Here is a 288,358-nt window from a genome sequence, read left to right as displayed (position 1 = left end):
AAAAAAGCCTCTTCCTTTTTCAAAAAGTTACTGCTGTCCTATCCTCACAAGAGGCCATCAGCACCAGAAGTGGTAGACCATCTCAGGGAGGCCATAGAAGTCGTGACCTTTCTCCTTGACCCTAAGAGAAACAAGTTTAAATATGTTTTCCTTATAGGTTTACTCTACTTCTTGAAATATGGAATTTTATACTGCGTTTAAGAATTTAAAGGTTTATCCCAGTTTCCTGGCCCCATTCACAAATCATTCTGTGCCTTGGAGCTATAGCCTTAACTAGAATGCCTGCACCCTTCTCTCCATCAAAAACATAACTTTGTACCTTAATCCTCACTCTCCTCAGGGCTATCCCTCTCAGGGAAGTGATTCCCCAGCAGCCGTCCCTCACTACAGGCTAAGTGTTTGCTTGTCACTGTTGAGAAAGGCGCCAAGCTCCAAGGCTGCTGGGGCTGAGTCTATCTGTTTCTCTCCCCTGACTGAGGTGGAATTTGTTCTCTCTACATTATCCAATTGCAGCCCTGAAAGTAAAGGTTCGGTGGTAAGTGTGTTCCCAGTAGTAATTGGGTCCAGACGGAAATTTGACAAGTGATTGTGTCATTCTGCTGAAAAGCAAAACTCAGTTGACAAGGTCACCAAATCCTTTCCCGCCTGGGGTGTTTGCTTTTACTGGCTGCCCCACAGCCCTGTGCCACCTCCAAAACCAGGAAGCACATGGTGTTTCCTGTCCCTCTGCTACCTTGCAGGAAATGCCTGGCTTTGGGTTATCCTGGATGTACTGGCTGGAAATGCCAGCAGAAGGGACAGAGGAGGAGCTCCCACCACATCCAGACAGTGGAGGCACCCTTGCCTGACCAGGTGACTATTATACTCCCCGCTGCTGCTCCTCATTATTAATGTGTAGACACATTAATAACGACCCTATAACACATTCATATAAATTATACTAGTCCATTTAGATGTAAAGCCTAAAATTAAGTGATATTAAATATTTCCACTTCAAATATTAATTTCTTTTTAAAATTCTTCAATTTTAAATCATTACTATCCTCCTAAAATAATGAATTTTTTTACAACAGAAAGATTATTTCCATTTTTTTCTATTAGAGAACAAATTAATTTAGGGCCATAAAGAATAAAATAACTAAAATTTAAATAAAATAGCTAATATTTATTGGATGTTTATTACTGCATCAGCTCAGACTACAAGAAACAAATGCCCAGGCAGGATCAGATGGGAAAGAGATGTGTTGGGGAAAGCACTGGTGAAGGATAAGGGGGCACAGGAATGGGTGAGAACTTACACTTATCTTATGTAGACCTAAACGGGTCTGAGTTTTGACAACTTTTTTAGTTCTGATTATCTTATTTTTGATTAATCAAAAAGTAGCTAGTTTGCCATAAAAATTCATCATATCAGACATTAATTAGCACATGAGTTTATTTTTATTATAATTTGAAAACTAACATTAGCACTCAGAAAATCATAGGATGGAAGCAACTTTGAGTGCTTGGGACCCTTGAGGTCATCAAATCCAGCTTTCCACCCAGAGATGGTTGTTCAGCTTTTCCTTGAATGTTACCCTTGGGAGGGTTTAAAATAGCTTCATCATAAAGCAGTCCAGTTTATTACTAGAGAACTTAAATTAGAAAATTCTTATTTTATTTATTTTTATGTAGCTTTTAGGAAAACTTTCTATACCCTTGCCCCTAGAGCTTCAAGAAGACATATTAGAAGAAAGTTTTGGGGAGATGCCTTCTCCTCTGGCCTGGGATAAAGGACCCTGGTGCATCTCATCATTTCTCCTACAATACTGTTTCCAGAATCAAACTATTACAGTCACCGTCCTCCAGATGTGCTATTCAATTTTCAATATCCTTCCACATATATGACAGTCAGAATTTGTCCAACTAAATAAAGTATCTAGTGCTGAATACCAGGGGATGTTCTAGTCTCCGTATTTCTCTTAATGAGTTAGATTTCGGCATTGTAGGCCACAGCATTGCTTCATGTTGAATCTGCACTTATTAAAAACGTTTAAACTATAGAACTATACGATTAAAGCCAGACAGAAACTCACAGATGATATCATTCCAGTGTCCTCTTTCTCAGATAAGAAAATTAGGAATCTAAAAGATTTTGTGCCCAAAGTCATTCAGTTAATTTGTGTGGCAGAATCAATGCTATATTTAAATGTTCTAATGCAATATTTCATTTTGTTTTTTATTTTATACTCAAGCAAAGTGGTATTGAACTTGTTCTCCCTTCCATCCTCCACTTAAGTAATTAGGCTCTTAAGCTAAGTGCAAAATTTACATTTATCCTTGTACATGTGATATTTATGGCTTTGTGGGCTCCATGAAATCTCTAGTCACTGGAGCCTTTTTAAACATGAAGTGAAGAAAACTGGAGAGTGATTTAGTGAAAAGCCCTGAATCACTGTATTAAAATATTTTCTGGTTCAAAACGCTGTTTAGTTCCACACACCTCTTGAGGGCAGGCCCTGTATACTGCTCTACTCAGGCCAGTCTTTTGCCTTGTCTAATTTCTTGATCCCAAGGCAAAACACCTGATCTATTAGATAACCTTCTCACCACTTCTTAAACTCTGACTATCCTTGTCTTCATCAGCAAACATGTCACCTTAGAAAGCACTTTGCTTCTGTTAATCTGAGTCCTTAAGTATTGTTCCCACCTGCTCACTCCAATTGGGATCTCAGCCTCTCCTAGCAATGACCGCTCTTACCATATTGTTTACTCTACCTTCCCACAGGGGTGAGGCTCAATACCTTCCATCTCACCCTCATAGAGTCTGAAAGTTTGGCACCATCGGTTCATCTGTTCATCTCCACCTATTCGTGTTCATCTACATTTTCTCAATTATTTGTAGCATGTCTACAATATGTAAAGCACATATTAGCTGTCACCTTATTAATTCAATACCTTGTTTGGGCTATTTAAACCTATTGTTAAAGCCTAGTAATGTCTTCCAATGATATACAAGTGTACATTAAATAAAAAACCTGCTGTTCTTAAGATAAGTGTAGCATGTATACATCTTAGATATATAAATTTTAGGCCTTTTGCATTCAACTGTAAGTAATGCCTTGAAAGTATTTAATAGTACTCTTGCTATATAGTTCCTTGCTCTAAGATGTTAACTGGAACTACCCTACAGTAACATGGCCTACAGAGTCTACATATTATGCTGTTATTACTTAGTTACTAATTCAGTAATTTCATTTTACCTTTTGTGTATTGTTATTGTCCTAGTTCCTGTTCCTCTTTATATTCCTGTCCCACCACTGAAATAATATGGAGATAGCCTGGCCGGGCGTGGCTCAGCAGTTGAGCGTCGACCTGGGGTCCAGGTGATTGGGGTTCGATTCCTGGTCAGGGCACATGCCCCGGTTGTGGGCTCGATCAATGACTTTCTCAGCATTGATGTTTCTATCTCTCTTTCTCCCTCTCTTTTCCTCTCTCTAAAATCAATAAAGATATATTTAATAAAAAAAAGAAATAATATGGAGATTAAATTGTTCCATATTTTGTGCCTATGGTCAAGAAGAGAAAAGGAAAGCTACTTGGATGGCACTCAATCCCTCTGCAGCTCTTCTTCCCTGCCTATCAAGGGTTAGGAGGGGCAAAGCTTTGAAAGAAGAGAAATGCATGTAAAGCTTGCCACTACTTCCAGGTAGACACAATAAACCAAGGCAAATTGAAATCTTATATACTTTAGTTCTCTTTCTTTTACTTATCCATTCATTCATCTATCCATACAAAAGCAAAGCAGCAAAAATATTTTGGGAGCCCCTTCTATAGGTTCAGCAGTTTGACCTAGTTAATTCAAGGAAATATCAAGTTAATAGAACCTTTGAATGCTCTGAAACGTAGCATAAACCCACATGAGAACGTATAAGAATTTTGTACTTGGTTTCAAAAAAAGGTGGTTCCCATGTAAACTTTGATTTACTGGAGCTTGATACAGTAATCCCAGCCCAAAGCACTCCACATTTGGTTGACATTGCCTGGTCTACTACGATATACTCTGATATGCTTTGCGTGAGTTCCTCATCTTGACTTAAATGATCCCATAGATAGAAGCTTTGCTACCCCAAATTAGTGCCCCACCCAGGAATCATGAAAAAGTGTTCAACCAGTTTGGGGCAAGTCAACCAAACATACAGGAATTATAGAGGTACCTGCGACTAAACTAATTCTGAAATCATGGATCCATTTCATTATTTACTCTTTGTAACAACTCAAGGCTGTCTAGTACAGGGCAAAGAGCTAGGCTGACAGCATTTAAATCCTGGCTCTGCCATTTACAAGTTGTATAATTATGTACAAGTCTCTTAACATTTCTCTGTCTCAATTTCTCTAGAAAGAATAGTAATAATACCTAATTATCAAGATCAATAAAGTAATACATGTAGAAAACATAAGTAGCACATGGAGTGTATTTTAAGTGTTAGTTATTATTACAATTTAACCTTACCCTTCTATCATAAAAATGATAAAATAAATGTAATTCATTATATTGAAATTCCATAACTTGTGAATCCTAAATACTGAGACTGTCCATATTTCCTTGGTTTACAACTCAATCTATCTGACCCAGACCATTCCCAATGTGACAAACCAAAGGATTTTCTCCTGTTGGTGAAACTCTGCTATTAAGCCAGTGAGGGCATAAGATGATTGCAGCTGCTATTACATGAGCACACTGTTTATTATTATGTGTAAATGTGTAGGCATATAAATGTCTCTGCTCTCAGGGATCATGTCTCCAATTCCAGTGCTAAATGGGAAACTGAGGCAATCATACATGCTTGGCAGAAGAGTGAAGAACAGATGAAAATAGTGAGAACATGGTTTTAATTAGCCTATTAATTCTTTCAATATTTTTCCTCACTTGAGCATGAAAGCCATTTCGTAGGCTTAAACAAATATTCACACACTCATAACAGCAATTAAGAAAAACATTTTAAATATGTTGGATTAAATTAAAAATCCAAAAACAAACAAAATCCCAACCACTACCTTGAATCTACAAGTATTATTCCACCCCCTACGATCTGAAATGATATATGAATTTTAAAGCAGAACACTCACAGAAGCACAATAGAAAGGAAACAGCTGGCCAGGAGCTGCACAGTAATAACACAGGCCAGTTTTCATGAAAATGAAAAATAGCACATTCAATTAGAGCCTATAAACTCAACTTCTCATCCCTGGTTATATCATGGCTAAATAGAAAGGTTCTCCCATGTTTCATTTCCTTCACATCTGGGCCCAACCCTGCAGTCCTAGATAAAAGGCACAGAAAAGACATGAATCTCAGGCATGCTATCTGCTTTCCAAATCTAAACTCAAAATTCATATTCATTCTAAGTCAATATGCACAGCATACCATGAGGGAGAATGTTCTGTTCAAGGAACCCAAAGAAAGCATCTTAATTATAGCTTGTATTTACATAACACCTAACTTAGGAGGAGTTCAAAGCAAATGCACGTGTGAGAAATGTCAAACCCACCAGCCAAACAGGAAAGCTGTGGAGCTTCTTTTCCATTCCAAGTCATCCATATAAGGTGGAGTTTCCTTTTATGTTTAAGTTTAGACATCATTAGAAAAGTCAAACCACAGAGAATGATGAAGGTTGTGCTAAAATGTGGTTGACGTTTATGTCTTGGGTGCCCAGCACAAACCTTTGGTGGAAAATCTGAATCAGCTCCTCTGAGAATTTTATTATGTCACATAATTAGAAGACTTTATTGCTAAAAAATAAAATAATAAAATAAAATAAATAAAAATTTAGCACTCCTGATGTGGCCCAGCTGGATACTTAAATGGCCACATATGATTTAAAAGGCTGCTAATGAAAATTCTTTAAATCCTGAAGCTGTCAATAGAATAATGAGCTAGAATTCATTCTTGTTTCTTTCTTATAAAGGACAGTAATAATATAAAAGTATTAGTTTATGAAAAATGATTGATTAACTGTTGAATTTTGCTATGCTCTTTTTGGATTAAAAAGGTGAATCTCAAAATTCAAGAAACTCTCAAGATATAGTAGAGAGATATAATTTGTGTGACCAGAATACAAGGTTACAGCATTATGTGAGTTTATCAAAAAAGAAACTTTGGTTCTGTAGTGGGAGAGGTCAATTAAATCCCTTGCTTTCAAGGGCAATTGTTATTTAACAGACAGAGATGGGGAAAAGAATTGGAAAATACATTCAAGGAGGGTACAGTGTCAGTGAGACAAGACCATGAAGTAGAAAAAGCGAACAGTGAGTCACACAATGTTTTGTGTCAAGTATAAAGCTGAGAGGAAAAGAAAGGAGTGAGTGGCCCAGTATAGTTAAAGATGGGTTAGGGTCAGAAAAATGACAGAGTGTAGTATTGAACTTGCAAGTGAGAATGTGAATCCCAGCTCTATCACTTAGTAATCCTGTGACATTGTGTAAAATATTACATAAACTCATCAAACCTTTATTTCCTCTTCAGTAAAATGGAGTTAATAATAATATATATCTCATACGATTTCTGTGAAAGTTAAGTGAGATCATCCCTGTGATGCTCACAAAGCAGAAAGCATGTTGACTTCATCTGAATATGACAAGAAGCAAGCACAGTGCTTGAAACATAGTAAACGCTCAATAAACGTTAGCTTCCATAACTATAATGAGTTTTTAGGTAATACAAGAAAGGCAGATCCAGAGCACCAAGGCCTTGACTATCCAATAAAGGGGCCCAGAGTAGATAGTGAAAAATAGGGAGATGCTGGGAGGTTTTGTGATCAAAACATTGCTTAATTTAACCTAGAAAATAAACTATAAGGAGACTAGAGTTAGGACTCTTAACTTTAATCTTAAGGAAGCTTAAGAGAGCCTAAACTAGAATGGTGGCTGTAAGCATGGAAAAGGAGAAAGCTAGGAGAGAGCTCCTGGAGGACTCAGGAGCAAACCCTAAGAAAGCCACAGAATGTTCTCTGTGTCTACTTAAAAACAAACAAGGAGATCCAAGATGGCGGTAGACTGAGCGGAAGCTACACTGACACTCTCCCGGGACCAATCTGGATTTACAACTAAAACATAGAAAAACCATCCTGAAAAACAACTGAAGAAGAGCTGGAGAGCACCCTCATAACCAAGGAGGAAAAGTGGTGACCACACAGAGACAGGCAGGAAGTGCAGACGTGAGAGGGCTGGCTGGGCTCCCACAGGCAGCAGCTGAGGGCCTGCAGGGAGGTCTCACCTGTGGGGAGTTCACACTGAGGACTCTGGGGCCTAAACCCCAGTCCCAGCCCAGAGCACCAGGACTGAGAAAGGTGCCCACATAACATCTGGCTGTGAAAAGCAACAGGGATTCTGTCTGCCAGGGAGAGGCAGCAGGAACTGCAGGCACCCTCTTAAAGAGCCAATGCACGTTTCTTGTGCAGCCACTCACCTTGGGCTCTGGCGGAGGGGGAGTGGAGTGGACTGGAGCTGTGTGGGGAGAGTCTGGGAAGTCATTCCCCCAGACTGTGGGGGACATCTTTCTCGAGAGGCGAATTTTTTGCTTTTGCCTGAGTGGGAAGGGAAATGCCCCATCCAGCTGGAGAGCCTCTGGCAGGTCCTGAGGAGTTTCTACAGCCTGAGGCTTCTTAAGAGACTGGTAACAACCAGTCGCCCCACCCTGTGGAGCTTTTATAGCCTGAGGCTCGTTAAGGGAATCAGATTAATCAGTCTGCCAGCAGAGGCAGACCTCAGAGTGCTTTGAGTCTTTGCCTGATCTGCTTTGGGACCCGGGCCTTAGAAAAGCAGACTTTGGTGTGCATCTTGGTCCTGTCCAAATGCACCCAGCCCCAGCAGTGGAAACGTCAAGCCTGGAGTTGTTGATACCCCCAAACAGGGCACTCAGGGGCCAGTCACAAACTGCATCTGACATTGGCCTGTGCCAGAGACCCTCCAAAAAGACTGAGAGTCCTGGTAGATCTACCTAACACGTAAAAACAAACCCAAAAAAGTAGACAAATGGGGACACCAAAAAACAAGCCCCAAATGAAAGAACAAGAGAAGTCTCCAGAAAAAGAGCCAAATGAAATGGAGATAAGCAATCTCTCAGATATAGAGTTCAGAATACTGATTGTAAGGATGCTCAACAGCATGAAAAAAAGACAGGAAATTATGAAAAATGACCAGAAATGAAGAATGACATAGCAGAAATAAAGAATACATTGGAAGGAATAAACAGCAGATTAGAGGAAGCTGAGGACTGGGTCAGTGAATTGGAAAACAGGGTAGAAAATATCACTCAATCAGAGACCCAAAAACAAAAAACAATTAAAAAACAGGAGGACAGTCTAAGGGAGCTGTGGGACAGCATAAACATGACAATATTTGTATTATAGGAGTGCCAGAGGAGGTCAAAAGTAAGAAAGGGTTAGAGAACCTGTTTGATGAAATAATGGCAGAAAACTTCCCTAACCTGGTCAAGGAAAAATTCACACAAATTCTGGAGGCACAGAGAGTCCCAAGCAAGAAAAATCCGAAGAGGCTCATGCCCACACACATCATAATTAAAATGCCAAGAATCCAAAACAAAGAGAGAATCTTAAAGGAAGCTAGAGAAAAGCAATCTGTTACCTACAAAGGAGTCCCCATAAGGCTGTCATCTGACTTCTCATCAGAAACTCTACAGGCCAGAAGGGAAAGGCATGAAGTATTCAAGGTAATGCAAAACAAGGATCTGAAACCAGACTACTCTATCCAGCAAGATTATGGATCAAGCTGGATGGTGAAATAAAGAGCTTCCCAGACAAAAAAAGGTTAAAAGACTTTATCACTACAAAACCAGCATTACAGGAAATGTTAAAGGGACTGCTATAATTAGAAGTAGAAACAAAGAGAATGAGAAACATAGGTATAAAGAAACAAAATGGCAGTAGATAAGTATCTTTCAATAATAACTTTAAGTGTAAATGGATTAAATGCCCCAATGAAAAGATATAGGGCGGCTGAATGGATGAGAAAACATGACCCAAATATATGCTGTCTACAAGAGACCCACCTCAGAACAAAAGACTCATACAGGATGAGAGTGAAGGGATGGAAAAAGTTTTCCATGCAAATGGAAATGAAAAAAAAAGCTGGGGTAGCAATACTCATATTGGACAAAATAGACTTCAAAATGAAGACCATAACAAGAGACAAGAAAGGTCATTACATAATACTAAAGAGATCAATCCAACAAGAGTATATAACTCTGATAAAAATATATGCACCCAATATAGGAGCACATAAATTTATAAAAAAACTTCTACAGGACTTTAAGGGAGAGATCAACAGCAATACAGTAATACTAGGGGACTTTAACACTCCACTGGATAGGTCTTCCAGACAAAAAATCATCAAGGAAACAGTGACCCTAAATGACACACTAGATCAGATGGATTTAACTGACATTTACAGAACCTCAAACCTGCAGAATATACATTCTTCTCAAGTGCACAAAGGACATTCTCCAAGACAGACCACACATTAGGACACAAAACAAGTGTCTACAAGTTCAAGAAGACTGAAATCATATCAAGCATCTTCTCAGACCACAGTGGCATGAAACTAGAAATCAACTACAATAAAAACACTGAAAGACATTTAAACATATGGAGGTTGAAAATCATGTTTTTAAACAATGAATGGGTTACCAAAGAGATCAAGAAAGAAATCAAAAACTTCCTGGAAACAAATGAAAATGAACACACAACAACTCCAAATCTATGGGACATAATGAAAGTACTCCTGGGAGGGAAGTTCATTGCACTACAAGCCTACCTCAAAAAACAAGAAAAACTTCTAATAGACTCTCTAACCCCACGACTTAAAAACTTACAAAGAGAACAAGAAAAGCCCAGAGTAAGCAGAAGGAAAGAAATAATAAAGATCAGAGCAGAAATAAATGACATAGAAACTAAAACAAAATACAAAAGATCAATGAAACCAAGAGCTGGTTCTTTGAAAAGATAAACAAGGTTGATGAACCTTTATCCAGACTCATCAAGAAACGAGAGAGGACCCAAATAAACAAAATCAGAAATGAAAGAGGTAAAATAACAACTGACCCAACAGAAATACAAAGGATTTTAAGAAAATGCTATGAACAACTATATGCGACCAAGCTGAACAACCTGGATGAAATGGATAAATTCCTAGAAAAATACAACTTTCCAAAACTCAATCAGGAAGAGTCAGAAAGTCTAAATAGGCCAATAACTGCTGATGAAGTTGAAGCAATAATCGAAGGGATCCCAGCACACAAAAGTCCTGGCCTGGATGGCTTCACAGGGGAGTTTTACCAAACATTCAAAGAAGAATTAAGACCTGTACTCCTCAAACTATTTCAAAAAATTCAAGAGGAAGGAACACTTCCAAACTCTTTTTACAAGGCTATCAAGAGCCTAATTCCAAAATCAAATAAGGACACTACAAAGAAAAAAATTACAGGCCAATATCCTTGATGAACATAGATGCTAAAATCCTCAACAAAATATTAACAAATCGGATCTAGTAATATATTAAAAAGATCATACACCAAATGGGATTTATTCCAGGGATGCAAGGCTGGTACAATACTAGCAAATCAATAAACGTGATACATCACATAAACAAATTCAAAGACAAAAATCACATGATCATATCAATAGATGCAGAAAAAGCATTTGATGAAATCCAACATCCATTTTTGATAAAAACTCTCAGCAGAGTGGGAATAGAGGGATCATACCTCAACATAATAAAGGCCATATATGACAAACCTACAGCCAACATCATACTCAATGGACAAAAACTAAAACCATTTCCCCTAAGAACAGGAACAAGACAGGGGTGTCCACTTTCACCACTCTTATTCAACATAGTACTGGAAGTCCTAGCCACAGTGATCAGACAAGAAGAAAACATAAAGGGCATCCAAATTGGAAAGGAGGAAACAAAACTGTCATTATTTGCAGATGACATGATACTGTACATAGAAAATCCTACAGATTCCACCAAAAAACTAATAGGTTTGATAAATGAATTCAGCAAAGTAGCAGAATACAAAATTAACACCCAGAAATTGATGGCATTTTTGAACTCTCAGGAAGAGAAACTAAAAAAAAATCCCATTTACCATTGCAACTAAAAAAATAAGATACCTAGGAATAAACTTAACCAAAGATGTAAAAGACCTTTACTCATAAAACTACAGGACACTGAAAAAAGAAATAGAGGAAGATATAAACAGGTGGAAAAATATACCATGTTCATGGAATGAAAGAATTAACATTATTAAAATGTCCATACTACCCAAAGCAATCCATAAATTCAATGCAATCCCTATTAAAATACCAGCAGCGTATTTCACAGATTTAGAACAAACACTTTGGCCCAGCCAGGTGTGGCTCAGCGGTTGAGCGTTGACGTAGGTTCCAGGCGATCGGGGTTTGATTCCCTGTCGGGGCACATGCCCGGGTTGAGGGCCGATCCCAAGTTGGGGGCGTGTGGGAGGCAGCCGATCAATGACTTTCTCATCATTGATGTTTCTATCTCTCTCCCTCTCTTTTCCTCTCTCTGAAGTCAATAAAGATATATTAAAAAAAAAATAGAAAACTTCGAAAATTTATATGGAACCAAAAAACACCCCGAATAGCCACAACAATCTTGAGAAAGAAGAACAAAGTTGGAGGGATCACAATACCTGATATCAAGTTATACTACAAAGCCATTGTAATCAAAACAGCCTGGTACTAGCACAAGAACAGACATATAGATCAGTGGAACAGAACAGAGAACCCAGAAATTGACCCATGCCATATGGTCAATTAATATTTGACAAAAGAGGCAAGAACATACAATGGAGTAAAGACAGTCTTTTCAATAAATGGTGTTGGGAAAATTGGACAGGTACATACAAAAAAATGAAACTAGACCTCCACCTCACACCATGCACAAAAGTAAACTCAAAATGGATAAAAGACTTAAATGTAAGACATGAAACCATAAAAATCCTAGAGGAAAACAGACAGCAAAATCTCAGACATCTCTTGTAGCAATATGTTTGCTAATACATCTCCTAGGGCAAGAGAAACTAAGGAGAAAATAAACAAATGGGACTGCATCAAAATAAAAAGCTTCTGCACAGCAAAAGAAACCATCAACAAAACAAAAAGGGAGCCCACTGAATGGGAGAACATATTTGCCAACCACACATCGGATAAAGGGTTAATATCCAAAATGTATAAGGAACTCATACAACTTAACAAAAGGAAGACAATCCAATTAAAAAATGGGCAAAGGACCTAAATAGACACTTCTCCAAGGAGGACATACAGATGGCTAAGAAACATATGAAAAAATGCTCAACATCACTAATCATCAGAGAGATGCAAATTAAAACCACAATGAGGTATCACTTCACACCTGTCAGAATGGCTACCATCAACAAGTCAACAAACAACAAGTGCTGGCGAGGGTGTGGAGAAAAGGTCACTCTAGTACACTGCTGGTGGGAATGCAGTCTGGTGCAGCCACTATGGAAAGCAGTATGGAGTTTCCTCAAAAGATTAAAAATTGACCTGCCATTTGACCCAGTAACCCCACTTCTAGGAATATATCCTAAGAATCCTAAAAACACTAACCAGAAAGAATATATGCACCCCTATGTTCACAGAAACGCAATTTACAATAGCTAAGATCTGGAAACAGCCCAAGTGCCCATCAGTAGATGAGTGGATAAAAATGTGGGACATTTACACCGTGGAATACTACACAGAAAAGAAAAAGGATCTCGTACCATTTGGGACAGTATGCATGGACCTGGAGAATATTATGCTAAGTGAAATAAGCCAGGCAGAGAAAGACAAACATCACATGATCTCACTTATACGTGAAATCTAAAGAACTTAATAAACTGATGAACAGAATAGATTCAAAGACATGGAAGCATAGATCAGACTGACGAATGTCAGAGGGATGGAGGAGGGCAGGTAGGTTGAAGGGGAGAAATTAACCAAAGAATTTATATGCATATATGCAGAACCCAAGGACACGGACAATGGTGGGGAGAGGGACTGGGGAGGGGGATGGGACGGGATGGAATGGGTCATTGGGGAGAAAAATGGGACATCTGTAATATTTTAAACAAAAATTAAATTAATTAATTAATTTTTTAAAAATCTATGGCATATTTATACCATGGAATACTATGCAGCTATAAAGAGGAAGGATCTTTTATCCTTTGGCACAGCATGGAGGGAACTAGAAAGTATTATGCTATGTGAAATAAGCCAGTCAGAGAAGACAAGCACCACATGATCTCACTTATTTGTGGAATATAATAAACAAAATAAACTGATGAACAAAGTGGATCCAGAGACGTAGAAGCATGGAATAGACTGAGGGATCTCAGAAGGAAGGCAAGGAGAGGGGAGTGGATGGGGAGAGATTAATCAAAGCACTTATATGTTTATAAGCATAAAAACAATTAAAAAATAAATAAAAATTAAAAAACAAAAAACAAAAACAAACAAACAAAAGGACTGAATTCAGAAATGACTTAAATTCACATTAGACTGACCACTAGGATAATAAAACAAACTCTAGGACTTGCCTATCCTTAAGATACTTTTTCCAGCTAAATTAGACATTTAGGGCAGGAAGTTTATATCTTAAGAAAAAGTCAAGAAAATAGGCTGTTTGTATGACTTAGATTTAAATCTAAGTCCTAAGGGAGACATTTATTTAATAAAAGAGTTAGCCAAACTACCAAGGTTCAATCCCAGCCACACCACTTTCTAGTTGTATAGCAAGTTACTTTATCATTCCATGCCTCAGTATGCTGTGTCTGCAAGATACTTGTATCTATCGGTGTCTAATTAATACCAGTACCTATTTCAGAAGGCTTTTGTGAAGATTAATGTTTTATACACCTTAAACACTTAGAACTGTGCCTGATACATAATTAGTGAATAATAAATGTTAGTTATCTTGAGTTATTCCTGAGTTATTCCTATTTGATATGGGAAGGGATTTACTGGTGGCATATGGATCAATCCCCAAAACTATGCCACTTTCCCTGCAACTTGCAATGATTGACCCATACATCATGATGCACCATTGCCCCAATAAAACTGATTAATTTTCCATTTCTCCTCACCTGCCATATACCAAAGATACAAGGTATGACAATTTTATGTACAATATAAAATATTCTTCCTTGCATGCATTATGGATGTCCACATACAATGGAAGGGTCCTGGGGACCAAGTATTTTGGCTTCAGATGACTGAGAACAAACATGAAAACAAATATCTTATTTGGGTTAAAAAATCTCAAATATTTTCAATATTTCTATAATTTTAAAAAGTAATATTTTCAAATATGTTATAGAAAAATGCATATTGAATGATTATCCTGTATAGGGATTTAAAGAAAATAAACCAATACAAAGTGTCCTATTGTTCGTTATCACACAGTAGACAATTACTACATAACCACTGTATACAAATATAAAATGTACATAAGCTCATAGATAATGAAATGTCATACTATTTATCACCATATAATTAGTATATAAAATATAAATGTATATTCTCAAGTATTTTATATTATCATTCTAATACACTTTCCATTGCTTGTTATGAGCCTTTTCAACTTTTGGTGATTAATTACTATTTAATGATGGACCAACCATTCCAAACAATGCCTTAGATTGAAAACGTCTCCTGGATTAATTCAGCATCTGCTGAAATTTTAGCTACCCTGAGTTATAAAGCTAGTGTCATTATAGACATACTAAATAAATTAATTCCTTCAGTCACTATTGGGCATAAGCTAAGTGCACTGAAAATCCCTATTTCTTAATACCTGAAAACACAAAGAAGGGAGAATGAGCTGCAGATTTTAAAGGCAGAATTCAAAAGGCATAAGAGTGAATTAATGCAAGTAACTACAACTCTAATATCCAAGCAACTATCTTATTCCACTAAACATTTTCCTTTACAGCAAAATAGAGATGAATACATCTCAAGCTACAGCCCACTAATCTGGAAGTGAAAATCACAAATGCCTAATGAGATCTATTGGAGGTGAAACTGACCTTTCCAGAAAGTAAACTCCAGTTGTGTGCATAATTATTCTTCAAGTGAACAAAAATAGACTAGTCATGATTATTCTATAAAACCACATCTGTCTAGATAAAGCAAGCCATGTTTTTATGTCACTCTATAATAATAAGCAACATGACTAAGTATTCACATCTGTTATACTCTTGTTTTTCTCTTTTATCAGCAAATAAAAAGAAAACAGGAAAGAAGTGAACTGATCTTTAACAAAAATAAAATACTCCACTTTTTGCTGATCAATACTGGCAAACATATTGCCAAGCTCTAGAAACAAGAGAATTTACAATTATCTGAAGACTAAAGTACAACAGCAACATTCAAATTCCTCCCAACAGAGCTTCTCAGATACAATGGATCTCTTTAGGTTTGCATTGTCAGTTCAACCCTCCTTGGTCTTCAATGGATGGAATGAGCACAAAGCAGTAAGGGTCATGGCTAAGAACTCTGAAAACTCAAGCTTGCAGTTAGAATGCCCTTAAGTGCAGGTCGCAGCAGCCCCACTTAACTGAATATATAACACTCGGCAAGCTACTTTTCCAAACCTCAACTCTTTCATCTATAAAATAGATGCATGTAAAGGGTTTAGCACACACCCTGGTACAACAGAGCCTCTCAATTAAGAGTAAACAGTAAGATTATCATTACAACTTATTTCCCCTGAGTAAAAAGAGAAGTTGCACATGGTCAAGAGTGGCAAATGCATTCAGCAGCAAAGACATGAGTGATGAGTATATTTGTGTGAGTGGATAAGGGCCTTTGGGTTAGTTACTTTCAGTTCATTAGAAGAGACAGCAGTAGAGAGGTAAGCAGAGCCAGGATTCAATTTTTAGGAGCACAGAATAAGACCTGTTGTTGTTGAGCAGCCATTATTTTTTAATCAAGCAAGTAAATGATCAAAATAATTCTAGCAGTGGGTGTAGAGGGTGACAGGATGAAGAAGGGATTGAATCCTAGTGCTCAACTGGTATAGAACCAGCACTCTTTTGTGATAAAAACTCGCAGGGAGCGAGGAATGAAAAGGAATGTCCTCAACCTGATAAAGGGTATTTATGAAAGCACTACAACACCATACTTTGTTAAAATACTGAATGTTCCTCCCACCCATCCCAGCACCTAACTGGGAAATGATGTCCTCTTTCACCATTTCTATCCAGTGTTGTACTGGAGGTCAAAACCAGATCAACAAGGGAAGAAAGAAAAGGAAATAAAAGGCATGCATGTTAGAAAGAGAAAAGGAAAATTAAAACGTCTTTGTTCACATTTGACATGATCAGGAGTGCAGAAAATTGTAAGGAATCTACAAAAACGTACTAGAATTAATAAATACATTTATCAAGGCAGCAGGATATAAAGTCAATATAGATGACAAAATCATACTGGTAAGTATACTGAAAAAGTTTTAGCTGAAATAAAATGAAAAGTACACAAATCAACATACTGAGATACCATTTTTTCATCAGTAATGTTAATAAAATAATGTGTGATTTCATATTAGTGAAATTTGGCAGTACAAGGATTATTTTAAATTTGTAAATGGGAAATTAGTGCAATAATATCATTATAGGAGTCTCTCCTATGAAAATTATTAACAATGTATGCAAAGATACATGTACTAAGGTGTTCATTTCAATACTATTTTAAACAATAGCAAAACTCCAGAAACGTTTTAAGTATCTTAAATGTTTATTAACAAAGGAGTAATTAAATAAAATCTAGTGTGTGTATACATATATATGAATATAATATGGTCTTTATTATTTATTTCATTTTTTGAAATATGATGAAATCCTCACAAAACAAATTTTGAATGAGGAGTCTGTTTTTAAAATGTGTGCTTTTCAATAGACTCCCTGGCCCTTGAAGGTCCAATGAAGTTTTCTAGCCATTTCTCAGTCTACAGGGAGAATACACCACAGGGAAGGCTCAAATACATGTTTCCCCACCCACTTCACCCACTCCTAAGAGTTGTAACTAAATTAAGCAAATGTGTTTAATGAACATCTAGAATCTATAGAAATTTAGTTCACTTGAAACGAATACAATACACACCCAAAGACCAATTAAAAATCAGGAATATCATTAAGATATATTGTGAAAATAAAGAGCCTTTATGCCTACAATGCTACAGTGTTCAAATTATAAGTCTTTAACATCACTTTCAAAGTTACAAGTATACCATTTATTAAAACCTGCTATAGAAGAAAAACACATAAAGCAATTTGCACACATACACACACACACCTCACACCAATCTTGTAAAATTACTATGTAAAACTTCCATAACATTCTGAGTACTTACTCATTAGAGTTTGTCATTATTGAGTATATTCATATACAGAAATGCTGTTTTGAGATCAATCATTTCCAATAACAGCAGTTTCTTTTGTTATTGCTGTTAATCCTCACTGAGGATATTTTTGCAATAGAACTAATTTTTCAGAGTCAATCTCAAACAGAACTTTGAAATGCAGAACCTATGGGACACTGGTCTCAAACCTGCAAAATCTGTGACTTAAATTATGAATCTTTCAATAAAACTAAAATAATTCTTCATTACTCGCATGCCTACCCAACCCCAATAGTATCTTATTGCTTCAAAAAATAAAAATTACTGCTGCTGCTTTTCTTTAAAAAAAATATTATGGCTAAACTCTAAAGTAATTTTCTTACTTTGTACTCAAAAGTAGAAAATATTCATTGGATCTTCAAAGTATATAATAAACAAAATGATTCTTAGAGTTTTATTTTTAACTAGTATTCATTAGTTTAGTTTAGTACTAAATGTCTGCATTAAAAAGGAAATGTTCTACATATCTTGGTTGATTAATGACTCTCCTACTAAGGGGAGGGTCCTTCATTAAAGTCATGTGACAAATGAAAAGCATAATGAGAAACATGAATGTTTTCTGACTTCTAACAATGTTCCATTCATCAGATCAGACTCATTTTTTTATTAAGCATGAAAGAAAGCATGACAAATGTGGAATCCTTTCCAAACCAGCCTTCTCTACCTCCAAAATGACTTTACCATAAACCCTGAAATATTTCCTCTTATTACTGAACCAAGCAAGCACTATTTTTATGAAAATCATGGCTGGGTGTATATGTGTATATAAAAAAAAGTATCCATGCCTTCCTTATTAACACTCTACTTTCTATACACTTGAATTTCTCCTATTAATTTTATTGAGCCAGGTCCTTTGCTTAAAAGGGAACAAGCTATATTTGTGATGTGACTGGACAAGTCATTTCTTTAAAAACTGTAGCTATTTTCCATGGAATGTTTGGATTTCACGACATAAAGTATTATTACCCATATATTTCCCTCAATTACAATGAAATACAAAATATAACTTTTAAAAAATAGAAATAGATTTTTAGTCTTATTATGGTTATAAAATACCTGTAAATATATGAAACTACAAATAAAAACTATTTTAAAACAGTAAAAAAATAAAACCACCCATAATCCTCTACTTAGAAAAACCTTGATAAATACCTTTTCATACATTTAATGCACATATAACTATATGTATTATTAGAGCAGGCCCCTACTTTTCACTTTGTCGATAGAACATGAATTTCTTTCATGACAATAGATATAAGCATCATTATCTTAATGGTTCTCTAGTAACTTATTGTGTGACCATACCAACATATATTTTTACAAATTTTATACCAACAGAATTTAGAACATTTCCAAATATTTACTATTATAAGCAATTTAGTGATTAATATTCTTGTACTCAGGGATGATATTCAAAATATATAACAAGCCCAAGCATCAATCAATCAGAAGTGATGCCAACTACAAAAAAATGTATAGCCTTACATGTGCAACTGACTCTACATTAGCCTGGTTTATACTTATACAACTTTCCATGTTTGACTAATTATTTCCCTAAAGTAATTTTTAACAAATGTAACTGTGAGGTCAAAAAATCCACCTTTAAAAAGGATTTTGAAGTATACTCTCAAATGTCCCTCCAAATATCTTATTATTCATTTACACTCCCACCAGCAGCAGTGCATGGGAGTACCCATTTTCTAACACTATTGCCAGCACTAAACATTATAATCTCTACAAAAAACGTCTACTAACAGATGTGCAACAGATGATATCTAATAGGTTATAGTAATGACCCCCAATTTTTGCTCCAGAATATATCCAAGTCCTTTATCCTATAACTTTGCAATACCTCCTTTTAAAGGGTAAAATGAATATCCTTGTCCCTTGATTCTGAATTTGGTTATATCTTTTGCTTTGTTCAATGGTATGTTGGTAGACAGGACACAACAGAGACTTGATAAACACTTGCCCAACTGAGCTTATTACTCTTGTACTTTTGCTCTTACCACAAGAAGGACATGCTGAGCTAGCCCATTAGTACCAAGAAAAGGATGAGTCCTAGCAGAGTATGAAAGACACGTGGAGCAGAATAGCCTCAGCTAAACTATCCCAGGCAACCCCTGCCTAGAGACAGGCCCCAGCTACACACACAAACAAAGCAAGCCTAGCAAAACTCATCCGAAAGCAGGCAACACCCAGCCAACCAAAAGACGTGCAAGTTATGATAACAAGTGATTGTTATTTCAGCTATTGAGTTTGGAGAATGTCTGTTACACAGAAATGACTAAGATACAATATCTATTTTAATTTCACCTTATTTAATTAATTTTTACATTTGTTGTGTCTTTACATTTCTTCCTTTATGGCTTCCCTGTTCATGTCACTCATCATTTTGTTTAGGATAGTTAACTTTTATTAGTTATTTGTAGTAGCTCCTTAAATATTAAAGATATTTATCATCTATTACATATGCTGTAATATTTTCTTAGCTTATTATCCATCTTTTATTCTTCATTATGCTGCTTTTAGCATACAAAAATTACAAATTCATGCAGTTAAATCTATCAATATTTTTCTTTATTAATTTTATCTTTGGTGACCTACTTGGAGAGATCTTCATCACACCTGTCATAATGGCTATCATCAATAAATCAACAAACAAGTGTTGTCGAGGGTGTGGAGAAAGGGACCCTAGTGCACTGTTGGTGAGAATGCAGATTGGTGCAATCACTGTGGAAAGCAGTATGGAGTTATTCCAAAAAATTCAAAATGGAACTGCTTTATGACCCAGTGACTACTTCTGGGAATTTATCCAAAGAAACCCGAAACATTAATTCGAAAGAATATATGCACCCCTTTGTTCATTGCAACGTTATTTACAATAGCCAAGATTTGGAAGCAACCCAGGTGTCCATCAGTAGACAAGTGGATAAAAAAGCTGTGGTACTGCCCTGGCTGGTGTGACTCCATTGGTTGGAGTGTTATCCCGGGCACCAAAAGGTTGTGAGTTCAATTCCTGGTCAGGGCACATACCTAGGTTGTGGGTTTGATCCCTGGTTGGGGTACATATAGGAGGCAATCAATCAATGTTTCTCTCTCTCTCCCTTCCTTTCTCTAAAAATAAATAAAAACATATCCTCAGGTGAAGATTTTTTTAAAAATTAGACTTTAGACCTCTAACAAACTAAAGTTAAATAATAAAATAGAACAGAAAGGAGATTCACCTTGCTCCCTTAGAGAGAATTTACCATAAAGAGACAAATGAAGGAAGAGGAAGTCCCCAAAAGGAGAACATTTCTCATTAAAATCTTAATTTCTCTTAAAATATTAAAAGGAGACTTTAGGTCGGAATCAACTAATTTACTACATCTACTAGGCTACTCCCTTAATTAAGTTCAGAAGGAACTATTTCTAAAAATTCTTGAATTACCAATAGATTTACAACCTGGATCAGTTATCCTTGCTGAGTTATAAAAACTCAATTATCTTTCTCTTTCTCTACCAGTTACTATGAATTAAAGACCTATAGTGTATTTTATTATCCTTTCTCCCTTCAAAGCAACCATAAAATGTTCTCACTCTTTAGGACAAGCACAGTTAAGACATACTATAAAAAGAAATAGATAAGAGCAACTGGCATAATTGAGGGATTGTGTGTATGTGTGTGTTTTCCAGAGCCTCAAGAGCAGTATTCTGTGCTAATGATCTCTAATTTTCTTTTCAAGTTTTTTTGTTTGTTTACTTTGTTTTTACTCATGGAAAGGCAAACTAAACTTATATTACTCTGCTAAGCACCAGCATTTTAGAGGACTTTTACTTTGTTCTATATCTGGAAAGGCAAACTGACCTACAACCCTTGCTACCATCTATAACTCCGGAACCTGTAAGAAAACCACAGAAAAAAACCCATTTATGCACATTAGCATCATAATAACACCACATAAGCTACAAGGTGTAAATAATAGGCTTGGGTCAGTGCTGCTGGAATATATTTGTGATGGAAAACATCCAAAAGAGTGGCCCTCCATATAAAGCCCCATGAACAGCAAACAGCATTTAACCTGTGTGTTAGCTAGCATGTTTTCTCAGCAACAAGTGGTAACAAAAAGCTAGGCTTCCTGTCATCTTTACTGTATTTTTTTCTCCTTCAGGGTTTTAATAGAGGATTAACTACGAACTCTTAACAGAAATTAATAGAATTAACCCATTAACTAGCAAACTGGACACATCTATATTGCGAAGCTTCTCCAGGTCACCCATAGACTCATCTGTTCACTGCAAGAATGGCAATTTTGTTGTTTCTGCCATCTTTGTGAGTGGTTAATAAAAACCAGTGTTACCAAGCAGTGTGTAGTTGACCCATATTGAGGATGGAATTGGGGCCTGAACTAGAAGGGTTATTTCCTGGTTATTTTGTCTAGATAAAGCAATCTGTTTTGTACAATCTCTTTAGTGAACAGCCTGCTTCTTGGTTCTTGGATGGGCAGATCTGCCAGTTCCCTCACCTAGGATCCTCTTTCACTGATTTTTCACAGGTGGTTGCTGCTGGCCCTTCGGGTCTTCCCTGACTGCCGGGGGCTTCCAAAGGAGCCCCAGGTCCCTCCCTATCATAGGACTTGGCTTTATTTATTTCAAAGTATTCATCATTATCATATATATATAATTTTGACTATTGGCTAGTCTTCCCCATGAGAGTGTTTGCAACAAAAGGACAGAGGCCTTGTCTGTCTTGTAACCAACTACATTCCTAGAACCAAAAGAGACCTTGGCCCATCAAAGGCTTTGTATTATTATTCAAAGAATGCACCATGACAGCCAAAGGAATAAACTGTTAGGAATATCTAATAATCTTATGTGTCGGATATCAAAATTATTCTGCAATGAGAAAGCTGTACTCAGGTAGAATAACTTGTTTAAAATTAAAACCTAGGCATTTATAAAATCTGCTGCATTAGCTCTATTTAGATTAGAACAGGTTTATTTATATTTTATTGCTCTTTTTCATCTATTTCTCACAGGAGGAAAGGAGTGTCTCAGCCACAACTATTAAAACTTGACCCTGTGGTTCTTATGCCTCAGGCTAAGCCAGGGAGAAATATACCAATTAAAAATGCTGGAGATGTTCTTATTCTTGGCAAACAGTAGTTACTCACTGATTTCCGAACGGATTTTCAAGTGAAATTTTAAAAAGCATTCTCTTATTTGGGGTGCTTACTTTATTATTTTATAATCCTCTATAAGCATATCCATTTCCAAACTTAAGTAATACTTATTTGATTCCAAAACAAATTTATTCGCTGCACAGCCTTTCAATCTATGAGGTCTACCACTGTCAACTGTTGAGTATCTGTGGCAGCATTTTATGTTGCATAAGTGTGAAATGTAGCCTCCCCAGAAGAAATGAACCTTGCTAAGACATAATTCTGTTTCAATTACCTTTCCTGCACAGTCAAGGCACCAGAACATCTCATTTAATACTTGGTACAGTCCATATGATACAGCTATCCACAAATATTAGTACTTGAAAGTGTTCTACACCTGATACTTTGCAAGTAACAACACAAAATTAGTTGCAAGATGCTGAATCCACACTCTAAAAGTTTCTCTACCTGGTCACTCTCCAGACTCCAAGGAAAGTACAGTAGGTTCTAATGAGTTTCTAGTTGCTCGTCACAAAAGATTTGATGATGACCTTCAGTCAGTTTGGAAAGACAGTCTCCATAGTGATTAAGAATGCAGATTCTGAAGTCAGACATCTGGGTCTGAATCCAGCCCTGCCAAAAGTTTGCTGTGGGACCATAAATGAATCATTTGGTCCTTCTGAACATTATGTTCTCCAAATGAGATAAATAGTACCTAACCCCAAAGTGTTGTGAGAATTAAATGTACCAAGGCATGTAAACTGCTTAGCACAATACCAGGCATGTATTCAAAAGAAAGGTTAGATGTTTTGGACCAATATTTTCCCGATTTGTAGTTTTACCATTTTAATCATATTGATTACATTAGTAATATACTGAAAGTTTCATTTTGTGTAATCAAATCTATGCATGTGCTTCACAATTTCTAAGTAGCAGGTGGTTTCCAGATATCTATTAGTACCACCTGAAGGCTTAGTAGTGATGTCATCTGAGTCTTTTCTGTGCATTCTACCCCTTGTAACTCTTGTCCCATGCATTGTCCAATGCACTGTATTAGAATCTCTGTGCTTTTTCTCTCCATTTTAGTCTTTTTGATTGTTCACTTCCAGAATCATTAGGTAGTGAGCCTGTGTTAGCGATTACTGAGGAAGGTCCTAAATCCTGCCTATATGCTCTCCACCCAATAGTCTCACTCAATCAGTATCTGCCCATGGCCAATATGTCCTCTCATAGTGGACAGGCCCCTCTGCTTCAGCCACTGCATGAAACTGGCTTTCCCTATACTGTGGAAATAAAAAGGGAGTTTGGAAGAATGAGACTTCTTTTAGTAGAAAGTGACATTTTCTGGCTGAAGTTAGAGCTGGAAACAGATTCTCCCCGCCCCCACTGCCCACAAAAGTGAATGTCATAACATTTCCTGTATGACCTGTTTAAGTATCTATCTATCTGCCCCCAATAACTTAGGATATTGCCAGCAAATTGCTACTTGCTTCATGTCCTGTGATTTATTTGGTTACAAATAAGCATGGACTCATTAGTAGCTTCCATAACTACTGATGATATATATGGCCAAAAGACAGGAATTCTGTTTCTTCTTTTTAGGTGTTTGTAAGAAGATTCTCAGTTTTATAGTATGAGTTGGTATTATTAGCTGAGAAAAGACTATCAACAAACTAAATTAAGTGTTTACTAAACAACTGGATATCCATATGGAAAAAAGGTGGAATTTAATCCTTGCACCTTTTACAATATTAACTCAAAATGGATCATACATGTTAACATGAATGATAAAAATATAAAACTTCTAAAATGACTACAATTTTTAAAAACTGGCAACAGCAAGTACATCTTTCCTATATTGGTGATGGGACCATAAAATGACATAATCACTTTGGCAACCCAGTTTGGTAGTCTCCTAAAAAGTTAATATCATAATGAAATAGCAAATATGAGTATATTCTCTAGGATAATAGTAAAATACACTAAGTTACTCACATTGCCTTAAAGGTAGTGATTCATTTTTTTCATTCCTGAAATCAAGGGATAGAGAAATAGAAAAAAAGGTTCAAACACATTTATGAATATGAAAGTGATCACTACTAGAATTAGACATAAGATATACCAATGCCTCTAATTCAGTAAGCAATATAAAAGCAAACAAAATGTGTTCCATTTAGCAACAGCAATACACATGCATGTTCATAAACCAATTAATAGTGCCTAAAACTTAGAATACAAAAGTACTGGCATAGAAAATAAAGCCTCAGAAAATATAAAACAAAATGACAGGAGGAAGACTCAATATGTTTGTTGTAACTATAAATTCAAAAGTACTGGCATAGAAAATAAAGCCTCAGAAAATATAAAACAAAATGACAGGAGGAAGACTCAATATGTTTGTTATAACTATAAATTCAAATTGCCTGAAATTCAACTCAAAAAAAGGCAAACACTCCAGAATAATTTATAAAACAGCATTCAAACTATCCTTTTTGGAAAAGGTATGCCTTAATCATCTATTAGAAATACCATAAATAAAAAAGATGAAAGCAGATAATTTTGGCAAAAATAAACTAAAACTGGCAATATTGATTTCAAATAAAGTAAATTCCATGGTAAAATACATTAGATTAAAGGAAGAATGTCAACATTTATAAAGAGGCATAATCAATAAGAAAAATATAAAGTTATAAACCTTCTGCCTGAAGAATTCCCTTTAATATTTTTTTATGTAGAGGTGTACTGGTAACAAATTTTCTCAGCTCTGTGTGTGTGTGTGTGTGTGTGTGTGTGTGCGCGCGCGCGCACGCGTGTGCATGAGAAAAGTCTTCATTTGCCTTCGTTTTGAAACATATTGTCAATAGTGTAAAATTCAAGGTGTTTTTTTTCTTTCTTTCAGAACTTTAGTTATTTTTTAGTTCATACAGTTTCTGACAAGAAATCTGTGTTAATTCTTCTCTTTGTCACTCTACATAATGAGTCCTTTTTCCTCTGGTTTCTTTTTAAAATTTCTGTTTATAATCAAATTTGAAAACATATTTGGCCCTTTTTTGTTGAATATTTTTCTGCTTCCCCACATGCCTTCATCTAGAATGCCAACCAATTACTTGTATGTTAGACTATTTAATATTGTCCCACAGGTCACTAGCACTCTGTTATTTGTCTCAGTCATATTTTTCTCTCTCTGTGCTTCATTTTGGATAGATTTGATAGAACGTTCAACTGATCTTTTCTTCTACACTGTGTAATTTGCTGTTGACCCCATTCAACTGTACTTTACATCTCAGATCCTGTATTTTGCAGCTTCAGAAGTTCCATTAGAAAAGGGGGATAAATATATGGTGATGGAAGATGATTTGACTTTGGGTGGTGAACACACAATGCAATATATAGGCCATGTATCATAGAAACGTAGACTTGAAACCCATATAATCTTATTAAACAATGTCATCCCAATACATTTAGTTTAAAAAGGAAAAAAAAAAAAAAGAAGTTTCATTTGAGCTATTTCTCTCCTCATCATGTTAAGGTTTTCCTCTACCTTCTTTAACATATGGAGCACACTTATAATTACTGTTTTAACATTCTAGTCTGTTAGTTTCATCTAATTTCAGAGTGATTTTCTGGATCTGTTATTTTATTTTCATCTGATTATAATCACATTTTCTGCTTCTTTGCATGCCTGCCTAGTTTTGTGTTTGATGTAATCATTGTGAGTTTTATGTTGTTCTTTGCTGGGTTCTGTTGTATTCCATTAAACAGCATTGGATTTTGTTCTGGTATGCAGTTAAGTTACTTGGAATAAGGGAAATCATTTTGTGGCTTGTTTTCAGGTTTTACTGGGGTATGTCAAGAGCATCCTTTTGCATAGGGCAAATTTATCCCCACAACTAAGGTGAAACTCTTCTGAGCATACTACTTAATGCCCTTTGTATGACAAATTATTTCCACTTAGATGGTGGGAACGTGAACTATTACCAGCCAGTTTGAGCTCTGAGAATTTATTCTGCCAATTCTCAATGTGATATGTTCCCATCCTTTCCTCCCATCTCAGGTAGTGTCCTCTTATGCACTGTGGAGATCAGTATTCAACCAAAGACTTGTGGGAGATCTCTGCAGATCTCCAGAGCTCTGTCCCTATGCTGCTCCCTCTTCACTGGTACACTGTCCTACAAATTCTAGCTAACTTGGCCTTTCTTTCTCCTCAAGTCAGCAGGCCCCCTGGTCTCTGATTGTACCCCCCCACCCCCCCCAAGCTAGTTAGTAAACTATTCAATTGGAGACCTCATTTTATTTCTTTTCTTTAGGAGATCACAATCCTGTGTTAGCTTTTGTCCAATGTCTAAAAACCATTGTTTTATTAATATATTGCCTGTTTTTTTTATTTCCTTCAGGTGGTATATCCCTATTACTCCATCTTAGATGGAAGGGGAAGGAACACATAAAAAGCATTAGAATTGTGTTCAAAAATTTTGCATTTACATTAATTCTATTTCAATGGTGAAATGCAGGAATAGTAAAAGGCACACTATTTGAAGGTCAGGGAAGTGAAATACATTGAGAAACAAGGGACAGTGTTATGCTTTTTAAATCATCCCTTCAAACATCCCAGCATCTAGCAAAAACATACCTGGGTGTGTTGGATCTAATTTCAGTTGTTTAAGGGAATGAGGATATTTCATAATACTCTTTAGTCAAATGACACTTTTCCAAACTCAGAATCCCTACTAATTAGGGAAGTGTTTTTGAATCAGGAATAACAAATATTTCAGAAATATTTTAAATGAGAAATCTTGCTGTGATTGTATTTTCTTTCCTCCTAGAAAGAGAAAAAAATTTCTAGGAAGTCACTTTTGTTCCATCTTCCTCACGGAATCAATTAACTGTTCCACACTGACAAAAGAAAAATCATTGACATAATATTTCTACGTCCTGTCTAGTTTCCAGTGTTCCTCTCATCTCTCATATTAAAATTGCTTTCTAAAAGCATTGCATAATTTATGCCTCTTTTAACTACACTGGTAATTTCATACTTGTGAATTACCCAAATTTAGACCCCAGAGACTCTTAAGTGCCTACATGTTCCCAAAGAGTCATTAAACTCACCAGCATTTGCTCATAATAACTCATCCTTCTTGCCAAGCCCTTGATGAGTAAACCACTCTGCTGATCCATCTCTATATTTGTTAAATGATAAGAGATGCTTGGAGAGGTGCTCAGCCCTATAAGTCTATTGAGCAAAATAGTGCCACAACTGATGCTTTAGTAGTAACCACTGTGGGATATAAGAGTTTTTAAATCCTTGAAGAAGTTGCTTTTTTAAATATACAGAACGAATTTACATAAAAAGACAAGCTATTAATCTATCTTTCTAATTACAATAAAGAAATCATGTTGGAGTTGAACTTTTGGACTTACCGTTGATAAGCTGAATGCACTTAAAATACTTTAAATAGCAGTGAAATAATTTATTTGCACATGTTGTACAAAGCAGTTGCTCTCTGTCTCATCAGAAGAGGTGAACCCCGTCGGGGGTTTGATTACCAGTAGGGAGAGTGCAGGAGGCAGCCAATCAATGACTCTCATCATTGATGTTTCTCTCTCTCTCTCTGCCTCTCCCTTCCTCTCTCTGAAATTAATAAAAATATATTAAAAAAAAAAAAGAATAGGTGAACCCAGTAGAAGGCTCATAGGGCAAACATCTTTACATTGTTGGGCCATTTTTATTGACCTACTGTAAAGTGACTGGATTTTAAAATTAGACAGTCCTTGGTTTTTCATAACTGATATTGATTTACTTATGCTGAGAATGATGCTTGGCATGTAATTAGAGCTCAGTAAATGTATGTAAAATGAGTAAAGGAATGAACTGAGCAATTAACATACCATCCCTTTCTCATAAAATAGAGGCAATATTAACTAACTCAGTGCAAATATGAGAATAAAATTGTTTAGTGCCTCTTCTGTGGTGTATGCTTTCTGGTAGGCATTAGCATCGGATAGAAATTTCACTGTTTCCTTAGCCTTTGTATTCCTTCCTCTACTGTCTGCCATTTCCACTTCACTCAGTTGATTTCTCTAACTAGGGGTCTAAGACCCACCCAAGCAGCAAGCATGTTCCAGTGCCTGGAATGTTGCCAGAGTTTTATATTTTATGCTTCGAGAGAGCACCCCAAGTCAATAAGTTTTGTTTATATAGTCTACTTCTGGGACCCAATGATTAAGCTTTATCAAAATCCAATCACAAGTGTACTCCTCTGGGCTCCTACCCAGTACCTATTAATTCTCGCCACTCCTTAGGTGTGTTATTTCTCTCTTATCAGGCCCAGCAGCATATCCCCAGTAGGGTTATATTGGGATTTAACCTCAGTTACCAGCTTGACAACCTGGAGAGAGGGTAGGCACATTCTTGAAGGGGACACTCGTTGTCATGGGAGAGAGGCATTTGCAGCATCTTCCAACAGTAAGAAGGGATAGTCCTTGATGGGGAGAAAGGAGCAATCTCTGTAAGTTCTGAGCATTCTGAGACCCTGTAGACCTCAAATCCCCAGGGACATTCTTCCAGATGTCTCCATTCAATATAGCAGGGTCCCAGGCCCTACTTTGGATGAGCATTTAAATACCTCTGAAGCTCTGTGACTTTCCAAATTCTTGTGTCTACTCCTTGGCTGCATATGTTCCTCCACTATATAAGTTAATGGCTTATCTGTAAACTGCCAAAAAACCCCTCTGGTGCTCAGTCATTGGCTGGAAGCAACCTTGCGGAAGTGTGGCTAAGCACTCACAGGAACAGAAACTGAAGGCGATCCCCATGCTCCCTATAGCTAGTGTTCTCAAAGGAGATCAGAGCAGTGCATGTTTGTGGCCATCACACTTTGTGTGTCTGAACATACTGAGAGATGACAGGAGATCTGCAATCCTCTTGGGGAGTTTGAGAATAAATTAATGATGAGTGTATAGAAAACTAAATGTGACAAAGACAATTAGTAGGAAAAAATGAAAAGCTGTACAAGAAAGAAATATGATCATAATTTACTATGGTTCCGTGGTGGTTTATATTTGAATAATCATAATAAGAATGGAATTTAACCAAGAAAAATGTACCAAAACTATTTCACAAAAAACTATATTGGAAGATGGAAAAGTGGAAACAGAGAAGTGGGGACTGGAAGAGATCAAAATTCATATGTTCTATACAAAAAGTCACTAGACAATTCCTAGAAATGAACAATTAAGAAATAACAGTATAAGCAGTTACTTTAAAATAGTATGGTAAATAAGAGAAGTAACAGCTAAAATGATTGAAAGTGGGATTTCTCGGAAGCAGGAATCCATGGGGAAAAGAGGTTTAGCAGAGGACTGCTGTTTTTCTTTTTTTCTCTCTGCTGTTTTTCCTTTTAAGCCTATGACATCATTTCACTTTTTAAAACTCTATGTTTAACTTTGATTAAAATATTAAAATAAAATTTTAAAAGGAAAATACAGACTTCCAATACTTAACTGTAAATTCTAATGAATGATTCATGCATTTCTCAGATATTCTGCTATTGAAAAGTACATTAATTATGTTGTATACATAGCTCATTCATAAGTGCTTTTACTCTAATTTTGTATTTCATTTGAAGTGTTTTAGAATGCAGAATTTAAAATATCATCTACCATGTCATTAAGAGATTTTTTTAATAATGTTTTTAAGTCAGGCAGTGGGGAGTTCTATGGGATTTTTAGCTCGTTTTCTGATAATACACACTTGGCTTAAGATCTACATGTGTCAGCTGTTATCAGCTGCCTGTGTGCGTCACTGAGTTCGCTCTGTGGTATTATCTGTAGCCAAAGGAAACACAGAGGAAATCATCACAGCAGCTCCACACATTTTAATCAGTTTAAAAAAAAAACAACAAAAAACTGCTCCCTCACTGGTATTCTCACACAGAAAGCCTATTATAGCAAAATTTTAAAAGGCAAAACAAAAAAATTGTTTACGGATTCTAATTCAGCCTTAAAAAGAGAATCTGTATGAAGTCAATAATTCTGCAAAACTCTCTAGTCCCAAAGTTTGCATTGACCTTTTCCACAATAGTGTCACTTACACATTTGCTCAGAAACATTTCCACAATCCTTCCCTCCTTATTTCATACCTGATTCAGGGAAAGCCTCATCGTCCAGGAGGCAAAATCAAAATCCCTCTCCTCTCAAAAAACAGGTTTTTCAAAAATTAATTTTGAATAAAAATGGTAAGCAATATTCATGATTACATGTGCCATGTATAAATTGCTCCGTAACATGAGGTGCTAGAATTATTCAATTTATCTTCTATAGCAAATTATTCCTGGATCTGAGCCTTCACCCACCTAAGTAGGGAAGCAGTCGATCAGTATCAGTCATTGGTATTTTTCCCCACTCCTTTCAAGGGACCAAACAAAGACCCCAAGGCTGACAAGGTAAGAGGAAATGGGGAGGACCTAGGTTCTTATTCCACTGTGGCTGCCGTCTTACTGTTCTTTCTTTGAGCACAGCATTCTGTCATTCCATGCTTCTCCTTCCCCACCACCGCGGACTACTGATAGAGCAGCCTAGAAATGACAGACATTCCTTCCTGAGCCTCTCAATGTGCATCACCCCAGTCACAGGAACTCTGATGCTGCCCACAGGGCTGCAACTTCTAAGATTTCACCGTCACAAATGCCCTCATGACAATTCTCCATGGGACTACTCAGCTCCCATTTGTTTTTCCTTTTCTGGAGGTGGGGGTGGGGTAAGTCTGCTCCACTAAAGCAGGAAAGAGGTGGGGCATGGAGGAAATTGCTCCATTAAATTATTAATACCTTGTCCTGCCACAGTTATTAAAATGTTTCAGTTAGTTGTCCAATTTTCCTTAAGGTAATAAAGAGTGTGTGTATGAATACTTATTTTCATGCTTGAAATAATTACAGTAATCCCTTGCCAGCCATGCTTGTGAAAAGTTCTGGGACTGTCAAAATGGTTGGCAATACTTTTTCATAGAAAATAAAAGGTTGGACCAGAAAAAAAGTTTAAATGGCTAAATATATACAATATTTAAAGGCAAAGCAAAATAAAGTCTTGTCTAAAACAAATCATATCTGTCATTAAAAACATGTTCCAGTGGGATATCTTCCATGAGTATCTTTCAGTTGTTCTAGAACCACTGCTGCCCTGTGATCTGTTGAGGCCTATGTACTCAATAAGCCAGTTAAAAAAAAGCGAGAACCATCACCTACTTGCTTGAAAGTTAAGGTCTTGCATTGTATTCCTCCTATATGTAAACCCAAAGGCCCTGCTCTATGCAGGCATGAAAGGCAATTGAAAGAAGAAATAGTATATACATATAAAATCTATCATCTATCTATCTATCATCTATCATCTATCTATCTAAATTCAAAACCTTTGAGGTATTAGAACTGTCAAATTTCTTTATTTTTCTAAATGAAATAATGTCTGACTGAACCCCCGCTCACCAAGGATGGCAATGATTTCTATATTAGTTATTATTGCTGCTCACTCACTCCTTTTTACAAAATGCTTGTGCCTTTTTATGTTATCCAAGATGATTAAGAAGTATTCTTTTCCCAGATTAGTCTTCCATACATTTGTTGAAAGGATAAAGTTTTAAAGATCGTTTCTCTCTGCATACCCACATAGACCTACATGTCTGAAAGAGAAAAGAGAATTCTGAAGATTTAGTATTATTTTTCTGCATAAGGATCATTGAAGCACCTGTTAAAACACTAATTTTTGGCTGCAATTCCTGAAGATTATGATTCAATAGGTCTGGGGTAGGGCCCAGAAATTGGTATTTTATGAATTCATAAAGTTTAATAAGTGATTTTGATATCCAGATTTAGGAACATGTGTAAAGGACTGAACTAAACCTTACATATGTAAAAAATATCAGATATTAAAAAATTGTTATAAAAACTTAAATCACTATAAGTATACCCTAGAGTTCCAAAAACTATAGTTGGCAAGAGAGTACTGTAATTTTATGAGATATAATTTTATAGATATGGTGCTCTGCTTTTTGTTATAGTGGTAAAAGATACTAACAAAATTTACGATTTTAAGCATTTTTAAGTACACAGCTCAGGGACATTAAGTACATTCTCATCGTTGTGTGGCCATCCCCACCATCCCTTCCCAGAACTTTTCATCTACCCCAACTGAAGCTTGTTACCCATTAAATACTAACCTCTACATTCTCCCCCTCCTCCAGCCCCTGGCAACCACCATTCTACTTGCTGTCTCTATGAATTTGACTACTCATATAAGTGGAATCATACAGTATTTGTCCTTTTGGGACTGGTTTATTTCACTCAGCATTATGTCCTCAAGGGTCATTCATGTTGTAGCACATGTCAGAATTTCCTTCCTTTTTAAGGCAGGATAATATTCCATTGTATGTATCTACCACATTTTGTTTATCCATTAATCCACTGAAGGACACTTGGGTTGCTTCCACCTTTTGACTATTGTGAATTATAGTGCTATGGACATGGGTACACAAATATCTGCTCAGATTCCTGCTTCCAACTCTTTTGGATATATGGCCAGAAGTGAAATTGCTATAATTCTTAAAATACTCTTAATAAGATAAAGGAATGCCCATATGTATTTTATCTGAAAATTCCTGATATATAAATGTAACTTTGATTTTCTAAAGTGACAAATGTAAGACTGGTCTCACATTTGTGACTTTTCTATACTGGTTCTTTTCTTCCAGGGCTCTACATTTAAGTTTGTTTTTATTTTTTGCGTTGTCAACATGCTCTCCCATGACCATTACTTCAGTTATTTTCTCTTGCTCATAGTTTCCAAATTCACAGTCCAGCCCCAGACTATCTCCTCCAATTTCTGTTGCTTGATGAGCCGTATCTTTGTGAATGACTAAGCTATGTCCCAGGAGTATTGTTTCATTAGCCATTCCCTGTCTCCTCTGGATCTTCCACCTCTTTGGTACTATGAGCTCTTTCCCCAGAGGCTGTAACTCTGCTTAAAAACAGAAACTCCTGCTATCTTTGAAAGCAAAAGCACTGAAGTCCATGTTTTCCCTTTTAATGGTCCACCAAACCTATTTCAAATGCTAAACATAGACTCCTGCATGCACATACAAACACATACACACAGAAAGAGGCTTGGCCTTTGCTCTAATTAGTAAGTGGGATGGTGTGTTCACCTTACATTTTACTCTAATTAGTAGACCCAATAACCAGGGTAACAGTCCTAGTTTTCAACTGAGACAGAAAATAAGAGGTCTTTCAGCTAAAGATTAAAAACAAGGCTGTGTTATTTCCCTCACCCTATATTACTTAGATAACAAATACACCTCCAAACAAACACTTCCCTTGTCAGGGACACACACATGCATATATATGTGCATGTGCATGCGCAAGCACACACACACAAACACACACACACACCCCTTTCAAAGTAGCAGCCTGTCTCAGACTTTCACTCATGCCTAAAGCACAAGTCCCTGGCCAGGCCCCTTTGTCCTGCCTGCTGCCAATTGCAGAAGCAGTTGAATCACTTGCTCAAATTGACCAATGGCCAAATGGCTTGAGGCTGGTTGAAATCTCAGGCCTTCCAAGTACCAAAATGTATAAACCATACTTCAAAAAAATCCACCAGAGTCTCCAAAGTCAGACTTTCAAATCATTAGTTGCCTCCTCACCAGACAGTGCTCACAAATCATTTGCTGGACTCCCCAGGGCTGTAGAGCTGTGACAGTGGAGCATTCAGGTAAGTCCAGGTCGAGCTTCAAATGAGACCCTATCTCCAGCTACTGCACACAACCCAGTGTTTGGGGTCAAAAGGAATAAATCTCTTATTAAAGTGGCAGGTGGTAGAGATTGTTTCTTTACTTCCAACAAAACCATAATAAGAGACTTGAAGAACAAGCTGAATTTTAAAACCCAAATCCAAAAAGGAGGAGGAAGCCCCTGGGTTTTTGAATTAGAAATGCTTCCACACTCCACACCCTGCTGAAAGACCTTATGCCTCACACTCTCCTTACCTTTACTGCTAAACCTCACCCCCAAAGCCTTCAATCTCTCATTCCATTCTCTCTAACCACAACTGTATTTCCAGAACAGCACTGGAACTGTTCTGCCAAGGCCATTAATCTAAAACAAAATGCAGAAAAATACTATTAAGTCTATTAAATTAGTTTCTTTAGTAAATTATATTTTGGTGGTGGTTCAGTGAAACTGGCAATTTCATGCATTGCTAATTGCACTCTAAAAGTGTGTAATTATTTTCTAAAGCTATTTGGCTGTATATGTCAAGAACCACCAAAAAGTTACATACTTTAACTTAGTAATTATGCTTCCTAATAATATAATCCAAAATGCATAAAAAGTGAATATGTATATATAAACATATAAATATATGTATATATAAACATATATTTACAGTAGTAATATTTTAATAAAAAAATGAAAGACTATCCAACAAATGAGCAGTTTAAGCAAATTATAATACAAATACTTGGACTATTACTATGTCTATCATTATAAATAAGGTTGTAAAAACATAATGCAAAAATGCACTAGAAGAACTAAATACAGATAAATACAGCTATAACTATGTAAAAATTTGCGCATAGTACAAAACCTGTGAGGATGAATAGCAAAATTTACACAATGGTGTGTTAAGATAGTGGCACTGTGCTTTTGCCTACATTTGAGTAGTTTCTAACATTTTTGCATTATTTTTACAATAAGTGTCTACCATTTTTAAATGGTTAGCATCAAATGTCCATATAAAATCATTATTAAAACAGCTTTACAATGATTATGAGCACATATTCTGTAATATATAGTTGCTTTTTAATGCATGCATATGGATTATTTTTCTAATTTGTAACTCATCTAAGATGATTCTAAGCCATCTAAAAACCCAATGCTTTTACTCCATTTAGTCTGCTAAACTAGCCATTTTATAGTCTATTGCCCAAATAGATGTTTCAAATGTGTGCACATACAATGGGTTTTCAAGCTCATTCAATTTCTAACCATATCTCTTGAATGAGGCTTGAAGTTTACATTATTTTATCTCAGATACTAATGAAATGGTTCTGGCTGTGTAATTTTCAACAAGACCAAATGAAATCTTCACAAATTATATGGTTGAGATGCTTTTATCACTATGTATGTATGAGACTAAGTACCAAATAGCTGTAGAAAATATGAGAAAATAAAAGTTGTCTAGAGCAGAGGCGAGAGGTTTTGTTTCACTGATTATGTTCTGGACAAAGAAATGTGAAAGATGCCAGTTGGCTGAGAAGCACTTTTATTTTATTTAATAGTTATAAAAAAGTCAGTGTCCCCGCAAAAAAAAAAAAAAAAGTTAGTGTCATATCAGAACAAATGCATGCAATGTCTCATTCCTTGCAGATAATGCATCCTGATCATAGTAGTACAAAGGACCACATAGATAAAACGAACAAAAGTTGTATGGAGTGGCAAATTAGGGAGAAAGAGAGAGTTGCCAAAGCAGGGAACTCCCTTTTATCACCCACTCCTTCCCCATCTCCTGCCTGAGCTAAAGAGTAAGAAAGGAGTTCTTTACAGACTCCTCTGTGAGTTTCAGAGTTCTCCAATCACTTCCATATTTTCTAAATGAGCTGTCACTCTCAGAACAACAACAAAAAGAAACCAGAAGAAAATGTTTGTATTCAAAGCAAATTATAGGTGGAGTTTTGGCAGGTTCCCATCTGTTTCCTCTTTAGGCCAGTGAAAAACTTGGTGGAAACCAGTTTGACATTGGCCTCTTGAGTCCTATCTGCCACTGGAATAACCACTGCCTTGGAATTAGAGTGGAGACTGTCACCCTCATTTCTTGTCCCACATTGATTTTCATAGAGTACCTGCTTTTAACTGCACCAGTCCAGCTTTGCGAACTACAGCAATCTAGTATGTCACAAGGTATGCAAGAGATATTACTATCACGACATTTCCGTCAAGATTAAAAAATTCCCATGACATCTTGTGTTTGCTATAGTGCCCTGGGGTACTTCAGTGTACAGTTTGAAAGCCTCAGAGATAGCCATTGGGGGAAAAATGGGGGAGGTCACTGGTTTGATCCTTGGTAAGGGTGCATGCCTGGGTTGCATGCTTGATCCCCAGTAAAGGGTGTGCAGGAGACAGTCAATCGATGATTCTCCCTCATGGATGTTTCTCCCTCTCCCCTCCTCTCTCTCTCTAAAATCAATAAAAACATATTTTTTAAAAAATCAACCACTGAATGAATAAATGGAACCACAAATTAATGTTTCTCTCTAAGTCAATAAACTAAAAAATTTCAAGAAAGAATGAAAACAAAAATCATGAAATAGAAAACAGAATAAACAAAAAATAAAATTTATAAACTATTAGCTAAGCTAATAAAAAATCTGAGAAAAGGCACAAATACATAAACAGCAAATAAAATGGGTGGTAGGGTTTAGTGGAGGGTCTTCCACATAAAACTGCTCAGTAAAGATATGCTGAATGACTAAAGAAATTAAACTAACTCAGATAAAAAATGTTTAATTACAATATTTCATTCAGTTCTAAGATGTACTTTTTAGCATCTTTGAAGTTGAGACTTATCTTGCTATTAATGATATCTCACAAAAGCTGTGGATGAATTTGGTGGTTATTTCTGGTGACATGACTGGATGACAACCCCTCCACGTTTCCCTCAATGACAATTTCAGAACCATTTTGGAAGAAACGTAAGTTCTAATCATTGGCTGAGTACCTTCTAATAAGATAAAAACATGCCATCATCAAAACATACAGAATGGGTATTAGGTACAACTAAGAAGAAACTCCCAGAAACAATAGTAGAGTTTTATACTAGGAAGTACTCTACCATCATCTCTCAGTTGACACAGAAAACAGTGTTGTATGGAAAAACACATCAATGATGTTACCTCAAAAAGTAAATCAGAAAAAGTCAGACATTGTATGTGAAGTTTCATGAAATGTCTCTACAGCCTAAATCCTTTCCCTTGTCTCCCGTTCGTTTGGTTCCTGTTGTAAAGTTCCTGATGTGGTAACGGTAACTTGCCTCCCAGAACAAGAACCCAAACTGGCTCTTTATCCTCTGTCTTAAATTCTACATCCCTGCTCTGAGACTTAGGCCTGGGGCAGGCACTTTGTGTCCTCTGACTGGACCCCAGAAACTGAAAGCCAGACCTCAGGACTTGCTGGTGGAATATCCTAATAGGATGTTGATGTCCATATATCAACTGATTTCCAGAATTATGACTGGAAATGACAGTATCCTTGAGCACCAGTCCTAGCCAGACCTCATTCATGATCTGGACTCCTCAATATTATACAAGATTATATTCACTAGAAGTCCTTTGGCAAGACATGATACTTGGCTCCAGCAAAACAAAACACTAGGAAGGAGTTTATACTTGGCATGAAACTCACACATCATGTGGCTGAGAAAAAGGCCCAGAAAAATGTACTGAAAATATTTGAATTTTCAAGACCTATATGCTGACACTTAGGGGATCATACCTTTGAGCACTTTAAAGAGTTATCAAATGTTATTGGTTTAATATACAGTTTTATTCACTTTAAGAAGTTGAAACTAAAGTAGTGGGCTCTAAGAGCTGTAATTTTGATGGTAAACATTCAAACAGATGAATGAAACTGAACACTTTGATAGTGATGTAATCAGCATTTAATGACAAACTTCATTCTGGAGGAGGCCCAACTAAGATTTGTCGACAAAAGCTCTATGAAGGACAAATAAGTATATATTAATAAAGTAATGGTAACTATTCTTTTATTAATATAGGAATCATTACAAACAGTATCATTATAACTTTACTTTCTTCTATGTAGGATTACTAATTTGATTCTTATATATTTAGTGTAAAAAAATTTGAAACATTTTTGCATGGCCCTTAGAAATGTCTATTATAATTTAAAATGGTCATACCCTTTGCCTTTGGCTCAATAATCCTACCTCTAAAAATATTTTCAACAGGAAACACTTGCAGCAGTGTACAAAGATGCATACCCAATGACATTCACTGTGGCATTTCTTAAAAAACTAAAAATATGGATAAAACCCAAATGGTCCTCAATAAGGTGTGGTTAAACAAATATGGCATACTAATTCAGAGAATTCTAGGCAATCAATAAGAAAGAATAAGTAGCTCTTTATGTACTGATATAAAAAGATGTTCAAAATGTACTTAAAAGTAAAATGAAAACAGAGGCCTAATTGGAGAATAGTATAATAGAGTATGATTTCTATTTTTATTAAAAATACATATTCCTATATAGATATTTAAATAAAGATGTACCTATTACTACTAAAATAGGTTCTTTCTGTGGAGCAATATAAAAAGAATTCTGCTTTCTGTGTTTTGCCACGTTGTAGGCTTTTTACATTTATATTATCACTACAATAAGAGAAAAGTAAAGATTCATAAATATTTTAAGACTCTGTCCCATTCGCCCTTACTGCAGCATTTTTTATAACTGAGTTTCCTGGGAAAAAAGAAACCTGTGCAATGCTGCCAGTACAAAAACAATTCAGAAAATGTCACTCCTCTATTCAAACCTCCTGTTAAGCACTGTCTTCCAAAATTTTCTATGTTGAAGTCCTAACCTCCAATACTACACAATGTGAACTTATTTGGAAACGGGGTCATTACAGATGCAATTAGTTAAGTTAATATGAGGTCATTAAGGTGGGCTCTAATGCAATATGACTGGTGTCCTTCTAAAAAAGGGGGAGTTTGGACACAGACACACACACACAGGGAGTGGATTCAAACTCCATAACCCACCACTGAAGACCTTTCTCACCTGGCCAAGGACCACCCTTCCCCCTGGCATTCACTGACCTATGCAATCTAGCCAGATGGAAATATCCCATGCTTTCTCACTTATCACATTATCTTCACTCAGTACATGAAAACATTATAGTACGTGTCTGGCCGGGCATGTCCCAGTGGTTGAGCATCGACCTAGGATCCAGGAGACTGCGGTTCGATTCCGGGTCAGGGCACATGCCGGGGTTGCGGGCTCCTACAGGAGGCAGCCAACCAATGACGATTCTCTCACCATTTATGTTTCTATTTCTCTCCCTCTCCTTCCCTCTCTCTGAAGTCAATAAAGATATATTTTTAAAAAACAAAACAAAACATTATAGTACATAAAATTAGCAAGACAAATTGTAAAACATAATCATGGTCTTGTTTTTGTTATTATAAAAACCATAATATTGATTTCATGGAATTTTATGCTTTCCTTAAAAAGTTGGTAACAACACACTTTGTTAAAACAGTCTGCTTTTAAAATTTACCTCAAATATAAAAGAATTATCCAACTCTTCAGGTACGTCCCTCTTTTTTCCTCCGTTTTTAAAGAATGTCCACATATCTCTTCTCAATCTGTAAAAACTGTGCCCATCCCCCTAAGTTGCTCAAATCTTACAACCTCTCCTAATTATCTTAATACTCGGGTTTCTCAACCTTGGTATTATTACTGACACTTCGGGCCAGATAATTACTTGCTGGGGGAGGGGGAATGAAGATGCTCTTCTGCATTATAAGATGTTTAGCAGCACATCTGGCCTCTTCCCATTAGATTCCAGTAGCATGCCTTTCCCCTTATCCCACTCCACCAATTATGAGAGTCAAAATGTTTCCAGAAAGTTCCAAATATCCCCTAGTGTGCAAAATAGCCCCTGGTTGAGAAGCACTGACCTATATAGCACTCACACCTTCCCTTGGGCCATAAAAATATCAAGGGCCTCATTCTGTGCTGACAGTGAGAAGCTTTTATCATAGTTCACTTTCTCCAGTTTCCCACCTCGCTCCCCCCCTCCCCACCTTGTGAAGGATGAGAGAAACAGTATCAGAAAAATGGAGAATTTAGAAATAGAATAATCATATTGTGCTTTGTTTGGTTGACAGAGAATTATTCAGTACAGCTATTATGTTAATATTTCTACAAAACGTGCTATATATTAGAGGAGGGAAACAACTATAAAAGATAAATGTGTTCTTGCTCTATTATTTCATTGGTTATATGCTAAAGAAACTGAAAATCTCTCTCAAGGGCTTCCTAAGGAAATCCAGTGATTCACCATTTCTCAAGAATAGACTTCATAGTCAAATGAAGAAAAAGCATTTCTTCCAAATGAACAACAATACATTGCAATGAAGCAAAATCTAGCAACATGAAGCACAAATAACCTGTTCTAATACTTGCCTGCCATTGGCTGCTGGTGTGCAGCCAAGCTTTAGCTGTCGCACTTGGAATGACTGAGGAGTGAAGTCAACTCTTGATTTTCCACACTAATGGAGACAAATATATCTGACCTAGAAGGTCATCAATCTCTATCCATAAATTCAAGTGTATGAGACACTTATTTTTATGACTCAAGCTAGTTTCTGTGTCAAGCCCTATGCTGAAGCAGGGGTAGGAGGCTGTGAAAATTCTATTCAATAAATTTAGGACTCTCCTCTCTCCCAACACTATCTGGGAACTTTGCCATTTCCCTGGGTTTCTGCCAAGGAAGGGCCCTCAGGCTAGTCTGTAACACTGAGAGAGGGAGGGAAGGGTACAAATGGAGGCATGCGGGCTGCAGTCTATCTCCTCTCTCAACACCCTCACTCCAGTTGTCCTAGTCTGCTCCCATAGCCCAGCCAGCAGGGATTCTGGGTGGGATGGGGTGGGCCCCGCAGAGTCCAAATCTAGCGAGGCCTCCAGGGGTTCAGAGGTCTGAGGCAGGCCTGCGGCCCACCCATTAGTCTTGTCATCGCACCCTCTCTGTTTCCTTTTACTCTTCTTTCCTACATATACTTGGGGGAATTTTTCCTCTCCAGAAGGGAAAACCAACACTCACACATGTTATTTCTCTCAAATAGTTTATCTCACTTAGAGATTCTCCATTGTCTTAAAGGTGTGAGCTTTTGCCAGAAAGTTTCCTGGATTTGGGGTTTTTTTGTTTGTTTCATTTTTTTCCTGTTTTCTTCCATGTTACATCCTTTCCTTGAGATGAGAAGCAGAAAGCGACTTCGCACTTTAAATGTCTGGGGGTGAGATTAATCAATAGGAGGGGAGAATAGATTTATATTCCTAAAAATATTATAATCAAAATATTACATTTATTTATATTCTTATTTGATAATGAGTTTATATTTGATAATGTCTGATGTTTTGGAAACTCAATCCAAATAGAATAATGAAACATATCATGATGCTTTTCCCTCCTGAACACCTTTGTGTATTTCATTTAGATTAAAACATTCATTAGCACTGCTACTGTGTACACAGATATTGAAGACTCTGTTAGAGATTAATCACATATTATATGGATAATTCCAAAAAGAGGATATAAAAACATAAGTCCTGAAGTCTCCCAGTATTTATACCTAAAGAAAACACAGACATGTGTGTAAAGTTAGTTCTTAAGATACAAATTACATCTCTGAATTTCTAAGATTTCTCCCCAGACAGGTCAAATTTGGGTCATAGAGGGTGCTATTAAGGCAAATTTCCTGTCTCCTGCCAGAAGGTTCCTTTTTCCATCAAAAGGCCAAAATCTTGGGAACTAATTAATCCTGTTCTCCACACCTGGAGTAGGATTTCTTCCAAACAACTTTAACAGTGAGGTTTCTTTGGCCACAAGCAACAAAAAACAATTCTAGCTCATTTTAAGATCACAAAGAATGTACTGATTCCCATAGCGGGAAATTCCAGAGCTAGGATGGCTTCAGACAAACTTGATTAGGACCTCCTCTTTAGGGGCTATGAGATGGTTCTTGACATCACAGGTTCTCAACCTGAGGCAGCAGAGGGAACTGCCAGCTTCCTCAATTGCTCATAGGTCCAGACATTTAATCCTGGGTCTCGTACTGAACTACACACTACAGTCATGGGAATAGAATCATACACTGATAGTCTAGGGCAGGCATCAACAAACTTTTTCTGTAAAGAGCCAGAGTAAATATTTCTGACTTTGCCAGCCATGTGGCCTCTATCGCAACTACTTAACTCTGCCATGGTAGCACAAAAGCAGCCATATATAAATGAATGAGGGTAGCTATGTTATCATAAAAATTTATTTATGGATGCTGAAATTGAAATTTTATATAATTTTCACATATCATGAGGTACTATTCTTCTTTGGATTTTTTTGGCAACCATTTAATGATGTAAAATCCATTCTTAGCTTCCAGACTTTATGAAACAGGTAGCATGTAGGATTTGGCCCATGGGCAGGAGTTTGCCAACCCCTACTAGAGGGGACCCACTTGAAACACATAGACTGAGACTGAGGAAGAAGTGGGTCCCTCAAAGCAAATTAGGGCAATGAGTTCTGAGCAACAAACACAATAAATGGTCACCCCAGCACTGTGATGCTTCACTATTTTAGGCCATGAAGGTTTGAGAGGGTATAGCCCAGTGAACCCACAGATCTCATCCCGAAACTAGAAATATAATGAATGGCCTACCTCCAGCTCTTCATTGCTGTTCCTAACCCCCTACCACTCACCACTAGAGTTGCACAAGAGATAGAGCCCATATAGCTGTCTATTTTCTGTGGCATCAGCCACACAACAAGCCCCCAGTCAGGATAGCTCTGCACATCTGAACATGGACCATTTGGTCAGTTTCAGTGTTATTGACACCAAGTAATTATATGGTTTGGGGATAATTTATGTATTCTTCCAACTATTCAACGAAGAACTAGTTATTGATTACTACCTATCATTCTAGGGTCTGGGGATACAGCAGAGAACAAAAGAGGGTGGGCGAACCCTGCTGTCATGGAGCTTATTAATTAAAAGTAAATGGAGAAAACAGAAATATAAAGCAGAGAAAGGAGTTAGGGAGTGTTGGGTGTAATTTTTAAATAGGTGCTTAAGCAAAGCCTTACTGCAAAGACGGCACTGACGCAAAGATTTGAAGAAGAGGGAGTGAGCTCTTCAAATATCTACGGTAAGAGTATTTTAAGCAAAGAGACTAGCAAGTGCAAAGGCCTTGAGGCAGGAGGGTGACTTGTATTTAAGGAAGTGAGGCTGGCTGGAGAACAGCGAGGGAGCAAACAAGAAAGAGGAGATGAAGACAGAGAAGTAGCAGGGGAGGGAGCACAAATCACAAAGAGCTTTAGAAGCCATGGTACCAACTCTGATTTTTACTCCTAGTAGAGGTACCATCAAAAGTTTTTGAGTAGAGAAGACATGATTGGCTCAGTCTCTTAAGTGATCATTTTTACTGTTGTTTTGAGAATAGAGTTTTGAAAAGCAATGGTTGAAGACAGGGAGACCAGCTAGGAGCTGCTATAAAAATCTGGGTGCCTTGGCCTCCACTTTTTTTTTTTTTTAAATATATCTTTATTGATTTCAGAGAGAGCAAAGGAGAGGGAGAGAGAGAGATAGAAACATCAATGATGAGAGAGTCATTGATTGGCTGCCTCCTGCACGCCCCTGGCAGGGGATCGAGCCCACAACCTGGGCATGTGCCCTGATGGGGAATCAAACCCTGATTCCCTGAATCCTAGGTCGACGCTCAACCGCTGAGGCACACCCGGCCAGGCTCCACACTTAAGCAGAGAACATTTCACTAGCTGAACTACAAATCTGTCTTCAAAACAACAAGCCTCCAAGTACAGCCTATAATAAACCAAGGCATCAAATAGCTTTGCAGAACAAATGCAAGTATGGTTAGTCTACATATCCACTGCTCCAAGCTGACTCCTGTAAGAGGAGACATCATCAGGGGGGTCAGCTGACACGTCCTAGCACTGCACAAAAGTTGAGAGAACAGTGCGGTCTGTGACCTGTGGCCTAATGTTACCTTCTGCCTCTGCAAACCTATTACTTCTTTTATTCTAGAACATGTCCACCCTACCCTTTGGCCCAAATATCTACTGCCAGCACTGTGGACATTCACTCAAGTTCCCCATGCAACTGCCTTTCTCACTGCTGGGACTGAGCAAAGTCAGCCAATAGGGATAATATTTGTGCTGAGAGGTAGCAGAGATGTCACCAGACACCAACTTTAGGCTATTTTCTTTGGCCCCATACTCTTTGTCAAAGACAGCACCAGGGCCTCTACCTGTCTGTCCAAACTTTGATAAATCACCAATTCAAAGCACCACCTCAGGGCTGCCCCAAGAAATGCATGCCTGAGAGCCTGCATGTGAAGTTTTTACATCCCAAACAATCATGTGATGCCAGAAAGAGATCGGGTGTTCTAGAATGAAAGGGTTCCAAGATGATCAAAGATGTCCGGCCAATCCTGGGGCTCAGAGATAATGGCAGAAAGTCATCCCCCATCTCCCCCACATTATCTGCCCAAATAACTACCTTCACCTAAACAGGGCAAGGGCGTGAATGATGCTTCCTCCTCTGTGACCTATGGACGCTGAAGTTCATGCTTACAGCTGACCAGCTGCTCATCTACCCTAGCTCACTCTGACCCTGAACCCATGTTCTTAAAATAAGCTCCACAGTAGTATCATGGAGGAGAAGGGTTAAAAAATTACCAATGCCTGTGCTTCTCCCCAAAGAGTTAACATGAAATTTCTTTGAGGAGGGTTCAGGCATTGCTTGGGGTGATTATAATGTGCAGACAAGGATGAGAACCTCATCCTTCATTATCAAAACTAATGTTCCTGTTTCTTAAGTGGGAGCTGCACTTATTCAAGAAAATTCAAGGTCAGAGCAACCTCTGTTTCTGAACTTAACAGAAAGCTGGTCCCAGGTAAGGCCAGTTCTCCCTCTGGGAATGGGAGCTGTCACCAAAGCCCCCTTGGAGATATGGAGGTGCTTCCCTTTGCCTTTGCAACACTACAGCTAAAGCAAAGCAAAGCAATCAATCCAGCATCCCAGCCTGCTCCTAGCCACGCCCCCCCACAAAAAAACCCCAAACTGCTTTAGTTTCTCTGTCTGCTTCTTGACATTTGTCACCTTTGCCCTTGTAATTCCTCCTCCTTGGAATGCTCCCCTCTCTGCACTGCACTTTCTTCCCTTCTTTACCTTACTAACTTTTGCTCAAGGCAATAAACCTTCCCTGATTACAAGAAATGACCACTTATTTGCTCTACAGCTTTTTACTATTCCCTGCTTTTTTGTGATTATAGCACTTAGTACATGATGTGATACTATTTTACATCAAGTCTAAGACACCATCAATGATGAGATACACTATTATTTCGTGGAATGCTAGGAACAAAAAAAAAACCTGTCAGTAAAATTATAGCAATGCTTTCTTAAGACAAAACTTTTCCTTTCATACCTATTGAAAGAATTCTTTTAGTGCAGTTTTGAGATATATCAAAGAGCCCACAGTTTTGTTAGCATTTCTTATTTAACCAACTAATAGTCTCAATTTTTCTTCAATTGAATCACCTGTCACAAAAAGTTAAGCAACTGCTGTTCAAACTGAGCAGGAAATTTCTGATATCGGTGATTGACATCCAAATGATAGTCCTGGGTGATGAATTGAATGGGTCACATCAACTTCTTGTTGTTTTGAAATGTCTTTTATCTCTTCAGAAGGATTAGGTAATTTCTCCTGCCTTTAGTTGAATTGCTTGGCATGTGATAAGAGTATTTCTCAGACTTTAATGTGCATTTGAGTCACCAGGGCATCTTCTTAAAATGCAGATTCTGATTTTGTAAGTCTGGGATGGAGCCTGAGATTCTGCATTTCTAATAAGCTCCCAGGCGATGCTGATGCTCTTGGTCCAGAGACCACATATAGTGTAGCAAGGTGAGAGCCAATCCTTTGCATAAACCAACACCTTACGCAACTTATTCACCTTGTAGGTATTATCCTTTCCTAAGACTCATCAAGCATTTTGTTGTTGTTAAACCTCACCCTAGGATATGTTTCCATTGATTTTCAGAGAGAGTGGAAGGGAGGGGAGAAGGGGGAGAGAGAGGGAGAGAGAGACAGGAACATCCATGTGAGAGAGACGCATTGATCGACTGCCTCCTGAATGAGCCCTGACCAGGGCCGGGGATTGAACTTGCAAACCATGTATGTGTCCTCGACTGGGAATTGAACTCATAACCCTTTGGTGCACTGGCTGACACTCTACTGAGCCACACCAGCCAGGTGAGGCATTAATTTTCAAGAAAAAAGAAATGGGGGTCAACCCTCCAACTATAAATACTAACCACACTGATAGTAGAGAGATGCCCCACTGCATTCCTTCTAGCCTTTCTGCATGCACAATAACTTTTCATTTTAATGCTAAATTATAGTGTGATTTTAAATGGCAATTAGCTCAACTCACTCAATATCAACAATGTATATATCAGTGAAGGAAAGACAACATGAACAGCTGTGACCAAGTCTGCACCCACACAAACCAAGACTATTTATAACTGCCACCTTGCCAACAGCATTTGTAAGATACCCTCAATTGGAGCATGCAACCTGATTTCAGAGATGTAATACTGCGAAGAAAAAGAATTGTATGACTTAGTATCAATGCAACACTGTAGAGGTGTTCTTGCCTCTTTTCAAAACTGTACTGTGAGTTACTCAAGTACAAGGACCAGGAAAGCCTTTGTCCTAAGCACAGACATCAGCAGCAGGCAGGAGGTGAATGCATAAGGCACTGATGCAGTCCTCACACTCTTGACAGCACTGTCTCAGCAGGGCTAGGAGTTAGTGGCTCCTGCTTATTTGAAATGCTCTCTGGCTGCGCCTACCCAGGGCTCACTGTGAATAAACTGGGGACAACTAAGCGCCTTGCCAGTTAACACCAGCCCAAGGTGGTGGAATAGGCTGTAATTGTACCAGAAAGGCTTGCTGTGTGCTTCTTTGAGGTTCTGGAAGTGTCATTTGCCTTTCATACATTGTGACTGGTTTACTCCTTCACTCCCACATGAGTAACCTATGTTTCATTTCTCCTTTTTCTGGGTGATGGTTCAAGTCAAATAGAAATTCAGTGTCCCTGTATTATATTATTCATTTGGGTCTTTTAATTCATGAGTGTCTCTGATACAAGTATTCAGTCTCCCACCTCCAAAAGGAAAAGACGGAAGGATTATATGAAGCATATTACAAAAGCATTTCATGAAACAGCATGTTCATTAACACAGAAGTTGGAAATATGCATGAAATAGTGCTGAGGAAATCATGCCAAACCCGGGTAAGTGCAGAAAATTAGATTTTCATGATCTGACTTTTAACTCCCAAATTATGGTGCATAACAAAACAGACATTCAAATAAGAAAAGCCTTCCACCCAAAGCAATCTCACTGAGAGAGAAATGGATGTTTTAGGGTCCAAAAGCATGAGAATTTAAATAGAGTCATTATGTTTTGGGGCTGGAAAGAACCTTAGAAATCATCTTGCTGAAATCCCTACATGTTCATAGGGTTGGGATCTTTACAGGTCTTTCCATCCTTACAATTCTAATTTTCTTAATAATTTTAACACTATTCATAGGAAAATGTAAGCATATTCAAACACCTGATTCACAACAATAAAACTTTTCTTTTTATATATGTTTAAATTCACAATATTTTAAGTTAAATATTCCCCATTTAGAGAAGGGAAGTGAAAAGATCATTAGAGAAGGTTCTGCCTGCACCCTCTGCCCCTATATAATAGATCCCATTAAAAAATGCAACCAATGACCGTGGCTAGGAAGATATACATCCAATAATGTTACTATTCCAGGGTACTAAAAGTAACATTATTTCTTTTAGCATCTAGGGAATGAGAAATCAAGAAAAATTCCATTTTTATATTCAGGTAATATATTCATAGGGGTGAGGGAAATGCTTGTAAAGGTGTGGGAAATATCCTCAAATTTTAAGCTACCTTTTTTCTAAAACAATTTAAGTTATTTTTCTTTTAAAATTCACATTTACAGTAAAGAAAATACAGGTTGTTCCTTAAAGAAAACTGTTTCAAACCCAGTTCTTTATAGGTATCTGACTGCTTGAGTCTAAAAATTCTCCCAAGAAATTGATTGAGCAGCATTTTCCATCCCTGAGAGTACTTTTGGTATTTCTTTCTTCAGCCTTCCCCAAGCAGATAGTTATTGAGTGCAGGCCTCTTTTAGGTCCGTTCTATTATTATGGTATGTGCGAGAACCTGGAATGTCACTCGAGGGCCTAAAAAGTGTTATATGCCTTTAGAAGGTCTAATTTCTGGCTGAAGGAGCTTAATTACTGAGGTCAGAAGGTGCCCGTGTCCCCATTCTTTTCATTAAGGCCATACAATGGATACTTCTCTACATGTGGGTGGCCCATACAACAGATGGCTACAGACTTCCATGCTTCCTTGGCTCTAACGAAACTCCTTTCGGTTACTTACCTTCATGTCTAGCTGGGGCAGACTGGCAGGTCTTCCTACTGAGCAGGCAAAACTATCAGGAAACAAAACCTTTTTCAATTCCTTTGCAAGAAGGAGGAAAAGTCAGCAAATCACACTCCCAAAATATTGGAATTTTGGTGACCTCTTGTGGGGTAATTTACTAGTAGTTCATAATAAAACAGTTCCAGAATGGAATCTGAGACAAGTTTTCTTTGTAGGTCCATTAGGTATACTAATGGGCCTGCTGAGACCTAGAAATACCTATACTACATAAAGTTATCCTAAAGTGTTAATAATTGCATCGGGTTATATATTCAAAAGAGCTTATCTATATATAAGCACATCAGGAGTGATGTAAATAAAGTATTAAGTATATTAAGACATCTTAGAATCTTCTGTCCATAGGATAGGAAGGGACCTTCCAACCACCCATCAAATATTTGATAATCTTCTGCAAGGGATCCAATCACAAGGGAGTTTGGGAAGAGATTATTGATAAATCAAAGCTAAACTCTTAACTACAGTCTAAGTGCTCAATAAATGAATTCATAGAAAAAGTAAATAAGAATTATGTTCATACTTAATAGTTAACATTAATATCATTAATGTTAATATAATGAGTAATAAAATAAATTGGGACATCTTCCAGCTAGATTCCTGATTGATCAGAAGAACAAATTTACTCATCAAGAAGCTGTCCATTGGCATCTCTCTCTCTCTCTCTCACACACACACACACACACACACACACACACACACACACACACAGGCGCACAGAAGGATAGGACCCTAACCCGATGAACCAGGGTTCTAGCAGTAGGGCAATCACTACGGCAGTGTTTTTGTCTGTTGTGATTAGCAAACTCTTCACACGCGCACGCGCACAAATTTAAAGAGTAAGTCAAACTTGGTTTTCCTGCCAGTTACGACTTAATCTGTTTGTTACCTTCATGAGGCGGCCACGTTAAAAACGACTGTTAATAAGGAAGTCGGTTTTCAGAATTTCAGAATTCTGCTTTTCTTCTGAGGTTAGTTTTTAGATTTCTGTGAATAAATTATTTTTCTTATTTTTCATGCTAGAGATTTTAATGTAACATGACAGGCAAGGAAGCATCACTGTTATTTTATTGTCCTATTCTATATATTCTGCTTCATTCATATAGATTTGTATGTTGTAATTTGGTGTCTAGTAAAAAACCCACAGAGATACATGGTATTGACCAATATGAGTGAACAATTTTACATTAAAAAAAACTGAACTAGATTTGCATTCAGAGAAATTTGTTCAAATTAGGTAGTTTGGGGGAAAATGTAATTTCAGTAAAAAATGCATCTTGCTTATTTGGTAAGAGTTGTTAACTAGGAGAGTTTGTGCCCACCTGAAGAGCGGGCAGGAGAATAAGTAAGCTTGCTAAAAACACCAGAAAATACGAGCAGAAAAAGAACTTACTGTTCAGTTCTGTAGCACTGGTGACCCTGTTTAACCCTTGAAAAGAAATAACTATTACTATATATCATAGCATTATTCTACATTTTTAATTGATGTTTCTTTCACCAAACCTTTGTAGACCCCTACTGTGCCCAAGGCAATTGTTGAACATAAAGATTTAACAGGGGATGGTCTTTCCCTTCAGTGAGCTTATGAGTTAACAATGAAGATGTACCTGTGTAAGAGACAAGCAAAATGCCATTGGAGCTGAGGAAGTTGAGTCAAATTACCTGGATCAGATTCCTGATTCTGCCCCTAACACCTGTTGTCCTTAGGTACACTACTTTGCCTTGCAGCTCAACTTTAGCAACATTAAAATAAGACTACTAATAGCAAATACTTTACAGGGATATTGTGAGAATGAAATGAAATAAAGTATATAATGTGCTTAGCAAAATACAAAACATATAGCAAGGACTCACTAAATGCCAATCGCTAGTCTTACAGTTCCTACTAAAGGATTCTTTGATTTAATTAACTGCTATAAAGTTTGTTTTACATAAAGTTGAAAAATATATTTGCTGTTATGACCTCTGATATTATAACCCGTTCTTATTTAACTAGTTTTATTAGACAAAGAGCAACCTGCCTCTGAACTTCATGCCATATGACTCAACAAAAAGTACATTATTGTTTATAAATTAACAATGTTGAATAAAAAGTGATTATATGGGAATGAGCAACTTTCTCAATGAATTTCTCATTTGCCGAATTATGGGGAAGGTAAAGCTTTTAATAAAAATGGAGAATTATTAATGAAACTAGGAACATTTGTTAATCTGTGAGATTTATCTTTAAGCATGAAAGTTGAGCTCTATAATTTGCAAAAATGTCTATTATGTAATATTATTTACCATTTACTTGCTTCTGGCACTATTCAAGACCAAATGCCTTCCTTCACAAGGCAACTATGATTGAATTTATAAAATATTGTCTTTAACCATATATGTCTGGGTTAGAAAGCCTGAGAGCAAAATACTGAAGAAAATACATTGGAATGGTGTCAGAATTATCTAAAACTTGGGTAATTTATTAGTACTTGAACAAGATTCTTTCCTGTACAGCTATAGCCATGTAGGCTTTTTTTATGTTCACAGATGTAACATTTGCAGTATAAAATCAAAAGATTGATATTTCTACTTCAAATATTACACAGAAACATAAAATTATTAAAGAGACTTATCTGGTGCATCCTATATTTCAATCTGTTTTCCACTAATAAGTATTTGAAAACAAAAACCAAAACATCCTAATTATTCAAGCATTTAATTAAAATTCAACATTAGAAGCCTTCTGAAAGAAGTTTTATAGTGATGCGATTGGCCTGATTTTTTATCCTATACACACACAAAAATGTTGTCTCTTCAATTGTCTTCATTATTGTAAGGGTATAAGAAAATATAAATATGTATTACAACCACTAAAACTCTGAAACAGCATTTTTAACCTGAGAAGTCAAAGCTGATTTATTCCAGACATCATTTGATGGAAACAGCATATCAAAAAAAGATAAAATATTATGAGATTTTTATTGCAAATAAGGTTCATATGTAGGAAGAGTAGGAAAAGTGAGTATTTTTAAATGTCTTCAAGATGAATGGTAAGAGACTATGAGTTGACCATGTCCCAGAACAGCTGAGGAACATATAACTTAATTACCATCATCACAATGCTATGGTTTTTAGAGACACTTTTCATGTTGGCTATTTATTCAGATGGTATTATATTCCCAACAATAATAATGTTTTATTTCATCATCCTGTTGGAATCAGGTTTAAGCACACAGCTGTAGCATGTTGAATTTTTAAGAAGCAAAGTCAGTCCAGGTCTGTGAGTTTGGGCTCCTTATTCCATATTTGAATATATTTTTCCTGGAAAGGAAAAATAGTTATAGCAGCACCTGGTATGGTGCCATGAGCATAGTGGAGGCTTAATAAATATTTATCTCTGTTGAAGTTAGAAGAAACACTGATCTGTACTCTGCACGATATATTGGATTAGGACCACATGCTTGTAAAAAAGCATAAAGATTTGGTGCAGTATCTGAATCTCAGACAATTTTTGAAAATGATTATTTTGCAGGAGGACTAATGTGCTTCAGAAAGGATAAAATGTTACTTATAACTATAATTTAGATGCACTAAAATCTAAAGAACTGCTTAGAAAAGCAGACTACAGAATGCTGAGAATTCTTGCTCTTTAGTATTGTGATCTGATTAGCCCTGGCAGCAGATCCAGAAGAAATCCCAGCCTTAGAGCTATAGGAGAAAGGGAAACCAAGACTGGCAGGACAGGGCCAGCCTGATGGCTAGGGCTGCACCCAATTTCAGCTTCTAAGCAGACATACCAAACTTCAATCCTGTTCAGCTTAATGTTGATAGACATCATCTCAAACATGCCAGGGGGGAGCATGGCACCAGAAATTGGTTATGTGGGAAATGTTAATATCCCATGGATGACAGTTTTATGTTTTGAGTGGGAGAGGTAATCTGGGTTGTGAGAGGGCCTTAGCCAGTGGGCTACAGAAGGAGGAACATTGGGACAGTATCCAGATCCCCCAGAGGCTGGTCTGGCAAGATTAGTGAGCTTCCGAGGCCCAGACAAGTTGGCTGGGGTTCAGGACTGGAATCTGTTAACGGCAGAGAATGAAGTGCAAATGCAGAACAGAGGCAAGAGTCTAGGTACCTAGTAGGATTGGGGTCGGGACCAAGGAGTTTAATATTGGTGGCCACATAGATGTTTACACAGGCTCACTCAACAGTAGTCTTAGGGCAATAGATGAATTCCAGACACTGTTTATTGATCGGAATGGAACTCCTGACATCCTGCCAAGCTTGAGTCTCATTTGAGTAACAACTTGACTCTGTTGTGTCTACAGGTTGATGTCATGTAGTGTCTGCTAGTTGGGCATGACTATGCAAGAGCTATCAGTTTAGGCATTAATTTTTTACTCTGAAATAAACTTAAATAAACCCCAAACTATACTTAAGTTGACCATTCACTTATAAACTACAATGTCAGCTCCAAAAAAGGGATCTTTGTCTTTTTGTTCACTGAAGTGTATCACATGCCTAGCTGGCACATAGTTAGCATTCGACAAGTATTGGTCAAATTAAACAATATATTAAGCAAATATTAAGTGTCACACAAATGACCTAAAAGCTTCTATGGATGCGCTGAAGGAGACTCTTTTCTCTTTGAAGCCACAAGGCTAAAATTGCTGAAAATCAAACCAGAACCTCATTCTGCAACTGGCCAAATTACAATGCAAGTTCAACTACCAGCCTCCAAGGGTGTCTGTTAAAGGGAGGGCATTGATTGGGAAGGAATGGGCTCCTGAAAGTTGGAATGGGGATATGTGGGAACACTCTCAAGACATTAGCGACGCTGAATCCCTAAATTCCGATGAATCTTCTTTGTCAGTGGAAGGCGCCTTTCTACCCCCAATGGATGGAGCCTCTCTACCTCTATCTGAGGGGGTTAACCCTGCATTGCCTGAGAAAACTGTAATGGCCTCCCCTGAGGCAGTTGCCTTGCAAGACAATGTTTATTTTCCTCAGGAACAACCACTACCCACCCCTCTTTGCTTCTAGACCTATACCTACACTCAAGTCTCAGAAGGATAATTATATCATCCTAGGTGAAATTATGACCTTGTTATTGTCTCCATTTGGAGATGAAGTATGGTTTAAGGAGATGCAGATGGGTGTACAGTTAACATGGGGTGAACTAGTGATGGTTAATGGTGTTAGTACCCTGATAAAAGAGGCCCCAGGAACCTTTCTTGCCCTATTCTGTCATGTGTTAACACAGCAAGAAGATGGCAGTCTGCAACCAGGAGGCAGGGCCTCACCAGACACCAAATCTGCCAGTGCCTTGATCTTGAAATGCCAGCCTCCAGACTGTGAAAAATAAATAAATGTATGTTGTTTATGAACCACTCAGTCTCTGCTTTTGCTGTTGTTATAGCAGCCAAAACTAAGACAGTACTTATTATACAGGAAGGGGTAAAGAGATACTGGCATTCATTGTATATACAAATGCAATGTGGTATGAATGTTCAAAAGTATTAGAACATAGCATAAATATTCTTGTCTACCCTGGGGAATCAGGGACCATGTCAAGAGATAGGAGGCATTTGCAGGGAGACTTGAAAGAGAAATAGGGCTTTGTCAGGCAGACAAAATACTATGCAAAATTATGAGAGCATATGCTATGCCCCTCCTTTAAACAAGGGGGACCCCAGACAGCATGGCTCAGCAGTTGAGCATCGACCTATGATCCAGGAGACAGGTTCGATTCCTGGTCAGGGTACATTCCTGGGTTTCAGGCTTGATCCCCAGCAAGGGGCATGCAGGAGGCAGCCAATCAATGACTCTCTCATTTATATTTCTCTCTCTCTCTCTCTCTCCTTCTCCCTTCCTCTCTTTGAAATCAATAAAAACAAAACAAAACAAACCAACAATAACAACAAAACAAGGGAGAAACTGGCATCTTCCAGGAACTATATAAAGTATAGTGTTTCTGGGAAGGGGATGAAAGAGGAAGGATAGAGCTAGGAAGGCTCAATGTAGGCTATATATATCAGGTAGTTGAGGCAAACCACTGAAAAATTCTATTATTCTATCCCTGTCTTAAATGAGAGGTGTTATATAAACTGTTGAATACCTATTGGAACTATGAAGGATTTAAATATATGGGGAGTCATGATGGAAGAGGTTGAAAGAGATTAAGAGGAGAGAGGAAAAAAGGCATCCAAAATGCAAAGGAGGAAGTAAAACTGTCATTATTCACAGATGACATGATATTGTACATAGAAAACCCTAAAGATTCAACCAAAAAACTACTAGATCTAATGTAGCAGAATACAAAATTAATATTCAGAAATCGGTGGCATTTTTATACATCAATAATGAACTATCAGAAAGAGAAATTAGGAAAACAATCCCATTTACTGTTGTAACAACAACAACAAAATAAGCTACCTAGGAATAAATTTAACCAACGAGGTAAAAGACCTATACTTGGAAAATTACAAGATACTGAAGAAAGAAATTGAGAAAGATACAAATAAGTGGAAGCATATACCATGTTCAAGGATAGGAAAAATCAACATCATTAAAATGCCCATACTATCCAAAGCAATCTAAAGATTCAATACAATTCCTATTAAAATACAAATGGCATATCTCACAGATCTAGAACAAATATTCCAAAAATGTAATATTTTGTAATATGGAACCACAAAAGACCCCAAATAGCCTCAGCAACCTGGAAAAAGAAGGGCAAAGTTGGAGGCATCACAATACCTGATATCAAACTATACTACAAGGCCATAGTAATCAAAAAAGCATGGTACTGGTACAAAAACAGGCATATAGATCAATGGAACATAATAGAAAACACAGAAACAACCCACACCTTTATGGTCAATTAATATTTGACAAAGGAGGCAAGAACATACAATGGGGCAAAGACAGTCTCTTAAATAAATGATGTTGGGAAAATTGGACAGATGCATGCAAAAAAAAAAAAAAAGAAAGAAAGAAAGGAAACTAGACTACCAACTTATAGGATACACAACAATAAACTCAAAATGGATTGAAGACTTAAATGTAGCCTGGCTGGCGTGGCTCAGAGATTGAGCATCGACCTATGATCCAGGAGATTGAGGTTCAATTCCCAGTCAGGGCACATGCCTGGGTTTTGGGCTTGATCCCCAGTAGGGGGCATGCAGGAGGCAGCCAATCAATGACTCTCCCACCATTGATGTTTCTCTCTCTCTCTCTCTCTCTCCCTCTCCTTTAATCTCTCTGAAATCAATAAGGACATATTAAAAAAACAAAAGACTTAAATGTAAGTCATGAAATCACAAAAATCCTAGTAGAAAACATAGGCAGTAAAATCTCAGACATCTCATGTAGCAATATTTTCACTGATATATCTCTTCAGGCAAGGAAAACAAAGGGAAAAAATAAACAAATGGGACTGTATCAAACTAAAAAGGTTTGCAGAGCAAAAGAAACTATCAACAAAATGAAAAGGGAACCCACTGAATGGGAGAACATATTTGTCAATGATACATCTGGTATGATCTCACTTACATGAGGAATCTAACGAACAAAATAAAATGAGGAACAAAACAGAACCAAAGGCATGGTTACATGGAAGAGACAGACAGCTGTCAGAGTGGAGGGGGCTTGGGGGGCTGGGTGAAAGAAGGTGAAAGGGTTAAGCATAAAACATATCGACACAGACAACACTGTGGTGATAGCCAGAGAGAAAGGGAGGTAGGGATAGGAAGAATGGGCAAAGGGCAGATATTTAGGGATAGAAAGACACTTTGCTTTGGGTGGTGGACACATGATGCAGTGTGCAGATGACGTTTTGTTGAGTTGTACACTTGAAACCTGTATGATTTTGTGAAGCAATTTCACCCCAATAAATTCAATTAAAAATACCAAAATATAATTTTTAAAGAGAGAAACTATTAATTGAGCTCTTTTATATAACTTGGCTTATTTGTTCTGTACTTTCCACAACTTTAGCTTAATTTGATTTTATTCAGACTACCTAGTAAAAATTCTTCCAAAAAAAATTATAAATGCCTAAGTCAAGATTGTGGACTGACCACACACATTTATTTCCTCTTCTTCCTAATATCCCAGTAAATGGTTTTAAAGTAAACATCTGTCCCACACACATATACATACGTACATGTATATAATATATATTATACATATGAATATATACACAAAATAAAGATAGAAAGTAGAGGATCAGCAGACAAGAAATGTCATCAAAATTCTTAAAGAGAGTAGCAGTTATATGAGCAGTATAGTGAGTTGAATGGTGGTATCCAAAAAGATATGTCCACATCCTAATCCCAAGAACCCATGAATGTTACCTTATTTGGAAAAATTCTTTGCAGATGTAATTAAGTTAAGAACCTTTGATAAGATCATCCTGGGTTTTCTGAGTGGGTCCTACCTAAATCCAGTGACAAGCATCCTTATAAGAGTGAGGCAAGGGGAGATTACACAAACTGAAGAGAAGAAGCTGTAAAGAGAAGACAGAGGCAGAGATTGGGGTGATATTGTTACAAACCAAGGAATGCCAACAGCCACAAGAAACTAGACAAGGCAAGGAACATAACTTTCCAAGAGAGTTCAGCTAACATCTTGATTTTTGACTTCTGGTCTCTAGAACTGTGAATAAACAAATGTATGTTGTTTTAAGCTACCAACTTTGTGTTCATTTGTCATGGAAGCCACAGAAATTAATGCAACTGGTTTCTAAAGAAGCTGAAAAAACTGGCCTTGCAGAAATACAGAGAAGCTCAGAAAATACCAAATGGCAGCAGGGAGTGAAATGTGGAGTTGAAAATGGCGGACTTTGTACACTTTGGAAATTAGCCCCTTATCAGATTCATCCTTGGCAAATATGTTTTCCCAGATCGTGGGGTTCCTTTGTATTTTGAAGCTGTTTTCTTTTGCTATGCAGAAGCTTTTTAGTTTGATGTAGTCCCATATGTTTATTTTTTCCTTTGTTTCTCTTGCCCTAGGAGATGTATCAGTGAAAAGTCCACTACGTGGGACGTCTGTGACTTTACTGCCTATGTTTTCTTCCAGGATTTTTATGGTTTCGTGGAATCTAACAAACTTAATAAACTGATGAACAGAATAGATTCAATGACATGGAAGCATAAATGAGACTGATGAATGTCAGAGGGATGGAGGAGGGTGGGTGGGTGGAGGGGGAGAGAGTAACCAAAGAATTTATGTGCATATATACACAACCCAAGGACATGGACAATGGTGGGGAAAGGGACTGGGGAGGGGGAAGGAACGGGGTGGAATGGGTCATTGGGGAGAAAAAGGGACATCTGTAATATTTTAAACAATAATAAAATTAAAAAAAAAAAAATGGCGGACTTAATTGAAAGTGAGTGTAAATTCTAATCATTCTCTTACCACTCCCTCATTCCAACACGGGGAATGCCCAGCAATCAGGTATTTCCCACTCTAGCAAAAAAGTTGGAAGATTTTTCTCTATAGAAACTAAGCTGCCCAGCCTACTACCACAGAACTCTGAATCAACTTTTCATTGCCTTATATTTAACAAATAACAAATAAGGAATTAATTCCAGACATTTTTAAAAGGCTCTAGAATTATAGAGAGGTCAGAGATAAATAGAAAAAAAATTCACAAGGAAAGCTGAAATTATTCAAGGAAACGAAGAGAACCAAGAAAAGGAAGGCCGCCTATGTACTAAGTAAACTTAGAGACAGTTATGTCAGTTATTAGTTTATTGCCTCACTTCAAAATTCGTCCCTCTTTTCCCTGCTCGTGATGCCGAAAGTGAACTCTGCCATCAACCTTGCTGGCTGGCTAGATGTAGGCTCTGCTGACAGAGGACCCTGAGAGGCAGCGCAAGTTTGGAAGGGGCGGAGGCCCGTTTTGTTCTGGGGGTGTTTTTCTCCTATGCTCCTGCAAGGGTCCTGCCGGTGGTTACCTCAGCAGCAGCACTTTGTGCTCCTGTGGCAATCAAGCCCACTCCTTGGATGTCTGAATTTCTGCCTCTGGGCACCCTCCTTGGGAGGTTCTAAGTTTCTTATTCACTTTTCCCTCAACTCTGCACTTACTGCCTCTGTATACCTTAGATTTGTCTTTTACCCGTTTTAGTAGCTAATACATCTTTTACTGAGATCACAATTATTTTCTCTATTCAAATTACTGGTGTGATAATTTTTGTCCCCGACCAAACCCTGAATAACACAATAGTTCACTAAAATTTTGAACCTTTAAAATCCTATAAAAATAAACACTAGACATCAGGTAAAACTCTCAGATTTCTGAAGTAAAATTTTTAATGGCTAGTTAGAAGACAAATTTGAAAAAATCTCCCAGAAAATGGAACAACCGGTTAAGGGATAGAAAATATAGGGGGTGAGACTGAGGTGTGAAAAAGGGGTAGAGTGAAAGGGAAGTGTAAGATTGCCAATATCTTTATCTTAAAAAGTGGGGTGACAAGAGATGAATATATAGTTGATCAGTAATGAAGGGGTGAGTGTATTACCTAAACTTACAAGGATAACCAAAAGAGGAATTAACCACAGTAAATGTAATACTTTAGTGCTTTAAATATATTGACCCACTGATCTTCATAATAATCCTCTAAAGAATGGGCTACTACTATCTCCATTTTACAGATTACAAAAAAAGTTCAGAGAGATTGAGTAACTTGCCTAAGGTCACACAGCTAGTAAATGCAGAAGTAGGATTCTAGAGCATATGTGCTTATTTATTATACTCTATTGCCTCTTTATAAGACTTCGCAGGGAAGAGATGGGTAAAGAAAGTAGAAGGGGACGCAAATGAGTTAAACTCTCTCTTAGCAGTAGACTAAGGCAGTATTTAAGCAACAAATTAAGAAATAGTGATAAGAGGTAGACAGGTGTTAAAAAACAAAATTCAACTGAGTAAATTTGAAGATCTAATTGATTTTATTAGGTGGTTCATGAACCAGGCAGCATCCTATCAAGCAAGAAGAAGGGAACTCTGAGGGGTTGTACAAAATGTAAAGATTTTATAGGAATAAGGGTGGGGCAAGGGAGCTATTAACAAAAGAAGAGAATGGATTATTTTTAGACCAGGACTTCACGTTTTTCCTGGGGCAGGGGAGAAGGCGGCAAGGTTTTTTATCATGCAGAGTACCTCTTCTTTCTATGAGGAATGGAGCGGGCCCAAGTGACTAATTACCTTACTGGTGCTTGACCAGAAAATTCCAGATTGGTCGATTGAGATTATGTTTCTAAGAAAGGTTAATACAACAGTTAGGTCAGGTATTAAATCTAGATTTGGTATCATGGGCACTGGTACAATTGACAGCATTTTGGACCTGTGGTTTTCTCTTTAACAGAAATAATCACCAGAAGAAACAAAAGCAGAAACTGTTTAAAGGAGATTACTCTCAGGAGCAGCACTTTGGGAAGGAAGTGGTGAACCAGGGATTTGTCATTTTCCCCTTACAAGTCTTTCTGTACTGTTAATGTCTCACTTTAATAATAATTTATTCTAAACACTTTCAAAGGCATAAAATTATAAATTATCCCAGGTTAGGAGAGGAAACAATGGAATCATGAAGCTAAATTATATACAAAATTTATGTATTTTTTATTTTAAATACTAATTATATAATCTTAAATGTGAAAACAAGGAAAGTCCCTTCTCACTTGTGGTAGAGACATCTAATCTGTGTGCCTCAGGCCTGGTAGTTACTCATAGCATGCTTGGGAAACCCCTCTTTTCAAACTTCATAAGAGAGATGAAGCTGATTCTCAAGCTACTAAATACATAACATTTGAACAATAAGATGAAAATTTAAGCATTAACAGCCACAAAAGGCCTTATAACTCAGGACCAGAATGAGTATCTGAAATGTGTCTTTTGTTCATTCAGAGGGCCTCTCATCACAGATGGCAGATGAGCTGTCTAGAGAGTAGTCTTTATGATAGAAAAGGGCTCTAGATTCTTGTGAGTGTTCTATACAGACTTTGGTGGTACAGGAATCATTCTGTGCTATATTTATTCATCTAGAAACTATATTTTTCAGCCCTGGGGTTTAATGCATCTCATCAACTATTATAAACTGGAACTAGTAGATTAAGCATCAGTAAATTAAATGGTTTGGATAGCAAATGAGTAAATAATAAGATGTAATAATAAGGACTTACATAACTTTAAAGTGTGATCTTTTAGGCACCCATAATGATATATATTGGTTTGCTGCCATCTAGTGCTCATTGCTTTAGATCTAGAATGAGCATAGTTAACGAAAATTTTTTAATTCTTTTCCTAGTCTTTGCAGCAGTGCCTGTTTTTTTATGGAGCCCTTTGAGACCTAAATAAAAACATTTTCCTAATAAAATGGTATTCATGTAGACAACAAATTTATAAATAGCTTTATAGTCTGTGGGATGTTCAGTGAATTCTGACCTAACCCATATCTATAGGCTCAAGTTATCTTAGCATGTCTTCCCATAGGAAGTTTATAAGGAAGGTTCAATTATTCAGTGAGTCATCTGCTAAATTTGAATGAGAAGGAAATTACTCTTAACTCATAAAATTCCCAGCAACATGTATTAAGACTTGAAAGAGAACGAATTCCTTTTTATGCAATATGTCAAAGAAATACTTTGCAGAAAAAAATTTTTTTTCTGAAAATCAGCTAATAATGCTGACTAATTTGCATCATTGAGCTCACTGAAAAAGTAAAAGAAATATTCAGGAACCCAAAGACAAGAGAGAACTTAAACAAGAGTGATAAGCAAGGACTGAAGGCATTCCTACCCCTTGGGGCATTCACTGATACCCTATATATAATCCTAGAATGTAATGGCCTTCCAAATCATAGGATATGAGGCCTTATTCAGTGTGGGAACTAAAATCTTCACATAAAACTGGAATCTTCAAAAGACTACACCAGCAAAAGGATACCAGAAGGCCTGAATGTCTGGGTTAAAGTTGGAGTAGAGAGAAAAAAACACTCCCCTCCGAATTATAAACATAGCCTCACTTACGTGGGATTTGCGTTCAAATCTAGACAAACCTGGGGTATAAGAAAGGAGAAAGGGCAAAGATTACTCCAAGGTGTTTGATGTTTGGTTTGAGTTACTCGAAAAATGGAATTGTCACTATGTGAGAAAGAAAGCTGCAAGTGGGTTTGTCTGAGGAGGCCAAGATCGAGAGTTCAGTGCCAGAAAAGCTAAGCTTGAGATGCCCATCAGACACCTAAGTGGAGATGTCTAGCAAGCAGTTGAAGTTCAATGTGAAGTCTGAAGTTCAGGAAAGAAGAAGGGGCTGGGGAGATACTTTGGGAGTAGTCTATATGTCAATGGGACTACAGGTACTGGAAGAGATCACCAACCAAGTAAGTGTAGATAGAGAAGAGGTCCAAAAAGTTAGCTCTAGGATACTCTTATATCAAGAGGTCAAGTAGTTTAGCAAAAACTAGCAAATGAGACCTAGAAGAAGGAAAATCAGGAAAATGTGCAATTTTCCTGATTTATTAAATATAAATGTGCAATTAAAAATGTGCAATTTTCCTGATTTAGAAAATATAATAAGTTACTGTGTTCCAAGTAGTACCAAAATTATATAAAATACTGAGGAATAAATTTAATAATGAGAGACTTATAGAAAAGCTCTAAATTTTTTTTAAAAACCACCATCATAATACCTTTTGGCATTTTTATTATAATTGATTAAGAAGCTCTGGAATAGAAATGCTGTAGTATGAAGCCATTAAAATGATTAAGATAGATACATATCACTGACATAAAAAGCCTTCTAAGATAATTATACTTGACAAAGACAAAAAAAGGTGGTGGAACAAAACTGTAGTGTGCAACTGCCTTTCTAATTTAGTATGTTTAGTATATATACATGAAATGAAGTCTGGAAGAATGTATAAAAGACTCCTATCAGTGATTAACATACGACAGGCTTTCAGCGTCTACATTATGAACATCTGGATGACTGAATTTTTACTATGAGCACAGATGAACATTATTAACAAAGTTAGAATTTTTAATGAAGTTTATATGGCATACATAATAGCATGGAAATAAAATTATAACATAATGTTAATTCAAGAATGCAGAAATAAACATCTTACATAGGGAATGACCAAAATTAGAATATGCATGAAAAGCAGACTGAAAAGAAGTTCAACAAAAAAAGCTGATTGAGCCCGGCCAGGCGTGGCTCAGCGGTTGAGCGTCAACCTGGGATCCAGACGATCGGGGTTTGATTCCCGGTCAGGGCACATACCCGGGTTGTGGGCTCGATCAATGACTCTCTCATCATTGATGTTTCTCTCTCTCTCTCCCTCTCCTTTCCTCTCTCTGAAATCAATAAAGATATATTAAAAAAAAAAAAAAAAAAAAAGCTGATTAAAATTCTCTTTGGGTAGTGGTACTAAGTACTTTTTCCTTTTTTCCTGGTGCTATATCTTTCAATTCTCCATAATATGAGTTTTCCTACTTTTATTATTCCTGTTTAGTATGAAGATTTCTAAACACACAAAGAAAAAGTATAATAAAATACCAGATATCTATCAACCAAGGAGGGATTTTCAGAGAAAGGGAACAATGCTTCAACAACCACCACATTTTAGATATACATGTATCATCTTTCCACAAACTGTTTTTTTTGGGGGGGGTGGGGGGTGGCAAGGGGATATTTTAAAGAAAATCTCAGACATCTTGCCAATCTAGTCTATGTACTTTAAAAAAAATCATAATCTTACATAACCATAATATGATTATATCATCTATTAAGAAATTAACAAAGATTCCTTAATATCTACTACGTAGTCCATATTGAAAAACCTGAGTGTCTAGAACATGTCTTGCTATATAGTTGGTTTGTGCATAATGAGAATCAAAACAACCACTCATTACATTTTGTTTTGCCTTCAGAACCTTACTCCAGCAGGGTTATGGGCTGAGCTGTTCCTGCAAAATTAGTATGTTGAAATCCTAATCTCCAGTACTTCAGAAGGTAATTAAGTTAAAATTAGGTTATTAGGGTAGGCCCTAATCCAATATGACTGACGTCCTTCTAAGAAGAGATTAGGACACAGGCAAGTCCAGAGGAAAGACTATGCAAAGACAGAGGGAGAAGGCAGCCATCTAAAAGCCAAGGAGGGAGACCTCAGAAGAGACCAACCCTGCTGACACCTCGATCTTGGATTTCTCTTATATGACTTACAATATCAGCATCTTACCTCATATCCCTGTATCTAGACTTGCTTTCTTCCCATCCATTTTCCACACTGCAGCCAGAATTTCTTTCTGAAATTAAAATGTGACCATTTCACTCCATGATTAAAACCTTTTAGTGGTACTTCATTGACCCTATAATGCTGTCCGAGTCTCTTCATATCTTGCTTTCCTCTCGTCTTACTTTCTCCCATACCACCTAGCTTCCTTTTTTTACTTTTCATCATGCTGACTTTACTTCAGTCCTTGGATTATGTCAAGCTTTCTTTTAGTCAACATGATACCCCACCTTTTTTTACCCAGAAACCCCAGCCTGGGCAATTCTATATATTTTTAAATGCCACTCCTGCTATGTGTTATGAAAATAATACTTGACTAAGAATGCACAGCCAGAGTTGTAACCTCTCTTTGTAAAAGTAGGTACTTACATCACAGTTGTAATGACAGATGGAAAGTACATTACACATCTATAATGCATAGCTCCTAAAAAGAGCTTATTACAGGGGTGGGCAAACATAGGTTCACAGTTGTAATACAAATAAATAATACAATAATTAATAAATAATAATACAAAAATAGACGGTGTTTCACGTAATCACAACTGTAAACCTACTTTTGCTCCCCCTATATATGTCATATATTACTCAAATGTTTATGTACCGACTATTTGATAGACACTATAGTTGGTGCTGGGGCTAGAAAAATTAAAGTACGATGCAAACAATTAAAATATTTTATGGAATGAGTGTCGAAAGCATAACAATATATATATATATGTGTATATGTGTATATATATATATATATAGCAGGAGTGTTTAGAGGAATTAGTCAACCTCATTAAAACTCAAAGGATGGCCAACATTTGGGCTGAGACATGCAGAAGTTTACAAGGAGGGATTTTTCAGAGAAAGGGGACAATGTGTGCAAGAACTCGGGCGTGAAAAGATACCGTTGTGTGCCTACTTCAACATTGCTGAAGCATAAAACTGAAACGAGGCAATGAGAAACGAAACGAGTCAGGGAGCTGGACTAGGCAAAATAGCTAGCGTTTTCGCCTACAGATCATTGAAGAATTTTCAGGAGAGTGGCATTATCAGATTCACATTTTTAGTGAGGTCATTCTGGTAAGCGATGTGGAGACTGGAATTCAGGGGTCAGAGCCTGAGTCAGGGGACTGCAGAAGAGGCCCTCCTAGAATAATCCCCGCGAGAAGCCACGAAGGCGGGCATCAGGCAGGGCGCGTTAAGACGGATAAGCTATACACTGGGGATGTTACAAAGGTAGGATGGACATGGTTTGGCGTAAGAGGTATTTAGGACACTCTACGGGTATCTTAACTACAATACTGGTTGGATGGTGGTGGCTTAAACCAAGAGAAACACAGAAAGGTTTTGAGCGGAGGGGTGACCGCGTTAGATTGGTAAGTTTCCGCCTTCCAGGGCTTGGAAAAACAAATGAGAGACGCTTTGTGAGGCACGGTGATGAGACTGGGAATGGAAAAGCTGGCCTCCAAAGCAATCCGCCTGCCGTTCTCACTACACAAAAGCAGCAACAGGTCGCAGCGCAGGCCCACAACTGCAGGAAACTGACGTGCGTGCGGGTGACCGGTCTGGTATTTTCCATCCCGGGTGACTCAGAACTAAAGATGGCGCCTGCGGCAGAAATTAGAAAGTGGGAGGGAGAACGGGCGCAGAAAAAGATGACCCTTTTCTCAGCGTCGTACTTTAAACACATACGGAGGGAACTTAGAGCCAAACGATTGGTGGGTCATTTTTCCCTTAAGATTCGGTCTGTAGCACAGCTCTTCGTTCTGCAGCTTACAGGATGTTTCCCTCTGCGGGCGCGATCGAGCGACGGGTGACGAGTCTGTTTCTTTCCCTCGTTCATGGTTCTTATCTTCGGCGGGTTCCGAGGCAGCCTGCCGGCCCGCTCGGCCCCGTCCCGTTTTTCCCAACACTGGCTACCGTCCTGAGGTGCAGAGGAGCTTTTTCAGGGGCGAGCTCAGGCTCTCGGGGCACCTGCGCGTTGCTGGGGTCCCTTCCGGCTCCAGGGGCGGCGGGCTTTCCCGTCGCAGGACCTTCCTCGCGGGCTCGCGGAGTGCGGCGCGCGGCCCCGGAGCGCGTACCACAGCCAGTCTGAGGACGCGCGGGCCGGCGGGCGCGCGCGCCCCTTCCGCAGGCCCAGCACTGCGGTACCTCCGGGCTCGGGCGCGGGCGCGGGCGGGGGCGGGGGCGGGGCCGCGAGGGGAGCCCGAGCCCCCCAGCGGTCCAGACACGGCCCAGTCGGTTGTCAAGGGAACGGCGGCGCAGGTAGGTGCTGACGTCAGCGGGCGGCGCGCTGCCCGCAGTGCGGCACCAGGCCCACCCTAGACGCCGGGGGTTGTGGCGGCCCAGTGGGCTGGTTGAGCGCTGAGCTGCCAGCCCGCCCCTCCCGCGCGGGGAGCCGCTTCGCACAGGCCCGGCGTCGGGTCGGGTCGGGTCGGGTCGGACCGGGTCGGACCGGGTCGGACCGGGTCGGACGGCTGCCCGCCGCGCTGCGCCTCCTCCGGGTGAGTACGCGGCGGGCGCGCTGGGGTCGCAGCCCCGGCCCGCGCACTCGGCCTGCCCCGGCCGGCCCCGAGGGCGGCCGCGCGGGCGCTGCTCCGGCTGGTGGGCGCGGGGGCTGCCGGGCGCCACCGTAGACGACGGGCCGGGCGCCGCCGAGCGGAGGGACGTGGTTTTGGGAAACTAGACCTACTTTTCCGCTCCTTCCTGCCCTGGGCTCCTCGGATCCGGGGAGGTGTTTTATTAAGAAAAAAGTCGAATGGCGTTGGTAGGGCCTTTTCGATATTATAAATATAGGAAAAAAAGTAGACTATTTAAGAGTCTATAACTGTGAAACATCTGCTGATTGAAGTATATGGCTTTTTTTTTTTCTTTAGGAAAGGATACTGACAATTTTTCCACCTGTTGCATTAATGATTGCTGTCACTACTTGGGCTTTCAAGAAGAAGGTTATATATTTTTAACTATGGGGAAAATTTTTTAAATATTTGAAATAGATTCTAATACCAAGAGTATTTTTAACCACATTTAGAATCTTGGTTATTTATGTAGACTATCTTTGATTTATTACTTGAATTTTTGTATGAAGGGTTTTTGTTTCTTTTTTCCCTGTGCTGTAAAATTCTGTTAAAGAGTTATCCAAACCTCACAGCTTTCTCTCCCCTTGATCTTTAGTCATGTATTGGCTGATAATCAGGTGGTTAGAGAAAAAGTAAAGTGAGATGAAACGGAATGCAGTTAATTTTCCTATATAGTATCTCCTAACAGCACCTGTGAAAGGGGTTATGCGGGAGAAGATTTAAAATAATGGCATATGTGAGGTTACTAACCAAATATTGGTCATTCTATAATGTATTTGCTGTAGTATATGTTAACATTTAGAGATGACTGTTTCGGTAATGTATTTGCTGTATTGTTAACTAGTGTTTACTAGTTGTGCATTAAAATACTAAATAGCAAATGTAAATGCATAATTAATGTATTTTTTTTTAATATACCTTTTATTGATTTCAGAGAGAGGAAGGGAGAGAGAGAGATAGAAACATCAATGATGAGAGAGTCATTGATCGGCTGCCTCCTGCACGCCCCCCGACTGGGGATTGAGCCCACAACCCGGGCATGTGCCCTGACTGGAATCGAACCCCAGTCGCCTGGATCCTAGGTCAATGGTCAACTGCTGAGCCACGCCTGGCCGGGCTACTTAATGTATTTTAACTGTCTTTAACACTGTAGTAATGGACATAAAGTAATTTTCTTGAGCACTTACAGTGTGCCAGCTACTGTGCTGATCTCTTTGCTTTTCAGTATTTCCTTTTCTCCTTACAATACAGTAGGCGCCATTTTAATTTCTCAGGCAAAAACCCCTCAAGAAACTAGCTTTAGTGATATTAAGTAGCTTGCCCAAGGCATGTTCTATAAGTGGCAGAACAAGAGTATAAGCCTGAGTCTTTGACCCTGGAACCATTCTTACTGACACCTCCCCTCTTTTTAAAGTGGGAATTCATAGATGAAGAGAACATAGGCTTAGCCCTCCAAAAAGCTAGCAGTTCAGTGGGGGTCACAGAACATTTTACCAGCTGGAGGAAGGTATGAAGATCAAGGCACTGTGGGAGCACAGAGAAGTATTTAACTGCCCCTCAAAATTAGAGTGCTCTCTGTAGGAGATACCAATTGCATTTAATGTAAAAGGATACTTAGACATTTGTTAGAGGGACAAGGGAGGAGAAGGGCATTTCTCAAGAGAGAGAGGTGTATATGTAATGATACAAAAGCAAGAGTTCCGCACATTTAAGGGCTCTAAGAACTCAGTGATGTGAAAATAACCCAATGAAAATGGGCAAGAGATTTGAACACATCCAAAAAGGAGATGCAGGTAGCAAATAACCCATGTAAAGATTAATATCATTAGCAATTAGGGAAGTGATATTTAAAACAATAGTGAGATACCATCATACACTTATTAAAACAACTGAAAAATGAAAATTGACAATGCTAAGTGCTCACAGGGGTGTTAAAACTAGAACTCATACATTTGGGAATGCAAAATGGTATAGCGACTTCGGGAAGCAGTTTGGCAGTTAGTTAAGTTAAATATCTATTTACCATATAGCTCAGCATTTCTACTTTTGGGTATTTACCAAGAGAAATGAAAACAGCTGGGCCAGGCATGGCTCAATGGTTGAGCATTGACCTAGGATCCAAGAGATCAAGGCTTGATTCCCGGTCAGGGCACATGCCAGGTTTGTAGACTCCATCCCCCAGTCTGGGGAGCACAGGAGGCAGCCAATCAGTGACGACTCTCTCATCTATGATGTTTCTATCTCTCTCTCTCCCTCTCCCTCCTTCTCTCTAAAATCAATAAAGAGGCCCGGCCGGGCGTAGCTCAGCGGTTGAGCATCGACCTAGGATCCAGGAGATTGGGGTTCGATTCCCGGCCAGGGCACATGCCCAGGTTGCGGGCTCGATCAATGACTGTCTCATCATTGATGTTTCTGTCTCTCTCTCTCCCTCTCCTTTCCTCTCTCTGAAATCAATAAAGATATATTTTTTAAAAAATCAATGAAGATATTTTTTTTTTTATAAAAAGAGAAATGAAAACATAATAGTGCAGAACTGGAAATAACTCAGATGTCCAGTATAAAATAAAACACAGTATGTGTCAACACAATGGAATACTGCTCAGCAATAAGGAGGAATAAACTATACATGCAACAGCACGGATGAATCTCAAAGCTTTATGCTGAGTGAAGGAAACCAGACACAAAAGGGTATATACTGGATGATTTTATTTACGTAACTGAAATTCTAGACAAGACAGTACTATAATAATAGCAGGCTAGTGGGGTCAGGGCATGGGGTCGGGGTGTAGGAGTTAACTTGGTGAAAGATCATGTTGGGTGATGAAAATGTTTAACATCAGGATATGGTGATGGCCACATAACTGTAAACATTTGCCAAAATTCATTTAATTATACACTTGAAATTGGTGAATTTTATTGTAAGTTATATTTCACTATAGCTGATACTAAAAAAAGAAAATTAAGCCAAAATCCTAAGTGATGTACAGAAGGTAAAGATAAAAGTATGGGTAAAGATATAATAGAACATGAACAAAATGTATTTGGGACACTTCAAAATTCAGTCATAGTCCGTGAAAGTCTTAAATTCCATAATGTAGACCTTTTTTGTTTTGTTTATGATAGTACAATGAACTGGAAATTAGTAACAAAATTAAATATTTACGTACTATTTGGAAATTTAAAAACTATCCCGTAAAGCTATTATTAAGAAAAAAAAAAAATCAAAACCACGAAAACAGGATTTTTTAAAAGTAAGTATCAGTGCTACAGAACATATGGGATGCTACCAAAGATATTTTGGGAATTCTATTTATTGCAGTGGTTTTAAAAAATTAATTGAATAAAGCAAAAGCAGATAAATAAGGAATATAAAGTCACACTATAAAATTAAGATGATGTTATTAGTACAAAAGTTGAGACATCAGTGGGAGAGAGTAATTAAAAAACTGAACCTCATCTGATTAACTTTCCAGGGGTTTCATTTTTTAAATCTTTTCTTCTAGAAATTTTTTTTCTATTTCTAATGCTTGGCTGTCCTTTTCCAGCTACTTTTTTCATTACTTTCCTCACAGTTTGTGTAATATTGCCACTACATTTTTGGTACTCACTGAGAAAGTAGAAAGAAATATTTACATATGCTCCATTTTACCATAATGGAAATTCAAGGTTATTAGATATGACTGTATTCATAGAAAAGACAAAAATAAGGTTCTAAAAAGATTAGCAATGATTTTCCTTGTGTGAGGCAAACGGGGTTGAGCTTTGGGTCTTCTTTTTCTCTGTATTATCTGTTGTTTTGTATTTTAAATTTTTTGTTTCTCACTGTTTTAACTGAAGCATATATTGCTTCTTTAAAAGAACATGTGAAAATAAACTTTTAAAAGAAGAATTATTTTTCTTAGATTTGATTAGAGAAGAAGTTTTTGAGGTTTCAGCTTCATAATTCATCCTTGAACAATAGAATTGGGAAATATATTTTAGGTAATCAAAAGAGTCTTAGAGATGGTAAAATAGATATACAGGGTGTGGCAAAAGTAGGTTTATAATTGGGAGTACTCGAAACAGAGCTTATTCTTGTATTATTTATTAATTATTGTATTTTCCATATGAACAACTGTAAACCTACTTTTGCCCTACCTTGTATATTGGAATACTAGTTCTTTTAGCATTTTCCTGTCTTTTCACATATATTAGATATTTTCTAACTACTTTTAAACATGGGGATTTTCAAAAGTTGAACAATTATTATTGATAAGCTCATGCATTTCTGGGAGCATTCTTCATTTTGATACTGGCTTCCATCTTTAGCACTTTGGTTTTGTCTGTTTGGTTTTTCAAACACATACCTTAAACTTTTATTTCTATAACTCAAAATTTAATTCTAACATCTGCAGTGTTTTTGTTTGTTTGTTTTTACATCCAATGTGCTTTGGAATTTTTTTTATTGATGTTAATCACATTTATCTTAAATTCTTACTTTGTTTATGCTATTCATTTTCCTTCATTGTTAATATTTCTGTTTTATTGGATTTGGTGACTTTTTCTTAATTGTGCTACTTTCCTTCCATGTTTGTTAGTTTTTAGTTGTCTAATCATCTTTCCAAGTAAGAATCTCTCTCGCCTGCCTGCTGGTTGTGTTAAACCTAGTCAGCTTCTGCTGTTGGTGAATGAAGCATGCTGCCATCTCTCTCTCTGCTCAGCTGCTTTATCCTCTGAATGAAAGTCTCCATCTAACACTAATGCAGGTGGGGGACAGAGTTGTCCTCCCAAATCCTCAGGCTTATCTCCTCCGTAACTTTGTATTTCTGAATGTATGGCCTCTCCAGAAGCACCCTTATCTCTGGAGAAGTCTTTCCCTATGGGCTCTGGTTTTCTCTGGGAGTTTCTTAATAGATTTAATCCTGCCTATTTTTTATGCTTTGGAAATTTCTCAAAATATTTATTTTATTACTAGTAACATTCCTTTTTGATTTCTACTTTTTAAAAAAAAAAAAAAAGTCTTTTTATTGATTTCAGAGAGAGGAAGGAAGAGGTAGAGAGAGAAGCATCAATGATGAGAGAGTCATTAATTGACTGCCTCCTGCATGCCCCCTACTAGGGATCCAGCCTGCAACCCCAGGCATGTGCCCTGACCTGGAATCCAACTGTGATCTCCTGGATCATAGATTGATGCTCAACCGCTGAGCCATGCTGGCCGAGCAGATTTCTAGCCTTTTTTATATTAAAAATATCTCTTATTTTAAATAATTTTGATTGGGGAGAGAGGTACAGATGTGTACTTAGTCTGTCATTTGATTTAACTCCATAATATTTAATCTTAGCAGTATTTTCAGTGATACATTTGGGCTAACTGCAGGGTGATCCTAGAGCTGTAGACTGTTGGTTTTAGAATGTGATTATGAAGCAAGATAAATGACCTGTGTGTGTTTTCTGATGGGGTAATCTGAAGTGCTTTAGCTCAGTGGCTCATTTACCAACGTCTGTTCATTAGGGGATGGATCATTCTGCCAAAGAGGAAATAGCACTTGAAATTTGAGCAATTAACTTCTTAAAAGTCATTGAGTACTTTTTCACATGTTAACTCATTTTATCGGAAGTTACCCTCAGAGGTTACTAATCTAATGCTGGGAGAATGAACTAGGAGAGTGCGTATCAGGTGCTCTAGAATATCACACTGTCCAAGTAAAAAAATGAAATAATTTTTGCAGTGTTACACATTGCTGAACATCATTGTGTTTTATCTTTATGTAACTAAACTATGCTTAGCTGAAACTTTGTTATTGTGTCTTCTCCCAGCTTGACACCATTAGAAGCAATCTTTGGAAAATTAAAGAAACTAAAAGTGATAAAGTAATTGCTGCCAACACTAATAACCCAAAGAAGAGCATGCGAGTCATTGAAAACCCAAGTTGGCAGCTGAAAATCCAGATGATGATGGGAGTGTAGAGGAAGATAAGCCAGAAAAGGCAAATAAGAAGGTTACAAAAGCAGTGTGCCGGGTGACTACACAAGAAATGGAACAGGAAACTCGCGAGAGGAAGGTGGACCCTTCGCATCAGAAAGTACAGGCGAGGGTACAGCCAGGCTTCGCTCACCAGCCACCTGAGAAGGCAAGTGAGGAGGAAGGAAATCATTTAGATGAGGAAGAGCAGCTGAAGCAAGTGCGCCAGCTCCGGGGAGGTGAAGAAATGGCAAAGGAGATTAAGAGGCAGATAAGAAGGAAACTCAGAGAGCAGCTGGCTTCCTTCCCCTCAGGTACTTACTTGCATGATGACAAATTGAGCAGTGAAAAACAGAAAAAGAAAAAAAAGAAAGCTCAAGGCCTGTCTAATGCTGAAACAAGGTACTTCACGTTGATAAATATAAAATGTTCTCTTTAAAGAAAACTATTATTTTCAGCTTTTAAGTGACATCTGTAGTTTCACAAAGAAAATTTTTAAGACTTTCATTTGGACACATTGCCAGTACAGTTAAAACAGCTGATATTAGTATGTGCTAAATGCTTAACTCATCTATTCCTTAAAACAACGCTGTGGGGAATAGTAATATTATTTTTCGTAGATGATAGAGCTAAAGGGTTTATGTCACAGAACCGGTAAGAAGCTGAGCCCAGACCTGGGCAGTGTTGCTCCAAAGACTTTACCCTTAACTACTCACTTACATCTGCTTTTTAAATAATAGAAACAGAATTACTCCCCCTTTTTTGAGTTATAAGTGCCCATTTGGATATGTGAATGTAGCATTTTCTCCTTATTATACAAATAGCATTTGCTCATTTTAGGATGTACAGAAAAAGAAGAAGAAAATAAAAGCAATCCAGTCATAGAAAGATGATCACTATTAGCAGTTCTGTTTAGTATTCTACTCTTTATCTGTATATGATGCTTATATATGTATACTTGCATATACAGTGTGAACTGTGCCTGTATTCATATAAATATGTCTCTGCTTGGGGAAGACAAAATAAAAAAATGTCCTTTAACTACCATGATTTGTTTTTTGTAACCCATATTTAGGTAAACAACTTGAGGTGGGAACATTCAGTATGTGACTATTTCCTGGCATGCAAGGGCAATTTTCCCTAATGTCCTTGTCTGAAAATAATTCCCCTTATCAAAAGCTACATAACCAGTGGTGACAGAGAGAGGCCAAATAGAGTTGCTACAGGGACATGTTAGTATATTTATTAGTTACCTGTTGCTGCATTATCTGTTGCTATATCTGTTACTCCAGAATTTAGCAGCTTAAAACATCAAGCATTTATTGTCTCATAATTTTTGTGAATTAGGAATCTGGGTGTGGCTTAACTGGTGTCTCTGACTCAGCTGCAGTCATCTCAAGACTTAGCTGGGTAGGGGAGGATCTGCCAAGTGACACTGCTGTTGGAAGGCTTGGAAGATCCACTTCTAAGCTCACACATGTGACTGCTGGCAGGCGTCAGGTCCCGACTAGTTTTTGGCCAGGGATATCAGTTCCTTGCTATACATACCTATTAATGTGGGCTGCTCAAAAGATTGGGCACTTGCTTCTCCAGAGCGAGGACTGAAAGAGAGAGAGAGAATTCATAGTGTTTTTGGAACCTGATCTTATTCATAGCATCTGTTGCTTTTGTCATGCTCTTCTCTATTAGAAGTATCAAGGGAAGAGGCTTACTCCAAGCTATGAATATTAGGAGGCAGGGGTTATTGGGAGCCATCTTATTGGCTGTTTCCACAGTATATTATAAATTTTATTTTCATAGCTACCATATGAATTGGAAATCCGTACTCACTATTAGATAAATTTAGTTCATGACCCTGGCTGGTGTTGCCCTGCACACTGAGAGGTTGCTGGTTCGATCCCCAGTATGGGGCGTACAGGAGGCAGCCAATTGGTGTTTGCTCTCACATTGGTGTTTCTCTCTCTCCCTCTCTTCCTCTCTCTTTAGGAGTCAAAATATTTTTAAAATTAGTAAAATAAATAGATTTAGTTCATGAATTTTAAATAAAACCATGGCTTACATGACAGTGACATGCAAAGGATGTTATCTTTAAGCAGTAGTATTTGATGATGTGATAAAATATCATGGCTTTCTGAAATGACTAATTTGAAATATTTCTCTAATTTTTTTTTATTTCTCAACCTCTTTGATTACTTACAGATTTTTTTTACTTGATATATTACAAAGAAGCTAGTCTGCTGGTTTCTCACTACAACTGTTTGCTTCTGGGATGCTATCTCTTTACTATTTATTAGTTAATATGATGCAAATTTTAATTTTACTAATAGCCTTCTGAAAATGTAGTGGCACACCAGCAACTGGAACACATAAGCAATTAATTTTTAACTAGAAATCAAAGGTTGACTATCCGAAGCCTTTTGAAAACAGAACAAACTTAGAAAATTTTTTGCTTTTAAAGAGAGTAATTTAGAAATGTGGTCATTAATCATTTACTTGACAACAGGGTGAGGATGCTTTGATCAGTCCTATGTAAAAACAGATCCATTGCTCATAAAATACAGTTTCATTCTTCCCTGGAGTTGAGAGCTCAGTTTAATTTGACTCATGGGGTATATAACTCATCACCAACTATAAAATAATACCCGTAATGCCGAGTTTGACAGCTAACCATTTTAGTGCAAAAGAAAACATATATATCTCCTAGCTGGAAGTAATACTGATTTTAGGATTATCCTTGCCTCTATTCACTGTTCACTTTGCTGCACTATAAATAATAATATATAGGTAATGATGTATCCTTGGGTTATATTTGCAGTGCATTGCCTTTTGATGACACAGCTCAAGGTGAACAAAAGGAGGAGAGACTAGTTGGAACAGTTACTTCAGAGAATCATCAAGATGATGAAATAACCACTGTGAAACAAAACATAGAAGAGAGCATGCAAGATGACACAAAATTCAAACCAAACAAAAAGAAAAAGAAGCCGAAAGCAGGTTTGTTGTTCAAATTAAATGAAAAATGTGTTTCTTGGTAGAAATAACTTGATTTTAGGACTTTCAGTTCTTAAAACTAAAGAAAATTTTGTCCCAAAGGATATAATTAAAAAAAAATTCAATATAGAATATTTAGTACTTGTTCTTAGATTCATCTAGATTAAAACAGTTAATTAATTGTGACTGTGAGTCTCTGTGATAAGTTAGTATTACTTGAATCACCCCTAATTCTTGATTTTAGTTCAACTCTAGAATAACGTTAACTTTGTAGTTGCTATTATAGCAAAGGAGACTTCTTTCTGCCACTGAGTTTAGAACCCTAAATAATTTAGACTCATAGTAGTTGAAAGCTATAAATAGCCAATAAACATTTCAGATGCTGAGGCTGCATGCCTCTGAAACGTGGAGGCCTCCCAATTCCTCAGCCTAAGTCGGCTCATGTCTGCCTCACTTTTCCTTTCCCCTCTTGCTTTTAATCTTCCTCTTTATTCATATCTTTCCTCTTATTTTTCTTTACTCTTTCCTTTTTCCTTCTTCTTATACCTTTTTTCTTTTTGTTTTCAGTTTCTATTTAATTGGCAAAAAATTGGGACTAAAATGGGCAATTTTAGAATTTGTGGTACTTATTCATTGGATTATGCAGTTGATGTTCTGTGGTTGCTGCAATTAAATTTTGGAAAAGTATACATATTAGAAGTATACCATGTAATTTTCACAAACTGAACATGCCTATAAAATCATCATCCAAATAAAAAAACAGAACATCATTAGTACCCAGAAGTCCCCTCAAGTTCCTTTCTAGTTCATTGCCCTTCAGGAGTAAACTCTATCTTAACATCTAACACATAGTTTATTTTTGACTTCTTTTCTACTTTCATATAAATAGATTCATAAATACTATGTTCTTTTGTGTATGGCTTTTTTCACTCAAAATTATTTTTGTGAGATTTATACTATTGTTACATGCATTTAAGCTTCTTCGTCATCAGTTCTGTTTTTGTACTGTATAGATATCCATTGTATAAATATGCCACAATTAATTTACCTACTGTATTGATGGACATTTGAGTTTCTAGTTTTAGGTGATTACAAATAAAGCTGTAATGAATATTCTCATCATGTCTTTTGGCAAGCATATGTGTACATTTTTATTGGGCGTATTCTTAGGAGTAGAGTTACTATGTCATAGAATATGTGGATTTTTCACTTTAATAGGTATGCCCCTTTTTTCCAGAGTTGGTTTACCAATTGATACTAGCAGTATTTGAGAGCCTCCATTGCTCTACATCTTCACTAACATTTATATTGTTAGTATTTTGAAATGTTAGCCATTTTTAGTTGTGTATATTTCATTTTGACTTTAATTTGATTTCCATGATAACTAGTGAAGTTGAGCATCTTCTTCATGTTTAACTACTTGGATTTCTTCATTGGTAAATTTGTTCAAGTCTTCAGTGTATTTTTTAAAGAAATGGAATTGTCTGTCTTTTAGATTAATTTGTGAGAATATTTTATATATCTAGACATCAGTCTTTTCTCACATATAAATATATACACATATATATTGCAAGTATTATTCTACTCTGCACTGTTTTATTTTTCTCATATTGGTATCATTTGAAATATTATGTAGCTCATTTTATCCATGTTTTTCTTTTGATGGTAAGTGCTTTCTCTGATTTATGAAATCTCCCAAGTTCTGAAGATGTTTTTGTATATATTATTTCTGCAAGTTAGAAGTCCTTTTTTGCTAATTCAGTCTGAATTATCTGTGGGTCTGCTTCTGTTTTCTGGTTTTGGTTTTTCTCTTGGTTATTGGTCATATAGTCTTGCCTTTTTTATTGTATGTTGTACACTGTGTATAGTATCCTAGAGGCTCCAGATTATTTTATCTTCCACTAGACAGTGTTTCCTCTCTGTTCTCTTAGACAGATAGGGTAGGCAACTGATTTCAACCAGTAAGGAATAGAGCTAGCTTAGGGCTGTGTTGTAGTTTTGGTAAGATTCTATCTCTGATTTGTCCTGTTCCTAAGCTGTGGCTTTTTCTTTCTTTTTCCTTGTAGTTTCTTTATTAACAAAGACAAATAACTATAAATCATGAAAATTAGATTATATGAAAATTCAGCTTACATTGTTGAGTATATTGTTGTGGGAACAATTAATTATAATGTTGATTTTCTTCCATGCTTGTAGTTTCAGATAATAATGAAGACACTGATGGTGATGATGGTGTTCATGAAATAACAAGTCGAGATGGTCTAGTTTATCCAAAATGTTTGCTTGATGATGACCTTGTCTTGGGAGTTTACATTCACCGAACTGATCGACTTAAGTCAGATTTTATGATTTCTCACCCGATGGTAAAAATTCATGTGGTTGATGAGATTACTGGTCAGTATGTCAAGAAAGATGATAGGTAATTTTTTTTTATTGCACAGCCAACCCTTGAATTGAAAATGTCTACAGCAGAAGTCCTCTTTTCTGTCATTGAAAGTCAGTGCCAGTAGGGCTATGAATTTGTATTGGAGAATAGTTTATTAGTTGCAGGTGTTCACCAACAATTGACACTGATCAGTATGTTTTATAGAAGAAATGGAGAGCGTCTGTTTAGTGATTCATTTTAAGTGGAGGAGAGTTGAGAGAGTTTCTCCTAAGCTTAATGACTAATTTATGGCATTAAACTAGCATTGTAAATCATCTTATGTTGCACTGTAAATGCATTAGTTTTCTAACTTCACATTTTTGTTTTGAAATTAATATGTTACCTGGGTATCAGGTGAGGTAAATGAATCTTGAATTTAATTTTTTTCCTACTATTACTTCTATACATTCTTGAAGGCTCAAATAAAAAGTAAATGATTATACATGAATTTTAAAAAGCTATCTTCTTAGAAAGATGGCAAGGATGAGAAACATGAGGATTATCAAAAAGGTCATTCATTTATTCAGTTGTCTTAGGGCGTACAAAGAAGAAATGATTCACCTTGAAAGGTTTAAAATCCTATTGTGTGTATTTTTTAATTTAAGTGTACTATTTTATGACAAACTCATTTAAGATTCTGAAGTTTATTCAAGCTTTGCATGCTGAAGGTATAATCGTACCTCTCACTTTGTATTTCTATAATAAAATAATTCTGTGAAACCAACCTATAGTATGTAAATGCAAAATGAAGTACTACTACTTTTAAGTCTCATAAAATTTATAATATTCTAGATGTACAAAGTAATTTTTTCTTATGTATCATGGCTATTCATTATTTCTAGTTGCCTCACTTTAAATACCATATTTTTTTTCTCACACTCTCAAATTTATAAAGAATTGTGTTAATAGAAATATCTCTTTTTGAACAGTAAACGACCTGTTTCATCTTACTTTGAAAAAGACAATGTGGATTATATTCTTCCTATTATGACCCAGCCATATGATTTTAAACAGTTAAAATCAAGGCTTCCAGAGTGGGAAGAACAAATTATATTTAATGAAAACTTTCCCTATTTGCTTCGCGATTTTGATGAGAGCCCTAAAGTCATCCTGTTCTTCGAGGTATGAATTGAATAGAGCAATTTAAACTAAATTTTAGTTATTACAGTTGTCCCTTGGTATCCACAGGAGATTGGTTCCAGGACCCTCTGCAAATAACAACATCTGTGGGTGCTGAAGTCCATTACATAAAATGGTGCAGCATTTGCATATAAACTATATTTACACATAGGCTGCAACAGGGTATGTCTACACATCACTTCATTCACATTGATTCAGCATAGTGCTCAGTGCATGGCAAATTCAAGCTTTGCTTTTAGGAACTTTCTGGGATTTTTTTTTTTTTTTAGTTTTTTCATCTGCAGTTAGTTGAATCTTCAGATGTGGAACCCACAGATAGGGGCAATTGCAAAGCACAAATGTAAGCTGTTGTATTTAGTAGTTCAGTATACAACCAAGTAATGTGAGAATTTAATTTCTATTATTTAATGTTTGTAATATGCAGTAGAGATACAAGTAATAGCATATTCGTTGAGCATTTACTAGTTACAAGTAGTTATCCTTTGGATTTACTCTATTGTTTAATCCTTACAACAGTGTCATGACTATTAACTGAAGTGTTGAATCTAATCTGTATCTATGTGATCCTCCATTCTTAACCCATTTCACAGAGTATAAACTCATTTAACAATGTCAGAATCCCTAAGAATTTGTATACTACTAAGAGAAATAAAGGTGAATATACACAGACCACTTGACTAATACAATGTACTATGTAACCAGATGAAGTAGAACTTCTTAGGTGTGAAGGTTAGTGGAGGGTCTGAGCATTAGGGAAAGCTTTGTGGAGTAGATGGCCTTCGAGTTGACACGCTCTTCTAATTTTTTACTGCAAAGGAAATCGAGGAGTGTAAAGTGATTTTTTGAAGTGTAATTAAAGAGATTTATCTCATTTACTTTAATTTTAAGTGCAGGTAATTTGTATTTGAAGCTAGTATAAACTAAATACCACATTTCTTTTAACTAATTCATGTAATCTCACCATAAGCAAAGGGAAGTAGAGAAAGCCTGTTTTCCAGTTTAAGCAAGATGAAAATTAGGTGAATTTAAGCATGGGAAGAGCAAGGCCTGACCAGAACCAATGATTGATTTTTGTAGAATTACTTGTTTTATGATTCTTAACTTTTAGGTGATCTGTGTGTGTTGATGAAACAAATACTCCACCATTGACATCTGATTATGTTGTATGATTTATGCAAAGCTATGATTTTTTTAAAGTGATATAATTTGTATGTCAAGGAATTTTTCCTTTTTACAGAAATTTGTTCCTATAATATTCTTTTATATTCACTTTACTAATGTTATGAAATTTAAGAAAGATTGTTGGATTATAAACATTTTTGGTTGCTTCTTAAGCTTTAGCACAATGTGTTATTGTCTACAAAGCTAATTTTTTATTTCACCTTTTCAAGGGTTTATTAAGGACAACTTGATAATATCTACCAGAAGTCTTTAAAATTTATTGCACTTACAGGTGTTTCTCCTAAGGTTATTTGCTTAAGCACTGTTTAAGCAAACATTTTTTAGAGACAAGTCTTTTTAATCAGTAAGGTTTGGCTAAAAAATTATGTTTTTAAAATTAAATTTATGGTATTTGTAATGCAGAAGAATACGAGGTAACCATTACCATGGAAATATCTATATGTATGTATTGGCTTGAAGAGATATCCACTATAAAGCGCATCAAAATAGTTTTTGAAATAGCATTGGATTTGTAGAAATATACAAGTATTTAGGAAGGCACAGAAAAAGGTTTAGATACAGGTAAACCTGTAAATGTGTAGATGTTATGTTGATCACCCCTGGGTCTGGTTTACAGGTTGTTTTTACTTTGTAATATATTTTTCTTATATTGTCAGTGATTTTTCATTGAGCATGTATTATATCTGAAGACGGATTTAAGAATATAAAGAGCAGGGATGAGTGGAGTCCATATTGTTTTTTAAAGCATTATTCTATAAAGATTTGTTATCTCATCTGAACTTTTGATAAATACAGTAAGTTCAAAGTGATAGTCTTTGATAAGTACCTAGGATATAGATAGTCCTGTGGCAGGTTGGTTGCAAATCCATGAGCTTTGACATACAGACAAGATGGAGATGTGTAAGAAATTTTCTTGAGAAGCCTAATTACAACTATATACAAAGAGAAAAAAAACCAACTTCAGGAAGATGATCCAAGGAAGAACCCAGAGATAAAGAAGACAATGAGTCTTTTAAACAGTCCTTCAAAGTCCACTCTCATACAGTAAAAAGTGAACAAAGTTTAAGTATTCTATGCCTTGTGTATTTCTGCCTAGACTGTATTTCAGGTAATTATTTTGTCTTGGATTTGAAATAAATCTTAATAAAAGATTTATTAATAAAAGAAAGTGGTCAAAAAATGAACCCTCACTAACAGTATGAATTAACTTAAAGGTTAATGAAATTAGATAAAAATATTTTTCCTTACTATAAGGAAAACTTTTAAAGTAAGCATGATTTTTTTCATTTTCATAATATATTAGTAGAAAATATTAAATTTTAGGTAGCCTAGTATTCTACGATGTAAATTTTAAATATTTATTTACAGATTCTTGATTTCTTAAGCATGGATGAAATTAGGAATAACTCTGGAATTCAAAACCAAGAATGTGGCTTTCGGAAAATTGCCTGGGCATTTCTCAAGGTATGTTTTTCATCCATTTTAAACACTTTAAAAGTAATCTTCAAATCTGATTGGCTGCTTTTTCCCAAATTACTTTGATTTCATATAAGGAGTTATGATCTAAGGTAAGATTGCAGCGGTAGAGAGTTATTAATTCAAGCTTGGGTGATGCTCATTCAGATTCTTAAACATTTATTGAGTGCCTAGTTTGTGCCAGATACACAATTTGGCTCCAAGGGTACAGCATTGAAAAAGACACACACAGCCCTGCTGTCATTTAGTCAACTTAACAAATATTTATTAAACCCCTTCTATACACCAGTCACTGTTCTAGTCATTGAACAAAGAAGACAGATTCCTTGGCCTCATGGACCTCATATTCTGGCAAGAAAAACAGTCATAAACCCGGCCAGCGTGTTGCAGCAGTTGAGCATCCACCTATGACCTAGGTGATTGCAGTTCGATTCCCAGTCAGGGCACATGCCCGGGTGGCAGGTTCGATCCCCAATAGGGGACATGCAGGAGGCAGCCAATCAATGACTCTCTCATCATTGATGTTTCTGTCTCTCTCCCTTTCCCTTCCTCTCTCTGAAATCAATAAAAAAGATATATTTAAATTAAAAAAACAGACATAAAACAATTGATTACACAGTTTTAAATTTATTATTTTTATGCTAACTATGAGAAGAGGTATGGGGTGAATGATGAAAAACATCCTGTGGAGTCAGAACCTCAAGAAGGGACATTGAACCTGCATAGTAGCTAGATGGTAGCAGTGGGGAAAAGACAGTCTAAGTAGAGGGTACAGTATATTCAGAGACCCTGATGTTGTAAGTAGTAAAGTATACAGTAAGTCCTCAATGTCTGTAGGCTCTGCAAATTTAAGCTAAATGACGTGTAACGAAATTTATTTTATTATAGACTAATTGATATAAACAAAAGTTAAGTTTCTATGGCATCTCACCATGTTATAACAAAAGGATGTTTAATGAAATGTTATTTGAAGACCTGCTTTACTCAGCCAAAAGGAGGCCACTGAGATTGAAGGACAGAGACTGATGGGGAAATTGGTGCCTGAGGAGATTGCTGATGGTAGACAGGGGCTTGATTATACAAGGTCTTCTAGGCCATTATAGCCACAGAAAGCCATTATAGAATTTTAAAGAACAATGGGAAGCTTTATAGAATTTTAAACAAAGGATAAAATAAACTGATGTATGTTTAGAAAGGTTACTTTGCTGGGTGGAGAATGGATTAGAGAGGGTGAAGATCAATGCAGAAAATTGTTGCAGTAGTCTATATAAAATGATGGTGTCTTTAGACTATTTCAGCAGAGATAAAAGGCATGGATAGAGTAATGTATTAAAGAGAGGAAATTTTAATTTTATAATTCTTTTATTTCTGGTATTTTTAAATTTCTGACTTCAAACATAAATTTAAGTTATAAAAAGTCTTGAGTAATTAACCTGTTTTGTACTATCTTATAAAACTTTTCCTTTTTTACATCCATGTATTCAACAAATATTTGTGTATATGAAATGGCAGGCACTGCCAAATACAGGGCGTTCATAGATAAATTAAACATTCTTGCCCTGCAGTTCAGTTTCTATGTAAACATACTACTTGCATTACTGTGCTATAGAGTAAATGCTCTGAAAACCCAGGTAAGTCACCTAATCCATGTTGGAGGTTAGAGAGAGGCTTTAGGAGAGGTGCAGTCTGACTGAAATGGCAGCCAGGTTGGGCAGTGGAGGAAGTAATTCTACAGTGGACTTAAAAATCACTTGGCCCGGTGTACCTTTTAAAATCACCCTTTTGTAACCCATTACACTCTACACTGAACTAGACCAAAAAAAAAAAAGCTAAAACAAAAAACCTAAAGGGTCACTTCCACATAGTAAGCATTGCCTCCTTGTGGTCTTTTTAAAAACTTCTTTCATTCCTTCTAATGCTAAGGTTTGTGCAAAACTTCAGTATTGCCTGTAAGTTGCACTTGGGAAACAATAATGTATCTCATAGCATTTTTACCTTTACATGTCATATGGATTTTTATTTCAAAGTCAGCAGTGACTTCTTTTTGGGAAATTTGTTGAACATTTTTAGTTTTTATTTTACCAGATCTCTTTGCATTTAAAATATCACTCTCTTGAAACTCTGCATTCCTAATATAATCAGCTCCCAGGATATTAGTGCTCCCAGTGCAGAAAGTGCTCAGTGAATATCTATTGAGAGAATTAATAAATGTATGGAAACAGTGGCTAAGAAAAAAATCCATCTTTGGGAAAGTGGAATGAATCAAATTAAAATTTTAATGTTTTAATACCTATACCTTTGGTTCCAGGAATGTCCTAGATAGTTGTAAAGTTATTATAATGGTTCATATGAATCCCAGAGGAACCTTGTTCAGATATAAATGAGACTTTATCATAATTCTCAGCTAGAGGCACTTTCAGTTCTTTTAGCACATATGTGTATGTCCTTTCAAACCATAAAATAATACAGCCTTATTTAAGTTCTACATTATACAGAGTGGGTCAAAAGTAGGTTTATAGTTGTTCATATTTAAAATAATACAATAATTAATAAATAATAAAATAAACTCTGTGTTTCACGTACACTGTAAACCTACTTTTGCCCCACCTGTGTAATTTGTAACTATATGCCAGGATTTTAGCTGGATCTCTAGTAAGTAGCATACTAGATTGCCTGCTGAATATTATAACAACTTGTGGAAAGTATGATTTAGAAGCTGGGGACTAATATCTCCTTAAAATGATACTCCCTTATGATAAGCTACAGGCAGATAGTAGTAGGGTCTATGAAGAGACTCTTGTGCGCTTAATGTTTAAGGCCTGAACGTTTCTATAACTCAATTTGAAAGTGTTCTTTACCCCTCTGTATCATATCATTATCCCTCAGCTTACGATCTCCATTGACTTTACAACCTTCCCTAAAGGGTTAGGGGAAAATGGGCTATTTTTTTTGCCAACTCTGTATCTTTATTGATGTTCATTATTTCTGAATACACTGAAATCTGTGTTTAGTGGCCTTAGCTACTAAAGCGTTTTCTGACATCACTAATGATTTGCCAAATTATTGAACATTTTTTCAGTTCTTTTATCTCACCTGTGCTCATGTAATACATCACTCTTGAAACTCTGTTATCTTGATTCTCTTGACATCATTCTTTCCTGATTTCCTTTAGTTTCCTTCATGGCTTTCCATTTACCCTTTTCATATCAATCCTACTGAGGGTTTCATCTTTAATCCACTTTCCTTAGACTCATTTTTCTTGCCTCTGCTAAAGATTTCAGACATTTCAAGTTGTATGACGCATAGATATCTCTGACTCTCCCCAAACTGAACATCCTAAATCATTACCTTTTCTTTGTCTGCTACACTAGTTGGTTTCACCACCGTCAGCCCTGGCTCCCAAGTTTACAGCCATAGAGCTGCAGTGTGCATTTTGGTAGCCACAGTCACATGTGACTATTTGACTTCAAATTAATTAATTAAAATTAAATGTAATTAAGAAATTCAGTTCCACAGTTGCACTAGCCACACCTCAAGTGCTCAATAGCCATATGTGATAAGTGGATACTGTATTGTATAGCACAAATATAGAACATCGCCATCATCACAGAAAGTTCTGTTAGCACTACCTTAGAATCTTTCTTGACTACCCTTGTTTTACTTTCCAAACTGCATTCATCAGTAACAGTTACTGAATTTGTTTCCTGCACTCAATTCCTAGTCTTTTAGTTGTCAATTCATGTTCTACCTCAATTGCTACAAAAGCTCCCAACTGTGTCTGCTACTTTGTAGGGCCACAAAGGTTAACAAAGGCATTTTCTACTTAAAAAGGACCTGCTTTAATTTGATTTCATAAGATTTTTTTTCCTCAAAAGAATCTCCATTTACTTAGCTTAAATGTAAGTTATTTAATATTTTTTATTAAATAGACCTTCTGAGAAGGTAGACTAAAATATTTTTTAAATGTAATGAATGGATTGAATATGTTTAATCATGTTAATTACTATTTGAAAATGATTTTGACTTTTTAAAAATTAAAACCATAAAATTTTACCATTAAAAATACTGATACTAAACAAATGGAAAGTTTGTCTCTGTGTTTAACTAATATGCATTTGATCTTTATCATCATTATCTCAAACAAAGGTATATTGGTCACCTTCTGTATGCAAGAAATGTACATGCTTTACCAACCATCTAAAGTTGTATAGTCAAAAAGACAACTTCAGGAAAATATTTAAAAAGTCATTTGGGTTACCTTTTGTCAAAGTGATTTGGAACTGTGGTTAGCCAATGTCAATGTTTTTTGCTTTGTAATCTAAGGAATTTCAGCATGCCATATTGATCTTTTTAAAATGAGTTTTTGACTATATACTATTGCTTTATTGAATGTATTTATTTTCAGTGAAGATAAAATTTTATTTGAATTCTTATTTTAAGCTTTTAGGAGCCAATGGAAATGTAAACATCAATTCAAAACTTCGCTTGCAGCTGTATTACCCACCTAGTAAGCCTCGATCTCAAGTAAATGTCGTTGAGGTTTTTGAATGGTGGTCAAAATGTCCAAGAAATCATTATCCATCAACGTTGTATGTGACTGTAAGAGGCTTGAAAGTTCCAGAATGTGTAAGTTATTAGCACATATAACTATATGTCCTTTGTTGTTGAGATTAAATGGTAAGTTGTTTTCCATTTCTAAAAAGATAAAATCTTTAGAATTATTTTAATGGATTTGTAGAATAGAAAGTTACCTTCAGAAAAAAAAAAAAAAAAAAGCTACCTTCAGAGATTATGTATTGATCCTGTAATAGCTGATACTTAAAAGATACTTAAATAAATTTTAAGTAATAAATACAGTTTTCATTGTTAGGGAAAATTTTTTTTAAATAGTACTGTTTTATTTGTTTGCTTTCTTGTTTGTTTTTAATCCTTACCTGAGGATATAGTTTTTGTTGTTGTTTGTTGTTTTTTATTGATTTTAGAGAGAGAAGAAGGGAGAGAGCGAGAGAGAGAAACATTGATGTGAGAGAGAACCATCTGTGGTTTGCCTCCTGTAAACTCCCCAACTGGGGATCAAACCCACAATCTTTTGGTGTACAGGACGACACTCCAACCAACTGAGCCGCCTGGCCAGGGTAATAATACTGATTTTTAAAAATTAAAGATGATAAAATGATGTAAAGCAGGAGTTAATAAATATTGTTCATAAAGGATGAGATAGTTAACATTTGAAGCTATTCAGTCTATATACTCTGTGTTGCAGTTATTGGACTTTGCCTTTGTAGTGTGAAGGTAGCTACATAGACATATATAGGTGATAACAAAACAGTTTGAAATTATGTCCCAATAAAACTTTATTTACAAAAACAGCAGACTAGATTTGGCCTGGGCCATAGTTTGCAGACATGATTTACAGTCATATTTTTTACAATATTATTTAAATAGTAAATAATATTTCTACTGCTGTTTTCCATAGATTAAAATTATAATAATCTTAGCAAAGAATATGTCCTAAAATGAGCAGAAATTTTTGCTTTCATCTTGCTATAATTCATTTCAGGTCAGTTGCATATTCTATAGTTGATATACTAACTGCTACTACAGAGTTGGTTTGCATTGATTTGAGTGGAGTTAAATGTTTTTTTAAGAAATGAAAGATTTAAAAGACTTTAGCTCTTAATGATATCAGTTTTGTGTTATTAAAGCCAGAGATACCGTAGTATATCAGAGCCATGACATGACATCGGTAGGTGTTGGTGAAGAGACAGAAACAAAGGGACAGATATTAAAACAATTTCATGTTACCATTCAAGTTCTGTTTTTTTCTCCCAACTTCTAAGGCTTTTTGGTTATAGGACAATAATTTCAAGCAACTTTAATTTTATTTAGAATAATGAACAAATAAAAGTAGAATTTTTTCTAGATTACATTTTGAAAACATCTCCATTATTGTTTGTTTCAATATTTTAAAAACCATCTGTGCTAGAAAAGAGAAAAAAAATTAACAAGGTATCTATTTTTCTCATTTTTCTATACATATTTAGATAAAGCCATCTTACCGATCTGTGATGGCTCTTCAGGAGGAAAAAGGTAAACCAGCATATTGTGAACAACACCAGGAATCGAGTTCAGTAGATACAGAACCTGGATTAGAAGATTCAAAGGAAGTAGTAAAGTGGAAACGACTACCTGGGCAGGTGAATTCATTTAGATATTTACTTATTTAAACACTCCAACAACTCCGAGGGTAACTAGATTGCTATTTAAAACTTGCAGATTATTCTTGTTTTTAATCACAATATTGTCTTTCCAATAATTCGTTTGACAAGTAATGATAGAGTGCTTCTCATTCGCTGCCTCCTCATAATGCTGCTAAATCTCGATGCTACTTTTGAAAAACCTGGTACCTATCTAGAATGTAGGCCCTTGAACTAATAGTCTTTGATCAGGTTCATTAAGCTGGCCTTGACCTTCTGAATAATCCTTATTAGCTATATATAGTAATAATGGTTACTCATAGAGTTGCTTCGATGAATATATGAAAACATAAAATAAAGTACCACATCCTTGGCAAAATAGTAAGGGCCCAATATGTTTAATTGAACTTTTAGAATAGTAAGAAACACAGGAACTAAGGCTCACTGAAGTTTGGAAGAGGTACAATTAGAACAAATAAAAGTAATGTTTTCTACAGTAGATATGAATACATGAAAAATTTCAGTTTCATCTGGTAATAGGGAATGAAAACATAAAAATTAATGAAGAAATTTTAATAAAATTAGTGAATCAGAAACCAATAAGAAGTGGTTCATTACTTTGAAAATACATTTTGGAAGGTAGCCACCAATGATGGTTATTTTAAGAGAGAAATGGAGAGAATGAATAGTTATACATCCTGGGCTTAAGCTAGGCCCTGAAGGGTGCTTATGGTCTCAGAACAAGTTTATGGCTCAGCAAATAATCACGTATTAGAAGCTGTCATGGAATAAGGGAGGGTGTGACATACATTTTTTTTGTGGTCATATAAAAGTTTATGGTAGTGACAGCTTTGGAGTATCAGATATTGAAATGTTCTGCTCATATTTTAGGTGAATTAAGTATTAGTCAGATATGGAGTATAAATTCACTTAATTTTATGGAGAACTGATTTTCTCTTTAGAAAGTAAAATAAATTACTATGATTTTTCATCATTCTGCTCACCTGCTTTTTTCTTCCTCTCATCACTGTAAAGAGACTTCAAAATAACCAACTACAGTAATGGAAATTAACAACTAGCCTTCATATTTTTATGTTTCTTAATTTGTTTTTAAAATGTTGTTCCTTTAGGCTTGCCGCATCCCAAACAAGCACCTATTCTCACTGAATGCCGGAGAAAGAGGATGTTTTTGTCTGTCTTTCTCTCACAATGGAAGAATATTAGCAGCAGCTTGTGCCAGCCGAGATGGATATCCAGTTATTTGTGAGTAATAATCCTCTTTGTTTAATTTGATTGAAGTCTTTATGGAAGACATTCTTTGGTTTTTAACATTCATTGAAATTTTAATTTGAATAATCCCCCAGCAATACTAACTTAAATAGATTTCTTCAGGTAAAGAGTTCTTTTTAATAATGTTACACTTTTCTATACCATATGTTTTCATAATTTTACACTTTTCTATACAATATGTAGACTGAAGGATGGTAAATTATTATTAAAACATGCAGGAGGATTTTTGTAAGCATTTTTTATCACAGACAATAGTGTGGTGAAAGCCTGGGGCGGGGGATGGGTGCAGGGTAGAAGGGGTCAATGGGGAAAAAGGGGGAACATCTGTAATACTTTCAACAAATAAAGGTAAATTAAATAATAAATAAATAAGTAAGTAAGTAAGTAAATAATAGAAATTGAGAACCGGAAGGGTAATAAATCTCAGGAGGAATTTCAGTCCACTGCGGTCGGTAAATAGCAGTGATAATTTATGAAAGCCCACACATTTGTTGTGCATTAGAACAATAATAACTGGCTCCGGAGGACCTGAATTAAGACTTCTATTATGATAGAGAAGTCAGCAGAGAGGCCAAAAACCCCTCTCAGTCTGCCTTTAAAAAACATAGGAAACTGTGTTAAAAAGAAAAATTATTTCTGTATCTCTTCAGAGACTTTTTAAAAATAAATGAGTATTATCATACTCTTCTAGACTTGGAGGCATTACTGCCTTCCCTTCTTGCTTAGTAATGGAAACCAGCTTGCCTCAGCTCCTCTTGGGCATCCGTCCTAAGCACTAGAACCTCTTGAACTTTCCTCAGCTTCGCACAGTTATCTTCATTGATTTGCTTTTTTTCAGCAGGTACTTAGAGTTGGCTTGATTAGCATTTACTAAATAAATATTCTTCCTTATGAAGTAATTTTAGCTTTAAAAAGTACAGAATTATTTGTATAGCTTGATTTACAGCCATACTATTTTTAAAAGTCACCAAAACCTGTGTATAGGGGGAGAAAAAGATTCTTAGAAAACATACTCCAGAATATTAATAGTGATTTCATTCTTTGTGGTGAAAGAATTATTTTCATTTTGATTTACATGTTTTTAACATTTCTCTGGTAAATATGTGCCACTTTATGCTTTTAAAATCTTGTTCAAAGTGCTCTATAAATTTAGCTTCACTTATGCTTAAATCTTAAAATACAGAAGAAGAATCTTTTTTATTTTTGTTGATTATAATGTGTCTACTTGGAATTTGTTAGCTTGTAGGATGTGCAGATTAATGTTTTTCACAAATTTAGGAAGATTTTTGCTTTTATTTCTTCAAATGTTCTTTCTGCCTTTTTCTATTTCTTCTCTTCTTCCAGGGACTCCTGTCATTTCTGGGTTGGTACACTTGATGGTGTCCACAGGTCTCTGCAGCTTTATTCATTTTTCTTCACGTCTTTTCTTTCCCTTAAACTGCATAATCTCGATTGACTTGTCCTCAAGTCCTTTTTCTTCTGCCAGTTCAAATCCGTTGAGCCCCTCTTCGTAAACTGTTTATTTTAGTTATTGTACGTTTCTATTCTAGAATTCCTGTTCTTTTTCTTTATAATTTTTGCCGCTTTATTGGTGAGAAATTTTCACACCTTAATTCTTTAGACATGTTTTCTTTAGATCTTTGAACATATTTTTAAGAGTGGATTTAAAGTCTTTGTCTAGGAATACTAATGTTAGGCTTCCTCATGAACAGTTTCTATTGACTGCTTTTTTCGCTGTGTATGGTCATACTTTTCTGTTTTGTTTTGTTTTGTTTTGTTTTGTTTTGTTTTGTTTTGTTTTGTTTTTTCAGGTCTCCATAATTTTAAGTTCAAAACTAGGTATTTGAAATATTGAAATGTGCAGCTCTGGAAATCCGGTTCCCCTTCTTCCCCACACTCTGCCTAGCCAATCAGGATATGTGGTGGTTTTGTTTGTTTAGTGGCTTTCCTGGACTAATTCTGTAGTCTTTTGCCTTTGTCATGTGTTGCCACTGAAGTCTTTGCTTGGTTGGTTTAGTAGTCAACTAATGGTTAAAGAGAGATTTTTTAAAATGCCTTGAGTGAATAGGGCTGGGAGCAGCGTTTGCTGAGGGGCTGTGTAAGTGTCGTACTGGGATACATTTCTGTGCTTCAGCCTTAGCCTCCACCTTCTGTTTGCACAGAGCACCCTCAGGTCAGCCAGAGTGAGAGATAGGATCTCTAGGTCTTTATTGGGCACTCACACAGCCTTTCAGGAGCATATGTCCTAGATTCCCAGGAATATGTTGGAGTTGACATGTACCTGGGGTTAGGGCAGTTCAGATGAAGCCAGTCCTGAGAAAGGAGATTTTCAGGGAGCTGCCAGAATGTCTAATAGTAACATCTCGGGGTTGGGGCTTTTGGGACTTCAGACCTCTTCTACCCCATCCCATGACTGCTAGGCTGCTGGTTTTCATTGCAATTGCAAGGCAGTTGGTTTTTAAGGATACTTTGGTGCTTGGGAGAGGGGAATGGGAGGAAACAAGGCAAGTTAAAATACCACAGAACTCAATGTTCTTACCGAGATTCAGCTATTTTTCTTGACTAAATCCCCTTCAGACTGTTGCATACCTTTGTTTAATTTACAGAGCTCTGATAAGTTAATTTTTCCAGTTTTTTCCAGTGGTCTCATTGCTTTTATGAGGGAGCAGATTTTTTGAGGTTCTTATTTTGCTTATGTCAGGAGTACTTCTGTACCGCTTAGTACAGGTATTTTAAAGGCAATTAGTTTGACCACTAGGTGGAAGTAGAGACTTGGAAACTTTGTTCTGTTAAGTCATTATCTTAGATCAGTGATTTTTAACTGGTGTGCTGCAAGAGGCACACTGGTGTACCACAAGAATTTTTAAAACATGCAGTACCTGACTGTTTAGTCAAGGGCACTGACCTCTTTTTTCTTAGATTGTCAAAGTGAAAAATGACAGCAGTCATTTGTTAATAGCAGTCCAGTGTGAATGAATCAAAATTATACCTTGTTTTTTTGTTAGATCGACAAAAATATGTCTTTTTGGTGTGCTGCGGAATTTTAGTAATTAGTTTCTGGGTACCATGAGATGAAAAAGGTTGAAAATCGCTGTCTTAGATGATTTTATTGTATACAATAATATAGCAATACTGTACTGTATCAGATTGGGTCTCTGTTAATTCCTTTACTAAATCTATAATTTTTAGTATTAGAAATTTTTTCTGAAAGTAGTGAAGTTTCAATTTCTTGTTACTGCAAATAAAATTTTGGTTAGAATTTAATCAGTTTTCAGGTGAAATAATACCTCTTTAATGAAAGCCCAAATTATAGAATCTTTGAACTGAACAGCAATTTAAATGTTATTTATTATTTGATTAATTAATTGACTATCAAAGATTATTAGGAAAATTGCTTTGAAGAAATTAGAATAATTGTTAATTGTAGTATATTATAAAATTTTATGTGTGTAAATTTTTTTGTCTAAGGCAATTGAAAAACAATTTAAGTAGATTTTGAAATTTTTTATACTGAAAATCTTTGGTGGTATTCTTATAGACAGTGCTTACTTCATGTACACATTATTATAAATTGTTAATTTGTGTCTTACTGTATTAAGGATCCTCTGTCTGGAAACCTACTAATTTTTTAATATTTTCATTAGTATACGAAATTCCTTCTGGACGTTTCATGAGAGAATTGTGTGGCCACCTCAATATTATTTATGATCTTTGCTGGTCGAAAGATGATCGCTATATCCTTACTGCATCGTCTGATGGCACTGCCAGGTTGGTATATTGGAGAAGTACGCTGTTTGCCATCAAGGAAAGCAAAGAGACTATGAAGTGATAGCACTACTCTTATGCCTCAGTTCTGTTCTGCTTATCAAGGGACTGGCATAAATAGCATCAGACTGACTGATTAAATAGGTCGTCGTGAAAAAATTTTCTTGAAGACATATATGTAAAATATATTTTATTTATGTAATATATAATATTTCGAGTCCTCACTGTCTTATGTACACTGTTTGATTAATACTTTGAGATGAGGTTTTTCCTAGAATATGAGCTTTTGCTGGCAGGGATTCCATCTTCACTCTTAGCTGGATGCAGAGGCCAGGACACAGTACATAGTGTAGGGTAAATAAATGGATATGAACCTATGTTTTAAGAGCTTTATAGATTGTCAGATATTTGTATTTTTCCAAATGTGAGTCCTAACCCCTTTCAGTTTAATAAGTGTCACAATAAAATATTTTAAGAGCTACTTTTTAAAATTTCATTTACGTTTTTTGTAGCTGCTTGATCTACCTTGCATGTATTCTAAAAATATTATTAGGCAGTTGTTTAAGATGCTTTTATATAGGTCCTTTAAGTTTGATTCCAACAAATGGTTTTTATTATCTCTACAGCCTAGGATGCTGACATTTAGAGCAGTTTGAGATCCACTGTGATTTCATTCTTTCTTATGTTTCCTGTTCTTTTAAACACAGTTTTTTATAGATATTTCTGTTGTCTGGGTCCCTTTTTCTCTTAATCTTATCAGCTTCCTTTTCAATATTAACATGACTAATTGATTAGGTTGTTATTACTGTTTAGTTTATATATAAATGAAAGAGACAACAACTGGTGACAATTGATTTACCTCTGTATCTAGCTGGGAATCTACTATTAGTCCCTCATAACAGTATCCTCGCCCAACTGGCATGGCTCAACAATTGAGCATTGACCTATGATCCAGGAGATTGTGGTTTGATTCCTGGTCAGGGCATATGCCCAGCTTTTGGGCTTCATCCCCAGCAGGGGGCGTGCAGGAGGCAGTGGATCAATGACTCTCATCATTGATGTTTCTCTCTCCCTCTCCCTCTCCCTCTCCCTCTCCCCCTCCCCCTCCCCCTCTCCCTCTCTGAAATCAATACAAAAATAAATAAATAAAGTAAAAAAGTCATGATTCATCTTTAAAAAAAACACACCAAAACCCCCAATATTCTCAAGAATGGAATAGCAATTCTGTTGGATGCCAGGTTATGCTAGAGTAAAATACATAACCTTTCTAAGACCTGACTATGGATTTGTCAGTATGAAAATCTCCTGAGTTCTCATCTCTGCTGATCAGTCCTTCTAATCAACTTTGTTCAGCTATCCTTTCTCATCCCTCTGGCAGCAAATCTAAGCCTTACCATGCTTCAAGTTCTCTGCACTAAATCATAACCTTCCCACTTTCATTAGATGATTGCCTTCAATTTAGAGTGAAATTTAGCCAGACATGAACTTCCTATATTTCTGTCTAGTTTCTCACCTAATATCTGTAAATTTACCCATCTTTATCTCTGTCCATCTTTCTTAACAAAGAGGTATGGGTACAGACACCTTTAACGCTAATCTTTGACCTGTGCCTTTAATCTCATTCCTTCAATCTACAATTCTGTTAATTTCTATTTCCTATACCTCTTGACTCTTTAATATCTTTCTCTGTTGATTTTGTGCTCTCATCTTAGAAATACAGCATATGTGCTTTCCAGCCATGGATTGAAAATAGTTTCAAAATACAGTTTAAAAATGCACATTGAAGTGGACCATCGCAGTTCAAACTCATTTTGTTCAAGGGTCAACTGTGTGCTCAAATCTTATCTTTAAAAAATCTTTTTCTCTTTCTGCCTTCCAACTAGCACATCACTTTTCTTTCTACATCATCAAGAGCATCCTGGACCCAACTGTCTTTGCTTAAACCCAGCTAGTCTGGTTTTTGCTCCCACCATGCTATATAAACATTCTTCAAGAGGTCAGCAGTTGCTTGCTAATTTTCAGATTCATTGGCCGGTTTTAGTTCTTACCCTGTTTGCCTTCACCTGCAGTATTTAATTATTGACCAGTCTTGAAATATTTTCAGTTTATGGTTTTTATTGACACCTTTCTTTTTCTTTTTAGGACTCTCTCACTCTCTTTCTTTCGTTCCTTTCCTCTGTCTATTCTCTGTAGATGTTTATCGTCAAGATTCTTTACTCGATTGTCTTCCCTGGTTTGATGTGCTTATCCTGGGTCTTTTCATCTTCCCTGACTTTGAATCTCACTTGTATACTACTGACTTCTAGCTCCCACTTTTTTCTGAGTTTGACTTTATTACACACTTCTTTCTGGATTGTCTAGTCTAATGGCACCTCAAGTCCAAAACCAAACTTACCGAAGTTACCAAACTCTGTCCTCCTCTTTTAATCCTCTTGTACTGTGTTTTTTGATGACAGACTTATCCACCCTATCTCCCAGGCTGGGGCTCACAAATCATACTCATCTTTCCTTTCCACCATTTATTTCTACATCTAAGTAGTACTAAAGTCTCTCAATTCTCTCTCCTAAAAGGCTCACCATTCTATCATCACTGCTATTGCCTTAATTCAAGCCCTTGTTAGCTCTAGCCTCCTCCGAAACCATCTTTCATAATGCCTTGATTTCAAACAGTCTTTGATTACCACTGCCCTTTGGAGTATGTTCCAGTTCCTTAGCGTGGCATGACAGGCTGTCCCTCAGTGGCGTTACATTCCTCTCAGTGCACTTCCATGTACCCCTGCCTCATCCGCACGATCTTGTGAAATACCATTAACATCTTCTTTGGCATCTCCGTGCCCTGTTACTTTACCTGTTCTTCCTGTGCTTCAGTGCCCTTCCTGCCCAACTCATTCACTCAGTAAACATTTCAATGCCTTTGTGAGCCATGGTGGGCTCCTAGTCATTCAAAACCCAGCTTAGATTTCAGCATTTCTTGAAGCCATCTTGGATTTCCACATACAACATATAATATATTGTAGTAAAGTAAGCCTTTTCCTTTAAAGTAAGCTTTTTTCTTTATGTATCTTTGAAATTGATACTAATTGAGGACTCTTTACATCATGAAAATATTATAGTGAAGGATTAACTGAGTGAAGAAAGAAACATGGTGGCTAGAACCAGGAGGCAGTGGAGTTTTGAAAGAGGGAAGGGATACTTACAATGAATAGACCAAGGTCAAAGGGAAGAGAATTAGAGTTGCTGATGCTTGAAAGTGGCAGATGTGTGGGTTTCTGCCCTCTCTTCTTCTGTCGTCTTCGGGATCACTGTCACATGGTATCAGTCGTGCTTCCCAAGTAACTGTGTCCTACTGGTTAGCTCTCTGCCATAAGAATTTAACCTAAATCTCCTTTTTAAGTTATCTTCAGTGTAATCTGTATTTTTCTCAAATCAGCACCTCTTCAATATAATAATAAAGATTTTTCCATGTGTAATGGCTCCCAAGTAGGCTCACCTCCTCTTCACATCCTGTTTTAACTTCGGTATGGTTTTCCTTGTCCAGTTCTGGTAAGGTGTTTGTGCAGATATCTGGTCTTTACGGATTTGTGTGTCCTCCTTTTCTGTCTGTGATGAGCCTTTTCTACCAAAACCCATTAATAGATCTGTTTTCATCCTGGATTCTACCATTGGTTGGGTTACTGAAGCTGCTATTGATACCAGCTTTGTTTTCACTTTTATAAAAAGCTTCATTTTTATTTTAAAATGTTGTGTCTTTTAATTTATTGAGCTGTTTTTAAAATATGACAGCTTCATTTGTGCCTATATTTCAAATAATGTTGCTAAGATTTATTAGCAAGCAACTGAAGTTTTTATCTTTTAACAATCCTATTAAAATAGCCCCTAAGTAAATTAGTGATTTTATTCTTTCAATAAATACTATATTTCATGTGACATGTGTTCATTGAAAGTATTACTATGGTTAAATGTTTATGCTTGGACACACATTCTTTATTTTTACTTGAAAACATGTTCTTTCACTTCCTTCATTATTAGTTTGGATTCTTAGTAATTGAAGGTCATACTTTGTATTTTAAGCAGCTGCTAAGAAAACTCATACAATGTTATTCTTGAGTAGCAACTGTATTTTTTCCTTTTATTGATAATTTTTTAAAGGGCTTAATTTTCTTTAGTTCTTAGGCAGTAATTAAAAGGATGAATTATAAATCCCCATATTAAAAGATTAATGTATTCTTCAAATTTTAATACTTAAACTTTGAAAAATCCAACATTCCGTACTCATACAACACCTGTTTATTCCTAGATTTTACCTGTTTTTACACATTGACTAGAAACATAACAGTTTAATCCTTATGGGGTTGACTCTTTTTTCAAGACTATAGCAATGACAATATTACTAATTTTTTAAAATCATCCATTATTTAGAGGTAGAGATAATGAGAGTGTTAAACACAAAGCCAGTGCTTAATATTGGATTGTCTGTTTTCTAACAAAATATAATAATTATTTTAATCTTATTTTACTCAAGTATTTATATAGTAATTTCATTATGGCTTTTCTTTAAGTCTTTGAGATCTTCATGTTTATTATCTAGGCTTTGAAGTTACTAATAGGAATTTAATAAAGTATCCTATCCTTTAACCCTCCACTCGTAAGTACTTTGCAAAAGCCGTATACACAGCTTAAATGGGAAATCATTAAAGTTTCTCCTGCACCTTATTTTTATGTATATTGTACTAAATGCAATATTTTACCAACCATTTGATGTGTGTTTGTTTAATCAATGTCAAAAGTAGGTAAATTTAAAAATGACAGACATATACAAATACAGTATTTCATTTGATGGTATAGGTTATAATTAGTAAACAAATTAACCATTATGCTTGATAATAATTGTAAGAAAATAGCTTTGACAAATGTAAAGAACCCTAGCCATCGAATATGTGATTAGATTAATTTTAGTTATAAAATTTAAATTTAGTTTACCATTTCACTTGCTTACTTACATTCAGTTGGCTGTATTGGTTCTTAGAGAACCTTTTGAGAAACTTGTGCCTTTCGTAAGCAATGTGTAATTTTTTATCCTTTCCAGGATATGGAAAAATGAAATAAACAATACACATACTTTCAGAGTTTTACCTCATCCTTGTTTTGTTTACACGGCTAAATTCCATCCAGCTGTGAAAGAGCTGGTGGTTACAGGATGCTATGATTCTGTGATCCGGATATGGAAAGTTGATATGAAAGAGGACCCTGCCATATTGATCCGACAGTTTGACACTCACAAGAGTTTCATCAACTCTCTCTGTTTTGATACTGAAGGTATGTCAGAGAACATATTCCAAATTAAGGATAGTTGAAGAATTAAATTTTTTTTTAATCTTACTAGGAAAATAAATATTTAAGCTTGAAAGGGAGTTTATGTACCGATGGTGGTTTGTACATATTGAGATTTATGCACATTTTTCAGGTTATGTGATAGACCTGGGCATAGATTTGGCACTGAGGAGTTCTGTTTGTTCCTAAACATTTAGATTTCACTAATGTTTGCTGTAACAACCAGTCATGTTCCAGATTTCATAAACATATTTCATTGAATTGGTGATTATCCCCTTAGTACTTTTTTTTAAGGGCCTTTTAAGTTAAAGGGTAAAAATGAGGAAGATGAAGAGAAAAAGCCCTAAAGAATATTGAAAATATATTTTTTAAATGTAGCAACAGTATCACTTTTTAAAAAATACAGAAGCATATAGAAGGGAAATTTGCAATTACTTAAAGGTTTATCTTAGTATATGAGTAATATAGATGGTGTTTTAAAGATATAAAAAATAGATTATTTTATCAACTGAAAGAATAAAGAAATTATCATATCTATTAAATAGTCACTTTTTACATTATTTCAGACACTTGATATATAGACTTTGGCTATAATTAATTAGCATGGGATCAAGATTAAGATTATACTGCTAATGTACTCTGTTCAACTCTGAGGATGTTAATATATTGGAACACATTCAGAAAAGGTCAGCCAACACCAATGATAGGAAGGTACCTGAAAACTGTCATTATAGAAGTAGCTCAGATTATAAAAGAGAAATGAAGAATTTCTTCATTTGGCTAAGTTGTGTTGCTCCAGTGGGTAAAGATAGGTCCAAAACTACAGAAGACGGATTTTCTTTGCTCAGAATTGGAAAAAATATCCTTATATGTAGAGCAGTTTATCATATGAATAACCTATTTTTTAAAATATGAAATTCACAGTTTCTGAATGACCATCCTGAGTGGGTGTGAAGTTGAATTTGATGGTCTCTTGATAAACTTTAAGATGGATTGACTTTAAGAATTAATGTTGCCCTGGATGGGTAGCTCAGTTACTTGGTGTGTCATCCTGGTACGCCAGTGTTGTGGGTTTGATCCCCTGTCAGGGCAAATGCAAGAATCAACCAATGAATGCATGAATAAGTGGAACAACTCTCTCTCCCCCTCTCCCCCGCCTCTTCTCCTCTCCCCCTTCCCTTTTCCCCCTCCCCCTCTCCTTCCCTCTCCTTTCCCTCCCTTCCTCTCTCTAAAATCAATCAATAAAAAATAAAAAAAGAATTAATGTTAAACTGAAACACCTGTTATTTATTATTTTATTCATTCCCTGATCATTGAGTTCCTGCTGGATCTCAAGTATTATGTAACAGTATGAATTAGAATATAGGTGTTTTTCTAGGAACATAAAACAGATTATATAAGTTGATAAAGGTGAGCAATACAGATACATATTGGATAATCCAGATAGTTTGTTTGGCTTTGGAATTTGATCCCTATACATATGCACTTGATGCTCATTTCTTTTTGTATTAAAATCAGGGAAGTCCAAAGGGAAATAGTCATCAAAAATAATTCAAGTGAAAAATTCATTTAAAGATAGTTGGGATTTGATTGTTAAGTTGTTTTTTTTTGGCTCTTTAACTGAAATACCGTTTAATAAATAGCCCTAGGATTCTTTGACTGTTTTACTGCAATGCATTTTTCCCAGTTTCATTTTATTTATTTCTACCCCTCTGTATAACATTAATCAGTGAGTGATTTTATTTTTTCACATAGGTCATCACATGTATTCAGGAGACTGCACGGGGGTGATTGTTGTTTGGAACACCTATGTCAAAGTTAATGATGTGCAGCATTCGGTGCGCCACTGGAGTGTAAATAAGGTAGAAAACCTTATTTCATGGGATTTAATGAAAGAAATTGGAAAAAGCATTGAACCCACATTGCCTTAAAATAAGGAATCAGGGCATTCTGGTCTCTTAACAAAAAAATTTAAGTTTTTCTCTGTCCCTGAAGAGTCTGTTATCATTGATTAATTATCATGCCTTTCTGATGGCTAATTGATGATACAGTAACTTAGTGAAAATTTCTTCATTTTGGTCAGGCTTTCCTTTAATTTTCTTGAGCTCTAATTTGCGCTATGGCATTCAGTTATCCATTACTGAAATTTACACTTAAATGAAGTATATGTTATATTACATTACCACCTATAAATAGTAACTTATGTTTCACTTTATTATTCCTCATAATAGATTGTAACAACTGTCCTTATTTAAAATGTAAAAGAATTTTCATGAACTTTAGTTAAGTCTGTTGAGTCAATCAGATCTGTTTAAGGAACAGTGTATTCTGTTTTTAGTCATTCTCTTCTCACTATCAGATTAACGAACAGTGGCTTGGGATTCATGTTGTAGCTAATTTCATACACTTTGAAATAATGCTAATTACTTATATACCTGAGGGATTGGCAAGCCTCAAAGTCTCCAGTCCCAATCACCTGAGTCTACAATGCAGAGTATTATTTGTGTTGAAAAACATGTGCTTTTTACCTTCATATTCTAACCAGAAGTCAAATTTACCTTGAAAATCTGCAGCCTGGTGTCGTTACTTGAGACAGTCAAAAATAAAAAGATAGGAAATGAGCTGGAATATTTTTGTAGTTAATGCCCTAGGACAAACCAGAGACTGCAGTTTCTTACTGGTTTTCTTCAACCAGGGCTGTGGGGAATGCTAAGTTGTTCTCATCTGTCCTTTAAGACGAAGTGTCTGAGTATTGCCTTGATACAGAACCTGGGCTTCAAAATTAGAGCTTTTCTAGTTTAAGCATGAGTGTGATCAAGAGAAATACGGAAGAAATTATTAACAGATACTACAGACTCTAAGTCTGCCAGCACTTTCCTCAGATTTGTACCTAACACTTGTTACACAGTTGTTTTTATTTTGCACATTTGCATCTGTGTAAGTGTTACTCCTGTTGCTGAAACCTCCAGCAGTGCATCTCCACCCTCAAATGGTTGTTCTTCAGCTCAGTCAGGTCCCCATCTGTGGTGTCAGTGTTTGACTTTTTATGTATCTTTTAAAAAATAGCTGACAGCAGGTCTTAGCATCAGACAGCAGTAGCAGAGGCTTGACTGCTGGTCTTAGGTTGTAGCAGTTTGTACCCTGTCTCTGCCGATGCCAGCCCCCCTCTAAAGAGGATACACTCTAGGAGAAAAGGGCAAAAAATAGTACAGGGTCCCCCGGGAGGAAGAAGGGTAGTTTGCCATTCTGCCTGCAGATTAAAGCAGACTTCTTTTGGACTCTGTGGACTTTAGGCTGAGCAGTTTCGCATTTGTAATTTTTTTCCTTTTCCTGGTAATCCAAACAAGAAGGACCTTTGGTAATTATTCTAAATGGCTTGTTCAGGCAAATTCTCCATCAGTGTTTATGTATTTCTTGACATCATTAATCAGGCATCTTTTCTTGTATAGCTGCTTTAAATAACTATTAAAAAAAACACCTAAAATTATAGTCTAAATTAAATGATTTCAGAATATTCTGCTGATGATATACCTTTTTCAAGACGAGTGGAAGTAAGTGTATGAAGAAATAATATGAGACTGAAACAGAACTTGAAAGTTAATTCTGCACTTTGAATTTATAAAAATGGAAGCTTTCTTACATGATAGACAGAAAATGCGATGTTAGAAGATGTGTCGTAGGAAGTGCTTCTTGTTTGGAAATATACTACAAAGACAGACACTAATGTGGTATTAGATAACAACCAGAAAATACATTTCATCAGCTTTATTTTCAACCTCAAACTGAAATTACTGGGAATCCTTTTAAACATTTTAAAGCATCCTGTATAGTACAATTGAAAATATCTTAAAATTATTTTTCTACTTTTGTGCTCTAAGAAAGGCTTAATATTAGACAAACTTTATAGTGGGAATATTATATAGTCTTTTTTTTTTTTTATCAATTTAGGAAATTAAAGAGAGTGAGTTTAAGGGAATTCCAATAAGTTATTTGGAGGTTCATCCCAATGGAAAACGTTTGCTAATCCATACTAAAGACAGTACTTTGAGAATTATGGATCTCCGAATGTAAGTATATATTTCACTGTTGACAGGTTAAGCACTCATAGAATAAGTAATGAATTAATTTATATTTATTAAATGCAGCTGTGGTTCTCACCTAGACAATTTTGCCCCTCAGGGGACATCTGGTAGTGTCTGGAGACATTTTTGAATGTTGCTTCTATATCTAGTGGACAGAGACCAGAGATACTGCTAAGCATCTTGTAGGTTCTTAAGACGGCCCCCAATTACAAAGAATTATCTGGCCCAAAATGTGAATAATTTTGAGACTGAAATGTAGTCAATTACTTTATTTAAAAACACTTTTGTCATGGAATATCTTTATCTCTATGATACTGAAGGAGAGGGCTTTTGACTAATTCATCCTTGTGTTTTTGTTATTTTATTTCTGAATAACGCCAATGAAGGAAAATACCCTTAATTTAAAAGGCAGAAGTACAGTTCTGGGGAAGTCAGCATGGACTTCTGGTGTGCTTTTGTTTTGGTGCTGAGTTCCAGGAAAACAAAAGAGGGGAAGCTGTGTTATTAGATTTCATTATTGTTTTTAGAAGGGCAGATGTGACAATCTGTATTAGTTTATTCTGCAGTTCTCTTTTTAGGACTAACCATTAAGCCCTTAAATATTTATGTGGAACTGTTCAAGACACTGGCATGGGTGCTGTGGGAACATGGTGAGCAGAAGTAGCTCATCAGGAGTTTATAATCCAGGTGTGCTGCCTCTGAAACGACACACAAAATGTTTAATTAGGTTAAACTATGAGATCTTCTAGAACTGGAATCTGCTTGTTTTTTTTCTATACATAGTGCCCATGCTATGCCTGGCAGACAGCAAGTACTCAGTATGTGTTTTTAATGAATATAAATGTATAATATAAGGATTATATTTTTCATGGCAACAAAGGTGATAACTCTAATAGTCTTTCTGTTAAAGGCTTTATGGAGAGGCTGGCCTTTGAGCTCAATCTTGAAGAATTTTGCTAAGATGGAAGGAAGTGTATTCTGTAGGGTAGAAACATAAAAGCCTGGAATAAAGTTCAGAGGTGGGATAACAGAAGTGTATTCTAGGCAGAGGGAGTTAGTCTGTATGACGTGGTTGTTCTCTTTTTAAGCAATATAGTTTTCAGCTTCAGATCATGCTTGGTCTTAGAGGCAAACTGCTTAGAATGAAATACGGCCTTTTCTACCCGTTACTGGCTGATTTAACTCTGTGCCTCTCTTTTCTCATCACGGAAATGGGAGAAATAATATATATACTCATAAGGGTTTGGGAGGAGTAAACTATTTTATACATGTAAAGTACTTAAAATATTACAGCATTTGGCGAGGACTGCAGAAATGTTTGACTCCGCAACCTCATGTCTGAGAATTTATGTTAAGGTAATATAAAACAGTGCACGCCCGGCCGGTCATGGCTCAGCGGTTGAGCGTCGACCTAGGATCCAGGTGATCGGGGTTCGATTCCCGGTCAGGGCACATGCCCAGGTTGTGGGCTCGATCAATGACTCTCTCATCATTGATGTTTCTATCTCTCTCTCTCCCTCTCCTTTCCTCTCTCTGAAATCAATAAGGATATATTAAAAAAAAAAAAAAGATAATATAAAACAGTGCAAAAAATGAGACAACAGCATACAAAGGTTACCAGAGAGGAAGGGGGTGGGGGATGAAGAAGCCCAGTATGTGGTTACGAGCACACGTGGAATATGCAGGTGATCTGTTACAGAATTGTACACTCGAAAGATGTAGTGTTATTAACCAGTGTCACTCCAACAAATTTAATAAATCTAAATAAAACACTGCCAATATACATATACAAGATTGTTGATAGCAATCACATTCACGGTAGAGGCAAGCTGGAAACATTGTGTGTTGTCCAACAATAGAAAATTTCTTAAGATACACTTAGACAATGATATAACATACACCTATTAAAATGATAATGCATAATCTATACATTCTGACATAGAGGGCCATTACTTGTGATATTTTTGCTGACTGAAAAAGCAGATAATAGAGCACTGTATATAATATCCTCTCTGTAAACCAGAGATGGTAATAGTACCTACTGGCACATTGTAAGCATTAAAACAGTGTTAGTATTTTCCATAAGCAAGAAAGCCTAGAAATCTGTATATCATATTAAATAGATGATTTAATAATATGCTCTAATATTTCTGCAAGGATCAAGTGTGATTTAAAAAATTCATCACATGGGAAAAAATATAAAAATTCAGTTCCTTTTTAAGTAACCAATTCAAATACTATTGCTAGAAATAATTTTTCTTACCCACATCTGCAAAGTACATTCTTTTCTTCTCTTGTGGCACTTTCTACATGCACTTACTGTTTTACATTGATTCATTCATTCTCCTAATTCTAAACTCGTTGAGCTCTGGTGCAATCTCTTCTTTATTCTGCACACATCATAGAATGTTTCCCACTTAACAGATTTTCAAAAATTGTTTGTAAAATACAAATGAAGTATTTAAAAGTTTTTACCACCTAGATTTTACGTTTGTAAAATCTTTTTTGTTTATAGATTAGCAGCAAGGAAATTTGTAGGAGCAGCAAATTATCGGGAGAAGATTCATAGTGCTTTGTCACCATGTGGGACTTTTCTCTTTGCTGGAAGTGAGGATGGTATAGCATATGTTTGGAACCCAGAAACAGGTAAATATTTCATTAACCTTCAAGTAAATTTTTTTTGTCGTTTTTGAAGAAGTGTGAAAACTATCATTTTAAGGAAGAATTTTCAAGGAAATTCTGATTGCAGGTTCTCGATTGTTTTTCAGAATTGGAATGCTGATAATGGAAATCAGCTGCACTCCAAATTTATACTAAATTCTGCTCTTTATTGCTTTGATATATTCATGGATTTTGAATTCCACATTATAATTTAAAGTTTATTCTTTCCTTGTTTGTAATGAGATATTGTAGATCTTAGAAAAGTATTTAATGACGACTGTAATGTAAAATACAAGTGTTACAAGCTGGATTTGGAATATAAGTAGGTATAGAATTAGTGAAACATTTACAGTGTATTTTCAATAGAAACATTCCCGTCAAAGGTTTTGATGTGTGAAACTTAATAGAAATTTACCTGAACTACTATAATTCATTTCTTTTCCAATAAAATAAACTGTTACATTGGGAAATTAATTTGTGTCTTAACCTTTGCTTTTCAAAAAAAAAGCTAAAACTACATAAAAATTTTTAGCAATAAATTGAGATAATTTTATAAAATTCACTGTATAATTTCTTATGAACAGAATTTAATTACCCCTTGTTTATTCTCTTGGTCTTTCCTTTAGGCATTTTTGACTAGTCAGTTCACAGAAGTTTTTTTCTTTGTTTCTTACTGCATTTTGATACTTTAGCATCAACCCAAAATTGTTAAATCTCTTTTCCCCTTAAATAAATGGATCTAGAGTTTTTGCTTTTTGGGTCTGCTTTTCATAGGTTTCTTAGACCTCTGCTGTAGGCCTCTTAGCCATTAGTAATCATATGTGTATTTTTAAAGCCGATGGTACCTCAAACAACCTCTGGGACAAAATTAATCCCCCACCAAGCCTTCCCCAGCGAGAGAGTTTCTTCAGTTTTAGAGTCCTGCAGTTCCTCCCCTCGTCTCTGGAGTTCTTTGTTAGCTGGCATGTGCTCAGCCTGTCAGATCTCAGAGTCAGGTACCTCTCTACTTCTGAACTCTGTTTTTGTTTTGCCTTGAAAACCTTGTTAAAGAGTTTGCATTGAAAAGTAGAAAGAGGAGGGCCAACAGAATGAAAAATAAAGATAATGGCATGGCTCAGCGGTTGAGCATCGACCTAAGATCCAGGAGATTGTAGTTCGATTCCCAGTCAGGGCACCTGCCCACGTTGGGGGCTAGATCCCCAGTCGGGGGTGTGCAGGAGGCAGCCTATCAATGCCTCCTTCATCATTGGTGTTTGTATCTCTCTCTCTTCCCCTCTCCCTCTTTCTGAATTCAATAAATATATATTTTAAAAATAAATAAAAATAAAGATAATTATTCAATACAGTAATACTCAAATATTTATAAATATTTGAGGTTTTCATGTAAATAGTGTGAGCTTTATCATTACTATCTATAAATATTTTGATAAATTGCAGAATAATCTTCTAATAAGAAATGACAATACAAATCATTGAATGTCTTTTCTTGTTTAGGTGAACAAGTAGCAATGTATTCTGACCTGCCATTCAAGTCACCCATTCGAGACATTTCTTACCATCCACTTGAAAATATGGTTGCATTTTGTGCATTTGGACAGAATGAGCCAATTCTTCTGTATATTTATGATTTTCATGGTAAGTCCACTGCTTGATAAGTAAAGAATACTTAGAGTAACTTTTATATTTAGACTGAACCAGGAATCATGAGCTCTGTGAAAACTATCATCTTTTGTATTAACAAAGCTCTCTTGAATATATTGTAAGAGCCAAGCAGATTATGTTATTGTTACATTTTATTTTTTCATAAGCACTACTATTCTGGAGGTTAAATATCAGCAAAAGTACACGTACTAGTTGTGCCCTTATGTTGGAATCGCAGAAGGGTAGTTATCACTTTCTTCCTAAATCAATTTAAATAAAATGCACCTAAAAATTATTTGGGAATGTTAACTAAATTTAAAAGGTAGCCGTGGCTGGTGTCTCTTGGTTGGTTGGAGCTTTGTCCCATACACTGAAAGGTCACAGGTTTGATTCCTGGTCAGGGCACATACCCAGGTTGCAGATTCAATCCCCAGTCGGGGTACAGGAGGCAACGGACTGATGTTTCTCTCTCTTTTTCTCCCCCCTTCCTCTCTATAAATTCTCAGGTGAGAATTTAAATAAATAACATTTAGTAAATATGGATCTTTAATGTGTTCAGCTGACTATTGAGTTAATATTCTATGTGTTTTTTTTACTAAAGCACATAGTATTAATAAGTTGTAGTCTTGAGAGTGTCTTAACTTGAAAAGAAGTCAAAAAACTAATGTGAGTGAAAGAAAGACCCAGAATTAGAAATCTAATGTCTTTTTTACTCTAAAATTATACTGTTTTATCATTCTGAGAGATAAGGAAATAAAGACTGGACACATTTTTGAGGAAGAGCATGGCATTCTTAGATATATGGATTTATGCTATTTTTCATATATTTCTTTAATTTTTGTCCTGCTATTAGGATTTCATTGTTTTGCATTGTACTGATAGCGCTGTCATACTCAATATTGCAATTCATTTTTTTCATATATTAAAAACTTTATTCATTTCTTTGATTTGTTTAGGATGTCATGTTCACGGTTTTTGCTAAACCAGGATAGCTTACACACAATGTCATAAACACAAAAATATATAAATATGTATATGTAGGTAACATTAATGTGGAACTATTGGGACAAAGTATTTTAAAGTAATGAACTGTGAATGGTTAAGTTTATTGCATTAATACAGATCGAATTGGTAATGGTTGTAATGAGTGCTAAATTATTAAACAATTGAGTTAAGTTCTAAACCTGAAGTTCTTGATCATGGTATGGATTTTGTTTTGTCTTCTCAGGCAAATTATATTAGAAAATAATGTGTAAAATTGAGACTTACCTTGTTTTAAAGAACTTTACAGACAAGAAATAATTTCTCTAGCGGATTAAAATTTATGGAAAACAATATATTACTAATGGTAGAATTGTTAAACAACACAATACCATTTACTATTGCAAGCAGATATTAGCAAAAATAAGCACTGCCTGATTATAGGAAAAGACAAATGGTTTTCTCAAGTCATGCAGTGTCCAAATCTGGTGTGTAGTTAAAACATGTATCCTGAAACAGTCTGTCTTTGTACTCAAGTCTGTCTTTATACAGTTCTCATAAAGGAGAATTGTACCTAAGGACTTTATAAAATTAGAGCTGTTGTATAGGAAATGGGCAGCACACTTATTTCCTCAGACTTGAGGTTTCACAACAGTCTTCATTCAATTTCTAATTTGCTTTTTTTAGGCTTTTGAAACTTTCACTACAAATGCAAGTTAATGTTTCACTCTTACCTTTTTTTCTTCAGTTATTTTTATTTATTTTTTTGTCATTGATAGCGTGATTTCATCATTAGATTAGCCCAGTCAGGTTTGCCCACATGGCCTTTAGACAATAGGTTTTCAACTAAGAGTTCATTCTAGAAGTGTGGAAGAGCGGGATTTCAGACTCAGTTCTGTTTCTTTGGTGACCTTGAACAAGGCTCTTGCCTTCCTAAAGCTCCATTCTCATCTGGTAAATGGTACTACTGTTACTAATAGTTATTTGTGAGGATACTAGGAGAGGGACTGTGAAAGTACTTTGTAAATTAATAGCGCTAGATTAAAACAAACAAAGAAGGGTAGAATGGGTCGTTATCATGCTCCTCCAATCAGTACATACTTGACTTTATGGGAACTTACGTTTTTGTATGCTGATAAGCATCTGTATATTGAGCAGAACTGAAAAAGGTTTTTTCTCTCTTATTCTTTCTTTTGGCAACCTTTTCCTTTTACTTATTAGAGTGAGTAACTTTTTAGGTCAGTTGTATTAGAAAATAAATGCATAAAGTTAAGAACATTATGTTATATCCATGCTATCTTAACATGGAAAAGTAAGGAGTTCTAAGTGTTCTAGAAATGATCAGATGATAACATATGAAATTAAAATTACTTTGTGTAGTGTCTTTAGAACATAATTTTTTATATTCTAACACACCTTTAAAAACAAATGAAAACTTAAAATGTTTTTAACACATTTTCCTAACTCTTTACTGCTTATTTTTAAAAAGAGGAAGCTTAGGAAGAAGTTACATAATCTCAAGCAATCCAAGATTTAGCACAGTTCTTCTGCATGGTATCTATCCATAAGAAAATGAAAAGTTGTTTCAGACTTTGAAGTATTTTACTCACTGAATACAGACCAGAATCATCAAGTCAGAGTCTTTAAATATTTTATTGAAAATTATAATATGTATATTGATGTATTATAATTTTACCTTATATTTTTATTTATTTTTTATATAGGAATATTTTGCCCAGGCTTTCTGATTTGAAAATAAAGTTTACATGTAGCTTTACATAAATGTTTTAATGTTATAAAATTTGAAAGATATAGAAAGGTTTTTAAATAGTATTTATCAGAGCTGCTGATACGTTTAGATAATTTTCAAGGAAAATGGAGCAAGGTTGTTTTTTAATAAGTGAAATAAGCTGCAAATGAGACCACAGTGGTAGCTAAATGTATCATCCGTTTTTCAGTTCTAGCAAAATCTGTGAAGAGTCAGCAGGCATCTTGCCCTGTTAAGCGTATGTTCAGGTTGTGGTCTTTTGGGTCTTTCATTCTACTGACTTTTTGCTTTTTTTGGTAAGAAATATGATTTTTACTTTCAAAAGGCAGTTTTATTTGCCTGAAGTTGAAAGGGTTAATCATCTAGTAATACAAAACTTAGTCACAGAGTACCACAAATAATGTACTTTAAGGATTCCCATAACAACAGAGTACTAGTCAGAAAAACGGCTTCTACTGAATTAAAATTTACAAGGCTAGACTTTAGCAATAATGTTCTGTTATTAATCAGTATTTATCTACCTCAATCTCTAGGACCCTGCCCTATATTTAATCATAATTATAGGTAATACTTATGAAGCACTTTCTATATTTCTGGTACTGTTTTAAGCACTTTACACATACTTAATTTGTCACAATAATCTTATGAGAGAGGTTCTATAATTACCCCATTTTATAGGAGCCAGGACGTGGATCCATACAGTCTGGAATTAGAACTCATGATCTTATTTGCTACACTGAACTGCCTTTTTAGCAGATTTTCTGCTTATCTATTAAGTAAATCTTTTTTTCCCTACAATACCACTTACTCTGTGCCTCACTGTGGAGTGTGTGATTTCTTTGTATCTATAGCTTGTAGGAAGCTGATATAGCAGCTTATTTATCTTTTTATTACCAGTACAGTACCTAGTCTGAATATTGACATGTGATAATGTACATGTATGTATTTTAAGTAGGATCAAATTTGGGAAGTTCTCAGCATTATTTGATAATTTCAGGTAATGAACCTAATATTTCACTAGGTGGCAATATCTCCTCTGAGTCAGCATTAACTCTGGAATGCTTTTCTGTTCTGATCTTGGGCCAGACAAGTCTGTATTGGTGCCAGGTTGAACAGGGCTATGAAACCCAGGAATCACACTCAGATTATCATGCTCTATTCCAGTCCTTTGTGTTTCCTAAGTAGTTGATTAAACCTCTGGAAGAACTTTAATTAAACTGAGAAGCAGTCTCTACACTAAAATTATTTTATTTATAGAATTCATATTCATTAATGGCCACCTATGTTGTCATTATCAATAGCTTTATTTTTCATATTGTGGCATGTTTTACTAGATTTTAGGGCACTGTATTCCTTTAGACTCCTATAAAAAAGTTTGTTGTATAACTTACTCTTTTACCAAAAGTCCATGGGGTTTATAATGCCCTATGTATAACACAGTACCTGGTGTACTACTGATGTGCAATAAATGTTTGAAATAAGAATTCCAGATTCTATAAAATAGCATTTTTTCCTTAAATTTTATAAAAATACAGGATGAAAGGCATGAGCAGTTATTCAATTCGGGGCTAATAGTAATAGTGGTAGTATTGGCTAACATCTATCAAGCATTTATTATATATCCCCTACTCCTTATGAGTGTTTCACATATATTATCTCATACAGAACTCCCCAAATCCCATGAGGTAGATACTGTTATTGTCTTCATTTTGCTGATGATGAAACTGAAGTACAGGGAGAATGAAGTAATTTGCCTAAGGCCACACAGTTGGTGATTGGTGAAGCTACCATTTGATTCTAGGCTACCCAACTCCAGAGCCCATGCTCTTAAACCATTAGGCTGTTTTCACATCTGCATTTCCTATATCATACAGTAACTTAAGGATGTAGCGAAATATTCCTCTGGTGAAATGTGTTTTCAATTTTAATATTTAAGGGAACCCCTTAAGATTAAAAGGAACTTTGCTTATCTAGTATTGTTATTATCAATAGTTTACTCCTTTATAAATTTGCAATGTAATTATAATGCATTAAGCCATTTTCAATGTAGTCCAAAATATGAATTTTCTTTCAGTAAGTTTTAATGTAACTACTTTTATAATATTTTTGCAATAAGATAATGTCTAGTTGAAATAAATTTGATATACATAGTTTTATGTATAACAATGGTATTCTTGAAGTACTAACGATGAAGGATTGGAAAGCAAACGCCAATATTATAATCTTCATACTTGTATAAGATCATGCAGTAATAAAAGTAACTGATTGTAGGTCAGAGTTTTAAATATCTATTATTAGCCTAGTAGGATAAATTAAATAAAATGCCACATTTGACGACATGCTGCAACTACCTATTTCTTGATCATATCCTGAAGCATCTATTTTAATATTCTTCACTGATGGATACTTTGATTTGAAAGCTTATGTCATTTAAGGATTCAAGACATGGAAAACTTAGTCAGTGTAAAGGCTTTGAGCGTAAACCAAAGCCCTTAATTCTTCATCCAGGCCTTTTTTAATGCTTTCATAGGTGCTTTTTAAAGTGCACCAAGAAAGAAGACTGGTGTGGTGCAGAATAAACAATAGCGTGATGGGAAAGGCTGGGGTTGTACACAAAATGCCATCACATTTTGTTTGATCCTGGTCAAATAATTTAGCGTTTCTACATCTGTTTCTTCACCTGTAGAATTTAAATAATACCTGTTCTACTTGATCTTAATGTTTTGTCAAAGGATAAAATGAACCAGGGTGCAGTTGAGAAATTCTAGCTATTCTCTGTAGAATAGATACGTTATACACTTGGAGTGGAATGGCATGATGTTTGATCATGGATTCATCATGGATTCATCATGGAAAAGAAAACCAACAGAGGGACAATAGCATCTACTTCAAGGAATCTGGAAATAATTTACTGTATTTTGATTTTCAGCTAGTAGGTTTGCCAAATGATGGTAGCTGTTGTCCCATTGGGTTGGCTATGAAACATGAATCTGTTACACATTCTTTTATAGGTTTTTGAAGTTTTTTTAGGGACATTATTTCTACTTGACATGTAAACTGTGTCAAGGAAATACAAGATTACTAACAGGCTCTGAAATATACCCAGGGTACTAAAATTGAAGTGCTACTCAGTATAACTTCCTGGATTCATCCATGTAGTATTTTAAAATTAGCTAAATCAGGAATAAGTCAGGCCCAGTAAAATACAATAAAAACATTATAAGCCCTTGACCATTCTTATTTTAGTTCATTCGGATAGTGTACAGACAACAGAATTTTATTTCTTATAGTTCTGAAGGCTTGGAAGTCCAAGATCAAGGCACCACCAGATTCAGTGTCCAGGGAGAGTCCACTTTCTAGTTCATAGACTGCATCTTCTAGCTGTAACTTGACATAGTGGAAAGGGCAAGGGCGCTCTCTGGGGCCTCTTTTATATGGTACTAATCCCATTCATGAAGGCTCTGCTCTCATGATCTAGTCACCTCTCAAAGGACCCACTTCCTAATACCATCACCTTGGCAGTTAGGATTTCAACTTATGAATTTTGGAGGGAGACAAACATTTAAACAACAGAAATTCTCTACACATAGCAAATGTTAGAGGAGGAGAAGGAAGGTGCTGCAGAACTACTGAATGCTAGGAAACTAGAGAAATAGGCCTGCCAGCTTACACTAATCATTTTGTAATTAGAAATAGAATAACTTATAAGTAAAGCAATTAGATATCCAGTAAGATGACTGTATATAGTAGCAGGGCTATATGTCATAACAGATCTTGACCAAGGAATTAAATGTTGAACTAAAAGGAAATCATACTGTTAATATAGTGTAAGTGGAAGAATGTGTTGTTTTTAGTTGTACTTTATTTTAAAGTTAATAACATAAGTACACATAGGTATTAATAATAACAAACCTTGGATTTGATCCAAATTCAAAGGGCATTGGATTAAAATATCTTATTTCCTCCATTCTTCCTCCTATAAAGATAAAAATTGCCTGAGAAAACCACGTTATTTTTTATAATTGTTTAAAGTCCAGAAGATACACAAAAGCATTGAACTCATATAAATCAAAGGATTGTCAGTTCTAGAAACATTTTAAGAATTTTTTTAATTTTGTAAAATTTAGAATCCCAAATTAGAGCTGATGGAGGTAATTTTAGAAGTATTTTGATTGATAAAACATTCCTGTAAGCAGATATAGTTGCCACCTCCATGTTCTCAGCACCATGTCCATTTCTTTGCTATTCTGCTAATAAGCACATAGCAGTAACTTCTTACTGACCTCCAAAAGAGCCAGACCCCCAGAGGGGGTTGGCATCCTTGTGTTCTCAGAGCCTGCTGTAGTGTACTCTTCATAAGTGGGGATGAGACTATTAAAATTGTGAGTTTTAAAGATATCAGGTTAGATTAGAGGTAAGTTTTAAATGTACAAAGTTAGCACAGAAAGGAGAAAATGGTGAAGAAATTCAGTTACAGTATTTAGTTGCAACATTGTACTCCAATCATGACCTATGTGAAAGTGTTTTTAGAAACCTTTGAAATGTTAGATGCATAGAGCTTGAAGGAATTTCCAAAATCATCTATTATAATCTATTTTTACAATGAAGTAATCTGTATGATCTTACACAAATAGATGAATAATTTTTGTAAGGTGGGGGAGGGGAAGAATGAAAAAACAGAAGCAAGCAGCTTCTTTCTGTTTCTAGTATCTGAGAAACTAGGTCTTTGTGAATATTTCTGCAGATTTTTTTATGGCTATCTTCACAGAACAAGAGGTGCTAGAGACAAAGTAGGGAGTTAATTTGACTCCTTTTAAATCCAGTCAGATGGCTTTTGTATATAAAATTCCCTTTAGACAACTGAAACAGGTATTCATAATTTGGGGTTTATTTTGTTTTCTATATCCACTTAGGCCATTTTAATCCTTTCTGAAAGGCATCTTAATGCCTGGAAAAATAAAGAAACAAAGATTTAGCCAAAGCCTTTTGTTATTTTTTACTAGTTATAGAAATCCTTTTTAAAAAAAGAATAATAAATCATTCTTAGCATAGAGAAAATACAGTTTGGCAAAAAGAATTGAGATAACTACCAAAATCCTGCTATCCTATATAACTTCCTTTTATCAGTATATATGCTTCTATGCATGCTTTCTCACTCAGAGCTTAAAGTGCAATCGTAGCTAATATGTATCTGGCAAATAGAAAAACATAGGGAGTTAGAAAATGCCACTAAGTAGTTAAACTCAGCTTTACTTTCCATTCATAGCAGCAAAAATCAGTGAAATGTTAAAAGGACAATTTGTAAAGCAAATAAGGCAAAGATCATGGAGCATAATTTTCATGTGTTGATTCATTCGTCCCCAACCCATCTACTAATGTTTTAAGCCTTCCAAAGTCCAACCCATAGGCCACTTTTATATCTGTAAAGTTTCTCTTGGTTTTTAAACTATCTTTGAATATTTGAGAATAAAATTAATGTTCTGAGTATTATGAAAAGAAGTCCAAAATATGTACTGAAAAATAGTCAAACCCACACAAATCTAAGTGTAGAAGCACCTACACCTCCATCTAAGAACAGTAATTGAATTAAGGAATCTGCATCACTGAAACAGTGATTATAAGCTGGTCTTCTCCCTCAATAATGTTTCCTCGTACTTACTACCACTGAGGTCTGCAGGGAGAAAACACTAATTATGCAGCTAGTCTTCATTTAGAGTGTGTGAATGAAGTAGTACATGAATATAAAAATACTTTAAGAATTAATGTTGCCCTGGCCGGATAGCTCAGTAGTTAGATCATCGTCCCCATATGCCAAGGTTGCGGGTTCAGTCCCCTGTCAGGGTACATACAAGACTCAAACAAGTGGAACAACAAATCAGTGTTTCTCTCTCTCTCTCTCTCTCTCCCCCCCCTCCCTCCCCCTCCCCCTACCTCTCTGCCTCCCCCTTCCTCTCTAAATAAATAAATAAATCAATAAATAAAATGATAATTACATTGTAGAAATATGAAAGGTGTTTGCATTTAAATTTTTTAAATGTTAAATTACATTTACACCATGGTATCTTACATAAAATGTATATATGTATAAAGATTAGGAGGAGTATATAAATGGTTTTTACCATTTGTTTTAGGGAGATTGATTTGTGAATTTTTTTTGCATTTTCTTTAATTCTATTATGCCTTTGATTTTTTTTTTTTATGATTTTTTCTATACACATATATTTCAGATTAGGCTCCCATCCAATTTGTTATATTTACCAGACCAAGATAATGCATGGCCTTAAAGGCTCAATTAAAATACTGCCTGACATGAAAGTATTTGTGAAATTATGATATTTTCTTCTTTATGGTTTTATAGTATTTAATAATTTTACATTTTGCCAGTCATGTCTAATTGTTACCCAGTATTTGAAATGTATTATGCATTTTTTTATTTATTTAAGACTACAGTTGGGTGGCTTAATTACTTCATTATGCTTTCGCTATTATGATTTAAACTAATATAGATTCATTTTTCTAGTTGCCCAGCAGGAGGCTGAAATGTTCAAACGCTACAGTGGAACATTCCCATTTCCTGGAATACACCAAAGTCAAGATGCTTTATGCCCCGGCCCTAAACTGCCTCAGCAAGGCTCTTTTCAGGTCCATGACGGTGTCCACACTGAAGATTCTTCCTTGACAATGCAGCAAGTGAAACAAAGACTTGATTCTGTCACAGTATGTTTATTTTATGCAGTTGGGAAGTTGGAATTTTTAAAACCATTTCTATCCTATTTTGCATTGTCGTGCCAATAAACAGTAATTGAATAAGTAAGTTAGTTTACTTAAAACTAGACTTTCTTATGGTTCCTTTTTAAGACTTATTCTAAAATAACTAACTTCAGTAAACAGACTGAACTTAGGATAATCTCTCATGCTTTCCTGACTCCATATCCCTGTAAAGAGCAGCACCGGACCTATTTCTTTATTTAAAAATATCAGTATGTGGCCCTGGCCGATGTGGCTCAGTTGGTTGGAGCCTCGTCCTGTGCACGAGATGCTCACCGGTTCAATTCCTAGTCAGGGCACATACCCAGTTGTGGGTTCTGTCTCTGGAGAGTGTGGGGAGGCAATCAATTGATGTATCTCTCTTATGTTGATGTTTCTCTCCCTTCCTCTCTTTCTAAAAATATATAATATATATAAAAATCTATAATACGTATATATCAATATGTGTATGTGTGCATATACACATCACATACACACATTCCCCAGCCACCATCAACTTGGGAAACTATATACATAAAATATATTAAAGGAACAGTTTTAGTATGTAAAAACCAAAAAATAAAGAAAAATAGACTTCAACAAAGAACTGTATAAAAGAAACATGTACTTCCAAAAAGAGTAGATATGAATGTGGCCTAGATGTTAAAAGTTCTTTCTCACTACTAAGAAAAGAAGTACTTCGAAACCAGGCACTGCCTATAAAACTGGAGAACAGACCATGAAGATGAGGACAACGATGCTTGGATAAAATCAGTGTCGTGGTCTGTTAGTGTGAGTGATGTAGAACCTTTCCCAAAGGTAAATGGTAAAATGTGTTGAGAAGCTTAAACATCCTTAAAAATATTTATGCTCTTTGACCATGATAGTTGTTAGTTAGGATTAGCTTGAGCTCCTTGAAGACCAGGACTGTGCAGGCTTGTGCCTTGCTGTGCTCTTACCTTTGAGCACGGTACCTGGCACTTAATAAATATTATCCCTTTCCCTCCTCCTCTGATGGGAATCTTGACCAGTTTATATTGGTGGGTTGTTTTTTTTACCAGTTTTAACTAAAAATACAAGGACCTACACTGAGACCCCTTTAGCTCTGACTATGTCTTTTTCCTCTCTCCTTTGCTTCTTTGACAGAGTTTAAGGTGAACCATAGCACAGACCTCACTCAGGCCCCGGGTGTGGGTTTAGTTAGGATATGGAGGAAATGCTTTCATCCTTCTCGGTGTAGATTTTTAGAGCATATGTCTATAAGTTAATAAATTTCGTTCAGTTTTGTAATTTATACTGTAACATTTTAAAATAACTGGAATAATGCATGCTGTTCCATTTTGAAAGGAAGTATGAACAGGTAAAATTGTGTTTTAAAAATTAGAAACATGTTTCTTCACAAGGAGAAAAAGTGCCCCTTGTCTAAAATCTTGCATGGCAACAGGATTTCATTTACAGACGTAAGAGCAACTCACAGATAAGTACATAAGAATGAGTTTTCTACGATCTGTCGGTTTTTACACTGTAAAACATCCTGGCATCACTCTGGTCTTGTAGCTTTCCTCCTGCATCATCTTATATAGCTGTCAACCTCAGGTGAATGAAAGAATGTAACAACAAAAGAAAGTAGATATAAAGGAAAAGTAAAATCAGATATTTTTTAAGATATGAAATCAAAGACGAGGAGGAAGAAGAATTGATAATTTATTATAAGAGAAAAACTGATTTCTCTTAGAGTCATTTATTTTGCGTTAACTAAATCTTGCCCTTTAAAAATTATTTAGGGAATGTGTTTGTTTGGGGATTGAGGTAGATCAAGGCTTTCTTTAGGAACGAAAGTTTTGTCTATTTGCTGTGGGCTTTGAAAAACCATTTTTCTCCTGTGTTGAAAAAATTCACTGAACTTTTCTTTCAAGTGTTATCAGCAGCATATTTTCTTTGAGAATGCATATAGTATGTATGGGAGTCATCTGTATTCCATGGCAGCTCCATTTTTTTAAAAAACTATATTCCACAAGCATTTAGATCAACTGGATTTCTACTTTTTTTCTTGTTTCCTATAATTGCCACATAGTATTATTTTTTGTTTGGTTGTTACTTAAAGTCTATTAGGAACTATATCTCTGGTCTTCTATATAGAAGTCTAATAGAGAAGACTGTATTACTTCTGTTATTATAAAAGACTGCACTATTGAAGATACTTTTTCCTTTGTAACCACAATTGGAATGTTCTTCTAATAAAACACATTTGCAGTTTAGGGTGTGATGTGTGTGTGTGTGTGTGTGTGTGTGTGTGTGTGTGTACGCGCGCGCGCACATTTGTGTGAATTGCATAATAAATTCAGTTCAGCAGGTACTTAATAGGTGTTTACTCATTGAGTAAAGGATACCAAAAATAAATAAATCTGTCTTAATAGCTTTACCATTTACTCATAAGTCATTTAACTATTTTATATTTAAAAGACTTTACTGTATGTTGCTGTTATAGCCATACCTAAAAGGCATAGTGCAACCCAGATAAACTTCACAGGTTGACAATATGTTGAGAGCATCGCAGAACTCATTCTAACTTCTTATCAGTGCATCCGGTGCTCAAAATTTGGGGTACCCTATTAAGAGTAATCAATCCCACAAAAAGTTGATTTATAAACTGAAAAAATATGTCATAATGAAAGGTATACCTTTCCAGCCACCTGGACACTCAAGACCACTCTTCTTTTCTAAAATTAACCAGAAACCCAGGTTAATGACCACAATGTTGATTGTTAAGCAGAGTCATAGGAATAGGGATTAGATGGGTTTAAAAATGTTGTATGCCAGTTTTGAAAAATGTTAATATTTTTTACCCCACAGGAGATTTCTCCTTATAATGATTGGTGATAACTAACATCTATTTAATGATGAGTAATAACTGACATAATGATGAGTAATAACTGACATAATTTTGGGTACTGTGCTAAGTGCTCTGCTCTACGTGCTCATTGTATTTAATCCTCAAACCCATCCTATAATGTGGGTGCTAGTATTACCCCATTTTATAGAAAACAGAGTTGAAGCTTACAGAAATAAAAGTAGTATCACCGAGGTTGGAGCTGAAATGCAGTCCAGGCAATCAGAGTCAGTTTTGCTGTCTCTTTTTAGTGATTGAATTACTAATTTTCTTTAGACATAGTATCTGGCCCTTAGAAATTTCTGGATAAAAAACTGATGTTCTTCTTTTCAGTTCTCTTTCATTTTCTTTCCTTTTTTTTTAAAGATGTTTTATTTTTTTATTTATTGACTTTTTAAAATATATCTTTATTGACTTCAGAGAGAGGAAGGGAGAAGGAGAGAGAAAGAGAAACATCAATGATGGGAGAGTCGTCATTGATCGGCTGCCTCCTGCATGCCCCCGACTGGGGATCAAGCCCACAACCTGGGCATCTGTCCTGACCAGGAATCAAACTGCAGTCTCTTGGATCCTAGGTCAATGCTCAACCACTGAGCCATGCCTGGCTGTGCAGTTCTCTTTCATTTTCCTAAGGTCAACATTAATTGTTATTTTTCTCCAGTTCTGTACTAGGCTGATGATATATGCTGGTTCACCTTAATTGACTTGAGTATTTTTTTGTTTCTCCTTAGTAGCAAATTTTCAAATCATCCAGTATATGTTGATTTTTACAAATTCCTGTTTCAAAAGTGATCTTTTCGTGGCCTGGTTCATGAATTGTAAGCAATTCTTTTTTGTAGCTCCTTCTGAACTGGTCAGATACATTACCATTCATTAGTGTTAGTATTAGATTTTCTCTAACGTATATTATTAATATGGGTATTATACTTATGGTGGTTAATTATGGAGATAATTATACAGTTCATTTAATTCAGGGTATGATTTTTAAGACATGTTAGTGTTCTATACAGAATTTTAGTATTTATGCTAAGTTTATTGAGGAGACAGGTTTTCCTCAAGGCAGTTACATGCCTCCAGAGTCTTTCTTTTCAGTGCCTGTTGTTTCGGCAAGTTAAATTTACCAAGAACATGTCAGTGAGTCTTTAACTTACACTTTTTTCAGCTCATTGGAAACAATAGAGAGTGCCAACTGCAGAGTAGTAAAGAAACTCTCCCAAATGTAGATTTTGGTTATTAAAACATTAATATCTGACTGGAAAAGAGTTGGATATTTTATTAAAATGAAATGATTAATTTTTTTTTGGTGTATTTCTTTTAGGAGGTGATACGAGCCAGTGCTGCAAAGGTAAGTAGTTTTTATTACCAAGAAGATAACTTTAAAACTAGTTTTCACTCTAGCCAGATAGCTCAGTTGGTTAGAGCATTGTCCTGATACACCATGGTTGCTGGTTCTATCTCCGGTCAGTGTACGTACAAGACTCAGCCAATGAATGAATAAATAAGTGGAACAACAAATCGATGTTTCTCTCTCTCGGTCTCTTCCTTCTTTTCTTCTCCTCTCTCTCTAAAAATAAACAAATAAAATTTTTTTAAAAACGATAGTTTTCATTGTGATGCACCAAAGAATTAAAATGTACCATTCATAGTTTTCAATAGAACTTTTACAAAAGTTAATTTGATATGAATTTTCCTTAATTTGAGCTTGAATTTATCAAGGAACTATAACACTGGTACCTGAGAATTTTGTAAGCCTCTTCATATTTTTTTAGACTTAAGAATACTAAGTGATTGGGATATACTTTCATTAAAGGACCAGCAAGGTCATTTCATTCTCTGAGAAAAATATTACACAATACTTAATAGATAAGAGAAATCAATACAGTTTTGGTGGTCATATGTTAAGTAAACTGTATAAGCCTTGAGTGCATACAAGCTGCACATAAAGAGTAATGGTATATTGTGGTAATAATGCTTTTGTTCATTTATAGTAGTGTTTCACACTTTTTTCATGTAACTGTAACAGTCCTGAGAGACAGATTAGAATTATTATTCCAGTTTTGGAAAGGAGGAATATGAGGGTTATTGAGGTTAAGTGATTTGCCTGAGACCCCAAACTTAGTCTAAACATAGTGGTATACAAAACGATCTTGATTTTAAACAATTTCAGCTAAATCGTATCGAGATGCTTTCAACAGAGCAGCTTTCTTCCTTTTACAAGCAAGTTTTTTTTATGTACAGCTTTTGATCAGTTGTTAAGAAAATAAATTTTAATTTATAAGAATTGGAATGGCACCATGTGTTCATCCTTCCCTCTTTTCTTCTGTCCATTCCCAAAATTCATTTGACTAATTAGACATCTTTTCACTTATCAAACTTAATTATATATGTCACAAAGTAAACAAGTGAGATATCCAGAAGGAAAATAATAAGAATGGTGTTGGCATGTTCAAAGACTACTTTATATAATGTTTATGCAGTGGGGATATTTTTTATTCAATAACCACCTACTACTATGTAGCAGGCACTGGGAAGACGAAAGTAAGTAGGCTACTGTCTCTTTCTACATGGTCATCCAATGGAGGAAACATAGCAGAAAACACTGGGTTTACCCTGTCACTGAGCTGTTCAGTATCAGTCAGAACCTATCACTTTTTTACCTAATTATCACAAGTCAACAGGATATGGAATATAGACAAGGGGAAGGAAGACAAAGGACAAAAGAGAACACACTCTATTCTGATTTGGGCTGCAGATGTTCAGGAAACTTATTCCTGATAGCAATGATGGGTATAATGATTGTAGCTCTAAGATTAATCTTTCTCAGTATGCATAGTATATAAAAATAGTTTATTCTCTGATTAGTAATTCAAAGCTGTTTCTTTATTTTAACAAATATGCTTTGTACCCTTCTTTTGTAATGCTATGTGACTATCCAGAGTAAAGCGTTCTGTGGGTATTGGGCAAGGCTTTATGGAGAGCATCCGCTGCCAGTCTGGAGACTCCTTGAGGGGAAGGGTCATGTTATTCATCTTGGCATCCCTGTTGCATGACAAAATTAGCATAAATGCCCATTGAAAATAGTATGTATTTTTTAAGATTTTTATGTTTTTTCCTCTTACATTTAGGTTCTGTGATTATTTTGAGTTAATTTTTTTAATGTGATGGGGTATCGAATTCTAATTTCATTCCATTACTGTGGCTGTATAGTCCTAGCACCATTTGTTGAAAAACTATTGAGTAGTCTTGGCACCATTGTTAGAAGTCTTTAATCTTAAAAGCAGGGTATATTTATGTAGTTTGTCATCTGTTACGTCCAGTATAATAAATTTTGACCCAGTACCTAAGATTTTTATTTCCTATATCCCAGCTAGATTTTTATGTTGTTGAAGATTCACTTTTTTAATTAAAATTCTTTAAACAAATATTTATTGAGTGCCTATCAAATAGTGTGTGTGTGCGTGTGGTGCGCTGAGAGAAACACTTGACAAGGAGCTAATGCTGTCCTATAAAAGTCCTCATCAAGAAAAGAACGTGGCAGAAAGGAGCAGAAAGACCACTGTGCTAAGTAGGATTGTGAGCAGGCAGGAGGGAAAGGGTGGCAAGGTGATCAGGAGATCATGGCAGCTTTGAAAGAGCAGTGTAGGAACGGTAGTGCGGGTGAGGAAGAAACTTCCCTCTGCCTTTTTGGTTCTGTGGCTGGTCTAAGAATTAAATAGACATAAACAGATTAACGGGAGAAAAATATTTTAATTACTTACATGCAAGACAAAGTAAAAGATTCCAAAGGCTGCCAAGAGTTGAGTCTTGTATATCATCCTGAGCAGAGGAAAGAAGGGATACGGGTCTGGGCTTCAAAGGGGGAAGGAAATACACGGGAAGGTGAGAAGAGGAAACATTTGGTAAGCAGAGGTTGCCGTGCCGGGCATTACGTGTCTCAGGTAAAAATGTTATCTCTGCTAGTAGCTCTTTTCCTAGTATAGACCCCTTCTAGGAAATTTCCCTTGCAAAAGGGTAACTTCAGGTTCTCAAAATAATCCTTATGCCAGAGAGGCACAATCTGGGTGCTGTGTTCTGCTGCCCTTTACCCTCTTCTACCTCCCCCCTTGCCTCTGGCAGTCACCACACTGTTGAAGACAGAGTGAGAGCCGATAAAGCAGAGGCTATAGGCATTCTTGTAAGAAATTTTGAGGAGCAGAGAAACAGGAACTGGGAGGGAGTATTAGGTGACAATACTAAAGCATATTTGTTTGCTGATGGGAATGATTCAGCGGTGGTGGAAAAGTTGATAATGTACGGTAGAGGTGGTAACTGCTGGACTCGAGTCCTTGAAAAGATGGGGGGGCTGTAATCCTGAATATTAATGGAGAAACTGGCCTAAGAGAAGGGATTTTTTATCATTTCTGATAGGCAAATAGGTAGAATCTGAGGTTTTTTGTTTTTTATTGAATTTATTGGGGTGACATTGGTTAAAAATATATATATAGGTTTCAGATATACAATTCTACAATAATCACTTGTATAATGTATTGCATGTTGACCACACCAAGTCAGACCTCCTTCCATAACCATTTATCCCTCCTCTAACTTCTACTGCCTCCCCCCATGCCCCTTCCCTCTGGCAGTCTCCACACTGTTGTCTGTGTCCATGAGTCTTTGTTTTCTTTCTTTGCTTAATCCCTTTGTTCAGAGATAGATTTGATGATGGGAAAATGAAAGAGTTCTCATCTGATTGCTTCCAAGACAGTAATTGGTATTAGAAGTCCTGTATTGCTCTGAATTGCAATAGCCCTAGAATACCTACATACGAATTTATAATTTACATATTTCTTTGGTCTTTCCTTGCTTTAAGGTTGGATCGAGGCATATCAGAAATGACACTTCCTGGAGTCTCTTTCCATTAAGCTTTTATGATGCCTCACAAATGGAATTAATCTGTTTTTCTCCTGTTCTCAGCCATATTTATTCATACCGGGCATATTATATAATGGGGCCTATTCTGCCTTAAATTATAATTAATTTTGCCTGTCTTTTCTAGAATTAAATATGAATTCTCTCAAGGACAAGCAAGTCTCTCACCTTCTTTCTTTCTTCCTCACCTCCCTCTCCTCCCTTTTTTTTTTTTGTCTCCTCCTCTTAAAATTTACATAGTATTGCCTCCACCTCTAATCTTTACATGTCTGAATTTCCACACTCTTCTGTAAGCCGCTTGAAGCTAGGATACTTTATCTTTCCCCCCCCAATTATTAATATCACACTAGATAAATATAAAGGCAGCCAAGCTAAAGTTTATTGACAAATGCTGTAAAGGTAGTCTACATTATAGTCTAATCTACCTTGGGACATATTCACAGAAAAATAAAAAGGTTAAAAGTTAGAGAATCCAGAGAAAATAATTTTTTAAATATCCTTTAATAATATTTGGATAGCCCTGGCCACTGTGACTTGGTTGGGCATCGTCCCATGCCCCAGAGGGTTGCTGGTTCCATTTCCGGTCAGGGCACATGCCCCAGTTTCGGTTTTGGGCTTGATCCCTGGTGGGGGGCAGGCAGGAAGCAGCCAGTCGATGTTCCTCTCTCATATCAATGTTTCTCTTTCTCTCCCTCTCCCTTCCTCTCTCTAAAATCAAATCAATAAAAAATCTTTTAAAAAAAGTTTGGATATTTTTATCATGAAGAGTGTAGACGAAAAGGGGCCATGTACTAAACCTGACAAGCTCAGGAAAGGCCTGCATGGTGGCCATGCAAACTCAGACACCTAAAATAACCACAAAGGATGGTCTGAAATTAAAACTTTTTAACTAAAAAACAGTTTATGGTGGGTAGTCATGTCCTAGGCTGGTATTGTCCCTAACAAAGGTTAATTTTCACCTTAACTACGCCTATGAAGAGAAAGAGAAAGAGGGATTATCTCTTTGCCTCCACAATAATATATCTTTGGAATGTCAAATAATTTTCCTTTTCCTGGACCCCTCAAAGCACAGGCACCACTCTGTGGAGACCACAAATCCCTTCATTTTTACTGAGTTAATTGTTTACTGTTACCTATCCTGCACCCACCTAAGTAAAAGAAGTGTATGTCCATCATTTTAATTTTTATCCAATCCCAGAGGTTTCCCCACTTTGCTTTCTCCTGTCTCCCTAGTCTATCACCAATGGATTTTCATGTAACCCACTCATGTCCCCTCTTTTAATTGTAATGTCTAAAACAGTGAAAAACTGCCATTTTCCAGAGCATTATCTCAATCCGTTGTTTTGGCTTCCCAGCAATTGTCGACAGTTTGGCTCAAATAAGCTCACAAAAATTCTTCACAGGTTTGAATGATCTCTTATGTTAATGAGGGGGAAAATTAAGGTGAGATTTGAGTAGAATAGTGGTTTTCAATTATTTGGAAAGTTTAAAAAAATTTTTTTTTGTAATGCTCACAATTTCTTCATGGCATTGCAAAAGGGCAAAATAATTTGTATTATTTTGACAGTATTTGGAAGACTGGCCTGACTGTAAGAAATAGTACTACTATACTCAACACTTCTGACATCAGACGTGTGCTTGAAATTGAACGGTTGAGGTATGTAGGTAGCCTTATACTCCCCAGGGAGCCACCAGTCTATTCCCCACAGAACGCTGGGGGAAGGGACTGGACGGGGGAAATAGATGCATGCCCAGTCAAGGTGGGGGGACTAGCAAAGCTGCTTCTGACAGTCACACCTGGGAATAGGTCATTGGCCAGAATAGGCATGGCCACTGCAAGGGCAAGAAATTCGGGGTATTTAATACCCTAAACAAAGGAGTTCGCTCCCTTGTTTGACTCCTGGCTTGCGGGGCTCTCATTCCTGCTTCCTGGCGTTCTTGCTTGTGGCCCACGGCCATGTGGACCCCCGCATACAATGGACTGATGGACTGCAACTAGCCTGATGCTGAACTGGACCCAGCTCCAACATGGAACAGAAACTGTGGACACTAGCTTTGTTTTTAGCTCTCCTGAAGCCCCAGTTACACTTCTTCTATGACTGGAATGGGTCTTTAGAAACACGGGGAAGTAATTCCACGCAAGTAAAAAGTACTCGTCCTCCCGTGCGAGTCTCAGAAAATTATTTTTCTCAAGATATCAAAAGGACTCCACCCCCAGCACTCAGTGGGAAAAGGGATACCCCAATTTCCCCGATAACATTAAGATACCTGACTTCGTGTACCTAGAATTTCATTTTGGCTCCAGTTTTCTGTTTAACTTGTACTTTAATTTTTTTATAGCAGAGGTATGATGCGCAACAAAACATTTCCTGAGTATTTGGTGGTTTTGCCACCAGAATTGTCTTCAGATTAAGTAGTATCTGCACTGTTGTTCAGACTTAGTGGAAAAAATGAAAAGCCATCTGGAGAGGGGGACAGATTTGTGGACATAAGTATATATACAGTATAAGCATCTTCGAAGTTTCTTTGCTGCTTGAAACTTTAAAACTTCTACTTCAGGTAAATGAAGCATTTAACCTTAACTCAGATAAAATGATTAGACTTGTAAGTGAAGGGGACCAAAGTTCGCCACCCAAAATGTGCCCTTTGGAATATTGATTTTAAACTGGTTATTAAGAAAAAATCTAAGAAAGAACCTTTGACCCTTCCCCCTTTTCTGCTTAAGTCTTATAGAAAGGCCTGCTCCAGGAAGGAAATGATAGATATTCACTGTAGTATTAGATAGGAGGGATCAAACCAGGCCTGTTATCCCACCTCCCCAGCTTCTTCTCATTGTTTCTGGGTTGCAAAGCAGGAATTTGCTTGCCAATGCGTTTTGCTTGTTTCAGCTACCTGTGAATTTCCTTTTTCCCCCATTTCCCTGCTTCCTTTCTCCTTTGTCTACAATGGCATATTCCTTGGGTCTCATTCTTATGGCACCCCTGAACATGCATTTCTATAATAAACTTGGGCTATTTTTCTCTTGTTAATTTGATTATTAGCTCAGTTAAAAGGTCTTAGAAGGTGGGAAGAAAATTACCTTTTTAGTCCCCACATAAGTATATATAAATGAATGTTATATCTCTCCCAAAGGTTTTAATCACCAAAAGAGAAACTAATTGTTAGCTTGTTTTAACTTTTTTAACATGAAAATTAACCTCCTCCTAGAGAAATAGCATTTTTGTATTTTGCACAAAGGTGCTTATAAGAGTAGACAAAACAGTTTTGTAATTAACTTGGCAGGAGTTCATGCGATTTTTTTTTCTTTTTCTCTATTAGGAATTTTATTAAATTTGTACGCTTTCAGTTTTCCCCAAGATGGAGGTAATAAACTGACTCTGGCAGACTGTGGTTTTTGCATGAAGCAAGCAGAAAAGTGTGTTGTGAAAAGAGGGTAGATTGGTGTAGGGTAGACTATCTTAGCCAACCTTTCTGTTGTTGTAAAATTATTAAGCAATTCTTTTCCACAGCATGCATTTCAAAAATAGATATTGCTTCACTCTATTTAATGGTTATTATTACTTTTCTTCCTCTAAATGAAGTAGTGAATGTGTGTAGGCTAATTTTGAAAATACTTTGAATTCTAATTTCAAACCACTATAATAATTTATCTCAAACCTTAAAAATTGAGTTATCTGGTTTATGTTGCCACTCACCACTTCATGAACATTTGATAGTCTCTAAAGAAATGTGTCAAGAAAGAGCAGAATTATAAAAAATGCTTTAGTAAGAACGTGTAATTGTAGATTATAGTTGGTTCTTTTTTTTAACAGCATTTTATTGAAAAAGAGTGGCAATTGCCCTGGCCAGTGTGGCTTAATTGATTGGGCATAGTACTGAGTGCCAAAAGATTGCTGGTTTGATCCCAGTCCAGGTACATGCCTGGGTTGTAGGCTTAATCCCCGCTGGGGGCATGCAGGACGCAGCCAATTAATGTTTCCCTCTCACATGGATGCTTCTTTCTTTCCCTCTCCTTTTCTCTCTCTCTAAAAATCAATAATAAAAATAATCTTTAAAAAAAGAAGAGTGACAAATCTTTCTGTTTGAGTGGAGGCATTTAAGTATCCTAGCTTTCCTGCTGGTTTTTTGGTTTGTTTGTTTGTTTGTACACAAGTAGACTTCTGAAGAGGAAGACTGAAGTGTGTGTGTGAGCATGTATGTGTGTGTCCCCAGAATACACCTGTTCTTTTGCACCAGATTTCAAAATGCATTGTTTGACATGTAAGATAAAAATTTTCAAGAACACAGAAGTAAAACTGAAAAATGATTCTAAAAAGAGAAGTGGACTAAAGAGTTAAGTGATAAATATATCATTTTGTATACAGTACTTCTATTTAAAAGTATGCCACTCTGAAAAATTTACTGCATCATCATATTGCATTACACATTTCTAATTACTCTTCTAGTAATGTTAATAACTAATATTTATAGAGCACTTTATGATTTCTCTTTGCCAACATACTCAATGTAATCTATTTCCTATTTAATGTTATTTAGTGCTCTATGGTTAGCATATGTGAATAACACTATCCAGTTTATCTTTATTGCTCCCACAGCACATTCCCATTGAAGCATACATACTTTTTTTTTTAAATTTACTGATTTTAGAAAGGAAGGAAGAGAAAAGAAACATCAATTTGTTGTTCCACTTATTTATGCATTCATTGGTTGCTTCTTGTATGTGACCTGACGAGGGATCGAACCCACAACATATTGGTGTACGGGACGAAGCTCCAACCAGCTGAGCCACCCAGCCTGATAGAATTTTTAAAGCTAGATAATGGTATTTAACCTCACTGATGTGGTATTTAACCTCATCTCATTACTTGGAAAAATACTTTTCTTTTTTATAAGGTATCATAACAGTTTAGGAACTTTAGGACTCTTATTATATGGCCTTAATTAATTGACTTTTTCACCAACTATCTAATAGCTCTTTGCCTCAAGAGAAAAATTTAATCTAAGAAATTTTACTACTCTCACTGTTTGAAAGAAAAGAAGTGTTTACAAACAATGAGTCAGATAAAGGGCATGTAACCACAATCTACTATTTAATAGAAAACATCAAAAGGAAATTTTTAAATGCTTATACAGTGAAGTCCTCTGTGTGGTTTGACTAATGTTATGGAAATTAGAGAGAAAAGGCAGCTATTTTCATATACAAATATTTATATACCATAAACTATCATTTAACATTTTGTTAATTCATAGATTTTTTTTTTTTTTTCAGGAAATGAGAAATTCAGACTTTCAGATTTTTTAAAAGTAGGTCACATTTTCTTGTGATCTAGAAAGTGATAAAAATAATAAAGATATAATAAATAATTTATTAACAGTGAACAAAACTAGATCATTGCTGAAATTCTAAGTTACAAGGTGAATTTACTAATAAACATTTAGTACATATTTGTGAGCTATTATTTTCCTATATGGTAGCTGTAGTTATAAATATATGCATTTTATGCATTTCATTCTGTGAGACCATTATACTCAGGAAATCATAGTAGGTTTATTGTTTCATAGAACATTGTATTTACTTGAAAAGTATTGCTTGATCATTTTTTAAAATGCTCTTTTTAAACAGTGTCTTAAGAATTAGGTTTTTCGATGCAGTGGAAATTGTTTCACTTGGCAGGTTAGGTTGCAGCTGTGTTATGTATGTCACCATCATGTATATAAACATGAATATTACAGGTGTCTTCTGTGCAGGCTTTTTAAAGGAGGTACCTGTTATTTCACAAAATCCTAGAGAAATGTGGGTCTGAAACATTTTCACGCTTTCCTAATTGAAAGCTGTCAAGGAGTTGCTTTTATTTTTTGCATTTCTTTGCATAACTTTAAAGACCAGTCTATTTTGCATTATTAATAATGTCAGATCTATGATAAGCTAACCTGTTTTATTTCATAAGGCTGGTTTACTTTAATATAGTTATGCTTTCATTAGCATTGTTTTACTTCCGTGGTAAAAAAACACACAAATTATTCTGTTTTGTAAACTTTGAAAACCAAGCATATAAATCATTACCACTCCCTTTGACCTACCATGTGTCATGGTTTGCATGTAAGCAAATCTTTCTCATTCCATTTTTGCATCAGTAACCCAGGAAATTACGCTTTTGTTTCTGATTTGCCTTTCCTATTACAGGTCAACAAAAATCTCTCGTTTACTTCAACATTAGCCTCCTCACAACGGTCTAAGTTAAAACAGTCAAACATGCTGGACACTCATCAGATCCCGCGTCAGTTTGGTTTCGCTCAGACTGGTGAGCCCCTTTCTTACTCTGACTATTCTTTTAAATGTTCACATGCTGTTATTTCACAAATGTCATTTATTTCATTTTAGAAATATAGCTCATAGCAATGTAATGGTCTGTTTTCACACTTGAATTATATATTCTAGCATCTTTTTTTCTTTGAAAATCACTGATTATTTCTAAAGCAAATTTGAACTTGGTAACTTTAATAGTAGATACTCTCAACCTCTGTTCCATTAAACAGATAATTTTAAAATAGCAAACCATGTGAGTTTTAAACATGTATACTAGTATATCTGATTCAGTTTCCCTTAGGTAAAAGAACCATCATTGATTTTTTTATATGTTATAACCTTTTTCAAGGAATCCAAGGTAAAACGTGTTTAGCAGAAACAAGTCCAACCTGCTAGTGATACCATGTTTTTTCAAAGTTGGCAAATTAATAAAATATGCAAAGAAGCTAGTTACAAAATCTGCATGAATCACTGAGTTGAAATGAACTGTACAATTGCAAATGTTTAGGGTAATGTTTTAAATTAATTTGAATAAATTAATTCAAAGGGCATCAAAGAAAAAGCATTTATGTGAGAATGTGATTTTGGGGATTAAAAGATGGCTGTTTCTGTTCATTAACTATATGTTTTTGATAGTATTTTGTGTATTATTGAATTCTTTTAAAAAATGAGACAACTGAGAACAACTAATTATCTTCGACAAGAAGATTATAATAAAAACTTTAGCTTAAAAAGATTGACATAATTTACTTAGAAATTTGGGGACAATATTTTCTACTTTGAAAGTGTTTATAGTTTACATTATGCAAATTATTTTAATATTGCTTTATAAGTTGCATATTATGGTGGGGAAATACTTGCATCAAGAATTTTTATGTTCACTCCTGGCTGTGCCTTTTATTATAGCTTATTACCTGTGAACCTAAGAATATTCATTTGGAAACTAGAAATGATGTTTACATTGTATTTCTGTTGAAGTTCAAATGACATTGCCTATATAGGCACTATGTGAATATAACATTGTAAACATGACTAGTATGTGTACTCTAGCTTTGAAAAAACTTTGAGTTCTAACTTCAAATCATTATGATGATTAAGTTATCCCAAACATTAGAAATTTAAATTTTCTAATGTTCCAGGTATCTGCCAGAAGTTGAAGCAAAGTGGTCGTTCTTATGTACAGTGGGGGGCACACCATGTGCTCTCCCTTCAGACTCTTCCTCTCTGCACCCTGACTAGATACTTGGTTTGCCTTCAGACCGTGTCATTTTAATGACTAGGAGGTAGAGAATCTGTCTCCACCACTTGATCCCTAGCCTCTTTCTCCTGAGATCTAAAACTCTTCTGGGAACAAATTTTTCATTCCCCACTTTAGGATTAAAGGCACAAAATGGAAATGTTTGGTTGAGTTAATATATTAAAATTCATTCAAGTAGTGTTTTAAGTTTGTCAGCCAACAAGCTGTAGATGATAGATATAAAATTCTTCCTTTTCTGTGAAGGGAAAGAGAACAGAGGATACATAGGAAGGCCTTTGAAATGGAAGAGGGATTACCAGTGAGACAGATAAAGAAAAAAGAAAAAGAATATAAGAGGAAAGCTGGGTATGATAAAGACAAGCCTTACAAACTTCACCGTTGTACATAGGATTGGCTCCATTTGCCTTCCACTTTCTCTGGCCAAATAGGCCTTGCTTTGGGTATTTATATCATGGGTGTCCCTCCATGTTTCCACTGTCTCAGAAGATTACCATTAAGCCATGTTATATACATGATAACACTGCTTCACTTGATTTTGTTTTAGTTATTAATATTCCTGATCTCACTTTAAGGAATATCCTCCCTATAAAATTTATTGAGATATCACTGTATAGAAAAGTTATAAAAGCAGAATATGTAGTTCGTTGCAAAATGGCCAAATTAATCCATTTTATTCGTTAAGAAGCCAATCTTTTTTGGGGGGAAATCCTACACTAGGAAACAGCTGAACTAGTTTCTACACGTGGCTCCATTTCTAAATGACTGTAGAGTGTTGTACAATTTCTTCAGGCTTCAGTTTTCTTATCCCTACAGGTAAATAACAGCTCTGGGTTTTGTGAGCTTGTGTCTTGGAAAATTCTGTGATTCTATTTAATATTCAAATCAGTTTTAAAAGGGGATAAATAGTTAAGTGTTCTTGACTCTACGAATAATCTATTAGAATCTAAAATGTAGGACTACAAAAACAAATAATGTAGGTAGGTTTTCAGTAAGATTTTTATTTTTGAACATCTCTAAATATTCAAGTCATGACTGTAGATGTTTGGCTTTGTACAGTATAAAGAAAAGCTGTTTACACAGAGCTGGTCAATATGGATCCACTGCCCTGGCTGGTGTGGCTCAGTTGGTTGAGTGTCATCCTGTGCACCGAAAGGTTGTCTGTTTGATTCCTGGTTAGGGCACATGCCCAGGTTTTGGGCTCTATGCCTGGTCAGCGTATATTCGGGAGGCAGCCAGCTGGTGTTTCTCTCTCACATTGATGTTTCTCTTTCTCTCTCTCTCTTTCTCTCTCTCTCTCTTCCTCTCCCTTCCCCTCTCTCTAAAATCAATATTTAAAAAAATACATGGCCCCACTGTCCATCTTGCTAGAGGTTTATGAGCAGGGGTTGATGTGTGTATATGTACGTGTGTGTACGTGTGTGTATATGCTAGAAGGAAGGTGGATTTATTGTCTGTGGTCTGTTGTAACTTCTGTTGACTTTATTCAGGGTGAGTTCTAGATAATGGAGACTACTAATAAAGTATTTTCTTCCTTCTTTGGTTTATATTCTTCAGTGTTTCTAGAATACTGCCTTTATTCACTCTAGAATTAGGTGGCTATTTTGTTCCAGGCCCTCATCCAAGCATGGGGACTAATACTACAATCTCTGCCCTCAGGGAGCTTACAGCCTGGCCGGGGGACAAGGGAGCATGCAGCAAATTATTTCAGAGAGAGAAATTCTAAAATCACAGTATAAACAAAGTGTCAACTAATAAAGAGGGACAGAGCAGCAAAGAGGTTTCTCTCAGACTTTACATATCCAAAGAGAATTCTTGATTTCCTGCCCCCAAAACCCTTCCTTCCACTTCCACTTCGCCTGCTACACACCAAGTCTTCCTAATCCCAGCCCATTTAGCCAGGTGTTTAGGTAAAACTAGGAGCCATTCCTGATTCCCCCTCTTCTCTCCACTTCCCCGCTTCCACTCTTGTCTCTTAGCTTATTCTTCCCATGACAGCCAGCATGATTCTTTGAAAAATAATTTAGATCATGTGACTATCATGCTTAAAACTCTTAAATGGTTATGACAATTAGAATGGGTTCCAGAGCCCTTACCCTGTCTTAGAAAACCTTCCATGACCTTGCCTTTGTCTTCATCAGAGGCCTCATCAGCAAGTGGGGCTTTAGGAGAGCCCACAGAGCCAAGAAGCAGGTAATCATACACGCACTCCTGGAAGAAAGCTTGGCATAGCTTGGGAATGGCTTGAGTCTTAGTTTATTTAGCTGGAGGCAATGGTGAGATGGATGTGTTAGGAAAAACTGAGTCTGCAAAGGTAGATTGAGGTCAAATTGTGCCCTACCAAGGAATTCACATTTTATTCTCTAATAAAATAAAGCTGTCCAGAGGTATAAGTCTGAAAGAGGTGATAAAATGTGTTTTTAAAAAATACAACTGGTGCCCGGCCTGGCATGGCTTGGCAGTTGAGCACTGACCTAGGATCCAGGAGATCACGGTTCGATTCCCAGTCAGGGCACAGGCCGAGGTTGCAGGCTCGATCCCCAGTGTAGGGCCTGCAGGAGGCAGCCAGTCAATGATGATTCTCTCATCATTGATGTTTCTGTCTCTCCCCTTCTCCCTTCCTCTCTGAAATCAATAAAGATATATTTTTAAAAAAGAAAAATACAGCTGGTGCCCTGGCCCAGTTGCTCAGTTGGTTGGAGTATTGTCCTGTACATCAAAAAAGTTGAGGGTTTGATTCCTGGTTAGGGCACATACCTAGGTTGCAGGTTTGATCCCTGGTCGGGGCACGTACAGGAGACAACCAGTCTATGTTTCTCTCGCACATCAATATTTCTCTCTCTCTCCCTCCCTCTCTCTCTAAAATCAATAAAAAATAACATTTTTGGGTGAGGATTAAAAATATATATACAGCTGGTGTCTAAATAAAGGATGGGTTAGAAAAAAATCTGGATACAACTCTTATGAGATATTACTTTAGGAACTGTTCATTAGGCTGTCACTCGATAATAAATCATTTAATCCTATTCAAACTATAAATCTTTTCTGAGCAATTTGTATAAGAAAGAAAATTATATAATTTTATTTTTCAAATATACTTGAATAAAGCTGGGGGAAAGAAAGAAAATTGTGATTTTAACATTTTACATTAAATTGTAGTTTATAGCTCATAATGCATCACTATATAGTGAACGTGTTATACTGCATCTTCAGTCAATTCAACAAGTTCTCTGCAGAGAAATTTTGTTCTGTGACAGTTTGTCAAAATCTCAGAATCCATTCAACCATCTCAGGATTTCTTATTATAGAAGTGAATTTTAAAATGTGAGTTATTCAGTAAAAAATAAAATTAATCAATGAGGGGCAGAGGGGGAACTAGCTGGCAGTGAAATAGTTATATTATCTTTGTGAGGTTGTATTTGAAGGACAGCATGTTTCATTTTTAAGAATATGTCTTTTCAAGCATTGTGCTAAATTCAGTTCACATTCAATAGATGAGTCATATAAAATGAAATGAATCATTTTATTACTATGAATTTATTAATATAATCTTCATGCTGTGTTTCTAAATTGTGGACTTAGAGTTTAATGGGGAGACAGAGTGTAACATGGTTTTTAAAAACAACCAGTAGCTTCTGTCTTCAATTTTTTTTTTTTTTTTTTGGCACGCTCCATTAGATCATATAAACACATATTAAATTTGATACCCAATCATTAAATCTAACTTTTTACCGTATCCTATACTTGATTTAAACAACATCATAATATCATTCTAATGACTTCAGTATTGGTTAAGAGATCTATCAAGTTCACTTTCATGCTTTTATATTTTGGATATTATTTAAAGAGCTGTTTTTGTTTTGTTTGTTTTTTTTCATTTACTTTGCATGTCTTTGTCAAGTATACACTTATTCCCTTGCTCAGGAGTAAAAATTAGTTAACTCTTAAAATTTGGAGCTATTTTTCCAGTTAAATTTTATTTTTATTGTTTTTAAGATTTCAGTATTTTTAAGGTTTAATTTTCTAAAATATATTTTTATTGATTTCAGAGAGAGGAAAGGGAGAAAATGAGAGAGAGATAGAAACATCAATGATGAGAGTCATTGAACTGCTGCCTCCTGCATGCCCCCCCACTGGGGATTGAGCCCAAAATCTGAGCATGCGCACTAATCAGGACTCTAACCGTTACCTCCTGGTTCACAGGACGATGCTCAACCACTGAGCAACACCAGCTGGGCTTAAGGTTTAATTTTTTTATAGGGAAGTGCAAAACTTTTAATAAAACTGAAATGTAAACTGAATCCTGCCTGGGTCATAATTTCACCAGAGATTCTGCGATTATAACCCATTGTAGAAGGTAGATTACAAGTAAGCTGGAAACAAGATGATTCTTGTATTTCAAAAGAAGAAAAAAAACCATTTTGGCAAAAATTAGGAATTAGAATAGCTCAATAAACACGGTTGATGTTAAAAGGGGGTTTCCATTTTAAGGAAGGTAAAGTGAACTTCAAAGGACGTTCTCATCCCATCAGAATTGGCAGAGTGTTATGTTAGTAATATTTAATGAACTTTAAACTGTTAATTGAAAAAGAATGTTTTACTGAATGCTGATTTCAAACCTCCAGAAATCCAGGGCGTGAGTTTAGGTGGTGGGATGTGTGAAAGGAATTAACTCATTACAATAAAAATAATCTATTTAATACAGAATTAACTTATTTTCTATAGATAAATCTCCTTAAATGTACTTTATGGTACTAAAAAGAATAATGTTTTTTGTTATGCAATTTTTAATAGCACGAATTTGTTGAATATGAATTCAGGACATGTGCATTCTTATGGAAAAAGCAGTCAACCTGGGGTCAGAAGGCCAGAAGAGTTGGGCCTGAGCCCTAGTCAGCAGCCACTTTCCAGCTGTTATCTTGGGCAGTTAGTTGACTTTATCTCTCCAGGCTAAATCTCGCTATTTTCTACTTTGTATGAATTTCCTTCTTCATAGAATCGTGAGGATCAGAAAAATATTTTAAATACTTTGAAATGTATAAGGTATTGTGAGGCTTAACAACATGAGATTTTATAGGAGATTCTTTCGATTTTTTTTTTTTAAGTTTGAAATTATGCAATTTGCATTATGCCCAAAGAAATGGAGGAAATCTTGTTTAAGACATGATTTAATAAAATGTGTTAAGTGATTATTACAGAAAAAAAGAACATTTTAGAGAGGCAAATAATGGACACAGAATATATAGAAGCATGCCAAAAAAAACATTAAGATGAAATAATTTTAAGAGGAAAGTTTTCAAACAAGCATCTTAAACTTTAAATAATCCACTTAACTTGTGAAACTTTTGCTTTCCACATAAATGCCATTCAACACAAAAACTTTCGAAGTGAGACTGTTTTCATATTTGGATTTTTCTGGACATTAAATGAAAGACCTTGATCATGTGGATTTGTTTCCTTTAACATATGACTGTCTCATATTCCCCTTCCACAAAGACTGAGATTTCATTTGTTGGACTCTTTTTGGAGGTGTCATTCGTAATTGGATTCTCTAAAATTGATACTTGTTAAATTAAAGGTATAAGGTATGATTTTAGTAACCAGTATCAGTATTTTACTAAGAATTCTTTAGTGATCTGAGTTCATTCACTTACTAGAGATTAAAACTTACTCTCACTTGGAATAAAAGCCCCTTTATTTACTGAATAATGTCATATGAATTAGTAAAGTATTTCTAGCCCTTTTAATAAAGTATATTCTGCATACTTCTTATTCCCTGATTTAAAAATCATTTTAACCAACTCAATTAAATGTTAATATACTTAATGGTTCTTCATGCACAAGGACATGCATTTAGTATTAATTAGTGTCCCCGTTGAGATACTAAATTTCTCCTAATGTTCTCTGAGGGAGAATATGAATGCAGACTTTTCTCATTTAAATCTCCTGATTTGAATGAGCTTAAATGTGCTATTTCCCAGACATTTTTTTTTTTTTTAATGTATCTTTATTGATTTCAGAGAGAGGACAGGAGGGGAGAGAGAGAGATAGAAACATCAATGATGAGGGAATCATTGATCGAGCCCGCAACCTGGGCATGTGCCCTGACCGGGAATGGAACCCAGATCGCCTGGATCCTAAGTCAACGCTCAACTGCTGAGCCATGCCCAGCGGGGCAACAGTTTTAAAAAAATATATCTTTATTGATTTCAGAGAGAGGAAGAGGGAGAGACTGAAACATCAAAGATGAGAGAGTCGTTGATCGGCTGCAGCCCGCAACCCGGGCATGTGCCCTGACCAGGAATCGAACCCTGATCTCCTGGATCCTAGGTCAATGCTCAACCGCTGAGCCATGCCCAGCTGGGCTCCCAGCCATTTATTTTATAGGAAGCTATTTTATATGATATTTATATGGTGTACATAGTTCCAACGTTACAGTTTTCAACCCTTTTCCCTGACCTGTTAAACATAGAAAACTTATTTGAAGCTGTTCTTTTTCAGTCACATTTCTGTGTGTGTGTCTCTGTGTGTGTGTGTTTAGTTTATGAACCTACTAAATTTAGTTGTCAAAGCATATTGTAACATTTGTGGAGGATTAATTTTAAAAGTGAAATAATTATATTCATATTCAGTGAAAGTAAGAAAAAAGCTGAAAACCATAATGAAAACTATACAATTTAATGCGAACATAGCCAAAGTACACGCCAGATTATTGAATTTGTATTTTATACATATTCTGATGTTCACCTATTCAACTGATGTATTAGCAACTCCTCAATTTGTCTTTTTTATATTTTGAAGATTTATAGAAATTATCTCATATAGCATATTATTTTAAAAGGTCAGATGTAAAATTTTTGAGAGTTCAGGCAAAATTTCATCCTCAAACTTGTGTAGCACAATAGGTAAGCTAACCACCTTTTGTCTTGTACGTGACAGAAATGTAATCATTGCCGTGAGGGAGCTTCAGTTTCCTGAAAGAAGCTTCCATGTTTTACTCTTCGGTCTCATTTCCAATGGTGGCAATACCATTCTTTCAGGTGGAAACTGGATGCACCTTGAACTCCTTCTCATTTCCTTTTTGGAACTGGTCATTCTCAGAGTTCTCATTTGTTATTTTGAATCTGTCTTCACCAGTCATCCTTTTAATCTTTCTTGTTTCTTTCTTGTCCTGTTTGTTCCTCTTTTCTAAGGGTTTTGTGGACGGCATTACATCTTTCTAAATCTCAAAGTGAAGTTCTTTTCTCTGAATCATGTTTCCTCTGTGTTCATTTTTCTCCTCTGTTTATGTATCCTGATTTTTTTCTTTCATGCCAGTGGATTTTTTCTTTGTTTCTGATGATCCTTGGCATCTTTTTTTTAAATGAAGGACTGGGTACAAATATGGTGTCTCTGTTTTGTTGTGTAAATAGCTCTATAATCTCACTACTTTGTTCACCTTACCAGGAAGTCTGTTGAGAACTTTGTATATACAGCTATGACTATTAACTGGCAGCTTATATTTAGGGTAAGCAGGCAAGATAAGTAAGTAAGGCTGTCAGACCACTTCTCAGAACGAGAAGTGGGACAACAGTGCTGGAAGTCTTGACTCTTCCCAAGTGCTTTGTTCAGTAGTATTTTTAGAGACACTTCCATGGATTTTCTCTTTAATCTGAGGTTAATGCTCAGCAGCATTCATTTTATGTGGAATCTGCATCTGGTTTGGCTTAAGTGTTTTTTACATATGAACCTTCCGTTATTTTTCCTGGGGTTTATTTTATTTTGCCATCTACCAAAAGTGCTGAATCTGTGTTCACGGGCCCTCTGAGTTTCACTGTCAGATAGATTCCGTGTCCACTGCAGCCTAACGTAATGTTCTCGGGATAGGTTTCTAATCACTCTCCATCTTCCATAAACATGTTGCAGTCTCTAAGGTGCTGGTTCCCAGCTCACCAGTGGCTTTCACCTGCGGAGCCCAGCGGGTGGCTCTCTGTCCTTATCTCACGGTACTTACTGCAGCATTTGACACATTCGGTCACCTCTTAATGCGCTGGTTTCCAGGGCACCACATTCTCAGTGTTCCTGTCTCCTGAACCACTACTCTTATTTGCTTTCAATATTGTTTTGTATTGGTTTCAGGTGTATAGCTTAATGATTAGACAATCATATTTAGATAGTGTTCCCCTCGATATTTCCAGCACCCCAACTGGCACCATGCATGGTTATAATATAATATTGAAGGTTTCATATTTCATCATCATAAATGTGCAGATGTATTAAAGAGCAATATTAACTTGAACAGGAACTCCAAAATCTTTTTTGTTGTTGTTGTTTTTTAATCAATACATGATGTTGTGTAGCACTTAGCCAAGCAATTGGAGATACCTGAATTTAGATTCAGGTTCTGTTACTTATGCTATGACCTGGGGCAAGTCATTTCGTCTTAGTGACATGTCATTTGAAAATAGAGGATAGGAAAGTGTTTACTGTGAGTGAAAGTTTTCAAATACCTACCTACGTTTGATTTGCAGTGCAATAAGAATTAAAGATAGTCTATAAAGATAGCTATATTCAGAGCTATTTTAAGTACTGAACCTTTTTTTTTTTAATTTACCCAATTTTCCACTAAATTTTAGAAGGAGAAATCACTGTTCTTAGAATTAAACTAAATAAAAGTCTTATGTTAATATCCATATTCCTCTTGTGTGTGTGTGTGTGTGTGTATATATTTTTTATTTTTTTATTTATTTTTTATTTTTTTAAATACAATTCCTAGGCATACTGACCAAACATTTCCATGGCAGTAGTGGTTTTTATAATATATTTCTAAAGTGGGAGACTTTGAAGGTTTCAACTTCTTTATCAGAACATTACTTATATCATGGTGAAAGTAGTGAATGTTTTGAATTTACTGCTGTGCCTCCAAGGGAAAATGAAACTCACTAATCAATTCATTCAGAGGTGCAGATTAAAGGAAGAATTACTATAACTCTACATGGCTGGCTGCATCAGGCAAGGGGGGAGAGCAGCTTATAAAACAGCTAAATTATTTTTCACCAGGCACTCCTTTATTGTTTGTTTTTATAGTCTGAGAATAAGACTACATTTAGTATTGATTAATATCAACCATATGATGCACTTTACTATTTTTATAATCCCAAATGGAAATTGCAACATTTTAATCTTTAAGACAATTGGGCATATAAAATATAGTGTAGGATATATTTCCAAATATGTAGTTTTTAAAGTAGATTTTTCCATAATTATTTTCTGATAATAAACTTAATAATACATGGTCTTGAAAAAACGAGTATTCCATAATTCTGAAGCCTTTCTTCAACTGCTAAATATTATGGTTACTTTTAGTTTATCAGTATTATAAGGAATATATCTGTATATCAAAATGGATCTATATACCACATCTCTGATAATGAAAAATATTTTAATTCATGTTTAAAATAAAAGGTCAAATTTACTCCATATTAATCACATATACTCATTCCTTCCCTTTATGTACCTGCACATGAACATTTTGCATATTTCAAGTCACTGTCCATTTCAGCCTTATATTCTATGATTCTGTGGAAAGTGATGAGTTTTAAAAACTAGAAATACTTTTTTATATACTAATTTTGCTTGTGGTAAGCACTGCTTAGAACCAAAGAAGTAGCTCTTCATGTTGCCTTCCTCGGTCAAGGGGAAAAATAAAATACCATTTATAACATAAAAATAGTAACTTTTGTTTTTTCTTTGTAAATTTTTATGTTCCAAAGTAACTTTTTAAAAATTAAATCTATGACAAGAAACACTTTAGTTTTTAAAGATTTTTATTTGTGTCTACTGAAGGCCCTGGGAATTCAGAAGGTCTTCCTCTAAATTGAGAGGAAAAGATCCATCTAAATTAAGTTCTCATTTACTCAGTTAGGTTATACTTTTCTGAAATTATACTTAGCATAGCCCTAAGGTTTCACTTAGCCTAAAGTGCATACTTTTGCATGTTGTGGCTTAGTCAGTTTGGGCTGGATAGTGAGCAGTCTGTAATATCATAGAACTTACTGGCAGTGTTTTCTGGAAATGAATATCCATCACTTATTGAAACTGTAAACTAATGATGGAAATTCAATTTAGGGACCAGACCTTGTGGTGATGATAGAGATATCTAGGTGATGTTGATTTGTACTTTCCAGAATTTTAAATGTGTTCTCAGGAAGCTCCCTTGAATGAAAAGTGAATGAAAATATAAAGAATCCATTTCTGTATTATTCTTAGCAACTTGCCTGTGAGTTTGAGAGCAAAACCAATGACAAAGATGGAAACTAAAAAAATGAGTAAATGGAGTGACTGGTCATTTTTAAAAATAATTTGAGGTTTTTGCATTGTAAATGTTCATTAAGTAAAAAGGAGAATATTGTTCTAATTTCAGGCAATTTACTTTTTTTTCCAACTTTCTACACTATAAAAACATTCAACTATAATTTTACATGGAGTAAAAGTTGAGAATGATTTTCAACTAATATCCAGCTTTTTTTTTTTTTTTTTTTTAGCAGAACCAAAAATACTGTGTTTTAGTAGAATCACCCTAACAAAAGCTATTACCCACTTTAAAAAATAAAAACCTCTTTATACTTTATTAAAAATTAATTCATACAGTTCATCATCCAGTGTTTATGTAGAGCTTAGTATGTGACAGGGACTAGGCCAAGCCCTGGAGAAATGGGAGATGAAAGACTACCCGCACAGGTCCTCCCAGGCTGGCTGAAGAATTTAGCAGGCAAAGAAATAGTTACAGTATAATGGGATTGAGTTCAACCAGAGATAAACATAAAACACGGAGCACAGAGAAAGGAATCAACCTGATTAAATGTATTATCCGTATAAAATGCACTGAGTTTCATGGCCCTGCTCAGAATTCTTTGTTGTCTGCATAATACAGAACAATATTGTCCATTTAGGGCTCCTCCAAATGATAGTTTAGGACTAGGAATCTGGATTTTGTTGCAAGATAATATGTCATAAGTCATGTAATAATCTTAGTTACTATGCTACATGCTTCAAACCTGCCTCCCAAGAGTGTTCTGATATTCTGGGAATGAGTGAATAATTATAAAGCACTCCGGTTTCTTTCATATTAATGTGTGTGGGACTGTATGTGTGTGTGTGTGTGTGTGTGTGTGTGTGTGTGTGTGTGTGTGTATTGGGTATACTTGTCCTGGTTTTGAAAGGAATCAAGTCTTACACATCTCCTAGCTGTTAAATTTAATCTGAGCAAAGTAGGTTTTTTATTTTGGCCAATTCAAAATCAGCAAAGTGCTAATTGGTATTGGGAGGTGGGGCTGGTTAGAGAGGTTGTCTCTGGTTTTTCTTCTTTATTTTTGTAGTAACATTGTGAGGCTTGATATTTAATGTCATCTCCATCTCTTTAATCTGTGTTTTAAGAGAAGATTTAACAGAGTTGAAAGTAGAATACTTTAAAAAGCAATGTTAACGGCAGTTATAAATGCACAGTATAGCAGTTAGGCAAATTAATGTACTTCAGTACTCATTGAACTTTTACAGGGAAAAAATTTATATAGAATGATTGGCATATTTTCTAAATGACCTTTGCTTTGAGTTATGGAAAAAATTTTCTAAATTATTATGCTTATATTCAAATTTAAATTTATTAGCTATCCCTAGAATTTAAATTATATCTTTTATGGATAGGACTGAGAAAATGATTTCTTACCTTCCTACATTCTCAATATTATACCAGTGTAATAAACAAAAATACTTTTTCCATTATTAAATCCTTTCTCATTTTAACTTTATCTTTTTTTGTTTTGTTTTCTGTTTTTAATTCTGAAGGATGTTTAATTCCTGCATAAGCAGATACTGGGAATGCAAGATTCATTCATACATTCAGTAAGTACCCAGTGAGTACTTACTTTGTCCCAGGCACTGTTGTAGGTGTTATATGAATGTATCTGTGAACAAAACAGGTAAAAGTCCATGCCCTTGTTCAGCTTACCATCCAGGGGAGACAGACAGACAGTAAGCAAACAAATATGGAATAAAGGGCAACCAAAGCAGGGAAACGGAATAGAATGAAATGGGGAATTGGGTTAGGTTGCTGCTTTAAGTGGGATGGTCAAGGAACACTTTACAAACAAGCTGACACGAATAGAATTTTGAAGAAAGAAAACCACATTGTCTGGGAGACATAGCATCCCCAGCCAAGATCCTGAGTCAGGAATGTGCTTATTATGCATTTTGAGCAGCAAAGAAGCCAGTAAGGCCAGAGTGAAGGGAATGAGGGGGCAAGTAGAAGACAGTGAGGCCAGAGGGATAGTGAGGGGCCAGATTGTACAGAACCTTGTATAAATGAAGTGCAGAACACCACCCCATCCCCAGCACTGGCAATATTCACTAGATGCATATTTTTAAAAGGGGGAGGTAGGTGGGATTGTACTGTTTAGTACTTGTTATATTAAGAAAAATGAACAAAGTGTTCTGCAGAGTATATATGATGTAGTGACAGATGATTCCTCATTGAGGAGGCTATTTAACTGTTATCAAATGTGAAGACTAATAATCGTAAGAGATGTTAGGGCATTCCAGCAAGGAAGACCAGTTAAAGATGATTTTAATAATTGAGGTGGGAGAGCAGGACTGAAGTAAGAAAGTAGAGATGATAAATCATTAACTATTGGAGATCTGAAATGTGAGTAGTTAGGAATAAAAAAATGGAATTTGAGAATCAACTAAAGCTTCTAATTTCAGTGAATGAGTGAATGGCAGTCTTTTAAAATAAGAAAATATAGGAATATTGGGGAAAGTTAATGAACTATATTTTGTAGATATGTTGAGTTTCAGATCCCTGGAAGACATCTGGAGTGAGATGTCTAATAGCTTGCTCATTTATTTGAGCCTCATTTATTAACTGTCCAACTGTGAGTTAGGCCCTGTGCTAGGAATTTGACTTTCAAATAAAGCTTGGATACAGTGACATATGTATGGTCTTTGAATTCACAGAAGTTAATGAGATAAGTTGGAAGAGGCTATTGAATGAAAAGAGGCCTAGAGACTAAGAAGCATTAGGATGACTGAGGTTGACAGCATGGATGTTTGCTATTCAAAAAGTAAAAAAAACAATTGAGCCCCTGGTTGGTGTGGCTCAGTTGGTTGGGTGTCGTCCTGTTTACTGAAAGATTGCCAGTTCAATTCCCGGCAGCCAATAAGTGTTTAGTTCTCATGTCGGTATTTCTCTCTCTCCCTCCCTCCCTCTCCCTTTTTCTCTCTCTGCCTCTCTAAAAATTAATAGATTTTTATTTTATTTTATTTTATTTTATTATTTTATTTTATTTTATTTTATTTTATTTTATTTTATTTTATTTTATTTTATTTTATTTTATTGTTGAAAGCATGGCTCTCTGCCAAGCACACTGATCCTCTAGTGCATGGTGGTTCTTGACAGGAAACAGACTGACTAATCTCAGAGGAAAGGTGGGGGCAGGAAGAAATTAACCAAAGAGCTTATATGGTATAGGCATAACCCATGGACACAGACAATAGTTCGGTGAAGGCCTGGGAGGGGGGGAGCGGGGTAGAGAGGGTCAATGCGGGTAAAAGGGGGGGGGGGATATCTATAATACTTTCAACAATAAAGATTTAAAAAAAGAAACAATGGAATAAAATAAAGTGCTGAAAGAAAACGGCTATCAACCTAGATTTCAGTACCCAGCAAAAATATTCTTCATAAACGATGCCTATTAAAGACTTTTCAGGAAAAAAATAAATAACATAGTCACCAGCAGATTTATATTACAAAAGATTTCATAGGGTATTCATCAGTCTCGAGGTAAATGATCACAAGTGAAAGCTTGGATCTGGAAGGAGGAATGAAAACACTGGAAAGGATAAATATATGTCTAAATATGAAAGGCTAATTTTTTAAAATTCTCAAAGATGCCTGGCCTGGCATCGCTCAGTGGTTGAGCATCAACCTAGGATCCAGGAGATCGTAGTTTGATTCCCAGGCAGGGCACATGCCCGGGTTACAACAGGCTCAATCCCCAGTCAGGGGTGTGCAGGAGGCAGCTGATCAATTATTCTCTCTCATCATTGATGTTTCTGTCTCTCTCCCTCTCCTTTCCTCTCTCTGAAATCAATAAAGATATATTTTTAAAAATAAAATTCTCAAAGATTACTAACTGTTTAAAACAAGTATACTGACAATATATTGTGGGGTTTATAACATGTAGAAGTAAAATATAAGATAACAGTAACATAAAGAGTGGTAGGATTAATGAAATAATACTGTTTTAAGGTGATTGTATTGTTTGTGAAATGGAAAATCCTAATCCAGTGTACACTGTAATAAATTAAAGATGTCTATTATATCTCTAGTTTAACCATTAAAAATATAAAGATACCCTGGCCGGTGTGGCTCAGTTGGTTGAACATCATCCTATGCACCTAAAGGTCACCAGTTTGATTCCCAGTAAGGGCACATGACCTGGTTGTGGTCTTGATCCCCAGTAGGGAGCGTGCAGGAAGCAGCCAATCATTGTTTCTCCCATTGATATTTCTCTCTCTCTCCCTCCCTATCTTCCTCTCTCTCTAAAATCAATAAAAACTATATATATGAATATCTAAAAACGGTATATATATGAATATCTAAAAATTTAGCAATCAGGGGGAATAAGAAAGATATTTTATTATTCCAAAAGAGTATAGAAAACGAGGAAGAAAGGAATAAAAGTAGATGCAATAAAGTATCAGACTTAAATACAGCCATACCAAAATTGCATTAAACATAAATAGTTCCAACATTAAAAAGCAGAGATTATCAGACTAGACAATCTAGCAGTAAATATTTATTGACACAACGACTTTTTAAAAAAAATTATTGATACATTGATTAACTCTGCAGATGTTATTTTGACATTCATTTTGAGGTATTCTAATTTTAAAATACTGCATGATGAATTGTACATTTTAAGTATATTTCTGCATTATTAATATATTCAATGAACAAAAATTTATTTTTATTTTTTATTTTTTTAAATATATCTTTATTGATTTCAGAGAGGAAGGGAGAGGGAGAGAGAGAGATAGAAATATCAATGATGAGAGAGTCATTGATCGGCTGCCTCCTGCATGCTCCCAACTGGGGATCGAGCCCGCAACCCGGGCATGTGCCCTGACCAGGAATCCAACCCTGATCACCTGGATCCTAGGCTGATGCTCAACCGCTGAGCCACACCCAGCTGGGCCAATGAACAAAAATTTAAATTAGATTATAAATGCAAGTAATTGTATTTTTATTTTATGTTTTCCATAAAGTAAGTATATTAATCAGTGTTCTGCAAAAAAAAGAGAACCAATAGGATATATTTATAGATTTATTTTAAGGAATAGGTTCACAGGATTATGGAGGCTGGGAAGTCCAAAATCTTCAGGTAGGCTGGCAGGCTGGAAACCCAGGGAAGAGTGACAGATCAAGTTCAAAAGCAGCCTAATGGCAAAATTCCCTGTTTTTCAGTGAGGTCATTGTTTTGTGTGTGTTTTTTGTTTTTTTACTTTTTAACTCCCTTTAATAATTATTATTTCAAAAGGAAATCACAGTATATCTGGGATACATCAGAACATAATAGAATTTCATGCAAATTGAAACAACGAATTACCACAGTGTTCTTATTAAAATGGCAGAAGTTGAAAGGACTGAACTTTCAAAATATTGTAAAGTATGTGGAGGAACTGAAACTCTTATACACTGCCGAGAGAAGGTTAAATAATTCAATCTCTTTGGGAATGACTTTGGCAGTTTCTTAAAAAGTTAACTCATTTTGACTGTGATAATTGTTTCACAGCATATCCACTTTTACAATTTTAATATTTATTGCTTGTCAATTATGCCTCAATAAAGCTGGTAAAATAAACCAAAGAATTTTATAAAAGTGCATTATTGTTACACAAAAAAATATGACTTAATCAGTTAGTTCAAGAGTTGGCAAATGAAGCAATAATTTAGACCTATTGAGGCAAAAGAAAAATAAATAAAAATGAGACCAAAATAAATGAATTATAAATTTTTGAAAATTAAAGTTGATAAATAAACCAGCAAAATATTCTTTATATAAATAAAAAATACATAAACTCCCAATGTGCATAGTAAAGAAAATGTTTAAAACTAAAAACACACAACTTTAAGAATTAACAAAAAGGAAGATTGCATAGCTTTAATAAGCTAGTTATAAGAAAGAAATATGTCAAACACTGTGAAAATAATGTTCTGGGGAAATGAAAATAACAAAATTGGCACCAAAAGTGATTTTTCACATTGAAAAGACAAAACTCAACCATGGAGGAAATGTAGAAATTTTTAATAAATTAGTCATTTTTTTAAAAAATGAGGCCTATGTAATTTGCTTTATTGGCGATTTCTTTCAAACCTTTATAAATATGCATTTCCTGTTACATTTATACTATTTATAAACAAATGGCAAAGCAATAATAATTTAAACTATTGGTCAGGATCAAATAGGCACATCAGTGGAAACATACTTAAGGTACTCCTATAGAAAGAGACAAATAAAATAAGGAAATGCTGCAAAAGGGAAAATATAAGTGGACACACTATAATTATAAGATTAAAGATTTCTACTCTTTGAGAAAACTATACACTATTATTTCATATTCACTCAATAAATAATAAAAAGATTGACCAAGTTTTGTATTGTGTTGCTACAGTACAGGGACACTGAGTGTGTTCTTACTGTATGTACTCTTCATGGGACAGTGAGTTGATTCAGCAATGCTAGAGGAAAATTTGCTGACTCAAATTTCGTGACTAGTAATTAGTCTTGAAATTATTGTTTAAAAGGGTACAAATATGAGTGTACACAGTTGTTCATGGTATCAGAGTGTATATCTGCAAAAGTTTGGCAAAAGACTAAAAACCTTCTAATGTGCATTAGTTAGATAAATTATAGCATATTCAGACACATTACTGTGCTATATAACCATTATTATGACGTGGATATATATTTATTGACATGGAGAGATATTTTTATTTTTTTATTTTTTTCGAGTTCATTACCCAGCTAGATTGCTAATGTCTTGCAGGAGAGAAAATGGTTTATGTTCTTGAAATATCTGACAAAAGTTACCATTCTATTTTATCTTTTCTGTGTGTTTGTGGTTATAATTTTTGCCTGTGTTAGCATAGGTTCTCTAACTAAAATTATCTTTTTTGTTTTTAAGTTTCTTTATCTTTATTGTTGAAAACATTACAGATATCCCCTTTTTACCCCCATTGATCCCCTCCACTCCGCATCCACCCCACCCTCAGACCTTCCCCAGACCAATGTCTATATCCATGGGTTATGCTTATAGACATGTAAGTTCTTTGACTAATCCCACCCCCCCCACTACTCCCTCCCCACCTTCCCTCTGAGATCCCTCAGTCTGTTCCATGCTTCTATGTCTCTGGACCCATTTTGCCCATTTTGTTTATTACATTCCACATATAAGTGAGATCATGTGGTACTTGTCTTTCTCTGACTGGCTTATTTCACTTAGCATAATACTTTCTAGTTCCCTCCATGCTGTGCCAAAGGATAAAAGATCCTTCCTCTTTGCAGCTGCATAGTATTCCATGGTGTAAATGTCCCACAGCTTTTCTATCCACTCATCTACTGATGGGCACTTGGGCTGTTTCCAGATCTTAGCTATTGTAAACTGCGCTGCTATGAACATAGGGGCGCGTAAGTTCTTTCTGATTAGTGTTTCAGGATTCTTAGGGTATATTCCTAGAAGTGGGATCACTGGGTCAAATGGCAGGTCAATTTTTAATCTTTTGAGGAAACTCCATACTGCTTTCCATAGTGGCTGCACCAGTCTGCATTCCCACCAGCAGTGTTCCCCTTTCTCCACACCCTCGCCTGCACTTGTCGTTTGTTGACTTGTCGATGGCAGCCATTCCGACAGGTGTGAGGTGATACCACATTGTGGTTTTAATTTGCATCTCTCTGATGATTAGTGACGTTGAGCATTTTCTCACGTGTGTCTTAGCCATTTGTATGTCCTCTTTGGAGAAGTGTCTATTTAGGTCCTTTGCCCATTTTTTAATTGGATTGTTTGTCTTCCTTTTGTTAAGTTGTATGAGTTCCTTATATATTTTGGATGTTAACCCTTTATCAGATATGTCATTGGCAAATATGTTCTCCCATACAGTGGGCTCCCTTTTCGTTTTGTTGATGGTTTCCTTTGCTGTGCAGAAGCTTTTTATTTTGATGCAGGCCCATTTGTTTCTTTTCTTCTCAGTTTTTCTTGCCCTAGGAGATGTATCAGCAAACATTGCTATGAGAGATGTCTGAGATTTTGCTGCCTATGTTTTCCTCTAGGATTTTTATGGTTTCATGTCTTATATTTAAGTCTTTTATCCACTTTGAGTTTACTTTTGTGTATGGTGTAAGGTGGTGATCTAGTTTCATTTTTTTGTATGTACCTGTCCAATTTTTCCAGCACCATTTATTGAAGAGACTGTCTTTACTCCATTGTATGTTCTTTCCTCCTCTGTTAAGTATTAATTGACCATAATGGCATGGGTCAGTTTCTGGGTTCTCAGTTATGTTCCACTGATTTATATGTCTTTTCTCGTTCCAGTACCAGGCTGTTTTGATTACAATGGCTTTGTAGTATAACTTGATATCTGGTATTGTGATCCCTCCAACTTTGTTCTTCTTTCTCAAGATTGTTGTGGCTATTCGGGGTGTTTTTTGGTTCCATATAAATTTTCGAAGTGTTTGTTTAGGTCATTGTTTCTTAAGGCCTTCAGCTGTTTGGATGAGACCCCCCACATTATGGAGCACAATCTACTTTATTCAAAATCTTCTGATTTAAATGTTAATACCATCACAAAATACCTTCACATTAATATCTGGAATGTTTGACCATATATCTGGGTACTCTAGCCAAGTTGGCACACAGAAATAGCCACAACAGCAAGCTACTTATTATGAGCTTTCACTTTAGTAAAAGTGAAATAAGGTATAAATATAGATTCTTTAGGTAAAATTTACATGAAACAGGGTGCTATTTGGGATATTTTTACTTAAACTTATACCTTTCTGTATATTCTTTGCTAAAAGTTAGAACAAACAAGTATGATTATATTTCCAAATGATATTATTTCAACAGGCAATCTAAATTTAAAACTAAGATTATATTTTTGGATAATCCACTTTTAAAAAAACTATTTTTAATACATCCCAAAATTGAAACTGTAAATTATGTAGTTTTTTCTTTCTGATTTTATAAACTGAAGATATAGATTTTGAGGTTTTTTTGTTTGTTTTTCCCCATAATTTTGAAGTTACTTTGTAATTAGATAAGAATTTTAAAATCAGTAGTCAGCCTAGGTCAATTGTATAGCAGATTACAATAATGAGAACACACATGTAAGATGTTGCTAATTCCTGAATGAACTGCTTAGTATGACCACTTTCATTTAAAAGCCAGCGTGTGACACCAGACTGTTCTCAGTGGTTGCAGCTAGAGAGAGATGTAGCACTGGGGAAGTGGGAATTTCACCATTTGTTCTATATACTAAAGAATTATTAAAATCTTGTGTTAAGAACTGGCATTATTTGAATATTTTACAATATATTTTACTCGGATTTTTAATTTTTTTTTAAATTCAAGGCCAGTGTATGAATTGTATGACTAGAAATGTGTCTGTTCATCAAAAGCATCTTAAAGACTGTTATTACACTTAAGACAAAATTGTTAACTTTCTCAGTGATATTTCTTCAAAAAGAGATATCTTTTTTTTTCTAGACTCTTGACGTCAGAAATCATAATTTATCCTTTATAATGTAACTTTTATTACTGAGTGCCCATAGCCACTCAATAAATATTACTTGATTGGATAAAGGTAGTATTGGCCTTTATACTTCACTGGCTAACAGTAGATGTTGAAAGAAGTTTTTAAATGAAACAAACTTTTTTAAAAAATCATGTTTTATGATACTTTGTTTATTTTGAATATGCTCTTGCATAGTGATAAAAATTTATTATTCTGTATTGCTCTCAATCATACTTTATGAAAAATTAGTTAAATGCCTGTAAATGAGAAAATCTAGTGTTTTGTTTCAACAAGGAATTTTGCTAATTGATACTAACAGTAAGTACATTGCAGTTCTCCCTTCTGACCAGCCCTGCATGTGACAGCCTTTAGAATTATTTGAACAAACTATTTTAAGATCCTAACTCATTAGTTTGCTGATGGGTAGAGATTATAAAATAAACGAGACCCACACCTGTGTTCATTTTTAACTTGAGCTTGACTTTGAAGCAGTATCTTTACAGATGAGATGCAATGTGTTTTATCCTTAGAAGCTGTTTATTACAAAGAAATGCAGTAAAGAACATTGGGAATAAAAAGATACATCCACACATGATAAAAGGGCTTTTCTCAGGTTCCTCAGTGAATCTTATCATTTTAAAGGAGAGACTCAAAGGGAATTTTAATTTTTCGTATATTCCATGGTGACTGAGTAGCACAATATGTCATAGTAGGACGTTAGATCAGAGAAATTCAAATAGATTTATTTATTTATTCTTTTTGAAAAAAATAAGGAAGTATTCCCTTCTAGCCTTGTGATAGTTCTTTTTGAAAACCTGATGACCTCAAGTCAGAAACAAAACTTTCAAGGAAGAAATGCAACGGAGCGGGGATGATGGTATATATAATTTTTGAGCCTAGACCAGGATATGAACACATCTTGCACTATTGCTAAAGGGCATTGGAATGGGAAAATTGGCTTAGCTCACCTTGAGTCAAGTCTCTTAACTAAACTCTCCAACTGTTTCTGACCATAGAATTCATGAAACAACTTTAAAGTATCCTGCCATAGAAGTGAGGCTTTTTTCTTGTAAGCTGTAGGAGTTGTATCTTACTGACATAAATGTCTTCAAAATAAAATGGATAGGTATAATCAGCAAATATTCACAGTCTTTTCTTTTCACAGGAATTGTCAGCATAGAAAGAATGCCTTGTAACCATCATGTAGATACAGCACCAATGGTAAGGCACCCTGTTTCTGCATTGTTAAAACTGTTAAGAAGCTACAAAGTGATACTGGTTATAATAATGCCATTGTAGAAAACTTATTACCTCTCTTTTGTCAGAAGTCATATCCCTTCAGGAAAATGAACTTCATGCTTTCTAATTAATGAAGAAAATTTACTAATTTTTTTGCCAAGATATAGGAAAATAAGATCTATATCATTTTTACAGGTATTTGTTTATATTAATGTTATAAATAGAATATTTTTTAATTTAAAGATACTTTATACTTTTAATAAAGTAATGCAAATCTATATGCAAATTGATTTACACCCTTTTTAAAATGAGTGTTATTTTGTGCACTAGCATCATTTAGAGTGAATGTTTTGTAGTAGTGGAAGAATTCCATTATGCTTCCATTTCCTCACACATCACTAGGCTTTGTTATTATCAAAGTAAAATCTTTGGTTTTAGCCCTCTTATATTACTACCAGGCAACAAAAGTCATTTAACAATTACAGTATCATTTACTATATTAAAAGTAATTATAGGACAGATGATTAAATTAAAGGAAGATGATTAAATTTTGTCTCTGCATATGATATTTATATGAACTACATATCAGTTCATAGTTCCCATTTAAAAGATTTATAAGATGACATAGACGAGAGTGTATCTTCCTCTTCTCAAAGCATAATCTTCTTATCCTTTCGAGTCAATGCAGCTCCTCATTTCCTGCTGTTAGAAAACTTTGGTAATGTCTAATATCTTTTTTAAGAAAATGAAGATAATATTCTACTATATTTGGATTTTATTGATAATATTTTCCTCCAGAGCAAATTGACTCCGTTTTCTGTTCGTAATAAATCCAAATGATTAATTCAGCATATTGGATGAACTTGCTATGTGGCACTCCAGAAAAGACCAGTGTTTGAGGAATTAATCATTAGTGTGATCATAAAAAAATAGTTGGCTATAGTGTGTGTTCCGATTATCTTGAGTAGCCATAACATTATGTAAATTTTATTCTTTAATATTTAAAAATTGAAGATTAGCAATTATGGGAAACAAATTAGTTTAATGTATTTGATTCATATACTCATTGGATTGTTTTGTATACTTTGAAATTTATGTTATTCCTTTAGGCCTTCCTGTGGCACCAGTGTTTACATTTCTGGGGAGTTTTTTGTACATTTGGGAACTCAGAAAAGTACAGCCTGGGAGAGTGTTTTGTCTTACCCTGCAGGCTGATTATAGATTGCCGTGTTAATTAAATGAGAAAATAATAGAACTGAATCCTCACGAATTCATGAAAAATAATAGTATTAACTTTTTCAGTAGTGAATTAAGAACAATATCTAATAGTGGTAGTTTAGGTACTGTTGGTCTTTTGATTATGTTTTCCTAGTTGGATTATTAAATGGCAGTTCCTATTATATTAATAACATTTCTACTCTCAGCAGTCAGTAAGTTATAACATACTTGGTTTATACAGGCACCCCACACACTCAGTCCTCCAGGTTTTGACTTGAGCCAAGCTTCCTTTTTGCATTTTTAAAGCTCTTCTCCTCTCTTCACTACTAACTGAGCATATTCTACTACCCCTCTGCCTCACAGCCCCCCTGCTTACTGACAGTTAACTTTGGCCCTTTTTTTATAACCTCTAAGTAGGATCACAAGTATGTTCATAACCCAATGTCCTGGAAGGTAAAGTCTGATTTTCACAGAAATATAATTGTACCTGATTTCCATCCTTTGCACAATATATGCTCTTATTTTCCTTAAAAGGATTAAGAGAAGAATATATTTAGAGATAGAAAAAAGAGGAAAAAGTCTGTCTAAAAATTTAAGGGAGGATATTTATAAGTACAAACCTTGTATTATATTGTCCCAAAAAGGAGAGATATTCCTGGGGTCTGAGAAAAAAATAGAAAGGGAATGTGCTAGGATTTCAGAATGGCTGAGGCTGGGGCCCTGAGTGACTTCTTGACCTCACACCTAACCAGCGTTTTCCAACTTATTGCCTGCACGTTACCACTCCCACGTCCCGCTTGTTCCAGGACCACACAAATGGCTTGGGTCTAGGAGAGTGTGAGATGCTAGCTACGACTCGTGCAGTGAGGGAAATGAGACTTTCTCAAGCCTCCATAGCAGGGAAAGATGCATGTCTCAACATTCCAAATTGGAATGAACTTGTCAGTGAATATATGGTTACAGAGGACTGTAATGTGATGTAGTGTTCTTTAAGAAAATATAAGTTATCCTGAGACAGAGCCACCTCTGTACCTTTGTTCTGTGTTCCCTATCACTCTCTTTTTAGTTTACTTTTAGTTTACTGGTTTCTTTTCATTTATTAAATGAACTTTAATATTTTTGTTGGAATTTTTTTCTTTCTGGCATAAATAATACCATATCTGTTTTTGAGATGCCTTCGATAGAAAGTAAAACAGGTATCTCCACATGACATTAACCCCTGCCACCAAAACCAAGCAGACCTTGCTTATTTACTAGCTATAATCACTACTCATTTTTTTTGCATTCCGAGCTCTTAATTTAGTTTATATCTGAGTATGTTTTCAAGTTATATTTTCAAGAAATATAAATTGAAAGAGATATATTATCTGAGTCTACGTATTTTAAAATACCTCTTAGTTGTCTTTGCATAAGACAGCTTGCCAGGATTTTGAATTATTTGAACATAGCCTTTTTCCCTGAGAGCACTGCAGAAATTGATCATCTTTTGCCTTCCAGCGTTTAGTATTTCAGGAGAGACACTGGACAGTTCTTCTTTGGTATAGGCGGCCTGTTTTGCCTGCTCATGTATTACAGATTTTCTTTTATTTTCTTTATACTTAATGTCCTAGTTCTGATATGATGGTTAAATGTATGGCTTCCTTTTACTGACTTGTCCTGAATATTACTATATTCACTCGGACATTTTAATATTATAGGAAAAGCAAATGAAACATTAGACAATCATAATATTAGATTATATGAAATTAATTAGAGCATTCCACTTTAAGAACTAGTTGCTGCACCTGCTTAGAGCCTACAGCAAATTAAGGATAATATAAGACTCAGATTAATCAGAGGTCATTGTCTGAACCCTGAAGGGTGGTGTAAAAGTTAGTTAATAGTTAAGTCGATACAGGCTTGAGTCCCATATTTACCTTAAATGAAGGACTTATTTCCAAATCAAGGAGAAATAGTAACTATCATAAGGAAGTCTTCCCTCATGTTTGATTTTTTCTTATTTGAGATGATTACATGAGGAATATAGTTAAAACATACCTGTCCTTTAATGTTCAACCATATGCACATCAGTTCCCACAGCTTTTCATATTGTCTGGTGGAATTAAACCATGGTAAGCCATGATGAATATATAAAGAATTATTTGTGATTTGAGGAGAATTGTTTTTGAATATCCTCCAGTGAAAACAAATAAGATAAAATTTAAATAGCATCAACGTGGCTTGTTGTAATCAGTCACTGATATTTGTAAAGCTTCTTTGATTCCAAGCCTGTAACACTAATTAATATTACCCCTTTCTTCTTATTTTATTCATTGATTCCACAGCCCCCATTAATGAGAACGGTTTTTCTTCTAACAAATGGACTTTTTGACAGTTTATAAAACTACAGCTTGCATTTTCACAGAAGCCTACACATCTACACAACAGGCTAAAACAAAATCCAGGCTATCTCTTGGAACACTGTTGCCATTCATCTAAGTATTGCATTAATTATTAGGAATTAAAATAGCCTAGCTGCATTGGGAATTTAAATGTTGATTTATTATTCTTTCTCATTGTAAGACCAAACTATTAATTCATTCATTCTGCAATTACACTTCTTCTGGGTTTTCCAAGGGTTTGATAAATTTGTATCACATAATTTTTCATCAGTAATAAACTTTCATGTGTTTTATTACTTTGAAAAGGTATCTGAGATGTTTGTGATGTTGCTTGCCCTTAACACTAATGTTATTCATAAGTGTATTTATCTGAATTCTACAAATTTAACTTTATTCTGAGACCCTTGAATTTATGATATCTGTATCTATTCTACCACATTTTGAGTTGTTAGGCTGTTACTGTTTAGCCTACTCTGTAGGTTCATAAGATTGCTGGATATTGCATTATTACACATTAGTATAAATACTTTATGCATGTATGTATGCAAAATACATCTTTCACATTTTAACATAATATTTGGGGCAGCTTGTTTATGGATAAATGCATGAGTTCAAATGAAATGTCTTTGATCCAAAGGAAGCACTTTATTTTCTCCAATCTGTCGAATTTTCCAGGAATTCATAGTATGTAAATTGGGGTGAATGTATCCCTATAAAACTCATAAAATAGAACCTATGGCCAATCTCTTCCTGTAGGTAATTGCAGGGTGGAGAGGGAACTGATAAACTATAAGTTTTTATAGCTTAAGTCATAAAAAAATTTGTTTTCACTTATCAATAAAGTAGCAATTCAGAGCAGTTCTATTGAAATTCAAACATAAATGCAAAATTGGTTCTCCTTTAAGACCACTGTGAGTTGCCCATACTATAATATTTTTCTTAAGTATCTATATGGCAGGTTTTTTATCCAGACATTGTAAATTATGAAGTTTATGTTGATTTTTTCCATCAGCATACTCCACTGACTTTTATGTTTTTCTTAGACTTTCCCCCTTAATTCTCTTTTGACTATTCTAAATTTTTCTACCTGGCAAACTTTTAAAATTATGAAAATTTTAGATTACTGGAGGACTATAACATAACAGTGGCATAATCTGAATTTATTTCCTAAATTATCAGTAAACATTAGGAATGTGCATGGAATAGTATAGTACTAAGCACTGGGTACATGTGAGAGTGGTATGGCAAAAGTAGAAATACAAAAAATGTAAAACATGCTTTGGGTCTTTGAATACCTCTTTGTCTCATTAGAAAAGTTAGCTGTAAAATGTGAAATCCCAGTACACAAAATTGATAAAAGTTCAGAGCCATAGGAATCAGATGTCATATCACCAAGGCAGCTTGTGCTCAAGTAGAAGAATGTTGGTTAGGCCTTGAGTGCTGTAGGAATTCCCGGGACTAGAGTGGTTTGGGAAGGCTGCTTAGAGAAGCTGTTTGGGAAGGTGCTACTGGATGGTAAAGAAGGTGGGGTAGAAAGGAAGACGATATTCTAGACCAGAGTAACAGTGCGACCAAAGACCCATAGAAGGAAAGCACACACAGTTGACCGATGGATAGACAGTTTTACTGTAGCATGTAGCAGAGCATTTAACATGAGCTAGAAGTTTAGAAAAGGTCATTTGGGCATGATTTATAAAGATCACTGGATGTTAGATAAAGAATTAAGACTTTCTCAGTATAAACAATCGTAAGGCATTTGAGCATGAGAATATGATCACAGTGGTAGTGTTTTTATTTTATTTTTCTATTACAGTTTGCATTCAACACTATTTTGTATTAGTTTCAGGTAAACAGCACAGTGAGTAGACATTCATATACTTTACAAAGTGTTCCTTCCGATAATTCACGTGTCCACCTGGCACCATCGACAGTCACCACATCATTGTTGACTGCATTTTCTATGCTTTACCTTATATCTCTGTATCAATTTTGTGACTACCAATTAGTACTTCTTAATCCCTTCACCTTTTTTTAACCCCGCCACCCAACACCTCTCTCCTCTGGCGTCCATCAGTCTGTTCTCTGTATCTATAAGTCTGTTTCGTTTTGTTTGTTTATTTGCTTATTTTGTTCTTTAGATTCTGTATGCAAGTGGTATTTGTCTTTCTGTGTCTGGCTTATTTCACTTAGCAAAATACCCTCTAAGCCCATCCATGCTGTTGCGAATGGTAAGATTTCATTCTTTTTTTATGGCCAACTAATGTTCCATTACATATATTACAAGGTGGTAATGATTTTATAAGGTTAAAATAAAAGCAGCTCATGAAATTGTAGATGGATGGAGATAGGAAGAATGTGAGTTGCGAAACTACTGTAATCCACATTTGAGGTGCTACAAGTCTGAGTAAGGAAAGAGCAATGGAAACGGAAAAAGAGGTAGGCTTGAGAGAAAGATTTGGAGATTAGTACTGATGATAGGGACTCAAAAGAAAAGTGGTAAAAGATGATTCCAAAACTGCAGACACAGGTTACTGAGAGAATGATGACTCCATTATCAGGTTATTTTTGAAAACAGGAATGAAGGCTGATTTTTAGAAAATAATAGGTTCAATTTTAGACATGTTAAATTTCAGGTAACCAAAGGCCATGAACAAATAGAACTGTTCAGCAGAGAACTGAGAATATAGGCTGTGATCTCAGAAAAGAGGATGAGTTTGAAGATCTACATCTGTTATGTTTGATAGAGCCACACTCTACAGCTGCGGGGTGCAGAAGAGAGACCCAGTAGTCAGAAGGCTCAGGCTTCAGCTGTGGGAAGTTATTTGTTTATCATGGGTGGGAGCAAGCAGATTCTTCACAAGACAGGTATCCAGGAAGGAGGCAGATGTCCAGCCCTTAGAAAAAGCTGAGTCAGGAACAAGCCTCCACCTACTCACCTCCCAGATCCATTCTCCACAAAGCTATGTATTTATCCAACATAAATATCATCATGCATTAAATATCCAGTGGTGCACCCTGTCTCCTACCTGTTTAAAGTAAGCTATTCAGCATGTCATTTGAAGCCCTTCTGCTCCCTTTCTAAACTACTGCCAGCTCTTCCCCATTATTCTCACTCTGGCCACTCGGAGCTACTTGCAGTTCCATGCATGGTTCACACTGAAAAGTAATATTAGAAGAAGGGTTAAGAATTTGAGTCCAGAACCAAATTATCAGGTTTCAAGTCTTGCTTCAGCCACTTTTGCTCCAGGAGACGTACCTTTTTGTGCTTCAGTTTCCTCGTCTGTAAGTGAAGATAATAATACCTACCTGAAGGATTGTTCCCAGGAATGAGTTAAGACACATTGCATCCCAGTCAGTATATTTCTGTGTACTAGATATTGAGTATTATTTAATCACAAGAGATGGCCAGATAATGACAAGAACATATCCCAAGCCTGAGAAGATTTCTTAGGTCAAGAATCAAAGGGAAGACCCCAGGGTCCCAGATAGGTCAGGGACATCAAGAACAAGGGAATCTGATGAAGGCTGCCACAACAGCCAGTGCTATGTGCTGTTGAGTTGGCTTCAGCTCCTGATGACCCTATGGACGAGGGATGTCCACAATGTCCTGTCCTCAACAGCTCTGCTCAGTTCCTGTAGATTCCTGCCTATGGCTGCTTTTATGGAGTTTATCCATCTCATATTTGGTCTTTCTTTTTTCCTGCTGCCTTCTATTTTTCCAGCATGATTGTCTTTTACAAAGAACCCTGACTTCTCATTGATGTACCTGAAGTAGGACAGCTTCAGTTTTGTCATTTTTTGCCTCCAGACACCTTTCAAACTTAATTTACTCTAGGACCCACTCATTCATGGGCCCAGGGTACTCATAAAGCTCTTCTCTAACACCATACTTCAAGTGGGTCCATTTTTTTTCCTATCAGTATTCTCCACTGCCCAGCTTTCACATTTACACATAGTAATTGTATGAGGATGTGGGTGATCTTTGCCTTGGTCTGTAATGACATATCTTTTCTGTTCGTGATCTATCCTAATTCTTTTTCTTTAGATCTCAGTAAACTTCTCCCTTAGTAAAATGTGTACTTGATCAAGAGAGGGAATTTGCATGCTCCTGTTCAGCATGATGATCTGAGCACCCTGCAGTGCATGCACATATTATTACTAGCTATTATTATATTCCCAGTCCTCATAAAGATCCTGAATAAGTTAATCATAATAATATAAAATTGTTATTTAACTTATTAATGCTCTGTTGTGAAGATTAATGATATACATGTATTGAATACTTGCTCTGTTACCAATATATCTGTATCTCTACTTTCTTTTCATCTGCATAATTCTTAGGTAGGTATTATTATTCCCATTTTATAAATTATGAAATTGAAAAGTGAAGAGGCTTGCCTAGGATCACATAGTTAGTAAACAGTCAGGAAGTTCTTTTCTTTTTTAATTAACATGCTACAGAGCCTCTGGAGTTCTTGATATTTGCATCAAGACTTTTCCAAAGACTACATTATCTGCTAATAATGGGATATTGTTAGAAGAGTTTGGGTACATTTCTAACCTCTAACACATTTCCAGTCATTCAGTTTCAACATATAAGAAAGATGTGTCAATGGTTACTAAAGAAAAAGTCCCTTTACTTGTGGGTACATTGTTTCCTGGAAAACAAAAATTAGCTCTACCTTAAAACACTGTTCTCATTAATTACTCAAGTTTTTTATTTTACTACAAATGATTAGTATCTTAGCTGTACTCTTTTTGTAGACCATTGTGGAACAAATCCATTTTCCATAAATGCAACACTTAAGGTGTTTGAGATATCTATATCATATCTATGACTTATCTTAATCTATGTTGATTTCATTCTAGTTTACTCATATTTTTTTTAAAAAAGGGCAACCGGAACTGGACTTAATATTCTGATTGTAATATGAAAAATGTAGTGGTATTATCGATTTCTATAATCTGGATACTGTGTTTGATATTGAACTTTGACCTACCATAACTCCTTGGTGTTTTAAAAGACGTGCTATCAAGACATAGCTTCCCAGTATTTATATAATGATGCCTTAGTATGCTCATCTCCAGAATGGAGATAATAATACCTACTTTTTAGTGTTGTTCTGTTATTTCGAGTACTGAGTGCATGTCTGACACTAACAGTAATCTCTCAGCTATTACTGTTTAACCCTAAGTGCAGAGTTGTCCATTTATCCTTGTTGAGTTTCGTCAACTTATTTTTGACTCATTACCTAGCCTGTAAAAATTCTTTTGAATCCTGATTTTTTCCCAGCAGTGGTAAATAGGTCTGTTCTAAACTCTGTAACATTGATAAATTTAATAATGCCCCTCATTGTCTTTATTCAGAACATTAGAAAAATATTAAACAGTAAATAAAATAAAAATAGTAAAAATTTCCTTACCTGTGGGTAATTTATGTTTTTATTTATGTCACTTTGGGGGGGGGGCTGTTATTTAAAAGTGCCCATTAATAGTGGATAAAAAAGCTGTGGGACATTTACACCGTGGAATTCTATGCAGCTGTAAAGAAGAAGGATCTCTTGCCCTTTGGGACAGCATGGAAGGACCTGGAGAATATTATGCTAAGTGAAATAAGCCAGAGAGAGAAAGACAAATATGACATGATTTCACTCGTATGTGGAATGTAATGAACAAAATAAACTGATGAACAAAATAAACTGATGAACAAAATAGTTACAGAGACATAGAAGCATGGAATAGTCTTGATGAATTTCAGAGGGAAGGGGGGAGTAGGGGAGTGGGGGCGGAGAGATTAATCAAAGAATTTACATGCATATATGCATACCCTATGGATGCAGACAATAGTGTGGAGAAGGCCTGGGGGGACAGTGGGGCAGATGCCAGGTGGAAGAGATCAAGGGGGGGGAAAGGGGGACATCTATAATGATTTCAACAATAAAGATAATTTTTAAATAAATAAAAGCAATTACAGTGTTACATGGCATTGTGCTTATCAAAGCATTTACTTGCATAATTTTTAAAATAAAATTTGATTACTTGAAGTTTTCCTGCCAGTCAGTATTAAATTTGACCCCTTTAAGGAAGCAGTAATATTGAAGAACCTAACACTTGAGTAGATTATGCCATAGAATGAAGAAAACAATTATTTAGAAAAGAAAAATTTTAACCCTCCTCATCCTATGAAATATTATTCTCCATTTTAGAAGAAATTTTATCAAAAGTTACTAAACTAGTGCTCTGTTTTTCCTGGCTAGATGAACATCTACCAACTGCCACTACTGATGCTCCATAGATCTCTTCTGCCCTGACAAACGTGTTTGAGTTTGCCCAGTTCCTTCTTCCTGTGATTCCCTTTATTCTGCCATCATCTCCGTGCCCCCAGAGATCAGTCTTTGGCAGAGATAGCAGCACAGCGTTCGGTAATGCAGACACCTCTTGGTGTAACCACATAATTGGGTCACAGATTAGTATGATGCATAAAGTTTGAGGAAAATTCCTGAAGAAAATAAAACCTCTTGTTCCGTTTTTAATGGAACTACATAAAGGTTTCTCGTCAGCATCTCTGCCTGGCAATATCTTATGGCAACATGAGCAGACTTTTCTGAGGGCACTTTTTGGATTCAGAGCCATGCCAAAATTAGAAATAAATTTTCATTTTCAGAAATAGAGTTGAATGTTAGTAGATCTATATTTGCTTTGGAAAATATGGTCACATTTATAGTGGTGGGTGTTCTACAGAAATATTTTACTGCAACACACCATTCCTCTATGATAACTCGAAGAACTTTAGGAATTGACTAATAATAATTATACCTAACATGTATTGGGCACTTACTCTGTGCCAGGGACTGTACTAAGTGTTTTTTATGTAGGTTATCTCACTTGAATGTCATAATAGTTCTCTAAGATCAAAGTGTTATCATCATTTCCCAGTAGGGAAACTGAAACACAAAAGGTCTTAAGGGTCTTCTAGACACATTTAAATTGAATATGTTAATGCATTATGGCAGATGAGCTAACAGTATTAACTCCCTAGAAGCAGAATCAGTTTATGTGAATAAACCATTAAGATAATGCTACTCAGTGATAAAAAGCAGATTCTGTGGAAAATGGGAGCAGTTCGGGTAATATTCATAGCAACTTACACTTACAAAGGCAATTTATCGTTTTAAAAGCTCTGCTGCATACTGTATAGTATCTCCTCTGACCTTTATGGCATCACTGTAACTTGTAATGGGATTAGGCAGGGGTGGTAATGAAGGGTGTAGACAACAACTACCACTGGAAAGGCTGACCAGATCGACAGAGAAAAAGGAGTATGAAGGTCTTGATTTCAGGAGGGACATTGCCCAACACGGATTCCTTCCTCTTAATAGATCTGCCATGGAAGTTATCTAAGAAAGCCAATTTAAAATTTTTTTTCTTGGAAATATCCCATTCACCCACCAAGAAATTTTAATCAGATATGATTTAAGTTAGTGGATAAAGTCGTAGTAGATTTCCTAGGAGTAATGGCACTTCGATTCTGATAGCTGTGGGGTGAGTTAAAGACATAAGTAGTAGAGAGTGCTCTGGATGTGAGAAGGGGATCTTGGGGCTTGGTGGGAAGAAAGGGGCCCAAAAGCTGTGGTTTTCTAGTGCACTGGCAGAGTCACCTGTGACCTTGAGAAAGGAAATTACAAACACCTGCTACACTTCAAACTATGCTACCCACATGCCACAGACAGCTGTTTAAAGAGCAGGAGTGAAGGAATGAGAAGGTAATTTTGAATATCACCCAAGAATGAGATGATTGGGCTTCCTCTCTTCTTCCTTGAGACCTACTTGTAAAGCTCATTGTGTACCCTTCAGTTTCAGCTGACACCGAAGTATGAATGACTCCTCAGTTGATGTTTCTCATCTTAATTATTCTTTCTTTTCTTTTCTTCTTTCCATTAGAAAAATCTTTATAATAAGCACTTAGGGTGTTAACCATTTGGTAACCCAAAGAACCTAAAAATGAAAACAGCTCAATAAAATTGCTGTCTTCCCCCACAACTTCATTGTGTCTTTCCAGTTTAATTTCCTGTCAGTGGTAATACCAGCAGCCTGGTTCCTACCAGCAAAACCTTGGTGATATCTGAAGCATATCTGTTTCCTATATATTGCTCTCTCGTCGTGTTATACTTCCATTTCCATAGCCAGAACCCAGGCTCTCCCCTCTGACATGGGGAGGGGTGGCCTCTTCTGTACTCTTGCTTGTATCTGTTGCTTAATCATCACAACTAACTTCACCTTCCATGGCCATAATTTCTATGATGTTCTTTTTTTTAATAGCTTCACTTAGATATAATTCACATAGCATACAATTTACACTTTTAAAGCCTACAATTCATTGTGTTTGAATTATACACAGAGTTTTGCAACCATCACCACTTTAATTTTAAAACATACTCAATATGATCCCCCCAAAGAAATCCCATACTCATTAGTAGTCACACACACCCCCCCTTCCATTGCTTTCTCTCCCTAGCCCCTGGCAAATACAAAACTTCTTTCTGTCTCTATGGATTTGCCTGTTCTGGATATTTTATATAAATGCAGTTATATCATATATGACTTTTTGTATCTGACTTCTTTCACTTAGCATAATGTTTTCAAAGTTCTTCCATGTTGTAGCATGCATCAAAATTTCATTCCTTTTTATGGCGGAATAATATTCTGTTACGTGGATATAACATTTTATGAATCCTTTAATCCATTGATGAGCATTTGAGTTGCTTCCGTTTTTAGCTGTTATGAATAATGCTGTATGAACATTCACATACAGGTTTTTGTGTGGCCATGCTTTCAGTTCCCTTGGGTACATATTTAGTACTAGAGTTGCTGCATCATGTTACCTGTATGTTTAACATTGTGAGGAACTGTCAGAATGTTCTCCAAAGTGGCTCTGAACCCTTTTACAATCCCCCGGCCATGTATGAGGGTTTCAGTTTCTCCACAGCTTCATCAACACTTGGTATTGTCTTTGTTATTATAGCCATCCTTCTGGGTAGGGAGTGGTACCTTCTGATTTAGATTTGTATTTCCTTAATTACTAAGGATGTGAGCATCTTTGGAAGTGCATCTTCTTTGGAAAATCTATTCATATCCTTAGCCCGTTTTCTAATTTGGCAAATTACTATATTTTACTATATAATTGTATAAGATATTTTTTCTAATATATGTCATATATATGTTTATGTATATATTGGACTCAGCTTATATCAAATGTAGAAATAAATTTTGTTTTTAGGAATGTAGTTGAAGTTAGCAGATCTATTAGGATGGAAATCAATGAAATAGCAAATAGAAAAAGAATAGAGAAATTAATTAAGCCAAAAATTGGTTTTTTGAAAGGTCAAAAAATTTAACAAAACCTTAGCTAGACTGACCCCGGGGGTGAAATAGGTAACACCCAAATTAATAAAATCAGGGATGATAGAGGAGATACCACTTCTGGCTTTGGAGAAATAAAAGTGCTAATATACTATGCAGCTATAAAAAAGAAGGATCTCTTACCCTTTGGGACAGCATGGATGGAACTGGAGAGTATTATGCTAAATGAAATAAGTCAGTGAAAGAAAGACAAGTACCACATGATCTCACTCATACGTGGAATTAATAAACTGATAAGCAAAATAGATCCAGAGACGTAGAAGCATGGAATAGACTAAGGGATCTGAGAGGGAAGGTGGGGGTGGGGAAGTGGGGGGGAGAGGTTAATCAAAGAATGCATATGCTTATATGCACAACCTATGGACAGACATTGGTATGGGGAAGGCCTGGGGGGGGGGTGGATGCGGGGTGGAGGGGATCAATGGGGGCGAAAAGGGGACATCTGTAATACTTTCAACAATAAAAATAAATTTGAAAACAACAAATTTTAAAATAAAATATTATCAACTGTGTGATGGCAAATCAAATAACCTAGATGAAAGGGACAAATTCATAAAAAGACACAACTTAAAACTGACTTGAAGAAGAAAAAAGAAATATGCATAGACTTGTAAGATTAAAGTGATTGAATTAGCAATCCAAAAACTTCCCACAAAGGAAATCTCAGGGACAGAATGCATCATTGGTGAATTATAAAAAGTCTTTTAAGGAGGACAAAATGTCAATCTTTTACAAACTCTTCCAAAAATTAAAAGAGGAATGAACATTTTCCAATTCATTTTATGGAGTCAGTATTACTCTGATCCCAAAACTAGACCAGAACACTGCAGACCAAAATATCTTATGAATATTAATATAAAAGCATCAGTAAAATACTAGTTAACAGAATCTACAATATATAAAAAAGATTATACACCATGACCAAGTAGGATTTGTTCCAGGAATGACAGGAAGATTTAACATGAAAATCAGTCAGTGTAATAGACATATTAATAGCATTAGGCACAAAAACCCACACAATAATGTCAATAGATATAGGAAAAGCACTTAACATGATCCACCACCCTTTGTATAGCCTTTATCAGGTTTAGGAAGTTCCATTGTATTCTTACTTTGTTGAGTATTTTTATGGGGAAAGGATGTTGGCCCCTGTCATTTTTTCATCATTCTTTTTTCTTTCTGTTTCTCAGACTAGATAATCTCAGTTTGCTTATCCCAAAACTTCACTGATTCTTTCCTCTGCCAATTCAAATCTCCTGTTGAGCCGGTCATTCTGTTGGAATATTGTACTTTTGAACTCCATACTTTCTATTTTTTAAAATAATTTCTAGCTTTCTATTGATATTTTTTATTTGCTGAGATACCATTCTCATACTTCCTCTTAATTCTTTAGTCACGATTTTCGTTAGGTCTTTTAACTATGTAAAATCTTTTTAAAATCTTTGTCTAGTAAATCTAATATCTGGGCTTTCTCAGGGACAATTTTTATTGACTTCTTTAATTCCTGTGTAGGGTTATACTTTACTGGGGTTTTTTATGTCTTGTAAATTTTTTATTGCTAACTGGGCCTTTGAGATAATATAATGTGGCAAACCTGGAAATCAGATTCTCTGTCCCACCCTTCTGTGGTCTTTTTTGTTGTTGTTACTCTTACTACTTATTTAGTTAGTGAATGTCCTGGAGTAATTCTATATAAAGTCTATATTTTTTGTGTTGTGCTACCACTGAAGTGTCCATTTAGTTAGCTTAGCGGTCAGCTAATGACTGGACAGTCATTTCCTTAAATGCCCAGAACCAAGTCCTATCGCCTTTCCAAGGGGCTCTGTGTGTTGGGACATGATTTTAGTTACTTCACTTGGAAGTTTATAACTGCCTTACAAAGATTTCACTCTCTGCTTACAGACTGTCAAGGTCAGCCACAGGTGAAGGATTAGAGCCTTCTCTGGTCTTCCCTGGGCACACACACAGTCCTGCCCTTGCACGTGGCCTTCTACATTTCCAGGAGTGCCTTGGAGCTTTTCAGAGTACCCTATAGAGATGTCATTTTCCTTTTAATTTTTTGGCCATCCCCTTATTTGTCCTAACTTGTACCACTACCTATGTTACAACTGATTGTTTTTGACAAATGCCCTAGGGCTGTGACTGTTCACACAACCGGCTCTGAGTCACATCAAATAAAGACAAGCCCTGAGAATGGAGCTTTTCAGGGGCTGCCACATAGGTCCTATAGTGTCACTTCTCTGGAGATGGAGCTTTGGAGGCACTCTGAACCTGTTCCACCCTCTCCTGTGACTGCTAGCCTGCTAGTTTTCAGAGTTACCATAGTTGGGAGTCTGTTGGTCTCTAAGGCAACCATGGAGCTGGCAAGAGGGTAATGAAAATAGGGCAGCTTAAAACTCCACAGAGCTTGCTATGTTTACCAAAATTTAACTGTTTTTCTTGAATTGCTGCTTGGATTGTTATAAACATTTGGCTTATTGTCAGAGTTCTTAAAAAGTTGAGTTTGACTATTTTTCCCAGTGTTCTTGCTTATGTGAAAGAGCCAATTTTCATTACTCCCCCATTCCAGAAGTACTTCCCCTCTACTCATTTGTCTCTAAGCTCAGAATATTATATTTGCTTCTTAAAAATTGCTGAATTCTATTTTGTCATTTGAATTATTGTTTGGTACGTTTTAGAGCCTCCTGTTCAACTGTCCATATCTCCATATGTGTCACAATTACAATTATATGCTAAAGAAGGGACATTTTCCATTAAGCTGCTTCATTAACCTTCTACTAATATATTCGTATCTTTAACCCACTAAACCAAATGCTCACATATGTATACATGAGCTTTTCCTAGAATATTTGGATTGATGTTAGAATTAGAAATAGACAAGCCTCAGTGTTTAAGTAGATGCCAATTAAATAGTAATGTCTGGCTGTCTGAATCATAAATTTAAATTTCTACTTAAATTTATTACTCAAGATTCCTTCACAAAGTCTTTCCATATTAGCTCTACCTATAGTCATTTCAGTAATTCCTTCTACCCTTAAATATAAAATGCAGTGATGAAGTGGCTACACATATTGATATACATAGATAAGCTGTTACCTTAGCCCGATTTCAATTTCCCAGTTTGGTGGCTTCAACAAGTTGTGACTGAGAAGCTGAAGAAAAGTGCTATGATGATCTTCAGGTGCCTTCTTTAATAGAATTACCAAGGTTTTAAGACCCTTCTTTTGGCATAATCTTAAGGAAAGCTACAGGCAGTGAACCAAGCATCCTTGTGTTTGCTTCTTTACACGAAGGCCTCTAACTTCAAACTTAAATATGTCAGTTTAATGATTAAAAGCATAGGCTTAAGAGAAGAGCAGACCTGCTAACACCTAGAATCTCCCAACTGTGTGATTTAGACAAATAATAATTCTTTTAGTTTATAATTAAGGAACCAAAGGTTGTACACAATTATGTATATATACATATATATATGAACTATATAGTGGAAAATGTATTTTGTACAATATATATGATATATATGCACTATATAATATATTATAAAATGTATCTAATATATAGTGTATATATATAATATATAATATATTATATATTATAAAATATATATAAATGCTTAGCAAATCCCTGGCACATAGTAAGCATTAAGTAAATGGTAGATACATGTATTTTCAGATATATCTAGACAGATATGCAGGCATATCCATAGCATAGCAGATTATTAAACAATAAGAGTAGATGTACATGATGCTGAGAAAAACCCAAACTAAGATTTATTTATTTGTTTTAGAACTAGTAAATTTTAAAACCTTGGTTGAATAAAACTAAAACATCTAAATGAGATATTTTTAAATAAGATATTTCATAAAACCAAGCAGATTATTATAAAGGTATTAATTTATGCTAAACTTTAAGAATAAATATTTTTTAAGCATATAATATTTGAAACAATTTTTCTTAATTATAATTATAATTTTTCTTAATTATATCCTGAGCATTTTCAGGTCAAAAACTGTATGCTTTATTTCTTTATTTCCCCTACTAATGTGTGTACAGTGCCATATGTGTAGCACACACTGGAGATATTTATTATAGGAATGAGATGTTAATTTATGTTTTTAGAAATTGTTTATAATTTTAATGAATTCTGTTAATAAATTTAACAAATGTCCTTAGGAGTGCTCTTTAGTAGTTCTTAAAAGTTTCTGTACAGATTGTCTTGATATATCAAGGACTACAACTCTGTTACTGGAGTTGGTACTCAGAAAATCTTGCAAGTGCCATTAACCGTCAAAAAGAGACTTGATTTCATTCTCAAAAGAGTTGTCTCCACACCTCATGTTATTTTTAAATAATAGGTCTGTTATATCTATTATGTATATATTTAAGCACAGAAAAATAGACCTATACCTCACTCTAAAGGACAGCAATGGAAATTATAACTCACTTAGACATTTTTGAGTTTCTATAAGTGCCTATTCAAGTTTAGAAGGGGCTTTTCTAAAGTAGTTTTGTAGCAGTTCACACAGGTCTGACTATTTGAAGATCCTTTTATAATTTACATGTTTATATTTGTTTATTTTTGTTTTTTAATATATATATATTCTAATTTATATCCATAACAAACTTTAATTAATAATTTTTTAATACTTACAAATTTGTATGTTTATATATTTTTAAAAAGTTTTTACTACCTCTCACAACACTGGTGGCTATGAAAAAGACCTGGCCAGAACAATAGCATCTACAGGTAAATAAAACCAAGTAATAAATGCAGTAGGATAAAAAAAAAGAATATTTCATTTGTTATAAGGGGCATATTTCTATACATAACCTCTCTAAATCACTGCTTTAAACTATGAATTATAAAATTTATAACTACTAAAACTGAGTATCTACAAATTACGGATAATATGTTATTTGCAAATATTTGAATTTATTTTCGTTTAAAAATATTGTCTGTGTCTAGTGGTGTTTTTTTACTAGTAATTTTAGATTTACTCACACTCATAGTTCATTAAGGTAATTTTTAAAAATTTATAATTTCCTGAAGTAATTTATAAATTATTTTAATATTAGTGTGCACCCTGTTACAATTTATTGTCATCTTCAAACTAGAGAGACACAAGAGTAACTAGTACAAATATTAAAGGTATCCCTCTTTTAAAAAGGGCCAACAGACCAAAAACAATGAAACACCCAATGAAATGGAAACTCCCTGAGGGCAGAGATTTTTGTCTGTGTTGTTCACTTTGTTCCCAGCTGTAAAAGCAGCTGAGACACAATAGGTACCTAATAATTATTGCTGGGTAGAGAAATTTAATCTTTCAATTTTGCTTATTTTTCTATTTTAAAAAGTTTGCTAATCCTTAAGAGGTTACTATGACTCTCAAATGATTACTATGACTCCTAGTTGCAGTTTGAGCATGACCTTGTTGAAAAAATGACGAAGTAGATGTCAAATTACTCAGATCTGAAGCAGGTCAGCATTTCAGTGAGAGGAGGGAAACTAAGAAAGAAGTAAAACTAATAGGAAAGGAGGAACGGGTTTACTTGTAAGCTTTGCCAGTAACAATTTGGTATAAGATTTGGCTTTGTATTTTAAATTGTTTCTCACCCATTCAGTTGCATCACTTGATATGTACAAAAGAATAATGTGCATGTTTTATAAAATAGGTCAAAATGAAGTATTAACTAAACTTTAGGTATATCAGAATCACCTGCAAGGCTTGTTAAAACTCAAACCAAATGATTTCAGCTTGTCTGGAATGGGGCCCAAGAATTTGCATCTCTAACAAGTTTCCGTGTAATGTGCCACCTGTGGTCTAGAGACCTCACTTTAATGTAAATGATCATAATTCTCTGTTTACTATCCCTCCCAAGAAAGAAAATTAAAGTGCACTATCATTTTCTTTGCTAATAACAAATATATAGTCTAGTCTATAAAGGTCTGCATCATTCTCTTGATTTTTTTTAAGGAAATAACCAATAAAAAGCTTTTGTCAATGAAGCACTAATAAAATTCACTGTAACAACGTATGCGAAGTGTGATTTCTGTAAGAAAAGGCTTAATTGATACTAATCACCTTATAAAATGAGTAGCTTATTTGTGAAATCCAAAGGTCAGGCCATTCCTATTTGTCCAAGAAGAAAGAAGTATTTCCACATGTTAAATTCAGAAGAAACACTTATCCTTATTGTTGTAATTGTTACTCAAGGTTTTCCTGTGTAGTGTTGCTGCAGTCAAACTAGCTTTTCCAATGTATTATTACAGGTAATACAGCCACACTATTATCCACCGGGTTAAAATGTTGAATTTACTTTAAAATTTATGAATGCTGTTTTTTTGGAATAGTTATTTGAGTACCTTGTATGATCAAATTTTAAAGCTGGAAAGTATACCAGATTATCACCTGCTTCCCTCCCCTAGTTTACAGACATTCAGTTTGAGTGTTCTGTAATATGTTAGGTTTGGAGGCCCGCACAGAACTAGAAACTCACTGTCTTGATTCCTAGTTTGCTATTCTTTCCATTTCCCTTGGTGTTTACTTTACCAAAAGGTATTTGTAATCAAATATTTTCAAATATTTGTTTGATGAAGTGTTTAAGATTCATATATACTAGCATTATATAGCAGGATAGGAACAGATAGTTTGTCTGGTACAGAGACAATAAACTTTGTGCAACTATTTACATTCTTTATCTCTGTTTTCTTAATCTATTATTATCCAGATAAGATCAATTAAAAATTATAGGGCCTTGGTTTCTTTTTTATAAATATGTTTAGGATCGTCTTACATAGTAGTATTCATGGAAATAATCATAAAGACTATATATATTTCTATCACATGATGCTAGAAATAGGGCTGTGTGTTTCTTTATTCCTCTGGTGAAATAAAATACAGTCCCCGTGTCTCTATAATAAAGGAGTCATTTGAATATTTAATAACATACTTCTGTAGAATTCAGGATTTATTGTTAAATTTTGTTTTCTAACTTTTTTTATCTGCTCTATTTTTCTATTTCTATTTTAATAGTAGAGACCAAATATTCCTTTATTGACATTATTGAGAAATAAGATCTTCTTAAAGATTATTTCACTTGTTACATAATTACTGGGGGGCGGTGGGCAGGCGCAGCTGGGGCAGGAGCTGGGACCATGCCCAGAGACTGTCCAGTAGCAGCATGACGCACTGCCAAGCACACTGATCCTCTAGTGCATGGTGGCTGGTGACAGGGCAGCGGGCAAGATGTGCTACTCATGAGCTATGCCAGTGACACCTAAACAGAGGAGTAGGTACCCACCGTCTTCCACTCCTACACAGTCAACATCACCATTTGGGTGCAAACGGTACCTCCTGGGACTCTGGGACACAGTAGACAGACAAATTATGATCACCCAGCAAGACCATAATCGCCTGAGGCCTCTATCTCATCCAGTGACTGATGTCTCCCTTATATGCTTCTCTGCGGTCAGTCTAGCCTCATTTCACAGTGTAAACGGAGCGGGTACCAGAGCCTAAGGGATACATACCAAATGCCCTCTTTCAGCAGCAGCTCACATCGATCTCTGAGGTGACCCAAAAACTTTGGCATGACTGAATAAGAAAGAAAAGCCTATATATGTGGAACAGAACCGAAACAGTTCCAAGATAGGAGCATGCTGCTTTGTTCGGGGTTCAGCTTTAACCCAGAAGGGCCTGAAGGCTGTATTTGATGAGGCTGTCAGAGCCGCTCTAACACTCAGGAAACACGCAGGGGAAGAAGAATAGGATCGGGATGTATAAACTGTTGAAATGGTCCATTTCTCAGATAGCATACGAAATGCTACATTATACCCAGACCACTTATAAATAGTGAAGCAGTTTAAAACTTGATGTGGGTGTGGGGGTTGGCGGGGTTGGAGGGGTTGGAGGGGTTGGAGGGCTGTCCTCGGAATTCTGTAAAATTCATTAAGAGTGTTTCCTAAATGTCCAGGAAGCAACAAACAGAATCTGAAGCCACAATTCATTATAAATACTTGATCTCAGCTGACTCTGATCTGCATATGCATGAGATAAAACTCCATAAGGGAAGAACCATTCGAAAGTAGTAGGCTGCACAGCAGGATGGGAATAATTCACATTCCTAACAGCCAGAATGGAAAAACCTCCTAATATATGGGGCGAGTAGAGTTATCAGGAGGATAATCTACACCCTGGAAATGGGGGTTTATTGAATCCTAGAGGAAAGTCTGTCTAAATCTACTCTAACAAGACTTAAAAGCAAACCTGGAAAGGGTCAAAATGATCTCAGATAACTACATGCCCAAAAAAAGGTCCAACACACTTTAAAGGAATACAAGAAAATCCAGCACTCGCCACAGTAACATTCACGTGTATTAGTTTTCTAGGGATGTTGTAACAACTTACCACAACTTGGTGTGGCTTCAAACAGAAATGTATTCTCTCACTGTTCTGGAGGCCAGCGCCTCAAATTAAGTTAAGCAAGGAGAAAGCAGAGGGAGAGTGGTGTGATCCGGATGCCGCACTGGCTGCGGGTGGCGCAGAGAAGTTCCCCGACCTTGAGGGGCCAGCCGAAGCCGTGCTGGAGGAGGGCGAGCTCCAGCACAGGAGTCTGTTCAACGTGCCTCTCAGCTTGTCGAATGACTTGGGGCCCTTATGAATATTGATTTTTGGATGGTATTATGGTTGAAGTTGTAAGGAACATCTGCTGAACAATGCTGGTTAATGTTCTTTCAGTACACTAATTTCAAGAACCATTGAGAATTCTTCAGGGACAACTATAATAATGAAAAACCCCTCTGGGAAGGTAGTACAAAGAGGAACTCCCCTAAATGTCGTGTAACAGCCTGGCAGACTGCTTAACCCAAGACATGGTATCTGGCAAGCGCCGCTATGAAGACTGAAAAGTGTATGTCCAAGAAAATGGCACTTCCACCGTGATGAAGCCCAAGCAGCTCGGCAAGCGCTGAGAAAGAGAAGAAACTGTTTCACGTTTGTGAAGAGTGGGCAAAATCTGACCAAGTGGCTCTTGTGGAACATCTCATTTCCCAGACCTGTCATTACCAACATGGGCACATAAACTCATGTTTTTAAACTTCTATTGCAGAAAGATTTCTGGAACATACTGTGCAAAATATTCTGTCATATCTATAACACCAGACCACTGTGTGCAAAAAATGGTATGTTATAGAAGATACTCATCAAGAGAATGGTCAGGACAGATTTTCTAAGACAAGACCTAGCAGAATAAGAAGAAAATAGAAATAGTTGTGTCTCCCAAGTTTTTTTTTTTCTTTCAAATCATTTTAATAACCTGGCCGTGAGTAAAAATCATGATTGTCTCGCACAAGCGTGATAAAAGGTAGCGACACTGGATTCCAAAGAGCAAGGCTAGTAAGAAGGCTTCAGGACACAGATTGAAGAGCTTGGTTTAGGAAAGTCTCAGAGGGGTAGCAGGCGGCAGGGGCAAACATGAAATTTAAGGGGCCCTCAAAGGGCAGGGCATGGTTGCTGGGTCATCAGCACCAGTAAACACTTCTTGATGGTGATTCAATGTCAAGAGTGTTTGTCGTCTGGGGAGAGCCGAGCAGGATGGGCCGAGCAAGTCTTTTGTCCCATGGGGCAGACTTCCTCAGGGTATAGACCCAGTCTCCCTGTTCTTTGAGGTAATGGTAGAGAAATGTGACCGTGCTGAAGCCAGAGGGTCCAACTCCTTCTGCCGTTTCTTTTACAGAGCTTTCATTTATCCTGAAACAGTGAGATAAAAAAATCTTGATGGAGATCGGGGAGACATGATTTATGCAGAATCCACTGCCAAATTAAAACAAGCAAAGAAGTTATTGTGAATACAGTGATGCTCAGAAGAGAGTAAAGTGGTCTTCAAATGGGAAGATAAAACATTGGATAAAAACACACTGGAATACACGCAGATTCTCAGGAGCCACGTGGCTTTTGTCAGTATGTGAGAGAATGGTCATAACTCCACTGGCAGAATGTGGGCTGTTGGCATGTGAAATACACTGGGCTCCTCACTGTACAGCAATTTTGCACTTAAATGTGAGGAATGGTATGATGGTGCCATGCTCCCAAGACTGTCCCTTTGCTTTGGGGGATGTAATGTCCCCAGTTATCACCTTCCTGGATGTTGGTTGTGGAGTTCAGTAACAAAGGCATTGTTTCTACATCAGGAGGTAGCATTGTAAGTGATGAACACAGTAGTGTAAGCTGTCAGAACCTAAAGTGGTAAGAGTGTGGCATTGCCCACTTGCAATACCAGCATGGGCTGGTAATGAGTGATTCATCTGGCCCCATCGGGTTGTGGGACTGTAGTGTGCCAGGACAGCCATAACAAAATGCCATAGAACAGAGGACTTAAACAACAGACGTGTATTGACCACAGTTCTAGAGGCTGAAAGGTTAGTTTCGTCTGAGCCCTCCGTCCTCAGTTTTCTGACTCCTGTCTTCTCGCTGTGCTCTCACATGGCCTTTTCCTCTGTGCACGTGTGATCCTGGTCTCTCCTCCTCTTTTTATAAGGACAACAGCCCATTGGTTTAGGGGCCCACCCATATGACCTCATTTAATCACAAGTACCTTCTTAAAGGTCCTATCTTCAAATAGTTACATTGGGGTTAGGGCTTCAATTTATGAATTTGGGGGGCGACACACAATTCAGTCCATGGCAGGGACACAGAGTATGGAATGTATCCCAAGGACTAAAGGCCCATGCAGAATTGGTGTGCTGTATTTGATTGTGTAACGAGGAAAATCAGTGGGTACTTCAGTAGCAAAATTGAAATGTAGACTCTTACAGGTCTTTTGGACCCCTGTACCTCTGAAGGGACTTTTTTCAATAGAGCCTGGTAGAAAAATCAGGAAAAGTTTTCAGATTCCAGTTTGATAAGTTCCAGATTGTCAGTAGGCCGTACAAGTATATAAGCCTGAGGTGGGGCTTCCTAAATGACTCTGTTGCCTAAGCTGGACCTCTCCTGCTTTCCTTCCCAGCAGCCACTTCTGGCTCCAGATAAATAGGCATACCTTGACCTCATACTTGCTTAAGATCATCAAAGCCATGCTGTCTCAGTGTTACCAGAGCCAGGCCGAGGAACTAAAGGAACAAACCTCCAGTTTTCTGGTACTGGAATCCATCATGAAAGGAACACAGTGGGCCTGCAGCTGACTGAGGATAGTTGACCTTCTCAGCACTGCTGACTACTTGAGTACTATTACCCAAAAATGTGTCTTGTCTTTCATGAGTGTGTAGGATTTCCTGTTCCTCCTTTTTTCCTCTCTTCTGCTGCTTCCCCATGTTTGATTCTAGATAAATAAGCCAGTCAGAGAAAGACAAGTATCACACGATCTCACTCGTATGCAGAGTCTAAAGAACAAAATAAACTGATGAACAAAATAGATCCAGGGACACAGAAGCATGGAACAGACTGAGGGATCTCAGAGGGAAGGGGTGTGTATAGAGGGGTCAATGGGGGAAAAGGGGATCAGTGGGGAAAAGGAGTGAATGGAGGAAAAGGGGACATCTGTAATACTTTCAACAATAAAGATAAATTTAAGAAAAAGTAAAATCTCCTGGTTAATGTGTTAATAAATGCTGTATTGTAAATTAATTAAAAGAGTTGTGAACTGCTATAGAACCCTCTGCCTAAACTCTTCTGTCTTCCTGTTGCCCATATTATGCTGAACTCTCTCAACATGCGTGATCTGGCCACTTTTTTCTTCTGCAGCCTCAACTTTCCCCACCTTCCTGGGGTCTTACCTCTCCTTCCCGGTTCCCCATACTGAAATGTTTGGGGGTCTCTTTCCTGGACTCTTATACACGCTGTACAGTGTGCCTGAGACATACTTTTGATCTCTTCCCCGGCTCATTCCTGATTATCCTTTATTCTCCTGCAAAGCCTAAATGTAACCCCTTCCAAGAAAGTATCCTATTTATCATCGTATATTTAGCCCCCAGCACAGTACCAGGCACGTTAGGAATTCAGTAAATACTTGTTAGTGAATGAGTAGTATTCAACCTAAATGCAAAGGATTATAATAATTTTTGATTATATGTATAATTGTATAACTGGTAAATTTTCAAATCCCATTTAAATAGAAAAAAGCAGTAGTAGTTTATTCTTTAGTATTTATATTATATACCCCTTTATACAATGTTTCACATTTAAAATGGGTCATTGTCTGCCTCCTTATAATTGCTGTAAGGGATTTGTAAGCGCCCGTGTGGTCATTCATTTTGATTTGAGTTTAAAAAAAAAAAATCAAATATGGTGACTGTTGTAACAACACAGAGAAGAGGATTATCATGGAAAGGCTTTTCCTCTTAAATTCCTGTCTGGTGAAAATGAGCTTATCAGAGTATTTTAAAAGGTAGTCAGAAGATTTAGGTTGTTGATATAAAATATCAAAAGCATGTGTTTGTAGAGAAATATAATTCTAAAAGAGACATTAACAGTATACCAAGTGATCACAACAAAGTTATGTAATTGGGTTGTTCCATTGAGCTCTCCTTTTTGTAAAATTGGTGAGGTTCCGAAGGAATTTTTTTCAGATGCATCTGCTCGGCACAGAGAATGGGAACTAAAGGTAGTATCAGACAATTCTAAGAAAGTGAATGGTGTGTGACCCTTTTTTTTATTTGCTTCACAAGTAATTTACTTTAAAAAAAAATTAACATCTGCTATTTTGAAGCTAATCTTAGTGTATTGAATGCTCTTAACCATTTCTCAATCCCACAGTCTTTTTATCTTGCTTCTCCTGCTGTGTTCCCACCACCCCTGATCCCATTAGCAAACCTTGAGACCGCCTCAGACTTACCAAAGTACTGCTTTGGTTTCAGCTGCTCTTCTGCAAGAGGAAGTGAATGTTGGGGGTTTTCTCTGTGGTACAGTTGTGATAAAGCTGTGGTGGTCTTATCTCTCTCTTAGGTAGTGGCTCTTTATGACTACACAGCGAATCGATCAGATGAACTAACCATCCATCGCGGAGACATTATCCGAGTGTTTTTCAAAGATAATGAAGACTGGTGGTATGGCAGCGTAGGAAAGGGACAGGAAGGTTATTTTCCAGCTAATCATGTGGCTAATGAAAGTAAGTTTTATGCTCCCTTCCTGGTTTACTAATATGGCATAACTGATAGTAAAGATGGTATCATTTTCTACCCTTTAATTTACTGTCTTTGTAACTTTTGCATATGTTTACCAATGAGTATTGCTTTTCATTTTCATGCTGCAAAAAAAATAAAAGGGGGAGGCACTAGTACACCAGAAAGCTATTACATTCATCCCAGGCGACCTGCCCATCTACCTACAACCTAGTTCTCCAGCCCCTTTCCCCTGCCACCTGCTGCATGCACTTCACGCACAATTATGTCAGCTCTTCTCTTGCCACAGTGTCTCCTCGGTTGACAGGCACTTTAAGAACCTCTAGTTCCCCAACTTCCATTCCTTTCCTTCAGCTACCTCGGCCTAGCTGTTACCGATTACCTACCTGCAGTAGGTTATTTCATTCTTGAGTAAATTAAGCCTTCCTTTGTGAAAGGAAAAAGAAAGGAGCTGGAGGAGGAATTCTAAATACAGTTTCTGAATGTGGTAGATTTCCTACTAGCTGTAGATTTCACCTTGAGAGGTGAAAATCGAACACAGAGAGCCTGAAAATAAAGACTAGAAGAACAGGGAGAGAGACAGTAATGCTTCTTCAGAAGAATGCTTCCTATCGGCAGTTAAAGTCATAGTGTGGTAGGAAAAGCACAATTCTCAGGGGTCGGGAGCGCTGATTTCAAATCGAGCTTCTCCACAGCTGTTACTGATGTGCCTCAGTTTCCTCCTATAAAATAAGGAAGTTGAGCTCTGTCACCTCTAAGTTTTCTCCCAGAAATCCTAAAATCATTTGGTTCTGATTTCAAATGTAGTATAGGTAGCCTAGAGATTACTCTGTTTTGCATATTTACTTTTAAGTCTTTTGTTTCTGCAAAGAAGTAATTATTATAAATTATAGTTGCTTTTCAGACTAGCCTGTGAAACCCCATTTAACCTAAACAGTGGCTGAACAAAAGTACTATTGATTCCTAAACTAAATTCTGAATTTTTGAGAGCAAAGGAGATGGCAGAGGAAGAAGAATTCCTTCCATGAGTACTGAAGGAATTCCTTTCATGAGTGCTGAAGCCCAGATAAAATATTTTCTCTTTGGCACTTTCTACCACCTTGTCTTCACCCTGGTACTTCCCAGTGCTCCCCTGCCCCGTCTCTCAGGGGCTCCCAGTCTCATTGCAGCTTCCTTCCTCAGCTTATCTGCTGCTCTCAGCAAACTCCTCCCCTCAAAAGTTCCAAATGTCTCAAAAATTACCCACTTCTCTCTCACACAACAAAATTCTGTAGTTCCTCTGTGCCACTCTTCTAATTCTCTTCCCGAGTAATAAATGACTGATAGCTCTAAAACTCTATCGCATGTATATTTTTATGTTTAAAAGAAGATGCATAATGAAGAAAACATAAGGCAATGTGGAAGGAGGAAGTTTTAGGACAGGTTAATATCCAGTCATCTCCCAGAAGATCTGCACTTCTAACTTCCAGATTGTCTCAATATCCAAGTTTCTTCCCTCTCCTTCCCAGTGACGGCTTTCCCACAGGGTCAGCAGCTGGAATGCAGTTTCTGGTTTTAAATCACGAGCCGCCTGCACAATCATAGTCACTCTGGAGGATATCTGTCATTTTAACTAGATATTGCAATTCATTGTTAACCCAAATACAAATGAAAACATAAATTTTTTTAACTTGACAATGTGAAAAGATTGTGTATTTCCAGGCAGGGTGGTATTAGGTGCTTTAACTTTAGAATCTAGTTAGTTTGCAGAAATAACCTCTTAGGCTTCCAAACCTGGGGAGGCTATAGATATTTGATTACAGTGGGTTAAAAATCCAGTAAAATTTTTCTTCCACGGTATCCCAAGTGAGACTTCTGAAGTATACGGTAATGATGGTTAGTGGTTATATACAGAAATTAATGGTCTCAGGTAGTGACTATTCTTCAATTGCCATAATTCCTCATTGTATCCCAAAATAATTGATGTTTTGTCATCAGTTATTGCTTGTTGGAAAAGTCTTATAAAGTCCAGAACAAACAGAAAAAATCCTCAGATACCTGAGAGTATAATTGAATTCTCACTTCATCAGAGACTTTTTTTCTCCTTTCGTCCTACTTATTACCTGAATTTAAGAAAATGTTGCGTGCTCTGTTTTAACAGTAGAGAAAAAATGGCTGTCAACAGAATATTTCGCTCTAAAAATAGTAGAAGTTGTCCTTTATCTTTATCCAAAGCCAAGTATACAAAGCAAATGATCTAAGGAAGTACATATCTGAATAGAATCTGTAGCAACTGTTCAATGAGAGCCATATCCCCTAAAGAACTACACAATGGAAGATACTGGTACCCCATTATAAAGAACTTACTCCCTTTGTATCTTAAGCCACTGGAAAGAAAAACATGATCAGCTTCCCTTAATTACATTTAACATCTTTTCCAATAAGAGATAAAAAAAGCCAGTGATGAAATCGATCCATACACAAAGCCAGTTAATGCATCTCATAATCTTAGAATTTTGATTAGGTGAATTTTAACAATTTATCTCAATTCAGAGTTGCCCAAGTCATTTAACCAAAATAGATTTTCCTTTTAGCCCTTTAAAATTCCCAGCTGACTTTTTAGATTCAGCACTGTGTGTAGACTAAATAGATTATGTAGATTATAATTTTACATTATAAGAATCTCAGTTTCAACATTGTGAATAGATTCACTATCGTGTACAGTCCTTGCCTCATGCTTATTTCATACCACCTTCTCCACATTCCTGCCTGGCAAAATCCTACCTGCTCTTCAGAGTCCAACACAGCTACTGTTTCTGCCATTAGGCATCTGCCATCCCCACATCAGTTTGTCTTTGTTACTACCTCTCTTTCAAGGAATGTCACATTCTATTTCATATCACAGTTCCCTGTGAGCATATGTCTCTGCCCAGACTGTAAGCTCCTGAGAGCAGAGACTGCTTTGGTCATCTTCATGTCTCCTCCAGCAGTGCCTCGAAGGTACCACGCATATAGGAGGTTCCTGGTTAATGTACATGGAGATAAAATGAAACACCTGCATAACTACATAAGTGAAAATGACTCCTTCTGTGTTTCTGAAACCCTGCTGATCAAAACTTTACAGTTATAAGTTATGTTCTTTTGATAACTAATGTGTAAGACCACAAATCGCTTTAGCAGTAAGTGCAGGGAGCTTATTTTTACACCAACTGCTTTAGTGTCATGTCTGTCCCCCCTCCCCATGGTTGTTTTTCCCTGTTGAAACAGTGCTCCTCAATTTGATTACTGGAATTTCTTTTTCCAGCACTGTATCGAGAACTGCCTCCAGAGATAAAGGAGCGATCCCCTCCTTTAACCCCCAAGGAAAAAACCAGAATGGAAAAACCCTTTTCAACTTCTCAAAAGGTAATGTTTTCGAGACTATGTATAGCATTTGTACTTTGATTTTCACTCCCCCTGGAGAAAATATTACTTTATTTTTCATGCTTATATCCTTTATTTTTTACATTATTATTTCTCATGATATTGGCACCAACATTATAAAATATATAAGGCAAATATTATTATCGCCATTTTCCAGATCAGGAAACTGACGAGGCTCAGAGAGTAAAGTAGACCTCAAGTCAGAGCCCAAGTAATGGGGCAAGGACCCAGACTTTAAGTGTGATGCTATTTCTACCCTGTACTTGTTTCTGTAACGGTGATACTGACACTTATTTCCCCACCTGAGGGGTACACATGTATGCTGAACTTTGAAGCCAACAGAATAAAGATGTTCTATCTTCCTGGAGCATTCCTTTTACTTGCTGGTAATTTAAAATGTTTTCAGATTGAAATGAATATGGGTATATTATCAGTCAGAGAAATGTCATGTTTTTTAGCCTGGGCCTTCAGATCCCTCAGTCAGTGTTCTTCTGATGTTAGTAGTACTTTGGAACAAAGTTTAATAAGCAATGTGCCATCATGTATCTTACTTAGTGAACTTATTTTATTCTGTGACATTAGCTTTTGCCTTAGACTGAATAACTTCACTTCTTGATACCATGAACAGGTGTATAAAGTTTTTTGACTGTCGAACCTGTCATGTGTCATTAGTCATTCAGCCTATATCTATGGAGTGCTTACGCTGGCGCTGAGCATTCAGTGAGGAAACAAGACTGAGTAGGCAAAGCACTTGCTCTTGAGCTGGCAGGCTGGCGGGTGAGACACCTGCAAACGGGCAATTACAACGGACTATGGTAGGAACTATAATGGAGATACGTGCACAGTTTATTGAGAACACACAGAAAGAAACCCTCTAAATCTGCCCGGTGGAGTCCAGGAAGAGTTCCCCAAGGAGCTCATGCTTGAACTGAGGCTTATAGGATGAAAAAGTATGTGCTAGGTTAGATGATCTTAGGAAAAGCATTGTAACAAAGGGAACAACTTGAGTAAGGTGTGGTAAAGTGTAGTTATTTTGTGGAGTATAGGGCCTAATGGAGAGAAGGGGAGGAGAAATGCAGGAGTCAGACGGCAGATCACGGAGAGCGCCTAGTGTACTCTGCTAAGATGCTTAGATTGCATTCGTCAGACAAAGGGGATCCCCAGGAGAAGGGAATTCAGGAAGTGACATGTGCAGATCTGCATGTTAAAAGTATTCTAGTGGCAGCATAGTGATAAGGTTAGCGGTAGCTAAGACCTGGGACAGGGAAGTAAGTCAGGAATCCATCAAAATAAAATGTAGAAGCCTGCACTAGTGGGAATAGAGGGGAGGGTATAATTGACAGGATTTTATAACTGATTGGATGTGATCAGTGATGTTGGAATCGAGGAATTGTGCTAAGAGCCCTGGCTTATATAAGTGAATGGATAGTGGTACCACAGAAATAATAAAAGCATAAGGAAGATTTGGGGAGATAGAAACAAGGAATGTAGGGAGTAGGATGTGATGAGTTCAGTTTTAGATATCTTGATTTGTTAGTAGTGTTTATAGTGCTCCCAGGTACAGGGAGCTCTAGGGAGCCAGAAATACGGGACTGGAATTTGAAAGAAGGCAGGGCTTCAAAATAAAATGGGGAGGCTTGAGGGTGTTCATTGTATTATATCAGTAGAGTTGAAGCTTGTAATGAAGGAGCTGGAATAAACATTGTAGACTTCTGAGAGAAAAGTCTAAGGACAGAATTCCAGTTGAACACTGTTATTTAAGGGACAGTCAAAGGAAGAGAAGATTAAGAAAGAATTATCAAAGGGGAAGGAAAGATCCAGAAAAAAAAGAAGTCTCCTGGAAGCCAGGGAGAAGAGAGGTTCAAGGAGGGTATCTAGTCAGTAGTGTGAGAAATGGCCAGTCACTTGGGTTGTCTAATAAGCATTTGGTAATGCAGAGGACCTTGGCACCTTTGCACTGGTATCAAGGGTTGATGATAGTTCAATAAGGATTGAAGAGCAGAATGGGGCCTCAGCAAGTGAACTCATTGGAAATCATTCCCAGAGCTTCACTTGAAGAAAAAACGTGAAGGAGTGCCTGGAGGGAGACCCACTTCTAGCAATGACTTTTTAAATACTGGAATGACAGTATTTATTCTGAGAAGACAAAGCCAATGCACGGGTTCAGGTTCAAGATAGATAAAGAAAGCACACATGGATCTTGGAGAAAGCAGGTGTTTATTGGAAAAACAAGTTGATAGATTAGTATTGCCTTAGAGCAGTGGTTCTCAACGGAGGGTTATTTTGCCTCCAGGAAGGCATTTGGCAGTATCTGGAAATATTTTTGCAAATATCTGCAAGGAGGGTGACACTGCTACTATCTAGTGGGTAGAGGTCACAAATGTTAATAAACACCCTAGAATGCACAGGACAGCCCTCAACAAAAGATTATCTGGCCAAAAATGTCAACAGTGCTGAGCTTAGAGCAGTACCCCGCTGAGACAGATAAATATCAGTGAGGATGCAGATAAGTTAACAAAGTGGAAGTCTAGAAATTAAGGATGCCTACATGTTCTGAAAAACAAAGGAAGGTCCACTTCAAATGTGAGGGCGAAAGGCATGAGATAAGAAGAAGAATGGTGACGGTTAGAATACCTGAAAAACAGTAGGAGCAGGAGCCCATTGGGGACATAAAGAGAGGAGTTATGGGAGCTGCTGTTTGAGTTCCATAAAAACATAGGGGACGTAATTCTAGGTAGTTGGATTTTTTCTTCAGTAGTGCTCAGCATCTAGGACATAGCAGTGGAGAAGACAGAGTTGGTTTGATACATAATTGGAGCTGTGGGTATGATAGAAGCCAAGAGGATAAGAGACTGATAGCATTTGAGAGAGTCACTGGAGTGACACATTACGGAAGAGCAAGCCAGATTGGAATGGATGTGGGATCAGAAGCCTGGCCAACTTAGAAAGCAAGGTTCTCTGCAAGGCTGCCCTAAGCCGCCGGTGCCCGGGTGGAGGAGGAGTGTCATGCAGTAAGGGAGTTAACAGCTTGGAACTCTGGCCTGTAAATGAAGAAACTTGCTTAATTTAAATGTTAAGCAGCTCAAGGTTATGATAAATTCATGAAGCTATATGTAAGAGCTCAAGCCAAATTGAAGGATCTGTTACTTGAATTGAGCTGGCCAAGGAACTAGGACCAAATGTTGCATAGATTTTCTCTTACCTTGCTGACCGCTCATGAGTATACATGTGTTTCTGTGTCCAAGCGTTGCTGACCAGTGACGGGATAACTCATCTCTGCGCTTACATTAATTTAAGTAATTTTAAATACCTTGCTGACTGGTCACGACTGAAAAGTAACTGGCCACACGGGCGAGTTCTGCCTCTAGATAGCCGGTCAGCAAGGTGTTAAAATTCCAGATGATTGCAAGAGTTAGGGTGAAGGGGACACTGAACCGAGAGCTGAAATCCTTAATTCTTGTTGTAGAGCAGATGTCTCAACCATAGCTTTATATTGAAATCACCTAAGAAATTAAAAATATATATACTGATGCTTGTCCCCACACACACAGATGGACTTAAATGGTCTGGAATGGGACCTCAGCGTGGGTAGATTTCAGAGGCCTTCCAGGTGATTTTAATGTGCAGCCAACATTGAGAACCATTGTGTTAGAGTGACCACAACGTCCCAAGGTAACAGCTGCAAAGATAAATAGAGGGTGTTGGAGCCAGGTGTGACGGCACCCAAGGAGGAGTGCTTTGAATGTATAGTAGCCTAAAATCAGCAACAGAGAGCTGAGGCCAGTGCTAGCTCCAGGCCCCTTTGGTTCATGGTTGAGTTATGTGAGAATGAACAGCCTATACTGCAAGGAACGGAAAGAAAAGTGGTTTCTCAGTAAAACGCCAGTTTCACATACAGCAAGGATAAAAGGCAGTGGTTGCCCGTGGTGGCATGGGGACTGCAAGGGATACAGTTGAAAGGATTAGCAAGGAATTTGACTATGGGCAAATGCTACATGTGTAATATTATCCACGTTTGGAATTCACCAGCTTTAAGCATTTACGAAGATGATAATGTAAATTTTCAAAATATTTGTAACATTGGCATAGTCATCAGGACAGCTGATGATATTTGTAGTTTGTGTCAGGAACTGTGTAAGAGGCTACGATAGACACAGTCCTCAGTTGTAGTAGTTCACTGGTATCCCTGGTGCTGGCGTATGCTGAGCTTGGAAATTGGGGTTTCCTAACCCCCACCTCTGTGTGTTCCTGGCCGATAGCCTTGAACTAATTTGGACTCAGCCAGAGGAGATCTAAGGAGCTCTTGCTGGCTGCCTGTGACATTGGCATTGCCCCTTCCTCTTCCTGCTGCTCCTGTGTCACCATGGTACAGACCTCTCCCCTGCTGCCAAGACCCCCCAGCTCTCACTGCCTGTGCCACTCCTCTCCTGGGACTCACTGCATTGTAGCCTCAGTTTAGACTGTAGTTGATTTTCTGGTCTTCTGCACCTTCTCCTCTCTTAGGCTGATCTTCATGCTTAACATACAGCTTTGTATTCATATCACAGCAGACCCGTTCTTGAACCTTGAGGAGTACTTCAGGCTAACCCACTGCTGCCTAAACTCAGATTCTAATAGGTCTCAAGGAACTTGCAGGCATGCAAAGTAAAACGCTGAAAAACATAAAATAGGTGAAGCAAGGGGGTTGCAGAGGATGAGAATCCATTTGGACAGGGAGTAGAAAGGTCCTCATGGAGGAGATGGAACTTGAATTGGGCTTTAACGTTTAAGACACATAATTTCTTTTGTTGAAGAACATGATTTGTCTGCTTTGTCTGAATCCATGCATTAGAATAGACTCCTACATATATTTTTCTTCTTACGAATTTACCACTTGTATAGTTGGACAATGTTTTACTTCCCTGTGGGAGGAAGTGTAAAGAATGATCTACACTTGCGTAAAAAGAAGTCCCTGAGAGCCAGTAATGTTGTCCCAGGTAATCAAAATGTCTCAGGTGCACTCTGAGTCATGACGCAAAAACCCAGCCCTTGAGAAATGTGTAACTGGGCTTCCTCAGCACCTGGCATAGTTGCATGTCTTCAGTTTAGTTCCTTTATCAGAATATATATGGTTTTATTTTATCAAGATCCTGCCTTATAAACCTACCACAAGTTCTATCAGATGATTAATCTCATGTGCAAGTTTTATTTTTATTATCATATGTAAGATGTTTAAAAAAAGAAGAACATGAAAAATTGTCTCTGAAAAGTGACTAGAAGTGGGGGAGGATCCTAAGTCCATAGACTTAGAGAATTGGTGACATGGAAGGAACTTAGAGATCATCCCTGGCGATCCTAGTGAACTTCCTTCATTTGATAGGTGAGGAATCAAGATCCAGAAAGGGTGTAAGAGTCACACTCAGAACAGCTTGAGGAGCCCTGCCCCTGTTCTCGGGCCCGTGCCCTGTCCCCTCCACCACCGCGTCACCGACAGGCAGCTGTCACCTGCACAGCTGCCGCGGAGTGTCACACTGATTTTTTACATCCCTGTCTTATGTTTGTTTCATTGTGCCCTCCTTCATGGGCAAGTCTGTAGAACTGTACTCTTTATACTTTTTAAGGAAGAAAAGAAAGAAACCTCCTGACTTGTTTTCTTTCCTTTTAAATTATTTCTATTCAAACTACAGAATAAGAAGTAAAATTATACCTTTTAATAGCTTGGCAGCTGCTGGATCTTATTAAGTTCTTCCAAGTGGAACACACCTGTTCTGTTGCTAAATGTGCCAGGTCCCTTCCAACATTTCATCTGGTTCATTGAAATGTTAGTAGGTGATGGAAGCATTTGCGCCCCCGCTGCAGGGGGAGCAGGCTTGTGTTCGTGATCTCCACACAGGCTAGAGCCCCAAGGAGTCAGTAGTTGCCTGTACCGCAGGGGCTGAGAGCAGGAGACTGTTTTCCCCTAGCTCATTCCAGAACATTTCTAACACAGTGTGCTATAAATTTGCAGCTAATAGGAGGAAGAATATTGGTGCTTTCTGGGAGGAAAGAAACTCAGAAGCTTTAAAACAAAATAAAAGTCATGCTGACAACTTTGGTTTTTTTGTGGGTTTTGGGGGGACTTTTTTCTTAGGCTTTTTATTTTTGCTACCCTATATCATTTGCTATACTTATATCATGCATTCATTTGGGGAGCAAAGTTGTTAAGTTCCTTTTAAAATTTTTAAAATTATTTTAAGTGGTTCTGTTAAAGTACTATATGCTCAAAGTGGAAAAAAATCCAACCAGTAGGGAATAATGTAGATGAAAAATAAAACTGTCCTCCAAATATTCATGGTCATTCTAACGCACTTCCTGTTGAAAATGTTCTCTGCATATGTAAACATACATGTCTTTATTCATGTCTATGTTTTGATGAAACTAGGATCATCAGAATGTTTTTCTTTCACAATATATCTTGGACATCTCATCTTAATAGCACAGACTGTTTGTTTCAGTTTTAAGTACTAAAATGGCCAATTTTCTTTTTGTATTTTTTAATTCCTAAAATGCCCACTTTTTTTTAATTTCTGAAAATGCTTGGTTTCCTTTCTTCATTTTTAAAAAGACAGAACGCAGCTCTGGCTGGTATGGCACAGTTGGTTGAGCCATACACCTTGAGGTCGCTGGTTAGATTCCAATCGGCACATGACCGGGTTACAGGCTCGATGCCCGGTAGGGGCTTGCAGGAGGCAGCCAATCGGTGTTTCTCTCTCTCTCTCTCTCCCCCTCCCTCTCCCCCTCCCCTCCTCTCTCTCTAAAATCAATAAAAACATACTATTTTTAAAAACTCAAGGTAGAAAATCACCCTCTATCTTCTATAAAGTTTTAACCATTGATGAAACCAAGTATGTTTTTAATGCCAGCTGTTAGTAACAGTTATGCACAGGAATGTTAGATTGTATCTGTGAATGTGGAGAAGTTACTGTGATGTTTTGCTTATGTCTTTCTAAAAACCCACTAAATGATTAACAGTTACTAGTTTTGCTATTCTGAGGTAATTATAAAAATATCTCTTATAGCTCATCTCTTCATGTGACATGAGTTTGAACAATTTTCAGTTTTTTACTTAGTGAGAGCAGGGTCAATGCAAAAGAAAGCTGGCTCTGAAATCAAAGTGCATGTTCCACTCATATCACATTGTATGCGGGAAACGTATTTATACGTTTTACGTTGACTGGTAGTATAGAGCACGCGATAAAAACTACCCGCAAACAATGTGATATTAAGGGCCAGCTGCTTTTTTGTCTAGTACAAAACAAGAGGAGAGGACCCAGAAGGATCAGGTAACTCCATGGTGGTTCCTCTTCCAGCCAAACACACGCGCACATGAAATTTGACGTCAGCAATTCTGTCAGCCTCTCAGAGCAGCAGCAGGCAATGCATAAGTTGCCTTCAGTGTGCACGTATGTGTCTGTCGTAGTCCACAAAATACCTTTCATTTACCCTCTTCATCTCAAAAGTGGACAATTTATTAAAGCATGGATTAATTGTGCCATGTATCACTATTTTCAAAAATCACTTCATATAGGAAAAAATGTTTTCCCATTTACTGGTCCCTGTACCAGGAGTTCATCTAAATTATTTTTAACCATAGGAATAAAATAGTTTTATTACTGTGTTAAGTCCAACAATAAATTTATAAGACTGTGGTTATTTTTGATGTGGCAAAGCAGATTTTCCAAATACCTAGAAGTTAGTCGATGGACACTAGCTCGCTGAAAATACAATAATAATTATTAGTGCCTCTTTCCTCTTGCTAAGGAATAGTATCATTTTATATCTTTTTTACTTTAGTAATTTTGCTTACCAAAGAAAACACAGTTACATATTAAACAGATAAAAATTAATTTATGTTTGGATATGCTTTAAAATTTCGGGAATATTTGAATGTGTTTTTTATCTGAGGAGGAGAAAATCAAAATCTTGTAAGAAAATCTAAAGAACTTACTTCTGTCCCTTGAAGAGTCTCAGCGCAGGCAACACTGATGTGCATTTTTCCCCGTAACTTGTCTCAACAACAAATATTTTGAGGAAAAAATATTTATTTCAAAAATGGCATTTACATTTGAAAAATATCTGCGTCCCACAGAGAAAGTGAGTGGGACTCGCACTGACAGCAAAGCCAGTGCGAGTCCCCTCACGCCACAGATCCCACTCCCAACTCAGGCCTCTGACTGTTCCGCACAGAGGAGCTTGCGAGGCCTTCAGAGCTCTCACCCCGAGAGGAGCCTGTTAGGTCTTGACTTTCTTCCAGGTCAGGGGCCATGTCTTACTCTCCGCTTATCTCTCTGCCTCAGCCCCGGCTTCGTATCCCCCTAGCATCTGTGTTCCTTGCTACTTTGGGCAATTCCCCTCCAAGCTTCGAGGATCCCATTACCCTGAACAAACTGAACCCCCACACACTACTTTCTTTTCAGTTTACCTAACCTGGGGGTAGAAGCTAGGTGATTGCCAGTGGTTCTGAAATAAAGGAGCTGTGAGAGAATCCCTCTTTAATCTGCACCCCAAAATTAGGTTGGGGGTGGGGGATGTGTCATTTCCTTGATGTCTTTCTAACTTCAGTTATTTAATATTTATACAAAATAAAAGGGTGAGATTGTTTTCTGTTTTAGCAGCCCACTGATTATTCAGCTGACTTGAGTCTCTGTACCCAGCCTGTCTAATTTTCTTACACAGACCTTCATGAACACCTTGTTTAGAGGATAATACAAACTCTCAATAAAGGCCTCATAATTGTTCCAATAAGCCATTGAGAAGTATTTGTAGGGCATTCCTTCTGAGAAGTCAAGTATAGATTTTAATCTTTGAATAATGTGTGTACAAAAAGTATAAAATAAGTAATGTGCTGTGTCAAAACAATGTTCTCCTTGGCCCAGTACTGCTCTGACGGCGACTGTAAGGGTTGTTTGATAGAATGATACAGCATTTGCTCTTCGTGATTATATTCTCAAAGGTTAATCTAAATGTGAGTAACATCCTCTCATAGTCTATCACAGATCTCAAATGTGCAAGATGTTATTAGGAGAACTTCCAGCCAATCATTCCTACTTGTAAATTGTCCTTTAGATAGTGGCAGAACTGATGCTTATCAGTCGCCCTGTCTTCTGACTTGACAATCAGCATGACCTTTTTTCAAAAGTCCTTGGATACCCTAACTCTGCTGTCCTCTTGTTCCGTCAAGTACTCCAGGGTTTCTCACCCTTGGCACTGTTGGCATTTGGGGCTAGATAATTCTTTGTTTCAGGGGAATGTGTTGTGCGTTGTAGGATGTTTTGCAGCATCCCAGTTCCCTACCCACTAGATGCCAGAAGCAGTAACCCCTCCCGTTATAACAATCAAAAGTGTCCTCCATACATGGCCAAATTCTCCCTGGGAGTCGAAATATCTCTCCCTCTCTCTCTTTCCTTCTCTCTCTCTCACACACACCCCATTGAGAACTATTCTATTTCAGTTTTTAAAAGTATATAATTTTGTGTGTGTATATGTGTTTTGCCTTAAATAACCATTTTTCTTATTGTAAGATCCTGTTAATGAAATTTTGCTTTCATTTTTTCATTACAGGCAAATGTGTAAGTAGTAGTTGCAATTATAGACGGCCCTACTTAAAAACAATTTCACATTGAGATGTATCCAGCCAGCTGTCCAAGGCTCAATATGATGAGCTTATATAAAAATGTCTCTTAATCAAATATAGTTTCTGACTACCATTTATTTCCTTTGCTTGATAAGTTAACTGTATGCTATTCTTTCTATAAACCATTGAAAATGGACTGTATGCTAATAGTCTCGCTATCACTTGGCAGTCACAGCGACATTGTCATAATGGCCTCTAGCTCTAATGTGGTTCTCCTTTAGTTGAGGAGAAGAACCTTTTTTGAGAAGGAGAAGAACATAAAAAGGACATTTTTTATTTAAAAGTCTCTCTTATCCACACGTACCGTGCATACAACGAAAGATCTCTTTCAACATATTGCACCAGATTTGCTTTTATCACTCTTTTACTGAACTTCTTTGTATTCGATGAGTCTTTTCGTTCTTTGTACCCCTATTTCTGCTTCCCCATTACTGTGGGTGTGGGGAGCCTCTTACACACTTGTGTATCTCCCACAGAGGAGATAGAATGTTTGATAGGCCTCCAAGGTCAGTATCTCCTTTGTGAAAAAATGCTCTATGCCCTGTCCTGCCAGCTTCAGAGTCATTGACTAGAAAGCAGCCTCATTCCCAAGTTAACTGTAGAAAAACATTCCTGCAAGATCATGAAGGCTACAATATTGCCCCATTAGTTGTACCCATGCTTGTCCCCTTTCAAGTATCAGCTCCTGGAGCCCACTCGGCTCTGTATCCCTGGGTGTCTGACACAGCGCCTCGCCGGTAGAGTGGTGGTCCACAGTATGCGTTGGTTAACTGGCACAGTTAGTATCCAGAACTACAAATCATGAGTCACAATGAAGGCCTTCGCTTTTAGTATATTTGTAGAAACTACATCTCACTGTAGAGGAACATGTTACCCGTAAGGAAAAGCGTTATAACGGGAGGGTTTAGTATCAGTGCAGCTCACATAGAAGAAATTCTAAAATAGAAGAAGCAACTCAAACTTACATAGCTATTTAAAATCTTAAGATTGTGCTCTGGGAAACAGAATTTAGCAATAGAGGAAACCTGAGGAACTTGTCCTGCCCAGGTGTGAGCACTCCTCTGTCGAGCCCTGTTCCTCGGTCTGGGGGTGGGCTGGGGGGCAGGGTTTCCAGGTCCCCAACCTCGCTTCACCTCGTGTGCCCCTACCTTTAAGTGTTTATATGTGAGGCTTTCAGACAAAATTGTACTGAAAATTTGTTGTGCTGTTAAATCATTTTGAAAGACACGATGGTAACCTTCAGGCTACTTCTATAACCTGGGTGACTCTGGGCCTCCATTTCCTCATCTGTAAAATATGAGAATGGTGCTGTCATAGTTCATGCTTTCATTTCGAGCCCTTGCTGTCCATTGTCAAGTGAAAAACTGACTCCTAAGAGAAAGGGCTACTCCTGCCACATAGAGGCTTAATGACAGAACCAAGGCCAGAATTGAACCACCAGCCCTGATTGTTGTTCTCTCTCTCTCTCTCAAAAATTCCTACAAAATGGATATAAACAAATTATGGATATGAATTATGTGGAAAAGGTAGATATAGGGATTATATAAATAGCATGTAAAAATAGAGCTATACCATATCAAATGTGCCTTATTTAAAGCTGGCATGCTAGTTACAGCAAACATTAGTTGAACACTCACCTAATTTTACATTCATTCTTCAAGTTTATAAGAAATATTTGGGTGAGTTGTTTGCATGGCCCATTTCTCTTTTACAAAGCTATTTATGAGTTGTTTTCTTCTTGGCTGATCTCCATGTAACCAGTAGCAGCACTTAAACTCATTCCACTAATCGTTCTTTTCCTGTTTAAGTCTCAAGGCATGTAAATTTAAAGGCATCCGTAAGAAGGCATGAGGCTTTGGGAAGCAGGAGTCTCTAGATTCTGGTCCTTTATTCGTCTCTAGCTTTGTTCATCTTCCTCTCTCCATCCCCCCCTCTCCAAATCAGGGGTGTCCACGGAGAGTAAACGAAGCCACAAAACTGCCGTCCGAGAGGTGTGTGCCAACCCGAGGGAAAGAAGGGCAGGCATGCTCCTTGGCCTTGTTGATGGGGGTGGGGGTTGCTCATGGGCTGATGGTATTGTAGCCTTGGGGGCTTTTTTGTCTGAAGATAAAATAAAACTAACCGCTCACAGAAACACCTTCTTCCCCCTCCCTCCTCCGCCTCCATGAGTAGCTACCCATATGGCTGCTGCTGCTGAGCCCAAGGAATGAGTGAGTAAAGGTGTTTAGAAGTGAAGTACTGGTCCTAATTAAATCAGTGTCCTTTTACAAATAAGTGGTAAAACTTTATAATGTGGATACCCTACTAATTTGGGTTTCATAGGATTTGAACACAAGTTAAGCCACCCTTGCCTCGTGTACCTTTGGACATGCCAGGCACAGTAATGCAATAATACAGTAGGAAGATGGCAGGGACTGGGTCTAACCTTCCTAAGACAGACTTTCTGAGCATCGCAGCATCAATTCCACGTGAACAGACTACTACTATACTCGTGTCAAGGTCACAACAGCAATTAAAAGTCACGTTGTCTTAGTGATGTATATTTAGTCGGACTTCCCTCTTCTCAGCCTCTGGAGCAGTTCAAATTCTAATTAGAGCCATTATGTTAAGTAGTTTTTTTTAATCTAGTAGTTCTATAAAAGTTTCAAATATATATGTATACTTATGGTAAGATGCTTGTCTTGCTGTGGGCAAAGAGATAGAATACTTAGACCATGTAAAGAATAAAGCATCTTTAATTCGATGGCTGTTTGGAATTTATTTCCTAAGTCTGGAAAAAAACTGAAGAAATGCCGTTATAATTAATGCTTTTTGAGCTAGGTTTTGATGATTTTCTTAGCTTCTTGCTCTACTGGGTTGAAGGCAGGTAAAACAATTCTGCAATGTGAACTACTCCTTGAATTCGAATTTTTCATATTTTTGTACTTTTTCCCCCAAACACATTTTAACTGGGCCAGATCATCTTTGCTGGTAAAGAAAAATCAAGGTGTTTGTTATTGGTTCTTTTGTTGTTCTATGAAATTTCGTCACTTACTTCAGTCTTTCACCACTCAGCTGCTGCTTCTTTAATTCTTGTTTTTATTATATGCTTGATTTAATGCTATACCGTTAGCAGCGATATGGCATAATTATGGTCCAAAAAAGCACAATATCCTTTTGAAATCTTTTTGATAAGAAGAGTAATACTTGTTTAAAGATAGTATCCACTCCTGCTAAAGAATGATCTGAGAGAAATGTCATTGTGAATGAGGAAATCTGAAAAGGCAAAACAAGCTTCAGTGGAGATAAAACTGGGAAAGCAGTTATTTACTCAAACAAGTTAAGACGGAAAGAGAGGTTGTACTCCTTTCATTTTGGTTTTTGTTTTCTGAATTTTTTATTTAAATAAGTAGATATGGTATATCTCTTTTATCTCTTTGTATATAATTTAATCATATCTCTTTGTATATAATTTAATTTGTATGTAAGTCAAAACATTAACATAGTAACAATTTACATTTTTATGTGAATTTTAAATGAATTCTTCTCACATGTCATTTTATATAGAAAACATTTGCAGTCTATTTTATGGTAACATTGACATTGATTTACAAAAAAAACTGTCTCATATCAAACTGTTTTCCCACAATTTACTTGCATTTGGAATTAATACTCGTATTCTAGAGGAACCATCTAACCCTTGGTATAATTCTACACAACTGAGAGCACTTATGTATTTGTTTTACTCGCAGAGGTGCCATTAATAAAACAAGTACTCAGAACGAATTTTGTAGGATGTTTAAAGAGCTCTCAGATTCAGTATTTTACATATAGTTCAGTGAGTATACTGTGAAAATAAAGAGTATACTGAAAAGATTACAAAGTCAAGACGCAATGCCAAAACGTACACTTAAAACTTAAGTAATACACAGTATAGTATTACTAGGTTAATTTTGGCTGATCAAGTATGACTCTTTTTGCCACACACCTGAAAGCTGACTTTCTTTCCAGAGTGCTTAGACAGTCTAGAGAACTGTTGGTTTAGTTATGCTCAGAACGGGCATGCTCTCTCCTCATTGAGCAGGTTGGTGGGTTTTCAGCATGTAAGTATGACCTATGTTGTCTTCTCTGATTGTTGACTTCTGTGTATTTTCTTCTTCTTTCATAACAGTCAGTCAACAAGGACAAGTCTCAGGATTTCAGACGGGGCTCAGAATGTATGACACAGTAAGCAACTTCTCTTCCTAAATAATTTGCAGTGATAAATAGTTGGGTGATTGGGGGTTTTTTTTATTAAGGACAATTTCTCATCTTCCTTTTCAGAATATCACACTCTGAGTTAAATTCCAGATCATTGATTTTTAAAAGAGTTTAGCTAGTTTGAGGAGAATATTTTAATGGTTAGATGTTGAGGAAGTATATGAAAAGTTGTAAGAAATTAAATTAAAATATCACACTAAATTTTTTTTTTTGTGAACCCATTTTGTCATTTTGTTTGAGTAACTTTTAAAATGACATTAACTGAAAACAAGTATTTTATGTGGTAAAAAATTAAAAAATATATGAAATCCCTTTTTTTCAGGCACTAAAGAAAAAAAGCTAATACCCAGAACACTAGCATTGTATATTTTCTACAAATTCCTAATGTATTTGAGCAATTTATTTTGAGGTATTTATTTTAAAAGATCTGTAGGAAGTTTTGTGTTTTTATTTGGTACTTGCTGTATCACTTAATACATAAATAGAAAACCCTTTTACTTCCAAAAAATTACATCAGAACATTCCCAAAATATTTCTGTTTTTATCATTGCACAGCATTATGTACCCAATTTTAAGTCTAATCTTTATACTCACACATCACTAGCAAACTATCCCATGCCTTAAACATGCCTTGAATAGCTTAGGTGTCTGTCATGCCCTCCCATTCACCCCCAAAAACACACAAGTTCATGTACACGCGTGCACACAGATAATCCCTGCTGTGTTTCCTTCAGGGAAATATTTGTTCAACTTAACCTTGTTACACGCTTTGACATTTTGAAAAATAATGTCTTCCGGTTCAAAAATTCTGATTCAGATTATAGTCTAATTTACAGGAATTATCAAATGAAAGCATGCATTATTTCACAAGATAATATTTCAATCTACAGATAAGAGATAAGCATAATTTTTAAATGATATTTAAAAGAGTCACCGAATCATGACCTAGAAGATGCCTTAGAAATTATTGCTGTGTGTCCTGTTTTATAGTCACGAAAGCTAATAGGAAAGCCTTGTGCGAATTGCACAGGGCACATTTATGTCAGCTCTTGGACCAAGACCTATGTCTCCTGATTCCCAGACACGTGTGTGTGTGTGTGTGTGTGTGTGTGTGTGTGTGTGTGTGTGTGTGTTTTAAACTCTATTTAGTGTTGTCGGGCTCCTTGGTAAGATACTATTTTGCTGTAAGTTTAAAATCCTTCTTTCTGACAGAGAAAATCTATTAACTATCTAGCCCTGCACCGCTTCAGAGCACAGCTACTGACATTATCACACTTGATTCTCACCATTGCCCTGGGAGAGATGCAGACCAGTGTTCCGAACCCTCTTTTCCATGAGGAAAAACAAGATCTGAGAGGCGGTGACTTGTCTCAAGTTCCTGCAGATAGTGAGTGGCAGACCCAGCACCAGGTCACAGGCCCTCCCCTTCCTCATCTACTGTTCTTTCTGTGCTTTCCCTCCTATCTCTCAAAAGGTGCAATCACACGTCCCAGGTCTTTCCCTTTTTGTTTTTGTCATATCTGCCAGGTATGTTTTCAGTTCCAGTCTCTGAATATTTGAAATTTTATATAATGGTTGATAATACAGTCTTTGACTCTGAGGAGATTATACTCAATGAGGGATTACACATATGAAAAAATAGACTGTCTCTGGCTGGTGTGGCTCAGTTGGTTAGGTGTCTGCCTGTGCACCAAGAGGTTTCTAGTTTGATTCCTGGTCAGGGCACATGTCCAGGTTGTGGGCTTGATCCCCAGTAGAGGGTGTGCAGAGTCACAGGTGCTGCCTTCTTGTGTCCTCACGTGGCCTTTCCTGGGTGCAGGTGTGAAAAAAAAGATTTCTGGTGTCTCTTTCTCTATAAGGACACTGGTCCTATAGATTAGAGCCCCACCCGTATGACCTCATTTAAACTTAATTACCTCCATAAAGGCCCTATCTCCAAATATATTAACTTTGGGGGTTAAGGCTTCATCTTGTATATTGTAAGAGAGCACAATTCAGTCCATGGCAATCTCTGTTCAACTCTCCTTATTTCCTGATTTTGAAATGTTTGCAGTTTTTCAAGGTTTGTGTTGGTATCTCTCCTGGACCTCCTAGAAAGGAGATACTGTCTTCCATTCTTTGATATCCCCTGTTGACATTGTTTTTTGCATTCTTTCTCCTAACATAATTTGTACTACTACAGAATCATCCAGGATATATTTGATTTATACTTACTATTACTGTTGAACCATTTGAAAAGCTCTGTTTCCCATTCCACAGCTCAGAATATCACAGCTATCCTACGCATGGACTTCCTTCACCCTTCTTTGTCATTAAGGAGTACCTCTTGCTTTTACACACGCACACGTGCACACACATGCACATGCTTTTCCATCTAATCTGATAAAGACTTTCTGGTTTTCCCAGGTGTCTCTGAGAGCAGTGAGGCTGTTTGTCCTACCCCCTCCATCGTGGTTAAGGAGGAGCCCAGCCAGCTAAAGTTTTATGTCTTTGCATTATTTTGAGCAACTCCCTGTCTCCCGCCCCCACATATAATCACTCGTATAGTCTGGCAAGTGTTTGTCCCTCAGGTCCTCGCATTGATCCCCCTTCCCATTCCCACTGCCACTTTCTTAGATCAGAGACTCGTCTGAGCTGTTGCAGCAGCATTCTTACTGCTCCTTGATTCTGATCTTTCCCTCCTGTAGTTCTCGCGTCGGCAAAGAACAGAGCAGTGAGGACCGAGGACATGGGACAGATATGCAGGTGAGGAAGAGTGAGTGAGCTGGCCGAAAAGTCACCCTCACAGAGGTAAGAGGAGAACTTGGAGAAAGCTGTGTCATAGAGTCAATAGGAGAACATTAGGAAAGGCATGGTCAACAGTGACAGATGCCAAAGAGAGAAGTGAAGTCAGGACTAAAAAGCTCCCTTCGGGATTTGCAACCAAGAACCCTTTTGTGACTTTATAAAGGAAGGTGACCTCAGTGATTTACACGTATAGCCCAGGAAGAGAGTCCTGGAAGCATGAATCAGATTGTCTCCAGCCCAAAGGGATAGAACGTCAGAATAGACTGCTTCTCCGAGGAGCTGACTTCAAAGGAAAGAAAACGCTGGGCAGTAACTAGTGGAAAACACAGGATGCAGAGATCTTTATAAGGGGAATGACAAGAATATTCCCAAACAGTTCCTTGAGAGGAGCCATTGAAGGTAGAGGATAAGAGGGAAATCCAGGGCCCCTAAGGAAACAGGAGTAGAATGTGAAACGAGTGGGGCAAAACGTGTCTGCATGGTGATGCTTTCTGGCGAGGGGTGAGCCTGAGAAAGGCCTTGCAGAAGGCCTCTGTTTTCCCTCTTGGTACAAGTGACATTGCTCTGCTGAAAGTGAGATGGTGCGGCTCTAGCATGTCTACTGTTATGAAATCATCACTTCCCGAGAACTAGATTCAAAATTTTCATCAGTGTTTTCAGATTTTAATTGTAAAAAAATAAAATCTAATTGTACAGAAGGCATACAGATGAATAGTTACATTATCATGGGCTAGGGATGATTTTTTTAATCTTGATACCAGGATCAGAAAACATTTTGAAACAGATTTTTATTTTTATTTTTTTAAATATATCTTTATTGATTTCAGAGAGAAGAAAGGAGAGGGAGAGAGAGAGATAGAAACATCAATGATGAGAGAGTCATTGATCGGCTGCAGCCCGCAACCCGGGCATGTGCCCCGACCGGGAATCGAACCCCGATCACCTGGATCCTAGGTCGACGCTCAACCGCTGAGCCATGCCCGGCTGGGCTTGAAACAGATTTTTAGACTTAAATAATAGAAACTTTAAAATGATGTGCAGGCCTATCTCAGAGATACTGTGGCCTCGGTTCCAGACCTACACAATAAAGCAAATGTTGCAGTAAAGCAAGTGACATGAATTTTTGGTTTCTAGTGCATATGAAAGTTCTGTTTAGCCCTGGCTGTGTGGCTCAGGTAGCTGAGTGTTGTCCCATGCACTGAAAGGTTGCTGGTTCCATTCCTGGCTGAGGGCTGGCTCCCCAGTAGGGGGCGTGCAGAAGGCAGCCTGCTGATGCTGTGCTCTCACATTGATGTTTTATGTTTATACCGTACTGTAGTCTATGAAGTGTACAACAGCAGTATATCTATTGTATACTTAATTAAAAATACTTTATTGCTAAAAAATGCTGGCCATCATCTGAGCCCGTTGGGGACATGATGCCCATGGACTTGCTCACTCGAGGATGGCCACAAACCCTCAGTTTGTTGGTGAAGCACGATGAGACGAAGTGTGCCCGTGTGTCAGAAAGAAAAAACAGGCAGTAACCTAAGATGGGGAAGTTCATAAAATACATGACAGATAAAGTTAATGTAATACCATTAACATATAAAAAGGTCTAAAAAATCAACAAAGAGAAGGACACCAATAGAAAAACTGGCAAAGGGTGTGCACAGGACACCCTTAAAGAAACTCTTTAAGAAATATATATTCATGGCAGTGAACATAGAGAAACTGCCCCTTCCCAGTGATCAGAGTAATAGAAATTAAAACAATAAATGATATGGAATTTTTTTCTTCACAAATTGGCAACGAGTTTCAAACTTAAAATACCAAAATTGATACACTGTGATAATATAAGATTGATCCATTCTTTGTGGCGGGTATTTTGTTTTGTTTCTTCAATTTTCAAATTGCTCATGTCCTTTGACCTGACAGTTCTACTTCCAGGAATCTACTGTAGGAAAATATTCAAGAAATACATGCAGAGATTCAGTTAAAAGGATACTCCTTCAAGCAGTGTTTTTAAAAATAGAAGTAGCCTGACCAAGGCCACGCAGACAGTTAATGGCTAACTACCAAAACCTCTTGGCCCCTAACATTTATTATTATACCTACAGCTAATAAAGCTCTTTCCAATAAATGATATGGAATTTTTCCATATCAGCTTCTCAGCTACGCACAAACTCAATAAATATTTTATGACTAAGTAAATAAATAAATAGAAATAGAAGGAAAAATTCAATTTCTATGAATAAAGGGTTGATTAATTTATGAAACATTTATATAATAGAATAATATTGTATGACAATTATTCATTACAGAAGTATTTTCAAAGACATGAAAAGATATTTATGTTTGATTTTTAAGTAAAATGATGATTATAAGAGTTATATAAGGGAGATACATAAGGTATTGAATAGTATACATCAAGATAGAACAGTCATCTCTGAGTGGTGGAATTGTGATTTTTTTTCTTTCGTTGTAGTGTATTTTCTCATTTTTCTAGTCAACCTATTTGATATGTACTACTTGATCATTTATTTTAAAGTAAAAGTAATTTCAGAAATTTTTCATAGCCTGTTTTTTCTACACGTAAAGAAATCATGGTCTGAGTCACAGCTAAAAAGCACCTAAATTAGGATTAGATCTTCTGGCTCGGAGTTCAGGGTCACAGTGCTTTGTCTGCTAACTCTGATTAGATACCTGTAAGTGCTTGTAGGCTGGGACTCTAACATGCTCCCTCTTTTCCTCCCCAGTACTTAGCCTGGTGTCTGGCCACATAGTAGACCTTCAGGGAATATTTATTGCATTGAATTCCTTGTGGGGTAGAGCCCAGTATTTTTATGAATCTTCATTTTTTACATGTAACATACACCCAAACACTAACCTGGTTTCATATTCCTGTTCAAAATCTCGCTGTGCAGATTTTTCTTTTTCTTGGCACATGATTTCCCCTTGAAAAGGCCCTGACTTTGTCACTCTTCACCATTAGCTTACTGGGATACTTTAGGGGGAGATACCTCCGAGGAGAAGGGATCTGGATTCATCCTTTGTCTTTAGTTAGGTGGCACCCCTCCCTCTTGCAGCACATCTGTCTCTCAGCTCCTCAGTCCCTGTGCTGTCACCGCTCATCTCTATAAAATGCCACCCTTCTTTCCCTGGTTGTCAGGGGTGTACACTTCCCCGTCTCCTCTCCTTTTCCTTTGATTCCGTCGCTTTCTCCCTCCATGGGCAGCCTTTCTTGTCTTCTGCCCAGTCTTCCTTCCTCTTCTTAGTCTGATTCATTTCCCTTAAAGATGGTATCTGTACTGCCTACTTCAGTTTTTCTAGTTAAATTTTTCTCTGGGTTCCCTCTCCTGAGGGTCCTCCTGGCTTCTCGATTTACTAACCTCACAGTGCAGTCTCCACCTGATTAATTTAACTTGCCCTACACTTTGCACGTGCAGGATTCACTCGTTCCCAGCTGTCCCCCACCCCCTTTCCCTTTTCGATTCTGTCCTGCCACTGTCATAAACTTCCTCTCCCTCTGTTGTGCCTTGTTAGTCCTCTGAGATCTTCGCACCCTCCTCAGTGCCCCTTGCACATGTTTGTAAAGTCTCTGGGTGACTTGTGTCTGGCATCCACTTGAGCCTTTATACTTTCCCACTTTTATCAGACTCTTAATTTGTCGCAGGTTTCATGTACTTTACCTGTATCCACACAGGGACAAAAATGACTCTCATTTTTTTTTTTGCCCCTTTGAGATTGTACCTTGGCACACCACATTTGTACCATTTTATACTTGACTTCAGTTGCTTTTGTGAGCTTCACTTGAAACATTTTGGGGCTTCTCTGTACAATACCAGCTTATCTGTGGTAGCTCTGTTTAACAAATTTAAAATCAGGAAACAGGGACTCTCAGGATTTTTCCCCTCCTGTGTAAATGTTTTTCATATGAAACGATAGTGCAATCATTTGCTTAAGACTGGAATTGTCCCTAAAAGCACAGATGTTCCCTAACCCTCCTGTGCCACGAGGAAGGCCCTTTCTTGCCATATTGCTTTGGGCATTATGTTGGAATTGACCACCACCTTCACCAGAAGGCCATCATTTTGGGGCAGCAATTTGTTTTTTAAGTGCAACCAAGTGTTAAGCCCTTTCTGTTTAGAGAAAAGACAACGTTTTTGTGTAAGTCCAGATACTTCAGTTCATCACTAGTGTATGAATAATTGCATTAAAAATTTCAGGTTCAACCCCACCAGTTTGTCACCCTCAGATGTAGTGTGCTTACTGCGTTGTCTCTAAAGAAGCAACTTCTTGTTTCATCTGTGTATTGGTTCTTGGCTTTCATTTATAGTATAATTTGTTTTATTTCAAAGCTGCATCTAGATGCATAGTTAACCATCACTGTCTTTGCCCACCAAAAATGACACACAGTATTTTTTGGATTCATTTGAAAAAATATGTAATAATTTACCCACTTTTAAAACTAGACACAGCCATAGACTAAATGAAAGAATGCTATTTAATAAAAGTCTACGTGTTTTCTAGTCACTGACTCTAAAGCATGATCCATGACAATTTATTTTTTCCAATGAATGAAGGACTTCATAAATTCTGATTCCCTGCCCTTAGTTCCTGGAAGTTATCTGGAGTTGGAGTACTCACTGTCAGGTTTTGAGAAGTGTGTTTCTTTTTTGTGTGTATTAACTTGTTGATGCTGGAGCAGGCTTTAAGCAGCTGTTTATGATACTAAAAGATGTTAACAGTATGTTCACAAGGCAAACTGGAAGACAGGTAAATAATGTTTTGGTGGTTGTAATGTGTGTGTGCATTGTGCAGTGTGTTTTATTGCCTGTGCCATGTACCTGGGCATGCCAAGATTTAATTGTGGCCAAAAGACATTGAGTTTATTGAGTACATTTTGTGTGCTTTTCTCTAGTAAAGAGTTGCAGAAGAGTGAAGAGACAAAGAACCAAATACAGAGAAGTAAAATGACAAATTAAACCAAACGGAATTTCTCTTCAGAGTTCAGAATTTTCAGAAATTAAGGAAGAAAGGAAGGATCTACTGTTCTTGTCCTTATGAGAGAATCTAGAAAAATCAGAAGCAAGGAATGCTTGAAAAAATAAATGTGGCCTTTTGAGCTTGTTATAAACCAGTGTGATTGCTGTTGATCAAAGTATTGGTACTTGTATTTATTAGCAGTTGCCTCAAAATTATATAACTACTGTTCAAAACCAGTAAAAACCATAATTGCTACTCAGCAAATGTGAAGAAAAAGTGTTTGTGTTGTTAGGAAGTTCATCAGGTAATTATTTAATATTATTATATCTTTAATGTGGTTATATGTGTAATGTTATGCTCAAAATATGAAGTATCTGCTTTTCAAATTTAACTTTATTTAAAAATATAAGCAGTTTCAGAATATTGTATATTCAAAATGATTCCCATAAGAAAGGCATTAAAAAGGGAACAAATTTGTGGGGTTTTTTAATGAATCATGTATGTAGCTTGACACCTATAAACTAAAATGTTCTTTGGTTAGACTGGCAACAGTTTCCAGTTTCTTTACTTTAAAAAAAAGTATTTCATATTTAAACATATAAGTGATTTCTAGACTAACATTGTTTAATACGTATTTTAGTCTTAATATTTGTTTATAAGTTATTACTTTGCATTATTTATTTTTTAGTTCCAGAATAATGGTTGTCATTACTATGTTACTATATATTTTGAAATGTGATGTTATAATAGGAAAGTTCTGTGTGATTATAAGTCTGTCAATGAAATATTTAACCCCAAAAAGCTTAAAACTAATATAAAATTAGAAAACTTATTTACCAAATTAGACAATTGATTCCATTAAAATAAGAAGTGAGAAAAACAGAGCTGGGCATTGAGGTGTAAATTCTGCCCAGATGTATACCCGATGTGAGACATCTTCTAGTAAAAACATACTTGGCTCTCATCCTGCACATGTGGCGGCACGAACGTTGGTAAACAGGCCCCGCTGTGCAGAGCTTGAGGGAGGGGCCCACGGAAGTCTGTCCTGGTAGCGCTGCGTCCTCACTGTCCTGGCGCCTGTCTGTGCTTCAGGTGTGGCTGGGCCCACCAGCTTGAGCCTCCCTTGTGCAATCTTGGTCTTTATGTCTTGATAATTAAGAAATAAAAATATGCGTCTCCCTATGGTTTCAGCTCATAGGTTTGAAATATGTGTTGGTTCTTTGATTTTGGTTTTAATCACAAGGATTTTCAACACGTTGCAAAAATTTGTAAATCATGACAAGTAAAATAATATGTTGGGGGAGCTAAACATATGCTGAGATCTCAGTGTTCATAAGAAAAATAAAGGATTATTTTTATATTGCAACTACCAAAGACAAAAATAACAAATGAGGCGAACACCAGGGAAAGTTGGTTTCACTCAAAGCCCAGTCCTTTTTAGTCCTGTTGACAAAGCAAGACTGGGTTATGTTCACAAATAGATTAATAAAACATCTTCACCACATCCTCTGAGATGAGAGAGGATGGCAGAGATCATCAAACTGCCTTCTAGGTAATAATCCCAAATTATAATCAAGTAGAGGAATCAGACAAAAGAATCCATTTGAAGATTTATTACAGCCGTACATTTTCTTAGTAAAAATTTGCTGAGTTTTTTTTCAATCTTTATTCTGAAATTATTGAATTTTATCCTATTTTTGAAGTCCTTTCTCCTCCAAACAGGTAACAGTTTGACACTCTTTTTCTAGATCTAAATAATATTTTAAACCATTCTTGGAAATTTATTTCCCAGTTATTGATTCTATTCTATCTTGATGATTAAACATTATTCAGCATCAAAACTATCAATGAGTAGGATTTGCAAAACCAGAATAAAGATCACATTTTTTCAAAATTTAAAGTATGAAATATTTTATATCATAAATGCAATGTTATGTGTAAAATGCACATTTCAAAAATCTGTGTTTTTAAATGGCTAACACTTGGGTGCTTTTGAAATCCTGTGTAAGGTTTTCTCCATAAAAGCAGATACTCGACATGAATTATCCTTTTAAGCTGTAGATATTTTCTCCTTGAGAAGTTCAGCAAAACTATATCTGGGAAATAACTTCTCATTTTATAGCTTTATATGACGTCACTTGAGTCGTTTATTTAACTCACAAATATTTTAAGAGGGTTAGAAAATTCTAGAAACTATAACAAAAATATGTGACCTTACACTTTTATAAATATTTAAATTATTTCCATCTGAGGGCCATCTCTGTTAAGTAAATTATGGGAACATTTTTCAACAATCTAACTTTTCATTGAACTTAACTACAGAAAATATTCCACAAATCTTCAATTTATGTCCCTGACCTCATTTACTCTTCACATCAAACCCTCAAGGTAGATAAAATCTTTCCTGCCCTGCCAATAAGGAAACCAAGACTTTGAAGCCTAAGGCACTTGTCCAAGTACACATGGCCGGTGGACATCCGTGCTAGCTGTAAATGGAGGTTTGTCAGACCCATCCACTGGGAGGTCTCTGGAGGGCTGGATCTCAGTCGCTGTGTAGAGCGAGCCAGCAAATGATTGTAGTCGACACTCCAGCACATGCAAGAGTAACTAAAGAAGGAATTTGGATGTACCTCCAACCACATTCAAGGACTGGAAACATCTAATATGTCTTTAATGCAACAGCGACCTAAATAAAATGAAATACATCTGAGTAAAAAAAATTTGTTTTAACTGATAATTTGTTTATCCATAATTATTTTGATAAATCTTTACTGGATACTGTAATTCTTGCATTTTCTTAAGAAGTAGGTTCTGTGGAATCAAACTAATACAGTATATAGCATATTATTCAGGAAGCAGCAAAGGGCGCCATTCCAGTCATGTAAGATAATAAAAACATCAAGAGTCACATCAATCAAAAGGCTCTGTTGACTGGCAAACTCAATCTATGGATGGACCCAATTATCTGCAGGAGAATTGAATGTCAGCATCATTTAGGGTTAACAATGGACCAGTAGGCAAAAGCAGACGGCTACTCTCTGCAGAGACCCGGAAAGCAAACTTGGTAATGAGGCACTTCATTCATCATATATTTCTGCTCTAATTATTAAAGTGAATGGGAAATACTTTAAGTTAAGGCAGGAACTAAATGGTATAAAAACATTTGTTTTGTAAACACAAAGAATGCTTTTTTCCTAATGATTCTCTTCAAATCTACATCAAGCATATGTTGTGAGCCCTCTGTTTTCTAAAATTGCTCTTCTAACACCTCACATTCATCCTGATTATGGGTCATATTTATTGTCTCAAAAAGTTAGGATTATGCTGCTGAGAATCTACAATTTCAATTTCTGCTTTCAATCTAAAAAAATCTATAACCATACATGTTCCACCTCTATTACTCTGTCAGAATTGTCCAACTGTATATACTTGTGTCATTTCTAAAAGTACTGAACAATCTGATTTTTACTTAATGTAGTTTATTTCTTCTTAAATCATCACTTGATACTTTCAAGAACTTGAAAGAATATGGTAGCAGAAAATGTAGGAATGGGTTTGTTTCTACAACATTTATCTAAGTAAATATATATTGTCAATCATTTAAAATTGCTTGGGATAGAGATGATTTGCTTAATAAAGATAATGGGGGCGGGGAGGGGAGAGTCCAAAAGGAAATAAAAGCAAGCAGGTGAGGAAAGTAACTTGTTGCTGGAGCAAAAGTGAACTGAAGCTTGCAAAAAGCAGTCATGAGACCAAAGGAAGAAGTTTCCCTGGAGAAAAGCATGGTAGCTTCAGTTCGTTTTTTTCAGTGTTTTCAACTGAGAATTAGTATTTTTTTTTCCTTTTTGTTCATGGGACCATTTTATATCAACGCTCATATAATTTTTTCCTGAGCTACAGTTCTTTAGTTTAAAGTAAATGGAAGATGGCTGAACAGGGGTAATGTTTTTAACCATCCCTGCCTGTTACACAGAAGTTCATGTTCAGAAGTATCTGCAGATGCTACTTTTAGCAACTAAATATTTCCATCGTGGTAAAGAAATGTCAGTAAAATCTATGCGCCTTAAGAACATCAAATTCTTATTGTACTTATCATGTGTGCAGGCAGAGTACATAATAAACTAGTCTATAGCAGCTGTAAATTTCTGAGGATTTATCTAACCACAAATACATTGAAATGGGGAAATGAGGCTATATTAAACTATGCAAGATGCTGCTGGAGCCCTGCCATGTCTGCAACATCCTGTAATTAATTTATCCTGACAGGTCTGGCAAACTGAAACATCCAATACACTTGCGACAGACTTTCATACTAGACTCTGGAGATCCTGCAGTCACACAAAGTGAAGGCAGATTTTTCTTTCAAACATGAATATAGCACTATTGTATTTAGATTGCCCTACAGCCAAAGGCAGACCCATTGTCGCTTGAATTTCAGAATGAGAATATCTAGAATACAGAAAAGATCCTGGGCTGAGGTCATGAGTTTGGTCTGTTCCCCGCATTGTGTGGTCTTTTCCTTAGGAGGGTCGGACGGCCCTGGGTAGGGGGTCCTTTGAACCAGAAGCCTCTACTCTTCTACTGTTTCACCTTGAAATTGTCACATGGTTACAGTGACTTTCAGAGCACCTTCACATACAGTACCAAACTTAAGGCTTATAACAACCTTTGTTAAAAAGGCATATTCCCCCATTTTTCAAACCAATCACAAAAGGGATTAAATGACTTGCCCAACAACTGTTGAACAGAGTCCAGCTGTCCTCCCAGGGCTGTCTCCTTTCCACCCAAAAATACCCTTCTGATATGGGAAATGTAGAAATAAGTTATATGGGTTCCAATATACATTTCCTGTGCCAGAGACAACTAAAAGTTAATACTAATTTAGATGTGTGTCTTTTGGAATTTATGATCTTCTCCTGTAGTCGGCTAGCTATAAGGTATTTGTGTTTTTGCTGCCATCCTGTATTTAAATATATTTTTAAAATACAAGAAACTTAAATGTGGAGTTGTAGCAGAATCCAAATAACAACATATCAAAACTTTTCTTTGTATTTTCTAGTCAGAGGATGGAGGTGTGCAGAAAACGCCAGAGTCCCTTTTTAAAACCTTTTCGTAAACCAAGTAAAACAAAGTCATTTCATACATTGTATATTCAAGCCAAATGGCTATTGTTCAAGTTACCAAATTAATTGCATTTTCTATTAAAGGCAATAAATATCCATTTGACCTAGAACTTCATTAGATCAACTGACCATCTTGGAATTATCACAGAACGTTTCATAAAATGCAAACCTGACTAGTCACACCCTGCTCAGTACTACCCTGGTGCCCTCACCCACTATCATGAGTCCATTGAACTTAACTATTTGCCTAAGAATAATTCCTATACATCTAGTCCTGTGCTCTCTCATATCACAGGAAACTCATGAAATTCAGTCGCCTTGGGAGTGACAGCCAAAGTAAGAAACTTAGTTGATATCTGACAGGCCCAAACAACCGAGCATGATCGGTGCCCCGCTGCTGGTCCTGGCTCATGACTGCAGCGGTGTCCTCTGCTCACACCACAGCAAGAACGTGCTACACAACCCCCCCCCCCCCCAAGGACCATTGTTACTTAGCCCTTGACTTGAAAACACTTTTTTCCCAAATTCTTTGCTGAATACTGAGTCTCATCTCAAATGTCACATGCACTGAGGTTCCTTTCCTAATTATGATGGGCAGTTGTGTTCTCATTAAAAACACTTAGTACATGACATTGAAACTGACAATCAGTGTATTATTTAACATTAATACCCAATCTATTGGTCAGTGTGTTATTTAACATTTCTGGTGTGCCTAAGATGACTTTTATAAATCTGCTTGTGCCTAGTATCACAGGATGTTCTCAAGTGGAATATAATCTTTGTTAAAATTGTGTCTGGCAAGAACTGGGAACTTATGGAAGGAATCTAAGAAAATGTCCTTAGTCATTCTACCACACCTTCCACGGTCACCGGTCTTGTCTCTCTACCCTCTCTTCCCATTTGCACACTCTCCCCTTGTTCTCTTTTTCTCTGGCTCCCTATTATCTTTGCTGCCTGCCATCCGCCGGTGGCCTTCAGTGAATTAAGATTAATCCATTGAAACCGCTACTGACCTCATCTCAGCCTGCCCCTCACACTAAGGAATCTTGGATGGAGGCCCCTTCAGCAGTGATTTTAGATACCTCTAACGCCCCCAGTACAGTCTGAGCAACACTTTATTTACATAAAAAAACAATCTTAAAATGTGTGTGTAGTCTTCATTTTGTAGCTTTTAACTTTTTTTTTATTGAGGCAAATCATCCAGAAGATTAAATCTGATTTGCATAATATTTTGCATTCCCTTTTATCTGAGGGCTAAAATCCTTCAAAAGCCTTCTAAAATTTGTGTATCTGAATCCTGTTGTCTGTGAATTGAATATCTTGACTCTTTTCTTAAAATTTCAATAGTTTTCTGAGAGAAAAGATTCCTGGACTCATGTACAAAAGTCCACAGAATCACTCTTGCTGAGTCTGAGCACCTAATTTTAAAGATTAAGTTGCGTATTTTCATGCCGGTAAAGTGAATCCAGTCATTTTCATGACCCATATTTTTATCAACTAAAAAGAGTCTGAAAGCTTCAAACAACTCTTTGTTCAACAAGCAAGCCCCATATTGAGGAGCAGCGGTGTTTACGTAAGAAGTGTCAGCAGCCCCCTGGGGACCCCGAGGCAGAGGGTGGACTGGAGCAGGAGATGGGGCTCCCATCTCCTGGCATGGTTCCAGCTCCATCAGGTCTGCTTGTGGTCGTGACACTTTGCACTCAGACTTCTGTGCGACTGATGTTAGAGCTGCTGTTGAACACCTTTAACTCTTAGTCTTGATGTGCTTTCAAATTCTGATCTCGTAAGTCCCCTGAGGATTAGTGTAATTACCACTGAGTATAAACATTAGCCTGGTCAGCTTCTTGAGAATGGAGGCCATTGTGGGTAACCTCGCCGTGACACTCGCTGTCTGCACAGCCAGGGAAATGGGATGTTGACATTTATCCTGTTAAATAAGTTAGTCTTCAGCACTGCTGGGCCGTCCCACTCAAGAATGTATTTAACCTTAACACATACTGTATTTTCTTTTAAAATGCAAGGACTCTTTAAAATGCTTTTCTCTGTCACAGTTGACAAAAAGATGACTTTCTGTTATGAAAAACGAAGAAAGCTAAATATTTAGTATTTTCCAAATTTCAAATGCCTTTTGCAGAACAATCTTCAACAAAATAGGTTGTTCAAAAGTGAGTCTCGAAGTTGCACATTGCCCTAGAAATACGCACACCGACCTTGAGCGCTAAAGTAAAATGTATTTCCAAGTGATACACGCTGCAGAGACGCTGTCCTACGAAAAGGAAGGGCTAATCCACCCGTGCGTTTCATGGCTTCGTGGGAATCCTATCTACTGGGGTGGCTTTGGGGGCTGAAAGAAGAGGTCTGTGTAAGATCTCTCTCTTCGATGTGTTTCCCCTTCAGTCTCCCTTCACTGTCCTGAGGAGACAGAGGTTTTCTATGTCGTCCTGGCCCGTGGCACATCACCATAGCAGCCATCACATGATAGGTGTTAACTTGCTGCCTGACGATATCTTTTCATCATTTATTCCCAGTGTTTACCTTAGTGCCTGGTACATAGTAGGCACATTCAGTACTGAACAAGGCAGATCACAGGTCCAAGGGCTTATTTGCTATATATCAACAAATTGAGGGTGAGTCGTCTGCAGGGGTATTAACACATGGGAAATGTGTAGCAGTATCATACCATTACAAATGTCTGTATTTTCCTATTTCCTCTGATAAATCTATTTCCGCTCCCCTTTCTTCTCTCTCCTCCCTACCCCCCTCATTTCCTCCCCTTTCTTCCCTCCCTCCCCCCCCCTCCTTTCTCTCTCTCTCTCTCTCCAGGACTCAGGGCCACAGCAATGGCTTTTAAACTCTTATATTCTCTTTATTTACAGTCAAAATTTGTTTGCAATGCTCCACACCTTCTGGCTTCCACCTGGTACTTGCATTCAGGTGCAAACAAAAGCAAGACAAACACATATTGCATCTGTACCTTGAAACAGCCTCAATTCCAGGTGGTTGAAAGCACTCCCTGGGGCACCTGAAATTCAGGTGGGGCCACAGAAGTGTTTCAAGTCCAGCCTGCCTGTAATTCCCCTTGCCTCTTTGCTGCCAGCAGCTGAGCGCTGGGTGTGCAGAGCTGACTGCTCGAGATCTGTCAGGTGTCTGCCTCTGGCTTGTGCAGGAGTAAGGGGCAGGCTGATACTCTGAAATGCCTTCAGCCTCGGCTTCACCGAGGTCATGGCCAAGGGACTTCACGTGTCCACATGTGTATCCCAATGAGCATTTCCTCCTGGATTTAAAGGAAAAATCCAACTTGCTATAGTTTTTCTTCTGAGCAGCTGAGCTATAGATGATGTGTGGAGCCTGGGCTTTTGGGAACCAGTGCACTCAACCAGTCTAGGGCAAGGTGGGAAGTGTCAGTGGGTCCCTATTTTCCCTGTCACTGCCCATAGTTGCCTTGTCCTGCCCAGGGTCTCAAGGCATATCAACACTTCCATTACATGCTTTTCTTGTCACTGATTCATACCATTAGCACAAATAACCACCTGGCCCTAATCCTGGCAGGAAGAAAAAGATATAACAAAAAGGTAATGTTGTGTGAGCAGTTATTAGCTAATTACTTTCTGATGGAGAACCAGATACACTGTGGCAACACTTCTCCTAACCTCACAGCTTTAAAACTTTCCTAAGTGGACAATGGACATGAGTCGAAAGGAAGGTAGGGTGAAGTTCCTGACAAGTGACGTGGGCTTACAAAGCAAAGATGCCTTCTCTTTGGTGTTTTACTTGAGTTCCTTTCTGCCAAGAAATGAAGAAACTTCATAACACCTTACACAATATTTCCCGTTTTCTTAATTCTTCCAAAATTCTTTTATTTAATGTTCAGTTCTGAAAATTGGCAAATCAAGTAAGAAGGAAGTCCGTTTCCTTATGGCACAGCTTAATAAGAGACCCAAGATGAAAACCCAGAATCTTCATTCTCAGCACTATGAGGGGAAGGGGGGGGGAGCGGAATTACCAGATTTATGCAAAACTTCAAAGGAAGCCCCTCCCTCCACACCTCCCCCTTGCGTGGGTGTTTCCTCCATCCCACTACCACCAGTGCTGGTTTTTGTGTGAACATAATTGTGCTTTTGTCTGGGAGTTGGCTCACCTCACTACACTCTAGTCTGAGATCCCCTGGCCTGAAGCCCAGGGTGGGGCTTTGCCCTCAGCACTGTAAATAATGGTAATTACCTTTACAAACTTTAGGAAAGAAAGTTTTTTTTTCCCAAGGCCAAGAATATCCACAGTCTAGAGCATTCTCTCTCACCCCTTGTGCATAAGCGTGTTAGGATGCGTGTGGTGATTAGGAAGAGTTCGTCCCTCATGGAATGACCAAGGTGGAAAAAAATCACAGCACTCAGCTGCCCTGGGCCACTCTGGGCCTGAGAGTTCTCTGCGTCCAGATTGTGGCGGTGACGGAAGTCCAAAGGAGAGGAGTAAATATTGAAGTAGAATCTAGAATTTATTCTCACCACTCATGCGGAAGCGTGTTCCATATGCCCACTAGAAATGCAAATGGAGAGGAGCTGTGCTGCCCAGCTCTGGACTGTATTGTTTCCTACAGTATCCTGGTCTGGTTAACAGCACTATTATTTTGATTAAGTTGACGTGCATCCAAGCTTTCGCCTTATTAGATTATCACCATGGCACTGAGGCTATAATTTCTGCAAAATCTTGGTATTTTATTTCACACTATCACTAGTAGCTGTTATTTATGTCTGAGATCAAAACAGTTAGTGAAAATTCAAAAATTTTAAATTCGATAGCTTTTGGCCACGTCGATATATCAAGACTCATACAAAAGGCTTGATATATGAATGAGGTAGATTGGTTTCCAGGCCACAGCGTTCCTTTATTTTACTTCCAGATTAACTGGTCTGAGTGCGGAGACCTGAACATCTGAATGAACGCCTTCCATCTTGCATGGACTCCTTTCAAAGGCCGTGTCAGGCCCAACGATACAGAGAGGGAGGCTTCTTGGCACGGGTGGTAATTGGAAATTGACTGAGACTCTCAGAGGAGGTGTCAGACTTGTCTGCATGTCATTTTTCCATTCAGAAGTCAAACCATTGCTCCATGGCTTAGAGAGTTACTGAGGTCACGCTCTGTGCTCATGTTATGGTGTGTTCCAGGCATTTAAGTTATCAAGAGCGTTCATCTGTGAGGTTTCTTGTGCTCAGCCGAGGTGATTTATAATGCACCTACCAGAACATGAAACCATCCGATCCACAATACTACCACTTTATTAAAATCTCTCCCTTGGCTCGGGACCCTGCTGAGGATGCAGAGAACTGAGGGCTCCACCCAAGAAGGGCTCCGGGGCCTTCCCCTGAAGTGCTAACTTGTAACCAGCAGTAACCGGCTTCCCTTCTCGGTAGGAGGGCTCCCAGTTTAGGAGATAATGCTCTCTATGCACTTGACCTCTTTCCAACTGTCCAACTTTTGTGGAGGCTCTGAGAGCTATTCCTGCAACCCTCGCGATGTCTGCGCATTCATTCCTTAAAGATCGCCCTCATCCGCATGCAGGTCCCAGAGAAGGCCAGAGAGAGCCCCACGCCAACGGCCTGTCTGCCTGGACTTGTACAGCAATTCACCCCTCCAGGGGGGCTCCCCAAATGGCTCATGTCCTTGTGCCAACTATGAAAAGGAACCCCACGCGAGATACAGTGGGAGTCACTGGGGGAGAAACAGACAAATCCGCACAGAACCAGTGAGACGAGTGTGTTCCATTCACCGTCTTTGAAAGTTTTAAAACTGGGTGCATGACAGTGTCTCTGCGAGTCTCTGCTGCTTACCCTCCGACGTACTGTGTTTGATGGTAATGGAAAAAAGCTGAGGGCAAACAGGAATTGGTTTTCTAGGTCAGACACCTTAAGTCTTCCTGAACATCAAGCAAATCCAACCCACTCCCATTCCAGAGCAGCATCCCTCCTGCGCCATCTCTATGTGGGGGTGGCTCAGCCCGAGCAACAAAGCTGGAAGGGCCTAGTGGACATTTTTCAAAGGTTTTGCCTGACATCGTTTCATGGAGGGTAACACTGGTTTGCAGCACTGCTGCCATCTGTTTGGGTTAAATTTCTTTAGGACAGACTTGTTTTCTAAACCATGAAACTTGACTGTGGTTCTTCTGGGAGAAAAAAGGGTTAACTCCTCTGGGTAAAACATTGTCAATCACTAGTGACTGCCACCGAGATGAAAAACAAGCTGCACCTGTACGTGGGCAATTGAAGAGACTCTGGCCAGCTATTTTCTCTGGTGCTTTGTTCTGCCAGCTGCCTCTGTGCTTTGGATGCAGGTGGAAGCATGGACTTTGCTATCTATAAAAAAATTTAATGGTGAAGATCAACTTCCGCTTCACCTCCCCAGGGATCAAAGTTTTGGGGCTTATTTTTTCCCCCTGAAAGACTAGTAGAGCAAAGCTCAGATCAGACAATGGGTATGTTGTTGAGATGCCCAATCTCCCCTAGAAAAGGAGCAGGAGATCTTGGGGGGGGTCATATTTTTTCTTCCCCATGGGAAGGAAATAACGGAAGCAGGGAGATGCATGCCTCCACAGGGTGAGGTCAAGCATGTGCCGAAAGGAGGGCTGGAGAGTGACAGCTGGGGAGCCTCGTTACTGCCACTGTGCTCACAGTCTGCACATCCCCAGCCCGATGGGGAGCCGGTGGAGATGACATGGAAGTGACAATCTCTGGGCCTGGGAGCGGGAAGGATGCCCTGACATGCAGCCTCCTCTGTGGAAGCTCCGTGTCACAGTTTTTATATCTGGTCAGATTACTTTCCATCAGATTACTTTCCATTTATACGATCAATGACCAGTAAAATGTTCAGGTACAACAGAAGCTTAACAATCAGACACTGGATTAACCCATACAAGAAAGTCTTATGCCCCACCAATGACATTTCAGAGTTCTTGTATCCATTCAACAAGCATGTATTGCCTTCCATGTGCCAGCCACTAAATTAGTGATTGGACATAGAGTGGCCGTTTGGTGCTGGATTGTGGCTCCTCAAAATTTATGTGTTGAATTCCTGACTCCCAGCATATCAGAATCTGACTGTATCTGGAGATAGGGCCTTTAAAGAGGTAATAAAGATAAAACGAGGCCATTAGGGTGGATGCTAATCCAATTTAACTCTCTTCATAAGAAGAAATTTGGACAAAGAGACACCAGGGCTTGCACAGAGAAAGGCCATGTGAGGGCACAGCAAGAAGGCAGCTATCTGCAAGCGAAGGAGAGAGGCCTCAGAAGAAACCCAAACTGGCACCTCAACCTTGGATTTCCAGCCTCCAGAACTGTGAGAAAACAAACTTCTGCTGCGTGAGCCACTCAGTCTGTAGTGTTTTGTCGTGGTGGCCCTAGCAAAAGATTTCGGCAATGAACAAGAGAAAGTCCTGGCCCTCCCTGAATTTGCAGTCTCCTGAAGAACTCAGAGCCTCACGTCCGCTTAAGTCAAAGAGAAAAGGAGGTGACTGGTGCCCTTCTCAAGCATTGCTGGCACAGCCAGAGTTAGCCAAAGCACCAGGCCCAGGAATTCCAGCTAATTTCTGGAGTTTGTAACAGCCATGTGGCCATTAACCTTTGTATTTGAATTAAGGGTTAAACAGTTGTATCACTCTGCTTCAATATGAGAAAGCAAGAAATCCTGCCCTGATCATGCGGCGGGGGAGGGAGGAAATCTAACAGATCTGACCTAAAAGGTTAAATGGAAAAGAACTGTGTGGGTAAATGCACATCATGTGCCGGCGCATCGTAAACGTGGGCTTCAGCATTACCAGCAGAAGCAAAGGAAACCTGTATATTTTTATAATCACTACACAGGTGCTTAATTTAGATTGTTTTCTTGAAAGTTGTTAGTTATTTCTTTGCAACCTCACTGCCCTATACTTAATGCCTCAAGGGAAGCATAAACTAAGATAAAAATACAGAAGTTGCTATCCGGAGTTCAACAGGTTAAAACAGAGCTGAAAATAGCTGCTGGGCATGTCATATGGTTGGCTGACTATTTAATCCTCTGACATGTAAGAGAAATGGAAGTGTTCTGGTCTGATTATCTACCAACTGTCCACGAAGCTTTACTGTCCTCCGGATTTCTGAGCATGGCCCCTGGGGAACTGAGCTCAGTATCCCCAAAGAAAAGTACAGAGTTCTCGAATGCTGCCCGGGTAAAGGCACCACAGGATGCGTGATTCCTGTCGTGTGGATGACATGCTCATGGTATGTTCAGATACTGTGATTATGTCCAGACAGGCAGGACCCCCTGTGTGTGTAGAAAGTGGGCAGAGTCTCCCATAAAGAAACAAGTCACTTCCTGGGATTGTGTAAAAGCTGCACCGAGACCCCAGGCTGGAACCCAGAATAAAGACTGAGTGGAAAAGCCTTACGGAGGCGGCATGTTCAAATCTCTTTTGTTGTCTTAACTAGGGTTACCAGGTAAAACAGGAGCCTTCCAGTGAAATTCAAATTTCAGATAGACAAATCATTCTTAATATATGTTACATGCAACATTTGAAACATGCAATATTGGAGATGTACCTGTACTAAAAAAATCCTTGCTATTTATCTGAAATTCAGATTTAGCTGGGTGCCCTGTATTTTTTTTTTTTTTGCTAGATCTATCATTGCTATTGGATTCCACTTCAGTGTAGAGAGGGAGTAAGATTTGTTTCCTGTTTGTGGAGATGGGCCTACAGGTGAGTCTTGTCTTCTGTGTAACTGCCCATCTTTTGGGGCTAGATACGAGCAGTCTTTCTACATAGTATGTGGTACCAGAGCCAGTAGGTCTAGAAAGATCAGAGAACTCTACAGCATACATAAACCTAATAGCTTGTTCTTCCTGTGTTCGCTTGGCTCACTAGTCTTTTCTACTCCCTGAGCATTTAAAGTCTTCTAGAATTCCCAAGCTATCTTGGCTGCTAAAGAGATAAACATAAAGAAAGGATTTGGGGCCACACTACAGTCCCCCAGGTGGATAGCAAGTGCTGAAATCAGGGCACAAAATTAGAGTCATCTCTGGGACTTGTTATGGAGGGAGCCAAATGCTTCTCTCAAGTGTGAAGAAATCACACAATGCAAAGTCTCCCTGGTACTGTTACAGCTGCCCCCTCCATCTTCAGCCAAGGGATTCCAACCAGTATTTATAGGGGACCCACTATGTGCCAAGCACTGTGTCATCTGGGGGAATTTAATAACCCCAGCATTGCCTCCACCCCAGGGAGCCTCTGGTCGGAATCCAGATGCCGCTTTTAGTCTCAGCCCTGGACCTGGACTTGCCATCCACCTCGCCGTCTCTTGCTTTACACAGAATCATTCAGTTACCATCTACTCCTCTTCAGTCTGGGGAACCAAGGAAGGCATTACAGGCACTTGTAATGTGCTTGGGTTCCCTTCAGTAGCTCATCCCATAAGCCTGGAGTTCTTTATTTTTATTGAGCTGGGTCACACACAGGACAGCTCAGTGTTCCCCTCAGCCTAGGGTCCATACGGGGTCCAGGTGTATTCAAGTTGCATAGCCACGTCCCAGGTACCCCCCACTCCCTGTCTCTCTCCATCACATCGCCCTGTTTCCTGGTCCTCACTGCACATATCACTATCTGGAATTGTTTCCTTTGTTTATTTGTGTGTGTTTTTTATCATATCTCCCTAATATAGAATGAAAACATAGGAAAGAAACCAACTCATTTTTAATTCACCATATAACCTTCAAAGCTTAGAACAGAGACACCGAAATACAGGGGTGGGAAAAAGTAGGCTTAGAGTTGTGAGCACATGAAGTAGTTTATTCTTGTATTGTTATTTACTAATTATTGTAATATTTTCCATACAAACAGCTGTAACCTTACTTTTGCCCACCCATGTATTTATTTAATGGATGAGAAACTGAATGAATAAGTGAGTGAACAACCTAAACGCCTGTCCCAGGCAGCCTGTGACTTGTATGGGGCGGATCTCGCACACTGGAGCACGGCTGCACTTGGAAGGTGTTAACTGTGTCTTCTAAGGATGGTGGGCATGTGCTCTGTTTTCTCACGGGGACATCTGGTACTATATCTGTCATCCTTATTGCAGTCAGGGGCACCAGCTGGTCATCCACACTGGGAACCTGGGAATCAGCTTAGTCTCCTCTTTCTTTCACCCCTCCCTCTACATTGAAATGGTAACTGAGTATTGTTTCTTCTACCTCAATAACGGTAGATCTGCTGAACCTGCTCTCTACCTCCATCCCTACCTCTTCCAAGTGTATTAGCCAAGGTTCTCCAGGGAAACACAACTAATAAAATTAATAGGATGTGTATGTACATATGTGTAAGAGTCTGCTTCTCTTGCCCTTCCAGAAACATTTGAAAGAACCCAATTTCCTACAATATGTCCCTTTCTGGTTGAAATACCTAGGAGTTGCTGTTGTGTATGTGTATATGTACATATATATACTCACACACACATATGAGATTTATTTTAAGGAATTGGCTCACATAATTGTAGAGACAGAATTTCTTTCTCTTGTGGGAATCTCAGTCTTTTCTCTTAAAGCCTTCAACTGATTAGATGAGGGCACCCACATTATAGAGGGTAATCTGCTTTAGTCAGAGATTTAAATGTTTATCACATCTAAAAAAATACCTCCACAGCCACATCTAGACTTGGTGTTTGACCAAACAACTGGGCGCCATACCTTAGTCAAGTTGACACATATAACTGTGACAGATGCCTCTCTGCCTCCATCCCAACCTCCTCCAACATGCTTTTCTGTACTACAGAGGATGAAAAGCTAAAAGCTATATTTCTAAGACTCCCTTGCAGCTAGGGTTCTTAACAGGGCAGAGATTAGGGTGAGGCAAGTAAGGCACCTCAGACACAAAATTTAAGGGGGCCTCAAAAAACTCAAGAATCAAGATAAATATTGTTAATGGAGTATTTTTAAAAATTAAAATGTAATGTGATATAACTGGTGTCTCCAAAATGACTTGGCATGGCACTAGGTTCTTACTGTGATCAGTTTCCACCAATAAGATCATTGTGTGAAATCTGAAGGCAGAAATGAGGTGGAAGGTATCTTTCCGTGCTGGTTTCTGCTGACAAGCACAGTTGTTCTCCAGCATCCAGTCACTTGCTACAGTGAAGGCTGCAAACCATGGGCTGGGGCTTGCACATTTTGCTGTTGCAGGTGGAGCACAGTACAGCTCTAGAGCCACTATTTGTGGCATCAGCAGCTTCTGTCACCAAGTACAGTGGACCTTTCTTGAATTCTGCAGTACTAAAGTTGGCCTCTAGATTCCCCATTTTTCTTTTTGAGGTAGGGGTACATTCCCCAGATGGGCCACTCTGCACTGTTGTTGGTTCCTAGAGGTTGTCCTAGAATCTGCTTCTGTCCTTGCAAAAATGTTTGAAAGAACCCGATTTCTGACATTGTGTCCCTTTCTCATTAAAATACCCAGAGAAGTCACTGCTTCCTGCACCTGAACCTCAACCATTGGGATCATCTCTCATACTCATCCCATCCTTTCCAGCCCCACCATCCTACCTTGTTCAGGGCCCCTTTATGTCGTTTTTAAGATGGTTTTAAGATGAATGTTAACTCACCCTCTACGCATTTATTTTTTTCTACAGTCTTTACTCCCCACCCAGATGGAACTGTCCTCTCCCCTGTGGGCTCACACTTTACCATGGTGATTCACCCTATTCCCAAATATTTGCATAACATTAACACATCCTGCAGGAAGTCCAGTGTGAAACATCCAATATGGAAAGTCTACAGAATCTCCTTAAATTCTCAAGGAGCTTACATTCACTTTCTACCCTTCATCTCCACTGAATTCTTCATTTCTTGATTTCACACATTCTGCATAGTCTCACGAGGCCCTTTTAATGCATAGAAGACCTTATTGGACAGTGACATACGAAGCAAATTCTTTAAAAAAATTTAAAAGTCCTGTATCTTCTCTGCCATTCAGTTCAGCAAACCCTCATTTCATCCTTTCTTGTCTGTTTGCTGCCCCTCCCTCTCAGAAAATAAAGAAAAGTCTTCAATTTTCTCATTTCCTAATGCACTTAATTTCTTCCACCTTCATGGTATAGTCCTTGTCTTATCTTTCCACATCCAGTTGGCTTATCAAGGTTTTCTTCCTGTAAAATGACATCACTTTTTGAGGAAGACTTTTTCTAGGGCTCAGTTTGGGAATATGAGCTGGCAAGAGCTAATTTCTCTAAATAATTGTATCAAGGGACTGGAAGCCCACGGGAGCAACCTGAGAGAAGAGGTGAGAAAGACACCGGTGAAGTGAGGGGCCAGGAAAACGTCTGGAAGCCATGCTACTCCATGAGGTGGTCTGGCCAATGAGAATTCCCAGTAGGGTGGGAAAGGACTTTCAGGAACAAAAATGTGTGATGCTCACTCGAGGTGCTGGAGAACATGCAGTTTTCAGGAGCATAGGGTCTCTGTCACTGACTATTCAGCTCCATGACTAACCATCTCTGTGATTGACAAATTCCTTAATATCTTTCAGCTTCAAATTTTATTTATTTTTTTGTAAAATGGGATAATAATTGTTTTAAAAATAATATATTTCCAATGGTTATTGAAGGATTAAATAAAATATTATATGAAAAGTGACAGACAAGCCAGTTGTCTGGAAATGTTGTCTCTGATGTTGATGTAATCAACGATGCTATTTCTGCTGCCTTGTAAATCATCATCGTCTCCCCAAATCTTCAGCTAAAAGTCTGTGGGTTTAAAAAAATATTTAAAATATTAATAGCTGAATTCTGGTTGAAGTGGTTGGTAATGAAAATAAGGGCAAGCGAATCCATATACTGCCCTAATGCAGCAGAAGCAATTGCTCATGGACACAAGCTTGTAAGCTCCTTGTGTAATAACCCAAATCTTTGACTTTCCTGAAGCTGGGGATGGAGGACTGAGTCCATTTCTCCCAGATCTGAAAGGTAGAGGGAGAATCCAGCTGATCTCTGAGTTAACTTTTCTTTGAGTAGTTACTATGGAGTTGGCTACTGCATGGCAGGGAGGCTGCCCTTCCCCACTTCTTGTGGTTGTCACTGGCAGCACTGCTGTGTTCAGAAGGATTCTGAAGTCATGCCTAGACTCAACTTGAGCTTCTAGGGCCTTGACTGATTAAGGAACCCTATGGACAGTGAAATTTGAATTTCATATCATTTATCATTTTCATGTGCTACAAATTAGTATTCTTTTCAAAATGTTTTTAACCATTTGAAAATGTAAAAAGCATTCTTAGCTCTTGGGTCATACAAAAAAGAGGGGGTGGGCTAGATTTGCCCCTGGGCCCTCAAGGCCACACTTAGTGTTTTTAACTTGATTTTTATTCTATAAAAATTATGGGTGGGAACCCAAGAGGCCTATAGATTGATTTCCTTTCTTTTGGTAGAAAAAAATGTTTTTTTAATTACTTCTTGGTGACAAGCACATGGTTAGTCACTAACACAAGCTGCGTTGATTTTTTTTCTTTTATAAAATATTAAAAATGAGTCAGTAGCTCTCATTGTCCTCTGCTTTAATGACAAAAGTATAAGATAGACCCACGGCATTCTCATGGTACAATGTTTCTTAGAGTTTCTTCTATTTTCATGGTGACAGCCAGGTTTAATTTACTTTTTTTTTTCTTTTATTAAAAAAATATACATATTTCTTCTCTGCCCACCACCATCCACCTCTCCTCACTGACTAATTGTAGACTCTTGAAGAGGATTTGCTTTTTAGTGAGATGCAGACTTGGATACTGCACCTGCCAGGTGAGTATAGTGCTTTCACCTCTATGGCCTTGCCCACGTTCCCCACCCCAGGAAGTTAGGCACCTTCCCTTCTCCCTGAAGCACTGGGTGCCCTTTCTCCAGAAAAACTGTGTGACCTTTGAATTTTTCATGTAATAATTTCCCTGATAATTACATTCTAATATCAAGGCAGCTTATCTTCCTTTCTGATTGACCTCCTAAAAGTTTCTCTTTCACAGCCCCACCCGTCCCACCCCTCCGTCAAGCACTGCAGTTAATGATATGTTAACAAATGGGTAAGAGCCTTAATGGAATTGCCTTTTTCAAAAAAATGAGCCTGTGGAGATCTTTCAGAGGAGAGAAAAATCCTTTACAAAGCTAATAATCATACCCTAATTATATGTTTTAGGGGTTTTCATTTTCTTCTTCAAATTTTCTTAGGGTTTACACAACAGTAACAATATTCTCTCTTTTCTGAAGGTTATTTACTCATTAAATATTCACTTGATTTTAAAAATTGGCTTTACAAAGCAAGATAAGCTCTTTGTGACAAGTCAAACTTATATAACTATAAAGGAAATCACCCTTCCATACACCCCTCTCCTTCTTATAATCTTCTTTGCTGGGCAAACCAAGGATTACATTTAGAATTTCTTCCATCCACTTTGCCATATTCAGCTAGGCAAAAACAAATGTAAAGAGCTATTTTTCTACCTTTTACAAAAAATAGAGGTGTGCCATACATGTCACTCTGAGACTATAAGCAGTATGGATGAATCTCACTATTCTTAGTAGTTGCATGTTGTTCCATTGTAGAGCTCTTGATGTCTCTGTTGATAGACTTTCAATTCAACAAACATTTACTTTGCACAAAATAAACGCTAGACACTTCGATTAATGCTGGGGAGAGAAAAATGAATGACACATCACCTCTGATGAAGTCAAGTTCAAATTCCCATAGGGGAGATTAAACAAATAATTTAATGTGAACGCAAAGTGCTCCCATATAGGAGTGTACAGTTATACAGAGAAGGGATGGGGAACTTGGAGGGGGATTCAGATTCATTCATTTGGAGATGAAACCTTCAGACAAGGGGGGAAAGGCACAGGTTAAGGAAACAGCATGTGCAAAGCCAAGGAAGCTTGATGAAACATGGTGCCCTTAGGAAACTGGCTAATGCATGGTATGGAGCAGCTGGCAGAGGGCAAAATGCTAGGTTGGCACAGAAGTGAATCAACTTGTATACCAAGCTAGAGTCTGGATGTATCCAGTGGGATGAGAGTATCAGGGAGACATGCAAGGGCTTTAAACAGGAAAACAAGATCCTGTTTTTAGAAAGTTATCTGGAAGGAATCTGGAGGATGAACTTGTGAGGAAAGACCAGATATAATAGGAGATGACAAGAAGAAATTGAAATCATCTAATCAAGAGAAGATGATGGACTAAAGTAGGGCAGTGGCTGAAGAATGGACGGGAGAGGATTGGAATTAGCTGTTTGAGGTGAACCCAGTAGTAGGACCCATGAGTAGACTGCAGGAAGGCTTAGCTTGGGCAACCAGATGGACCCATTGAAGAAAATGCAAGAGAAGACAGGTCCATCCAGGAGAGGTGATAGCATCCATTTTGCACATACTGACTTTGAGATGCTTATGGAAACATCTTGGACTCTTGGAACATTTTCCAAGTATGTGGCAATAATGGCTCTCCTAAAGCACTTCAATTAACTTTGTGGTAGATTTTCCCCCTTCACAGAGAAAAAGAAATGAAATGACTCAGTAGGATTTCAACTGCTGACTTCAATCTCAGGATGTGGGAGCTAACGGCGGCCAGAACTCTACTAGCACACGCAGTGCTTCCAGCTGACAAGCAGCAAAAATGGGATGCTCCGGATAGATCAGTAAATGGCATCCTTCCACTGGGCTGAGGCACACAAGCCAGAGGGCATGGCTAGGAGAGTGGATGGTGGGTATGATTCCATAGTACAGCCCCATCAGTCAAGCATTTGTGTGTAGGTCCCAGTTTGCACAACCACAGGCAGAAGCCCCAAAGGCAGCCTGTCCCCAGTGAGTATTTCTTCTGGAGTGACCATGGTCACCAGTGAATTTCCTAATCCAGCCCATACTTATCATTCCATGTCTTACTTCATTCAGTAACCACAAAATGCTCCACTCTACACCAAGCATGTTGGATTCCGGAGACACCAGAATGAGCAAGACTTGCCCTCAGAGTACTCTGGGACCAGTAAGGGAGTCTGAAGTGACAATTCCCAAATGCTATTACTACTTGATGAATGCTTTCATACTGGGATGTACAAAGTATAAGAGTGTGGCAAAGGGAAAAGCTACTATAGGTGGAAAAACCGTCAGGGAGCAAAAAGCAGAGATTTTTCTGGGGTAAGCAGGACTTCCCAAGAGGGACAGGGTTCCCAAAAGGATGTCCCACAGAGGAGAAGGCCATGATTCTTGTCACGGTTAGGGGACTAGCTGCATCAGAATCATCTGGAAAGCTTTTTAGGGTTCCAGCAAGGTAGATATATGCAATTTTTAAAAATCTGACAGTGTAGGGGAAACTATAGACATTTATTAAACAACAAACATTTATTTCATATAGTTCTGGAGGCTGGGAAGTATAAATACAAGCTGTCTTGGATTAAGTTCCTGGTTTGTGGACAACTGTCTTCTAGCTGTGTGCTCACCTGGGGGGGGGGGGGGGAGAGAAAGAGAGAGAGAGATCTGGTCTCTCTTTTTCTTATAAGGGCTTTAATTCCTTCATGGGGACTTTATCCTCATAACCTCATTTAACCCTAATCACCTCCCAAGGCCCCACCTCCAAATACATATTCATTACATTGGGCGTTAGAGATTCAACATATGAATTTGGGGGAACAGAAACTTTCAGTTGACAGCAGGAAGGAACTTGAAACTGGGGGAGGGGAGGGGAGGGAAGAGAAGATGGGAAGAAGGGTCTCTGGGGCCGGGGGCAGGTAAGGTCAGGGCATAAGGACAGTGATAACCATCCAGTTGCGTCTCTAATGATGAGAAGTGCCAAGTCATTTTAGGAGCAGTGGTATCTGATATTGAATATTACCCTGTTTCCTATTTTGCACTGTCTTTAGTCTTCTCCACTTCATTAGCTGTGGTTTATTATCCACTAATTAGTGTCAGTCTGGTGATGGTGATGCCCTGGGAAAGAAGGTTGGGGTGAAGTGAGATGAAGACAGGACAGGGCGACTACCAAACTGATCAGAGGAAAGAGGGGAAGGCAGGAGTTCTGAGTTGAAGTAATGAGAAAAGGGAAAAACAAGGAAAACCTGAGAACCTGCTCCCTTTTAACCCAGGAAACCTCAGAAGAATTTAGGAGGGAAGTAAAATTCCTTTGAAAATATATATCATGGAAGCTTGAGGCCTTTCAGGTGGTCAGAGGCATAGTAATTCCTCATTTAACATTGTCCATTGGTTCTGCGACTTTGAGCGAAATGACAATGAAACCAAATTTTGCCACAGGCTAACTCATATAAACAAGACTTAAGTTTCTATAGCATCTTGATGTTGTCTTTGTTGTAATGAAATTTCTTTGAACAAAATGTTATTTGAAGACCTTCTGTATTTCTACGATTCCAGGAAGCTGGAGGAATTGAAAAGTAAAATATAAATACATATTTTTTTGCTATGTCTGTCTGTCCCTCTCTGAAGGGTTGGGGTGGAGTCAATGCCCAGACGACTCTGATGTGCCACCAGGCCTGGTGACCACTGCCATGGACTATAAGGACCAGGAACTTTTCAAGGAAGTGTTGTTGTTTTGCTTTAGAAAGTTCACCTTGGTGACAAGGTGGTGGTGGGCTGATGGGACAGACATTGGAGGGCAAGGCCAGACATGAGAACTGATGATGGCCTGAGCCAGGGGTCCTCCTGAGGCTTCCTGTGTGTGCACACCTGTCATCACGCTGCCATTGTGTGTTATGTTACCCTTGGAGTGACCATTCCTTGTAGCAGCAAGGTGTCTCTCTTTCACTTGTAATTCTCACTGCCAGTTATTGAAGGAAGATAAAAGCCAGGGTGTTTGTCTTTATCAGGACACCGTCTCTGGAAGGCAGGGCAGAGCCAGGGCCAACCGGACCTACTCCAGGCTCCTGCTAGCCTCTAGCTTCTAGGCCTTATCAGACAGTCAGGAGATTTTAAAGCAAATGCCCCCCTTATTTGCATCAGACAGATCACAGCTTGAGTTTTAAATGAAGAGCCTGGTTCCTTCCCAGTTGAAGGGCTCCAGTATTTCCCTACTTTATAGTAAAACACCAAAATGAAATTTGGATGCTGCTGTGTTAACAAAATATGTAAAATGTGTACTTAATTAAAGCTGAGAATAGGCAAACCCATTTAGTGGCTTTTCTCCCCTAGGAATTGCTTCCTGTGCTCTAAATTTGAGGGCCGAAATATAACAGTTACTAGGCATACTAAAAGGAATGCCTCTAAACTACCCAGCTACATCCCCTGCACCTCCCTTTTTAATGTAAATGTGGGCAATACCAGGAAATGAGCCGGGCACAATATTTGCTGTCTCCGTATCTCCACTCCGTCTATTTGGAGTCTTAGGTAAATATGCCCCCAGCCATGGAGCAAGACTGAATGTGAGCCCTGCCGCCTCTTCCATCCAGCGCCTCTTCTCTGAGTCTGATTAGCATCTCTCAAATCCTTTGTAAGCTTTTGGAGTCAAAGAACAAAAGACACTGTGCCGGAACTTAACACGGAAAGTGCTCTACACAGGAAAAGCTTTCAATACATCATTCTTTTCCAAACATTGGGAGAAAAGTTACACACCAAGGGTCATCTCATTCTGTTCATGGACATATTAACACTTTAATATATGTGTGTATGTTTGTATATAAATGAGGCTGTATACAGTATAGGTAATGCATATATAAATGTGGTATTATTAATAGTATATAGTTCTGCTATAGTATGGAGTAACATATGCATTACATATAAATGCATGCCCCAAATTTGGAGTATTACACATCATGCTAACATTTGTACTATTAATAGCCGTATAGCATCTAAAGTGCTAATTGTCCTTTTTCAGAGTCCAGGCGTTCTCGTTCTCGTTGAAAGAACAAGGCCACGGCTTATATTGTTCTAACAGTATGGCCAGCTGCAGGCTTTACCACAATAAGACCCATTGTTGGGTAAATGGAGCCCCTCAGGTGAATGTAATTATGCAAATCCTTCCCTAACTACCAGCACTCTCTTGGCCCTCTCCCCGGTGGCCTCCCACCAGTGGGAACACTGTCACATTTCATTAGGAGAAGCCTGGCTTGTTTGCTGGGAGTGCCCCCCCTCCACATCCTCAGGCCTGATGGCCAGAAAGAACCTGCTGCTGGTCCTGCGCCGGTAGGCCTGCTGGGCCCACTAAGGAGCTCACAAGAAAACCAAATCCTTTGTACCAGCTGACACATTTCTTCGCTATACATCAAACAGTAAAAATAGACCTTTAATTTCCTAAGGTGGTGTTTTACCCCCAGATTCAAGGCCGGTCTGCACACATGGAATTCTAATGCCAGAGGCCAGAGAGGTGGGAGGAAGTTCCTGTGCTCAAGATGCTGGAAGTTATATAGCCCCATGGTCAAATGTGATACACGAGCATGTGCGCGCACACACGCGCACACACACACACACACAGTCACTCTGCTTCATTCACTCCAGAGCAATCCTATGGGGTTCTTAAGCACTGGTGTTCCCCAATCCAGACATGAGAAAACTGAGGTACATCGCTTATTTAATGACACAGCTATAGACATACCTAGAAATAAGGAACCCAGGCAGCAAGATCTCCTAAAAGTCCCCACTTTTTTAATTTGCATGAGTCACTCAGTGTGCAGGGGTCATTTTTTCCACATTTTTGGTGATTTCCCACAGCCACCAAAATAGAACTCTGCTTACAAGTGGGTCCCACATAAATGTTGAGGGAACACGAACTTAAACTAACCTCTGTTTACTTTCTAGAACTACCTCAATGAAGAATACTAATTCAATTATGCTATATATAATAAATAATATTTCATTTCTCAACATTGTATACATTGCACTCTTTTCTAAGTATTAACTATTGATCATTTGAATATAAAGTAAAATGTAATGACCGTGAACCAAATAATACGTTTCTGGAAAAAATAAAATATCTAAAGGAGTTTAAAAACACAGAGTCACTGCCCTGGCCAGTGTGGCTCAGTTGGTTGGGTGTCATCCCATGCACGGAAAGATTCCTGTAGGATTCCCAGTTGGGGCACATGCTCAGGTTGTGGGCTTGATCCCCAGTAGGGGCGTGCAGGAGCAGCCAATCGATGTTATGTTCTCACATAGATGTTTCTCCTTCGCCCTTCCTCTCTCTCTAAAAATCAATTAACTATTTTTTAAAAATTAAAGAACACAGAATCACTACCTACAGAATTCATTTACTTAAAATCTAATTCAGCCTTGATATCAAAGTGATCCTCAAAAATGAGATATTTAAAAGCCCAGGGCTCTGTAGAATTTGTAAATTATCAGTGAGGGTATGAGACTGAGCTTTGGTTCACAGCAGCAGGAAAGGGTAGGAAAGAGGTCAAACTTACTGAACTCTCCCATTTCCAAGATGACACCAAACATGATGGAGATTATGAAGGAGGACACCTGTGTGTTTCTTTATTCACACAAAATCTGTGGGACTTCGTAGGATGGAATTTTTTTTTAAAAAGTGTGATTCATGGGAGTCAGTGAATAGAGTTCTGTGTATTTTGTTTCAAATATTACAGATGTCCCTTTTTCTCCCCACTGACCCATCCTACCCCATCCCACCCACCGAGTTCTGTGTGTTTTTAAGTCTTCCCTGGATTCTGAAGTTCCATTTTTAAAAAAGAAAAGGAGATCTGGACCCTGGTAATAAAATATAGTTTCGCATCAACTTCCATATCAATCCAAGGGATCCTAGGCTTAGGTAGATAACATAAGAATAAATGTATGTATTAGAACCTATTGCATCGATATTCAAGATTTGTAAAAGGGTATGCAGCTATCCCATGCAGAAAATTATTATAAAACAGGTTTCCTAACTAAACTAGTCAGTCACATCCAGATTATAATATTTTAATGTTTTCATTATTTTTAGCTTTCAGTTGTTTAGTCCCTTCCATTGGCAATAAACTGTGCCAGGTACTTTACCCACTTGAGCATCTTTATTTCTCAAAACCACCACATGAAATAGGAGTTAACATCATCATTTACAAAAGAGGAAACTGAGACCTGGCTACATCAGGAAGAAACATAAAGAAAAATAAGCCCTTCATGAAACAGGCCCTAACGCGAGGCAGGTCCTGGGGACTCCTGCTTCTCGGGGCCTCTTCCCTGATATTCTCTAATGGGGGGCCTGGCCTGAATACTCCAGGAACCGGCATTTGGAGCCTGGACAGGCAGAGTACCAGCTGTCAAGGTCCCAAGTGAAGGCAGGTACTCATGAGCCCTCATTGAAAAGGCCACCAGGAAAGGCTGCCAAGATGTCCTGTCATGGGCACATCCTGCAGTCACTCCCTGCAAACTAAACTTTTTTGTCTAAAATCGCAGTAAAATTTATGTGGATCTAAAGATTTCTTAAAACCAGTTTTAATTCTCCTTAGTGTCATGATTCCATTTGGAAATTTTTCTTGTTGCCTAAAAGTACCTGGTATGTTTTAAAATATTTACATAAACAATAAGGAAAGAAATCAACTGAGAAAAGCACTTCTATAAAATATATATATAAATATATAAATATATAAATATATATAGAAAAGCACTTCTATAAAATATGTAAGAAATTGCATGAAGCCCTGACTGGTGTGGCTCAGTTGGTTGGGTGTCATCCTGTGCACCAAAAGGTCATGGGTTCGATTCCCGGACAGGGCACATGCTCGAGCTGCAGGCTCAATCCCCTGTCAGGGGCATGCAGGAAGCTGCTGATAGATGTTTCGCTCTTGCATCGATGTTTCTCTCTCACCCTCTCCCTTTAAAAAATCAATTTAAAAAAAGAAATTGCATCTAATATCCTTTATTCTAAAACACGCTTTTTCATCTTTTTAATTGAATATGTACATGGATTTTAAACAGTCCTGGCCACAGCCTGTATTGAGACAGGACTCTTGCCCTATTCCAGTTATTGTCCATATCAGTTTCTATAAGGGAATGAATTCTTTACCAAGAACCAAATCCTATCAGCTTGACAATAGAGATCAGCAAATGATCCGTCAGTCAGAACTGTACTGGAAGTATTTTCAAGGCCTGCAATTACTTTTTACATAAAATTCTTTCTTTTTTTTTAATTCTCACCTGAGGATATTTTTTCCATTGCTTTTCAGAGAGAGTAGAAGGGAGAGAGAGAGAGCAAAACATCAATATGAGAGACACATCAATTGGTTGCCTCCCCCACTTGCCCCAACCAGGACAGGGATCGAGCCTGCAACCCAAGTACACACCCTTGGCCGAATCGAACTCAGGACTTTTCAGTCTGAGGGCCAATGCTCTAACCACTGAACAAACTGGCCAGAGCTATATAAAAATCTTATTGCATTAATACTTTGCTAACTAATAACCATCTCTTTCTCCAGGGCTCCTTTCTGGAATCTTCACCTCAGGTCCCAGTGGCATTCTGGGAAACCACAGCCAGAGCTATGTTACTGAATCCAGTCCTCAGAAAGCTAAATTGTTCCCCACTTTTCAAGATATTCTAAAACCATCAATGTGAGCGCTCAGAAAAAAAATCCAAGACACAACCCACATCTCAATTTTAAAGATTTTAATAACATGTCAAAAAAGACAGTTTTGTGACTATGGGAGTGGGGGGCAGGAAATAGGAAATCTTTTTCTTATGTTGTTGTACTGGGCTTAGGTGTTAAAAGGAAACAGGTACTTGTAGCTTTTCACAGTTGAGGAGGCAAAAAAGCAGGTATGGCTGTAAATCTGACATCTCTTCCACCTGAAGCTGTCAGTTCAGAAACACTGCAGCCCACTGATCCCCAGCCAGCGCAGTGGTTTCTGGGGTTGTTAGAGGGGGTTTTTTCCCCTCTTTCTTTTCTTTTTTTTTTTTTTTGGCTGCCAGGTTGACAGCAATGAAAAGCTTAGAAATGACAACTGAACAATAGAAAAATTCCACCATGTTGTTATTAATCATTAAAAAGGAAAACCTGTTCTCGTACCAGTAGGAAAAACCTACAGCAGGGCAGGCAATCTCTCTGCTCCCTCCTCTCTGACCAAACTGAGAACCCAAGTGTAAGATGGATGAGACAGACAGAAAGCCTGTCCAAAGGCCAGATTTCCCCACTTTCTTAGAAAAAGTATCTTCTGTTACTAGGGTGGATCACACTGTTGCCAGATAAAGGCCAGTGAGGCAGCATTTGCAACAGAGTGACTAATAAATAGTTTATTGATGGGATGATTAATACAACGGAGTGCCCAGAAGTGACTCAAAACTCAATCCCTGTCCTGAAGATTTTATCAAGAGCTTGTTTTGAAGTTTTTGTGGAAATACAAATAATTACTTACCTGCATAATGTTCTCTCTTGTGTATGTGGAAAGTCGATGCTCTTGGGCCTCTCTTGGCTTAAAGAAATAAGTAAATAAAGTGGTCTCTCTTTTTTCCCTACATTTTTTTTTCCTTTTTTACTCCTATTCCAGGAACTTCCAGGGTCAATTAAAAGCTGTTTTCACCTCTCTGATAAGAATAGGGCTGCCTCCTGGCCTAGAAGGGATGGTGACTGCGGGGGCTTTCTCCTCAGCATCGCTTGTGCTTTACTACTATTGTTATGGATATAAAGGAACAGTAAGGAACATTTGGAAGTCAGAGAGAGTAAATCCCACCTACTTTCACCTTTGAAAATTCCCTTCTTGTGTTAATGATATTCATGCTCACTTATTGCATGGTAGCTAATTTCATATGTGCAAAGGATATACCCTGCTTTCTTTTACTGAATATTAAATAGTAAGCGTTTACTTGCTTTTGTAGTTTATATATTATTTCAAATGGCTGCATTGAACCATAATTTAATTAATGCCCCATTGTTCTCTCCTTTCCTTCTTCTAACTTCTTAACTTCCTACCCTCCTTTCTTCCTGTCATAAATTCTACTGGCTTCTTATTTATTTTGGCTTTTTTACACCAAGTTTCTAGAAGTGAGGATCACTGTGCCCAGGCAAATGATAATTTGGGTGGTTCTACATAGGTAGGGCTAACTTGTTATCCAAAATATTTGTACCTATTCACACTGTAAACATTGTAGATGAGTTGAGGTATGTCCAAATTGACAAAAACCCATTCTTATTTTTATGTATATTTTTTATTTTTAAGGAGGTTCATGATTTTAAGTCTTTCTGTTTGCTAATTATGCTTCCTCTTGTTAGAATCATTCACTTATCTACTAGGATTTTGCTTGTTTATCTTACCAACTTGTATGAAAGAATTTGCTGTATTTATCATTTGCTGTATACGTCTTTTCACAGCCTTTTGTATGCTTTTTTACTTTAAAGATTTTTATTTTCTTTTATTTTGCAACAGCGTGGGTAGACCTGGAGAGCACTATGCTAAGTGAAATGAGCCAGTCAGAGAAAGACAAGACCATACGATTTCACTCATACGTGGAATCTAATGAACAAAATGAACTAACAAGCAAAACAGGGACAGACTCAGAGAGCAGGCGGACGCGTCGCGGGAGAGGGACTGAGCAAAAAAGAAAAAAGTTGCTTTCTTTAAATCAGAAAGACATAAACCCTCTTAACTGAAAACATTGTTTTCTAGGAAATACAATACTTTCAACAGCAACAGGTACAGTATATTCTATTTCCTGAAGCCTAGATCAAGATAACAGAGACTAATAGGCCAGAGCTGTGCCCCATAAATCTACCTTTACTCAAACATTGCTATGCGTTCAAATACATTTTATTTATGAGTGTTTTCTCAAATTCTCCAGAGCTTTTTTCCATTAGAAACTCTTTTTTTTTAAATAAATGGCTCCTCAGCCAGAGGAAACAAGATGGCGGGGCAGGTAACGCCATCCCGCCTCCCGCGACCAAACCAAAATCACAACTAAAACACAGAACCACCGTCACTCAACCTCCTGAGACCTGGCTGCACAGAAGCCCCACAACCAGGGACCTGAAGCAGCACCGAGAGCGGTAGGAGGGGCGGAGACGCGGGCGGATCGGGGCTGAATCAGGGAGACGCGGCCGCGGGCCCACACCCGGTGCGCGGTTGAAACCCGGGAGGGAATCTCGGCGGCGGGGGTTTCCTGGAGGAGGGAGGGGTCCCAGCCCCACGGCAGGCCCCAGCCCAGGGCTCCAGGCCGGGAAGAGAAGTCCCCACAACTCCGGGCTGTGAAACCAGCGGGGACTGTCCCTGAGGGTCTCGGAGGCTGCGGGAGCCCCAGCAGCTCCTCTAAAGGGCCCGGCACGGACTCACCCGGACGCTCCCTCTGAGCCCAGCGCCGGGCAGCAGCCGGAAAGGACCCGGGACACTCGGGGAGGAACTAACCTGCCTGAGATCCGGGCGAGAGGCGGAGGGCAGCTTCCTCCAGGGCAGAAGGGCTGGCGGAGGCCATGGCTCCTGTGGCGAGTCCTCCCCGCACAGCCGGCAGGCAGGCGCCATGTTTGAATCGCCAGCACCTGACTCTCACCTTTGGCCCCGCCCCGTGATTCCCGGAGGCCCCGCCCCTCCCCACCTGAGGCTCATCCAGGCCATTTCCAGGGGCTTTTCTGTGCAAGTGGCCTCTTGAGCCTCATGCTTAGGACTTTCCTAAAATCTCTCAAACAAGCAGCAGCGGGCCCCATACAGCTTGATAAGCGGCCCCAGGCCTGGCACTAGCGGCAGCTGCATTGGCTCATAGCTGGGCCCCTCCTGGACACCACCAAGCCCAGCACAAGTAGCAGCCAACTACGGTTTGCTGTGTAGCTCATGATGGGTGGCCCTGGGCAAGGCACTGGCAGAGGCTGACTTTGCACCTCCAGGGAGGCCCCAGAGACAGTGCACCTGGTGGTCAGACTTGACCACACTGGATTACAACCCTACCACATCCATGAGTGACACACTCAAGGGGCGCACTTATTGAACACCAAAGCTCCACTGAAGTAAATCCTGCTCCATAGGGGTGTCTCCAGCACAGCAGCTCTTTGGCTGTAGTTGCAGCTGGTCCTCACAGCTGATTGGCCTGGGGGTCAGTTCCTCCCAGTGATGCCAACAGCAACCAAGGCTCAACTACAACAGGTCAGTGCACACAGCCCACACAAGGGAGCACCTAGAAGGCCCAGCTCAGGTGACTGGGGAGGCTGAGCCACTGGACCCTACAGGACACCTACTACACAAAGCCACTCTACAAATTCCAGAAGACATGGCAGCTCTACCTAATACATAGAAACAAACACCAGGAAGCAGCCAAAATGTGGAGGCAAAGAAACATGTCACAAAGGAAAGAACAGAAGAAATCTCCAGAAAAGGAACCAAATGAAATAGATCCAAGCAAGCTAACAGATACAGAGTTCAGAATTTTGTTTATAAGGATGCTCAAGGATATTAGTAAGTTTTATGAAAATAACTGAGAAAATCGATGATATAATAAATTACCAATTTGAAATGAAGGTTACAGGAACTGAAATGAAGAATAATTTACAGGGAATCAACAGTAGAGTAGAGGCCGCTGAGAATCAAATCAGCAATTTGGAACATGAGGAAACAAAAAATACCCTACCAGAAGAGCAAAACAAATAAAGAATCCAGAAATATGAAAATAGTATAAGGAACCTCTGGGACAATTTTAAGAGGCCCAACATTCGGATTATTGGGGTGCCAGAGGGGAAGAAAGAGACCAAGGAATTGAAAACCTACTTGAAAGAATAATGACAGAAAACTTCCCCTGCCTGGGAAAAGAAATCGACTTACAAGTCCAGGAAGCACAGAGGGTCCCAAACAAGAGGAACCCAAAGAGGCCCGCAGCAAGACACATCATAATTAAAATGCCAAAGGTTAAAGACAAAGAGAGAATCTTAAAAGCAGCAAGAGAAAAGCAATTAGTGCCCTACAAGGGAGCAGCCATACGACTGTCAGCTGATTTCTCAACAGAAATCTTGCAGGCCAGAAGGGAGTGGCAAGAAATATTCAAAGTGATGAAAAACATGGAACTACAACCAAGATTGCTCTACCCAGCAAAGCTATCATTTAGAACTGAAGGTCAGATAAAGAGCTTCTCAGACAAGGGAAAGCTAAAGGAGTTCATCACCACCAGACCAGCACTACAGGAAAAGTCGAAGGGTCTTCTTTAAGAAGAAACTAATGAACAAAACAATCTGACGAACTAAATAGGTCCAGAGACATTGATGCAGGCAACAGACGATCATATTTCAGAAGAAAGAGGGAAGGGGGGGTAGAGGGTGGGAAGAGATTAACCAAAGAAGTTATATGCATATATGCATAACCCATGGACACAGACAATAATGGGGTGAAGGCCTGGGGAGGGGGTGGGAGCGAGGTGGAGGGGGTCAATTGGGGGGGGAAATGGGACACCTGTAATACTTTCAACAATAAAGATAAATATAAATAAATAAATAAATAAATAAATAAATAAATGGCTCCTCCATGAGTAAATATTATTTAAAGGAACAAGCATCATAAAAGACAGAAAGTTGCATCCTTTGTAATACTGTATTCCAGCGTTAGAACTCAGCACCAAGATTCTCTGAACCTTCGAAGTTATCTGCAGAATTCTGGTTAAAAATATTTTGTTGTTCTTAATCTTTGAGTAGTTATAGTAGACAATTATATTTTGTCTACCACATTCCTCTGGGTGAACTTCTCCTTCCCCTACCTCTAACCATGAGACCGACATGGGACCAGCCATCATGTATGGAACCTTAGATACTTGGCCAAGGTGACTAATCAAGAGGAAAGTCTCTCAATTCATTGAAGATGCATAGAATCCCAAGGCACTGACCATAATGCTTGATCCTGGAAACGCCACTTGTAACAGCCACGCTTGGATCTTTGAACTGGTTCCCTTAGGTGCCTGTTTTGTGTGCCTGTGTCCGAGCTTTGATTCTCTTTGCATCCAAGAGTTCACACCTGTGACTCTCTTCTGAGGCCTGTCTTGGGCTACTGGAGAGGCTTTGCTTTCACACAGCACCTGCCAGCAAGTGTGGAATGTCAGAGCATCAGGAACTTATGCTTTTCGGGTGGCCTGTGGCCAAGGACTAGCTGGTGTGGGAGTTTGAAAGTGCCACAAACTTGCCTTGTGTCTGGACAAACTCTGAGAACCATTTGCACTCCAAAGCTCCCCATAGGATTAGGCTGGAGCTGGAAACTGCCTGAAATAGCACCCTGGTTTGGTTTCTTTCCCCTTTCCTGTCCCACTCCCCTGTTCCCTTTCTCCTGAGAGCACTTTCGTTATGAATGCCATGAACATACAGCCTCTTCACAGGGTCTGCTCCTAGGGAACCTGACCCAAACTAGCACCTACTCTAGCTGGGTCAATGTCTCTGCCTGAGATTTTTGTACCTGGAGCTGGGAGGTAGACGGTTTGTGGGGGTGCACCTGCAGCTGCTTGTGCTTGGAGAGAATGAAGGTTACCCACAGAAATCAGCAGAGGTAACCTCGCTTCTAGCTGCCCTCAAGGCATCTCAGGACCCCTCCAAGGTGTGGTTGACAGAAAATGCGATTCAGGTCATTAAACTGGGTTCCTGTCATTCACATCCAAGAAAATCCCAGCTGATACCATGGAACTGAAGACTTCTCAGACGCTAAATACCCTCTCTATGGAAAGAAAATAGCACAGTTACTCAAAACTTTGCATATAACTTCTGGGGTTCACATTCATGGATTCTTTATTGCTCAGCCCCACCTGTGTTAGAATTACATGGGCATGTCTGATTTTCTGAGGATTAAGCACTCACAGTTTGGCTTTTACTCTTCCTCGTGAGTACTTTCCTTCCTGGGTAATCCCTTAAACATTTTTTGAGAAAAACAGTAACTAGGACTTTTGTTCTGGATTTTTCCCCAAATAAACACAGTTACCAATATAGAAATCAGAACTGATCAAGTCAATAAATAAGAAAGTAAAAAAAAAGTATGTGCCAAAGAGAGTTCGTATTCAAAGATGTGTAAATGCCCACGTGAACTGAAAGTTCATGAGTACAAGTGGGCCGAAGAGGGAGAGATGCGATCATCAAGCTTTCATCTTACACTGAGCCATACCGAAGTGAGAGCAGTATTTCTCTGATTAGGAAAAAAAGGTTTACCCTGATACAAGATCCATAGAATCATGATTTATGCTCCACAATTCACCTACCTGTGTTTATGTATTTTTGTATTTATGTATTTTTGTATTTATGTATTTTGTATTTATGTATTTTTATGTATTTATGTTTTCATATGTCTAAATGAAATCAAAACAAAACATTTCTCCTAGGAGAGTTAGAAGAGCTCCAGTCGTCTCCCTGCCCTGCGCCCCACAGCAGCCTTGCCCCCACCTCACGCCCAGTCTGTCATATCAGAAGGACTAAGTGACCTAACACCACCAGGCCCACAGTGGCGGCACCATGTACAGGACCCACGTTTCTTTTTCTAGTCCTAGACCTGTGCTCAGATGCACCTCAGACTGTCTCCTCAGAGCCCTCAGATGCTCCCCGTTTCATGAAGGGAGCCCTGTGGGGATCTCAGGTCAGCCTGCTGCTGGGCCTGCGAGGGGTGCTCTTGGGACACTTGCCTTCACATCCCTCCATCTCAGCAAACATTTAAGAATGTTCTGGGGTTGATTTACACTTTCCTCTTTAAACTTTGCACCTTCTCACTGCATAGTCAGATGCTGCTGCTTGACAAATTACCACAAGCGTAGCAACTTCAAACAACGTCCATTTATTAGTTCACAGTCCTGCGGGGCCTGGCTGGGTTCTCTGCTCAGGGCCTCACGGGCTGAAGTCAAGGTGTTGGCTGGACTGAGAGTTTCATCTGGAGGTTCTCCAAGCTCATCCAGGGTGTTGGCAGAACTCAGTTCCTTGTGGTTGGTTAGAACTAAGGTCCTCATTTTCTTGCTGGCTGTCAGGTGGGGACAACTCAGCTTCTAAAGGATTCTCTATGGTCCTTGCGTGAGGCCCCCTACATCTTCAGCACTGACAATGTGAGCCCTTCTCACTTTGAGTCTCCCTGACTTTCACTTCTGTTACTTTCTGGAGAAAATTCTCTGTTTCTAAAGACTTAGCTGTCTGGGTCAAGCCCACCAATAGAATCTCTATTAAGGTCCACTGACTTGGGACTTATATCTGCAAAATCCTTCCATAGCATCACCAAGATTAGCATTTGATTGAGCAACAAGGGTACAGAAATCTTGGAGGGAGGGGCATCTTCAGAATTCTGCCTGCCACAGCGCCAAACTTAGGAGCCCTTTAGTCCCCTATGTGGGTCTTGGATTCACATGGAAGCCTCCATATGCCAGAGCTGGTGTGAGTATATTCTCCTAGGGCAACTTCAGCTTTTGGATCTGCTTGCTGTTTACCATGTAGATGTTCTCTGCTCCATTTCTTCATCTCCTGTCTTCTTTGACTTGGGGTGTTGGGGGCTTAGAGATTCCTCCTACTTTCTTGGTAGACTAAAAATTATTTAAAACTATGGTTGTTGAAATTTATATAAGATCTAGTTATGTTGTAATAAGAAGGCACTTTGTAGTATATGGACCCCTATAATGATGGATTCAATGTCCACTGATTCTTTATGAATTACTCAAATTTGTAGTGTGTGTGTGTGTTTGCGTTTACCAATGGTACACCATGGCTACTGAGCAATCAGAATGGACACTAGCCATGGGTGTCCAGTGCTGATAAATAGTAGCTCTGCTATGTTCCAGTATCTAGGAGGCACTTTACAAAGTGCTATGGGAGATGCAAAGATAAATGCAGAAAAATCTGACATAACAATCTCATGAGGAAGATGAGCTACATATGTAAAGATAATGGAGACATTTATAAGTGTCAAAAGAGAGAGAAGAAAATACTTTGTGAAGTCAGAGGGTAGAACAGTCATTTCCAGCTAAGGAATCCAAAAGTCTGCGTGGGAGTGCAGCTCAGGAGGTGAGGCCTGTGGAGACCAGGCATCCCAGGCCTTTCACGATCTCAACTAAAGAAAAACTGTTTATCAAGATTCTGCCAGAGCTCCCGCTGTAACATGCATGTCAGTGTGCTAGCAAGCTGGAAAATGTTCTTTCACATCAAACACAGGAGTAACTATTTTTTGAGTTATATCTATTTGTGATTATTTAAAGACAAATCAAGACATCTGTTTCATGGCATTAAGAGACTCAGAGACTCGCCAACAGATTATCTGTTGCTGTATTATTCTCTGTCCCAAGTATTGTTATAAAATATTCAGGTATTATCACATTGGTTTTCCATAGCTCACAAAGTATCTTTGTTTCAGGCCTCTCACCATTTGCTGGATGATCCTGAAACAGGATTTGGTCCACAGCTGCACATCTGCTTTAATGAGGAAGATGTGAGGACCTTTTTAGTAGCATCTCCTGGGGTAAAAGTGAGTGATGTGGTGGTTGCTCTGATAGACTGTTTGCAAACATGGCTACAGTTATTTGGCTCCTTTTCTTTGTGACTTTGTAGCTCTTCTCATCAAGAGGTGGAGCCTACTTTCCCTCCCCTTGACTCTTGGCTGACCTTGAGGCTTGCTTTGACCAATAGAATGCAAAAGAGGTGACTGAGTGCCCTGGCTGTGTGGCTCAGTTGGTTGGAGTGCCGTCTTGTGCACTGAAGGGTCACGGGTTCAGTTCCTGGTCAGGGCACATATCCAGGTTCAGGTTCAATCCCCAGTCAGGGGGCTAATGGGAGGCAGCTGATCCATGTTTCTCTCTCACATGGATATTTCTCACATGAATATTTCTCTCTTTCCTTCTCCATTCCTCTCTCTCTGAAATCAATAATAAAAACATACCATCAGGTGAAAATTTAAAAATAAGAGGTGACTGAGCCCTGGTCTCCAGAGACTCTGCTCACCTGCCTGCTCTTCAGGAACTCTAGGGAGCCACCAGGTGAAAAGCCCAGCACCCATGCACCAAATCCAGAGGCAGAGCTGGACTTCAAGTGCTTGGGGAAACCCAGCTGAGAGCAGCAGAAGTGCGGGCTCACCAGTAATAATTCAGGGTGGTTATTTTAAGACACTAAGTCTGGGGTTGACTTATACTATCATAGTTCCATTTCTCTTCTGAGCAGGTTAAGAGGGCAAGTCCCACTCTGTTCTTCACTAGCAACATTAGTAGTGATCTGGGACAGACTTTTCACAGGAGCTTTGCCAGCATGACATATTTCATTTGTTTCAATAATGTGAAAATTATCTTTCCGTGATAGATACACACAAATTTTGTGTAATTTACTTAAGGAGTATAGTTAAAAGTCACAATATTTCCATCTTTTTCCCCCTAAGAGTGAAAAAGAAAACCATTAAATGTATGATGGGTTTTGGGGCTTCAGAAGAAAATAGGGGAATTTAATTGAGGATTTCCTGGACCTCCAACCTTTCAAAAGGCTCCAGCGGCTATTCACGTTGCACTGGCCAAATCTGGGGCTGGGGGAGGAGCCTGTGTGAAACATTTGGATTAAAAAACGTTGTTTTATTCTTTTTATAAGGTACTTTATTTTTTACAGAACATCTAAACCTTTTAACTTTAACTCCCTCTCCTCCCACTTTTTTCTACCCCCATTTTACACATGAGAAAACCAAGGCTCAGAGAGAACTTGGCTTCATGGAAGAGACACAGCATCTTCTTGTGACCATCTGACACCAACCCCATGCTTCCTCCACGTGTTAATACATGATCAGTGGCTTGATAGTATGTTTCATTTAAGGTCTTCAAAACATTAATCACTTCTCCTTTTGTATAACATTAATGTCTTTAATTTGGGAATTACTGAACAGGGAGATAATTAATGATAACAATGTCATTTAATTTAAAAAAACACACAAAAAAACCTCTACAGTTTTATCTGCATGCTCAGCTTTTAGTTGTTTGTAATCTGCTTAACCTCACTGCTGACTGCCCCCCAACATTCTGTAACTATTTTAAACATCCAGAAAAGTTGAAAGAATTTTAAAGCAAATACTTATATACTCACTGCTAGATTGTATCATTAATATTTTATAATACCCACTCCATCACATCACCCATCTGTCTACCTATTCCTATCCATCCACCAGTTCTTCTGTCTTCACCTTTAGTCAGACAGTTTGATAGCCCAGGACAAAGTACTGTCAAGAATATTGCTTTGTGAGCAAAGTTCTGTCACTTCACCCTGGCACCAGGGTCTGCAGACAAAACCACTGATGATCTGAAAGTCAACTTGGAAGGAAGGATGCCAATTAAAGCGCCAACTGCAGTCAGTTTCAAAATGACTTAGATGGTCTGAATGGAGGCACTGCCTGCCTGCTCATAGAAAGGGTTGGCAAGAATGCAACTCTTACCCGCTGGGCCAGAGAGCGTTCCTTTACTGCAGCTCCAATTCTGAGTCATATTTTCGGCCTTTTTTTGTTTCTTTCGTGCTCTCTCTCTCTCTTTTTTTTTTTTTTTTTTAACTCCTGGGACTTCCCTCTCAATAGTGATATAAATAAAAATAAGGCATGGAATCATGTGGTGTAGAGGGCAAGAGCCCACCTTGTGACACTGCCAAAGGGGCCCAGTGCCCAGATGAAGGGTAAAGTCACTGAGCACAGAAATGGAAAAGCATGTATAGCGATGGAAAAAAGAGGCAAGGCAACGCCGCAAGAGGGATACAGCTACATGTGAGAAGGAAGAGTGGTCAGCATGCGCCGTGGGGGATGGGGGAGAAGGGTTCTGGAAAAGGGGCCCTGGAAATGCTCCACTACTAGTTTCAAACCATAATGATCACCATATAGCCTGATCACTGATTTTCTGTTCCTGGAACATGCCACTTCATGCCTTATTACACTCATTTAATACAAGTATTGAGCCAAAGGATTTGAAACTTATGGGTTTGGGAGCCCCACAAGTTCCAGTGTTTGCTGACAGTTTCTGTAAATCGGGTGGGGGAAGTCCTGTGGTTGCTTGACTCTGGCTGCTGGGAGTTTCTCCAGTAAGTGAAGCCCAGCGACTCCTCCTTCCCCTGCTAAAACCACAGCCACTTTAGGGATAAATAGATGTTTACAGAATGTTACTGCCTTCCAAGAGAGCACTCCAAGGAGAGCAATCAAAGGACTGGAAAGAGGAAATTTTGTAGGAATTTAAGCAACTGTCTTGCAGTATGAAGAATAAGAAAAAATTCTACTTCACCTAAATCTATTATTGGTGTAATTCCTTATTTGTGATTTTCCTATGGACAAGATTACTTGGATCTTGGCTTGAAAAATAAGGGTCTGGGATAATAGTTTATAGAAAATAATTCAAAAGCTAAGCCCAGGATGAAGACAATCACGTCATCCTAAGTGGTTATGGAGATAGAGGATGAGGCTATGGCCATGGAGACACAGAAGGCCATTGGCGAGGGCTTGGAAAAGGCGCTCGTGGTGGGAAGGGCTGTGGAACCACAGTGGACAGGAGGGAACAGCAACTGAGTTGTGGGAATGGAAGACTACTTGGGGCGATGGACCATCACAACTGCTACAATATCCGAGACAACCCTCAGCACTCCACAAGACCTAAGTCTGATTATGTCTTTGGTCTTTGCAGCCTTAAGCAGCTCAGAGAACTGAAAATGGAGACCTTCTCTTATTCTAAGGTGCTCTGTGTGTGTGTGTAAGAGGAGCAGAGGGATGAGCTATATAATCTCTCACACTTCCATGTCTTTCCTCCTAGGAAGTTTAGGATCCTAGATATATTAGAGACAATATAAGTTTTTCAAATATGTTTTTTATTGATTTTAGAGAGAGGAAGGGAGAGGAAAAGAGAGACAGAAACATCAGTGATGAGAGAGCCACCGATCCACTGCAACCTGAGCCAGTAACCCAGGCATGTGCCCTGACTGGGAATCGAAGTGTGACTCCCTGGTTCATAGGTCTATGCTCAACCACTGAGCCATGCTGGCTGGGCGAGAGACAATATAACTTTATACTTGATTAACAGCCTATGCTTATAGTCATTGGTTGCTATAGACTGAATTGTAGCCCCTCAAAATTCATTTGTTGAAGCCCTAGCCCCCAATGTGACTGTATTTGGAGATAAGGTTTGTTAGAAGGTAATTAAGGTTAAATAAGGCCATAAGGATGAGGTCCTGATCTGATAGGATTGGTGGCCTTATAAGAAGAGGAAGAGAAAGACAGGTCTCTTGCTTTCATGTGCACACAACACAAAATGCCATGTGATGACAGAGTGAGAAGGTGGCCATCTGCCAGCTAGGAAGAGAAACTTCACCAGAACTGACCATGCTGGCACCTTGATCACAGACGTTCAGCCTCCAGAGTGTGAGAAAATAACTTTCTGTTAAGCCACTCGGTCTGTGGTATTTTGTTATGGCAGCCCAAGCTGACTAATACAGTGGTAATAAGACCAAAGTAGGAACCTCGATCTCACTCCTCGTCAAACACTTTTTGCCCTTCTTTTCATCTGTAACCAGCTCTCCTGCATCCCCTCCCTCTCTCTTTCTCATTTCTATCTCTACCTCTATTTTCCTGAGAGTGTTCTTGAATTCCAGCTGATCTAGTGATGATAGAACTTGACAACATGGAATTTAAAAGGGGTTTTTCAGAGGACTAGAAACCATTAGCCATTAGGCTAGGGGATTTCTATGTGCTGCTGAGCATTCCTTGTTTCCCTTTTACAGTATTAATATTCACCCCTGACGTTTTGTGTTTCTCCCTAGAGCGTAGCTCCATGAAGACAGAGGCTGTTTGTCTTGTCCACTGCTACACCCTTAGCATCTAACGTAGAGAAATCGCCAGCTGCTGTCACAGATCTCTCATTTATATGCTCAGCGAACATTCATGAAAGACATTATGTGCTAGGCACGTGCCCCTGGAAGATGGTAACAGTATAGTGTTTCTCAAAGTGTGGATGCTGAACCAGCTGCATCAACATCACCTTGTATGTTGTCACCTAATGTGTAGCCAGGATTGAGAACCACTGAGGTAGTAGGAAGACTTCAAAGGGAAAATGGGATTGAAACTGAGCACACTGAAGGAGATCAAAGTATTAGGCTGAGCGACATAAGGTTGCCATAGTTGTAGGTTAAAATTTGTCAAATGTTGGCAATTTTATATGGTTAAACCTAATAGATGTTCTCAACTCCCAAACAAAAACAGTCATGGTGTGTAGCCAACAAAGGGGCCTAGGATTTGGAAAAATCAATAAGCTCATTAGTCTGTTTAACTGAAGCAGAATCCATCATCTTCACCACTAATAATAGAACTGCTGTTGCCATTTTTGATTACTCTTTCTCCAGGGCTGGGTCAAAAACGTTTTCTGCAAAGGGCCCGATAATATATATTTTAGACCTTGCAGGCCACATGTCTTTCTTGCATCTGCTCAACTCTGCCATCATAGTGGGAAACCAGCCATAGACAATGTGAAAGGGTGTGACTGTGTTCCAATAAAACTATATTTGCTAAAACAGGCAGTGGGCCAGATTTGTCCAAAGTCCGTCATTTTCCAAGCCTGGCTCTGTGGTATGGATTTTCCATACCACAGAGAATAGAAGTAAGTCACCTAAGACTGTTGCATGATGAAACAGCTGGCTAGTCGAGTTAGGTAAAGTTATACGCAGTAGCTATCAGACACAGAGAGCTTCCATATGTTGAGCAGCTTTCAAGCGATACAATAGAGTATTGTGGAGTTCTTTGGACTAGAAGAACCCCCGTTTAAGCAGCAATTGTGAGGCTTGGGGACAGAGATGGAAGGAGCCCGGAAGAGTGGAAACCCCTTTTCCCTTCTTATACAATTGATGTTGAACAAATGTTATTGTGTTAGTTTGGTGGGGCTGCCATAACAAAGCACCGCAGACTGAGTGACTTAAACTACAGAAATTTATTTTCTTACACTTCTGAAGACTGGAAATCTGAGACCCAGGTGTTGGAAGGGTTAGTTTCTTCTAAGACCTCGCTCCTTGTCTAGTGGCTGGCTGGCTGCTTCTTGTGTCTTCACATTGTCTCTCTGTGTGGGTCAGTGTCCTGAACTATTCTCAAAAGACATTAGTCATGTTGGATTAGGGCCCACCTGCATGGCCTCATTTTTACTCAGTTACCCTTTTAAAGGCCCTGTTTTCAAATACAATCACATTCTGAGGTACTGGAGGTTAGGACTTCAACACATGAGTTTGGGGGGCAGGGGGAAGTCGTTCAGCCCATAACAATTATCAGACGCAAGACACATGTCAAATAAATTCTCTAAAATCACTATAGTTTCTTATTTGCCACATCTTAATAACTTCGCTTACTCAGAGATGGTTAGAGCTGGAAGGAGTCTGTAGCTGAGGTTAATCCAACTCATTTTATAGCTGAGCAAACACAGACCCAGAGATGAAGTGGTTGACCATATATATTCACACGGATAGGTGGAGGTGAAACATGTAGGGTTGCTGACTCACATTCTTTCATGGATTTTCCAAATATTTTTTGAGCACCTACCACATGTGGGCCATTGGGTTAGACATTGTATAAAAAAGGGGCTTCTCACCCTGAAATAGTTTAGACATGTACCAACCCACGCGCCATAATTAAGCATGTGGCTCTGATGTAACTGGGGAAAGTGGACAAAGTTTGTGGAGGGCTGAACACCTGTTGGTTTCATTACTAATAAAAAGCTAAGAGCACTTTCTGAAATTTCTGCTTATAAGTTTCAAGTCCTTCCTTTATTTTATGGTATCATCAATTATAAGGCTCTATGGATTTAATAGCAATTTAAATATATATACTTATTGATTTAGAGAGAGAGAAAGAGACATTGACTTGTTGTTCCACTTATTTATGCATTCATTGGTTGCTTCTAGTATGTGCCCTGACCGGAGATCAAGCCCTCAACCTTGGCATATTGGGATGATGCTCTAACCAACTGTACTACCCGGCCAGGCCCAACAATTTTCAATGAAAGAAAAATAAGGCTATGTTAAAGATATAGCCTGATGTCAGAAATGTTAAAACATGAAAAGGGACATGTTAGATTTGGAGAAATAGTTATTAAAATAGCAAATCTGAAACAGGCCATTTTGCTCTACCAGTAATTTGAAAATTATATGTATCAAATTATGTATAGTTTTGAATTCTGCCTTGCATGGGAAGTGTTCAATAAATATTTGTTGAATAAGTGAGTTAAGTTCTTCGCACACAATCTCTTAACTGTTGTTTTCTATTCTCTTTGATTTATATATTTATGCCCTTTATTTCCCCCTTCATTGTCAATTCATGGGCTTTCCTGATGGAGTGGCATTAATTCATGTCTTCAATGCACTAGGTTTAACCAGAATATGTTTCTAATGTCTTTCATTTTGGCTGATTTGAAATAGGGGAAGGAAATTGATTGGGGATGACCTGAGTAAAGCCAAGTGTACTACCCTACCCAACGACCACTTCCTAGTGTCCTTCAGGCTGTCCACTTGGCCACTGCTTGCACTGACTTAGAAACTGACCAAGGAAGGAACAGCGAGAGTCTTTCCATTTTTAGGTATTTGGCACCATTAAAGAATAGGTGGGTGGATTTATATTCTTTAGAAAAGTGACTGAATGAAAACATATCCTAGTTCTGCCCTTAACATCTAACTGACAAGCTAAGGATGATTAATTAACTTACAAATTTGTTTCTGAGGATATTTTCCAGCAGGAAAACCTCACTGTTCTAAGTATTCCAATGTCTTAAGGCTACTTTGAATTTTATCTTTGATCTGAGGACTTCTGTGTGCTTTGTAACTATATACAGGATTAAGTACTTCCTCAATTTAAATAGACATCCCAAAGCACAGAGGTGTAGAGTGAGTTGAATAAGGGTTTTTCTGCAAGTTGATTAGAGACTGGTTTTGAACCAGGGACTTCTGGATGAAAACATTGTTTTGTTTATGTGCTAAGCTTTTTGAGATATAAATTCCCTTTTGATAGGCCATGTGCAATAAAACCATATCATTAAAGAGATATGTTGTGTGTAAAATTATGCTTCCTTACACATTGTAAAAATCAAGAAAAAGATAGCTCTGAAGGCCAAGGTTAGCCTTAGTTAATACCTGTAACGGTGATTCTCTAGAGTTAAGAAACTCTACTTATAGTTACGGCCTTAATATTTTTCTAATATTCAATAGACCAGTGGGCATTATAATAAAGAATTATGGGCTCCACAGGAAATTGAAAGGCATGGATAGTGTTAGAAGAAGAGCACAGGGTTGGGGGGAGTAAAAGGTTTTTCCCAAGGCAGGATTTTTAGTGTGGTCCCTTCACACCTCCTGCATGAGAATCACCTGAAAACTTGTTAAAATATTCCTAAGCTGTCTGGCCACCATAGCTAAGGGGTTGAGCATCGACCTGTGATCCAGGAGATCGAAGTTTGATTCCTGGTCAGGGCACATGCCCGGGTTGCAGGCTCGATCCCCAGTGGGGGAGGCGTGCAGGAGGCAGCCGATCAATGACTCTCATCATTGATGCTTCTCTTTCTCTCTCTCCCTCTCCCTTCCTCTCTCTGAAATCAATAAAGACATATATTTTTTAAAAATGTTCCTAGGCCTACATCTGACTCATGAATTAGAATCCCCGAGGGTGAGGTCAGGACTCTCCATTTTAAACAAGTTCCTAGTATGCTTCTGATGACCCAAAAAGTCTGAAAACTACTGGGCTATAAGAATATGTTCTAGGTTAGAGAGTATAAAGAAAATAAATATAAAAGCTGAAGATACCTTCAAGGACAAATATTGGCAGGATCCCTTAATGGACAAGACAGGCAAGTCAAAGATTATACCACATTTTTAAAAGATTTGGTGTTTGAAAACAGGTAAGGTTTTAGATAAACTATTGGTTATTGGTTAAACTATTCTGCTCTTTAGGAGAAAGGTGTTTAATGCAAACAATTCTTCCTGTACTAATTTATATACTATAAAATGTGAAAACTCTCTTGCATACTTCAGCCCAAAAGATATTTTCAATAAGATTTTCTGGAATTAAAGCATATTCTTTTGAAATTGAGCAGCAGTAGGAAATGTACTATGTAAAATCTAATTGGGTATAAAATTCAGACTGCAATTATCTGGCCCTGCTAACCTGAGATTTAATTTTATATACTATCTATGAAAAAGGGATATGAATAAAATTATGTATATAAATCAGGTAAAAATTAATCATTTTATTTCCCTGCCTAAAATCATTTAATGGGTCCCCATATCTCTCAGGACAAAGCTCAAACTCTCAAAGAACATTTACAGGGCTTCCCTCTCCAGCCTCTTATCTTTCCCCTCCTCCCAGGTTTCCCTCTCAGCCATCACCATTGTTCATCTGAAACCTTCCCTCCCTCTCCCTTCGTCCCAGCATACAGTACGCACTTAACACATACTGTGTCATTACTAATAATATTATTCCTGACAATAAAGAAAAGTGGACATGTTTAAAGTGTATTTTCAAGGCAGAAGTACTCAGGTGTTTCTGAGCACTTGGATGTAAGAGAAGGTAATAAGGTAAAGGGAGAAATCAAAGATGACACATTTGTGGCTTGAGAAATGAAAAAAGTAATTAAGAAATTAGGGCTAATTACTATGAAGGAAAAGAGGAGCGTCAAGTGATTACACATTTTATTTTGTTTAGGCTAAATTTAAGATGCTTATGTGGGGAGGATGCTAGTAGGGAATAGGGCACAGGAGTCTGTAATTCCAGAAGGGGGTGGGAACTGAAGATAGGTGTGGTATCTAAAGTGAAAGCAACAGTGAAATCCCTTATGAAAAATGGTATCGAGAGAAGCAGAAATAGCCACTTCAAGGCCAAGGGGAGGGGGGAGGGGCACGCAGAGGAAACCAGTTACAAAGGAGGAAAACCAGGGGACAGTGGTGCTCTGAAAGTGGTTCAAGAAAGGGGAGTGTCCCTTCTGCTGAAGGCTGCCCATAGGCGGAGGCAAGTGAAGTCTAAGAAGTGACCGTGGGACCTGGCCACATGGAGGCCATTGGTGACCCTGACAAGGGCGAGCAAGGCGGAGTAGGGGCGGTGAAAGCTCAGGCGGCGTGGGCTGCAGGAGGAGGCCATGAGAGAGCGGTGGCCAGACCATAGACCCCTCGGCAGTTATACTGAGGAGCAGATCGACAGAGCAGTGTGATGGTGACATGGGATAAAGGGAGGGTTACACTGTGCTGCTGGGAGATGCAGACCAGGTTAACGTGGTAAGAATGATTCCAGAGAGAGGAAGACATTATGATGTCGGAGGAAGAGAGAGTGTCTGCAGGATGAGGTCCCGAGGATACAAGGGGATGGCTTTGCTGAGGCCAAATGGAAGGGATGGCCAGTGACTGCAGCTGGGGCTGCTCGTCCATGCTAACAGGAGGCAAGGCAAGGACTTCAGGACATGCGAGGCCTGTGGGTGGCTTTGGTGTGAGACGGTGAATACTTCTGTTTTCTTCTTGATGGGTGAGTCAAGGTTATCAGCTGGGAGTTGGGTGGAGATGGAGAGGTTTGAGAGGAAGGGGTGTGAAGTAGTTGTCCGGAGCACGGGGAAAGTATACTAGAGAACAGCCTCAGGCAGAACTGCCCGAGTGCCCATTTGCAATCCGTCATCATGAATTTGAAATAAGACAGGTTGTTATATTTGAGTGTTTTCCTCCAGCACATTTCAGATCTACCCTCACCCCGCTGTCCCCTCCAACTCCTACTCCTACTTTAGCTTGGCTTTATCTGTCAGTCCTGCTAGATGCCAGTTCTGTGGGAAACCCGTGTTGCTCCTCCAAGTCTAGATCTGACGCTCTCCTTGGTCTCTGTCACCTCTATTATGGCCAGCCTGTAATTATCCGCTTACTCACCTGTATCTGCCAGCAGAGCATAAGCTCATAGGAGGCAAGGACTTTTCTTAATCTCTGTTGTTCGAGTTCTACCCCAACTTCAAACATGGCACTTAGCACATAGTAGGTGCTGAACATATACTAATTGGATAAAAGAAATACAGTCCATAAGGCAAATATCAATGTCTCCAATATCCACATTAGCATCAAGAACATTTGCACTGAATGTTAATTTAAAAGAATTCTTACCTATTTATTACCTATGATAGTAAGTTCCTTGAGATTTATAGTTCAGCTTCTTCATGCTTCAGTTCCCAAAGTTGCTATGAATAATAGTGTGCAAGTCAACTTCATTTTAAAAAGTTTTGCCAAATGAACAAATAAGACAGACAACAGTGTGGTGGTTACCCGAGGGAAAGGGGGGTGGAGGGAGGTAGTAAAGGGTAAAGGGGGTCAGATAGATGGTGACAGAAGGAGATCTGACTGTGAGTGGTGAGCATACAGATGATGTGTTATAGAATCGTACACTTGAGACCTCTATAATTTTATTAACCAATATCACCTCAATTAATAAAAGAGGTTTGCATTTTAGCTGACTTCCTTTCTTCATCTCTACCCTCTAAAAATTGTGATAAGGAGAGTTTATTTTATAAAAGCAGTGGTTCAGGGAGAAAGGTAAGCACTGAAACTTGTATTTTAAATGCAGTGCAGTAGACCTGCACATCACATTTTATCTACTAGTTTTCTTTTTTGAATTAGAAACCGGTAAGTTTTAAAAAAACCTATACCCCATAGTCCCCACATATTTAAATACACGTTAGAAAGATTAGAAATACTTTGAGAAGCTATAACTTAGATTTAAAGTTAGTTTTCATACAAAGAATAATTTTAGCACACAGCCAGGGAGATGGGCCTCAGTGGTATTCGTCTCTCTGTTGATAGGTAACTGACGTGTTATTCTTTTGATTGTAAGTCATTACAGTAACTTGCCCAATCAACAGGCACTGCGACATTTTACAAAGATGTAAGAATGAATGTAGTAACTCATATATTATTCACAATACCCAACAACCTTGAGATGTACTTTTATCTCCAATATAAGTAAACTAAAGCTCAGAGAGAGTAAGTATAAGTCATACAGAGTCACAGAGCTCGTAAAGAGCAGAGTCTGAATTTAAACCCAGACTAGTTGGGCTAGCCCAGCTGGTGTTGCTCAGTGGTTGAGCATTGGCCCATGAACCAGGAGGTCATGGTTCAATTCCCTGTCAGGGCACATGCCTGGGTTGCAGGCTCCACCCCCAGTAGGGGCCGTGCAGGAGGCAACCAATTGATGATTCTCTCTCATCATTGATGTTTCTCTGCCCTTCTCCCTTCCTCTCTCTGAAATCAATAAAAACATATTTTTTTAAAAAAAAGACTGGCTGTGTTCCAAAATGGATTTTTTTTTCAGTAAAGCAATGTGGCAAGCCCCTTATCAGAAGTCCCTTCTGATGGCTAAGGTCCTTTCTGTTCTAATATTGTATAATTTCTAAAGAAACAAAAAGGTTCTTCACTGCATATATTTCTCTTCTTGGATTATCAGTCTCGCTAGTGGCTGGAGATACTTCACAATCTTCTCAGTGTCTCTCCTGTTCTCCAGATGTGCACATGTGGACACAAGCTTTACATATAGTAACTCAAAAGGACAACCTTTCTCTGACCAGTAATACTGTTTCAATTTATTTTACTACCAGAATCTCTGCTGTAGAAAGCAGGATTAAAAAAATGACCAGGACAAATAAATGTTTTAGAGATGCTTGTGAAGTTGATGTTATATGAATGCGAGTATTTGTACACAAAACCTAAACTTACACTACTTTTTCATTAGTTTAGGTTTTTAGTTTCTAGTTACTGGGTTACATACTTGTTGGAAAAGTAAATATTTACTTCAGTTCTGTGTAATGCTGAGTTCCCTCTTGCCATTAGTTTATTTTAATAGTGGTAATATGACTCCTGAGTTTAACTCTGTCATCGACAATGCACTTTATCAGCCAGATGATCATTTAGCATACGATGCGACTGACATGCATCACTTCATTATGGAAGGCATATATAATAACAAACATTTGTACAGTGCGTTATTTAACAAGAGTTCATTACAAGAATGAACTCATTTCACAGATGAAGAAAGAAGGCACAGAGAGATCAGTGACTTGTCCAAGGTCAAACTGCTAGTAAGTGGCAGAGTCAGCACCTGGAAAACACTTTGAAAGTGCATGACTATTACAACTTTCTTAACCCTGGGATGATGTGTTATGATCGATCAGAAATACGATATGTTTAGTATCAGAATACTAAACAGTCTTGAAGACTAGTAATGATGGGTAACAAATCTTTGGCTCTAGGAGGGCCAAGTGCATCATGTATATGAGAATTCAAAGTCTGAGCTGGAAAAGAGTGACTAAAGGAAACTCTAAGGAGCCCCTGTGAAAGGGATATTGTAGCACAGTGAGAAGAACACTGAGCTGAGAGATGGAAGCCAGTGGAATTTCATCTGTAAAACAGGGAGTTGGACTGGATGACTCGGCTGGGACGCTCTGTCCTTGCCCCAACAGATAACATCCTCTGGCTCTGCCCTCGCAGGTGGCCGGCTGTCTTACTTCAGGTGCTCCCGTCTAACTTCTGGTTGGTTCTGCCAACGAGGAGGCCCCTTGGCAGAGATGGGAGGCATAGGGGACGGAAAGTGAGCGGTTATGCTTGGCTCTCTCCCTGTAAGGTCTCCGAAGGTCAAGGCTCCTCTCAAGGACTCGTGCTCTCTGTGACCCCCTGCATGTGGCAGTGTCCTTCAGGCTGCACCACGAGCGCGCACGACTCCTGTGGCCCTCCCACCCCCGCTCACATCCGTGGTGTGACAAGTACCCTTGTAGGTGAGCTCTCCTCGGATTATCGCCATTCGAATGCTGCTGGAACCCTGACACACTGGAAGAGTCCTCCCCGCTGCCATCACGCACACGGCTATTTTGCGAACTACTGAATTTGGCTCTCTTGTTCTCTCTCCAAAGTCATGACTCTTGGCTGCTTCGAGTGCCATTCAGATGGTGTGCAAATTAACAGAAGAAAGAATTCTGAGCCCATTCCATTTTCTTAAAAGTATAATTAACCCCAAGTAAGAGAGAAGTCAGAAGTAAGAAAAACAAGGGAACAGCTTTATTTCACCACCAGGCAGTAAGTACACTGTCATATCCAAAGTTCAGTGCTAGTGATCTTGCACAAAACGTTGTTAAGGCAGCAACTGGCTACGGACCCCAGTCTCCCCGCCCCAGCTGCGAACACGGGTTCTGTGCGGCAGTCCTGAGACACACTTCAAAACCAGGGGGGATGCCGATCGAACAGGGAACATCTGAACTAAAGAACAGTCAGGTTCAACTCAGAACAAAACACAGGCCACTGACAACACAGATCTCCCAAAAAAGAAGTGCAATCCACGCTCTTGTGAACCAGAGTAACAACAACAAAAAACAGTAACACAAACAAATGCAAAAATCTCCCAAATAAGTTTTCCAATGTATTACAAAAGGAAAAAAAAAAAGTATACATATCAAAAATAAAAAAGTCTGAAATACTAGTGCATAGTCAATTACCTAACACCAAGTTTCTCTTCTTTCTGTCAAAGCTCTACTGCCCCTCTCATTCTAGCAGCATGTCTACAGGCTAAGACCGTAGCAGCAAGACACATTTTGTTTTTCATTTGGCATTTACAAAATTAAATTACTGAATAAAAATATAATTTGTTTTATAAAACTATTTCATACAGTAATAATTTTTAAAGCAAGCTAACAAAAAAAACTCATAAAATGGTTTTGTACAGTAAATGTACCTCCAACGTTATTAACCATAAATGAGCACTTACAACCTTATTAGTTATTCCCCGGTATTAAACCAACATTTATAGTAATGCATTGTGTTTAGTGATTGAGAAAAGTGAAATACTGGAGTACCATTTTTTCGCGTAAAATTTCAAAATCCTCATCGTGAAAAAATACTGGTCTTTTGGATCCCTCAAAATACAGATAAATCGCTTTATGTTTAAAAACATCTGCACTAAGATATTAACAACTGGCTACAATTCATTACCTAATAATTTAGGTAAGACTGTTATTTATTTTTTTAAAAATCCTTTTAGCTGGGTGAAATCCGATATGATTTCATCCACCTAAAATGCACTCGGTGCTGCTCTTTCTCCACTGTTGTACCACAACAAAAATAGGTTCTCCCATTCATGAAAAGTTTCATGTAGAGGGACGATACATCCCAAGGCGGCGTGAAGTGTTCTGAACCATAATGCTTGTCCGGGAAAGTCTCACATGACCAGAGTCCGGGTTGAGAAGGCGTTCACGTATTTCCGAGCCTGACCCGAAGCTGTCATCTGATCTTCCATCTTCCCACAGGACGCGGTCTCCCAGGCCCCGCTACAAGGCTAGTGGGGCAAAAGAGGGAACAGCGAGGTCAGACAGGGACCACATGCTTCAGCCCACAAAGGGGGGCCCCACCCCAGCAGGGCTGCAGAGGGGATTTCACCTCCAGGTGGCAAGTGGTGGACACCAGGGAGCCTTGGTGAGATAAAATCTTAACTCTCGGACACCCAGAAATCCAGCATTCTTAAGTGATATTAATGATCAGAAATTGTTTATCACCGAGAGGAAAAAAAAATCCACCAAAATCAGTATATTAAGAGACAGCCACGTCTTCATACTTGAGTGCCTGTTGCCTATTAGGTGATTTTACAAAGATAAGAATGGGGTTTCCCAGATACCAAAGGTGAGCCCTGGCTATCTAGGGTATCTACTCGTTAAGCGAACTTGTGGGTTCTTGAATCCTCCAAAAGAAGCAGCTCCCGTAAATGCTGGAATTGATCAACAACCACTAAACACAGCATACAGTTTTCAATATCAATTAAATAACAAGTAAGTTAGGAGTATCTGTTTACCAGGATAGCTTACTTTTTAAAGACATGCGGGAAGATGGAAGATAGGACTAATATCTAACTGGCAGCATCCGGACCCAGGTCCAGTGTCTGGCAACCTCACACCCGATCTCATTTGCACAGCACGACTACCCCATGAGGGAGGTTCTCTCCTCTGTCAGGGGGTGGGGGTGGGGGGTGGAGGAGGACCGGACACACGGACACTTGGAGAGGGGAGGTAACTTGCCCAAGGCTACTGCGAGGCTAAGCAGTGGCGTGGCTTTGAATCTAGGTCTGTCTTCCGCACAGCCCCAGCTCCTGCCTTCCCTCCATGTTGCTTCCAACTAAAATATGTATTCTCTGTGCCCTACTTTGTTCCCAAAAGCATGTAAGATGCTTATAAGATAAAGACAAGATAACAGGGTTTAAAAAGTGGACAAGGCAGGGTTACAGATAAATGTACGAAAAATTAATAATATGAAGATGGGTGAGATTTGTATACAAAAGATACTTCCAGTGGAGTACAATGCACCTGCTAAGTGCAAACCTCGGCCTTGGCCCTGAGCTCTCCAGCAGTCTATGCAAAGAGGGAAATAGAAACACAAGCAGATATCAGATTTGGTGTTTCTAAGCTCAAAACTAACCCAATGGTTTTTAAAAAGCACGGCTATTCCTGGTGTAGACATCAAAGAGATTTTCTTTTCCATGGGACAAGAGAAGAATAAAAGAAAGACCTCTGCTCTCTGGAGCCTCGAGTGTCCTTTAGGAGACAAAATGAACACACAGGAAACAGGTGGAGTAGCAACAGGCAGTGTGAATGGAGTGTGGTGCCAGCCCTGGGAGGAGGGGATGGGACGCTGAGGAATCGCCAAGGCAGGGCTCTAGGGCAGCGATTTCCAACCCTTTCCGTCTCATGGCACGCTTAAGTGAATACTAAAACTCTGCGACACACCCAAAAATACTCTGCTGATCTGATTTTTAAAAAGGAATAATTTTGATTCATTCACACGGGACAGCTGTTGTTGTGTTGTTGTTTTTTTTAAATTTGACCATCTAAGGGAAAAGAGGTCAGTGCCCCTGACTAAGGAGTCGGGTACTGCAAGTTTTAAAAACTGCGGCACACTAGCGTGCCTGCCGAGGCACACCAGTTGAAAACCACCGTTCTAGGGAAGGGGCAAGAATAGGCAGGATTTAGACAGACAAGCGAGAGAGAGTGTAACCCAGCTGGAGAAGTAGCATGAAAGAGTCAGGAAGCTGAAATCTGTGCCTTGTTTGTGGGAGGGCTCGGGAGAGAGGAAGAGATATAGTGGATTAAATAACAATTAACAAGTGCCTACTGTGTGCCTCCGGTGTTTCTAAGTGTTTTACATGTATCATCTCATTTAATTCTCATACAAAACACATGAAACACTGCACCTGTTTTACAGACCAAGCAATTTGAAAGGAAGAGAGAATTTAGGGAACATCCTCAAGGTCACCCAGCTAAGAAGTGATGCAGCGAGAATGTGAACCCAGGCCCTAGAGCGGGTAAGGAGCCGCTTCCATTAGAGTTCTCATCAGCGGACAACTGCGGGGTCCGGCCAGCGAGGCCTTGGACTGTGGAAAGAAGCGCTCAGGTGGGGTGTCGAAGTCAGCAGACTTCAGCAAAGAGGGGTGGTCATTCTAATGAACGTGGTATTTGTATAGTGATGGGGTTTCCGCACCTACTGGCTGGAACAAAGTTTCAGCGGCGTAAGGTTTACAGCGCTATGTGTCTAACTTGTAGACTTTCACAGGACACAAACTGGGTTCCCCCGCTCCTGCCCAGTCTGCCATCCATCTCATCACCAACGTCAAGGCACCGGCCACATTTCCATATGCTTACTCCGAAGGGTCCGAGGCCCCACCCGTAACCTGAACTACGACATAGCAAAGTGGATTATCGCAATATTTTCCTGGAACTGGGTCACAATGACGACAGGACAAGGATGACAGGAGGCGTGGGGGCTGACATCTGTCACCGTGTCACTTCAACGCTTTCCTAAACAAAAATCACCAGGGTAGTTATGGCATCCTCTGAAATAGTTCTGAATAACTGATGTTTCTCTAGGTTTGGACAAGTAGATCATTTCATACAAATTTCCAATTTTAGTTTAGTTGAGTGCTAAAATTTTTCAGTGTAGCAATGAAATACCAAATTGACACAAGAAACCCAATTTTTAAAAAATCAAGCCCTGGCCCATGTGCCTGCGGTGGTTAGAGTGTCTACCCTCACACCAAAGGGTCTTGGGTTTGATTCCCGGTCAAGGGTATGTACCTGGGTTGCAGGTTCGATCCCCAGCCCTGGTCGGGGCACATGCAGGAGGCAACCAATCGATGTGTCTCTCTCACATTCAGGTTTCTCTCCTCTCTCCCTCTCTCCCTCCCTTCCACTCTCTCCAAAAATCAATGGAAAAGATATCCTCAGTTGAGGATTAACAACAACAAAAAGTTATCATCTGAAATCTTGAGCCTGTGTTTGTAGTCACTGCAGCAGTGCGACATATAATAACTACCATTCGGGAGCCAACAGTTAGATATGGTGGGTGTCCATCTACCAGGAAGCACTGGGCAGGGCCTGAGGTATGTGGATCTTAAAAAACAAGTGACTAAAGCAGCAGCAGAATGAAGTATCTTAATATACTAATATCCTAAATGTAAATCTAAAATTACAGGAAGATACACACACAAAACAAGAATACATATTTTGAAAGAATACATGCATGCAAACAAGTGGAGGGAAAGGGGGAATCAAAGTGAGAATGGAGGTGAAAGTGGGGAGCAGAGCAGAATGTTTCTGTTTTTCTCTGGTTAAGGCTTTTCCTACTTAATTGTGGTTCAATTAATATACAGTTAATTTCCTGAAGGTGAAAACTAAGTATCTAAAATACTATGTTGAGACAGTCTTCGGCTTGCTTTTACTATGCCTCTTGGTAAAAGTCAAGTTCTAATCTTTGGCAATACAGTACTTAAGTTAATTCTGAATTCTCAAAATCCATTCAGGAGTATCTGATAACCAAGTATTGTCCGTTTACTATACTTTCAACCTGAAATGTGACTGTTCTTGCTGGATCTCCCACACGGCTTTGTCACTTAATTCACATTTGGCTCTCCTCCGTGACCATATATTTAAAGCGAGGTCAATATAAGGAAGGTACCATATATTTTAAGTTAGGACTTTGAGAAAACTTTTCAGCCTGCTTCTCTTAAGTCAGAATGGGATTTACCAAGAAATAAATCAAATCGACTGAAATAGTCAAATTCCAGAAAGCAGAGCATTTCAGGGGCATATAAGCCCTGAAGCTCAGGGCCTAAGAAGGGCAAGTCGACTACCAGGGCACAGGAGCCACGGCGTATGAGAGCCACTGTGTGCAGAACAAAAGGCCAACAGGTAAGTGTGCGGGCACCTCCTTTTCTGCACCAGGAGAGCACAAAGCAAACACTCCCTACAGCGACGCGTGAAGCAAACTGGTCGGAGCAGGCACACGCCCACGGCCACAGCGCGAAAGGCCGAGCAAAAGGCCAGGCACTTGGCTAGAGAAGAAACGCTCGGGTCCAACAGCCCAGTGGCAGCTGCCTCCTCTGCGTTTCCTTCTCCCTCCCTACCTGGAAGCCCTGGGGCCCTGGGCCAGCTTTCCACGGCAGACAGAATAGTTTTGACAAACAGGGATTAAGTGTCTTTGTGCTGGAAGAAGATTTTTTAACACTGTCCTGGAGATCTCTGTGCACCCTCCTTACCCGCTCTCCTTAAATTTTAGTTTCATTTACAATAAAGAATTGATAAGAATTTCAGATTTGTGCACGTGAATGCTTGTTAAATTACTAACCCAGGGTACTATTGCAGACATGTCACTCTCCCCAGATTCATTTCAACGTAAATAATCCCACCGCACATCCTGCTCCCGCCTGCAGTCACCTTGCTTATCCTGTAATCTGCCTTTACCTGCCCCTGGGCAGAAGTGAACTGTAAATAGACTGTCAGAGCCTTCACTGGGATATCCTGCTAAAGCACTTTAAATAAATACTCAGAGCCTTTGTAGAAAACAGAAGAAATAAAAGGAGACAAGACCATGTCCGCAGGTGGTTTTCTGTCAGATTATCTTCACATTTTTCATTCAGAGAATGAATAGTTTTTTCATCATGCTGAACAACAACTACTATTATCATTACATTCATATGGCAACTTCACACAATAGCTGCTGATGTCAAAAGCCTTGGCAGGATGCGTGCCCTGCAATTCGCAGGCCTACTAAGAAATTTGCATAAATCCTAAAAGACGATTTTGTAAAACCAAAGCAATTTGTGAGATGGTATTAGGCTTTTCTTTTCTTGCTTTGTTTTTAAAAAAATAATCAGCAGATATGAATGATGCCCCAGAGTCTAAGAATAAGAATGATCTGATTAATCTATTTAACCCATCTGAAAAAATACTTTCGACTAAAATTCTAAAAGTCAGAATTCCTTCCCAAAGGGGCATCTTTTAAAAATGTATCAGCTATAAGAGATAACATAGAAATCTTCAATTGTATCTTGAAAGTCAGAGATGGACCTGAGATGAACTGTCTGTCACTAAGGTAAGGTTAATTGGTCACCAAACTTTCCTCACACATAAATGCCACACTATGCATAAATGCACAAAACAGTTAAATGTCCCTAACTTTAGGGTTGTTAACTATTCATAGAAAAAAGCCCTAAAAGTTAGGGGATAGAAGGCCCAGGCAGTGAAGGGAGTTGCCCAATCCACCAGTGCCTCCACTTCCCACCCAAGCCTCAGTTAACAATTGCTAATATATGCAGCAACTTTGCCTAAATTTGGAGGTTGTCCCAGATAACTCTAAGGGTCTCTTCACCTTACATGTCTATAGACTTTCCAACAGTTTATATGGAATAGCCTAGGGTGTGACAAATTTGTGGAAGAATAGCTCTTTCCTCATGGCATACTGGTTCCAGACTATTAAAATTAAGACAAGTGCCAAGTTGCTCTAAAATAAGTCTACCTTTGCTGGCCCAAGGAAGATTTAATATCATAGTGTTTACCAGACCAAGCCAGACAAAAAGTCCACATCTCGTAATATCTGGGGCAGGGCACACTGAATTAGAGAGCTTGACATACCTTCCCACTCATTTAGCTGCTCCCAGATCAACCCCAAAACTGTACCCAGCAAACTTGCTTAATTTATTTATTTCTTAGAATTTTTATTGAATTTACTAGGATGACATTGGTTAATAAAATTATATAGGTTTCAGGTGTACAATTCTACAACACATCGTCTGTATGTTGCGTTGTGTGTTCACCACCCCAAGCCAAGTCTCCTTCCATCACCATTTATCCCCCCTGTACCCTCTTCTACACACCCCCACCTGCAAAACTTACTTATTTTATAACATATATTAAAAGGAGATTGCTGGAATACTACTGACAGCTATGTAAATTCTTGTCAAGACAAGTGGAAAAAAGCAGCCCAAAGGGAGAGCCAAATGAATATACACGTATCCAGGGGGGCAGGCCACCAAGAGCAAAGTGTACTGAAAAATGCCCGGAAAGCTCCATGCCACAGGTAGACAGTTTCTATATCTGTTGACACGCCAACACAAGTAGCAGACAAAATAGACAAAACCAGTAAATCAGTTGTTTCATTTCCATAACACCAGAGACCTGACTAGCTTTATTTCAGGAATCAGTTGAATCAGCTATCTCTTTTGGTGACCCACTGACACAGTTCTGCAAGAGTGGAACAGGGAATGAGACAGAGTATGCTAGAGGAAATAATACACCACAGTGCAAGCAGACTGGCCACTGGTGAGGCCTCCTTGCTGTGTTTCTAAGGACAGGGCTGCACACAGCCTTGGCCTAATAATAGACACCACCAATGTACACTGGCAAGTGGGCTGCCATTTCGAAAGCGTTATCATATGCATCTGAACTTCAGAGCAGCCTTGTATGATGAGTGAAGGGTATATTAATGGTCTTAATTTGGACAAGAACATTTTGATCTGAAGAGGTTAATGAATTAAAGAAATGCATACAATTAAAAAATGATGGCATCTAGACTAGAACTCAGGTTCCTGTTGCCTGCATGCTAACTTATTACACTCCTCAGCAATGCCGGTCATGCAAAAAGGTTTTGCCCTATTTAAAAAAAATTGTAAGTAATTCATATAAAAATAAGGGCAATCCAAAACAGGTAGAACTGAAAAAATGAGTTTCAATCACTTGCAATAATATTTTAAGATTCTTTGATGCTGTGCAAATGTGTTTCAGTAATAATGGCTTGAGAAATTGACTTAAACCCACTTTTTTAAAAAAGTAAGGCCATGACAAGGCAAGTCAGGAAATTAAAATTTAAGGCTGTCATTCTGTGGTTACCAAAAAGAGGAAAATGAGTGAGTAAAAAGCGTATGAACACATCTTTTACACTTGGGTTTTAAATAGGAATAAAAGGAAATTATAATTTAAGAGAAGACAGAAGTTCAGAAGGCTTATAACTTAAGTACAGTTTCAGATCTACTAATAAAAATGTCGATCTTAAGAAATGTTTGGCAGCAAAATGTATTTATTTCAAAATGTAAAGCAAATTGAGGAAAACAGGCACCTCTTTTCTCCTTGCTGAGGGGGCAGCTCGTGTGTGCACTCGCACGTGTGCGTGTGCGTGTGTGTGTGCGTGTGCACGCGTGCATGCCTGCCGCGGGCTCTCTCCATAGCTTTTGAACAGCATGAGCTTTCTAGGCTGAGTATTTATTTCCTCACTGTGATCATTTTTGAGCTTCCAGACTCCACCCTCAACCCCCACGCAACGGGGGGAAAATGGAATAATGGTCCAATGTGAAAACCTCACATATTCTGAGCTACACAAAAGACACAAATATTAAACGTCTCAACATTCCTATTATGAGTCCCTGTCTGCTTTTACAATTTAAATTTAAAGCACCTTAAAAAAACAAACAAGAAACCCAACAATCATAAGATTATGTAGCTGCCACAAATTACTTTTGGAAAAAAATTCAGCATAAATAATTTAAAAAACATTGTTAGCCACCGTGTACAAATACAATTGTATTTGTGCACAATGGCTACCAATCGCCTCTATTTAAGCTTTATTGCTTACGCAGTAGGGGATATATGGAAAGTTCTAATTTATTAAAATGTATTGCTTCTCAGTGACAACTCACGTAACCAACCATATTTAGCACCCTGACTTTGGTCTCCACATACATTTCCCACTAAAATGGTCAGAGCACCTCGGGGAAATGGCTGGTTCCCAGGAAGAGAGGAAGGAAATGTGGCTATTATATTAAAGCCATTTGAATGAAATAAAACTGAAAATGCTGCTCCTCCGTGGCACTAGCCCCATATGTCAGCAGCATGTGGAACATCTCCACCACGGCGCGGGTTCCACTGGACAGTGTGGGTCTAACTATTAAGAGAGATTTAAGAGACTCAAAAACCAAATGCCATGTGTGAAACTGTTTCAACTTTGATCAAACAAATAATGAAAAGGCTCTTTTCTGGATTAATGGAGAAAAATTTAAATATAGGCTAAGAATGAGAATATCGAGGAAGTACTGTCAATAATAATGTGTGGTAACAATATTACGGTATATATGAAAATGGCCTTACTTTTAGAGATACATAAGAATAAAATGTTGTATTGTCCAGAATTTTAGAATGCTTCATAAAAAATAGATGAAGTGAGTATGGTAAAATGTAAATAGTTAAATCTAAACCACAGAATATTTTCTATACTTCTATGTATGTTTTGAGATTTATCATAATGAAATGTTAAACTTGTAGCTTCTTGGAGTTCTAATCTTAAATATCAAATGTAGTTTGCACACATTTCTGTATAAGCGTGTGCATTTATATGTACGTGAAAAGCTGAACCATAAAGGCCCATTTTCCAATATTTATCATAAAAGTTTGAAACATTTTAGAAATCACAAATTTCTGTGGTATCAGAAACTAGAACTCCATGTCACAAAACAAAGGAGATGTTTGGTGTGTAGCATTCATTCATTTAATGAATAGTTCTTAAATGAATTAGTTATCTATTATAACAAGTTATTAAAATATATTTGAGCTGTGTAAGTCAATAAACCATATAGTGCAGATAGAAGCACTGACTCTAAAATTAACTTTCGGGTCTCAGTTATTCAGTTTAGTAGAACTGATAAATATCACCTTCACCATGAGATGTACACAGCAGTCTTAATTTCAGTACACGGATGTTAGAATCTGTAGAGTGCCAAATAGGACTCATTAACATGCTAGAAATGTAGATTAATAAAACAGAGCTACTACTTAATTTTGAGTTTCAAAGGTAAGTAATGTTTTCCTGAAATAAAATATATGTTGATAATACAGTTCCATAATGATTTTTTAAGAAATGCAATAGCATTAAAAACTTTAATGTAAAAATTGGGACAATCCATATTTTATAAATACAGCTGACCCTTTAACAATGTGGGGGTTAGGAGCACCAACCCCTGCATGGTCGAAAATCAGTGTATAACTTTTGACTCCTCCAAAACTCAGTCGTCCCTTGGTATCTATGGAGAATCGGTTCCAGGAACCCCATGGATACCAAGATCCACGGATGCTCAAGTCCTTTATATAAAATGGTGTAGGCCGATGCATTTGGTTAGCCTTTTGTACTAGCAGATTCAACCAATTGAAGATTAAAAATATTGTTTTTGATCCAAGGTTGGCTGAACCTGTGGGTGTGAAACCCGAGGATACAAAGAGCCTACTATTATATATTTATTGAAAAAAAAATCTGAGTTTAAGTCGACCTGAGCAGCTCAAACCCATATTGCTCAAGGGTCAACTGTACTGACAACTTGCCAATTTTATACAACATATATTTTCTATCAGTTCCATGTTCAGCTCAATGGTTTTGGCTAAGCACTATTTGCTTATGCCAAACACTTTTAGGATTCCATTTTAGGAAAATAACCAAGGGTTTTCACCTTAATCACGATAACTACTTAAGTAATGATAACTGTCCCCAAATATATTTACCCTGTTTGCTCTTTGAAACTTAGAATGTCCTTTTTATATACTGATGTAAATGTAGGTTGAGTCCCAGGCTAAGTTACAAAATATATATAAAACTTAATCTAATGTATGAATCACGCTTAGTCAAATTCTATGCTTTGGAAACCAGTGGCCAAGTCATTTAGGAAGGGAGAGGGAAAGAGAAAAACAGAGCAGGCACTTTCTGGAGCCAAGATGAGCGCTAGGTGAAGTTTTGAAGTAGCTCCTTTTACCCTGACATCCTTGTAACTTGCCTTCTGTGTGTCCCGGTGGAGTTTGTTCCCTTTGTCATCTCCCAGTTCTTTGTGATACTCTGAGTCCTCTGCACATGGGGCCTACCCAGGCCTGACTGACTCAGGAACCACTTAGATGCCCCACAAGTACCAACTCTGCCTATCCACATTCAGGTCAACAGTCACTTTTCACCAAAGCAGCTGGATCAGATAGAAGCCCCAGGAATCAATCTGATTGAATTAAGCATCAAAATGTGCCTACAGCCCTTCCAGCTGTATTATTTGCATTATATTATTTGTATCATTTAAAAAATAATGCTAACTATCACAAATCCTTAAAAGGGGGAAGTTTTAAGATACTCACAATTTGGAGAGACGCCTACAGCAAAGATGGGAAAGCCCTTTACAGAAAGGGCAAGCTCTCAAAGCACACACCCTATTCCAGTGCACTTAACTCACAACGCACAGATGACTGTCCCCTTCTGAATCCAGGTTCTTTTTATGCTGCAGGGTTTGTGAAGTTCCCCTCGGTGTAGCTCAGGGAGATGAGGGGAAGGCTCTGCAGGGGGCTGGGTACTGGGCTACTTAATGTTGGGAAATGCGTTAAATAATTTAGGGAAGTAAATCTGTATTCTTATTTACATTTGGCGCAGGATTAATTTGGAATTTGTTGTATTTCATTAAGATAGGCTGACTTCAGAGTTATAAGAGAAATCTCTTTTGATATGAAAACCCAGCAGCAGATGGTCAGCACCAGGTTAGCCACATGACATTGACACTTGACTTTCTTATTCTGATAGTCAAATATATTGTAATTACTTTCTAGCTAGCTCATTTCAAACTTCATTTAAAATCTAAACAGTGCCTTGAGTTTTGATGGATTAGTGATGGAGCATACAAAATTTTGGAACAAAAAGTAAACTATACCAATGAACTTCTATAGAATATTTAAAAGCAGGAGATACTGACATGTGTGTAATATATGATCTTCATCTCAGACACGGTAAGAAATATTTCAGCTCATCATGCATGGGGAACCTGCTCTAATAAAAATGTCCAGTGTGTCTCATATGAGTCGCAACAAGAAATGTAAGTTTTTTAGACATCAGGAGTTATTTAAAAGTACAACTCCTTTATGTCTAACATTTCTTTAAAAAAACAAAGATGACAATTTTTCAGTGAGTGACTTTGTTTTTTCAGTGAAAGCTGAATTGGAGACAAGATCGAAGGATTGATTATTGATCAATGGACAGGTTGACTCATCATCAACGTGGACAATACTTAAGTAGCTCATGGGGGTCCTGTGCACACCCCATAGAAAGGAGTCCTGATTGGGGGTTGGATGGTCCGTCTCAACTGTTGCCAGTTGCACCCAGCCCTGGGGCAGGCAGGGAGGGACAGGCTTCGCCCAGCCTTCACCCCTAGGGAACGATTTTTAAGATATCAACATTGAATAGTAATTACCTGCAAGGGACTTGCCAGGGACCTGCTTTTAGGTACAGTAAATGCTTTGAGAACATTGTCTTCATCTTCTGATACTGGCGTCATTAAAACGGAACTTGTAAGAATATTCTAAAGGGAAAGAGAATAATTTGAAATTCCAATGAGGCTGGATAAGATGAAAGCCAACACAATTCTGACACTACAGTGAGTAGATTGTATGAGGTGATACACATTAGTGGGGAAAAAATGCAGGTACCTGCCAGAAATTCTCCTCTCGATGAGCTAAAAGGAGAACTCAACTATGTACTAATCCTAATCCCACTGCGGCCAACACCAATAAGAAAAAAAGCGCCCAGCCTGGCGTGGCTCAGCGGTTGAGCGTCGACCTAGGATCCAGGCGATCAGGGTTTGATTCCCGGTCAGGGCACATGCCCGGGTTGTGGGCTCGATCAATGACTCTCTCATCATTGATGTTTCTCTCTCTCTCTCTCCCTCTCCTTTTCTCTCTCTGAAATCAATAAAGATATTAAAAAAAAAGAAGAAGAAAAAAGAAAAAAAGCTAAGCATGACATGAGCACTCAGAAAATATCTGCTAAATGAATTATTAAATACATGCTTTTAAAAATGAAAGCTTTACTAATCTCTAGTGAGAAAACTACTTATATCTTGGTACAAAAATATTTTAGAGCCACAAATCAGTGGCAGGATAGCATAACGGCTGAAAGTATGCAATTTAAAACTAGACTTTGAGTTCTAACGCAGAATCCCACTTATTAGCTCTGTGATCTTGAGCAAGTGACCAAGCCTCCCTGTGCTTCAATTTCTCTGCTGGTATCATGGAAATGATGTTACCAACCTTGTAAGGCTGCTGAGGAAAATGAGTTAATGTATCTAAAGCTCTTAGAATAGTACTTACCACTTAGTACACATTGAATAAATACTAGCAATTGTTTCTAGCTTTGATTCATCATAAAGGAAAATGACTTACAAATTACAAGGTTTAAAAATGGTGGTAACCACATGCTAAGAAGAAATGAGCCATCAAGCCATGAAAAGACTTGAAAGAAACAAAAGTACATACTATTAAGTGAAAGAAGGCTGCACACGGTATGATTTCCAACTATATGACATTTGGGAAAAGGCAAAACCATGGAGAAAGTAAAAAGATCAGTTGGCTGCCAAGGAGAAAGAAGGAATAAATAGGTGGGGCCCGGAGAAATTTTAGGGCAGTGAAACTACTCTGTATGATACTGTACCGGTGGACACATGTCATAAATTTATCCACACCCATAAAATTTACAACACCAAGAGTGAGCCCTCATATAAACTATGGACTTTGGGTGATAACTGTAACAAATATGCCACTCCAAAGGGGATGTCGATAGTGAGGAGGGCCGTAGGTGTGTGGGCAGTGTGCATGTGGGAAATCTCTGCGCTTTCTGCTCAGCTTTGCTGTGAACCCCAAACTACTCTAAAAAAATAAAGTCTATTAAAAATGGCGGTAGCCAAAACAATCCAATATAAGGCACAATAAAGGGCTAAGCCACCATGGTTAGCACTATGCTCCATGTTACATAGAACCAACCAGGTGTCAACTTAACAAGGAAACATTACATTTAGAAGAAAAATAAATAAAATAAAATGTAAAAATTAACATTCTGTTTTCATGGAAAACACCTATATTCATACAGTAGGTTTTTTAAGTGGCGAGGACTCTCAAATCCTAAGAAAACAAATAATGACAAAATATGCAATAGAACAATCAATTTCCAATACATAGACAAAATCTCAACTTTATATTCAACATTAATAACCGTGAGAAAACAGTCATGCAAGAGAATATTTCGGTGATGCACCAAGGGGTGCAGAAACCACAGTAGCCCACGTGCCACACAGAGAACTCTGTGTGGCACCCACATCGCATCACATGGGCGTGTACTTACCGGCACATCTGCCACGGGCGATGCCTGTGTGAACAGCTGAGTGTTCAGGCCCTCCCCTTCCCAGTGGCTGGAGCAGAAGAAGTTTCCTGCTTTATCAGTTGGAGATTCCACCTAAAAGCAAGCAGGAGCTTTATTCTTTCTAGAACCACGACTTCCCATGAAACATTTACACTCAAGTAAATTTCTGTAAGATGAATCGGGTCTAAGGAGCTCATGTATCACACGGTAACTATAGTTGATGGCACTGCGTTGTACAACTGAAATCTGCCAAGAGGGTAGAACTTGAATGTTCTCACCAAAAAAAAAAAAAGGCAAATAGGTGAGGTGGTGGATGTGTTTATTAACTCAATGGGGGAGAATCCTTTCACGATGTATACATATATCAAATCGTTGTACCCTTTAAATATTTTACAATTTTGTCAATTATATCTTAATTAGGCTTGGGGGGGGGGGAAGAGTCAATGTCTGGCCAGTCTCCTAAACACTTACTCCTGTATGAAAATAAATTCAAGGGGTACTGCATCTAACCTGTTAGAGACATTTCTTGCCGCCAAGCTAAAACTTTGATCCTTGCAAGTTAGATTCCCTTTCCTTCTTTCTTCCCTTTCTCTTATACTATGAATTAAAGATACTATTATTTTAATTTTAATTCTCCATGACACCTGAAAATTAAATATCTAGGTATCAAGCATCTGTCCATCTGCGCAGCAGCGATGAAGGTAAGGAAAAAGCTGCTCCCTTTCTTTCCCGGGTCCTCTCCAGCATGTTTTCTGTCCCAGCACGAAGGAGAGAGAAGCGGCTCGGCCCCCACGTGCCGGCAGCCTGGCAGCAGCTCTGAACTGCATCTCGTACGAAACCCTTGCAGGAAAGGTGGTGCTGTCCCACAGTGCTGCCCGCAGGCCCAAAGGGAGCAGGATTCTCTGCCTGTCCTCTCAGAGGATTGCGGATTTACCTCTTGTTTGATCTTCTTCAGCAAAGGTGGGCCACTTTCTTGAAACTCAGTAACCATTCCAGGTTCGTCAGATTCCTGCTTGATGACATCCTGCAGGTCTTCTACTAGGTGAGACGGTGTCTGAGGCTGAAGGGAAGAGGGGGCATGTTCGCATCAGAGGAACATTTCTGGCTGAACTAATAAACCAACAAAACCCAAGGACATTGCGAGCACTTACTAGCATCTTCAGGGGACCATACTTAATTTCTTGAGCTGCAAGTGCGTGTTTAAACGGTGTAGGGGTTCTTGGAGAGCTTTCTAGGATTGACCTTTTGATAGCTGGAGTTCTGAAACTTTAAAAAGGAAACAAGTATTGGTTCAATACACAGGAACATGTGTCCCTTACACTGCTCTCCCTATTACATTTAATATTTTTCTGCTGAATAAAATAGACTCTGTTATTGACATGGAATTAGGTATGCTGATTAATCATATATGTATTATTGAGAAAAAGATATCATGTACATCACATATTTTCACATTTCAAAATATTATAGCCCCTAAGACTAAGAGCATTCAAATATTTTTCATCTTTTTTTATTTCTTTTTTTTTTTTAATATATCTTTACTGATTTCAGAGAGAGGAAAGGAGAGGGAGAGAGAGATAGAAACATCAATGATGAGAGAGTCATTGATCGAGCCCACAACCCGGGCATGTGCCCTGACCGGGAATCGAACCCCGATCGCTTGGATCCTATGTTGACGCTCAACCGCTGAGCCACGCCTGGCTGGGCTTCATCTTTTTTTAATTGTTCTGAGGACACAGGTACAGCCGCAGGTCTCTATAATGACCACAGGCATTGTGAAGATGTGATGTCATTTACAAATCAATTTTACCTATTCATTAAAACAGGGCCCACAATAGAAAACATGCTAATCTTTTAAACTGTACTTACAGTACTTGGAAAGAATAAGATTAAAGGTTTATTATAACTCATATTGATGTTCTCTGCCACTTCTTTGAATTGGCTAAGGCTTATTGAATACAAATGACTGCCTAGTCAGTCCTAAGCTTCTAATCATATATTACTGGGGATGTCAGAAGAGGTCCTATCTATAGATAAATTTTAAAAGGAAAAAATAAGATTAAAAAAAAATGAACTGAAAAGAACCATACCCATTCTTATTCTGAAGTTTATAATCAAAGAGAAATGGAAGCTGAAAATCTTACTTTCAGTTAAGGGAAAAAAAGGCCTGATTGAAGCAATAAGAAAAACTGAATGGAAAAGTTATCTGAAAACCACCTCTGTGTACATGGGGGAATGTGAAGTGAATGACGAGAGCGGATTTAGTTTATTCTCCCACCTTCCACCTGCAGGTGGTTGTGACAGGCCCTGGACAGACATAGTCCATGTGGAATATACATGATTCTATACATACCAGTGGACCGGTAAAGTGACACACATACAAATGGATTGTACCTTTGGAGACTGAATTCTATTAATTAACTACAAGTAAATAAGATGAATAATTTTATTCTTGAACCAAGAACTTACATAGTATTTTCCTTTTGAGCTTTCACAGTCTGGTCTCTATGAAATGGTGTTGTAACAGTCAATTTGTGACCACTGAGAGGGGTGGAAGTTAAAGAAGGCATTTCCAAGTCTAAGTTTTCATGGTTACTGGAAGTGTTTAAGAACTAAATATGGGAAGAAAAAAAAAAGTTACTTAAACAGTCATTCTTTATTCAGCCAAATTTAAAAATCACACTGTGATCACAAGCAAATATGTTTTACTGACCCACCATATAAAATAATAAAGATGTTAACAACATGTAGTGTTGGACAGGGTATTGTTTTATTTTAACTGAGCACCAAGATTTGGAGTGTGGTTTCCAAAAAATAAAATCTAGGGTTAATGCTGGAAAACTTGCAAAATCCTAAGAAAATATTCTCAATAAATGACACTTGCCATTAAAGAAATGAGATGCACTCTTCATGAAGATTAAAAGTGGTACAGTGATTTTGGGGAAAGTAATGATTGTTTTTCTTTTATACTCTGTTTTCTCTCATTAATCATCTATGAGGCATTATTATAGAAGGTTTACATTAGGTAGAAAATTTTTGAATAATAAGCCGTCTCCCTCAGAACATTAACGTTCTAGGAAAAAAATAGGTGTTTTCTCAAACAGTTCCAAGGTAAAACAAGTTTGGAAAACCCACATATCATAATCTCCTCCTGGAAATTCACAGTGCGCATCAGAGTATTAAAAGCTCTGAGAGGTGCTGCAATAAAGAAATCAATTTTTGACTTAGCTTGAGTCAGTGTTTCCTAAATTTATATACTTATATATGTAGATGTTTACAGCTATTAAAAGCTTGCAGAATGAATATCATCCAGAACACAATTTGGGAAATACAAGCAAAAAGCAAGATAATTGTTTTGGTGAGCGCATCACATTTGTTCATACTTAAAGGTGTTCTTAACACAAACGCAAGAGACATAATTGGAAAAATGTTTTAAAGTGCCAAATTACCTATCAACTTCATTTTAATAATTAAGAAACACAAGTTTCTGATAAGAATGATAATTTCCATGCCTTTCAAAAATAGTATATGAAGAATATTAATTGGGAGAAAACTGTGCTAATAAAATACTGTGGCACAACTCAGGAACAGCCAATGTTGAGAAACTGAAATTACAACATAAATTGTTTTCCTTAAGCATTTGTTCCTCATCGTTTCCCCAAACTTTTCCACTTAAGGATGCAGCGGGACCTTTAACATTTCCAGTTGCAGCCCAAGCATAGTTTGCTTCCCTCCTCCCCTGGGTCAGTGAATCACATAACAAGTGAACAGACAGGCAGAAAATCTGTTAAAGTTTTTAAAGGGAGGGCGAGGGAGGAGAGAAAGAGAGAGAAATGTTAAACTCTAGTGTTGAAGGAAATAAAAGCACATCCCATGCAACGAACATCTTTCATATCACCCGAAAGAGAGAATTACGACAAAAATCATCCGCCGGCCTACAGGCGGCCTGAACCTCGGGAGGCAGCATAGCTGAGCAACAGCTAGATTCGACGACGGAACGAAATCAGTGGGGCAACAGTAATTAGTCATTTGTTCCAAAGGATTAGTTTCTAGATTATTAAGGCTCAATTTTCTGTTGAAAATTAGTGACAGCTGTGCAGAAACCGTGCTCTACCTGCGAGGGGGAGAAGGACAGGCTTTTGGCAGGGGACCGACTGGGAGTTGAACTGCTGACGTCAGCAACTACGAAGGCCCTAGAGTCGCCAGTGGCTAAGGGGCTGGCCTGGCGCCGCTTTGTTCGAAGGATGACCAGCGGAACTGTGCTTTGCCTCGCAGGCGGGACGGGCTTGCGCGGGCCAAGCGAACCCTCACTCAGCTTGCCTTTGCTAGGCTCTCTCGCGGGTCTATTCCCATTGCCCTCTCTCTGCTGGAGCTGTAGGGCTTTGCCTGCGTGCTGCTGGCTAGGTGAAAATGCTGCTTCTTCAAAGAGTTCAAAACTGCTGAGGTCACACCATGGTGAAGAATCCTGAAACAATGTGGGAGGCGCAGAGCTCTGAGACAGTGTGTGCATGATGTGAGCCATCACCTGAAACAGCACTGAGAAAGAGATGCTGAATGCAAAGAAAACACCTGCCTGGCCCCCTTGTTTGATTTCTTCAGCAACAGCTTCAGGGTTAACAACTGCTCTGATCCGCTGCAGGTCGGTCTGCATGCTGCCTCACGGCGGGTGCCACGTGAGTGATGCAGGGACCTCGGGGACTCTAGCATTTGCATGCAATCCAAAGCAAAAAGACACCCTTTCTAGATGCCCATTTGGCAGTGTTCATCCCCTATCTGATGGGTGTGCAATGAAGGCTTTCTGAACAACTGGGAAACAAGGGAAATCAACTGAGCGTCTGCTTTTGAGGGGCTGAACTCAAGTCTGTTTCACTGAAGGTGGTTTGTCTCAGTGAACCAATTGGTACTGGTGATCAATAATCCGTGTTCTGTGGAGAAAGCCATGCACCACCAATAAACTTATTACCACTTCAAATATATTGAAGTATTGCTTTAAGCTCTGAGCAAACATAATTCTTAATGTGCTATCCAAAAGCAAAGCACGAGTCTAGAGAAACACAAAGAAGGGAACAAATTAAAGATAAAAAAATAACTCAAAGATCATTCCCATAACCCAAGCTCTACTTACAGGTCATTAACTTCACTATTTTAAAGAAATATGCATTTTGAAGGAAATGTGTGAAAAGCTACCTTTTATCTGGGTAGCCTATGAAGTCAGATCTTTGAAAAAAACCTACACACAAAGACTAAAATCATACTTTTACTTTTACATTAATATATGCTAATAACACGGTAGTTGCTATAGAAAATGGCAATGATTTGAGAAACGGGTTTCCTCATTCCCCTTCCAAAAACATTAACATGCCTGAACAATTCTACTTACAGAATCTATAAATTGAAGTGTTTCTGCAAATTCTAAGAGGTTCTTAACATTATCCAGAATGGCTCCTTGGTGGACGATCATGCACCTTGCAGGAGAGGCGCTTTCTTCAGGTAAGGAGCCAGGATCCACAGGCAGAGATGGAGTGGAGTGGTGCTCTTCCAAACAGGAAACAGGTGCACTGTCTCCATGAGGTCTGGTGTGGTCGGCAATGGTGGTGCTGTGCCACCCGGGGTAGCTGCATGTGTGGTTCTGTGTCTAAGGAGGGGGGTGGGGGAGTAAAGAAAGAGCGGGGAGAAGAAAGGGAGAAGGAACTTAGCAATGAGGTTGCACAAGGTATCAGATGCTGTTGGAGGAAAGATAAAAGTAGTTGCATCATCCAGAACTTGCGCCTATAAAACAGTTGTCAAGATGTTTCCTTTTATCAATGCAAGACCCTGCTTTTTAATGGTGGTACAGTCTGTCATCTACGATTACCTTAATTGTCATCCTTCTGTTTAAAAATGCAAACGAGGGACTATGTTACAAAGCACGGCTCTCACATGGAGTTAAAAATCGACTTTAACATAATTTCTAGTAGGACCATTAATGTTTGCTGTGAATTAAGAATTCTATTCTCTTTCTAATCTACATAAAGGCTGGACAATGCAAGTGTTCGAGTTGCTCTTATCTGCATATATTCGTGCTGCTTCTATCCCTCCCTTCCTAATGTGAAGGGTTGCATTGATGCAGTGAAGGGCTGCCAAATCTACGTGGTTAGGAAAGCAGAAGAGCAAATTAACAGAAGTCTTCTTTCAGCATGACCATGCAACAGGAGAAATTGCAAAACGTTCAAGTTAAAAATTGGTCCAACTAACAAAAGCACATAATCATTTTATTATTTAACCAAAAAAAATTTTACTCCTAAGAACACCTACTCTGTATCACGTCTCTCATTCTCTTGGCTGGTTAACTACGTTTGTTACAAAGCACAAGCTGCTTTCCCTGTTTGCTGCCCAATCACTAAAAAAGATGTCAACATTTAGTAATGGTCTGCACAGCTTTCACACGCGCAAACAAAAGCGCGCAGCTAATGTCATTCTTGGAGAGAGCACACGCATCTTTTTCACACGTATACACTGAGCATGCGTCAAATCACGTGTGAAATCATAAAGCATGAATATCTAGGTTAAGGAAAATTATAAAGAAAAAGTTAAATGAACAGGCATCATATAGATACAAAGCTTTGTACAAAATGCCCATACTCATTCATTTTATCCCTAATAGTATTTGAATTGATTACAGTCCCTGTAAAGAAAAAAAACCAATGCTGACAATCACTAATAGATACTGAGTTTCTACTGAAACATAAAAAGACTACTTCCAATTTAGTTGACATTCTTATTCCAACTGTGTCTTATTTCATGCAACTTCCCATGTTTAAACATTGTTAATGGATATACAGAGTCTGGATTATGTAATATTGAGAAGAGAAGGGAAAGATACAGAAGAGCACTGAGGCAGAGCTGCTCTTCCCCCATTTCAGCCCACAGTGACGTCCTTACTGGTAGCGCCTGCTGTCCTTTGAGCTCATTCTCGGTCGACATCAGGAGCAACTCTAATTCCTTTATTCGCTTTTCTTTCTCAGGGTCTTCATCATTATAGTGTCTCTGAAATTGAAAGTTAAGGGAGAAAAAAAGAGCCTGATTGGAAGCTGTAAACACAATGGCTGTGGCCTGCAGTCACGAGGAAACACACGGCCCAAAGAGCCTAGGCCTGAACCCAATGCCAGCTGAACTGGGCCACAGTCGAAATCTTTGTGAATGCCATCCTAGATGTAAGGGAGCGATGTGACATCTGGGGCTAAAGTGGATGCTGACTGATGAACTGCTTATAACGTCAGATAATCCGAGAATCCCTAAGCAAACTCTCTGTACGAGTGAAGATTGCTAGGTGGCTGGCTGGAGTTCCCCCCACCCCTCCATGTGTCCCTGCTCTTTTTACTTCAGTTGGTCAGGTGACTGTAAGTGTTTAGAAGAAATAAATAAGGCATGTCTCTAAAATGGTACCTTAAACGCTAGGAGTTTCTCTATGAAATGACCGTAAAGGACTCCTACCTGAATGGCTGCAGCAGCGGGCTGCGGAACATTGACTATGTTGACGTGTAACGCGACAGGATATGGGACATGACTGGAGACCTAAACAAAAAGGCAAAACAAAGGATGAGCCGCTCATGGTTACACATGCCTCATGGGACTTGGCTTCTGACGGTTTGCTTTAGACTGAAAAAAAACAAAACTTCACTGATTAAATTCACTAAACATTAAAAAAAAAAAGGCTCTAATTTGAAATTTTAGCCAGGCCTTTAATAACGGCTGAATAGCTAAGGCATCAGAGTAAAAGAAACGTAAAGTGCTCATCGACCTGGCAGGAAGCACTCCTCAATTAGAGAAAAACACAATGAAAAATAAATCTAAAAAACATTCATGAATGCATAAAGGAGTTTTGGCGGGAAAAACTGATGGCGTTAGCTGTTTATAAATAAAAATGTTTCTCTGGGAATAATACGAGTTTTAATAAATAGCACAGAACCTCTTATGATAGTTCATTCACCTGAGACCTTTCTGGAAAGTCTGTAGTCAAATACATGTCAAAACTCTTTACAAATAGGTTTTGTATAGAATTTGCATATGAGTTCTCTATTCTTAGGTCAATTTCACTGTTTCTTACTGTTAATACAAAGATTAAAGTTTCTTGACTTTTTTTCTTTATTCTTTTCTGTCCACTCACTAAAAATATTTCTTTCCCTAAGTATAAATATCAGGAAATGAAGAAGGAGTCACACTGATCCAAGATGGATAAAAGGAGACACCAGAGAACAGTGTCACAAAACTGCTCCTGAGCCCTGGTCGGTAGCTCAGTGGGTTAGAGCATTGTCCCCATGCACCAAGGTTGCGGGTTCAATTCCCAATCAGGGCACATACAAGAATCAACCAATGGCTGCATAAGTAAGTGGAACAACAAATCAATGTCTCTCTCTCTCTCTCTCTCTCTCAAATCAATAAATAAAAATTAAACAGCAAACAAACAAACAAAACAACTGTTCCTGACTTGGAGTAAAAAGGTAAACACAGAATGAATAAATTAAGACCTTTCTGCTCAATCACTACCAGAATGGAACTTACACTGTCTGTTGAATTTCAATGTCAAACTATCTCCTCTTTAAATGTAATATTACATTCACTTTCATTTTGGGAGAGAAAAGTATTTGACTACAGCTGCATTCCCATTCCCCCATCCTTCTTCAGCAGGACCTGTTAAGTAAGTTTACACTCAAACACCAACTCCCAATTAGATTAGAAGCAGCATCAGAACTGAACAACTTGGACTCTAGTCTGCACTCCGTCTCTATGAGTTGCATAGCCCTGGACAAATCATTCAATACCCTTGATTCCAGAAACACGTCAGGAAGAGCAATACCTACACCATGGTCCTGTTTATGAAAGCTCTCTGGAAAGTATGCAACTGCAGGGAATTATTACCTGGAGCTAAAATAACCACTTCTCTTGTTAACCCAAATTCTCAGGAGTGGCTTACATTTTGTGCTTCAGAAATGTGGTAATAAGAATACTCGTTGTTCACTGAGGGCTGACCAGTTGGAGGGAGTTGAGCTGATGGTGGAGCATGAGCAAAACCCATCAAATGACTGTTCTTCTGGAAACTTGTGGCCACACTTGGCTGGCTGGCTTTGGAAGACTCCTGCAGATAACCTTCCTGTTCGACCTTCCGACGCATTGTAGAATTCCAGTGGTTCTTGATAGCATTATCAGTTCTGCACAGAAATATATCACATACAAATTTCACAAACAAAAATTTCAATTTTTGACAGAGAGTTAATGGACAGAAAACTGTTTCTAACAGAGACCTTTTCTTTTGGTCCACTAATAGTGTTATTTCTTCTTAATCGTTTCAGTCTTTTCTACCTCCTAAAATCATGCTTTCTCTATTATCTAATTTACAATCCATACATTTCTCTTAATTACCTAATATGGAGTTGTAGTTTCTATAAGTATTGAAATCTTTTAACCATTTCATTTCCTTGATAAGAGTGTTTTCAATACAGCAACCCTTCATGTTTATTCTGACTGTGGTACAAGGCTCCAATAAAACGTAAAGTTTCAGCAGTCGTAGGAAATTACTCCTTTGAGTTTGGCTTAGCGGGACCTACACGTACATCACAACAGATACTCAGTAAAGTTGGGTGAATGATGATATTGATGCTGCTGTCCTCTCTTTATCTCCAGTAGCATGAGCCAGAAATTCTGAGTGGAAAAAAACTCCCACCTTTTGAAAACCACCTCAAATGGTTCTGTTAACCAGACAGAAGTGAGAATGGAAAACGAGATCCAGAAGGGAAAGATGCTAACTCTCAGTATATTTTCAAACTGCAAAGCATTTTTACTAAAGTCTTTCGATTCTCAGGAAAACAGTTTCTCAATTCAAAGAAACCGTTTTAAGACTCCTTTTTACTATTTCGACGGGGGTGGGGAATGTATGCTAAAGAAAGAGGAAGTTCAATCGCCCCTTAAATTTTTAGAGGAATCAACAGCATATCCTCTCAGACCAAATGGGAGAAAAGGCGTCCTTTCATCAGCCTCCTGAATTCTCTAAGCGGGTCCTGACTCACCAGGAAGGAAATGCTTTGGAACATCACAGGAGGACACTACATAAGCCATCAGAGCCGTGGCCTTCTTCGAAATGACCCTTCCTCCACTTTTGGATTATAAAGCTCAAGAACAAACATATTTAAAATATTTTGTCTTACATATATTTTATGTAAGCTTTACCAAAAAATCTGTTATAACTGTTTAAGTGTGGAAGGGACAAAAATGAGCTTCCATACATAACCCTCATGAGGAGGTCATCTCTGTGCTTTGTTCATTAGAAAGAAGGCACAACACTGACATTATTTAAAAACCTGGAAGCGGTATGATAATTCTACAAGTATACTATTTCTTTCTTTAAAAGAAAAAAAATTAAGCTAAGTGGTATAACAAAAGGCTGGTATCACGAAAAAGGCAGCCGGGGTCCTCTGGTCACTTAACCAGCTATGTGAACTCAGACCAGAGACAAACCGTCTATCTAGGTTTCATTCTATATGTTTAGAGTTTTGTAGTTTACAATGGGCTTTGACATTTATTTTACTTGATCCTAACATGGGCCCTGTGAAGTGGGTTATTACTCATTTTTAAAATGGGAAAAGTGAGGCTGAGGGAAGTTCAATGACTTGGCCCAAGGCTCAGTGTTGGGTGGATTCTGGACGTATTCCCAGTTCTAAAAGCTAAGGATCTGGTTTAACTAGTGAAACATGATCAATGGAACATAATTCACTCACCATACATTTAAAACACACTGTTCAATACCCACTCCCTCATGCTTCCCAATGAATATATTTTTTGACATGTTATTACCGTCCAGGCAGTAGCTTTGCGATTTCTGCCCATCTGTTCCCCAGTCTCTTGTGTGCCTGGTAAATAATTCTGTCTTCCTCTTCTGTCCAGGAGGTTTTCTTAACTTCTGGATTCAAGTGGTTATGCCACCTCTCCCTACATTGTTTTCCAATTCTCCCTTTTAAGTGCTTGGCAATAACAGACCAACGTTTCGGACCGTATTTCTGTACAAGCTCTATCACCTTCAGATAAACACACAAAAATAACCTATGTTTTAACGTTATGTAATGAGTCAACGTAATCATTCTGTTACAAGAGCTTTAGAAAATTTCTAAAAACTTGCTTTCATTCATGGCAAATATGGGAATAGAGTCCTCTGCTTCCTGTTTGCACGCTTTACCTGTTTCTTCAAGTTGGGAAACATTCAACAAAGGTGTTTGGGGAATATTCTTAATTATGATTCACATGCCAATGAAGAAGGAACTTACTCTCTGGTCTTCTTCTTTGGTCCAGGGACCCTTGATGAGCTCAGGGTTTAGTACTTTCTGCCATCTGTGCTGGCACTGCACATCTGTTCGATTCTAGACAAATATGATCAAGTACACAGTCATACAGATATGATGTGACAAGTGCACATGAAGACTTTGTTACAATAGGAATCATACATAGAAAACATACAGTGAAAATGTTCAAGAACATTCTAGGGCATGCTTGGAGAGCCCACCTATCCCTCAATACTTACAGCTAAAGAACATACAAAGAGTATATCAAAGTTGCATCTAAAATTAGAAGTTCTTCCTCCTGAGGGCAACAGTCCTGCCATGTGAACAGGAAGGACCATCACATTGCACACCATCACGTTGCACATATGGCTCTGAATTGAACTTAACCTCAACCTCAGCCTGTTGCACGTGAAAGCACCTAGGACTGAGACTAAGCCTGCTTAGAGATTCCACATCAAGGTCAAGCTCTTACAGAAACCCACTCTAATGACTCCCATTCAGACTAAGACATGTGCTTCAATTTAGGGCCGCCAATATTAATATTTCAAAACAAAGATGAATAGAGACAGGCCCTCCCTTGTAAAAGCTTGTCATCTTATAAGAAGGGAAAGATAAATACATGATCAATAAAAGGCAGAATTTGATTCATATGCAAGAAGAAATCAAAGCAAAATGATATTGGGGTGGGAAAAGGAACGCCTCTTAGGAGGAGAAATGATGTTTCCTTAGGAGGAGTCCGGAAAAGCTCTTGATACGGACTTTGAAGGACATGAAGTAACTATGCAAAACATTCTAGGAGGTGGCATCACCAGGAACAAAAGCCCAGAGGAGGGAAAGCAGAAATGAATTCAACTAAATCTGCTTGCAGAGAGGAAGTCAGAAACAGAACTGGTGCTGTATGTTGGGGCCATATGGAAGGACTCTGTGCGCCAGGTCCAGGCAGTGCCCTTAATTTGTGAGACTGAGTCACTGTTGTTGGCTTTGAAAAGACAAGGTACAGCTAGCTGCATTTTAGGAAGCTCCCTCTGCCAATGCATACAAAACTGGAAAGCTACAAGTAGGGAAGCCAGTTATGAAGCCATTGTAATCACCCAGAGAAGAGGGAAAGAGGCCTGACCTGTGGAAGTGAGAGGAATGAAAAGAAAGGGCCTATGACAAAGGGAATCCAGAACCTTAAGTGAGTGCTCAGGTGTGGGGGTGGGGAGTGAAGCAAGTCTAGAAGGACTCCAAAATTTTAAACCGGGATACCAAAAGGATGGCTACTAAAAAAAGGAAATTTAAAAGAAGCTAACTTGGGAGAAATATCACAAGGTTAGTCAACTACCATATAACAAATCACCAAAGTGCTAATTTATATTATCCTAACAAATGAATTTAGAAACCCCAATTATATGTATGACAATATACACTACAAGTTATGGATGAGGCATTTCTCCCCCTACTTCCTATATATAGCAAATATGTAATGCCTTAATATACTCTCCTAAAATACTGTACTGTACTTAAATCTTTGGGAGATTCCCTTTTACAGAAAGAAAAAACTACTAACTTACCGGGAGATAATTGGCAATAACTTTCCAGTCATCTGTTCCATTCTGTTCCACCAGCTTCTTTAGTTTTTCATCCTAAGACATTTAAAGGTAATCTGAGGATATCAGTCATTTACTGTACAACTCTATTCAAGTTAGAGTAAAGGGAAATCAATTCAATAATCTAATTCAGAAAAAAAAAAACTCTCAAAAATATCCACATACAACAGATAATTCATGTAATATGCTGGTTTAGAGCATAGATTTATTTACAATCAGACAGACCAGAGACTGAACCTTGACTCAGTTATTGATTAGTTGTATAACCTTGGGTATATCGTTTTGCTTTTCTGAGCCTTAGTATTGTCATTTTTACAATGGGAATGTTGATGTCAACAGGGTTATTTGGGGGTAACATGAAGTAACTATGCAAAACATTTAGCATAATGCCTGGCTCCGTGAATGTTTAATTCATGGTTACTGCTAAAAGTTTTACTCTGTGGGGGGAAAAAAATGAACTCCAACGTTAGATTCAAGACATTTAACTATGGCAATAGATAGGATCTTGAGTAAGACATAGTTCCACCATTATTCTAACAGTTAGTTCAACCTCTTTCATATAAAAAAAAAGGAGGATCACTTTTCTTAATTAAATTTGAAGGCATGTATGATGAAAGAAAATCATTTAGTTTTTGTATCAAGATATGCATAATTTAAACTTATTAGAACACAGAACTTGAGAGAATAAACTCATTAGAACACAGAAGACACTAAACATCAGAGGGAAATCTTTCAGTCCACTCTTTCTAAACATGTTCTATCAAATGAAAGAGAACCCTCACATTTTTGCACAGGTGACTTCACCCACAATGTGGATCCCTGGTATGACACAGACATGGGAATTAGGAAACCAGAGTTAACAAAAGAACTTCTATATGTCTAAGGACCATCTAAGTCAAAATCTCCACAGGTAAGATATGCAATTCCTATGGACCTCACTGGAAGTCCTGCTTGCCTATCAAGAGGAGCTCTGGTTTAAGTGAAGTAGGGTGGAATGAAACTACAGAAGAGTCAATACCATTACTTCTAACATAAAATCTTTAAAAATCAGACGCAAACTTTTTGAAACTGTAAAGAAAAAGCAATTTTTCCCATATATTAATAATTTTTCTCCTTAGGTATTTTTTCATTCCTAACAGAAAAAGGTAAGAAGCAGATATACCCCCTTCCATTACTGACTGCTTTTAGAACAGACCTCCACGTGCATGGCTCTGTGTAATGCTAGATATTACACATCAAGAATGTTAAACGAATCCATGAAAACAAGACAAGTTCTATGAGTGTTTTGTTTTACTCTTTTGTTTGTTTCTGGAAATAGCAATTCATCCATTTGTGTTCAGGGAACATGTGTTGATATTCCACTTCGTGCCAAGCAATTCTGGGTTCAGGGAACACAAAAATGAACAGAAGTGCAGCCCGGCACTCGGAGTGGTCGCCTGCTGGAAGAGGGACGCATATATGCGACCGCAACAGTCAGTAAGAACACGTAGCCAGTGACTGGAGGATGCATCCAACCTGTCTGGGAAGCGAGGGACGGCCCACAGGAGAGGCGATATCTTCTCAGGTAATGAAGAAGTAGTAAGAAGTTGCAGGGCCTAAGGACAAGGGTGGAACAGGCAGCGGGAAACACAGATGGAGCGCAAAGTAAGAAGGAGACGACATTCAACAAACGACACCAAGGTTGGAAACTGCGGTACAGTGAATCTATGGGGGAGTGGCGAGGTAAGCATGAGTCTGCTGCACAGCCAGGCTAGGGTGATTTCAAAGAGCCTGATGATGGGTTTGAGCCCCTGTAGTTTAGCTGAAATTCTGTTTTTCAAAAATTGATACATTCTAGGTTCTTCCCCCCATGTTTTAAGAACATGATTAGTTACCTCTTCCCTGGTCCACCTAGTTTTCCCCAAGTGACGCTTTCCAGACTTGGGAAGCAGCCCATCATAGTCATGGTCACACATCTCAATGTCTTCATCATCTTCATCACTACTGTATATGCTGCAGAAATAAAAAATGGGCAGATGTGGACTGAAACGAGATTTAAACTACTGGATTGCAAAAATTACACAAAAACTCCTCCACAATCTTTGCAAAGGTTATGACGATAAAGCTTTGAACACTTGCACAGCAAGATTGTTTTCTGCATTCTGTTGCTCTAGCATTGTAAACTGGTTCTACTGTTACTGGTCTCCACAGATACGCCAAAGGACCTGGCACTTTCTTATTGCTCTGCATGTTTAAACCTGCTGTTACTGTTAGAACAGCGACAAGTTACACATCTGGCAACCTTCCAACCAATGAAGGTTTAAGTTTAAAACTTAATGTTAAGGACAATAGAAGGAACAAGAGCCCATGTCCTTTATCTAAGTATACACTCAAGATCTGTGGCATACGTCACAATATTTAAATAATATTTCCCAAATACAACAAACAACTCAGTTATGTTGTTCCAATGGGACTGGTGTTTTATTAAGAGAAAAAATTCATAAAGTAATATACCCAACAATATAATTATAGTCATCCCTTAAAGATTAGAAGATTAAGAGAATCTAAGAGGAAAGGATTTAAAAACCCGAGGAAGGATGAGACAATCAAGTGATCTGCTCTGTAAATAACATTCATGTCAAACAGCTCAAAACTCCAGGCCAGGCTGATCCAACTTGTGGCCACGTTTACAATACTCAGTTTCCACAGTAACTAAGTGAATTAATTAGGTCACTTGATAGTCAGAATCATACTTAACTACTTAACTCTTTTTTTTTTTTAACCTCTGACTGAATGGTAGTTGAAATATCTTAAAATGTACTTAATTCAAAATTGAGGGATTCCGCCAGGTGGCTTTTAAAAGAACCCATTACTGTTTTCAAAAGAGCTTTTCTTTTACCTAGTTGACCAAAACTATGAATTTTGATGAGTTTTGAAGTTACTCTATACTTAATGTTAATTAATCATATACTGAATAAATGAGAGTATAGTCAAGGTTTACTTTTACTTATAATTTTACTTATTAAATTAAGATATGAAGAAAAATTACACTATCTTATAAACTTCAATAACATTTATAGTAATACTGAGAAATCAATGAAGCTGAGACCAATAAAAATGATATAAAGCAATACCATAATGCACCTTATTCTTTCCTAAAAGGAAGTTTATATTTACACCAGGTTTATCTTCCCAAACTAACTTACAAGTGTACATTATCCACCCTGTATAAGTCAAACAAAAGTGCTTACCCAAAGTCCTGAACTTGAGGATCTTATAATTTAAAACTATTATTTTAGGAAACAATCTGAAGGTCCAGGATGCGTGGTGACAAGTAGGATGCGATCCAAACGTAAAATACCATCACACACACCAAACAAAGGCCATTAAACTATATTTATAATCTATAACCATTTCTTTCACTTAGCGTCTATCCCTTCAAGCAAGACTCTAGTCCTGTTCTGCAGTGTCAACAAGAGGCACTAAACTTTGAATCCGTAATTACAATAGTTTCCCTTTAATAAAAAACGCAAGCATCCTAAGTGAAAACATCATTAGAAACCCAGAGCTGTAGGTCAGCATCTTTTGAAAGCTTCGCAGGGAACTCCTTGGAAATCCCCCAAACGAAGTGGCACCCTTGTGAAATATCCGGGATACCAAGAAAATCAGAGTAATCTAAAAGCGGAGCCATAGGTTCGACTCAATTTAACTTTTTCGGTTTGGCGGGATCTGGAGATTACATTTTCAGAACTTCTCTCTTGAAAACAGCTCAACGCGCAGAAACGAGCAACATATTCAACCGCCCATAGGGGGCAGCCAACAGCAGCCGAGAGAGAACACGCATCAGTTGGGACCAGGGTTCGGGACGCAAGAGGTGCCAGGGCCAGTTTTGCCTCCACCTAGCTGCGTGACTGGGACAAATCACTTCCTCTCTCTCAGGACCTCAGTTCCTCGCGTACACATCAAGGGCTTGGATTCTATTTCTAAGGTACTTTCCAGTGCTAATAAATAATGGTTCCATGACTTCCGTGCCTTTTACAAAATAAGCACAGAAGCAGGGATGTGCCCCAGCAAAGTCTTGGGGAAACGTGGTGTCGCGCAGGGGCCGTGGGCGCGCAGGGCGAGCCGGGCGCCGCTCGCACGGCTCCCGGGTCCATCCGCAGGCTGGGCACGGGGGCTCGCCTCGGAGATTTGCATGTGATTTCCTTGCTCGAAGTTGTCCCGGTCGCCGAAGCGGCATGATTAATTTCTACTAAGGGCCTGAAATAACTTTTCCTTCATCTGCTCTGACAAGATCTCAGACCCAACAGTCAGAGAACTTTCAAAGGCTGATTTCAGGCTTGATGCACTCGACTCCCCCACCTGCTAGACCTGGTGTGGTTACAAGAGTACAACTATGAATGTTGCCTTCTGTCAAGGAAACAAACCGTGCAAAGAAACGAAAAAGAAGAGAGGTGTTGGGGGTTGGGAAGAGGGAGGGGAGCGGGAGGAAGTGCCTTGTGGCCGCTACTGTGATTCTAGAAAAGGGGTTCAGACTCATTTCGCTGACCTGGTTAATAATCCCTGCCCAGTTGACGCCGGCCCTGCAAGAAACGGCTTCGGGCCCGCAGCCGGGTTTCTCTTCCCCCTGAGGCAGGTTCAAGGCTCCCGCCCCTCCAAGGCCGCCTCCCCCTCCGATACCTGGGAGCCGCAGCCGGAGAGGCCCCGCCCCGCGGGGGACAAGCTAGAGCTGCCTGCGCCGAGCCTCCCCCGCGCCGCCTCCGAGCGCCCCCGCCTCGCTCTCTCCTTCACCTCTTCCCACTTTCTGCTCTCAGAAAAAACAGGTGACCTCGGCGCTCTACAGTTAAGTCCCCAAAGCGAAGGTGAAACCACTTAAGGCGCAGCACCCCCGCCCCGCTCGGCCGGGCCCAGGGCGAGGCGCAGGGAGCCGGCCCCCGCCCCAAGTCGCCTCCCTTCCCCGCCAGCGCGCAGCCACGCGCGCGGCCCGGCGGGGTCCGAGGTTGCCGCCGCAGGCCCCGCGCCCACGCGCTTTACAACTTCCCAGTGCCGCGCGGGGACCTGAGATCGCCGGTTCAAAAACAAATAAGGACAAGAAAGTCCCACCCCGAGCAAAAGAGGCCGGCTTGGCTTTGCCTCCAGGGACGTTTCCCCAGAACCTCGTCGCCAGGGTCCGTGCGGTCACCCCTCCCACGCCTTGGCGACCTAAGGCGGCGGGATCCGGGTGCCGCGACCTCAGCCGCGTCCACGTGTGCGCGCCTCCCTCGGACCTCTAGCCCGGGGGAAGAGCCCTAGGGGACTGCGTCCGGGTTGCGCGGCCGTGGCCTTGGGTGCTGCCCGCCTCCGTCCCTTTCAGTGGAGTGGCCACCTGGACGGCCGCCGAGCCAGCCCGCGAACCCCGCGGTTCCTAGGGGGCTCCGGCGCGCCCAGTCCGGGAAGTCCAGAGACGGCTGGAAGCGGGAGCGCCAGCGACTGACAGTTCGGACGAGTGTCTCCCCCCTTCTCTGTTCCCTTTCCCCCTCTCCGTCCGGCCAAAGCGTCGGGGGACTTCACCCGTCCACCCCAAGTGCGGTGACATGTGCGGTGAGGCGCGCGTGCAATGTTTGCATTAGAAATAATAGCCTCCCGGAGAAGAACGATTAGAACCTTCAAAGCCAGGGCTTAAAACAATTTTGCAAACGTAGAGACTCATTTCCTCCCCTAAAATCTTTTTTCCAGCCGCCTGTCAGCTGACGCTCTTCTTCGACTACATAAAGAATGAATGAAATTTAAATGAACTACCTGCAGCTACTAAACAATCCGGCATTTTCCCTATATCTGCCATATGCTCCGCATCTCCAGGTCCACATAAATAGTAATGCATCCAGCAATTACAGGCTGCGGCTCCCGCGCCGACACCCGCGGCATCCAGCCAGGGACCCAGGGGGCTCCCGGGGGCCGGTGGGCACCGCTCTGCCCCCGGCTGGAACGTGCTGCTTTTTCTCCCCCAGAGAGAAATGTATCCCCGTGCAACTTGCAAAACGAGCCGCAGGGCGTGCTTCCCGACGTCCTGATAGGTTTCCTGCAGAGACTCTTCCATTCGTCAGTCTCTCCAGCGGCTTCTGCTGCGGAGGCAGAGGCTCCAGGTACTCGCGGGATCTGACAGCCCCGCACAAGATCCGGGGTCTTATTCCCACCTGCTCTCCCGGAGCCTGGCGCCCCGCGCGCCCCCGCATGCGGCCGCCCTCCCGGGTCCCCCGTTACCTGTGCCGGGGTCTCCGGGCCATGGCGCGGCGGGCGCGGGGCTCCGTCGGGAGCCGGGGGAACCGCACGGGGCTGCCGCCTCCCGCTGCCCGCCGCCTGCCTGCGTCCCTCCCCGGCCGCGCAGCAGCGTTCCGCTCCGCCGGGGCGAAGTTTCTCAGGAGCGAGAGGAGGAGGAGGAGGTCGCGGAGGAGGAGGAGAAGGAGGAGGAGGAAACAGGTTGATATTAAAGTGTAAACTCTGTAAACAGAGATGCCATCAAACAAAGAGCTTTGGACACTCCCCCTCCCGCCAAATCTGGCGCCCCTGCAGTGCGCACGCGCCCTGCCCGCCGCCTCCGCGGTCGCCTTGGCTGCAGCCCGCGGGGCTCCGGAGCCGGCCGAGCCGCCGCTGCCGCTCGGTTCCCGCGCCGCCGCGAGGCCCGGGCGGGGAGCCCGGGGCCAGGAAGAGGTGGCCGGGGGCCGCGTCTGCGCCTTTCGCTGCCCCGACGCCGCTCCCGGCCCCGGCCGCCAGGGCCGGCCCCACGCCCGCGGGTGCAGCCCCGCTCCGCTCGGCGGCCACGCCGCGGTCTTCCCGCTCGGCACGCTCCCGGGCTCCAGAGCCGGAGCGCGCCCGCCTCTGACTCACTGCTGCGGGGGCGGCAATGGGCGCGCGGGGGGGAGGAGGGGGCGACTCCCGCACCGGGGATGGGGTTTTAGGCCGGGGTGAAAGC

General features: G+C 38.1%; 2 protein-coding genes across 6 annotated transcripts; one reads left to right on the top strand and one right to left on the bottom strand.

The window, feature by feature from the left end:
• Window positions 1–66,475: 66,475 nt before the first annotated feature.
• On the top strand, window positions 66,476–206,804 carry AHI1 (Abelson helper integration site 1). 4 transcript variants are annotated; one of them, XM_081139863.1, is made up of 24 exons: window positions 66,476–66,546; window positions 72,657–73,203; window positions 75,617–75,795; window positions 77,989–78,211; window positions 79,147–79,339; window positions 81,908–82,003; window positions 86,456–86,641; window positions 88,060–88,212; window positions 89,343–89,475; window positions 93,147–93,270; window positions 98,354–98,583; window positions 100,354–100,460; window positions 102,547–102,665; window positions 105,196–105,326; window positions 106,836–106,976; window positions 116,252–116,448; window positions 120,687–120,713; window positions 130,461–130,578; window positions 152,832–152,887; window positions 178,863–179,025; window positions 182,322–182,422; window positions 196,243–196,298; window positions 199,019–199,076; window positions 204,022–206,804. In XM_081139863.1, the coding sequence occupies exons 2-24, from the start codon at window positions 72,875–72,877 to the stop codon at window positions 204,022–204,024; spliced, it is 3,123 nt and encodes a 1,040-aa protein (XP_080995989.1). In that variant the 5' UTR covers window positions 66,476–66,546; window positions 72,657–72,874; the 3' UTR covers window positions 204,025–206,804. The 4 variants fall into 4 exon arrangements, with proteins under 4 accessions (XP_080995989.1, XP_080995987.1, XP_080995988.1 ...); XM_081139861.1 differs by having other exon boundaries at window positions 199,019–199,121; XM_081139862.1 differs by lacking the exon at window positions 199,019–199,076.
• A 47,262-nt stretch (window positions 206,805–254,066) lies between these two features.
• Window positions 254,067–287,890, bottom strand: MYB (MYB proto-oncogene, transcription factor). Of its 2 annotated transcripts, XM_081140579.1 has the most exons (16): window positions 287,650–287,890; window positions 283,305–283,422; window positions 281,395–281,466; window positions 279,827–279,919; window positions 279,360–279,580; window positions 277,486–277,720; window positions 276,006–276,086; window positions 275,454–275,558; window positions 273,913–274,167; window positions 272,647–272,997; window positions 271,002–271,144; window positions 269,684–269,798; window positions 269,467–269,592; window positions 268,515–268,625; window positions 266,593–266,700; window positions 254,067–255,357 (listed from the first exon to the last, which is right to left on the bottom strand). In XM_081140579.1, the coding sequence occupies exons 1-16, from the start codon at window positions 287,670–287,672 to the stop codon at window positions 255,241–255,243; spliced, it is 2,274 nt and encodes a 757-aa protein (XP_080996705.1). In that variant the 5' UTR covers window positions 287,673–287,890; the 3' UTR covers window positions 254,067–255,240. The 2 variants fall into 2 exon arrangements, with proteins under 2 accessions (XP_080996705.1, XP_080996704.1); XM_081140578.1 differs by lacking the exon at window positions 272,647–272,997 and having other exon boundaries at window positions 287,650–287,748.
• Between the last annotated feature and the right edge of the window lie 468 nt (window positions 287,891–288,358).

The sequence above is a fragment of the Miniopterus schreibersii genome (genome assembly GCF_964146895.1).
Source record: "Miniopterus schreibersii genome assembly, chromosome: 6".
Lineage (NCBI taxonomy): Eukaryota > Metazoa > Chordata > Mammalia > Chiroptera > Miniopteridae > Miniopterus > Miniopterus schreibersii.
This window is presented reverse-complemented; position numbering and strand designations above follow the sequence as displayed.

Coding starts and splice junctions, on each gene's coding strand:
- AHI1 (XM_081139861.1), top strand. CDS start 72,875: ATGGAACAGGAAACTCGCGAGAGGAAGGTGGACCCTTCGCATCAGAAA. Junction 73,204..75,616: donor CTGTCTAATGCTGAAACAAG/GTACTTCACGTT, acceptor TTATATTTGCAG/TGCATTGCCTTTTGATGACA. Junction 130,579..152,831: donor GTTTGGTTTCGCTCAGACTG/GTGAGCCCCTTT, acceptor TTCTTTTCACAG/GAATTGTCAGCATAGAAAGA.
- MYB (XM_081140579.1), bottom strand. CDS start 287,672: ATGGCCCGGAGACCCCGGCACAG. Junction 274,168..275,453: donor AAGGACAGCAGGCGCTACCA/GTAAGGACGTCA, acceptor CCCCCTCCTTAG/ACACAGAACCACACATGCAG. Junction 269,593..269,683: donor ATGGTCCCCTGAAGATGCTA/GTAAGTGCTCGC, acceptor TCTTCCCTTCAG/CCTCAGACACCGTCTCACCT.